At 37.6% G+C, this 234,132-nt stretch overlaps 3 protein-coding genes and 2 long non-coding RNA genes across 13 annotated transcripts; 3 read left to right on the top strand and 2 right to left on the bottom strand.

The window, feature by feature from the left end:
* The first annotated feature begins 3,138 nt into the window (after window positions 1–3,138).
* On the top strand, window positions 3,139–14,968 carry LOC117417813 (xaa-Pro aminopeptidase 1-like). Of its 8 annotated transcripts, none has more exons than XM_058985282.1 (22): window positions 3,214–3,341; window positions 4,943–5,028; window positions 5,154–5,298; window positions 5,547–5,671; window positions 6,742–6,805; window positions 7,271–7,375; window positions 7,593–7,685; window positions 8,772–8,915; window positions 9,221–9,316; window positions 9,876–9,957; window positions 11,164–11,374; window positions 11,462–11,551; window positions 11,662–11,712; window positions 11,982–12,040; window positions 12,134–12,211; window positions 12,309–12,380; window positions 12,649–12,709; window positions 12,909–12,978; window positions 13,473–13,646; window positions 14,015–14,091; window positions 14,229–14,327; window positions 14,643–14,968. In XM_058985282.1, the coding sequence occupies exons 3-22, from the start codon at window positions 5,286–5,288 to the stop codon at window positions 14,760–14,762; spliced, it is 1,884 nt and encodes a 627-aa protein (XP_058841265.1). In that variant the 5' UTR covers window positions 3,214–3,341; window positions 4,943–5,028; window positions 5,154–5,285; the 3' UTR covers window positions 14,763–14,968. The 8 variants fall into 8 exon arrangements, with proteins under 8 accessions (XP_058841268.1, XP_033886037.2, XP_058841265.1 ...); XM_058985281.1 differs by having other exon boundaries at window positions 3,214–3,398; XM_034030150.3 differs by lacking the exon at window positions 5,154–5,298.
* An 810-nt stretch (window positions 14,969–15,778) lies between these two features.
* Window positions 15,779–20,239, bottom strand: si:dkey-246e1.3 (uncharacterized). Its single transcript, XM_034030151.3, has 3 exons — window positions 20,055–20,239; window positions 18,734–18,830; window positions 15,779–16,523 (listed from the first exon to the last, which is right to left on the bottom strand). The coding sequence occupies exons 1-3, from the start codon at window positions 20,149–20,151 to the stop codon at window positions 16,199–16,201; spliced, it is 519 nt and encodes a 172-aa protein (XP_033886042.1). The 5' UTR covers window positions 20,152–20,239; the 3' UTR covers window positions 15,779–16,198.
* Window positions 20,240–99,832: 79,593 nt separating this feature from the next.
* Window positions 99,833–212,934, top strand: LOC117418562 (VPS10 domain-containing receptor SorCS1-like). 2 transcript variants are annotated; one of them, XR_009306797.1, is made up of 27 exons: window positions 99,833–100,877; window positions 146,342–146,409; window positions 158,281–158,380; window positions 165,261–165,419; window positions 171,836–171,909; window positions 177,126–177,190; window positions 178,801–178,919; window positions 179,838–179,927; window positions 183,990–184,169; window positions 185,470–185,616; window positions 189,890–189,992; window positions 191,391–191,467; window positions 191,887–191,978; window positions 192,901–193,008; window positions 193,947–194,064; window positions 194,421–194,554; window positions 197,420–197,533; window positions 199,966–200,137; window positions 200,560–200,746; window positions 202,474–202,607; window positions 203,880–204,003; window positions 205,184–205,296; window positions 205,579–205,713; window positions 210,056–210,155; window positions 210,679–210,784; window positions 211,676–211,832; window positions 212,264–212,934. XR_009306797.1 is itself a non-coding variant. In XM_058985280.1 (27 exons), exons 1-27 carry the CDS (start codon window positions 100,068–100,070, stop codon window positions 212,323–212,325), a joined length of 3,852 nt encoding a protein of 1,283 aa, XP_058841263.1. In that variant the 5' UTR covers window positions 99,835–100,067; the 3' UTR covers window positions 212,326–212,933. The 2 variants fall into 2 exon arrangements, 1 of the variants encoding a protein (XP_058841263.1); XM_058985280.1 differs by having other exon boundaries at window positions 99,835–100,877; window positions 211,672–211,832; window positions 212,264–212,933.
* Window positions 201,854–207,310, bottom strand: LOC131696913 (uncharacterized). Its single transcript, XR_009306799.1, has 5 exons — window positions 207,052–207,310; window positions 205,036–205,308; window positions 204,491–204,924; window positions 202,468–202,512; window positions 201,854–201,948 (listed from the first exon to the last, which is right to left on the bottom strand). It is a non-coding gene; the product is annotated as an uncharacterized LOC131696913 (long non-coding RNA).
* Window positions 212,935–213,187: 253 nt separating the features above from the next.
* Window positions 213,188–225,575, top strand: LOC131696912 (uncharacterized). The gene is made up of 3 exons (XR_009306798.1): window positions 213,188–215,074; window positions 216,163–216,278; window positions 221,608–225,575. It is a non-coding gene; the product is annotated as an uncharacterized LOC131696912 (long non-coding RNA).
* The last annotated feature ends 8,557 nt before the right edge of the window (window positions 225,576–234,132 follow it).

The raw sequence follows: 234,132 nt of genomic DNA, 5'->3' as shown, positions 1-234,132 counted from the left end.
TAGGTAGGCTTGGTGGTCCAGTGGTTAAAGAAAAGGGCTTGCTACCAGGAGGTTCAAGGTTCAAATCCAGGCTCAGCCACTGACTCCCTGTGTGTGACCCTGAGCAAGTCACTTAACCTCCTTCCTTATGCTCCGTCCTTCGCATGAGATGTAAACCTGCGGTCCTATGGTAAATAACTCAGTAGTTGTTGATGCATGTAAGTTTCTTTGGAAAAAAAAGCCTTCTAAATCACTAATTAATAATACAAAGCAGCAATGTATTTTAATTACTGCTTTGAAAACACTATGTAACACAATTTTTGTTCCTGGGTAGTAAGTGTTATTTCCTAATTGCTTATGCCTCAAAAGTATAGAAAATGGCTATTATTCCCCACAAACTTTGCTTTTGTGACCAGGACAGTGATATTTTGAAATTGACCTATTTTCCAGAACATTCCAGATAGATTCAGTGCTGAGTAAACTTGGAGTAACTTCTAGAACTTTCTAGAACTTTCCAGTAATATAAATAGTAGTATAAATACAGGGGCCTTAAGCCCACCAGTTCAGTTTAGTTCCAGCTGCCTAAGTGGATACATATCTGCATTTTTCTGAGATGGCATCAAGGTCATAGGAGACTTCAAAATGGTGGCATTCCTGATGTGTCTCCAAGGCGGTTTTACCAAGTTTCCCTACTATCTTTGCCTTTGGGACAGCAGGGACACCAAGGCGCACTACCACAGGCGGGACTGGCCACAGCGGACCGAGTTCTCTGTGGGGAGGAACAACGTCAAGTGGGAGCCACTGGTGGACCCCCGGAAGGTGCTGATTCCACCACTGCACATCAAATTGGGCCTTATGAAACAATTTGTCAGAGCTCTAGATAAGGAGTCGGCAGCCTTCAAGTACCTTCAAGACTTCTTCCCTAAGCTGTCTGAGGCAAAGGTCAAAGCCGGTGTCTTCGTCGGACCACAGATAAAGAAGATCCTGGAGTGCAATGAATTCCCCAAGAAGCTCACTAGTAAGGAGAAAGTGGCTTGGAACAGCTTTGTCGCAGTGGTTCGGGGCTTCCTGGGCAATCACAATCGCCCGTTTTCTCATTGGAAATAGGTAAATTTCAAAATATCACTGCCCTGGTCACAAAAGCAAAGTTTGTGGGGAATAATAGCCATTTTCTATACTTTTGAGGCATAAGCAATTAGGAAATAACACTTACTACCCAGGAACAAAAATTGTGTTACATAGTGTAATCAGTAGTATTGTGTCATCAATGTAATTTTAAAAAATTGTATTGCTACTATTTTATTTATATTTATATGTTAATGATCTATTTTTATAGATCCCGACGTTCCCAATAATGCCAGCCAGTATATGAAGTCTCGAGGATACCTACTGACCCTGCTGGCTGTTGTTCCTCAATTCATCCTCTCTGTGATGTTACAGTAACTCGCAGTCACTGAGGGGGCCATAGTGACCTTCCATGCAGCATTCTCTTTGCCTCGAAGGAGCTGTTGACCTGATGATAAAACTCCAGTTACAGTACTCCAATTACAACGCAAACACAGAAAGCTTTATTGAAGTGAAATAAGGTGTATCTTGCAGTTCCTTCAAATGTGAGGGAGTTTTGAGGAGTCACTGAAACAGCCTAGCACACACCCATAATGTTTGCCCTAATTTCTATCTGTACACTTGTCTTGCACTTTATCTACTCTTAAAAAGATTGCTGACATTTCTGAGTAATAACAGGGGGTCGTTATATATGTTATTTAGAACTTTATTTTAGGCACCGCATTAGTAAAACACCTTAAAAATGAACCAGATTTAGAATCTACATTTTTATATGGAAATTAGCACAGGTATAGATTGTGGGTGGCCCTTACATTCAGCTCTCTAGATGACCATACAGTACAAAAACTCTGAAATATGAAAATATTACAAATCTGTATTTATTTATTATAAAATGTATTTTAGTTAATTATAAATTACCCATTTATTAGATGAATTAAGCCTTATACCGGTAGGTATAATGTATAAAAAATCCTGAGACCCTAGTTCTTGAATGTTAAAAAAAAAAAAAAAAAATCTACGATGTACTTAAACTGTGCAATTAAAAGCTAATCCTGCCAACCCTCTGTTCCTGTATCTATGAAGATATTTAGGCTTTATGATTGAAAGGATATGTAATATTATTGAATAAATATGATTCATGTGTATGGCTGATTTTATTGTCTCAATAAAACAATTCCTTCCGTGTGTAATTTTAAATCTAAATACCCCAAAAAGGTTAACTGATGAGGGCATATGAAAATATTACATTCCTGAAAAGATAGCACCTTTTTCACTTATAGTTTGGATTTATTTGTTTAGCCTTACTGTTATGAAAAAAAAAATAGAAAAAAAAATCTGTGTCTATAGTTACCATTTTATAGTCATAGCTTTGTTCTTAAATGTGTTATTTTTTTTTTAAAGATGTTTTTGAAACCTCTCTTTCTCCCTCTTGTGGTCATAAGAATACACTACATGGAATGCAACTACAGCCATTTATGTGCGTTAGAACAGTGAGAGTGCAATAGCCAGAAAGCACAACCCAACAGCATCTCATCCATTTGTGACAGCAATGAACGTGCATAAAGTGATGTACTACTAGGAAGACACTGTTTGTTGAGAAGCATCGCAGCATAGTCTCGAGCATGCCTGGGATATGCTTCAAAACTCACTATAACGTCACCTGGTCATGCACATAACCTGCAGGACGGGCTAGCTGTGTCCGTGTGTGGATGTGGACTTGTTGCACATCCACACACATATTTCTACTGTCTTTAATGGTGACATTAGTACATATCGTTTATTTAATTTCACAATTCTGTTTTACCATAAATGTGGTTGAAAAAAGATCGTATCTTTTAAAATGCTAAATAAACGGCATAAATTCACGTATGAACTGGGTCAAGGGAGCAGTCCTCAAGGGGTCTCATAAATTGTAATTTTCCAGTTCTTTTTACTGCAAAAAAACAATTTGGTGATGTGTGTCTAATTTACCGTATGCATTCCCACACCTTGCTCACAAAATATATGAATATTATTGGATTGTTATAGGTAAATATATAAAACAACTACATTACATTAGGTGTCTTCCGATCGATGTGTTGCATTGTGTCCGGATCTGCACACTACAGGTGAGGTAAGTCTGAGGACCGCCCCTCAGTGGCTTCGTTTGTTTTGATTGGTTGCTCGTTTGACACATGGGTAAAGACGTCACCGGGAAATGGCAGCTTCCAGAAGCAGTTGTTAACAGACGGAGCTACAGCAATTCAAGAAAGAAAATCATAATAATAAAAAGCAACCAAAACAAAACGGGGAAACAGGTAGAAGCGCTGCTTTATACTGAACACATCAATATAAGAATAACTGTGTAAACTCTGGTAAGGGAAACTGTCGGTGCATGTATAATATTCTGAATACACATGTCTGCACGGCTGTATTACAGTAGTACACGAGATGTGTTGTGTGTTCCGTTGATGTTTCCATCTTAAAAAAAAAAAAAAAACATAACATATTGCACACCTTTTTTTTCTTTTAGTTTTCTTTATGACACAAACCGTTGTACACCCGACAATGGCACTTTTCTCTGAGACCTTGCGTGTAGGGTGTAGTTCTAGTGCGGAAAAATAAAACCAAGTCTTTTTTTGATTGTTTCTCAACAGAGTAGTTTTTATTCAGTAGAAATATTCATAGCTTACAATACCGTTGCATTTCAGCAGATTGAGTAATCTTACATATATCCCTACATATTGTATTGTGTATGGCCTGCTAGCTTTTTCAGTCACCTAAAGTTAAGAGTCTACAGTTTGCAGACACGCTTCAGGGTTGTGAAACATTCCATATTATATATGCAGGCAATAATGATATATATTAATTTCAATTGAGAGATTCTCTTGTCAGGAGGCTTAACTGTAATTATGTGCCTGGATGATAGATTAAAATCATATCTGGGATGTGGATGGAAGAATACTACTAACCAAACTAATTTTGAGCACCTTTATTCAATTGAGCCAGTAAAACCACTGCTATAAATGTCTGCAAACTGACAGGTAGACACTTAAACTTTATCAGTGAGTGAAAAAGCTACCAGACCACTTTTTGACCTACGCCTTGTGTAAAGTCTTTGGAAGCTTCCGTTATTCAATGCATGTTTGCATCCAGTTTAGTTCTACTAGTGTAGTGTGCTCCTCATGCAATGGGCAGTCAGAAGGTGGAGACCCCAGCACAGTATAACATACATAATTACAAAGCTTTACAAATCATTAAATTCATGCAATTCAGTAAAACCTTAACACATACACTTCAGGCAATGAAATACTTTAATTAAACGTACCATGAACCAAACTTTGAAAATCAAAGAGTACAATTCAGCACAACTTTGACACATTACAGAAATTTAGGAATCATTAAACTTCAAAAACTCAGTAAAATGTTTCTATACTTTGATACTTGCTGTTAAGGCATTGTAACAACATGCAATTTAAATAAATAAAATAAAAAGTTCTTAGCTGCTCAGTAACATAGACAGGATCTCCAGCCCATACTGACAAAAGAAGTGACTGTTTTAAATTTGCTTAACTGCAACAATTTAAAGCACACAGTGCTCAATCTAAGGTTTTGGTGGTTTGAATAATTCTGTAACTTTCATTTGCCTCAGTCGGCTGGTCCTTTTTTTGGCAGCTAAATCTCGTAGCCGTTTTAAGAGCAAAAGCTGCGTGCGTAATACACTACACATAATTCATCACGTAATTACAGGTGCGTGGCTGATTAAACAGTAAGGCAGATCAAAGATTGGATGATTCACTTACTACTGTATATATAGCTTTCTACCTGGCTGAAGGGCTTTTGTAAAAAAAAAGGTTGTATTCATTTTAGTACACTGCAGTTATACCTGTTAAATGCCACCTTAAACTGTTTTCTGCAGGGTAACACCCCCATTCCTCCCAGAACATTTTAAGGAAGAGACAGCGTTTCTGTACTTCACAGCCTGCGGCTACACTATACACTTAGGTAGGCTATGTGCCAGTTGTTGACAAGCACATTAACACACTGTGCCACCCTGAACTATACAGCAGGTTTCACACTTTCTGATGGCACCGTGGTTTGAGTGAAATTACGTTAGTTGTCTTTAACAGAATCAGAGTTGCCTGTGAGGAAAAATGCTGACTCAGTTTGCAATCAAGAGCACCCATAGACTATGAGACGAAAGGTCAGGGCACACCTTTTAAAGTCTGTGAATCCATTTATTTTACCATCTGCGAAAGGAAATGGAATGTCAAGGTAAATCATTTGTTCACCTCTTTTTGAAATCATATTAAGATTGCTGTTATATATACATGGTCTTTAAAACACTGCCGTTGATATTGATTACAAGTAGGACTACTTATTTACTCTTAGAAGTCACAATTTCAGATTTACTATTCTAGTGTTGTTGATACAGTGCGGGCTCACTGTACTCCTACTTAGAGGAAACATATTAGAGAATTGAATAGTATTCTTTGAATTCACTTGAAATTGCATTCATGCAGGTAAAGGAATGCCTCCCAAGATCACCACTGAGCTGCTTCGACAGTTGCGACAAGCAATGAAAAACAGCAAGTACATCACGGAGCCCATACAGGCTTACATAGTACCATCAGGGGATGCACACCAGGTACTGTAGCTGCTCTAGCTGGTTCCACATTTACCTTGCCTGTTATAAATCAATTGGATTAAGCAGAGTAATTAGGTGTGAGCATGTTTCATTCATGTAAAGATTCATTTATTAAGGTACTGTATGCAAAACAGAACACCCTGCAAAGTTTACAAGAAATGCATTGCGTTACCTTTCTGTGTCCCATGTTGTCAATATTGCAGCGTTCACGTGTAAAAAAGATTGCAGACTATTTAAAAAATGTTTAATTACACATTTTAGACATAAATCAACTGGGCAATATGTTTCTCAACACTTGGGAGCATTCCCTAGGAGAAAAATCTAATGTCTTCTAAGGATCGCAATGTGTCCAGATCACGCTCCCTCCTGCAACAATGCTGGTTTTCTGTTCCCACAATATGGTGCTCATTTCAGTCAGAGCACCAGCTTTGTTGCATGAGGGAGCACAGGATACATTGGGGTGTTTAGAAGACACATCTCTTTAGTTGAAATAACTCAATTCTGTTGTTTTAATTAGCTATTATTATATGTGAATAAAAACTATGCTGCAAAAAAAAGTGCTGCGATATGGACAACAACAAATGCAGCAAAAGAAAGTAAAGTGTTTCTTATAAACACCGCAGCAGGTTCTGGAACGCTTTTTATAATGAGGCATGATAAGAGGTAATGCTCCATAGGAAGAGAGGTGAAGTCTAGCTGAAAGCCTTTATAATTAAGCAAGGTTGAACGCAGCACAAATTAGTGTTTAAAACCCCTTTTGAAACACTAGTTAATTGCCACCAATTAGACTTGTGGAAAATGAAGGTGGATTTATAAAGCTGCAGAATGAGTTTATTGCAGGGACATTGCCCTGTGCAGCCTGTGATTAGCAGTGCAATCTATTTTCCAGATATGGGCATGCCTGACCTTTACCTTAATGAGAAGAGCAGTGGTACTTATTTGCGCGTATCTACTTATTTGTCCTAATGAAAGGGGAAGTGGCTAATCATTGTGCTTGTCACAGGCTGCCTTGTTCTTACTCCTCCTAATTAGTTCTTTCTCTCCATATTTCTCCTTCCTCTGTTTTCCAGAGTGAATACATAGCACCTTGTGACTGCAGACGGGAATTTATCTCTGGATTTACTGGCTCTGCAGGTACCGGAGCTGGCAAAGCTGTTAATCCTTTATTGTCGAAAAATGTGTCTCAGCTTCCCTCCTTTGATCATTTATCATTATGTTCTTATTATGCTGAGAGGATGGCCTGAATGGATTTTATTTTGTCTTGAAGCATTCAGTGTTAATCATTAAAAAAAACAAAAAAGATTATAGTTTGATACCTTTAACAGAAAAAAATAGTCTGTTTGCAGTAGCAAGTGCCTTGTTCAGTAGCTGATATTCTAGTTTAAAATAAGTTTTAGAGAGAAGATATTTAACACAAAACAGGAAGTCAGGGGACGGGGACCAGATCACTTCTGGTGTAGACAGAACAACGTCTGATTGAATGAGATACTGTACATTGATTGACAGTTATTCATAGCTAATATTTTTCATAGTGAGATCAAGTGGTCTGACCTATAGTTCTTATACCTGAATCAAATAAGCTGTAATATTTCTTTGCAGGCACTGCTATTATCACAGAGAAGCATGCAGCAATATGGACAGATGGGCGCTATTTTCTGCAGGCTGCCCAGCAGATGGACAAAAACTGGACTCTCATGAAGATGGGTATTATTTTTAGTTTTTGTTTTTAAATCTCTCCAACAGGATCCATGGCCTCAAGCAGATTTTTTTTTTTTTTTTCTAGTCACGATAGTTGAGATTGTGCTGGGTTCATATTTTGTCTTTGTTGAATAGTTTCCAGTTGGCTATCCTTCAAAATGTCCTTCTATTAAAAGCCTCATTATTGTTCTTTAATCAAAGTTGATGTGGTATTTCTGTGCAGGTTTAAAGGAAACTCCCACCCAGGAAGATTGGCTGCTAAGTGTTCTTCCTGAGGGTTCGAAGGTTGGAGTTGATCCCTGGATCATACCTGCAGGTCAGTAAAAGATGGGTAAAAAAAAATATAGCACTAGCACCAGACTTTCCACTGGAAATGACACATTTTATAGATTCTAGTAAATTAGTGCAGAAGAAGAATTTTTTTTTTTGACTATAAAATCTAATGCATCTAATATGTTTCCATTTTTTAACCAACCCATTAAGTACCAAATACATTTCTTTGAAAAAAAAATAAAATCAGAACACAAGCTGTATTTATTATTATTATTATTATTCATTTCTTAGCAGACGCCCTTATCCAGGGCGACTTACAATTGTTACCAGATATCACATTATACATTATTTCACATTATACAGTTATCACATTATTTTTACATACAATTGCCCATTTATACAGTTGGGTTTTTACTGGAGCAATCTAGGTAAAGTACCTTGCTCAAGGGTACAACAGCAGTGTCCCCCACTGGGGATTGAACCCACAACCCTCCGGTCAAGAGTCCAGTGCCCTAGCCACTACTCCACACTGCTTTACATTACATTTAGACTTACATTTTGCGATTAACAAAATTAAGAGTAAGTTATCATGGCAATATAGATCGAGAAAATTAAAACAGGTAGATGCCAGTTAAAAATGTTCCAAAAAACTACAAAATAGCCAGTCCTCAAATGAGGACAATGGCACTTAATGGGTTAAATTGCTTCATTACATCTCTCTCTCTGTTCACATGCTTAACACTAGAACCGTCAGGTTTATGCTACTACCTAGAACCACTAGCGGTAGTCATTTTGACGGGTACTTTTTAAATAGCTTCGATATGAAAATGAAACACAAACTATCAGATACAACTCAAGAGTGTTATTTATGATCATCATATCTAACATTTGCATAGCAGAAACACTGTATTTAAATGAAAAAAATAAACATAAAAGGTTTTATTTTCGAAATTAGTGCATATACCACCGTGTAACAAATTTTTTATTTTTTTTTGGTTCCTGGGTAGTAAGTGTTATTTCCTAATTGCTTATGCCTTAAAAGTATAGAAAATGGCTATTATTCCCCACAAACTTTGCTTTTGTGACCAGGCGGTTCTAGTGTTAAACATTTATTTTTTATTTTTTGCAGATCAGTGGAAACACATGTCTAAAGCCTTGACCAGTGCTGGGCACTCTCTTGTCCCTGTTCAAGAAAACCTCATTGATCCATTTTGGACGGATCGATCAGCCAGACCCAGTTCACCCTTAATAGTTCTGGGATTGAATTACACAGGTGAATATAACCTGCTCATGTTTGATAAATATGTGACATCCCTATTTTGGGGGAATTGTTGAGTCTTGTCAAACACAAATCAAAACAACAACACAGCAACTGAAAAATAAAATAAGTAAAATGTATACAAACATAGACAGATGTACAATATAGTCAATGTATATTTACAGACTTTTCAAAGTGAATGCAGTGGAAAGTACTGTGAAATGTACTGTTTTAGCCCACGATATCTGCATGTTTTAAGACACACTGTGATACACAGTGGAAATATAAACTGGTGGGAAAATGCACTGTTTTCTTTTCAGGTATGACTTGGCAGGATAAGATCACATCGTTACGGACAAAGATGGCTGACAGAAAGATCACCTGGTTTATTATCACAGCGTTGGATGAAATTGCATGTAAGTAAGAGGGGTTGCGTGGCATAAGAACTACCGTGTGTGACGGTGGAGGATGAGGAGTTATATAAAAGGTCAAGAAGAAAATATGTTAAAAGTGAAAGATCTTTTGAGGTTAGAGGGGTGAATATAGGATTTTAGCGATCAACAACAGTTAGACTTGATGTGTTGCCCACTTATTTTGTACTCACAAATGGTCTTACAAAATACTTGAGTAAAGCAACATAGTGCATGCAATATTCTATACTGCTCATGCTGCACTCTTAAGAAGCTCTAAACTGCTCGTTAATTAGTCATCTAAGGCTGTCTGTTCATGCTTTGTTAATTAGTTATTGCAAGGAGGCATTCTTTAAATACCAAATGTGTATGTTATTAATTTGAAGATATTTATAGAGAGAAGCCCTTTGCATGTACATGCTGTTTCCCAAAATGTCCCTGTTTTCAAGCTGGACAGTTGAGCTTTCAGGGGAAATTTAGCCCAGGTTAAAGAGCTTGAGTGCCTCGCTTTTTTAACAGCTACTTATAATCAAATGTTATTTCTCTTTTGTTTGTTTTTTTGTAGGGCTTTTTAATCTCCGTGGTGCAGATATTGAGTATAACCCAGTGTTCTTTGCCTATGCCATAATTGGAAGAAGCTCCATCAGGTAGGTAGTTGGTGCTAGTGTTTTTAATTGGTTTTAACAGTGTGCACATCCATAGCTTCCTCATTATTAGCTCACTTGAAGGTTGGGGATTGAGCTAAAGAGTAAATAGTAATAGTGATACCACTCGCCTGCAGGGAGCCAGCAACTGAATTGGGATTGAAAAAGCAACCACTTTCATCGTTTAAAAGATATGAAAAAGGAGTACATTCTCTGTGTGTGTGTGTCTGTGTGTGTGTGTATGTGTGTGTGTGTGTGTGTGTATATATATATATATATATATATATATATATATATATATATATGGACCCCTCATGCTTACCTTCTCGCATGCCGATTTTAAACAACAGGAATAAAGCTTCCAGTCCGTGGATTTTGCATGGAAGGGTCTGTATGTGTTCCCTTGAGAAAAGAAATCCTTTAAAATCAGAACACAAGGCTGATAGATGTCCCACATAGCCCATTGGGTAGTGAGAACACCATCACATTTGGTTGTGTGGGTGATTTACCTGAAGCTGTTTGGGTTGTATGGGTGATTTATTGTCGTTCAGCGTTCACTGAAGGGTTCAGGCTTTTCCTCCTACACATCCTGTGAGACCCATTTCATGAAAATGGTATGCTTGTAACATTGGAGAAATCACCAGTATTACACTACTGGCAAGCCCAAGACTTCTTTGTATTAGGGTTAGGCACTTGTCTGATGTCTGACTAATCGGTCAGATATTCTATTACAATAATGCACTTTTCACAGAATACCTCAAAGCCTTATTGTGGATAACTTCTCCCACTATCAATGTGTTTTGACATCTTCCAACAACAAAAAAATATTATTTAAAAAACGTGCAGTTCAACCAGCGATCATGACTTTGGATTATATGTACTAAGTTTCAGTATAAATTTGTGTTTTGTAAGAGAATTGTCTTTTTATAAAAGCTAATTTTTATAGTCTAAGGGAATCTTCAGTAAGCACACTGTAATTTTACAAATACTATTTGCTGTATGTTTTGGGGATGATAGTTATAAAAAGGCCAGTCCTTTTAACTTTCTGTGAAGTCATGAAATCAAGTCAAGGAATTGTCAGGTTGCATGGTGTTACGAATAGTTCAAAGAATTAAGGCCAGGGGATCCTACTCTTTCTCTTGATTTTTTCACTTCCATCAGCAGTGAAATAAAATGTATAATTATTATCGGTGTGTTTCACTTTCACAGGCTTTTCATAAATGGAGACCGTATGGCTGATCCAGCTGTGAAGGAACATCTGCAGTTAAACTCCTCATCTAAGCCTGAGTTTGAAGTCCAGGTTCTCCCATATGAATCGATCTTGACAGAGCTGCAGAGCGTCTGTGGTGGGCTTGGTCCGAAGGAGAAAGTGTGGATCAGTGACAAAGCCAGCTTTGCACTGACAGAGGCCATTCCAAAGGTGTGTAGAACCACAGAATAAACTGAGTAACAATTCAGCCACAATTCATACGATTTAAATGTGCCTTTACTTTATTCTACCCTTTAGATCCACAGATCCCTAACTCCATCCACACCAATATGCCTTGCCAAGGCAGTGAAGAATGCCACTGAAATTGAAGGCATGAGGAGGGCACATGTGAGTAAGACCAGGCAGAATCCAGCGCACGCTTAGCAATATTCAATATTAAATAAGTGACTATATGTATGCCAGTGCAAATTTAATGTCTCTATTCTTGTCTGTTTTAGATCAAAGATGCTGTTGCACTCTGTGAACTGTTTGCATGGTTAGATAAAGAGGTATGTTTTTTATTTATTCATTTGGAATGAGGTGAGCGTTAATGAGTTTGAAACGCACACAACACTGCTGCATCATTCCTTCCATTTCCGTACCACTTCTTTAGGGGACACATTGTCCAGCGTAGTAACTGCCTGCAGCTCCTTTTATTTACCTTACCTGGTGGCACCCCCTGTAGCCAAATTTGCTAGCTGTTCATTCATATGATTAATGAATTTGCTGATAGTAGCTTAAGCTAAAGTAGTTGACCACCTTTTTTTTTTCTCCCAAGGTCCCAAAGGGCACAGTGACAGAAATATCAAGTGCTGACAAAGCTGAAGAATTTCGCCGGTGAGTCCAGAACCACCATCAGATTATTATTTTTTCCCAGGGTATTTTTAGGGTAGAAAGGAAACTCTTACATTAACTCATACATTTTTTTAGTCAACAGAAAGACTTTGTGGACTTGAGTTTTCCCACAATTTCTGCCGTTGGACCGAATGGTGCTATCATTCATTACCGGTAGGAAAACAATTGGATAAGTGTGTGTTGCAATTTAATTGGTGTTGGGTACAGCTGTACTGTATAATGGGCACACTGCTGTGCTTTCTTTCCTTAGCCCACTTCCAGAAACCAACCGGACTCTTAGCCTCAATGAATTGTACCTGATAGATTCTGGAGCTCAGTTCAAGTAAGTGTATTGACAAGCTTGATTTAGGGGGGCTAGATTCTTTTTAATTACTTGGATATTTTTTTAACTTTTATCGGTACATATTTGTAATGCTTGTAACTAACCAAAGAAAAAACATGTTGATAAAACAAATATGCATCCATCTTTAAATATATTGTTTTAATAGGATAAAATACCTAGCCTTGAACTGCACACTAACATTTACACATCTAACCCTTTTTATTTGATTACATTCAGCCATGTTTATACAAGCTGCTTTGTTTCATAGGGATGGAACAACTGATGTAACCCGGACAGTTCATTTTGGCACCCCTACAGCTTATGAAAAGGTACAAAATGGAGCCTAGCACCTTGAGATCTGTTTGCAGAAATACTTCGTCATTTTATAGCACACTTGTGGTATAATAAAAAAAGTAGTAGCTTTGGAACTGTGTGTTGAAAAATGAACAGTTTTTGTTAAGTTCAGATATGAGTTTTGAAGTTTTCCTTTTGTTGATGACTAATCAGTTTATTTTGTATACTTCCTAGGAATGCTTTACCTATGTCCTGAAAGGCCACATTGCTGTAAGCGCTGCAGTTTTTCCCAATGGAACCAAAGGTACTTGTCCTGAGAGAACTACTGGGCTAAATGCGTGTTATGAGGGGAAGTTGCCACTTACAGCCACAAATGCTGTACAAGTTATACATTTCGTAATTAGATTCGATGTATTACATTTACAAATGGTTTATCCAGTGTTACCCTATTTTTATTGCCAAATGTGACTGGGGAACAAGAGGTCAAAGGGTTGAATTGCTTGCTGAGCAGTGTTTTGAACCAAGTTGTTCAGATCCCCAGTTATTTTCCCTTACTTCACACATCCTAGGTTACAGCAGAGATCCACTCTAGTTTGGTACTTCTCAAATCCAAGTGCAAATGATTTTGGTCCAGGTTTGGGCTGGTTCAAGCAAAATACAGACCATTCTGATTCTAGTCTAGCATATCAGAGGTACAGTAACTTCACACAATGTGTATGTAAGAAGTGTTGCATACTGATGCGCAGCACTTTGACTGTAGATTGGTTCTGTGCAAACTCTCTGTTCTGTGATCTGTAGGGCACCTCCTGGACTCATTTGCACGCTCTGCTCTCTGGGAGTCTGGTCTCGATTACCTTCATGGGACGGGACATGGAGTTGGGTGTTTTCTGAACGTCCACGAGGGCCCCTGTGGAATCAGCTACAAAACCTTTGCTGACGAGCCTCTTGAGGCAGGGATGATAGTCAGTGATGGTAAATTATTTTTAATTCTGTTCATTTATTGTTTTACCCCCTGGCAACATTAGTGATTCAGACCACAAACTTTGAAATGCTACTGTACACGTTCGTTCACAGCTAGTTTCTACGATCTGTTTGGATCCCCTTTTATCCTTTTGGGTTGACAGCTTTTCTGTGTACGATAGAATGTAATGTTACATTTCTGCTACAAATCACCTGGAACCAGTGCTGTTAAACCCCCCTAGCAGCATTAGGACCAATATTGTGGCTCAGGGCATTTAACGGCACAAAGGGTCATACTGCTTAAGAAATATCATGATTATGTCATATACCATCATATATAGAGCAGTATAAATAAAGGTTTTATTTTATTCTTTTTTTAGAACCTGGATTTTATGAGGACAGATCTTTTGGAATTCGAATTGAAAACGTTGTACTTGTGGTTCCTGCCAAACCGAAGGTGAGTCTTTTTTTCTGGTAGATGTTCTTGAGTGTTTTAAGCCAAGCAAGGTAGAGTCAGCATTACCAGTCACAGTTTACATTGAGCTTGACAAAAGCACTGGTTACTTTGTGCGTTTTCTTTTTTTTTACGTTTAGTACAACTACAGGAACCGAGGCAGTCTGACTTTTGAACCACTTACTCTTGTCCCCATTCAAGTCAAAATGATGAATACTGACATGTTAACACAAAAGGAGGTAAGAACATGTTCACCACCCATAACATTCATGTGACATACACCGACACCTGTTAACTGGCTTGTATGTTGCAAATGTGTAATGTGCTATTCTGCACAATACTGTACAAAGTCCCGTCACCCACACCTGTTCTTTGTTTACTGATTAATGATGTTATCCTAACCCCTCAGTATCTTGTACCAGTCTTGAATGGACTCCAAGTCATCTATTATCCTATACGCTTTGTTTCATTGAAGGTCATTGACATTAATCTTCCACCGGAGGTGAAAACATAACACATTGCTGTTTTTTCTTGCACCTTGTTCTTTTGTGCAGAGAGACTGGGTGGATGAGTACCACAAGCAGTGCAGAGAGGTGGTGGGGGCGGAGCTGGAGAGGCAAGGTCGACACGCTGCTCTTCAGTGGCTCATCAGGGAAACTCAGCCCATTGCATAAGTGCGCTGCTCGATTTAACAGTTTAATCTAACACGGAGCAGCGAATGGAACAAGAAGGTCCTTATCTTATCATTTATCTTCAGAAAAAAAGTGACAGTTTCAAAATCTTGTGGCTAAAGTCTCCACAATTGTTTGCTTATTTTATAAAAGAAAATGCATACAGATTAATACAGTTGACATAATAATAAATAACGTTTAAAAACTAATGTGTTGATTCCCATGTCTTTTAAAAGAAAAAAAAAACAACATTTTTTTATTAATAATTAACATTATAATATATAGATGTTGGGTTGTGATTTAAGATCAGAAAAAAAACAGTTGTTTGCAACATGGACAAATACAAATTTAAACATATGTAGATTTTCAAGTATAGTGAAGGTATAGCATGATACAGAGCGCATGTTGCGTACACCTAATCTCTCATGTCCTTTACGTGTGTTCTGGGTCTTGTCATCTTTCACATGGGGAATGGGTAAACCTCTTTGGAACGTTGCCAGGGTTCCTTCCTGCTTTAATCATGCAGGCTTAAAAAAAAAAAAAAAGTCCTATTTAATCGAGTTGCAGCTGGAGCTCAAAAAGAGGGTGCTTACTAAGACAGGTAATTAAATGTAGCAAACTGAAAAAACAAAAAAACGGTAGAAAGGACTAATGTTAAAATTTAGGGAACCAAAATAAACCGTGCAGAGCACGCCATTTAGAGCCCACTGGTCAACAAAAGCCATCATGTCACCAGTGGACTCTGCATGGGTGTGCTCTAAAATAACCTGGGACCAGACCAGGGCCCTGAACATGGCTTCGCAGTCAAAGAGACCCCCCTCTGGTGATCTTGCACTTCCTGGTCTTGTAGATCGCCAAATATCAGTAGTGGTTTTAATGTTAGATTTAGATGTAGGGATTACAAGAAGAAGAATTCATACATAACTATTTTCATTTAATCATTTAATTATAAATCACACCACTTTTCACATGTCTTTTCACATGTGTTGAGCTAATGAAATAATACCTAATGCAGCATGGATTATTATTATTTTTATTAGCTGTGGTAACATTTAGTTAATAAAATAACAGTCAATAGAATGTTGAAATAAATGATAAACAATAAACAGCAGGACACATTTTGTATTTAGTTTCCACAGAATTAAGAATCTGTCCAAATCTACCTGTCATATTTACAATACTTAGTAACAACAACTACTGTATTCATCATTTCAAAATATTTACAGTAGATTGTATTTTTGTCTAATAAAATAAACACATTTTGAAGTTATAATTGATCAGTAGATCAACCCCCCCACTCCCGCTTTATTTTTATTTTTTTTTAAACTTGGTTTTAAAAGTGTTAAATTCATTGGTAGTCAAAGGTGTTGGATTGAAGGGACTGGGAACTCATAGCCTCCTAATTTTACAGAGATTTAAGCTTCCCCACACTTCCCTTTTTAGAGCTGCATGTAAAATGTGGATGGGTCCTGGATAACACCTCCCAGCTGTTCAGTATCACTGAGTGTATCACCGTGTAACGTCATGTTCTGAAATGGGATCTGATCCTCCTCCAACATCACACTGCTATCCTCCTCAGTGACTGCAATGGGGTTGCTGTAGATGAAGTAAATCTGTGAACTGTCCTTGTAAGTATCCTGCTTTCTCATTAAGGATAATCGTTGCTGAAAGCTGTGGGTCCTCTTCACCCCTTTGATATGCACCGGAATCTGTCCTTTCTCATGGGCGACAGTGTTCTCGTACACCCTGGCTTGCCTGAATTGCCTGTGAAGTGATGATGAAGAACTCAATCAAATGCAGTCTGCATTCATGTGTACAGTGTTTCTTAAGAAAAAAAAAACAAAATACCTTTTCAGCTCCTTAATGAAATGTCTCCAAAGGACTGGGTGACATAAAAGAGAATGTAAAGTATGCAAACAATCATTGTTTTTATTCCTTTTCTGGGTACGTCTTTGTTAATGATGATAAACACTCAACTTTGGTTAAGAACATAAGAAAGTTTACAAACGAGAGGAGGCCATTTGGCCCATCTTGCTCGTTTGGTCATTAGTAACTTATTATTATTATTTATTTCTTAGCAGACGCCCTTATCCAGGGCGACTTACAATCGTAAGCGAATACATTTCAAGTGTTACAATACAAGTAATACAATAAGAGCAAGAAATACAATAACTTTTGTGACAAACCACAATTCAATAATACAGCAGATAATAGTGATAGTTACATCATGATATGATTAAATACAAAATACTACAGGTTAAACACTTGGCAGATTAGAGCATTCTGAAGTACAGGAATAAATGCAGTAAAATAGGGGCAGATAAGAGCAAAATAAAGCACATTTAAATGAAGGGTGATAGTGTCCCAGGATACAAATAGAGGAGTTCTACAGGTGCTGTTTGAAGAGGTGAGTCTTAAGGAGGCACCGGAATGTGGTCAGGGACTGGACAGTCCTGACATCTGTAGGAAGGTCATTCCACCACTGCGGAGCAAGGGTGGAGAAGGAGCGGGCTCTGGAGGCAGGGGAGCGTAGCGGAGGTAGAGCCAGTCTTCTAGTCCAGGCGGAGCGGAGAGGTCGAGTGGGGGTGTAGGGAGAGATGAGGGTCTGGAGGTAGCTGGGTGCAGTCTGGTCAAGGCATCTGTAGGCTAGTACAAGAGTCTTGAACTGGATGCGAGCGGTGATTGGGAGCTAGTGGAGCGAGCGGAGTAGTGGAGTAGCGTGGGCGAAGCGAGGCAGAGAGAACACCAGGCGGGCAGCAGAGTTCTGGATGAGCTGGAGCGGACGGGTGGCGGACGCAAGGAGGCCAGCCAGGAGGGAGTTGCAGTAGTCTAGGCGGGAGAGTACCAGGGCCTGGACCAGGAGCTGGGTAGCATAGTTGGTGAGGAAGGGTCGGATTCTTCGGATGTTGCTCAGGAAGAATCGGCAAGTGCGTGCCAGAGTGGAGATGTGCTGGGAATAAGAGAGGCGGGGGTCCAGGGTGACTCCAAGGTTCTTAGCGGAGGAAGAGGGAGAGTGTGTGGTAGATTCCAGAGGTACAGAGATAGAGAGATCAGAGGAGGGGGAGGAGGAGGGAAAGAAAAGGAGGTCAGATTTAGAGAGGTTGAGTTTGAGGTGATGCGAGTGCATCCAGGAGGAAATAGCAGACAGACAGGTAGAGATACAGGAGGAGATGGTGGAGTCAGAGGTGGAGAAGGAGAGGAAAATCTGATTGTTTCCAGAATCTCATCAAGCAGCTTCTTGAAGGATCCCAGAGTGTCAGCTTCAACAACATTACTGGGGTGTTGATTACAGACTCCAATAATTCTCTGTGTGTAAAAAAAGTGCCTCCTATTTTCTGTTCTGAATGCCCCTTTACCTAATCTCCACCTTGTTTCTTTTTTCAGGTCGAAAAAGTCCCCTGGGTCGACATTGTCAATACCTTTTAGAATTTTGAAAGCTTGAATCAGATCGCCACGTAGTCTTCTTTGTTCAAGACTGAACAGATTAAATTCTTTTAGCCTGTCTGAATATGACATGCGTTTTAAACCCGGAATAATTCTGGTCACTCTTCTTTGAAATCTTTCCAGAGCAGCAATAACTTTTTTGTAGCGAGGTGACCATGACTGAACACAATAGTCTAGATGAGGTCTTACTAATGCATTGTAAAGTTTTAACATTACTTCCCTTGATTTGAATTCAACACTTTTCACTATGTATCCAAACATTTTGTTGGCATTTTTTATAGCTTCCCCTCAATGCCTAGATGAAGACATTTCTGAGTCAACATAAACTCCTAGATCTTTTTCATAGATTCCTTCTTCATTTTCAATATCTCACACATGGTATTTGTAATGCACTATGTATTCCCTGCGTGCAGTACCTTACCCTTTTCTCTATTAAATGTCATTTGTGTCTGCCCAGTTCTGAATGCTGTCTAGGTAAATTTTTCACTGTAAATGTATAAATGAACACAGTTTAATAAACTGGATCTTACCTCCTTCGGTTGTGATAGGAAAAGCTGCAGAATATACCAGTAAGGGTCAGGATACACAAGGCTAAAGAGGTAATCGCGATGTTAAAGACTTTAAACTCTGAAAAGAAAGAAATGACACATGCATGTGTATCATTAACTGTGTAGAAAATTACATTCCAAACACATTAATAGATTTAAATAGAAATAAGTGAGTGTAATTTCCATGGCATCAAAAGCCTATAAGTACCTCTGTTTGTTTTCAAACACACTTTCTCTTGACAAAGGCCTGGTAAACATCCCAAAACGTTGGGAAGTTGCATTTATTTGCATTGCACTTATATTGTTAACTTCTACTGGTCAGTGTTTTGTGTAAAGGACTCAAGTGTGGGCAGCAGTGTGGAGTAGTGGTTAGGGCTCTGGACTCTTGACCGGAGGGTTGTGGGTTCAATCCCCAGTGGGGGACACTGCTGTTGTACCCTTGAGCAAGGTACTTTACCTAGATTGCTCCAGTAAAAACCCAACTGTATAAATGGATAATTGTATGTAAAAATAATGTGATATCTGTATAATGTGAAATCTTGTAACAATTGTAAGTCTCTCTGGATAAGGGTGTCTGCTAAGAAATAAATAATAATAATAATAATAATAAAAGGTGCATTCAGCAAGTTATGTAACTGACCAGTTAAATGTGATTTTATTCTCATACCAGGGCTGGGGAGAATATACAAATAAACAGCAAAAAACAAAACAAACCACAACAAAAAGAAACGATTGTATCAACAGTTAGCATGAATAAGATGTTATTGGAGCTATACTACTGTAATGCAGAGATGGAAAAAGCAGCATACTGTACGACAATACAGTCCTACTGTGTTCAGAGTGAGATGATTAGGAGTATGAATATTTAAAAATGTTTTATAATGTGTTTGACTTTGGACTCATCGTTGTGCCGCCAATGGGAAGCATTCTTTTTTTGCTGATGGAACCAACACCACATATCTGTTCATGCTTATTTAATTTAGCCAAAACAGTACTTGTTAAGGTTATGCAGTATATTGGCTATGGTCATAGCAACACTATTAGGAGTATTTTAACCTTTAACCAGTCATAAACATGTAATATTCTGAGCAAATAAAACTGGAAGCAATTACATATTACCACCTTTAACAGTAATTATCTCACTGTAATGTCCTTTCAGTGCTATACCACATGGCATTTTCTAAAAGACTGTGGAGTCTATAATACAAACCATTCTTTGCACATCATTTTACTGGATAAGCTCACTGTACTGTGCTGGGATTGGAGTGTAACACTGTACAAGTTAGAAATACATTGCACTTACCAATGGCAGCATCATGCAGCTCTCTGTTAGCTATCCCCAGGTCGGTGGTTTTGTTCAAATTAAAACCGTTTGCAGTAGCAGAGATGTTCCCACTCATGTTGCCATTGAAATTATCCAAATGAATTCAAATAAATCTGAACCAAGAGGTTTCAATAGCACAGCCATGTGACTGAACTTACCCACTTATGTTGCCTTGGAAACTACTCTCTTTTGTTGTTCACATCCTTTCTCCTCTCTTGTCCTTGTTTACAGATTATTCATTGAATCTTTGGGGAACAGTGCCAGTGGGCCACTTGGAATACTTATAACACTGGCAGGAATCAGCCCATATAAAGCAACCAGAATGTCATGGCACACAATACAAAGTTATAACTTCAAACTTCAAAACTTTGATATATCAATAAACTGGCTGGATTCCCAAAGGATTGATCAGTTAATCTCGTCATGAAACTCTCTGGATATATTTTATTGTCCAGTACCACACGGAATCATCATAAAAGGTGATAGAAGGTCGGCAGCATTCTGAGAAGCTGCAGCATGCGTGTTTTGTCTGCTTCTCGTTACCATGTTACTATGGGGGACAAAGCACTGCTGTGAAAGTGCTTACAAACACTGCATTCTCAGTTCTTTCATGGGTAATTTCACAGCGTCTGAAACCTTTTGAACAATGAAGCAGACAAGTGATCATATTTAAAGATCCCTGTCCCCAGGCCTTATATATAATTGAGCACAGCTTTGCATTTAAAAAAAAAATATATATATATATATATATATATTGTATCCCACCAATGAGGGGATTTTGCACAATAAATTAAAATTTCTGACAAATGATAACAGTGGAGATAATATAATAAAAAAGAAATGTTGTTTTGCTTAGAGTTTCTATTATACAACTGCATGACTCAAGCACGACCTTGCTGAGTTGTGGACTGAAGACTAGTGTCTATTGTGATTCACATACCTCTCAACAAGGACCTAGACTAAGACCACATAGGTAAAGGATCTCTGATGGTGTTGGCAGGTTGATCTACATATCTTCATAAATATAATGTTTTCAGCACTTGCATTAGGTGTACTGTATAATATACTGTAAAACAAGAACCAATGCTTACACATAAAGCAAAACACTATATAATTACGAAAAAAAACCCTGATTTGTAATAAATATGTTTCCTCTTTATCCAATAAACCAGGAAACCACTATATTTGCTTGTGTTTGCATTTGATCTCTCTTATGAAAGAGCAGCCACTGCAGACTCACCATGCAGCAACCTCAGAACTACAGCATCAGAGGACAACGCAGCTCTGGGCAGCTTATAGGCAAGCCCACAGGCGCCCGGCCAGACTACAGGGGTCGCTGGTGCGCGGTGAGCCGAGGACACCCTGGCCGATCTAGGCCCTTCCTGCACCCTGGGAGCTCCTGTCTACGGTTGGCAATAGAATAGCCTGGACTTGAACCGGCGATCTCCAGGCTATAGGGCACATCCTGCATTTCAGTCGGAGTGCCTTTACCAGATGTGCCACTCAGGAGCCTCTGAGGCACATATTTATTTAGCTGCAGCTATACTTGCAAATTACTGATAACTACTAATATTAATTATTGAAGCTTGGACAAAACCTTTTGATGCAAGTTAACAAGTTTCTGTCAGATCTGTACTTAGTACTGCACTAGGGGTCACAGTCAAAGGACTTGCTTTATATTCACCTTGGATTCACACACCTACTGTAGAAATGCATTTGAGAAGCAATTGGAAGAATTATGTGTCACTGCAAGTATTTATGCCAGTTAAGATCATTTCAGAAGTTCATAGAATTACAACCAGTTGCCACATGGTGGCAGCATTTGACTCTTGATATAGGAATGCCTCCTAAAAAATTAGTATTCAGTGGAACACCCACTATCTAGCAACGAAAGTGTTGTATTCAGTAGAGTGTAATTACACGTATGGGATATGAGCTTTACAGTACTGAGTCTGTCACCCCTGACTGCAGTTTACGGAAAACACAAACCTGATTGGAAACAGCAATAGAATTGCATAAGCAGAGCGGAGAAAGGTCCTAGAGGCAGCGCTTATCTGAAATGTGTCATTTTTTATCAGGACTTTAGTTATTCAGAAACGCAGTGTAGAGTGACATCCTCTCCGCTGTGACATTAACTTGCGCCTGATCTGCTATTGCTTGACAAGCGCCAAATTGCACAGAACTCACCATTTAAAAATAATGATCCTACCTAAGAGCCTTTGATGGGTTTTTGTGACCGGCTTTTCCACCAACTCTTTCAATGTCAGTGGAACCCATTACTGCCTGGTTCTGTAGGCACACCTGCAAGAGGGTGTTGCTCTGATCTCTGTTATCAGAAAACATTCCAGTAACACTTTGTGGAAATACGTGTAGAAATGAGATAAATGCACAGCATTACATTTTACATGTGTTACTAGAAGTTCAGTGTAAAAATGAATTCGTATCATGCTTGTTGTTTAGAATTGTATGTTTTAGTGGTGTTCCGGTACCTTCAGGTTTAGGACTACACCCCTAGGAAATGTAATATTTGGATGTGTTGCAGCAGCTCCAATCAGCCCTGTTTCCTTGGCTTGCTCATACAGACTATGCTTTATTATCCAGATGGAAGGGGCTGAGGTATGATTTAATGGGAATGCATCAGCATGAGCCTCGGGACTAGAAACAGCCTGTTAAGAAAGAAAAACAAGATCAAACACAAACGGACAGGTACACAGGTTGCTGTGTTATATTTGTGTACGGGTGGAAAGCTTTAATAATCAAATCCTGTTGTAACAACATTAGGAGGTCAGGTGCTCTCTTCAGGATATACAATAGGATATAGAGATATACAATAGAATTAGAATTCTAAAGATTCTACTTTAACATCTCTTCAAACCCTCCACACATTTCATCCCGCAGGCTTGTAACAATATATATATATATATATATATATATATATATATATATATATATATATATATATATATATATACAGCAGTGGCATCTACTTGTAATGGTTAAATTAGACACAACAGATCTCACCACTACTCTACGATTTTAGAAACATATTTAAAACAAAATTAAAATCTCTCCTGTTCTCTTCTGACACAACCGTTGGGCTTTTAAACAAGGTCAGGTTCAGCTTAGAATTCTATTGTACTCGCCGCGGACGGGAAGGACTGTGGCACTGTGCAAACTGACTAAGACAATTCTTACAGGACTTCCTGGGTGGTTGAAGGCACCTGTCTTACCGCACACCCTGTCGTGGGTTATTTTTTACAATTACTGAGAAATCAGCTGAAAAAAAAGAAAGTAAAGATTTTATGTGGTCCAGCTTGCCAACTATTGCTTTAAATGTTTGCGGTGTAAAAGGATTTTAGTTTACAAAACAAAAACAAATCGTGCAACATTTGCTTGCAGTTAATTAAGAGTTGGCAGCTGCAAAGCTGTTATTGTAAACCAGTGAAGCCTGTTAAACTGATGCTGAACTGTATGCAGCTTTATAAAGACCAACTCATTTACTCGAATAGTAATCAGGATTTGTTGAAAGGTGCAGTGCTCCACATTACAGGCCATTTTGTTGAAGGCAAAACATGATTTCTGTTTGTAACATATGCCAATTTAATATGCTCAAAAATCTATTTTCTGAGCTCCTTTGAGATCACCTCTGTGGATGGATATGAGAAAGTGGGTATAAAGTGGATTAATCAGATCAAACATGTTGCCTTAACGATAACAAGAAGTGTCTGCTTCAAAATAGGCTATAGGTATTTCAGAGATAATTGGCTGTGCTGCCAGTGGAATAGACTCTTCAAATGCTACACTCAAGTCGCATCCTCAGCTTCTCCCAATTAAATTTCCTTGTCTATCTGCTGCTGTGAAATGAAATTAATGTATTTTAAGAGACTTGGGGATAAAGCCTATTAAAATGTGCCTGCTGCAAATGTTCCAGAAAGCTACAGAGAATACTGTGGAAACTGCAGAGGGCGGTTCTTTTCAGAACAATTGATGGGAGGAAACTGGTCTTTTGTGATCTGAAAAGGTCTGGCTCACTACAGCAAGTTGTTGTGGGATTATCTGAGTAACACCAGGATGACAATTTGAACCAATATTTACCAGTCTCTGATAGTTATTGTGATATACATTACTGTGCTGGGACACAAAGAAAAAAGAAAACTGTTGCCAAAGCTCTGTCAATAGGGTTTAAAGGACCACCACAGTACATGTGCATGCTAAACATTCCTAATAAAGTGGCCAGAGCCAGTATTTCAATGCATTAGCGCACATCTGAGTCTCTCCGTGACAGAATAGCTTTATTTAGTAAAGAGAAAGAGTAATTCCAGTCAGGTCACTAAAAACAAAGTCTGTGACTATTTCAATATTTGCATGGCCATTGTAATGCAAGTGACAGCTTTATGGAAAGGATTCACAATCCCAGCAGTGGCCCTGCATCCCAGCATCAATTATACTCCAGGCCTATCTTACAAACACAGGAATCGATTCTGAATATTTTATTGCTTTAATTTAGTCGCTCCATGTCCAGCTGACGGGAATAATCAGGGACAGATATGTTTATTTCATTTTTGGAAAATGTCTTTCCTTTATTTCTGCTTTGTGCTGCAGGATTTCTTTTTTTCTTTTATCTTCAGTATAAAAGTATAAAGTGTTATATTACTCCCAGCTAATGAGCAGCAGGTGTAAAAGAAATCTGTCAGCATTTTCTTTTTTGTAGAAGACCATCCTTTTTACTTATTCATTTAGTTTAAAAACATATCAGGCAGGCAGCTTTCCTTTTTGTTGTCTCTGTGATAATAAACAAGACGCATCTCACAGTGTGCGCTGCCTTCTTATCTACACTGAGCAACCACTCCTCTCAAGTGTTTGGAGAAATGAAGTCTGCCTCCTACTGTGCATATTATCCTGGGCAATGGCAGGCCAGTATTTTCTCCATGTTCTAAAACAGGTTAAAGGTAATTAGTGCATTCAGGTTTTCATCCCCTGTTGTTGGATTTAGTCATAAATCGAATGAGACACACACACTCACACACATGCACGCACACACGCATGCACACACGCACATGTGCACGCACACACACACATACACGCACACACACACAAGCACACACACGCATGCACGCGCACACACTCACATACACGCACACCCACGTGCACGCACACACACATGCATGTATGCACACACTCACGCACGCACTGACACGCACATAGACGCATATGCACGCACACACATGCGCACACACACACACGCACGCACACACATGCACGCACACGCACGCACGCACACACATTATTTCCTTGCTCTCTGTTGCTGTTCTGTATAATTTTGTAAGGTTTATGAATTAAGTTTACCATTTATTAGTTCCAAATACCCACATTAAATTCTACATTGAATGTTATTGTTAAGATACAGTACATGCCACTAGTATTAACTAAGATAGGCAATTAATCAGATTACCTGAACCCCTGGAGAGAGCCCTCAAATGCTTCATAGATGGTTCACATGATGGTATTTATGCTCAGGACATACATGACTGCAGTCTGCTTTTGTTATCTTACTAATTATCAATAGAAATGAGCCATTCAGCTGTTACTCCATTCAAGTGCAACCAACCACTATCTACTATCTTTTACAAGGTTACTGTGCTTAATTGTTTACCGTATTTTCCTTTCCCATACATTTCTGCACATGCTTTACCTCTCCAGTAATTTTAAACCCAAGTTACCGTGGCAACTCTACTTATGCCAAAGTCACTGATTCAACATTACTAATACATTTTTCTCTAATATGATTACCAATACATTTCCACTCTACAGGTTCCAGGCAGGCTAGCTACAGTATAGGTCATAGAAGAGGAATGTGGCTCATGAAGACGCTGTAGTTTCTCACTGAACCCCGGTGAGGATCTGTGACTTTTAACGTGAGGAAAGGCTCGACACAACTTCCTTGTTTATTAGCCTTTCATACGTTCCCCCCCTGACAGCCTGGAAGCCTGTATTTGAATCTGGCTCAGGTCACATTAGTCCACATCACAAACTCGGCACAATGTAGCCCTGTTGACAATCTTACATAAGAGAGGCCCAGATCTGAATGACAGGGTCGTTCAAGTAGGGATTGTTGGTACACAAATAAAACTATAAGGGGTTGTTCACGTGGGGTCTGCCACCATTACCCCTTTCATAAGCTCCAAAAAAAGACATGCAAATTCAAACACTTTTGGAACGGTAGAATTATCCCAATAGTCATCTTCCAATTCCTTCAATAAGTTGAGGTTGGAGAAGCTTCTTTAAAACCGAATAAACAGTACTGCACACAGAACACTTGCAACAACTGGGCTAGTGATGTGCTAATGGTTTAGATGGTTTGAAATCGGCTTTAAATGAGGTTGGAGACATGCATTTTTAATAACAGTTAAAGGTAAGGTCTGTTCATGTGAATTTCTCCTCATATACTGTAGAACATGTTTTCTGTCTATTTCTAGTGCAATTACAAACCAAAGCCTTTTCTTTTTGCCCCCATCATTAGAAAAACCCACAACTCTCTCGACTGTCATTTACTCCCACCTTCTAATAGATAGACAACCCCCTTTGAAGTTTCATGTAATTTTAAATTTTCTAAAGTAACTAAGAAAGCATTATTTTGCTTTTCATTTATTTCTCCTCTCCAGCCGCACTGCTTCTATATGAATTTTTCAGAAATTATCATTTATGTAAATGTCATGAGTTTCAGCAACACTTAATTTCTTCAGGGCAGCAATAAACGCCCGACTCTGTTTTACATTACTATCCTGACAGTTCATCATAATTAGGAAGAAATGTCTCTTTTTAGAGACGATCCCACATCGCCTGCATGTATTTACCTGAACACAACAGCAATTTACTGAAAAAATAAATAAAATCATTTGGACAGAATGAAAAATCTTTTTTTTTTTTTTTTTTTTTTGTTAATAAAGACAAATGGATTTCCATCAGGTATTTACAGTTTTCATTTTAAGCACAGTCTTGGGGCGCATTTGATTCAATTGAGTTTGATATAGTCAGGATTTGTCCTATTGTACTGTTCTATTTGTCAGTTGTGTGCTTTAGTTGTAAGGTGTTTTACCAGATATTCAAATAGTTTTGTTTGATAAATTATTGTGATATTGCTTTAAATAACTTCTGTAAGCATTTATAATTGATCTAAAACACAATACTCCCGAGGAGTTGAAACACAGGAAGTGGAAGTGACGATTATCAGTTGAAGGTCAAGAAACATCTGAAGGTCACCTCCCTCCTCATGACACAGAGGTGACAAAAACACTAGAGATATAATCACCTCAATAACTTCAATTGTCAAAAAGACAATTGGTGATGTGGTTATCAACATAAAGGTGTGTTCAAATCTCATCACTGACACATGGTCTAACACAATGCAATGACAAGAAATCACATATGTGGCAATGTAAAGTTAGTGACACAAGGCTTTGGACAAGAAGAATAACAGATGCTGGTGGCTGTATTTAAACGCTTGTCTTGTGGGCATATTTATTTGCAAGGTACAAAGAAAACACAAGAACAAAAGAAAAATCACTCAAATCTCCCCCCCCACCCCCCCCCCCCCAGAAAAAAAAGGTTGCCTAAACATAGGCAATTTATTATTATTATTATTATTATTATTATTATTATTATTATTATTATTATTTATTTCTTAGCCGACGCCCTTATCCAGGGCGACTTACAATTGTTACAACATATCACATTATACATTATTTCACATTATACAGATATCACATTACTACATCTCTTTAGTTTATTACAAATGCATGTTTATAAAAGTCATTAACTATTAACTAAAAAGTCTGAATAATTATTTTCTGATTGATTGATTGACAGCTGCTGATGTTTGTGTCTGATTCAATAGCATTTATCACCCATATCCTGCCCAGTACCAGTGTGCTTCAAAGGATTTATGTCTTTTTGTTTGTTTGTTTTTCTATTTGCAGTGTTATCAAACGGCAGTCTTCACAATGTACAGTACTGCATTGCAAGCACACCCCTGCTCTCAAAGCTGGTTCTGCTGTGTGGCTCAGCACACAAGCAGTGACCCAGAACACTAATAAATAATGCTGCCAAAGTCAAAAGAATTAAAACACTGTTGTCCAATTGGTTTTGCACAACAGGTCTGATGTTCAAAGCTTGATAAATTACATTGAGTAAATCACGATTAATAATCTTAATGCTAATCACATTTTTGCCTATTTACTCCAACAACCTAATTTAACTGACCAAAACAGAGTATTCAATTTAAGTTGACATGAATAAGCTGAGCAGATTTGTACTCGGAAATAATTAAAAACTTCAAGTGTAGTCGTTTTCCAGAAGCACTTGTGACAATAAGTCTTCCTTAGTAGCTGACTTTCTTTTTTAACATTACTTGTTTATTGGAAGAAACTGGTTTTTAGTTTTTGCAATTACTAAAGTTTTTGTTTTTTATTTGTATTTTTTAACATTGCAGATCAGTTCACTGCAGGTAGTTTACACATTGGCCAAAACTGTAAATATGACTACTTTTGAAAGCCTTGCTTCCACGGTATACCGGTGTGAGGCTGGGACCATGGCATTGGCCCTAGTAAAAGCATAGCTTAGTGTAATTAAGCAGAGTGAAAGCATGGTAATGCATAAGGAAGCATTGTATGCCCAAAGAGGTATGGTAAAGGATATTTAAATAAACCACGGGGAAAGCATGGAACACATTACACTGTAAATGTACTGTTGTAAACTTTGATAAAGGGCTGCCTGCCCATGGAGATGATTCTAAGCACATGAACGGTACAGAACACAGCTCCTTGAAAATATTTCTTTAAGAATTGTGGACTGCATTGAGCCAATCAGGGTTGACACATGTCCTAGTTTTCCCTGCATCATCACAGTTGTGAGATAGATGTCCTGATGAGTAGCAGAAAAAAAAAAAATAATAAAAAAAAATGTTCAAACTGCAATCTGGTGAGAAAGGTTAAGTGTGCAAGACTTAATGTAATCCCATTATATGCACAGAACGTTTCAACGATATGCAATGAATCTTGCCATTACTGTTTTGTTAAAATCACTAAATAATCAGATGGTTAATAATAAAACTGACTCAGAGTAAACTACAAGGAAGCATTAATGAGATCCATGAATTTAAAGCGATTTACAGCCATCACTTGGTAATTAAATGTCCCCTCTTAGATAACAAACCGATTAAAATTTTAATTATCAGATTGCATAATTGTGCTTACCATTACATAGCTATTGTTTTGTGTATTAATTGACTCGTGCTGGGTGGGTATTTTTTAATCCTTGTTATATTTACATGCGTCATGTTAATTGTGACCGCATTAGACTGGATAGAACTGCAATTGTTATTAAAACAGGGATATTTTGTTCATACTGTGGGCATAGATGTAATACTGGAGCTAATGCTACCTCTGAAGGTGTGCGCTGAGTGAAGAACTCCTGAAAACTCCTGTTTTCTTGGACGTTTGTCATTCCTTGGAAACTGAAAGGAGAATCCACCCACTAATCACATTCCTAATCAAACTATCCCTTTAAATAGCCTCCTTGTGGTTTCTTTGTTTGGTCCTCCTCCTCCCCTGCTTTGTTATCATTAGTTATCATTCAGTCAATATACATTACATCATAGTTTGGCCAGCGTATAGGGGCGGCTAATAAAGAATTGTTCATTTTAAATCTTTTATAGCTGTCTCCTTTCTGAATTTAAAGACATGTGACTCAGTGGTCTTTGATCTTCTTGATCCAGGTGGAGTTGCCAGTTTGGTTTACAAATTCTCTTGACAGATTCCTTTTCAAATCTGTTCTTTATCCATTTTATGGACGACTAAATAACAGCTGACTGCTCTGGGACTGATTTCTTACCCAGTTGATCACAGGGCACATGTTGTGGTCACTGTAGTTACAGCTCAGGTTTTACTCTTGTTATCCATTCACTGAAAAAAAATGTAGTTCATAAATATTAAAGAAAGAGAAACGTGGACAGTACTGAATAACCCTCACCACCCTGAATTCTAACAGTTCTGTTGAAGAAGTAATATGCTTTCCAAGTGAATCTTCTCAGTAACAGGATGGCAGCTACAGCTTGACTGAACCAGATCTACAGAAGCACTCTTAACAGAAGCATTCTACAGAAGCATTCTTAAAGAGCTGCCATCTGTCTTGTTACTATAATGCATATTGCACCAGGCAGACAGACAGGATATTGTCTGTGCCAATGCATTGCCTTGAATTCCCTGCAAGTATTGTCTGTATTTGATCCCTTTTTGAAAAAATCTAGTCCCAATGCCAATTTTGAGTTTGTGGACTTAAATAATACAACACTGGCAAAGATAGGACTGTGAGACTGAATAAGAGCAGTGAGGTGTTCCACTATTTCCTTGGGCTAAAACCAAAGGCAGCGTGGGTTCCATTACTTTGTTAATATTATTATTAATATGTGTGGGTGTCATTTTCTTGTAGGGTTTTTCTTTTTTATGGAAGAATGGAAGGTAGATACTTCAACCATTCTGCTTCACCCAGAAAGCAAATGAGTCACAAAAAGCAATTTCTCTGACCACAGAGCCAAACACCTTGCAGAGGCACCCGCTGGGGAGACAAGAATAGCAAAGTATCAGGCTGATGGAGCAAAGTATAACATGTGGTTTAGGAGTGGCAGTACTGTAGGTTGGATGTGCTCCACTGTCAGCACTAGACCTGAATGAATTGGATCCTGTATACATATACATATTGAACCGCTATACTGCCATTTCACACCTGAAGAGATGTTAATGCGACACTTTTGATTTGAAGCTACATTTTAACATCTGTTAACCAGCCCAGTGAAGACAACTGCTATCTGTTCACTGCCCAGCACCTGGCTGGTGTGACATGACAGGGGGCTGGGCATGAACAGGCAACTAGGCACACCGCAATTAAAAACAGCCACGCTCCTATGCAATTGTGGTTTGAGAGCTTTTAATCTTCTCACACCCACAGAGGTCACATCACACTGGCACAGTTACACTGCCATTTATTTGACAATCTTGTTGCTACCAAAACATATAACTTAAATACAACTTTACAAAAAATGCTAAGGTGTGTTTACCCTATATGTGCTCACGGTGCGGTGTCTTGGCACAGCTTTATTTACAGTTGCAGCTTATCTGTTGGAGGATGTCATTTCGTGGCAGACTGCTGTTCCTGCTTGCAGGTGCAGTTTGAAATATTGAACAGTATGCACTCAGTTGAATGTCTTAATTTGTGTTCAATTTAATGGAAATAGCATATATTTAAATGCACTATACAACACTGAACAATACAGAAACTAAATCTTAATGTACTGTTGGAGGCTTTTGCCAGCACTGCATTTCAGGGATAATGACAGTGCTGTGGCGCATTACAGAACGAGTTAGTAAACTCCAGAGGGTAATAATTAGTTGGTCAGAATAAAGGTATACATGTTTCTTTAGACAAACTTAAATTTAGTAAAACATTTATAAGCATGTTATTAAAGCTGCAACAAGGGAAAGCAGTTTGCAATATAACTGAAATGACATTAATTCATTTGTTATCAGTACATGGTTTAAAATGCTGTATTTCCATAGCGTGTTATTATTTATAACTAATACATTTATACACGCTTTATTAAGTATTGTTGCATACTCTTAACTAAAGTGTCACTTTTCTTTTCAGTATCAAGGAGAGAATGAGTTAGACCCTCCATCATAATTCAGATTAAAATAACATTATATTGTGCTGATGTAGAGTTTACTGTTTTAAACAGTTTATACTTTTTTTAATGCACATTTAGCTGCAAGCTGTTTGTTGCCTGTAGTGTATGACCCTCAGGACACTCCTGAAGTTAGAGGTTTTGTATCATGTTGTAACTCAACTTGAAATTCACATGGCAGCCTCAAGACTGTAAACTGCAGCAGCCCCTGAGGGGGAAGAATACAAATTAGAATTGGTATGGTAGAAAGCAGAACTGTAGTTTTGATAAACTAGGTTAATATTTTAAACCCACAGTCAAATAAATCAGAGAGTTTGTACATGGATGCTTGTTTTTGTTCTGATTTTAATTAATAACAGAGGCATGCAATGGAAAGTCAAGTTATTTGCAACTCTCCTTGTTAAAAAAAAGAGATAAAAATTAAAAAACTTAGATCAGAGCCTTATCAGAGACATCTGGTAGCTGGAATCATAGGCCTACACTTTTAGAGCTTGTCTGTCTTATGTTGATAACTGTCAGAGATGTCACTGGTTGATTTTCTCATCGTGGCTGCAGGCTAATTTCCCTTCCTCCAGATGCAAATATATTGGCGACAGTTTAGTGAAATGGAGAGATGAACGAAGCAAACAGCAGGAGATTCTGAGATTCAAATACCAGCTCAGCCACTGTGTGATGCATTGTAGGTAAATCAATCAACCAGTTTGATCCCAGTAATCCCAGCTCTACAAACTGAGATTTGAGCCTGGCTTATCTGGTTACATATTATCAAAGAATGCAGAGATTTCCTATGAAACTTGTTTAAATGAGACTTGGGTTTTGGGGTGATTGGGAATGTGGCTCCCCAAATCTGCAGAAGGAAAGTAGAGCCAAACACAGAGAGTTAGTAGAGCTTGCTTTGCAGCGTTTCAAATCAAGCATTCCCTTACACAGCTAGAGAGGGCAGGGCTGTTATTACCAATATCACTCCACTACAACTGGGCTAAGTAATAGCTAAATCTTTGAATGGGCTGTGCTGGATACTTTTTGAATATGAGTCTGTCAGGCTTCATTTACTTCCCATCTATTCTCAGTATTTTCTACTGCCTTCACCTGTTCAGACTATGGAAAGGACTTTTTGCTTCCTGTGCTTTTCTTTAACCAAACAAGGTTTATACAGTACATATTACGACTAAATGACATGCTTTTCTATACAACAAATGATGCAATCTTTCCCCCCTCGCTATAAAGAAAACATAATATATTTAAGAACAACAACAAGTACTTGTTTTGCTCAATGGTTATAAATGTGGTTTTTTTTGTTTACTTTGGAGGCTTGTCTTCAATACAATAGTATATGAGGGAGAATCTGCCTGACAGAACACTCATGATTTAGAAATTTAAGATGTTGGCAGGTGTGCTATCTCAGTTTATGAAATATATTCCACAGAAATTATTATTATATCACCAGTAGCAAAATGATTATGTTTCTTTTATTTATTTTTATAAGAATGTATATTCAATCCAGACAATAGAACTAGTTTTAAAATGTATTAATATAAACAAAAATGTTCAGGAATGGATAAAGTAAAGCAATGCAAAATGTTTTAAATTCTTCCACAATCTTCCAAGTGCATTGATTTGTGCCATTATTCACAAGGTAGCACAGATTTAGTACTGTAGTACAATAGGGTCTTTGTTAAGGATTCGTTCATTCATGATCCATAGATTTACAGACACTTGATTGAACTAATGTACACATACAGTACATACGAGTGCAAAATGAATGATATTATTTAGTCGGAAATATGTTAGTTAGTGTGTAATTACATTGTTATAAATAGAACTTCAATTCCAGAGTTACATGCATTGTCGCCAATAAACTTGTTCTTGAAACTAGTTGTGTACTTTTCTACTGTTTAACATTTTGATGGGTACATTATTATTTATTATTTATTTCTTAGCAGACGTAATTGAGTGCTTAACTGAAATAGATGAGTGTATCAGCAGTAGTTTATTCATTGCTTTTGAACACACTGGTAAATCATGTATAAGGTTTACAAACAATAAGGAGTCAGATATTGATCCTCAGGGTACTTCTAAATTATAATTGTTTTGACATCTCATTCCCTGGTCAATTACAGATTGCTGCCTGTTTAACAGATAATCTTCCATCCATTTTATTGCTTGAAAAGCCAGACTTGCTCAGCTTTGCAATGAGATGTGATTGGCAAACCAGGTCAAAGGTCAATAAACAATGCTGCAGTCACGTGCCCCACATTATACAGCAATATCTGCATGTTTACAGGCCTGAATCCAGATTGAGCATCATTACTATGACAATGAATATTACCAGTTAATGTACACTGCTTTAATATCAAGCTGGTATTAAAAATGTATAACAAACATGACATTTTATATTTATATTGAGAGAGAGAGAGAGAGAGAGAGAGAGAGAGAGAGAGAGAGAGAGAGAGAGAGAGAGAGAGAGAGAGAGAATTTGCACCTACCCAGCGCCCAAATCAAGTTAAAGGTAAATCATTGTAAGCTGAAATATCCCTTTTACAAGATATATTTTTAATGTTTTACATTAAGTGCCTCAAACTATATTGTTATTACAAGACAATAACACAGTAATATGGTTGTGGAGTAACAATGCTACGACATATATATATATATATATATATATATATATATATATATATATATATATATATATATATATATACAATGTAATTTTACTATGTACCCACACTGTGAAGATCCACTCTGCTGACCTGGCCTGTCTGATCAGTTCTTCTTTCAGAGGGTAGGGGTCCCCCTTGAGATGCAGGACCATACAGTAATGCAAGTACCAATATCACTAACATCACTCACAACCCAAAGAAGGGAGCATAATGCTGTTATTGGTATTATATTGAGCTGGTCATTTTTAGAAATTGTGTAATCAGCCTTACTGTAAATCACAAAGCAATCATCTGAACATATTTGCACTAGAAAAACAACTGATAAATGTGTCCAAACTCCTTCTTAATGTGATCATTTTTTCTGGTGTAAAAAAAAACAACCCAACAAACAGAGAAAGCCTGGCCCCAGGTAAGCATTCTTCTTCTGTAACCCAATCTATTTCCCACTAGATGGAGTAAGTCTCTACAATATGGGTTCTTTCATTTTGTCAAGGGGTCAGCCTTCCACTTCTCTCTGCCTCTCTGCTTGTTGTAGATTAGGCAGCAGCTAACTGATGCAGGCATCTTTCACATAGATGCCAGCAGCATCAGACCGGTGCACATACGGTAGCCCCCTCCTGAGCTGCACTTGAAGACTCCCCCAGAATAGGAGATGTTTTTTTAATGCATATTTTATTGATAGAATAGGAGATGTTGTTCAGTTTAAGTGCTTATCACTTAAGATGAAGTGACGCCAAACATACCCATCTTTGGAGATAACAGTTACAGTGATATCAGAATGTTCAAAATAAAACTTTTCCTCTGTGCATCTCATAGCCTTCCTTGCTTTCTTGTGTAATCTGTCAGAAAAATACCAACCTGTATTTACTACATTTTCCAAGAGAATCCAAACAATTTACAATTTACAAATGTAGTTACATGCTAATTACACTGTACCAACAGATCTAATTACAGCAACTTTCCATTTTTATTCAAATATACAGCCAAAAATTTAATCTCCATTACATTTTGGCCCTAAAAAGTAATCTGATTAGTTTTCAATATTACATTAAAAAAATACCTTACTGTAATAGGATACTCAAAAAAGTAATCTGATTACAAGTAACTTGTTACCATAACTACTGGAAGTTACTTAAGCAACCCTGACTGTAGGCTATGGAAAAAAGTTGCAAACTTTATTTCTGGTTATCCAGTTGACTAATACAATCTGTTTAGTAAATGAATTAACCAGAAAATGTCACAGTAGAATTTTACAGAAGTTTTCTTTAACAAAAATAACCATTTATTAAATGTGTGCTGCTCACAGTTGAAATATCCAACAGGGTAAATGCTTGAACTGCTGGCCCAACAGCCTCGCTAAAGAGGGTATTCTAACCCTGTTTTATAAACATGAAATGGAAGTAATAAGTTGCAATAACTACAATACTACTGATGCACAGCTAGCTTGTCTTGACATAATACAGATTCATTACTGTTTCCTCAAGAAAACAGTATCTTTGTAACATTTAATTAGCCTCCTGAAGGTATTAAAACAGCTGTTTTGTTGATTCTGTTCTTATGTTTTTTTATTTGCAACCAACACTTGTTATCCTCTTCTAACCGGTGCAGTGGTGTATCTATCATATTGCAGGAGGGCACAGTGTCATGCCCCTGATGTCAGCTCCCTGCTGGTGTGTCTATCGTATTGCAGGTGGGCACAGTGTCATGCCCCTGATGTCAGCTCCCTGCTGGTGTGTCTATCGTATTGCAGGTGGGCACAGTGTCATGCCCCTGATGTCAGCTCCTGCTGGTGTGTCTATCGTATTGCAGGAGGGCACAGTGTCATGCCCCTGATGTCAGCTCCCTGCTGGTGTGTCTATCGTATTACAGGTGGGCACAGTGTCATGCCCCTGATGTCAGCTCCTTGCTGGTGTGTCTATCGTATTACAGGTGGGCACAGTGTCATGCCCCTGATGTCAGCTCCTTGCTGGTGTGTCTATCGTATTACAGGTGGGCACAGTGTCATGCCCCTGATGTCAGCTCCTTGCTGGTGTGTCTATCGTATTGCAGGAGGGCACAGTGTCATGCCCCTGATGTTAGCTCCCTGCTGGTGTGTCTATCGTATTGCAGGTGGGCACAGTGTCATGCCCCTGATGTTAGCTCCCTGCTGGTGTGTCTATCGTATTGCAGGAGGGCACAGTGTCATGCCCCTGATGTCAGCTCCTTGCTGGTGTGTCTATCGTATTGCAGGAGGGCACAGTGTCATGCCCCTGATGTCAGCTCCCTGCTGGTGTGTCTATCGTATTGCAGGTGGGCACAGTGTCATGCCCCTGATGTCAGCTCCCTGCTGGTGTGTCTATCGTATTGCAGGTGGGCACAGCGTCATGCCCCTGATGTCAGCTCCTTGCTGGTGTGTCTATCGTATTGCAGGTGGGCACAGTGTCATGCCCCTGATGTCAGCTCCTTGCTGGTGTGTCTATCGTATTGCAGGTGGGCACAGTGTCATGCCCCTGATGTTAGCTCCCTGCTGGTGTGTCTATCGTATTGCAGGAGGGCACAGTGTCATGCCCCTGATGTCAGCTCCCTGCTGGTGTGTCTATCGTATTGCAGGTGGGCACAGTGTCATGCCCCTGATGTCAGCTCCCTGCTGGTGTGTCTATCGTATTGCAGGAGGGCACAGTGTCATGCCCCTGATGTCAGCTCCTTGCTGGTGTGTCTATCGTATTGCAGGAGGGCACAGTGTCATGCCCCTGATGTTAGCTCCCTGCTGGTGTGTCTATCGTATTGCAGGTGGGCACAGTGTCATGCCCCTGATGTCAGCTCCTGCTGGTGTGTCTATCGTATTGCAGAAGGGCACAGTGTCATGCCCCTGATGTCAGCTCCTTGCTGGTGTGTCTATCGTATTGCAGGAGGGCACAGTGTCATGCCCCTGATGTCAGCTCCTGCTGGTGTGTCTATCGTATTGCAGGAGGGCACAGTGTCATGCCCCTGATGTCAGCTCCCTGCTGGTTTTCGTTACATCTTGCAGGTTGGCATGCTGCCCTGTACTGAAATCTAATGTTTCAAACAAGAGTCTGCATTGTCTGCCTGATCTATTGCAATATGCAATCACAATGTCTGTGAATGTTTAGAGCAGGTCTTCATACAGAATGCCGGAGAGTTACAATTTGCCTGAAATGGTCTTTAAACATCAAAGCTGCCAGTTTTTAGTTTATTGTATTGAGACCTAGGAGTATATGCTATTGGTAATAATTGAGGTTGGCTTGAGTGCAATTGAACAGCTTGATCTGCTTTTTCTTACATGAAACATCCGATAATGTCTAATAATAGATGAGCATGATGGTCTGTCTGCACACACCTGGGACAAGCCAATCTGAAAGCCTTTGTTATTGTCTTAATAAATATTTTATTATTATTTTGTTTATTTAGCAGACACCTTTATCCAAGGCAACTTACAGAGACTAGGGTGTGTGAACTATGCATCAGATGCAGAGTCACTTACAATTACGTCTCACCCGAAAGACAGAGTACAAGGAGGTTAAGTGACTTGCCCAGGGTCACACAATGAGTCAGTGCCTGAGGTGGGATTTGAACCGGGGACCTCCTGGTTACAAGCCCTTTTCTTTAACCACTGGACCACACAGCCTGCTTACCAAAAAGGGATTTAACAAAATAATATATCACAGCTTTATGAACCATGGCATTTTCCTGTTGTATGGTGCTATTCAGTTTAGCTGCCAAACTTGATTACCGTACACCTCTGCATGAACATGCAAAATGTGTGTTAATATATCATAATTCTTGCCTATTTTAACCCAGCAATACCCCAGCAATTTTAAATGAAATATGCTACTATACGATTCAGTTCCTTGGACCAACACATTTTTTCCCCCTGTCCAGCAACACGTACTATACTGCAAATTAAATTCTAGCTTGTGAGGCTAATCCAAACTACAAACTTTTTGTGGGTCGAACATCTAATGTTATGGCTTTCAAACGACTGTAAAAGATCCACTACTCACTTACTATTGCAATCAGGGAGAGTGGAGACACCAGGCGGTTACTGCTGCGTGGAATCTCTCAAAGAAATGCTTTTTGATTTTGTTGGTGCATCCATTTTTTCTAAAACAGCAAGAGGTATGCTTTTTCTTTAAACGCATCAATGTCATTATCACTTGTAATTAGCTGGAGTGGATACACAGACATCTGGAGGTTTATGACTGGATTGCAGGTTAGTCCTGTTGTTGCAGGGCCCTAGTGATACAGAAATGGGCATTACAAGGTGAATGAAGTGCCAGCTGCTATTAAATATGTGTTGGTTTGAAACTGACCATAGTGCTACAATAAACTGGTATTAACCCAAGATTTCAGATGTGGAGGACTGGAGAGTTAGGAAACAAGCCTGGGTTCTGTGTACTCTGACCACAGGGACTAGCGGTAGATATGGTCTGTGAAAAACATGTAAATGTAATTAGTTTAAACAGAAGTATTCCAATTTATCCATTGTTTGTAGGTGATGCTGTCAACCAAACCTGCTCCAGTAAGCAATAAAAAGTCAGACAGAGTATCTCCTGCATTCATCTGTCAGGAGTCGTGATTTACAAGACATTTAGGTCACGTGGGCAAACACTCTGATGTATGTTGCATCCCTAAAAAAAAAAAAAAAAAGACTTTTGAAATATAAATATAGATTGTCATGCAAATACCTAGGGGAATAAACACTTGGATGAATTACCTTTTGAATTACATTAGTTTTGCCTCAGTACTTGAAGAGCTGCATTCAGGGAGTCCAGACCACCTTTACCAGTAAACAAACAGAATAAACAGCATCTGCTTCTTGGAGATTTTTTTTTGTTCATCCATCACAGCTTTTCAGTAAGACACGCAATTTGTAAAACTTTTTAATATAAGAATGATATATTGGTTAATATTTAATAGATCTGTGTTGACAAAAAAAAAAAAACAGCACCAGGTGGCAATTCTTTATTTGGGTGAGGGATAATGATATATTTTTAATAATACATAATATGAGCCTTGTGAAGTGACAATTGTTCATATAGACGCAGTTGCCTAAGATTTGCCATCTGTTTCTTAGCACCAACTGTCAATTTGAAAGATAGATACAAATATTGTCTCCTATACTGTAATGCAACATTAAGAAAGCCATTTTTCTAATATATATTAGGTCTTGTCATCATAGCTGTAACAGGAAATTGAGACACGAGTTGAGATCTGGTAGGTTAAAGGCATTGGTACCAATCCTGACTGTATAAGAGGGTGTAATTATGTTTGTAAATACATTTTTTCAAAATAACTTAGACTGGTAATAATGTTTAATTACACATGTAGTTACATACCAACTAAACTGTACCTACATATCTAATTATAGTGTCATTAAAAAGTGGAATCAATGTATACTGTGTACTGTATAGCGTACATTTCCATGAGAAAGTACCCTGGCTGTTACTAGTTTTGTAACAATACATAGTTCCTTGATGTTAGTTGCTAATTTGTTTTGCTGCCAAAGCCAGTGATAAATGCTCTCTGTACCTCTTCTGAGCTCCTCTGAACAAACTGAATTCTGCTCTGTAGGAATAATGAGGTGCTCTGTACTGCAAAACAAAAAGTGCCATCCCTGCAGCTGTAAGGTAGTGTAGAAAGGTTTCCATTTTATAACAATAACACGTCTTAACAATGAACAGGTGTCACAATTAATTCTGAACGTCACTGTGTCATTTTCCTAATCAAGAACAATACTGCACTGTACAATTTTATAGTGAGCCTGTAATGATTCTGCACACAGGACCTTGGTACTAATCTTGGGTGCCCTGTCCCTCATGTTATAACTGTTGATACAGAACCCCCCGTTTCAGCTGCCAGACGGGTGTAGACACAAGTGGATGGAGTGTTTAGATGAGCTCCTCTGGACCTGAGCTGGGTAAAGATCCATAGAAAAGTAAAGCCTGTACGACAACTTTCATTAGAAGCATACTGTACATTTATGGCCAAAAGTTTAGCATCACCTAGAATTTTAGGATTGAGACAGAATAAAAATAAATAAAAAAAACAGCAATATGAACATAATTTACATTTTTTATTTAACATTGTGTAATCAAAGAAACTACAAAATGATATCACAAAAGTCTACCGGAAGCCATAAGTAGTACAGTATTTCATGTTAGATTTTGAAATTTACAATTTTTGTCAGTTTTTCATTAAGAATATAGTTACGTGATTCAATATGTCAACATATTATTGTTCAGCAGGTTTCATTTGACTTTCTGAAGCAAACTTAGTGCATTCTATAGGGTGACACAAAGATTTTGACCATAGCTGTTAAGTCTGCAGGTCAGGTTCCCTAACCGGTGACATTTTCAATGAGGAAATCATCACAAGCCGCTCACTCAGTGTACCTCTAGTACCTGTAATTCAATCTAGTCACACCCTTCCATAGTCCCTATGATAGACAGTATCTACCTTATAATCCTGTGCCTCCCGCTGATCATATTTCAGGGGGCTGATTCTCAAACAAGTTAAACAATTACTCTACGGCAGCATGACGGTTCATTGTTAAAAAAAACTAAGAGGGAGATTGAGACCAGGTACTGTAGCCTTGGAGAGGAGACAGGGCCACTAACAGCACAATGCAACCAAGAATAAAAATACTGTAAGACCCCAAGGCTGCCAAGAAGCACAGGGATATATACAGATTAAGCAGCTTTTTCGTCTTTTAATAGCAACGCTGCTGTTTAAATTCCCTGCCTTCCTCCTCTCTCTCTCTCTCTCTCTCTCTCTCTCTCTCTCTCTCTCTCTCTCTCTCTCTCTCTCTCAAAAGATTGTGACTGCAGTGTTACAAAACAAACTTTGAGGTGTTTACCACCTAGCAGGCACCCCTCCCTCTCTCTCATATATTGTTTAACTGTTTGTGATGCTTCCCTGCTGTTGCTGTTCTAATCAGCAGCCTCAGTCCAATCTGAACCAAAGTGCTGCCTTTGCAATAAGAGCTCTTCAGTCATCTAATAGGACTTCAGTTTGCTTCCATTATTTGTACGTCTAACACCAATCTAACACTTAGCCATCTGTTTACAGCAGTGTTAATCATATCCATTCTCTTCTGTTATTGTTCCAGATGGCTTTCATAATTGCTTTGTTACTTCTGCAGATGTTTTATGGGCAGCTTAGGAGCACTGCCAGGCAAGATGGATAAAATACTGAAGCTGTTAATGAGGAAATAACTGATTTGTAACTCTCACTAGTGGAGGTTCTAGCTTTTGGGTAATGAGGGTCGGACAGAAATAAGTGGATGGTTGTAAAGGTAAAGTCTTACACATTACAGCAAAAAACTACGGGGGCACTAACATAGCCCTGAAGAATGAATGCCACTTAAGTTAGAAATCCTTTTTGTTAGTAACACAATTTACAATTGCATCAAGTACAATGTAATTATATGTTTATTTACAATAATACAACTGAATGTGGAATTACAAAATATGTTCTATTCAGTAATTTCCTATGCAGTAGCTATTTTAACACATACTTGATATAAACATGTCAATCTTGATATATTGCTCTCATCAAAACGTTTGCCTAAGTTTCTTGGTAACACTTTACATTAAGTGTCAGTAACTACAATGTATTTACACTGTTATAGCATGTGCAGTTAAATAGTAATTACTTTACAAATACACATGTGTGTAAATGCAGTGTAATTACAAAACAATGTTAGCAGCTGCCAACATTTTTCATGTTGTAACTAATCATGTTGTTGCATTGCAACCACCCAACCATATACACAATTACTGAGCTATTTGATTCAAAGTTTTTATATATCTTATATTTGTTAATTTTATGGCTAAACAACTGATCCTATTGAATCAAGTTATGCTGCTCCTAGTCTGTTTGATCTGAGTGCATTTTCATTGCTGAAACTTTTCAATAAAGTTGTGAAACTAAGCAAAGCCCACCTTTATATAAATGATCCCTTGCTAATGTGACTTGGCCTCTGAGACTTTTTCTTGAGTCACCAAAGCAACAGTTTATACAGTGAGAATGCACTAATAAACTCTGTGAGCTGTGCAGGTGAACCATGCTGACACTGGGTAGAATCGTGTCTGGCAAGGCTAGGAGATTGTCTGACCAGCTTTCACAGGCATGAGCAGTCAAGGCCAATCCCTGTCTCTGTGTTGAATCACTCTAACTTGGAGTGACAGAAACCTCAACTGTGTGTCTGAAAAAATAAGTTGCCAATTAAAGGACAATAAATGAGGGTCAAGATTGCGCAGCACCACAGCTGGGAAAGCCAACAGAACTTTAATTGAACGGTTTTCTTTGTGTAGCAGCAGCTTGGTCTCACAAATGTGGGGCAAACTCTGCTCTATAGTTTTTCTTTTCTTACTAGAGACACAAAATGTGACTACTATTTTATTATATTACTCGAGAAAATATTCCTTATTGGCTTTAACCACAACATTCACTTGGCCATTCTATCATTAGAATGTTTTTTATCTTCATTACAATCATTAAAGCCATGTTTTGTCGTGTGTAAATGTCTTACCAGGTTGTTTGTAATGGTATACGACTTCATGAAGAACAACATTGGGTTCTATGGTATTGCCGTCACAGGTAATTTTTCCAATCAGTTTCGAATTGCATTGCTTCCCAATGCATGTAAAATACTGTACAGCACAAAGCCTTTGAGGCACAGCACCGATATGGCCAAATCAGCACAAACTTCTTCTCTCCTGATCTCCTAAACCAATCAATCCCATTAAGGCCCCAGAGGATCCACTTCTCCCGGGAAGGCAACCCAAGGCCGTAATATACCACACTGTGCACCCAAGTGTTTGGAAGCTGAATGGTCCAGGATAGGTCTGAAGACCACGCAGCCTCTGGGTCCATGCATGACCAAGCTGTTGTTATGATCATAGTGCATGTGTGGCATCGATGGCCTGGGAGGTGCTTCTTATGAGAGTTACTGGGTCATTTTCTTGTTCAGTGATTAATTATAATAAACAGCCTGTAAATTGTGACTTTGTGCAGATGATAGTTTCCTGTGTCTCACAGTACAGCAATTTGTTAAACTTATTTTGAGACTTATAAAAAGAGCTGCTGGTTTTCACATAGTTCTGGGTAATAGAATATAACAGATGAACATTGATTTTCCAAGGTCTCCTAATACACAAGATGCTGACCTCTCACTGGGTTCTCATTTTGGTGAAACAATAAACAAGTGAATTATACAGTGTAGGTGTAACAGGGACTTAAAATAAACGCCTATATTAAATTAACTATATTATATTAAAATAAATGATTGTGTTAATCTACAACTTTTCTCATGAGATTAAAATTAAAAGACAATGAGATACAAAGCTTCAGAGCCATCAATTTTAGAGGACTCATAAAAAACTATTTTCTGGAGAAAAAAATGGCAACACAGTAACTATAAAAGCTAAAATGCTACAAACATTTTATTTGAAACAATTTGTGCATAGTACCAGCCCTGATACAGGCACTGTCTCCTGAGAGCCGTTAGGTAGAGTAAATTATAAGTGGTAACTGCCTTCATTGGAACTCCTGGTTATAAGTACTGGGAAAAAGTTGCAGTGTGCAAGGTCACAGCTATTTGATTATTGACCTGCTTAGTGGCACTTTAATTTGTCATCCAAAACAATAAAGGGAATCCTGAGACATTTGTTCTCAAAGAAACACACAAAAAAGGTCATGGCATTCTTTGATATGCAGCAAGGCATCAGTATGTCATATACCTTACTAGGCATCTAGTTTATTGATATCTTTGCCTATATGAAAAAAATGCAATACATGACTATCATGCTGACAGAAATCCTATAATACTCACATGCTTTGTAGTTAGAACAAAATACAATTTTAGGCTATGCTTCCTTGACACATTTTGTTATACAGTAAGTAGTCATACCAAAAGCAAACATGTAAAGTCTAATAAACTGTACTGCCCATCAAGTATTATGACTGGATGGTGCTCTATGCTTTTAGAAACACCTTCACAACAGATACTGTACTCTAAACCTGAATGCTGCACACCTCTATTTAAAAGTGTTGGTTTAATTTTTTTTTTTTTTTTTTTTTTTTACCATATTTGCCTCCTTGTCTAATTGAGGTAAGATGTAGAAATTTAAGTGCATTCAGTTAAATTTACTGGAAACTTAGTCCGATGTATTTACCTTTGTCTTGCCAGCAATTTATATATAAAAACACACTCCTATTTAAACAAAAAAGCCCTTTACTAAGCTGAATATTTATCAACCGTGCATGCTTTTCCAACACACTCTCTCATTCCAATGTACGCTTTGATGCTCTCGTTCATGCAATTATGCCAATAACAAGAGTAACTTGATTCGTAATTAATACTGCTGAGGGACTGTGCTGAACAACCATATTCCCTAAGTGCTAGAACCAAAAACTACTTTATACAACACATTATCAACAACACCTGTTAATTCATTTGCTGAAAAACATACAGCAGATAAACTGGTTTACAAATGTTTTCTATGTAAATTGACCCATTTAGTTTCTTAAAGAAAATGCAACCATGGCATTTAGTGGCTGAAAAGACATGTTGTTGGTGTTTTTGTTATGAATACATTATGGAAAACTATAATCAATAGAAGCAAGAGGTTTTAATAGGTAACACTTTACATTGTGTCTCTAAGTACTGTGTATTTACATAGTAGTTACTTAGTAAATACATGTGTGCTTACACATAATTACAATGTTATTATATATAGTTACAATGTATTTAATATGTACAACTAAGTACTGTGTATTTACATAGTAGTTACTTAGTAAATACATGTGTACTTACACATAATTACAATGTTATTGTATATAGTTACAATGTATTTAATATGTACAACTTTTTGCACAATATATGTAAGTACACAATTGTATCAGAAAAGAGTTATGGTTAGGTTTAGGATTAGGGTTATATCGTGCAAAACATTTAACACGTTCAGCACAGTGTAACTATGCATAATAACATTGTAATTATGTGTAAGTTCATATGTATTTACTTAGTAGCTACCATGTAAATACACAGTAATTAGAGACGCTTAATGTAAAGTGTTACCAATTAACCCCCCCGCTCCCCTTTAGCATAATTGACTACTCTCTCTTTGCAACTATTTAGCCCATTTCTGTCCAACATACATTAGCAACATGGTGTGACAGTTTCTAAGATCATTTTGACCTTTCAAATGTGTCACAATGAGGCATGCCTTGGCTCCTCAACGCCTAATAAATTAACGCTCGCATCATTATGCAAGCAGAAAGGCTTTGCTATTTAGCTCATTTGGCAGTCCTTGAAAATCGTAAGGATGTAGCATGCCAATACAGTTTAAAGGTAGAATGGAATAGGGTTAAAAAAGGGATTATTCTCTTACCCACGCATCATTTGTGTCATTTGAATGTTTGTGTTATATCTGTTTGTCATAACGTCATAACTTCTTTTTAAAATGTTTAAGCACAGCAAGGTCCACAGCCACAAACCTAACAGCTAATTCACAGAGAATTCATACATTATATTTATTCACAGTTAGGCCTAGTTGACTTCACAGTGTCATACCCTAAACTTGATGCCATATTATATTGTTTGGGATATTGGCACAAGGGGGCCTATTTTGTAATGTAGTACAAAATAGTATCTACCTTGCATGTCATGTTTTCTATGTTTTCGGCTAGGTTAAAAGTATCATTTAGGGCAGTAAAATCTGGACACAAAGAATTATGTAACAAAACCCACCCATTTGTGAGGTGTTGGTCCTCTGTGGTTTAGCTTGAGACACCCATGTGAGTGGAAGTGGTTCGCTCAAACTAAAGCTAAGCGGCTTCGGCTACTGTACCTGTTAACACTGACTGTCAGATATAATGTATACAGAACATATAATTGATAACCTCAGTAAAATTCAGAAGAGTCTCTTCAGTGTCTGTGTGTGACTATTTCTTATGTCACTGTCAAAAGCTAGTCACATTGCTGTTGGCACTAATCAGTCTCCACGGTCTGGGGATAGATGTCTTCCAGTATCCTCACTTTCAAGCTACGCCATGCTTTCTTTAACAGTGAATCGTATTGCCAGGGTTAACTGCTTATTCATAGGAAACACTGGAACAAAGCCCAGGCTGTTCTCCTTGTTATCTTGTCCCTTTGCAAGGATTACACTATAGAATCAGAAAAGAGGCAGTTCTCTGAAAAGCACAGAAAGGAAGAGGAGGACAGCCGTTGCATTGCATTCAACTGTACCACACTTGCACAGTCAGACACAGTGCACTGGGGGGATTATCCTGCAGTTTGTGGAGAAGCTGCTCCTCCCCACAGCCCTTGACTGTGCTTCTCTTGGGTAACCCCAGTAAATGATTGCCGAGTTTGGTTTTCAGGAGGTATAATAAAACATGAAAGAATGCAGCAGGTTGGATTGCAAAGAGGAGGTCTGAATGACATTAAGGAACACTGAGTATCGTAATGGCTGAAGGCGCATGAAATGGAAAACCACTAATCATAGCAAATGCAATGGCTCTCCTGAGAGAGGGATAGTCTTATTTTAAGCACTGCCCGATTTGGCAAAAGGCTCTGATGCTGCAGAACCCTGTCTTGAGCAGCAGCCCAGGTAATGAACCAAAGTGTCCCCTGCAGACAAGCTTGGTCATATTACATATTCAGTCAAGCAAATCTGGTCTAGACTGCTTATCCAAGCAATGACTTAGAGTTTTAACAATAAGTAAAGCATTATCAGTTTCTCTGGTTGCTAGAATTCTTATTTTATTCTGTAACTGTAATGTGCTTATATGAAACAGGTTGTAAGAAATACACTACTCAATTGAGAGTAACAGGTTTCATATGTTCCACAGCAGTAATTTGTAAAACCAATAATATATGAGCAACTGGGTTTTTTAAGCACTTTTAAATTACTGTAATGAGAACCCCCCCCCCCTCCCGCCTCCCCCCCCAACATCAGCAATAAGTTTGCAGTTAGCAATAACAATCACCTGCTATAGCTGTTTAAGAGAATCTCAAGCTGCCAGTATTCTTCTCTTGGTCGTCTTTTGGAGGTTAATACAATGGCATTTTATTTACAAGACCATTTATTTTTGGCTTGTTGCTTTTATTTGCATGTTATCATCGATAACAGTTAAAATTGCATTTCCTGGAATCCTAAAAAGAGCTTTTAATTAAAAGAATAAGAACAAAAATAATAATACTTTGAGTCTGCTTTGTTTTAAAATGTGAACTGAGGAACAGCTTTCAAAAACAGATCACTTTCATGAATGTATTTTAATTGTAATGCTGCTATTTGCTCTATGCAGATTTGTTCATTTAGGGTTTGTGCATTTGCTATAGATATAGATTTGTTCTGTACCTACAGTAGCCATCTGAATATCATGTAGGGATGTGTAGGACTCTATATACAGTAGACTTCAAAAGGCTTCAACATAGGTTCTCTACCATCACCTTAATCTCTTTGGTATTTCATTGAACTTAAACATAGCTTTGATAGATAAACATAGGTCAAAAAGTATCAATTAGGTTTGCACCCTCCACACTGCCTCCACCACAACCAAATATTCTAAATATTCTTAGCCATCTGTTGGACAATTTACACAATCCCATCAATATTTACACATTACATCAATATTTCTTTATGATGACGCCACGTTTTCTTGTCTTTGAAAGTCACTTGAAAGGCCCTTGGACACCCATATCTGCTATTGTCTCTACCCTAACTCTAACCCTAACCCTTGGACCCTCTACCCCCATATCTACTGTATTTAGCAGCTAGGACAAACAGGTTTTACACCTCTGTGTAACTGGAGCATTGGTCTTTTTAAATCTTTAAAATAAATAGATACATCCTGTATATTACAGTCTTGGATATCAATACAGTATGTATAATTTAACCTTTCTCTTTCTGCAAGCATCTTGGATTTCATCGAACCTTCTCTGCGCAGTATTTAAATCATCTTGCTTTAATGTGGTTGAAGCCTGTTTCAATCAAATGAACTAGCGTAAAATCAAACACATTAAAAAACAACTGCCACAAAAATATGCTGAATATGTGTGAGTAGGAAAGACACGATTTATGCTATGTTTGCTTTCAATACACGGTCTAGCGTAATTAAATTTTGATTAGTATTGGCAGGGAAGGAGAACGTAGTTTTAATGGTAAAATATGGATTTTTGTAAAATGAGAAATGTGTAAATCAGTTGCTTTTATTAATGGGGACCAGGATCCAGCCAGTAAAAAGCTCCCTGTATCAGCCTAAAGCAATAAGAGAGTGGACAGCTGTTTTGTTACAACTGGAAGACATGCCAAGCAAGAGACCAAACAGAGACAGGCACTGTCTCCAGCCAACCAGCGCCCTGCAGCATTGAAGGGGCATTCTAGATTTGAACTCAATGCTATCTGTCCTCCAACAAGCTACTCAAGCCAGTACAACCATCCAGCTGGAATTAGAATGTAACAATGCTCTTGTAAATTTCTATTTTTATGGCAGATTTTATATTTGCAGCAGACGGTTAATTAGAAATTTGATTTTTTAGAAATTTAAGGAATATATAAGGAATCTTAACCCCTCCAAGAAAAATGTGTGTAGTAATAAAAGAAACAAATTGGGATTGGGAAAAATTGGGAAAGATGAATGCGAGATCAGAGGCTGCAACTTAAAGCCAAAATACAAAAGGATCATGCAAGACATGCAAAAAGATACAATGTGAGTTTGACTAACTCTGCAAGGGTGAGGAGGTACTTCAGGCATGCTGTGTTTGATAGGCAAATAAGCAGCAAACCCAGGTCACTTCTAAGTACATTTCTTATTGTTTTATTACTCTTTCTGAGTGCTTTAACATGTAAAGTTAATGGCAGGCTTGACATATAGTTTTTATTATATACGGTAATTGTCATTTCCTTCAGTATGATAATAGTTTCCCTGGTTTATGTCTGACATGATTTAAATTGGTCTTACTTATATATATATATATATATATATATATATATATATATATATATATATATGTGTTTTTTTTCAAACTGACTGCATGCTAGTTTTCTTGAAATAATTTTGAGTTATTTTTGTATGGTAAAAACTCCCTGTCTGACAAATGCTTTTTGTCTTAGTATTATTAATACAAATTTATTGAAACAGTGCCATATTATAGCACAATATCCACTTAGTGTGTTATGAGCACCAGATCATAGGTAAGAGCACCGAGCCATCTGAATTAAATTGCTGGTAGACCTTTACCCAAGACATTTAGCAAAAAAGAAATTTTGCTGTGGGAGTTGTGGCTCCTTAAATCCCTAGGTACTAATCGTGAGGGGGTGTATGTTGGCTGTTATTAATAAGGTGGAGGGATAGTTTTGTATACACCTTTTGCTATTGGATAATGGATATAGATTTGTTAGTAAAACGGTTCTGACATAACTTTACATTACATAACATAATACTCACTCAACAGCTTTGTTTCTAGCGACTGCCACCTCCAATATACAATCTTTGCATCACATCCCTTAAAGAAATAAATTCCCTAATTTTCCATGTGTTATTTTTAAATAGGAGTTTGACTTGACATTTACTTTTAATTGATTAATCAGGGCATATAAATGATTGATTAAGCCATTACACATGTCTAAACCTATACGATATGAGTTTGTAGAGATAATCTACTGTACCTCCAAAATATTCATTGAAATAAGAACTTTTACATGAAAAGTACAGTCTAAAATACCTGGACAAAGACAAATGCTACAGTGAATACATTCATGCAGAATATGACTGTGAGGAGTATCTCTTTGTACAGTGCTTACATAGATAAAACAGTACATCACCATCCAAACCACTCTCATTTCACCCTGTTATGTTTAAGTGATATTGCATACATGTGCACAAACTTGGACTGTTTGTGTTGAGGTTGATCTCTAGGCAAGGTCATAGTCACCCTTTTTTCTGTAATTAAAGTATTGACATTCTCTGTGACTTAACTGTGGACTTGTATTGCTGACACTATAGCTCTGTATTAAATGCAGCCTTCCTTATAATGATCCATATTAAATCTATTTACTAAACAAGATTAACCTTTATGTAGCAAAATGCTACACAACAAATCTGTTAAAAAAAGCTCTGGCTATAACAGGTCTACAAGTTTGAGTATCTGGTACTGGACAGAGTTTGTAAGCACAATATAACTGACCTGGTGATGGTGCAACCAGTCACAACACTCGAAAGCCACTGCCTCTGGTAATTAACCCACCTGTTAGTCGTACACACATCGTTGATGCATGCCTTCAAACTAAGAAGAAAACTAAGAAACACAAATATGCAACATCCAATATATACAAGCAATAAGTTATGAACTAAGACAGTAATTTGCTAACTAATGTCCTGCTTGACTCCTGCTTCTAAGAGATATGCAAGGTCTTTGGTTACTATTGGAACTGTTAGCAACACTTTGCTATTGAAGTATTCAAAGTAATTCATTAAAGCTACCTAGAATTATATTCTAAATAGAGCTAAATTAGATCATTAAATCACAATGCTCCTTGACCCGTATGGAAGACAGATATTCTGCACCTTAGATTTGTGTAAATACCTGAATAAATCTTTCCATGTAGAGTACTTTAAAAATACAAGTTCTGTCTCCACCGCTTAAAGTTTACATCCCTATGATTTATCTTGGCAGGTTGAGAGGCATGCATTGTATTTTTTATGGTGATAAATAAATAGGAGGTTTCATTCTTTATAGTGCCATTAGTATTTTACTGGCAGAACTTCCCAGCGATAGGAACACATTCGGTGTTTTATAGAGACATTTTTTCTTTTAGTTTTACAGGCAGCCTGGCAGCCTGATATACATGTTTGAGGACCAACCCAAACCCCCCCCCCCCCCCAAAAAAAAAATAAAATAAAATAAAATAATAGTAATAATAATTTGAACAAGTCATAACCATCACCAATGATTTAGAATTCTAATAAAGTGTGTTACTACAAACAGTAGCATTTAAGCATTTCTGTAAACACGGTGCACTGACTAGCTAAACTGCAGTAGCTGTTCTTCTGCGTGCGTCAAGGAAGGAGCAATTTCACAATTTCAGATTTTAAAATGGGTTAGCTACCATGTACAGTTTGTTACCATATCTTCCAGACAAGGATCTGTACACAATTGTATCAAAAAGGGTTAGGGTTAGGGTTAGGGTTAGGGTTAGGACTTTACTGTGCAAACAGATTTACACATTAAGTACATTGTAACAATGCTTAATGACATTGTAATTATGTGTAAGTACACATACATGTATTTACTAAGTAACTACTAATGTAAATACACAGTAATGAGAGATACTTAATGTAAAATGTTACCCACAATGATTTGTATTATAATAAGAGATACCACACACACACACACACACACACACACACACACACGCACACACACACACACACACACGTTATAAATCACAAGAAAGAAAGATGGCACCAGTGAACAACTATTGGTTTTTTGGTCTTGTTTTTAAACTGATGTTAACCCTGTTTAAATAGTCAAACAATGTATTTATTTTATTTTATTTATTTATTTATTTATTTATTTATTTATTTATTTATTTATTTAAACAGTAACAGCTCACTGTGGTCACGCTCAGGTTTTAAAAAATATTGAGTGACCTTTTTATGTTTTCTCCTAATTGCTTGAACATAATTACAATGCTGTTTTCAAAAAGGGAGTAATTAAATGTAATTATAAATGTGTGTCTAACACTCGCTGGAAATAAAACAAATACTTTCACCAAAGAAAACCTTGTGTACTTTGTCAAGCTGACAAGATGTTTTTTAGACTAAAAAGAAGCCTACCTTATGGCAACATAATACATTCATTTAATTATGAAAATTACCTTGACACAGAACTCATTACTATGCATGTGCAAGCCATAGATGCAAAAACCTTGAGACTAGGCAATGTAAAACGAGGGCAAATAATGATAGTAATGGATTGTGCAATTAAGCATAATTAGTAAAGGCATATGCTCTCATTTATTACCATGCAAAGTGTTTGAACGTCAATCACTGTATGCATAGAGAAACATATCACTTGAAGGGACAGCAGATGTTTTAAAAACACATTTGCCTTATTCACCCACTGTCACGCTTAGAATTAAATACTGTGTGGCACTATTTGGATTTCCAAGGGCAATGAATGCACAGCTCATAAAGATCTTCCCCCCTGCATAGATTCCTGTCTGTAGATCGTCAAGGATAAGGGGTGGGAAGAGTGGCCAGGACCCCCTTGTAAATGAGATTAGAGTACGTGATCAGTGTTTACTTGCCATGAATAAAATGTTAACACCCTGACTAAAGAATTTGATTGCAGTCATGGATATAGAAAGAAGCTGTAAATATGTGTTTCTCCCCAGAACCCCATTTCCTTTTGAAGCTTAAGGCTTGCTATTGAAGGACAGTGTCAGTGTAACAGGGCGGAGACTGGGTGTGAGCCGACTACCCTACGCACAGCAAGCGAGCGTCCAATCCACAATGCAAAAGAGACGGGCTTGTTTGCATCCATAGTTTTAGAGCTTTTAACCTCATCTCACTGACAGGGGACTGGACAGAATCTGTAATGGCAGAGTATCACACAACACTGCCTGTTACATCAGGAAAAGGAATATGGAAAATAGGTGAGCTGACATTAGTAGCTGCAGTGCCTAGCCAACAGATACCATTACACGTGTGCTAACACAAACTGTCATTATTTCAAAGAAAACACTGAAGCAGAAGCTCATTGTGTATGACAGAAAGTGAAGGACTAGAAGCCTGTTCAAGATTGTGCTGGGAAAAGGGAATGTAAGAGGAAGTTAACTGTGTGATAGACCCGCTGACAAGCAGATAGGTGTGCTTGATTATTTTGTGCCAGTGATTTATGAACCTTTCTGCTTATAATGAGTCTGATACAGTGTTTCTATGGTTGCCCAAAGTTCTTGATACCTTAGACCAGTACACCATTCATTTAGAATCAATACAGTTTCCTTGTTTTATAGCACTCATAACCTGGGAAAATGACTGATGTTGGATTCTTCAAATCATTCTTTTTTATCAAATTGCTTGGTTCAGATTTTTGCATGTCATTATTTAATGTATCAATATATAAACGTATAAATACTATTATAATACTATTATGTATTAGTATGCACATTTACACACATGCAATGTTATTGTTTATAAAAGCTTTATACTTACCTTATTCGTTAGTATATGTTTATCACTGCTGCTCACATGAATAGCGATAATAAATTATATCATACTTTATATTACATAACTTCATCATACATATAAACTCCAGAGGCATGTTCTAGATTAGATTATGTGGCATAACTCAACAAAAATAAGATAACACTTTACATTGTGTCTCTAATTACTATGTATTGATATAGTAGTTACATAGTAAATACATGTGTACTTACACATAGTTACAATGCTATTATGAGTAGTTACAATGTACTTAATGTGTAGATCTTTTCGCACGATCTATGTAAGTACACAATTGTATCAGAAAAGGGTTAGGTTTAGAAGTAGGTTTAGAGTTAGGGTTATATCATGCAAAAAAGTACACTTTAAGTAAATTGTAACTATGCACACTAACATTGTAATTACTTAGTATGGGAACATTTGTAATGGGGAGTCATAGTGCCATACCTGTGTTTCAGTAAAATGAGGGTTATACAGCGTTGTAAGAGCTTCAGATTAGACGTGTGTTTTGGTCACTAAGAGGCTATGAGGGAAGTGCAATAGTCAATCCTAGAGGTAATGAATGACAGCCTCAACAGCAGCATCATCCAGATAAGATGAAATAGGATGTCTTGGAACTGGAGTAGATGTGAGCTTCAGTGATCAGTGCTGGATGAAGAAGAACATCAAGCACCAAATGAATCATCTTCGCGGGCTTCCTCTCCTTCACTTCCCACTGGAGTGGCTTTTTGTTTCAAACTATACATCTAGAGAAATGGATTTGCTAATTGCTGTGGGAGGAAACTGTGACCTCCTGAATGCCACGGCTAGTTGGAAGTACAAAATACACCGTTACGTCATCTCAAGCCTCAAATGTAAAAAATCTGACTCAGAGGAATTACACATCTCAAAGATTAACACTTATACAATCAGAGATAACAGCAAAGAGCTTAGATTCACCTCAGCAGAATGCTGATATAGCAGAACACCTGCAGCGATGGGGATATTGTGCTAAATGTAATTAAAAGTGGAAACTAGGGGGAAATATAAAAGTAAGTAAAGATATGTTATCTCTTGCTAACTGTACTCTAAACAGCATTGACTTTGCAAGGTCATTTCTGAATGCAATGGTTCTATGTTTTTTTGTTCATAATATAACTGTAACATAATGTAGCTAACTTTAGAATGTTTTCAAAGGGCATTCCACAGTCATCAGAACAGCTGGTGCCTCCCCATATAGAATACCATTGGGATGTCATCCCAGAACCAGTGCATTACCATGTGGAAAATGAAGAAGAACCTCTTGCCAAAGCAAAGCATTAACAGCAATGACAAAACATTGATTTTGGAACAAATATGACTGTTGAAAAGATACAGTAATGAGTTACTAGTGTGTATGCTTCATACTAATGTATTGTATTTTTCTTTACCTCTAGCTCATTCCATTGCCACTGCTATTATGCTATAGCTGCCTCTTAGTACAGGACCGTACCAATAAAGATTGTTTGGTAATACATGCATATTGGAATATATTTAAGATCTTGCAACTGTCCTGGCTTAACAGTTTGCAATTTGCCGACCAAGCTTTGTTTGTGAGTGTGAGTTTTGTAGATAGAATACTAGACTGGTTGACATGCTAGATCTATTTGCAAACATCTTGCTTTGTTGTTAGTAGTCTTACTGGTTTCCATTGTTAAGTTTAATATCATCTTCTCTGTATACCAGTATGACAGCATTCTAAATTGAACTGGGGGGAACTATAACTGAAGCAGGACACTCAATACAATAATGGATGGTCAGGAGACGTTCTTTGTTAGATAGAGAAGAGAGACTGCCCAATAACCCCTCCATTCTGGATTTCTAGCACTGAATAAGTCATTCTTCTCCAGTCGAGCGAAGGGCAAAACTCAGGCCATGTTCCTCCTCTCACATTGTATCCAGCCATTGTTCCACTTCCTTTGCACAGCCGGTTCACTGTCCTTTCTAAGTAGATAGCTTGTCTTTTCATTCTGGAGCAAACAGCACTGCTTTCATCTGGAGGCACAGAAAGAAAGGGCTCTTTATGCTGATGTACGAACTGTTTCCAAATAGAGACCTTTAGAAAGAATGTGCAATATACTGTACAGTTTAGTGGGTTTAGGGGCTTTACAATGTGCTGCATTCTAGTTTATAATCTGGTGACAAAACTTGCTCAAATATTTCTGTAACACTGCTTTCTCACTCAAGGTTTTTTTTTTTTTTTTTTTTTTTTTTAACAAACACTTAAAATGGATAAATCAAAGTCAGTAGCTGTTTTTTTAAAATATTTTAATGTTTTAATGGAATTTAAATCATTTGTGTTTGCATTGTGTTTGAAATATTATTTAATATATAAAAAAAAAGATACTTTGGATAAAGAACAAAGGAACAATAGAACAAAACCTTCCTGAGCTGCCTTCAGTTGACACTTGGGTTTATTCCTGTACAGCATGTCTTGGGAATAGTGCCTGTGATTAGAACAGCGACTTAGCAGTCATGTCTGTGAGGGGAAAGTCAGTACAAAAGTGCATTTGCCTTTGACATATTCTGGGTAGCTGGATTCATGAAATCATTACAGTTTTATTTTCACAAACATTTATTTCCAGTTTTGTGCATTTTTAAGGCTTTAAAAAACTGTACACTAAAGTGTTTGAAGAAGACTCATCATGATGTAAAGCCTACCAATTTACCATATTTCAGCCTGAAGGAAGATTAAACAGTCTGCCACTTATACCAAGTATTCAATTATAAACCACGAGGGATAGCTGAAGACAATTTAAGTATTTTTGTGAACATAGTTTTAACTTGAATATGAAGGTGGTCCCATGTGTACTGTTGTTTTTAATTTTAATTAATTTTTTATTTTAATTATTTTGCAGAATACTTTCCTGTCACTATCAGATCCAATCCAGTCTCTGGATAGAACTGTGCAATCTTTTTTTTTTCCTCAGCTCCCAATAATAAGGAGAGAAACTATATTCACAGAGATTTAATTACATGTAAAAATAATAAAACTCCTGACCAGGCAGAATCATTTAGCTCCTGGGTGCAATTAGGCTAGTCCAATAGGATCAAAGCCATTATCTACAATGAAAACAGATGTTCTCATTATATTTCACTAAAGCTGTGGTTTCTTTTCCATCAGAGAATGTTTTAATCTTACTGTGATATGTGTTTATGTTGTTTCAATTTAGAATGCTTTGGGCAGTTTTTGCCTGTCTATAAAATAGCATGCAATAAAATATGATTTGCGAATGATAGTGATGTGATTGCCAGAGAGAACTGATTGATTGAACACCATGTTTAGGCAACAACAAAAGCTGACTTTGGATGATCACTGGTACAGTGAAAAAGTATATAATCATGGTAACAAATTAAAGGGAGCAAATCAAACATATTCTGAACCCTCCCTAGCCCCGTCCTCAACCTCAGGCTCTTGTGTTTTGCTGTCCCTTTTCACGTTCAGATCTTGAAACGACTCAACATCAGATGGCGCTGTAATTCAGAACATTGCTGTTACAGGTGTATGAACCTCAAATACTTTATCTATAAAGTTCAGATCTGCAATGCTGAAATTCCAAACTAAGTTCCAAACCAAGGTTCCAAATTCATTCATTTTTGATTATTTAAAGCAAACAATGCTCTTGTGCTTGAATACAGTGGTGTGCCCGCCTTTTCCAGAGTTTTAAACCTTGCTAAAATACCAGTACAATTATTAGGGCAAAAAGGAAAGTTGGTCCCAGTCTACAGTTTGTGACAATTATTCTAACAGAATTTCAGGAAGCAACTGTGGCCTGCTTTAGCTTTTAATTCTAATTAAACAGGTTTATTTTTTCAAAGCAACTGACAGATAAGGTTAAAAACTTTTGTCACAAAGTTTGGTTAATAAGCTTGATGCTCTTAACACAGCAACACTTCACCAAGCAAGAAGGAACCTTATTTGCTCAGGAGAACAGAGATGTACTCTATATTTGCAAAGAGGCCTTAAAGAGGACCAGAATATTATAAACCAATTCAATTGTCCCATTTCCTGCCTGTGTAGAGTCGAGTCAGCTCAATGGAACAGTTACTAAGATAGATACTACGTTACTGGAACAGTTACTAAGACTGCTGGAACTACTTGGCTAGCCAAACTAGCTTTAGACTGAGGAGTGTAATGTACGGTGCTAAGGCAAATTTAATAGAACCTCTAAACCAGCTAGCTTAATAGTTGTAAAGTAAACAAAATGAGTATTAACAAAAAATCCACAAAAGGCAATGACAAAGGTTTCTTGTTGAAGGAATTGTCAAATTTTACTAATATGTATGTATATATATATATATATATATAGTTTTCGTATTATTATTTTAATTATTACACATTATTTTCTTATGTGGCAAGTCGCGAAAAAATGCATTAACCGTATGAGGAGCACTGCAAACACATGCTGAAACACACACACACCAAATGGAAGAGAGTTTCTTGGCCCACTGAAGATTTTGATGTCTGATAGAGGTTTGCTGAGTTATTAGTTTTAGTATTACAAGGGCATTCTGACTCCTAGAGCTCCATTCCTCCATTCTTGTAGGACATTCTGTTTAATACACGGTGGGAAAATATTTAACAGAGATTTGTTCATCAGAATAAAGGTGAAAGCTGCTAGAGGAAATAATACTGCTAGAGGAAATGAGTCAACCCCATCCAAAGAGTTGCTGCTCTACAGCAGAAATAAAAGCACAATAGGAACAAAAAGAGGGTGAAATCGTGGCTTACCCTTCACAACTTTGCGTTATTCAGTTTGTGTTTGTTGACTATATTATTTGGCTAGTCTAATCTGCTCAGTGCAAAAAGAGGACAGCACTGAAGAGCAATAGCTGACATATCTTTGAATGCATGCTTACACTTAGATTAGACAGATTGCACTCAGATATATAAAGGTGTTTTATGCTAATCATTTGAACACTAGTTCTAGTATTTGTATTATTCTCAGTGTTTTACTAATAATAATCAAGACATGTGATGGGTACAGTTGGAAAGTCAGCTATGTGAGTTGCAATGTCTCGAGAAAGAGTGATATTCTGCATGAATAAACTGCATATTTCTCAGTAATAAATAATATTCAACATGCTATTCTGAGCAAGCTATTCTATGTATAAATAATATCAGACCCGGACCTGAATTATTTAATTCTAACATTGTAATTATGTGTAAGTACACATGTATTACTACGTAACTACTATGTAAATACACAGTAATTAGAGACACTTAATGGAAAGTGTAACTGATTTATATGGTAACATGTAATGGTTTGGCCTTTCTTTACATCAATAACCTCATAATTCAAAGATGAACATCCTACCATTCAAATGAAGAGCAAACTGTCATCGACAGGCAAGTGCAATATGTGTCTCATGCTGATGTCAGTATTATTAAATACTGTTAATTTACAACAAGGGGTGAGCACACGATCCTTACAGTACATGCACCGTCATGAACGTGGAGGAAACCCACTGCTAAGCTTTTCATACCTTAAAGTAATTGAATGCAAACATGAGAATATGTTGCAAAAGCAAAAGGGTCAGATAGTATATGTGTTTCCCAGAATGCACAATTTAATGAAACCAAACATACTGAGCAATTCATCCCCAACAGTTTAACATGTGTTTACTTTAAAATGAAATAAACATGCAAATGGTCCTCTGATTTAAACCAAAATCCTCAGGACAAGATATTTTTTGGTTGCATATAACTGACCAAAAAAAAACACATAAACAAAAAAATTATTCAGCACAGTGGGGTTCTAGAACTGAGGGAGCCTAAAAGAACCCGGTAGAATACTGGAGTATTTCAGTAGAATATTGGATTTTTAACAATAGATTTTTGTATTTTTCTGAGCAATTATTGGCTTTTCTTTCTGAGAAAACCTTATAAAGATTTCTTAACAGACCATCTACTTGCATGCACTGTTATTCGAGCTGTGCAGAGGAGACTGCTTCTGTTCAGTTATTCATCAGAGAGAGACTATTAAGAGAAAAACGATCAAAAGGAAAGAACCTGAGGCATCAACATGATGAGACAAAGAAAATGGAGAGCAGAACAATTCTAATACCACATTACTCAAGAGCACTGCTTTTGACCTCAAGCAAGGGAAAGATGATGACTTTTAATAGCACCTGAGCGTGAACATGTCAGATCTTCTTTAAATATGTTGATATTTCACAATACTAGATATTGAATTGCTGTCATACCTTTTTATTAGTGGAATAAAGATTCACTTGAATAGATCTGTAAAGTATTAAAAAGCCCAGTCATTTGCTATGTAGTTTAATATTTCATGCAAAGAAACGTTTTGAATGAGGAAATCTTTTTGCAAAACAGGGAAATGTTGAAAGATGGATCACCACAAGGAGAGGAAAAGGGAAGCTGAAAGAGGGGTGTGCAAATGGCAACACTTTACATTAAGGCTGGGACCAAGTCAAAACTTTGACAATCCGCTAATCGCACTTAACAAAACTGTATTTAATAGCGTTTTCTTTTTATGAGTAGAAGAAATAAGATACTTACAAAAAAAAGAAAACGCTATTAAATACAGTTTTGATAAGTGCGATTAGCAGGTTATCAAAGTTTTGATTTGGTCCGGGCCTACGTGTCTCTAATTACTGTGCATTGACATAGTAGTTACTTTACAATATACTTAATGTATACATCTTTTTACACAATATATAAGTACACAGTTGTATCTGGGTTAGGGTTAGGGTTATATTGTGCAAAACAATTCACACATTAAGTACATTGTCATTATGTATAAGCACACATGTATTTACTAAGTAACTTTGATGTAAATAAACAGTAACTAGAATGTGTGTAGTTTTTTTTTTTACATAAATGAAAATAGGTTTAGAAAAACACATCATACATCATAGAAAAGTAACGTATGGAAATAAGATTAATCAAAATTCATTTAAATAGGGTTCAATGACACAAACAATTACAACTTTGCGAACCATACAAAAGACATACGCAATGGAAACAACTTTAATATACCAGGGATTATTATTATTTTTTTATACAATTCCCCATTTATACAGTTGGGTTTTTACTGGAGCAGTCTAGGTAAAGTACCTTGCTCAAGGGTACAGCAGCAGAGTCCGCCATCTGGGATTGAACACATGACCCTCCGGGTATGAGTCCAGAGCCCTAACCACTACTCTACACTGCTGCCCTATTGTGCTGTGCAAGTAGAAAATGAAATGACAATACCAAGATATGAAGGAAGATACCATGATACATAGAGCCCCTGGCACATACTGATGTAATTATTGTTTCCTTGTTGCAGGTGAGAATCAAATGTACGTTTACTTTTGAAACACTATCATGATTTCTGTTGTTTCCTACTGTACATAGTTTAACAGCAAATTACATTGATCATTATTTCCATAGAAGGTGCAGGAGACCTTGAAATATCATGTCATTCAAAGGATGGATTAAAACTCTCATATGCAGCTGTGTGTCCTACTGAATTAACATGCACTTGTACCCCTAAAACCTGCAGAAATGATCTGCATGAATATTTATTATTTACAATAATAAAAATGCAAGCAGCACATTCATTACCCCAATCTGCTGTGCATTCCTTTCATTTCACTCGCATTTGCAGTAAGAGGACTCCATCACTCATAAATGTATTAAAAAGCACAGTCTGAAAATCAATACAGTTTGATCCCTCGGTGGTTAAGCTTTTGTTGACTTGTTTCCAGGAACATGCACAATGGGGGTCTTTCCATTGGGTTTTTAATCTTTCTAATGTGCTTCATATTTGTGCTTGTGTTTAATTATTGCATATTTAATTACCTTTATTGCTCATACAGCTGTGTGTGTGTATGCAGCTTTGCCATTGAATGGGTCACAGATGTATATAAGCTAAAAGGACATTCTTTATAATGTTTCAGCAAATCCTTGTATCTTAAGAAATGTGTTTCAGCATATCAAGCTGATATCCTTATCAACATTTTTTATATGTTGATAATACTAACCACCAGAAGGCTCTGGCATTTCCAGTGCTTAAAAAAAAATAAATACAAAATACACTCACAAAACATTATTATACAAAACAATAACTAAATACATTTGATGTTAAATTGAACTTTTAGTGCAATTTGCAAAGTATTACAAACATTCAGCAGGCAGCGCATGTTTGTATTCCCCCTTGGGAGAATAGATTTTCTGACTGAAGTTCCATTGGCCTTTGAATGTCAAGCAGTTATTAAAAAAATAAATATAGAAAGTCTAGAAAAAAAGGCTTTCTTTCAATTTGATGTGTATTTGCTTTAAAGGGACAGTACACAGTTCTGAGTACAGTCTGTGAGGTAATGTTCTTCAGCGATTACCGTTTAAAAGCGTTTAAAAGGGACCAAGAACAAAGTACACAGGAAGATTACTTGGAACTGCAAACACAAGTCAAAAAGGAAGTTAGAAAGGCCAAGAGAGAGATAGAAATGAGCATTGCCAAGGGGGCTAAAACCAATTCCAAAAGGTTTTTCCTATATTATAACAGCAAAAGAACATTCAAGGAGGAAGTAAAATGTCTAAGAGATACAAATGGCAAAATCATTGATGAAGAGAAAAAAATCGCACATTTATTAAATGATTACTTTTCACAAGTTTTTACAAAGAAGAATAAGGAACATGCCCTGTTCCTATCCAGTTTTAAATAACTTTAGAATAACAGAGGCAGAAGTATTAAAGGGGCTAGGAGCTCTTAAAATAAACAAATCCCCTGGGCCAGATGAGATCCTCCCAATAGTACTCAAAGGAATGAAAGAAGTTATTTACAAACCGCTAACCAAGATCATGCAACAGTCTCTTGAGACAGGGGTTGTACCGACAGACTGGAGAATTGCAAACATAATACTGATCCACAAAAAGGGAGACAAAACCAAATCAGGTAACTACAGGCCAATAAGCCTGGCTTCTATTATATGTAAACTTATGGAAACTATAATAAGATCCAAAATGGAAAATGACCTATATGGTAACAATATCCTGGGAGACAGTCAGCATGGTTTTAGGAAAGGGAGATTGTGTCTAAAAAAATGCAACATCGACAATCGATAATTGGTACCTCTGTACTGTCCCTTTAAGAGAAATGAAACAGCAGGCAAGAGATGCTGATCTAACTCAGGTTGAATTGCAGTATCTTTTGATGTACTCATATTGATTAGCACACGTTATTGTTAGGCTCACAGACTCTCACTGGCAGCCAAGGGAATGCTATGAGTGACACTTTCACTAATGCAGTCGTAAACGTAGCATTTTATGCCCTTATAAAAGATGAGCATCAAAAACCTACAGACAAATATAAAGTTTACAGTCCCAAACACTTTAATTAAAATAATCACAGAAATCCACCCCTTTTCACTCATAAACACATTGCAATTAAAATACACATCAGATGGGTTTTAATGTCCCATCTTCTCAATAACTTGTTTAAGAGCTTCTTGGAATGCTGGAAGGTTTAACTGTCTGCAGTGTGCAGTAGGGTAGTTTAACCACAAGGGGTGCAAGCTTGTTTCTGTACTGTTGGCAGACCAACTGCATTTAAGCTTTAAATGATATTAAAAGGCATCTTTAGTAAGCAAAGGCCTTTACGGCTTTACAATTCAAATATGATTTGCAATGAACTCTGGGAGAGCATGAATTTATATATTTATATATCTATATATAGATATAGATAGACATATATTAATTACATATATATATATATATATATATATATATATATATATATATATATATATATATATATATATCTATATATATATGCTGAACAACACATTTTCTCTGAATATTCAGTGCATGATTTTACATTATATACGGCAATATGAACAGGTCTGGAACAATACAAACCAAATATTTTGATCATCACATTTAGACATATTTCAAAATAGCACAATGTTCCCATACATATGTGTTATATCATCTTGAACCATGGTACACTATGCCACAGATCAATTAAGAGATAACCTCCTTGTTGCTTTTCCACAGTTTTCCAGCATGGATGATCAGCTGACCCCAGTCCTTTGATATGCCAAGTTTTGAAGATTCTATTTCCTGTCAAAATACTGTTGTAGTTAGAGGAAATGCAGAGATCACACAGAACTGCAGTACTGGAAGAAAATGTTTTTCAAAAGAACAAAAAACACATGTTAAAAAATGAAAACAAGTTCAATATACAATGCTACTACACAACACAATAGAAGTGCAATAGAGATCTTGCAATCTGGAATACTCCAACATCAATGAATATACATTGCACCTCCAATCAACCACAGAGAGAAAGAGACAAAGAGAGTTACAAAAACAGCAGCATTGGGATGCCGTCAGGGAGAATGGCTGCAGCTCTAAGAAATGCAGAGACACCCTTTTTCTGATAAAGATTATGTAGCTCATGGATATTAATCTATAGAAAAGGAGACACCAAATTTGGTTTCAGTTGATTAAATTGTGGTTTGCATAAATAATACGATAATATATATTTTTTTATCACACTTTCAATTATAGGGGATTATACTCTCACTCTCTTTATATATATATATAATTACTTTGAGGTAACCTTACTACTTTTATTATTATTATTTATTTCTTAGCAGACGCCCTTATCCAGGGCAACTTACAATTGTCACAAGATATCACATTATACATTATTTCACATACAATTACCCATTTATACAGTTGGGTTTTTACTGGAGCAATCGAGGTAAAGTACCTTGCTCAAGGGTACAACAGCAGTGTCCCCCACTGGGGATTGAACCCACAACCCTCTGGTCAAGAGTCCAGAGCCCTAACCACTACTCCACACTGCTGCCCTTTTAATGCATGAAAGTGTAATTTATATTTGTATTTTTTGAGTACATCCAACCCTAGTGTATGTGCCTTCTTTGAATAATCAGGTGTTCTGCAAAAGGTGGCTGTGGAAGGGTGTGGGAATTCACTGACACGGGAGACAGAAAGATGTACTTGAAACATAGCACAGGTGCCCAGTTTTATTTGTTTCTTTTTTTATTATTTCCAAGTGCATGTTTTAGCCCGTAGAGGGCGCTGTTGTCAGTGGCCTGAGTACTAACGTTGGTAAACAGGAGCATGGAAATGCCCACAGGTAAACAGGTAAACACTGACACACTCGCAGGTGCTCTCAAATAATAATAATAACAAGGCGAAATCAAAAAGAGAAAATAAAACACAGTAATCAAAACTACAAAGAAAAAGTGCTGCACTCGGCAGCGTTACCCCGACCGTCGCTACCCGCACGGCTCGGGTCTACGTCCTACACTTTCTCGGCTACCTCAGCCTGCTTTTTATATACTTTATGGGGTCTGCCCTAAGTTTCCCCACTACAAATATTAATTTCTAGTTTCTTCTCTTTGGGTTTCTTTTCGTTTTCTTTTCCTTTTACCAGCCGTGCTCGGTCCTGGAGCAGAACTCCCACTGGCTCGTTATGTCGTCTTATAGGGGCAGAGCTGAGGGAACAACAGAACGTTATTTATAGGGCCAGCAATCCCCCCAATGCCCGCCTCTCAGCCACTCAGAGAGAGGGAAAGCCCACACACCCTCTCTCCCACCTCTCTGTGTCACTGCCATGACTGACCGGTGGATAATGCAAGGCTGCTGCCCTCTTCCTGCAGCACTATGAACGCACCAGAAGAATCAGCACAGATCTCCCCCCATTACAGTGGCATACAGATTTCCTATAGTGTTTCCAGAGGCACAGCCAATTGGATGATTCAGGCACCAGTACTAATAACAAGCTGTTTTGTCTCAAAGCCAGTGACAAGAAGCAGTCAATAATACTAAGCACCTCATTGTTCAATTGTTCAAGTTAAAAAAGGAGGTGTAGACTTTCTTCTCTTACCAATAACCTGCCCCTTAATAGAGAAGTATATTTTTTTAACCACATTTAGCACATTTCATTATAAAAGTTATAAATATACTTTCCATATTACCTGAAGAAAGGTAATTCAAGTTATTAATGAAGATGGGGTAACGTGTAGGACAAAGCTACTGATGCAATCTTTTCTCACTCAATAAATGAACGAAGACACAGACAAATTATAAAGTAAAGGCTGACCTAGAGAAAACCTTGCTGCATAGAGAACACATTTTGTTCAAGTAAATGTATTTTTGACAAATAGCCTCTGCCTACATGATTTAGTGACAATGTATAAATGTGCCTGCTTCTTCTGGTATGTTGGGTATTGCATTTTAAGGAACATTTATGAAGCTGGTGTTTTTACTTGTTTGCATGCATTACATTGCATATATTGTATTATTTAAGGTGTAACCCAAGACCAGTACAAAACCATAAGCTCTGTAGGAATGTGCAGATACACACCTCTATTAGTAGACATGAATACATTTAGTGTTGTTTGCTTGGCAGCCACTTCATCTTGTTAACAGAAGTGACCAACTAAAACTGCTTGCATTGTTTTCTCATGCAAAGCAGCATACTTTGATCAACCCTCTAACACTTATCTTGGTGGTACATTAGTTTCTTAACAGCTACAGTATGCGTGTGCTGCAATGCAAACAGCAGCATTGCATGTGACAACCCTGAAAAGGCTGGTGTAATAGAAATATTTCTGTTTCTATACCTTATATCCAGCAATATTGCCTGGGGGGATATGACTGTTTGAAACTCCATGAATGAATGCTTTCAGAAACAATTGTTGTGATTTCTTTGTTCTGTAAAAGTAAGTAAAGCGACACAGAGAGCCCTGTGTACCGATTTAAATGGAATCAATATATAGAGGCTATATTTGTTTCAGGTCTCAAAAATCCTGGTGCAAGACTATGTAATAACACATTAACAAGAGCAAGACATCATTGAAGCAATCAGGCAAGACTTCCAAGGGGTACCCTTTTGTAACATTAATTTACAATCGCATTGACTCGTTTGCCTATGAATAGTTCCTAATTAATGATTGTGACAGTATAGGGTTATAATTAAAGCAGTGTGATTAAGTGGGTATCAGTGTTAATAACAGTCTGCAGTCTTACTGTGTAATCCAACTCCCTTATTAGAATCTGAATGTATAATAACTTTGAGAGCAGCCATTAAGGAGGTACCGTGCTGTAATACAATTAAATGTGAAACTGTGTTCTAATTAGCTATGTAATAACTTATGGTGAATCTGTGAGCATAATTGAATTATTCTTGACAATGATGTGTTTTCTGTGGAAGCACATAGAACATGTATGAAGCTGAGCACTACAAAACAGCTAACGTAGTGCATAGTTTTGTAGTTTTGTAAACTGTGTGATTCAGGGGGCATTATGCAAGGGCTCCTCCCCCCTTATTTCCTTCCTACCAATAACATCTGCTAAACTCCTATTTAAATCCAAGCCATGGGTTTGCTCTCTGTCTTGCGTTTTTGTTTTCCACCACCCTCCCCTCCTCCCTACTATACTTTCCTCCTCTATTCTGCCACTCCACCTGCAACTGGGTAGCAGTGTGGAGTAGTGGCTAGGGCACTGGACTCTTGACCGGAGGGTCGTGGGTTCAATCCCAGGTGGGGGACACTGCTGCTGTACCCTTGAGCAAGGTACTTTACCTCGATTGCTCCAGTAAAAACCCAACTGTATAAATGGGTAATTGTATGTAAAATAATGTGATATCTGTATAATGTGAAATAATGTATAATGTGATATCTTGTGACAATTGTAAGTCGCCCTGGATAAGGGCGTCTGCTAAGAAATAAATAATAATAATAACTGCTGCTCCGCCTCTACAACTGCTGCTCCGCCTCTGCAACTGCTGCTCCGCCTCTGCAACTGCTGCTCTGCCTCTGCAACTGCTTCTCCGCCTCTGCAACTGCTGCTCCGCCTCTGCAACTGCTGCTCTGCCTCTGCAACTGCTTCTCCACCTCTGCAAATGCTGCTCCACCTCTGCAACTGCTTCTCCACCTCTGCAACTGCTGCTCCGCCTCCACAGCGGTCTCCCTCTGGAGGTAAGTGAAGCTCACTTCCCAACCTTAGAAGACCAGCCAGTGCTGCCTTCATCCTCCTTGAGGAAGGTTTTCAACGAGATGAGTGGAACCCCCGGCCAAAGCAGGTATCTTCCTCCTCATAGCCCCCGATCATGTCCAGTGAATTTAAATGAAATGAGTTTATCATTAATTTTTATAAGTGTAAATTTGACAAGTATTCCTAGATACTGAGCTACTCATGGACTTCTTGACAGAGTGTAGTTTAAATATTGGTGTTGTTTTATTAAGTCTTGGAAATTACTTACAAGGCTTAACAGAGAGAAACGTCTGGAGATTCCTTTATTCATGATCCTTTGATTTATGGCTTTGTAGCTGGAAGTCGTGTGTACAGTGCACACAATGTTAAACATTCTGACTGTAGCTTGGGGATTTTGGGCTCATGCTCAGGAGATCACAAAATATCAAAGGGAGCTGGGAGGAGATGAAACATTTAAGACAGAGATAAAACTCTCACAACATTGTACAATTTTATTAACTGTATTTACTATTATTATTATTATTATTATTATTATTATTATTATTATTATTATTTGTTTTTATTTGTTAATTTTTTTAAAGAAGCCCCAACATTACCTTTAACACATTTGTTTGATTACAACATATGGGCAACTTTACAGGGACTTAGGGGCCAAATTTAATAAATTTTAAAGCGAATGTGGAGCAATCTTTGTTTTAATTGAATAAACACATCCTACTCTCGGGTGAATGAAAGTAACATAACGGAAAACACATATTTTGATAAAAAATAATCTATTGTGTGACCTTTTTCTTAAAAACGGGCAAAAAACCCCCAACATTTTAATGAATTTCAAAATGTATTTAATTACGTTAATTTACAAGGTAAAGTGGAAAGGGGTCCTGTATTTTATAGATATAAATTAACTCAGACCACAAATAGTAATAAACCAATACTCTTCCTAATTTACTTCAGTGGTTGTAAGAGATTCAGCTCATTCAGCCATCTTGTGCTATTTCAGAATAAAAGCCGGTAGAGCACAAAGGAGTGACAAAGAATATTCTGTAACACTTTACATTAAATGTCTCAAATTACTGTGTAGCTACATAGTAAATACATGTGTACTTACACATAATTACGATGTTATCATGCATAATCCTATATACTTTTATGAAGCAATGACATTGCAGATACATCGTTAAGCAAAGAATGTGGTTATGTCTGTACATTTGTGCAAGGTCAGCAGTCCTTCATGAAGTCTCATTTCTGTTCAACACCTGTGGCTTATCCAGTGGGTATAGACAGCACTGGGATATGATTAAACAATCTAACCAGGGGTTAGTGAACTGTGTTCTGGTGGTCTCAACCATGGACAGTGATTGAGTGGACATTGATCCACTTTGTGATAGCTGCTGTGTTTGGTAGGTGTCACTGTACCTTGTTCTATCAAATAGTTGCATTATAGCTTTAAAATGCCAAATCAGGACCATTGATGAACACATTAGATGTGTAGATAACCACCTAATTTGAAAAATGCACCAGCAACAGGGCAACAATACAACAGACAATACAACTCTGATATCCCAAGCTCTGAATTTACATGTGTCATTTCCCCAACACTAATTCAATACATTGCACACTAATTGCATCTGCTTACAGTGACCAAATAATGTATGATAACCTTCGGCTGTAAGGGATCTTAGAAGCTCTGAGAAAGGAATTCACTGTTCCTATCTATGTTTCATTTCTAAAGCTAACATTTAAGCCGCATTTGGGTAGATACAGTTAAAGACAAGATATAATAGAAATGCATTAGACAGCCTTCACTCAAATTAAATTTAGTTGTCCAAATTAAGCCTTTTGCAGCAGTGCTGGGAATCATTTTTCAAGGCTGATCAAGTTTCATATGGAGATTTCATTAGTTTGTAATTAGTATGGATAAAGCTGGATGTGCTTTTTTGCTGAAGACTGCACTGATGATGATAATGTTGAAACAGATGGAGAGTTTAATTTATCAAGTAATTAAACATGACACTTTAGATACTATTGACTTTCGGGAGTCTTTGTGACCTGTTTTAATGGCTATGTTTTATTTGATTCAGCAAATGTATTTCTTTTATTGCCAGTGTTTTCCTGCAACCCTACACCTCTGGGGATGCACTGTGTATTCCACAATTGCTGGTGTGTGTTCAAAGCCAGCCTCTAACACTTCTCTACAGAGTATGGTATGTCATGTTTATAGAAGACTGTGTGGTCCGGTGGTTAAAGTAAAGGTCCTTTAACCAGGAGCACCCTGGTTCAAACCCCGGCTCACTCGCTGACTCCACTGTGACCTTGAGCAAGTCATTTAACCTCCTTGTGCTCCGTCTTTCTGGTGAGACGTAGTTGTAAGTGACTCTGCAGCTGATGCATAGTTCACACACCCTAGTCTCTGTAAGTCGCCTTGGATAAAGGCATCTGCTAAATAAACAAATAATACTAATAAAATAAATGCTCCTGAAAGACACACTCCATTTATTCTGGTGCACTACCACTGCAGAACTGCTGTCATGTAAGAGAAAGCCAGCTCATTGTCTCACAGGGGGCTTATAGAAAGGAGATCAAGATTCCAGCCATTTGGAAATGAATGTACCTCAAGCATTTCCACTCATTCCACTTACTGCTAAATGAATGGCTTCCACATGGGCAAACCATTATTTTTAAGGCATTTTCTGCTGACTGTTTCCAATGAGGAATATGCACTTCTAAGTGATCACTGTGCTCTGTGCTAGGGTTGAGCAATTCACACATTTTGCTGTTCAGTTTGACATGATTCAGGACACCTGAATACTTATACTCTTAGTTATATTCTTACTTGAGAATGGCATATGCAAATTGACAGGGCTAAACCAGAAGTGCAATGTTTATTTCTTTGTTTTAATTGTATTTAACCTCATCCTTATTGCGTGGATTGGCTCTATCTCAACACCTGAAAATGACAATCATTACTGTTCAATTGGTAGCTAGTATAATTTAAATTACTTTTTGAGTGCAATATTTGTATAAGATACTCCTGATTAGAGTACTCGGCACACCCCTGCTAAACAGTGCCTTCAGTGTTATTTAAAACATTCCAATACTGAAATTGCTGATTGATTTAGAGGTTCTAGAATGTTTTGTTTTTCTTCTCTGTCATTTTTGTTATTGGTAAAGTGATAATGGAGTAAGGGAGCTTCCTGATTGGTGGTTGAAAGTTCTGAGCCCTTTGAGAATGTTCACCACTGTGCACATGGCATGTCCTGTGAGAACAGTCTGTTATGTGAACAAAACTTGTGTTTCTACTGCTAACCAGAGGTCTTAAAAATAACCCTCATGAGATTTGATTTGAGATCAGGTGTAAAGTAGCAGTAATGTCACACATTCAGGATCAGTACACAAGATACAGGATGTGTCTCAAAAGACATCTCTTACCATACATACACTTAACTTGCTGTTCATACCACTCCAGATGCCTTCTTCTGAATGCTGTATGATTTGACCTAATATATACCCTTTTTATTATGATGAGTTCAGGTACCACAGTATACAAATAATATGGATTCTTCTGAGAGCAAGACTTAAACTGTCAAAATGCCCTTGCCTTCACGGATTAACCGCAGGGATCAAGGAATGTGTGCGTGCATGAATCAAGCTACCATGCACACACTGATGTGCTGTGTGGATTTCCACTGAGGACAGCCCAGAGCAGCCACGGTCTTTGCCTTGCACATTGGAAAATGGCTGGAAGTGTAAATGTCAGCAGAACAGCTTGTTAATACCAAAAGACAATTAACAAAAAAGGGCCCTAAAAAGTTGCACTTTTATTTTTAAAATGTATTTCTTAGCAAACGCCCTTATCCAGGGCGCCTTACAAGATATCACATTATTTTGACATACAATTACATTATTTTTTACACATTATTTTTATATACAATTACCCATTTATACAGTTGGGTTTTTACTGGAGCAATCTAGGTAAAGTACCTTGCTCAAGGGTACAGCAGCAGTGTCCCCCACCTGGGATTGAACCCACGACCCTCCGGTCAAGAGTCCAGAGCCCTAACCACTACACCACACTGCCGCCCTTGTAGCTGTATTCATTATTTAAAAGTTCTCAAAACCCTCTATACAGTTAAAGGTTGAGCGCTTTACAAGAAAGTGCAAGCACACAATTCCAGTAGCTGTAATTACAGTGTAATCACAGTGCCTTACATCACTGTTACAGAATGGATCAGGCAACAGCTAAAGAGATATGCACCAATGTGTTGTGTGACCATCCCACTGTACACTGGACTCGTCTAATCACACTGTGTTTTGCTCTATTTCCTTTAAAATGTAGGTTTAAATATGCTTAAACATTTTGACTTGAGCATATCTGGAATGTTGGTAACCAATCAGAAGTTATACAGTGCTGTATGTGTATATAGAACAAATTTGATTCTTTAAATATTCTTATATTAATATAAGAAATAAATCAATCGTACAGTCAGCCTCAGAAACACTGCTGCTAACATCTAGAACATACATATTTGTAACCAAAGTTTTTAAAAAAAATTATAAATGTTTTTTTTTTATACTTTGGTATGGCTAAACTGACCTCCGTTTACTGCATTGAAGAGGTTGGATTGGGAGAGTCGAGCCAGTAATAGAGCTTGCTTTCCATTAAGCAAAACTGTTAGTAACCATAAAAAAATACAGAACCTGCAAAATGTTTTTCTTTTTAATGCAAATTGGAAGCATTAATCAGGGATCAGTTTTGTTGAAAATATTGGCTACTGAGTCGAATAAGGATATGTTACTCCTTAGTGTCAAATTCAAGCTGGTTATATTTAATGAATAAAAATACAACCTACATGTAAAACTTTTTTTTTCTTAGTTAATGTAGTGGACTGCACAACAGCAACTGATGTGTGTCCAGCACAGACAGAAACCACACATTACAGACTGGGTCCCTAGTTTCCAATTATATACCCTGCCAATACAGATTTCTGCTTTCTTTTCTGGTACATTTATACTGCATAAATTTAGATGAACAACCAAGCTAGCTAGAAAGTCTTCTTCAGTCAGTGGTGCTAGCTGTGTATACTGTAGCTTTATGCATTTATTCTAATCAGAACCAGCTATACATTTATGCAAATCATACTTCTGCACCTCTAAACTCTTTACAGCTTTTAAATACGCTGATGAGGCCAATATTTAATTACAAATAGCCACAAACTCTACACATTAAGTCTCAGAAAATACACCATACAGTATTTTAATTAATGATGGTGGAATGCAATTTGTGGTAATAGTGTAATCAGACTCTTTTCTTTGAACTGAGCAGAGTACAGCTGTATCTTTCCTTTTCTTTTTCTTCATATCCAATGAAAATGTTTCTATCCGCAGGGCATGTTTGCTCAGTTAGCTTGCTTCTCATTGTCTGACAGTTCTGTATTTGAAGTGAGATGAGCAGAGATAGGCAGCAAAGGGCTTAACTAGTCATACCAGTGTCTTCATTCTCTCCTCTGAGACCTGACCCAAAGGGTCATATTGCCATCATCACTAAAGTGAGGTTAAACCAACAGTTTACCTGGAGTCCTTGAATACAGTTTTAGGACCTTGAACTGTACTTGCTGCTGTTTTTTCAGAAGCACACATTCAATTACCTGCGTACCAGTATTACAGCAGTTTCAACCTCAAATAATCAGACAACACTTTAATTTTGTATTGGTATGATTTATACTTTTCTGACTGACCGGCTGCACAAAATGGTTAGAAGTTACTACAGGAATACCAGAGGCAGTCTCACAGCTACGTTAAGAACCATAAATAATACAATAAAATGCGGATGTGTCAGAATCAGTTAAAACCAGCAAGGATGTTATTATTTGTGGTAAATAGATGTTATCAAATTACCTGAATGTCTTTCTGATTTTCTTTTCAGGCAAAAGGTGTCATCTTATGTGGGAGAATCACAAGCGAGGTCAAATGATTGTTAGAGTATATTTCTATCCCTAAGCAATTGTCTGTCAATGTTAATCAAGTATTGTAAATGGTCCACACGCCTTTTTTCTTCTTCTCACAACAATGTTTGCACTGCATTTGCATTTTGAAATGAACCTGTCTTGAAAATTATTGACTATTACATGGACAAATTGGTTAGCTGTGCATTTAGCTTTTGGTTTTTATAGCTAAACTGACAAGACATCTATTTAAAGATTTATAAATTATCTATAAATTATTTATGCTTAGGTTACCCTCTTTTGTATGCTTGTCAACTGTTTGTGAGATGCAAAAACAAGCTAGTTAAAAACAAATGTCATACCTTTTCCTGTAGCATTGCAGTATGTTAAGCTACGTGTTAGAAAATGGGTTGTACAATAATCTTCTCAATGTTTGAAATAAGGTGCAAAAAAAAAATAGCTTGAAACCTGTAGTTAATTGCATATTATAAAACAGATTTTTTTTTCTATAATACATGCTGCCAACATAATTTCCATCTGGTATGATTCCAAATTCCAGGGTTTGCATTTCAAATAAACAAAAAAACAAAACAAAACACACACACAAAAAAAAACCTGAAATGAAATGAAAATGTTTTTGAACTCATTTAACTACTAAAAGCCATCAATGGATTCCTTTTTCTTAGACCAATATAACAGTCAATCATAATGCCGTTGGCAACTTCATTTAACTAAGAGCATCTTAACCAACCCAACCCTTATTAAGATTACCAGAATCCTCTGGTATTTCGTAGAAGAAACCAAGTAAACCAAGATGTTTCATGATGGAAGCATAATGGACGAGGGTGACCACCACTTCAGCCTACGGGGAGGGCGTGTTTTTTTACATTTTTTTTTATATATCTATGCCCATTTATACCTGTTGCTTGTACCCAGAAAAAATGTGTTACAATTACAGTACATACTAATTCTGAAACACAGAGAGGGATTACCCAGGCTACTATAGGCATGTATAACAGCAGTGTTATTTCATTAATGACTAAAATATACACAAAGGAGAATGAATGAAAATTGAAACACAGTGACATTATTTTAACGCTTCTGCGAAAGTGTGTGAAATAGTCTTTGCACCGGGCTGGTGGAATCTGAAGCCCTACTACTGTCATCTATGGGCCTTGCTCTCAGCTGTTAAAGTTTAGGTCCTCTTGGCATTTTGTCCCCCTCACTGTCGACACGTGTGCTTCCGTAATCTACCTCAGGCCAATAGAACTCATACAAGTGCATGTAAGGACAAGGATACGAGGCTGCATGCAACATAAACCATACCTTATTTCAGTCTTTTTTCCATTGCGGTAGATGTAACTTAAGGAAACCCGGACATTTTAGGGTCCCAGATAGGGGGTGCCAGGAACAGGGACACTCACTCCCACTTTCAGGACAGTCACCTCCAACGGGACTGGTGGGCAACCGATATTGGACTTTTGTATGCTTGCACCAATGGTAGGTTTCAGTGCCACGTGCTCTACAAATTAGTTTCCCTGGTGCAATGTCAGCCTTGTTGACCAGATTATAGGTTGGTCAGGCCCTTCTTCAAGTCAGCCAGTAGCCCTTGCCTTCTGTTATGTTGCTCACTTGCTTATGAATTCTCCTGGGTACAAAGGTTGAAACATGTCATTAGATTATCCATTGATTTCAATTAGTGTTGCATGCTACTAAAGAACCTTTGTCACTTTTTAGATCATTGCTTAGTATTGATCTCCAGCATGCTCCTCTTCCCCCAGACTGTCTGATTGCCACTGGAGCACTAATTGCTCTTGGATCTGGATTGCCATCTTTAAAGAAGCTTTAGCGTTTCCCATGATGAAGATCAGCAAAAAAATGTAAACACTGCAATTGTTATTACCATTCAATATACAATGTTATGGTCAAAATAAATGATTTTTGATGCACTTAAAAAAAAAAAAAAAAAAAAAAAAGACAAAATCATGGTGGGAATACAATTTCCATATATATAGTAAAACTGGGCGCTAATATGAATAAGGGACAATTGAGACTAGGAGCATATACTGTATATATATATATATATATATATATATATATATATATATATATATATATATATATATATATATTTGAAATAAGCTATTGCTAAATGTGGGCCTGTACAAAGGCAGGAGCCAGGCAGTTCCAGTTGTGGGAATTATTTCCCTACCCATATTTTCTAAGTTTAGACTGGGGGTGCCCGTAAATGTGCAAACATCAGTCAGGTTTTTTGATATGTGCTGTTCATTCTAATACTCTTAACCACTAGTCTGGATTTCAATAGTGCTGCTATTTGTAATAAGGCTTGCTTGTATTTGAAAAGCCAGACGAAAAGCCCTAGCTGTTAAGAAATTATGTTTTTTTTTTTTTTTTAATATAACTAATTCCTATGCCTCTAGAGCCACGCCACAATTTCAGCTACCCAAGGCAATGTCAGCAGAACCCTTTATATGCAAAAAACAATTCTAGAGAAAAATGATCATCATACAAGCCGCTAGAGTTATGAATTCTGCTCAGACTGCCTTTGTCAGCTAAAGTCTTCATTCATAACTAATAAGGCAGCGTTATAAAAATGCTAAGTCGGTGGTTAATTAAGATCCATAAACCCATGAAGAATAATTTCCTTGGATTCATAACGAGTAACCTCATGTCAAATGTAACAATAACGAGCTGCTGGCTGGCTGTTCACACCTAAGTAATATGTAAGAATAATAATATGATTTTGACATGAAAATTAACATTCACGGTAACCCCAAACCAGATACTGTCATGAATAAACTGTATAGAACACTGTTCAGGGAGTTATGTGAGATGGCTGTACCCTGTAGTTATTTATGCAATCTATTCATCTGTTTAGTCTGTTGTCCGTCTGTCTAGGCGTTAAATTAAAACAGAGATTGATTTACAGTTGCTCAGCCAATCAGTCACTGAATTTGCCACTTGGAGTGGATGACTGATTAAATGCTTACTGAGGATTACCTGAATCTAACAGATTCGTATCTAAATCTTAAATAGATTTAAAAAAAATAAAATAATCGGCAGCTTTTGTGGAACAGCAGTGAAAAGAACAGAACATGGTGAATGTGAATGGCAGCCTAAAATAATACACTGAAACATGTGTTAGAATAGTGAACTCCAGACTACCCTGAAATACACAAGGAAAATAAGTTTTTTTCTAGACAGTATATAAGTCATTATCTAGATCATTGTGTTTGTGGTGTAAAAATTGAAATCACACTCCTGATTAAATCCCCTCCGCCTTGTCGAGGGGTTACAATTGAAGTTGTCTGTGTAGAAGACAGGAGAGAACTTATCTGATTGCAGGTCAGTCCGAATGACACACACCTGGTCTTTGAACGCCCCGGCAGGTTCAGTCCATTAAAAAGTGTGATGGAGAAAGATAGCTGGCAGCAGCACTTTCTAATTGCATCTATTCTTTTAATATCAAGTGCAAGAGAAAGGAGCTCTGTGGTCACATGCAGTGAATAAATCAAGTCCACACAATCTTTTCTCCCAAAACAGTCTGTGGGTTTTAATAATAAATAAAAATAATAACAAACAACACAAATAAGTCCACCCCCTTACCAGTGATGGTATTGGGGGGTACACGGCAGCTCTCTTAAAACAAAAAGTAAACAAAAACGGGACTTTGTCTGTCCCCACGTTCTCCGTGCAAGCAGTGCTCTAGGTCCTGAAAAGCGTGGTGCCGTGAGTTGTGCAGTGCGATGCTGTGCTGTGCAGTGCAGGGACGTGCTCTTTATATTGCCGGTCCGCGGCTCACTCCTCCTCTGCAACACAAAACACACGTAATCCAAAAGACCATAAAACATTACAGGCTCCGGCCGTCTGCTTTACATTCTCAGCGCAAGGGGAGGTTTTGACATAGCTACTTCCCCTTTGTACCCAGCAAACTCCTCCCTGCAGCCAACACGTCGCCATGGTTTCTCCAGTAGAGGGCTGCCCCACAGCTGACTGCAATGGAATCGCCTGGAGTACTTGCAGCTACGCGCCCCTCCTAATATGGTCACCTTCCGGTTTCCACCTACCACCGAGGTGGTAGATCTAGGAGGCAGCATACCTTCCCCCTTACACAGCTCCCTTTCTAATCGGGAGGGAGATTTACAGCATCGATCCTTTCTCTCTCTATCACAAGCTCACTTGAAAGTACGCTGGGCTGGTTGCCAGTCACTGTACTAAAAATACAAATTGATCTCTGGAAATGCTGAATATGGAACAAAAAATACTGATTTTGAAAATGTAATGCAGGAATTTTCATAGGGGTGGGGTTAGGGGTTGAGTGTCGACTTTCATTTTATATAACCTGAAATCAGGTTGATAAGGATATTTGAAAAGTTCAACCAGACACCTTGAAATAACTAAGAAAAACAAAAACCAGATGGAAGCCAACAGACTTGTTTCTGGAGCGTTATTACACAGTAATAAGTATAGATAAATAACTGTATACTACGACTACTACCAGTAGTAAATAACTGTATACTACAAATACACAGTGTTGATATGCAGTTTGCTATAAGCCATCTCCACGCAAAGCTTTTTTTGAAAAAAAAAAAATTTGTATGTGAAAGACTTTCATAGTTTAGTTTTCAGGACCTTGCATGACTCTTGCAACAGAAGGTTGTGACAAAAGAACAAAAAGAGTACTTGTCCAACAGGCAAAGTATAATGGTAAAACGGGTGAGATGAATTGCACACCCTTAGTCATATAGGTATACCGTATTCTGAAGTTGGTGGAAATGTAGTAAAAACTAATTTCCGACAGTGACCACACCATGCTTTGTAATTTGACAATGAATTTGCTTGTTTTTATTTTATTTTTTTACTGGAGCTAACTAGTACAAGTAATAGACTTTGTTTATGTATTACTTATACTTGTTATGGATACTCGTTTACATTTGTTATTTGGTACACCCTTAAAATGAAAATAATAATAACAAGCACTGTAAAACTTGTAGTCTTGTCTTATGTCTTTAATGAAAAGTACTTGAGTCTGCTTTGACAACTTCAGAAACTATGGCTAATATTTAAGATTTGTTTAATTTGGCAGAACTTGCGTGTTTCTGAGTCTGGAACACTTGTACTTCATTTACTGCAAAATGCTAGAATTCCTTGTGTATTTAAAATCGAAAGGTGAATTATTTTTTAAAGCTGCAGGGGTATGCATTGGCATGCCTCTATGTTATGTGTATGTATGCATTATCAAAGGAATATTATGCTTCAGACGCCTTTCTGTCCAATTTAAAAAAAAGCTGAAATCTCCTTTCTTCCATATCAATACCTTTGCATGTCTTTCTCACAGGACTGCACAACATCTCTAACCCCTAAGCCCCAGGGATAGAAAGTAATCCTGTTTCATGAAACAAATAGATAATCTCTCTCTCTTTTTTTTTTTTAGCAGCCAGACAATTTATGCAGGGTGCTGTGTAACAGGCTTCAAAAACCCTTTACATACAAATAGCAACTAGAATTGCTCATGAATATCAATCTTTCAACACCACTTTCTCAATCTTGAAATACAGCCTTTAATCCTATAGTTTCACACAAGGTTATTACTATGTATTTAATACCCTGTATGTCACTAGCTATGCTTATATGAGCTATAGCTATTCAATATACAAATGACAAACAGACAGAGGCATTCTGCAAATTACTCTAACAGTGACATTAATGGTTCCAAAAGCTGGATTATGTTCCTGGAAAAATATCTTAAATATATAGTGAAAAGTGCTTGGATATATAGTGAAAAGTGTTGAATTTAAATCAAGGGAAGTAATGCTAAAACCGTACAATGCATTAGTAAGACCTCATCTAGAATATTGTGTTCAGTTCTGGTCACCTCGCTACAAAAAAGGATATTACTGCTCTAGAAAGAGTGCAAAGAAGAGCAACCAGAATTATTCCAGGGTTTAAAAGGCATGTCGTATGCAGACAGGCTTAAATAATTTAATCTATTCAGTCTTGAACAAAGAAGACTACGCGGTGATCCGATTCAAGTATTCAAAATCCTAAAAGGTATTGACAATGTCGACCCAAGGGAATTTTTCGACCTGAAAAAAGAAACAAGAACCAGGGATCACAAATGGAGATTAGCTAAAGGGGCATTCAGAACAGAAAATAGGAGGTACTTTTTTACACAGAGAATTGTGGGAGTCTGGAACCAACTCCCCAGTAATGTTGTTGAAGCTGACACCCTGGGATCCTTCAAGAAGCTGCTTGATGACATTCTGGGATCAATAAGCTACTAACAACCAAACGAGCAAGATGGGCTGAATGGCCTCCTCTTGTTTGTAACCTTTCTTATGTTCTTACATATTCAATAAATATATGCATTTCTTATTTCAACTATCCACATCTTGAAAAAAAAAGTCTATAGCATTATAATTTTCCATTCCACAGGTCAGCAACATCTTATTATGTAACTGCATCAGGCCGAACAGAAATACACTGTAACAGTGGCTGTCTCCGTGCTTAACCTAATTAAAAGAAAACTGTTCATTTTGCTACCCCGGTACTGCTAAATAAAAGGCAGAGAATGTGGTCAATTACGATTTTCATTTCATTCTTACATTTTGTATTACCAGAATCTGAGGGAAATATTTTGGTGAAATCCTGCAAATATTTGAAAAGTTTATAAAGTTACTGTTATGTCGTTATTATCTAAATACGACGTGCTTATCTAAAGATTACTTTAGTAATTGTAAAAATAGTTTCCTTTACGTATTATGATGGTGTAGGTCAAACATCTTCGTTGTTTAATATATAGTACAGTTTCATTCACAAGCATCAACAGTAGAGCAGGATCAGATTGGGATCAGAGCTGAGTTTTAAATGGAGGAATTACATTATTTTGTTTATTCCTTTGTTCAAAACTAAAAACATGTAATTTCTCCATTTATAAAATGTTCAATGAAGCTCTGATCCCACTCTGATCTTGGTCTGAAGCAAGATCGAAATAGGATCAGATTTTGAGCCAAAACTGAACTCAGGATCAGCGCTGATTTTTTGTATGTATTTATTTTTTTAGTGATGCTATTATCGTCATTATATACTGTTTTTGAGCATCCTTGAATGTGATACATACAGAAAGTGATGTATATTTAATGATATATATATATATATATATATATATATATATATATATATATATATATATATATATATATATATATATAATAATAGATGGGCTTCAGAGAGTTACAGGAAAACAATTCCATCTCGGGTTTCTGTGACAGTTTATAAATTACTTGACCTTCGGTCTCTGAAGAGGCCCATCTTTTATATTTGTATAATACATGGATATCCTTGAGATGCTAATATTGAAGAAGACGAGGTTCAGCAGTGCTGTACAGACGTTCTATGTCATTATCCGTTAGTGCTTCAGCTTTATTTGAATGATTGACTTTATCTTGTTTTAATTTCCCGTTCCTCTCCAGTTTCTCTGAGATACGAATGTACCAGCTTTACATATTTTTTTTAATGTATTCTCATCTTGTTGATCATTAATGAACATTTCTGTACTGTGGGTGTTGTCGAGTGATTGAAAATGAGACATGTTGTGTTTGAATTGAAAGTGATGGTCTTGAGGAGTCAAATGGGTCAAAGTTCAAGTATATTTCCCTGTAGAGGAATTATCACTTTTTGACGTCACTACTGTGGTATTATGCTTTTTTTATGACTGGCTCAGGATGCAAATATAGCTTTCATGGGCAGTTGGCTATTTGAGCTAAATATATATATATATATATATATATATATATATATATATATATATATATATATATATATATATATATATATAATCGTTGTACATCATTAACTTGATTTAAATGCTATTTCATATTAAGCCCTGCTTCAATAGTGTGTGGAGGGACCAGCAGAATATACAGCAATCTGAAAAACCTTACCCTGGCAGATAGGAGTTAGTTTTAATGCTGGTGAATGCAAGACATGCATTCTCCCTGGCAAACTTATGAAAATATCCCCATTGTAATAATGCTGTATGTTATTAATAGAATAGAATTAATTAAAATGTATTTCCAGACTGCTCTCTGCTATGTAATAAAATACAATTTTGATCACAGACAAAAACACCATATATAAAATGTCTTCTAGTAGTTTTTTTTTTAGAAACCAGGGATCGTTCAATGCAGGAGATGAATGAGTACAAATAAAGTTTCTGTGTGATTGTGAAAACTTTGTGTGACCTTTGCCAAAAGTACAATATATTAATAATACAAAATAAAAAAAATATATATAAAAAAAAAACAAGATTCAGCAACTCTGTCAAGGACAATTTATCACACAAAAGGAGGAGGCAGGGGATTAAGCAGTGTTGGGCCAGGTCCATAATTCTCATCTGTTTGCATTGTCCTCTTGCAATCATTATGAAAGGTTCAAGGAAAGGGATAATTGCATCTATGCATAATAACCCCCAAAATGGCTTTTTACTCTATATGCTTAACAACAGATCCTATATACTGCAAACTCCAGCACAATATAGCCACTTTAGGCATTACTTAAGCTCTATTTTTGCAAGTTGTTTGCCTATGCTAGTTACAACAGTAACCTATTTAAAAATACAAGAAAACTAACATTTTTAAACAAATACTAGCATGCCGCACAGATCATAGGATTAGTTACAATTTGTTGCAATTGCACCTTTACGTGACTGATACATCTTGTTTTTAGTTCTGGAGGGATATCTCCAGTACTAGCTTTCCACAAGACTGATGACCTCTAATCCTGCTTGATCCAGACCTGAACTCAAGCGCTCCAATTTCTCATAGAGGTTGTGGCGTGATGGTTCTATTAGTGGAAAATGTGTTTCCATTTGAAAAAAAAAAGTGCAGTGTGACAGGACCATTACTGTGTGGTTCCCTATGACTCCCTTAAGAATGTTCTGCCAGTGCTGTACCACAAATAAAAACAGAGATGGCAAAGAAGTGCATTCGTCATTCTTTAATGCAAAAGATGGCAAACATATCCTGCAAGTCACAAACCCTAGACAGAGACATCAGATCCTCTCAGTGTGTTTTTTGTCCTCATCTGTTTCTTGCTTGACCTTTCCCCTCGTGGGTTATTTGTTCTGCATCTTGTTTCAAAGTTTTATTCTGGAAACTCTACATTGCAGAACTTTGACAGAAAATTGAAAGATCAGAGCTGTAAATGCACAAACATGAAAATAAAATAATACCACACAAGATGCATGGAATGTCACAAGAGATTTGGATTCTTAATCTCTTTGATTATTGTTTATGAAATACCTAGATGCAATTTGTCATTTAGTCAAATTATAAAGTAATGAAAGCTGTGCAAAACGTTTTCAATTCCGAGTGAGAACTAGAGGGATTTCCAGCAGTTCAGGTCATTTTAAACATGCAGAAAGTTTTTCTTTCTTTCTTTCTTTCTTTCCTTCTTCCTTTCTTTCTTTCTTTCTTTCCTTCTTCCTTTCTTTCTTTCTTTCTTTCTTTCTTTCTTTCTTTCTTTCTTTCTTTCTTTCCTACTTTCCAAGGCTGTGATGGGTACTAACAAGTAATAGACATGCTTTATAAGAGCTATCTGCGTTACCTACAGAGTTTGAGTTAATATGTTTTTATACCACGTTAAAATGACACAACCACTACAATTTACCCCCAGGTTACTTCTAGATGAAAATAGTGACTTGGTTTAAACACATTAGTCCTGTGAATATTTCTAAGATAAAGAATTGGATAAGGGTGGTTATACTGGATGTTTGTACCATTTCATTAAGAAATAGTAAAGCACTGGTTTTAATGGTCATATAATCAGTGGTAGCAGTTTTATTACTAATGCAGCCACAATTACACAGAGAATTTGAGAACTGAATGCCCCCCCCTCGGGGTGGGACGCCTCATAAAACCTGAGAGGTTTATCCACGCACCCACCCCGAGGGGGGCATTGCATTTATCACACACTACCACATGCACTATTTTTTAAAATCTCTGGCAAGCATTTTTTTTCCTGGCAGAATTCTAATGTTCTGTGTTGCTTGTTGTGGGGGCTTACTCTGCTTAGTCTGTGTCAGTGAGTTATTAGCTTGCGCAGGGGGTCGCGCTCTCTTGCTAACCAGGCGGTTATTACGGGAAATATCAACTGGATGAGCCCATTGAAAAAATTGCTCACCATTTCTTATAGTTGCATACCAGTCTGAACCACAAATAGAGCCCCTATGTCTCTTTACTGAAGTTTTTTTTTTTTTTTTTAATGACGGCTGGTTTCTTTAACAAATCCTTTGAATTCTGTGATAATCAACTCAAAGACCAAAATATTTTCTTAGAAGTGTATAATAATTCTATAAAGAGAAGGTTTGTCTGATTATTCAAATAGGTCACGTTTGCCTATTTGTGATCCCCATTTTAATCTTTCTTGAAATTAGTTACATGACAAATGTTCAGCAGAGGATGGATGTTATTGTTAACTTCATGGCTACTTGATTATCCAGAAGACAGCAACTTAAATTAGTCTTGCCACTTATGTCGATATTGTGCAGTCCAATGGTGTTAAAAGATAACTAAAACTGTCTTGTAAAGCTCAAAGTCTACTGCTTATTTTCTAAGTGTGATTTGTGTTATTATTACTGTTGAAACTGCTTTAAATGTGATGATTTGATGTGGAGGCTTTTAGATCACACTACCTGATGATGTTAATGTAAAATGTGCAATAGTTACATATGTTGTTTGATTTGGGATAATATTATTGTTTTAATAAAATGTGATTTGATTATTGACATTTACCATTGTTCAAGACTTAGTCATTGATATTAAATAATTCATATTAAATAACTATTAATTAATAATACAAGGCTTAGGGTAACTATAAATAAATAATACCACAACACCCTGCGCTGCTTTCGGAAATTGTACTGAAGCAGCTTTGTGTAGACTCTTTTAAAATTTCTGCTGACTTGTTAATAAATTAGGCATCACATTTGCATTTTAATAACAGCACTGCAGTAGCACTGGGTAGATATGTTCTCTCCCTATGTAGAGAGGATGGGGACCAGACATATACCCCAGGGGAGAATTTGACAAGGATGCCTGATGCACAATGAGTGCCCTGTTCCTAGGCTGAACAAGCCTTTCAGACAATGTCTTCATTTATAAGATGCAATATCATAATTATGTGTCTCAGCAAAGAGATTTCCTTCTTGTGTGCCACATATTTTTTGTCATCCTATTGTGAAACTAAATAACATGTGGTTATATATATATATATATATATATATATATATATATATATATATATATATATATATATATACTTTTTTACACGAATAGATTCTAGTCATAGATTCTCTTTTGAAAATAATGTGGTTAGTCGACAGTGCATTTATCGCAGACCCCCTTTGGTTGTTTTGCTGTGAATTGACCCATACAGTACAGATGCAGTTCTCACAGCCTGATGTAATTCTTTTCAGAAGTCTGAGTGGTTGTAATGTCATGTATATCTGGCAGTTCATGCTTGGTCTGGGAAGGAAAGAGGATAGATCCAGTAACAGTGGTAAGAAAAGCTTTAGGGGCTCCCGAGTGGTGCATCCAGTAAAAGTACTCGCTAGAGTGCAGGATGCGCTCTATAGCCTGGACGTCGCCGGTTCGAGTCCAGGCTATTCCACAGCCGGCCGTGGACGGGAGCTCCCAGGGGGCGGCGCTCAATTGGCTGAGCGTCGTCCGGAGGGAGGGAGGGTTAGGTCGGCCAGGGTGTCCTCGGCTCACCGCGCACCAGCGACCCCTGTAGTCTGGCCAGGCGCCTGTGAGCTTGCCTGTAAGCTGCCCAGAGCTGCGTTGACCTCCGATGCTGTAGCTCTGAGGCAGCTGCACGGTGAGTCTGCAGAGTGTAAAGAAGCGGGCAGCTGACGGCATACGCTTCGGAGGACAGCGTGTGTTCATCTTCACCCCTCCAGAGTCAGCGCAGGGGTGGTAGCGGTGAGCTGAGCCTAAAAAATAACTGGGCATTTCAAATTGGGGAGAAAATAATAAAAACTAATTGGCAACGACTAAATTTAAAAATAAATAAATAAAGAAAGAAAGAAAGAAAAGCTTTAGTCAATATGGAAGAAAAGATAGATCAACCTAAATCTGTTTGAGCAAAACCTATTTCTAGGATGACACCCATTTCTCATATACAGTATCTATAGTACATTTGTATAGAAGGGGCGATGGTAACACTAGTAATCTATACCGGATGTGTTCTTGACAAGATTTAAACTCTGAATTGATTTTTGTTTTTTATGACTGGAAACTTTTTTGAGGATTTTCAAAATAACTATTTTCTGCTTGTCGTGGGATTTGTTTAATTGTTATTCTCTTATTGGGTTTTTATTGATTGAATTTTTTCTAACACAAAATTGTATTTTTAATTGATTGTGTTATGGCATATAAGATGCAACTATGTGTAAATAACGAATGACACTGAATTCCATTCTAAAAAAACCTCTTGCTTAAGATTCCATCTATAGGCTATTAAAGGTAGCTTCTGAAACTTACAGTACAGTACATATGGGGACACAATAGACAATGCATGGCTTCTTTGCCTTTTCAAGATTTGATAATTGATGAATTTGGATATTTCACAATAGATGCTCCATGTACTATAGTTTACAATGTAAGGACTCTTCTCTAATTCACTGGTCTCAATATATAACAATTTATTTGATGTGCAAGTCAGACAGTGAAATCAAAAGCAAGCACTGTACTACACTAGCCCTCCTCTTTTTTTTACTAGAATGTAACCCTACTATATGCAGTATTGGAGTTCAATACATTATATCTGGATTCTTCTCAACATGCCCTTGAACATTATGATAATAAAATTCAGAGACTGCATAAACTGCAAAGCCCTGCTTTTCATTCAGCAAGCATACTTTAGTTCTCAGTCCGTCAGGGGTCCTTTTTTAAATTAGTATTTCATTTGAAACCCTTCTATTGTCACATATTATAAAAGGTCAACAGCAGCGGCCTCTCTTGAAATCTAGTCCATTGAAGGTTATACAAAATGACACCTGAGTTTTAAGTGAGGTGTGAATTAAGTTCTACACAGCTAATTCCAAGTTATCTGCATGAGGCATGCTTCTCTCACCCTCTCACCAACAGCTATGCACACAGTTCCTCAATGCAAACAATGTCAGCCATTACATGCAGTACAGTGAAGACTTCACAATGTCACTGTGTCTGCAGAACTATTTTTACAGTTCATATCATTTGCCCAGGCACTTACAGGCAATTAAAGTTGAGTAAGATGCTAAATGACTATGTGTTTTCAAATCTGAATGTAAAGTTGTCAATCTGTGTGTCATCTCAAGTTTCTAGACAACTCAAAATCAATTGACCTTAAAATGACCTCAGCTTTTCAAAATTAATTCTTGACTGCACTGTAGGAAAGAAATGCTTTGTTACTCCTTTTTTTCGGTCATTAAAAATGCAAGAGCAAAGAAAAGTTAACTGTGGTGAAAATTGTTAGGAGAAGCAACAATCCCTTCTTAAGAGCAGCACTAAAGAATGGCAACACTTTGTATCGTTCTGAAACTTGTTGAAAGACCGGTGAAAGTGATGGGTTGAGAGATTGATCTGTATATGGTCACCACACGCTTTAGCTGTGTGAACAAAAGGCAAAAGGCTTTCCATCAGAGATCATTTCCAACCTGGCCTGTATCTTTTATTCCATGTTTCGACACAATATATTATTATTCCTTATAAATGACAGAGGCTGTAGTTTTGATAGCTAGATGTTTCTGTCTGTAGACCATTTTGACAGAACGCATGGAAACTATATATTTATTTCTAGATACATTTAAAACATTTTCAGAGGTCATGTTGTTCTTTCAGGTGATTTAGTAGATGTAAATACATTGGATTTCAACAGATAGGCAGATTGTACAGATATTTCAGTTGAAGGGCGAAAGAGAATTCTGTCTGAGACAGATACTAATAATAACTTCTACATTATCATGTGCCAACAGAGAAATAAGAGAAATGGCACCAGATACTTAACATGTTCATTGAAGGCAATTAGAATCAAGGGAGTTTGTGTATGTTTAATGTCTGTAAATACTTTGAAAGGAGTGACAACACAGCAACAGAGCCTCAGGCTGGGGCCTATAATTTAATCTAGAGGACTCACATCAGAAGCAATGACACAAATGATATATCTAACAAAGACCATCAATAATTTTCATACAGCTCCTAATAGAGGTATAAAACTGGACAGATAAGAAGTTTAGCTCAGAGCTGTTATAAATCAGCTCTTTTGAATGACCTATATAGAAAGTAGATGACAGGATTACATAAATTACGAATTTATGTTGAATTATAAAACACTATTGCTGTTATTCAAAGGATCAGATAGGTAAGTATGCCTTGAGTGCACATAACATATTAAATATGCCATTAAAAGACTTGTTTACCGTGCTTTGTAATGCAGATCAGACACGTTGCTCACAGACCAAGAGTTTTGAAATTAGGTCTTGAATCACTATCTATATCTGTTAACTGTGTGATAGAAGGGTTTCTTTTTCAATCATATTGTAATGCTTCACATTAACTCATTGAATTAAGTTTTTCTTTACATAGCATCTTGTGGCTGACTATTGTTTCATTTTTTCAGATATTTCAATTCTAAGATCATTCAGCATATGACCATAAATATGAAATACACATTATTTACAATGTAACACCCAGGTTATGTGGAAGTGAAATGTGACCCCTGTTTTCTGCCCAATTTGAAAATCCCAATTCTTATGCCGCCTCACTGCTGAAACCCACAACCTGTTTTCCCCCGTTTCCAGCTAAACCAGCGTCACTTCCTGTGGGTCCCCAGCCAAGATCAGGGGTGGGAGCTTGATTAGGGTGTGGTTTGATTATCTAGGACCAGTAGGTTCTGGTGTTAAAATTTCAAAACAGTTTAGCACGAATTTTCAAAACAATTTGCGCCCCTGATAACAACGTTTTAGAGCAAGGTACTGCGATGCAAATACTGTCTGGAAATTTTCCAGATACAAGAACAAAACAATTCCAGATTTAAATGTATGTGCTATGTGTGTTTTTTTTTTTGGATCATCTCAAGTGTATGACTTTTTTTTAATGATGTTTAATAACTGTGGAGGTAAGCATAAATTACACTTCAATTGCACATGCTGTCCTAAGCCGCCCCTGTTTTTTTTTTTTTTTTTTATTGCTTATTCATATGAAACCCAAAAAGCACATTTAAATTCACATGAACTAAACATTCATGATACATTACTAATAAAACACAAGCCTAATATCAATTTATACTTGCTATCAAATATTAATTGATGTATACGCCATATGAAATAAATATAATTTGGTAGGAAGTCAGCTGTTGATTCCATTTGTATAAATGGAACTTTAATTAAACTGTTACATTAGTTGAATTGTTTTGAGGTTAACTCTCCTGTTAAAAAACCCTGTGATGTACCAAACTCTTATCTGTCACATAAGCATGATGATTGAGGTGTTAACTATGGACTCGGCACTGCATTCTGCATTACTGTGTTGCTCTGTTTAAAAGGTGGCTAGCCAGTGAAACAAATTGAGCCGTACCAATGCAGTCATGTTGAAGAGTTTTTGCAGACCGTATTACTAATTCAGCTGAAAGGAACAGTCCTGTACCCTGATCCTCTGCAGGGATGGTAACAAGTTCTGTCTAAAGAGAAAGGAATGCAGGGCCAGCTGGCTTGTTCCACTGCAGTTCTCACAGCGAGCTTGCCAGCTGAAAATCTTTTAGCAAGACATCAATTAAATCTCTCCATCTATCAGTTTGTCTGTATAATTCATACAAACAGTGCCAAGAAAACCAATGGATTGTTTTTAACCTTACTTCTTTTTTCCTAAGGGCAGAAGAAACTGTGTCTTTTTTGGATTCATCTTTAAGATCAATATTTGTTTTATTAATGCATAAAAAACGAATCAAATGTAATGATATGACAATTCCAGTAGGGACTCTGAATAAATAAATATATACACATGTACCTATATGTATCTGGCTGTCTTTAAGATATACAGTCCAGGTAGAGGAGATAAATCATGAGTTTGTCTTTTTGAATTACTGCACATCTGCGGCACTTATTTTCCCAGAGAGGTATGTTTTTAGAATACTGCACAGCAATCTAAAAATAAAAATAGCAAATAGATGCCAGAGTATTCAACAAAATGCCAAGATACAAGATATGCATCAAGAAAGCACACACATTTGTAGCGTTAGATGTCAAAACTATAGTTGTTGTATTTTACTGCCACAGCCTGCTGTGAGTGTTATTTTAAATCCCATACAACACATCCAACAGAACTTCACCGCAGAACCCGAGACTCATCATGCGGTCAGTTCTCTGATCATAGGTATCATACATTTTCATAGCTCTGAGAAATTTAAAACATGTCATTTGGTTGCATGCCAGTTTTAACCACTGCCTTTAACCTTCTATGTTTCAAGTGTTGTTTGTTAGGAAACTTGAGATGAATAGCAGTTAGCATTAAGAAGAATTTAGAACTGTCAGCCTTGTTCTATTGGGCCCAAAAAGTCCTTAAATCGCTTGGCTTTGGTAATCAGTCTGTGTCTAAAGCTTCAGGGAGAAAAAGATAGATGCGTTCAATAAACACACTCTTAAAAAAAAAAAGCTGCAGTCAATGAATAAGACTGATAAATGGGAACAAGAATTTTCTGCAAATCTAGAGTTTCATTTGACAAACTTTATTTTACAAGGTTGCTTTTCTCTTTAAGATTATATTGAGAGAATTCGATACTAATTGTGGTTTTAGGTGAGTTAAAAGGTATTTCTTTATTGCTCCCAATCAGCTTTATATTGTTGCTGACAACACAACTTTCTTGAACATTAATCTCTTCTTGGAGATTGTGGCAGAGCAGGGCTCTGCCCTTAGAATTACTGGCAGGGATAGAGTTAAATTCTCCTCCCTGCCCAGGTTGATTGCTTCAGGTGGGAGCAATCCACCAATTAATTATTCAATTATTATTCAGCCACCTGGCATAAAAGGAGGCCTCAGCCTCCCAGTGGGGGAGTGTTCCAAGAAGGAGAAGAAGAAAGAGTGTTTTTGTGTGTGCTGTTTTTCTGTTTGTTTTTCTCTACCCAGTGAAGGCAACGCCCAGCCTGGAAGCCTTATTTTGTAAGTTTTGTTTTTGTGTTGTATTTGTTTTTGAAACCTTTTTTTTTTCAAAAAAACTCACAAAAAACAAAAAAGATACTGCCCTGAGCCTCCAGATGGCGTTATCCCACTTCTGAGCACCAACTGTGGCAAAGATGACAGAGGTTTGAGGCTCAGACAGTGAAAAGGGCAAAATAACGATCTTTATTAAACAAAAAATAATCAAATAAATAGGCACAAGGGCCAAAAAAAAAAGGTTTAAAAAACACAAACAATCAACACAAAAACAAAACTTACAAAATAAGGCTTCCAGGCTGGGCGTTGCCTTCACTGGTTAGAAAAAAACAAACAGAAAAACAGCACACACAAAAACACTACTACTACTACTACTACTACTACTACTACTACTACTACTACTACTACTACTACTACTACTTCTTCTTCTTCTTCTTCTTCTTCTTCTTCTTCTTCTTAGAACACTCCCCCACTGGGAGGCTGTGGCCTCCTTTTATGCCAGGTGGCTGAATAATAATTGAATAATTAATTGGTGGATTGCTCCCACCTGAAGCAATCAACCTGGGCAGGGAGGAGAATTTAACTCCATCCCTGCCAGTAATTCTAAGGGCAGAGCCCTGCTCTGCCACAGAGATCCACAATATAGCGACATATTATTGCCGTGAAAGTACTCCAAAATACAACATTTCTTACTCCTACTCAAAATATGTACTTTTACATCTTTTTCTTCTGTAATTTCTTTCTTTTTTAACTCTCTTTAGCAATTATGTATATACTAAAACAAAAAGGAACTAATTTAAGATTGTGTACAAGTACAGCAAATTAAATGTCTTAATTGAGAATTTAACCGTATGCTGTAGTCATACTGAATGTTAGTATATATGATATTAGCAGTCACGAAGAGCCCCCGCCTTGTCTACCATAGGTGGACGTAGTTCTGACGTCCTATACCTTCTGGGTGGATACACTTTAATTGGATGACGCCAACAATGACACACCACTACAAAAGTGTTTAAGAGGTGCTGCTTCAAGAAGATGATGGTAGTCTTCAAGTTTCCAGACTATCTTCAAGTCTCAAGACTACCCACACAAGCTTGTTCTTCAGGCCGTCTTCATCTTTGCCTTCAAGTATTCATCTTTGTCATCTTCATCTTTGTCTTCAAATCTAGTACATATCAAGCCAGCCTGCCTTCTTGAATCATGTGTGAAAACCAAAAGACATCTCTGCTGCAAGCAAACTGGAACCACAGAAGTTTTGCAGAACTTTAAAAACAGTAAGACAAGGTTGCAATAATCTTCTGTTACCCAACTGTACTGGGCTTGATCCTCAAAAGACATTGTTATCTGATGACCCGTCTATAATTCTGTAATATTGAACAGAATTGTGAATTTCAGATGTAAAGCTCTATGCATGTTAAACCATTGAATACCAGTGGGAGATCAGTTTGATCCTAGTTAATAAACGGATTACTGATTTTAATGCTATCCCTGCCAAATACACGTGTTCAATGTTGCCGGGGGTTGTTTGAATAATTGATCATCAATCAAGCCCCAGCCGCACGGTATCCAAAGGGAGCGAAGTCCTTTGTTAGGAAGAGGATAATTCAGTGATGGTGAATGCCCAGCCTGAACAGAGAGAGTTATTTTAAAGGATGTTTTTGATTTGATTTGTGTTTGTTCAAATCTTTTGTTTGTTCCTGTGTTATATTTGATTTGTTTCATTAATGTGTGCGTTCGATCTTGAAACAGCATCTTTCTGTCTCTAGGTCTGCTTCTTGCTGGTAACCAGCCTTGGCCACAACACTACCCTTTCACAGTTTCATAAATCAATCAGTTTATTCATAGCAGGGAACCCTTGTGTGGCATATAAGTGGATACATACCCTTGGTATATATAAAAATAGATTTTCCATTAAGCATATCACTAAAATAGTTCTGGCAGTCAGGAATAGTTCAGGTTTTCCTTGAGAAAGCTGCTATGTTGGAAGCATGCAAGAGATCATAATAATTTAAAAAATCTGCTTGTTCCATATTGCAAAGTTACATATTTGTGTTAGGAAAACAGGAGGTAAACTTGTAGGCAAGCATTCAGTACAGAAAGGGTTAATGTTCAAAAGCTCACTTGTATTTCACTGTAGTTTATGGCAGCTATTGAGTTGTCTCTTGAGAGCTGAAATCCCAGCTTCTAATGCTATGTGGGATCTGTATTTACCTTGCGAATGAGTTTTAGAGTGTGTACAAAGGCACTCTTCCATGATTAATACCACTATGTACACATGTGCTCCATGCTAACTTACCAAACAGGGGTTGCCAAGGATGTGTCTCCTAAATGGCATTCATGGATTATAAATCATTATATTAGCCTAGCAGAAATATTTTAATAAACCAGTAACATTTTCTAGAAGTCTTTATTAATGTATCTGCATATCGAACAGTTGTAGCTTATATTAGTCTTATTGCATATACCATTACTTTACATTTTTAAGTCATTTGAAACATAAACTTAATTTATTTGTTTTTCATAAAAATATCCATGTGTTTTATCTCCTAAATATAATTCAACTAATACAGAGAGATATGTTCCAAAAACACTAGATAATACATTAATTGTAAGGTCCTTTGAAAGAGTCATTTGGAACATTCTTGGACAGTGTTTACGATGTTTCATTGTCAAGGCAAATGCGATACATTGTATTGAAAAGAAGAAAAAAAATACTCAATATTCATGGCCGGTATGTAAAATGAATCACACAAAGGCTGAAATATTTCCTGGACTCACGTCTCCTGTTAACTTATGCATAATTGCCTAATTTAGAGAAGAAACTGAAGCCACAGCTGCCTCTTGTTTCCTGCAAAGCCAGCAGTCCTGTTTCTATATGTATATGTGATACACTACTTTATGAATATTGCAACTGCAATGAATAATTTAGCGTTAAATATTAAGCAAGTCATGTTCTACAGGCTTGAAACAGAATTCGTTTTCACTCAGTGAATGATAGTCTATTTTATGTTAAAGGCCATCGTGAAAGTAATCCCTGCTCCCAATCCAGTTCAGTGCACATTAGTCCCAAGACACCACTTACACAACTCAATGTCATTCCCTTGTATGTGTTTGACATTGACGCTTTTTGACCATCTTCAAATGAAGTTGATGAATGAACGCACAACACTGCCCGTTTTTAAAGGTCTGAAGGTATAAATAAAATGTTAAAAGGCTCAAAGAGCAAACCTTAGGAGACACCCTACTGCATCCATGTCCAGGGTTCAAGGACCTCATATTGGATTAAATCAATCATCTCCCAACATCCAGATCTCTGAATCCACAGTTAATCTCATGAAACAATCAGCCTCACAAAACACCAGAGCTGCTTATAATACAGGGTGGCAGTCTTACATCAAATATTGCTCCCTGTCACATTCATGCCTTACTTCCGAATGTTCCATCATATAATTCATTACTTATTACTTTTTAAAACTCCTTACCTGAGCGCTGAGGGGTCAGAGTTTAGTTTGAAAGAGGCAGAAGCAAGACAGCTGTGATATCTTTGCTAGGTAGAAACAGCACAAGGCCAATAAGACCACAAAACTGAATCATGTGACTGTACATGCCTACAAAGATGGAGTGTGGGCAGGAAGCGACTGTGAAATTAGTTGTCTTGTTCAATATTTTAATCAGTTGAGAAAAAAAAAAATCATGCAAGTATGTCATTATTCCTCGTTATTTGGCATTCTAGCCATGTTGCTGACTTCACATTACCAAGAAGTAAACAAAAATACATGTTAGAATTTATAGGGATACTAAATTATGTAGGAAATACATTATGCAAGGAATTCAGTTAATATGTGGTTGTGGTTGAGTATGTCTAATCCACCACCAAGATTTATTATTCAAATTATTTTATGTTTTACTTTACATTGAAAAGTTAAATTACATCAATTTCATAAAAGTTGTTTATAGCGCTGGATTGTTCCAGAGCACCATTTCAAACGGTCTTTTGTTAATATAAATAAACATTAACTCATTATGCCAAGCAAAATCCTTGGAATATATTTTATTGCACCAGTAAGCATGTTTCATTATGTGTCACAGCAAATTTCCATTTTTTAATTACAGTGCAGTCTTTCTGATAATAATAGACAACTGAAATATTACTTGTGACTCAATCTGTTCACAGCAAAGGTTAAGGTGAAGTATGTCTTATCTAAGAATCTTTATTATGAGCCATTTTCTCTTCAACAGATGAGGCTAGGCATCATGTTATAAATAAGAATCCTTCTCATCTTAAACTCTCTGCTTACATGATATATTTCTCAAATACATTTCAATACCTTATTGAATAAATAATAAGGAAGAATGGTGCATAATTGATAATATTTCATGTTAGCTGCAACACATTCACATCTGAATGGATAAGCAGTATAGTCACCATAAGACATACTGGTCCTGTACTTGGCAAAATTAGCAAAGAATATTTTTCAATAGTTTTATGGCACGTGTGCTTCACGGAAGATATTATTTCATAAAACAATTTACTCCAAATTGTCATTAGCACTGTTTTGATACAAAATTATTATTCGTTCATTAGTTTATTTGGCAGTAGCCTTTATCCAAGGCGACTTACAGGTGTTACAGGGCAATAGAAGGCTACAGTGCAAAAACAATATTTAAATACAGAGTAGTTTACAGTAAGCACAAATACTACTGGAATTCAATATGAGATAAGTAACAGCTTTGGATTATGACAATTTGTATCTACAATGACATGATAGTAGTGCAATAGTGCAAAGATAGTGCATTAGCTCAGGGGTCGGCAACCTAAACATAGCCAGGGGCCTCTGTGACAGCCCACAAAATGGCTTTTTAACTCAATTATCAGGTTTTAATACCTACACAATACCAACGAACTTACAGAAACACATTGGTCAAAGCATGGTGTACAATTATACTGTATTTATTAAAAATAAAAAATAAATAAAATGGAAATCTTTGAACAAAGACATTACCGCTATACCACTGCTATCGTCTTTTCAGTCAACAATATTAAACCACACAGTATTCACAATGTAAAACCACACAGACTTCACAATGTAAAAACACACAGAATTCAAACAGTGATTAACACTAATCTGTGCAACAGCGAAGATAAATAACTATTTAAATGGGTTTATTTACATTTACTAGCTGCCTATTACGTCTGTCTTTCTCAAAAAAAAAAAAACTCCAACAAAAAATAAGTGTGCAAATACTATTTTAAAGGTACGTGGATTCCCACCAAAAGCAGCCAGAACACACAAATGCAGGTTTAAGTATAATAATTTAAAAAGACACAGGGTTGTTTTTTTTTATGAGCACAGCATGTCATTTTTCTCTGAAAAAATAACCGATAAAGTGTTGGATAGAGATGGACATGGACATGGAGATATATATATATCTCACAGACATCACTATTACACTACATTATGCCTGCTAATATGTTGTTGTTTGTTCTTGTTTTTCTTAATTGGTTTTACTAATTTCTGAAAATTCTCTCATTGACTCTCTCAATTGTACAAGCCCATCCCACAGCTCAAATGACCTTGGTTGCTAGGCGTACAGATAAAAACACCTGACACTGTGCACAACTGGAAATTGGTGTATTGACAAAAACAAAGCACATCAGGCTGGGCTGCCACATTTATAATTGTGCACTAAATTATCTGAAATGGCTAAAAGAAAACATATGTTAGCAACATGAAAATCATTTTCTTAGAATTGAATATTAAGCTTCATAGCTGTTTTGCTATTGAAAAACAAACACCATTGATTTGGAGCACTGTAAAGACTCAAGTCAACCAAGCAACAGCAGTAGTGACTAAGTCATGCTGGCCTGTCCTCAATCCAGACTGATTAAATTAAGGTATGAATGTTTCTCAGGGGAACTAATTCACATCTCCAAATTTAAATCCTGATCAGTAAAATCCATTGCCTGCATATCCCAAGAACGAAATATACTGGCTGATAACATTCATTTTGTCAATAGGCAGGTCTCTGCTCCACTTCTTACAGACAAATTGCTTTTACTGATATCTCAATATAATCACAGGTGCTTCAATCATCTATTGTCGTTTTACAGGAACTAATAATGCTTACTGAACTTAAAATAAATGTATGGTACCCCCCACAGCTGTAATGCAACTCTAGACATCAGTGAATCAAGAAGCCTGATTTTACTTTGTCAAAGACTAACGCATTATGTCCATGCTGCTACTACAGCACATGCTGTATACAGCCCTATATATCACTTTTTGTTCTTGAGCATCACCACCAGGTTCTGGAAGTGTGCCTGATATTTTCCAGTATAAATGTAACTTCTTATGGCTGCCAGTCAGGTACAACACATTAGGAGGCTGTGTGGTCCAGTGGTTAAAGAAAAGGGCTTGTAACCAGGAGGTCCCCAGTTCAAATCCCACCTCAGCCACTGACTCATTGTGTGACCCTGAGCAAGTCACTTAACCTCCTTGTGCTCCGTCTTTCGGGTGAGACGTAATTGTAAGTGTCTCTGCAGCTGATGCATAGTTCACACACCCTAATCTCCTCTGTAAGTCGCCTTGGATAAAGGCGTCTGCTAAATAAACAAATAATAATAATAATATAAGGGACATTCACCCAGGACCCCACTACAAATAATACATCTAAACTGGCAATTGGAATAAAATGGAACTGAATAATAATTATCATTGCTCAAGTCTAAGGGGTTAGATAATATTATACTGTAAGTATGCATTGTTTGCCTTTAACCAGTCATCCATTTTAGCTTTTGCTGGCTTCTGGCAAACAAAAGGCATTTACATAAGATATCTATTTCTATGCAAATATATGCAATAATTCCTGAACAAAATCAACTGAAATCCCTTTAAAATGATGTTGTGTCTATTAGTTGATAGGAAGATTTCCAGTCGAAACGTTTCTCATTGAATTAATGAACTTCATTTATGTGACTATGAGACATTTTGGAAATCAGCCACTCCAAACTCAAAGGTTACAACATCCGGACCATTTCCCACACAGGGGCGTATGCAACTTTCGTGAATTAAGCATTCAGTGCAGTTCACAAAGCAACACCAGTATTAACCGTGCTGCATGGAAACATTTCTGAATTGAGGTCATTGTCTCATGTCTACAGGATGTTCCATTTTTGAGGAACTTTAATTTTCTGTTATTCTTGGGGTTGTTGTTGACTAACATAAAGCAGTGTACCATTTTAAAAATGATGTAAAACTTACAATAACTACTCAAGAGATTAATTCAAAGCTGCGGCCACATACAAATCTAATCACATACTAGAAATCTGACCAGATTAACAACATCGATGTGAAGGTTTTACTTGTCATAAACGTCCTCTTAAGCTGCTGGAGAAAAATAGCATCCCCAGTACCAGATAAAATAAGCATTTATTTAAAGACTTGAACATAAATGCAACCAGGGAACTAGCAGTTTCTAATGGAATTTATAGTATACAGTGTTTCAAACGTATCTGGCATTTTAAGCATACATCCAACAAATGATGTAGCCCTCTCCTGTCTCCAGCCCCTGTCTTTTATCTTGAAGCACTGAAAAAGCCTACAGTCTTTACCCTAGACATCCAGTTTGATTTCAGTTAGTACATGGTGGTGACTGAACAAAAGCAAACACATTTTTACCATTTTTTAAGTGGTAACATTTTCTTTTGTGTGAAAGGCGGGAAAACAAATACAGGACAAGGCATGTATTTTAATTAGACAATAACCATTGCAGTACAGATAACTGTTGCCTCCAAGTACACTTTGTGTGCCCTGTACTTATACAGTAGCTATTGTACGACAAGTGATTTGGTCTTTCCTTGATTTAAGGTCCTGGTTTTTAATATAAAAGTCAGTTAAGTGTTGCATGTGCTTTGAGTCTGACTCTACTGCATCAGTCATTGAACTCAGCGACAGGCTACTGTTGCTATGCTGTCAATGAACTCTGTATGACATGTGTTTATCCAGACTGCATCGTGTTATCGGAGGATAACAGGATTTGGAATCCCAATGAAACTGAAAATGTTCCTGCTATAACTCTGAGATATGTTACAAGGAGCACACCATGTAAAATATATAATGAATATGTGAAGGTAAGCCAAAGCACATTTAAGTCATATAAATCCTCAGTGCTGTGGAAAGCAATTACAGTAAGAAAGTCGTAAATTATATGTTTACATTATATTACTTTTTCCAGGTAAAAGGTCAATTGTTTAATTAGTAATGTATGTACTTTAGATTTTTTTGTATGTCTTTCTTGACCAAATAATGTGGTTTAACTGTCTTTCATCTTAGCATGTTAACATAATTTAGATTTCGTCAGAATGCTTACTGCTATATATATATATATATATATATATATATATATATATACACACACACACACACACACACACACACACACACACACACACAGTAGTCTCTGCTTATAGGGACACCTCCTAAGAGAACACTTCGCCTAAGGAAACACCCTTGGGGTGAAACAGATTTTTCCCCATTATAAATACTCTGGCTAAAGGAACAGGAACTTTGCTTAAAAGAGCACCTTCTTGGCAGTACTGTTTTGTAAACTGATAACTCATCATTATCAGATTTAAATTTAAATGATTTATTCAGTCTTTTCAAAAGCGACTACTCATCACAAGTGTCTTGATATATATATATCAATTCACGTTATCAGCGTTAGTTTTTCATCATTCACACAGTCATCAATACAAGTACAACACTACAAGCAACAACAATTAAGCAGGTTTTGTTACAACATTTAGAAGTTGATTCTGAATATATATATTTTTTTAAATAAGCTTTTAAATTAAATGCGTTTGGCAATATGTGCACAACATATGGAAATCAGCAATAACCGAAAGATATCTGCAAAGCAACTCACGTTAACGGAATAGAGCCCATTACAGTGTAAGGATTAATGCAGTGTAAAAAAACAAGGGAGCAAGAATCCCCCCCACCCCTATCTCTCCTCTGGCTTCAACCGTGCTCCTCCCCCACGCGGGGCTTCATTTGATCAAATCCTCCAACGTCAACGGTTTCACCGAAAATCACTTTCAACAACACAGCAGCTAAGCGTAATCCCACAAGTTCCGAGGAGTTGCGCACCCACATCTAGTGAGCACCGCAAGATAAACATAACCATCTCCCCTACCCATTCTTTGCTGCTAGCGATGGAGAGCGGGGCTGGTTTCTGTCCACTCTGGAACACCGCTCTCTGGAGCTGGCTTCTGATCTCCACTTCTTTCCTTGTTATTGCTAAGGCAGAGATAACTTGCAGATCATGTCAGCCCCCGGCGGCCAAACCGCGTTCAGAGGAATTGCTTTGGCTAATGAAGACGGACACTGCCGAAACTGGGACTGGATTTAAAAGTGAGATTAGAAAGTACCCTGACGGGACAGCCGGGTCTCATCTTGTGGGCTACAAAACGCAGCTTCTTGACTGCGTTGCAGAAACGTTCAGCTGTGTTTTGGGGAGAGGCAGAAATATAAGGGCATTTCATAGAAAGAGCACAGGGCAGCAACACTTTACCAAACCGACCCTCCATGGACTGCCAAAGAACAAGGATCACAATAAAGCGACTGCAGCTGTTGGCGAGAAAGTTTCCAACCTTAGACAGTTTGAGCAGAAGAAACTCGCCGGCAGTAAACGTTCTTTGCCTGTCATCAGCAATAAAGCGAATGATAACCACGGGCACCGGTTCAAAAGGAATGGCTATAGTCTGACACAGGGGAAACAAGCGCTGAAATCAACCACTTTACAGCAGGACGGAGAATCAAAGGCTTTGGGAGACAGGAAAGTGCGCAGCGCCTCGCATGCTGAGCAGAGACTGAGCCGCGCTGAACTGAAATGGGGCGGCGATGAAGGGAAAGCGACTGACTCCAGGGAGAAAGAGTTGAAACTTACCAGCACCACCTTCGCACTGACAGGGGATTCTGCTCATAACCAAGCCATGGTGCACTGGTCAGGACACAACAGCAGTGTAAGTCATTTACAGTATATCCATAATTACAGGAGAAGTGCAGATCAAATAGTGTTTGCTACCTTAAAAGAAAGCAACGTGGTAGTTGATCCAGAATAAGTTCATTTAGACGTGTGCCAGGTTTCCTGCCCAGCCCAGTAGTTATTTAACCTGCCCGCTGATCGTCCTGAATTTAGAATACCATGTTATACAGTACCATAACTTAGTCTTAATTCTGAAAGACCTGTTGTTCATAATCCATTCTACTGCTTTTTAAACGGGTTTAATTTCTGCTAAAAGTTACTACTACTATGACGACGACTACTACAGTAGTAGTAGTACAGTTAATGCTATTACACAGAAAGTTGTCACATTTTTTCGTTTTTTTTCAGTATATTGATGATACAATTTGTTTTACTGTGTATTCTATTCTTCTGAGTTATGAATATTAACTATTTTCCCACTTGGTTACATTTAAAATACAAGTCGTCAATACACGTCAAGAAGCCAGGCAGTCAGAGCAGATGTGCTGGTGTGGAACCAATATCTTTGATAAGATGAGCACTATTAAATGGATGATGGTGATACACGAGCCACAACACACATCTCTGCAGAAACATTTAACCTGTAGACTCCATGAATCCCCAAACACCGATACCTGAACGAGAATGAAAAGCCTCTCTCTGCTGCTCGGAGATTGTCATGGAAATGCATTGCAGACGTTTTCACGGGCTGATGGGTCGAATGCATAAACATGTCTAAAAAATCAAATAATATAATTCTTGCGGAAGCATACAATATTGTCTCCTAATTAAAATCACTAAAACATTACTCCTATAATTGGTTATCCTGAAAGTCTTTTTTGTAAATATCTTAGTTTGGGAAAATGAGTCATGATCCCAAATGGACTTTAACTTGTTTTTCTAAGAATGTAATTCTTAGAAACAACCTCCGCAAACAACTGCTATGAAACTGAATTGCATTCCAAGTTAGTGATTAAATTAGTGACTGTGGTTGTAAGAAAAAAAAAAGCAAGCCAGCCTCTAGACAAGAACCGTTTCCTTGTCTTGAAGCAGATTGCAAAGGTACAAAGAGGTTTCATTGTACTGCAGTAAAAACAATACACAAAGAAGACACACAATTCCATGTCTGAACTGTTCAATCTGGGGACTAGTCAGCTGTTCAGATAATAGGTAGATGATGGTAGTGCTTTGGTAAAGCTTGCTGCACTTTCTAACCATTCCTACTGAAGACAATGTACAGTAAACGCATGAGACATTGCAGAGCCCCATGTACTGCTAATATATAAATACATTTAAAAAATAAAATAAAAATAATGTACACCAAAAAATTGAAATGATTAAAAAATAATTTATTTCAGGATGTTTCAGACAAAATCCCTTCTTCAGCTGTGTAGAAAGAAAAATAACAAGATGCTCCAAAGTTCCAAGTTTAAAGATAAGTTCACGTTCTCTTTGCTTCCGAGTAGAATTTGTACCAAAACACTGACTGATTCCACAGATGGTGATGTCTTCAGCAGTGTGATTATTGCTGTTGAAGTGTCGGGCTACTGGAAATGTCAAGGTGTTGATTGGAATGCTTCGTAAATGTTCCACAAAACGATCTGCTAAACGTCTTTTAGTTTCTCCAATGTATAATTGGTTGCATTTCGTGCAAATGATGCAGTACACTACTCCTTTAGAAGTCCATGTACAGGGCTGGTGGATGTGGAGTGATGAATTAGGGCCTCTGATCTCAGTTTGGGAGTTAATATATTTGCATGTCGTACATCGTGGTCTGTTGCATGGGACTGTGCTTTTTAAAGGTTCTGCAGAAGAGAGAATTTCACTGTGGACCGTGTATTCTTTTAGATTTTTGTCTCTTCTATATATATATATATATATATATATATATATATATATATATATATATATATATATATATATATATATACACACACACACACACAGAGTCAACCCTCTTCACACCGCCAGGTAAGGGCAATAGGCAAAAACGGGCAATAAGTGAAGGTGGCTTTATAGTGAGGGTCAAAAAAAAAAAAATTTAGGCTTTTTATTTTTTTAGTTATACAATTACAGTATCGCCAAGCCATTTTAATTAAGCATTAATCTTTTTTACAACTACAGTACTAGTTCTTAACAGTAGGTATACTAGTGAGGTTTTATCATCTTTTCCCATCTGTATGAAGCATACATGGTTACTTTTGAGGAACAGTTTATACTTAAAATAAAATAAATACATAAATAAATAAATAAATAAACACTCATTTAGTGTCAAATCACCCAAACAACAATTTTTTTTATTATTATTATATTATATATTTTTTTACTGTACTGGTCATTTTAACTTCACTGTTTGTGGCACGACTAAGTCTGCTGAATACTATCCCCCACTGAACGATGCCATCTATTTATTTCACAAAGCAATTTAAGCTCAACAGCATTCTTTTTTAAGTACAGGCAAACACTTTTTTAAAATGAAAGGTCAGAAAAAAAAACTATCCTGCTATTTACAAAACTGATGCTTTAGTTTAAGTCAGCCTTCATTTGTGCAAACCTCTACCATACTTTTTTTTTTTTTTTTAAGAATTACTGTGGTTTATAAAAGTCACTTGTTTTAGACTGCGTCAAGCCTTTTTCAGGTTAAACAAATCGACCCGTTCCATCAAGGTAAGCCATTTGTTTTTATCCATTAGAATGTCTCCAATTGTCCTTCGATTAACAGTGTATGCCTCACTTAGAAGAGAAAACATTTGCGATGTCTTGCTTTCTTATTTTCAGATGCATACATGCAGATTTGTTTCTTTTGCTCTGGTGTTAAATGTAGGATCGACTCGCCATGTTGTACTTTCTGTTTTGCTTTGGGAGCGGGAGTGTAGATGACATTGGTATGAACGTTCAGTTAACAACGAATTAGGAAAGCAAGTCAAAGGTTAACTGCATAACTTTGTTGTTTTAATTGGCCATGATTATTTCTCTGGCGCTACAATGAGGGAAACTACAATGCTTATATTTACGTTTGCTTGGCTTGGGAAGTTGGCGGGTGGCGGACAGCGGGGTGGTGATATAACGGGTACAAATAACACTGTTTTTATATTGGTGACATTTGTTCAGAGAGAATAGCTGGCGGTATGTGAGGGTGGCGTTATAAAGGGGGGCGGTATAACGCGGGACAACTGTAGATATGTCTCGCAAGGGACTGCCTGAGTAAGTTAGGCAATGGCACGGCTCCAGGGCACTTGTTTGTCTCAGTTACACAACACCCATGACCACTGATACTGCTGGTTAAATGAAATGTATGTTTTGTGTCATGTAAATGGTACTAGTTTTAAATCTGACTGGTGTAGTCAGAAATCAGAACATTTGCACTGTTACTGCCAAATTCCATACATTTTTTTTTTGCCTTCTTAGTTTGAATACCTTGAATAAGGAACTTGCTGTACTCTACAAATAACCTGATCTTTTTCAGCTTACCTTCTTGGAATTTATTATATTTTTTTGACCACAATACTCATTTATAAATATCTGTTATTAATTGTCTGTTATGCAATATTCATTATAATGCAAAGTGGCTACAATGTAGCTTCCTCTGGAACAGAAACATTCCGATATTTGTTTATTGCAATTTTCTGAGGTTTGTGTATAGTACATTAAAGTAAATTACTGATTGTAAAATTGACCTGACAATATAAATGTTTGACTTAACTAATGTCACACTGGTATGCAGGACTGCTACCTGTTACATACAGTAGGTAAAAAAAGTTAAAATAAAAAGGTTATTACCATAGCAATGACATGCAAAGCTAGTGTTCTTTAAACAGATTGGCACAATATTGTTATATAAAACACTGACATTGTAAAAATTGCATTGGAATGTTGAATTATTTTTTCCCCTCAACGCAGCAATTCCCTACACAGCTCAGGAGACCTGAAGGTTCAGGGGTGTCCTCTGATCCCACAACCGCCCAGCTTCCTCTTTTACACCCAGGAACTCGAGAGCGGATGTCAGTGAGCTACCGACCTCTGGAGGACAAAGGCCAGTCCTGCAGGTGTCTGCTTTTGAGCTCTGGCCAGCAGGGTTCACTGTAGCTTCAGAACCAATGCGACTCTCCCTTCCGAATCCCCAGCACAGACCAGCGACTTTGCACAGCCAGGACGTGAACCTGCGCTGTATGACTCACCCTGCACACCACGCGGCTGTGCTTTTACCAGATGAGCCACTCGGTGGACCCCTTAAAATTGTATTGGAATGAGAAAGATATTGAAAGATGACAATTCATAAAAATAATAAGAGCTAATGTGTTAATGACTCCATCTGGTTGTTTGTTTGTTAGTTTGGCTTAAGACATGCATTATGGATGCAGAGCATGTCAGCTGATGATGGCTTGCCATTCTAGTTAGCTGGATAAAATGTATATAACTGTGTATTGTATTAACATTTTAATGAAATAGTTGTTTGCCAGGAACCATGCTTTTGAATCTAATAGGTGCTCTGTCTTCAGATTCTCCGTTTGCAATTTCATCTACTGCATTCATAAGCTGTGCAAATAGACACTAAATCAGAAACATATGAAAGATATTGGGTTGTAGCAATATTAACAAAATCCATAACCTGACATACAGATAGCACAGCTCGTATAGAAGGAGCGTCTACTCTCAATCTGGAGCAGAGCAATGAGTTGGAAGGCACTGTATTTACATCACATTTGATCTGATGCAGAATTGTATAATTTTCAAGTGATGTGGTACAAATTGAAAACCGAGCAATTTGTAACGCTTAGGAATAGGTCTGAAACTGCAGATAAGGGTGACATTTTCAACAGAACACAGTGAAGGCTTGGGAAATGATGGAAGGTGTTGAAGTTAATCGGGAAGGTCAGCTAGTCAACAGAGGCAGATGAGGAGAGACAAGAGGACCCATAAGAAACATTCATGCCACCTGTTTCACAAGCAGAGATTTTCTGTATGATATTGGGTGGAAAATCACACTATTTTATCAAATTCTACTGTGTGTACAGCAGTGTACTAGAATAATAGAATACTGGCTTCGGAGAACTCCTGGAAATCATAATGTATGAAAATGCAGTAAAACGAAAAGAAAATCTAAACTAAATCTAGCAAATCATTTTTACATCCAAAACTAGTGTACTGTACAAGGTTCACTGTTACATTCTTCTGATTGGATACAATTCAAGACTTTACTAGCAAAGAAGACTGTCTCCAAGTACACTGGATGCACTCTTTAGTTATATATGACAAGTGTTTTGGTCTTTCCTTGTTTTAAGGTTCTGGATTTTAATACAAATAATGTATGTGATTCCTCCACTGTGAGTCTGACTCCAACCCAATCAGTTTTGAGAAGTACTGTACCTTCATCAGCATAATCATTGGTTTACTGCTATAAACTTTGCCTTACAATTATACAGTATTCAGTATGTCCTGGAAGTTTTTTCTTTGAAATACCATGTAACGAATGTGTAGTATATTCTTATATTGAAATTAGATTCCAATATTTGATATCCATGCACAATTGTGTAGTCTCTAAAATGCAGATGCCGTTTACTGACTTGTAAATTGATTTGAGTTGAGTTAAATTTACAACATAAGCATACAGTATGAGTAAACTTGTGTTAGCAATTGTTAATGGAACCTGCAAGGAATTCCCAAGGATCGCATTGTGCTTTCAAAGTGCTGAAGCAATTTAAGAGAGGCTGCATCGAGGGGATCAGTTCTGTGGTTGTGGGCATATCTGAATCACAGTGGAGACTCAGCAGACAGCTGGAGAAGACCAATCAATATTACACATGTAATTGACATTCCCCAAAGATGTTATTAAACATGCAGTATCCCTTTTCTTCAGTAGCACTGAGCAGTGCATTATCAGTAATTTCATTGTAAATTATAAAACAAACTAATTACAGCCTATTTCTGCAAGTAGTCTACTTTATACTATATTTATAAATACTAATATACAGTAGACTATTTAAAACCTTATGTGTATGAAAAGCAATAAACGGAACTATTTCTTATTAAATATAATATCCAGTAACATAGTGCATACATACAATGATCTCCAATCACATTGCAGTGGCAACACATTCGATCTGCACAAGTACATATGCAATGGAATGAAGCATTGTGTAGCAGTATCACACCGGTAACCTTTTCATATTTTCCCATATCAATAGTATATCACAAAAAATCTATTGCAGTGCCATATCAGCAGTTTGCAACTGTATTTGTATATTTTCTGAAAACTGAATACCAGTGTTGTGATTTTCTAATATTTCTGCGCATGGTGCTTTTGGAAATACAGTCTATAAAGGTAAGGAAACACATTATATATGGGAACAAGCAACCCAGCCATGCTGTATATAAGCAGGGTAATCATCTTCTTCATGATTGCAAGGCGCTGTTGTGTTTTCTATTCAAGCTGAGTTTTGGCAGCTGCAGGTAATTCTTTATTAATAATAGATAAGGCTTTGTAAAAAGAGAAACCGTTTTCCCCAGAAAGAAACATCAAACAGCCTCACTGTAAAAAGTGGGCACTGCAGCCGCATTCGTGAGGTTTCAAAGCCAGGTGATAGTTAAAAAAAGAAATAAGTCATGTCAAAGGAAGGTTTTTTGAATACAGGGGGAGGATGCCATACAAAAGCATCAAGGCACCACAGGTTATTACTACACAACAAGAAAAAAAGTGCATGCTTACAGCGAACCGGTTAACAGAGCTAAAGTATACACTTTTCAAAGCTTAGTCTTTGATTTTACCCGTTCAGGTAGTTGAAGAGAAAGACTGATTTATATTTCACATTTCTCATCAGAGAAGCCAGTTGCTGTATTCATCAATACCAGGCAGCCTTTTATATTTCTAAATTAGGTTATAAAGTGGTTATTTGTTCATTCGGACTTCTGTATAGACATGCTGTGTTGCAGCAATCAGTTTACAGTTGCCAGAAGAAACATTATTATTCATAGTTTTGTTGCTTGTGTTGATATGGACTTACAGCCACAACCCTGCAAAATAGGACCACTCGTTATAATGGACTATGTACAGTAGATCTCTACTGCAGTATGACCCCATACACATCTTTGGATTTAGTATAAATTAATGTAGAAAAAAATAAGTTGCACCAGTCTGTTAAAGTGTTCTTAATTGACTACTATGTTCAATAATTATGTTTTACTACACATTTTTTTGTTTTGTTAATTAACTTTTCTTGATCCATCAATCTCGATGAACCTTTTTACTCATTCTTTATTGTATGCATGGATGATAAGAACGATTTTGATTGTAACGTACCTCTCTCATAGGGCTTTAGTTCATGGTACTTGATTTAGCCAAGCAGACTGCAGGGCTCATTCGATGCAACTAATCCTCAAAAGCTCCACTGGTGAAATTGTGCTTATGTGCTGCGTTATGTGGTAGTTTTCCACATAGAACATCAACATTTCACTTGTTGTAAGATGTGTTTGAATCTAGAAACACAGGAATACTGCATTAGCCCACTATGCTACATACCCAATTGTATCCTCATATGTTTTGTAACACGGTGGAGGTTGGGCGTGAACCAGCGACCCCGCACTCCTCAGGCGAGCTTCTGGTTTTAGAGCTTTTAACCTCATCCCATCTCACAGACAGGGGACAGAATCTGTAACGGCAGTGTTACACACAACACTGCCCGATACAGCTGCTACAGCATATAGCCCTCCGATACAATAGCAAACATTTTGGTGTAAGTAACTTCCTATGAATCCCTTTTTGTCATTGTCATGTTGTGTGTAAGCTTACTAACATAAACCAAAACTCTGCCTTGATTTCACTTTTCATTGAAGAAATCAATTTCAGAGCTGAGTAGTGACGGCACTGCAGATCTATCTAGTTGTGCACCGCATGATATAAACAGTTGGTATTTTCATACATCTCCAGCTCTTGCCTGTCAGCACAAGGCTCTTGGACGAGAGGTCTTCAACCTTGAAGACAATGAAAGACACATTTCCATTTTTTTGATGACTAGCATTCAACCTTCAAGTATGATTTAGTCATGGGAAGGGCCAGCAGTTCTTGCTATTTTTCGTGTCTGAGAGATCATATATTAGCATCTTGCGTACCGTAGACAACTGTTACTGAAATAAAGAAAATAAGTTTGTTTTGTGCTGTTTCTGGAATATGAATTGCATTCGCTTTTGTCTTCTGGTACAATGTATATGTTAAACAGGGAGAAAGCACAGGTGGTGGACTGAGTTTTGACAAGTGTTTGGCTACCAAAAACTGACCTCATTAGTGTTTGAGATGCATGGTACGATGCTGTGCTCAGGTATAATGAATTTATCACACAACAGCGTGATACTCATGAGTGCCTGACAGGCTAATAAAAAGAGCCGCCTCAGTGAATTCTGCTTTAGTTGTCATGAAGTAAAAAGAAATCAGCCCAGACCAGAATAAACGTGCACTGTTCATGCCCAACTAAGTACTGCCTAAGTATGCTACAGGCTTCATAATTGAACTAAAGATGTCCATGGTGGAACACATGCTGCTAAGCATTGAACTGAATCAGTGCCCAGACAATCAACCAAAGGGCAAAGTGATGAGAGGAAGAGTAGCTCACAGCAAGCATTCCACTCTCTGGACTAACACGGCTCACAAATAACTGTAGGATTGGATCAAGGTCAAGGTTGACAGGACGACTGACTGCTGAACCCATTTATTCACGTCATATCTAGACAGCTTGTGGTATTGAGCCAGGGATAAAACCATCTTGACACTGCAGTGATAATTGCTGTTGTTGCCATCTTGCCACCACCAGTTATACTTTCAATTAGCAGAATTAAGGATGTCCGTTTCCTGTAATTTGCATAGATCTGTTCTTGGAATCCCTCTTTGTATGTTAACCTTTTCATTATTGCTTTTCTTGTTCTTTAAATTTAATTTGTAATATTATGGCCCTAGTTACCTGTGGTGTTGGCAATCTAGAAATCAGCTCTCATCATGCCAGTCTGATAGCTCTACAAATAGTCTTGCTTCAGCTTTTTGTTTTATGCTCGCTTTTGTACATGGGTGTGTGACAGCCTGCGAGGAAGGAAACTGTTGCCAATACAGTTTCATATGATTCCTCGGGAATATTTGTTCAAAACCAGCCCAGTCCTTCAGATCCTTTTCTGTCTTTTCTCTAAAATAAAAAAAAAAACTGTTGCATTGTAAAGATCCAATCATTCATTAATTCAATCCTCATTGATTTCAAATGAAATCTGTTTCGCATTTGGAACAGAATTATCTAAATTGTGCCATTAGATTAATTTGTGCCGTTCTACTTGATTTAATATTCTTGTTCATATTCATCAGCTGAATAAAAATTAAATAGTAGCAAAGTCAAAAAGGAATGCATTTATCTGGGCTTTAACCTCAGATCAACATCTGCCTTTGATGTGATTTAAGCAATTAGAGCACATTTTGGCTCTTGTGTGTATACAGTATGCTACACCCAGGTGAACATTATTTAAGGCGGTACTGCTGCTATATGTCAGCACCTTCACTGTGCTGTATTGGTGCTTCGTTGTGCTGTATTGGTGCTTCGTTGTGCTGTATTGGTGCTTCACTGTGCTGTATTGGTGCTTCGTTGTGCTGTATTGGTGCTTCGTTGTGCTGTATTGGTGCTTCGTTGTGCTGTATTGGTGCTTCGTTGTGCTGTATTGGTGCTTCGTTGTGCTGTATTGGTGCTTCGTTGTGCTGTAGTGGTGCTTCGTTGTGCTGTATTGGTGCTTCACTGTGCTGTATTGGTGCTTCGTTGTGCTGTATTGGTGCTTCGTTGTGCTGTATTGGTGCTTCGTTGTGCTGTATTGGTGCTTCGTTGTGCTGTATTGGTGCTTCGTTGTGCTGTATTGGTGCTTCGTTGTGCATTATTGGTGCTTCGTTGTGCTGTATTGGTGCTTCATTGTGCTGTATTGGTGCTTCGTTGTGCTGTATTGGTGCTTCATTGTGCTGTATTGGTGCTTTGTTGTGCTGTATTGGTGCTTCGTTGTGCTGTATTGGTGCTTCATTGTACCGTATTTGTGCTTCATTGTACCGTATTGGTGTGTTGTTCATTCACACAACCGCAGGATTGTCCTGAGTACCGTCTGCTTTTTATTTTTTATTTTAGGAAAGCATTTTGTTTGCATTTCCAAAGCATATTCAGGTGCTTCTTTTAGTACTTTTCAGTTTCTTACTCACTTCTGCCTGGCTATTTATTTATTCACTAATTTGACCTGTTTGCTGTGACATTTCAAAGAAAGAGACCTCCTGTGACAGGCTTGTCTTGAATAATAGTGCAGTCCTTTAGCCAAATAGCCTTTTTTGATTTGTGTTCATGCTTTACGCTGTCCACAGTGCTGACATGCGTTTACATACAGCATTAAACAATGACAGTAACAAACTTATCCCCTGCTGGGGATAAAAATAATATATAGTATATGGCGGGTTTCACAGCAGACCCTGATTGGCACAAATATTGGACTACTTTACCTTGTCCTTTAGCTAACAAATAGTTCCATAAATGTTCTCTGTCAAGACATTAAATGTTAGAAAAACACTCTACAGTAAAAGCCAAGCCAATTACTGTGTGTGAAAAATGAATTACCCGTAATCCGACTATGGATGCTGTACTTCTTCATTTAAAGTCAATTAACCTGTTAAAGGATTTCATAACGATCCGTAATCCATTTGATTTTTTATTCTGTTACAGCAGAAATGCAGGTTAATCACAACATTTTAAAGACTTGGAATATAATTGACCCATGCATTGTGATTTGCAAACATATTAGAATTCTGTGCTTCTCGGGGGAATATCTTTCCTCTGAAAATCAAAAAAACAAAAAAGTACAAAACATGTCTTGTTTAAAGCTATCTGTTTATAGATCTTTGGGGAGAAATGATTTAGTTGTGGCTATATACAGCTAGTGCTGCACTTGGGAACATTAAATGCTCTTCTTTTTGCAATTGTTTTGCTAAACAAATTGGCTATAGTTTAGCTATCCAACATGCTGGGCTTTGTCCAGAGTCTGTAGCAATTGACCACTGTGCCTGTGTAAGATATTTCTAGGTATCATCCTACTAGCTATCCCCCACCTCTCTGATTCAGTCTGACAGTACTCTGCAGAGCAGGCATGATCTTGTAACTAATTAGGTTTCCACTAGCAGTCCTGTAGCCCCCAGGCAACATGCAGAAAAGCTTGTTTAGTTCATAAAGAGGCATTACTGTAATATGTCTCACATTAACTGTCATTTTAAATATGTGTGTGTGTGTGTGTGTGTGTGTGTGTGTGTGTGTGTGTGTGTGTCTATATATATATATATATATATATATATATATATATATATATATATATATATATATATATATATATGAAGGGAACAGCTTTGTTCAGTTTGAACTTGGTTCTATATTGACAGGTAAATGCAGAGTGGCAGTTGCCTGCAGTTTCTTTGTGACATTCCTTTTCCTTTTCGGGTCTGAAACACTACTGCTGTTTGCTAATACCTGAGCTGAGGCTAATCTCTTTTCCAGCTGTAATCAGAGCAGCAGATTTCATTTAAACAGATGGCACACTTCAAAGGACATCTTCTGAATTAAATATCTTACACAGCACCACTGGTGTACAGTCCCTGGAAATAGCATCGTACACCAGGCAGCAGTGCACTACCAGAAACATGACATGGAAGCATGCTGAAAATATCTATTTTCTTTTTGCAGACTGAACACAGCAATTTAACTCAGCTCTTCCATTGATCTGTCTATCAGCTGTTCAAGATCAAGGACATTTTTTCTAACAAACTTTTTTAAGTATTGCTGTCACGTAACAGGACCTTGGTTCCCTGGCCGCACGCCAAACACATCTATGATGTCACTCATGATGTCACTGCTTGCTTCTCTGTCACACTGTATAATTCCTTTCCCTAACTCCTAGCCCCTTCATTGATGCTCAAAACAATGAAATAACAAAAAGAAGACCATTTGATTTCTATTAAGCAAGGCCCGGTAGAATCCTCTTCAGACTGCCAGAAGCAAATGCCCTATCTATTTGGACCGTTGTGGCCAACCCCCCCCCCCCAACCCGCCCCCGCCACCCCGTCCCAGGATCGAAACACTGTATTAAATTAAATTGTAGTATTTTAAAACAAAGCTTATGATGTTTTTTTCTGTGTTGTCGATTTCATTTTTCTTTAGGCATCTGTTTTAGTTGGACCTTTTTTTATTTTGTATTGATAGCATATTGGTGGCACCATCTGTTCACTACATTCAATTCCAGGTACCAGGTGTCTAATATAAATCAATCAATCAATCAATCAATCAATCTTTATTTTATATAGCGCCTTTCATAGTTGACCACAATCACAAAGTGCTTTCGGTCTCCTTAGTTTGTAAATAAGATTAGCTTGTGAATGTTTGTTTTGTTTCCCCAAAATTCAACCTTCCCTGGAGTACAAGACTTCACTTTTCTGTCAGGGACTCATTTGTTTGCATTTTTCTCGCCCAAGTACAGTGTATCAGTGTTTTGAAAATTACCCTGCTGCAGCGTTACAGTATATCTCTGTAGTATTGTTCATAAAGTGAATTACCAGACAATTTAGTTTTAAAATATGCTCACCTAAACAAGTGCATCAGCAATTTCACAAATTAAAGTGATGGGACTTGAACAGGAAATCCAATTCCATTTAACTTAGAGGTCTAGGCAATAAGCCTTTTTTCCCATTGTTGAAGTGAACATAAAAGGCAGAAGGTTTTATCTACCCTGGGCTGATGTACAGTATAGATCACAAATAATGTTGCCTTTTTTTTAAGAATGCTTTTTGCTCCAGGAGGGATTGTGTTTTTGGAGCAGTTCCACATTATAACATGTTTGGGTAAATGCAGTGATGCTGTGACAACCCAACTCTTCCTCTTTCGTTTGGCTAGTACTTCAGTGAGGATGAATGTTTGGACACATCAACATGACTGACCAGCAGACAGTGTTTATAAAGTGGTATTAAAGACAGTCACTGGACGTCACCTCGTTGAAATGAAGTAACAATTACATCAGGGGCTGCTTTTTGAGAAGAGAGTAGTGCTTCTTCTTCAGGGTGTATTTATCTTCCATTCCAGCATTGTAAATTGGATTTTGTAAAATATACTTAAAAATTAAAATAAAATGAGCTGTATCTGTTTCATATGTGCTAATGGAAATGGATGGTAAGTACACAAATATATACAGGGTGTTACACTGTGATGTTATTTTTAGGGGGTGATGATGTCAGAGAGTAGAAGTGCTATTGCTTGACTTCACTTACACTGAGATTTATCAGCAGGATTTGAGAAGTATGCATGTCACTAGATGAGTGATAGTCACAAATAGCCATTTTCATTATGTATCAGTGTGCCAGTAAATGCATCAGACTGCAATCACTTCGTTACCAGAACCCTAATGATTTATGATTTAGTTTCTTTTGTTTTTCAGACAGCATGGGGGAAATAGCAAAATTGCACAAAAGGAATTCAGATCCTTTGTAGGCCAACTCTCCTCATTTAAAGTGGCTTTCAATCAAATTAGCATTAGATTGTTAGCATCAAATTAGCATTAGTTGTTAGCATTCACAGCCCTCTGTCGATGAATCTGTTGAACTTGGCATTGCTGTGTGTACTGTATGTCTGTTTTAAATGATAACTTTAGATTTAGAAGGCTTGCAAACTTACAAATCCTGGTATTAGCTGGGTCCAATTGCCTTTGTTTCTACAGTTCAAATGCAGTAGTAGCAGGTCTGTGTTTTGGAGGTAACACTAATGGTTGAGGTACATGGGTAGGGCATTGTGGAGAAGCACACATGACCACAGACTGAACAAAAAGAACATTTTTGCAACCCAGCATTTTGTTTTTTTAGTTGAATACATTAATACAGAAAACGTATACCCATGATAACAGGATTGTATCACATATTCATGGATAAATCAAATAAGTACACACATCTCAGATAATCAGGGGTATTTACAAGGTGAAAATTGACTTATTGTAAGCCTTTACTTAGTGCTATATAGTCCCCATCTAAATTCATTGAAGTTCAGGTGGTCCACAGAATACAATATTCAATGACTGGCCAAGGAATAAGAAGAATTGGAGAAGTAAAATTAGAAGATTCCCTAGGCCACAATGTATGCTAATGTATGTGTTCCTGAGACATGTCATGTGATTCACTCAACCTATATAGCTGTATGCTGCTACAATTCTGTGAAGGCTAAACTGATCTGAGTGATTTTACAAGGGGCAAGATAATGGTTGCCCATGCAACCATCTTGGGCTATGGTATAGTGCTCAAATCACAGAAGCCTTCAAAACAAGACACACCTATTGCCATTTAAATAATGGCCTGGAGCTCTGGGTTGTGAAGGTGGGTTAACAAAAATGTTTGGTACCAAAAGACTAGAGTCAAACAAGGATGAGTTTTGGCCGTCGTTGTTGCAGAAATGAAATAACTGTTGGGAACGTTTTCTCTGTTTATCATTGCAAGTTCCCAAAGTAGGTTCAAGAGGATCTGTCCTCTGAAGTTTTCTTTTAAAATGTGAAATCAAATGTTATTGTTCTGCAGCAAATTTGAATAAAACAAAGGGTCTGACAGATCTATGGAAGCAACAAGAACCCACTGAAATGACTGCTGTCACTCAGCCGCAAGTGCATTCTTTTCCTAGTTTTCCATTTGCAGTATCTAGGTAGCGGTCCACTGCCCAGAGTATCCTGAAAACTGCACATAGCCAGCTGTCAATGATAGAATCAGTATGAAGAAAGTATATGTAGCTTGGAAACTAGTAATACTATCCTAAAAGCTACAGTAAATGCCAGATGAACTGTAGTGAGACACTAAAATTGGACTAAAATTTAGACGGTGCAGCTTTTTTTATGTCACACAATTCAACTAAATAGCACACTTCTGACACATCCAACTGCAGCATGGCTGCCAGAAACATATTGTGCATGTTAACATCTTTAGAGGTTAGTAGATGCAAGAACACCATTTTCTAGGATTGAGGATTATTAAATCGCAAATATGAAACTGACAGTGTTTGTTAGGAAAATTGTCCTTACTCCAATTCAGCATAGTGGAGTGTATGCTGCCCACGGCAGCAAAATATTCACTTGATCATTTACATGTGTAAATTGGTAAAGAGGCATGCTGACACAATCTGAAGCACAACGTGCAAAGTGTTCTGAGCACAAAAGGTAGTGTTAGAACATAAATTTCTGGCCTGTTTATTTTTTCATTAAATAAAGTTACATTAAAGTTCCACAGATAATCAGTTATAAGTTCTACTATGCACTACTATACCACCTTTGCTTGTTCTCCTCCAGTAGTTTTTGCGATGCAATAAACTGTACTGTACGAGTTACTGGAGACAAAGGACGGACAGGCGAGTTGCTATTAAACGTATGAAAGTTTGTATTATCCAGTGTTTAGCTTTCCTGATTGAGTCAAAAGTAGCCATCTGCCTGGGGCAGATGGTTTCCCCTGACAGGCTAATCTAATTTTCAAAACAAAGTTTATCTCTGCTTGGTGAAATGACAACCCAAAAGGGACTTCTCGAGCTTCTCTTAGTAGAAAAATTGTCTGCAGGTGTTTCCCCTGTGAATCAATACTTCTTCCACTTATAATGGGTTAGCCTCTATACATTTTTTTTTCTTTGCATGAATTCATTAGGTTATGCCAATTATTCAGTTCCACTCAGCTGACCTGCCTGGTTATGAAATCAAATGGAGTGGTGAATAGTCTCATTAGAACATAATCTTTTACATTAGTCTTAAGGCCAGTTTATACTGGACTCTACTCATCCGTCTTACTTGGGTTGAATGGATTTACAGTCACTGTATAGTGCAATCTTAACTGTTCTTCAGCCAGCTTTTTCTGATTTGTAATTTACTGTGCAATTCGATTCTGAAAGTCTCTTATGACTTGCACTTTTAATATGTATAACCTTTGTTTGAATGATATCATCAATATCTTGCTGCATACATTTTCTTGTTTGGGTGTTTCTGTGCATGGCTGGTTTAAATGCCTTTTTGGATTGATCTGAAAATTTGTATAAAACACCCACAGTTGCAAATTCAACAACCGTTGATTAAAACAAATACATACACAAATAAAAACAGACTCATTCATTTAATTCAAGGGATCTTAATTATTACTTGTTTGTTTCCCTTTTCATAAATATGGCACTTATAGAACTTTGGTGCAAAATCCTTTGGGGATTTCATATAAATATACACACTTCTCTCTAGTTTAGCGTGTACAATTACGTTGGCTCACCTCAACAAACCCCACAAAAGCTCGGGAGAACTGAAAGTCAGTCGGTGTACAATTTTAGGACAAAGCCAATATCCTCTTTACAGCCATTAGCTCTGTGAATTTCGGCGAGCTAGGCAGTCCTGCAGGTGTCCTTGGTGAGCTTCCTGTTAGTAGGTTCCACTGTAGATGAGACCTGCCGGAGGACAGAAGCTAGTGCAACATTGATTACAGTTTAAAAAAGATACTGCTTTAACCTTAAATCTCTGATTCATTTGAACCAGTCAAAAAACAATTAATATTGAATCCATTAAAATAGACTTAAAAGCAAAACATTCCTTAAGTACTGTAACTCATGAGTTAAAGCTGTGTTCAAACTAATCTTTTTGTGCACAGTGGAGAAAAAACAAAGAAACAAAAAAACTTAAAAGCCAAAATTGAAAAATGAGGCACTGTGCTTTCCATTGCCAGACAGACTAAATGGATTTAATGTTATTGATTTGGGGTTCATTATTTGCAAAGCAATTCATAAACAGTGGACATGATGGAAAACAGTCAGTCTCTGATTGTGATTTATAAAATGGGCCAAGAAATGTGATTGATTAGAACTGAAATGCAAAGCTTTAAATTGACAGCCAGACCCATGGATTACAAATGGATTACAGATAGCTGGAATCGGTGACACTAAAGTCGTATTTGTCAAAAGCTGGGGTTTCTGCTTACAATAGACTGTACAGTAATTGGTCTTTCTAAACTTGTATAAACTTGTGTATTCCCCTTAAATCAGATCAACAAGCTGCTCATTTCCTTAACTTTAAAGTACTGTTAGTTGTTTGTTGATTGCTTTTAAGTTTGCGCAGAGCAGTTCAATTGGTCTCTCAATGTGATGGCTATAAAGTATTTAAAATGTTTTAAATAACTGATAGGTCCTGTTTTTTTTTGTTTTGTTTTTGAAAGTCTGTGTAAAAATGATTATCGCTTCTTTAAACAATTAGTTATCAAGTTTGATTATACTTACAGTAATGAGGAGTAGGTGTTATCATGATTATTGTCATTAGTAGTACCAGTAGTTATATAATTGAAGATGTTTATACAGGGTAGCTCTTCCAGCATGCTAATATATTTTATAATGGCTTTCTGTAATGTATGCTGGGTATGGGAGACAGGAGCTTCTTGGGAATTAAGAGAAATCTTAAAAGTTGGTACATTTAGCAAGTCAACATTAATCTTGTACAATACAATTAGTAATCTTGTACAGTATATTCTTCCATAGTGTCCCTAATGTACAAGATAATATGACAAGAGAAATGTATCTGCCATTCACTTTCATTGGGGTTCCGGAATCTGTTATGCTGTGATAGCACAATAGTTTGGAAGAACAAAGACACAAAAGGTGCCTTTGACGGCACAGCAGCCACATGGCGACAGCAGCCTTTTGCCAAGCCAAATGACTGATCAAAAAGATTTCTATTCAAACCCAAGATCTTCAACTCCATTCTCCGTTCAATGAGGAGTCTGTTTTTTACCCAATTTTCAGAAGCCATTTTTAGAATGGCTGTAAGCCAACTTCGGTCTTAGGACAGCCATCCTATTTTGAGCCATCCTAAACTACTCCAAGAGGGTCCATTCTAGCTCCCCAGTAACCCTTAATGGACCTGAGTCGGCTCATGTAAAGCAATGTAGTGAGCAACACGCCTAGTGTCGGTGTCACAGAGCCGTTGCCTTGGGAACAGGAAGCGTGAACACAGCTGCAGCGTTGCACAAAGAAAGCAGGTAAAGAGACTTTTAAACACATTTGAAAACGTGTAAATAATCCTATATTGGTAACTTATTCTACAGCAGGTACTCCTGCGTGGTTTTTATATGTAAAATGTGTCCTATATTTTGTTAGTGGCCAATAAAGGATGTGTGTTTACCAGGAAAAGACAAGAAATATGTATGTATTTGTAAACACAGAGAATACTTTGTACATATCTCGTATTAGCTTTACACCCTGTGTGTAGTGGGGTTGACATGGAGATAGGATGCCTTTAGCACACACTTTAGTTGAGATGTAATATGCAAAGCCAGCATAGGTCCCAGGTAGGTGTAAACAGGAGCACTGCAACTGATAAGAATTTTAGTAGCCAGTCAACCCGAACTCGACTTACACATGTAAACACAATATCAAGGCAGGTCATAACACAAGCTGCAGCATTTGGAAATGACTGAAGCATGCTAGTTCAGCAAGAAAGAGAGTTACTGTACAATGATCTATTCGTGAATGATTGTATCTAATCCAAATCGATCCTTCCACCAGCCCAGCACCTTCACACATCATGCCTGGTTACTATCAGATGGTTCATGTCGCTGTAATCACGAGAGAGGAAGTGAACCTGTTACCTATAGGGCAGGTCAGCCAATGCCACCCAGCTGGAAAACATAACTATTCTTTAGAATGGCTTGGTAGAAGTTCAGACATTTTCACCCTATATCACTTTTGGGACTTTTAATTCCCAAATCCCATCTTCTTAATGACTTCTACTGGAATATGTAGTCAGTTATAGTTATAGGCAACCCTCTGTCTGGTAACTGCCAGCCTCTGCTTGATCCTGAGGTATGGCGAGATGCCCTTTGTGAGAACCACAAGCACCTTTCTGCTTGCTTCAGGAATCAGATCCCATCACAACTGGTATTGGTACTTTAGTACTAGTTCTTTGAATTGTATATAGAGTTACCAAGCTGTACATCATGCAATGCCCCTGAAAATACGTTGGCATTTCATTAGCGTCTTCCACCGAAAAGTTTTCCTTTCTGAAAGTATGGCCATTAGTTATTAAGAACATTGCCTGCAGGTAGCTTTGACCTGTAAGTCATTCCTTTCAGTTATTTTCGAGAGGCTGTATAAGCAAAGCACTTTATTTCCAAAGCTGTCTTGACATTTTACTGATTACATTATAAGTCTTTTTATGAAGTTCTAGGCTGGTTATCCCATGAGTACCTTTAAGATGGTGCCAATCAGCTACCAAGGGACATTCTAATAGGTTTGTATTTTCCTATAAGATATGTCTAATATGGAAACAACTGTAAACTCATAAGATACAAAATAAAATGAACTTCTAGTATTTCCAGTTATGTGAGACAGCTATGTAATTGTAACCTGTAGTTGTATACAGTCTTGAAAATGGATGAAAGCAGTCCAAGTGTAACAGTGTGGACACCGGGCACGCACCGAAGGCAGCACATCCTGCACACCAGCGCCTTAACAAATATGCAAAACAGCCAGGCTTAACTACAGGAGTGGTTATGAAGCTTTTAATATCATCTCACCAACAGGGGTCCGAATAAGCATTGGCAATGCATCACACAATGCTACCTATTCTACTCTTCCCCCTTTAACCTTGGCAATTGAGTTGCAATGTAACTGGGTGGAGACAGAACAGGTGGCGATATACCTACCCTTTAAGCCACAGCCTACATTTATACTATCAGTACAGCTCAGTGTGACGATTATAATCTGGATTCCCCACTCAAACATACAATAATACAGTACTAGAGATTTGTTAGTAATAACCTTGGGGTCATTTTTGATAAATGTATATGTTAGTGATAACCTTGGGGTCGTTTTGTGATAAATGTATATGTTTTGCTGTTATCGTCTTGTGAATAAATGAAGGCATAAACACAGCCTTAACTTTACATACAGTATGCTTTTATTATTTGAATTCCTTAATATTTGTAATACTAAAATAATAGTATATTTAGTTATTTGGCTTGTTTTTTATGTACAAGTTAGCTAGCATTTTAATTCTTTCAACCATTTAAGTGGTTCCTGTATATAAAAAAGTAACCTATTTTAAGATGGTAGTGATTTGGGTATTACAATGCATTTGAGCACATCCAATAGACAGCACATCCAATTGGACTGGTGCCTAGCCACAGTAGAGCTGGAAAAGTTCCTTGCAATAATCCGAAAGCTTCTGGTTGTGAAAATAACTGATACCCAACATTAGTAAGACAAAATCGCCACGATTTGTTTGAATCTTCTGAAGGAAAAAAATTCAGCATGAATAAAACATTACCAAACATTTATATGGCATTTCAAAATAACCACATATACCTCATGTAAGATATTTTGTAAATGGGTGCATAGATAACTATTTTTGCACATCTCTAATAAAAACTTAATCTGGCTGCTCTTAATTTCCTTTTGGAGTGATTTTCAAGTTGGCTGAGGGCAATGGTATAGAACAAGAAAATTAATCTACATATTAAAGCAGATCTAATTATTCTGAAAAATAAGATGTAGTAATATAATCACACTCCCTTCTAAGGCACTGCTGTGAACTGCCCTGTCCACACTACATAACCCGATCTCGAGAACCGTATAAATGAAATATAACAAGTATTGCGGAAAAAGTAAATCCTAACACACACACGTAGGGCTTGAAGTTTTCAGGGTTTATTTTTAATCAGGTGAAGTCCCTTTCAACAAATTGAGCTGATTCTGTTTTATAATTAAACTCAGAAAAAGCTGTTAATTACAAAACAATCTTTGTTTTTACCTTCATATCTTGCCTGAGCCTAATTCTGGTCCTCTTAATTTTATTTCAAACAGAGCTGACAAATTACGTAATTTGTTCATCCCTGATCCTACTTTTAACTCGCATTTCATTTTTGCAGTCGCCTAATTTAACGTTGTGTTTTTGTTATTTTCCCCACTAGTTTAACAGATGTCCTGAGATTTTTTGAAGCATAAAAATGAATACCGAGTGTGGAGTGTACACTGGTAGCGAGTCCTTCAGGCTCCTGCTCTGAGTATTTCGCCAAACATACCACAGAGCATTTGGGGATATTGGAGGATACACAAAAAATGTAGTTTGGTATTACAGCGTCCACATTTCTGATAAACCGCGATCTAATTAGAACCGGACCCGAGACTACCTCCTGAGGTGGTCTCGAGTCCGGTTCTCGAGAACGGTATTAAATGCTGCGTAGTGTGGACACAAACCGTATTTAGCACTTTTAAACCGGCTTAAATACAACTAATACGGTTTAAAGGCATAGTGTGCACAGGGCCTAAATCACGACGGACTGAAGAACTGCTGGTGTTGTGGCTTACTCCAGAACGCATGCAGCAGGTGTGTTAAAAATCCAATGGAAAACCAATGCCTTATCTAGATTTAAAGCAACATTGCATTCACCTGAAAACATATAATTGAGATGATATATATATGCCGAACTTTCCCGCAGCACGTCGTATTTATTGTACAGTCAGCATCTGAGACAACACACAGAAGTGCTGTTTGTAATACTCGTTCGCTCCACATCGTAATTTTTTTACAACTAAGCAGTAAAGTGTTTAAATCAATAATGATAAAGAAATAAATTATGGAGAAAAAAAAATAAGACGAAAATATAGAGTGGAGTGGAAGAAAATCTGGCTTCATGATGACAGTGAAACAAATGTCAGTTTCCCAGACTTGCAGATAAAACAGCAACTATTTTGTTGGGAATTCAATATTTAGTTGCCCTCATATCCAGTCTCACAGTAATAGTTCACAGGAGGTGTTTGTCTGATGTTGTGACTGCAGCGAAAAAAGTTGCACCGATGGATACCCAGAAACACCACGTGGAAGCTGGACAACGGGATCGAATTGTCTAGTGTTTTGATTTGGGATACAGTGTGTTCAGGTCAGAAATGCCATTCACAATCTTTACAGGACTCGTTCGTATCAGGACCATGTACACATATATTTTAAAATCTTGAATACAGTATTTTCATTTTCTGACAAGCACGCCAATGTGTGCATGTTAAATGGCTGAAATAATACAACAGCATATACTAAAAGTCTTCGCTTCGCCACTTTTTTATTTTTGAGACGTGGGCTCTCTTTGGTTACCGTACACATTACTAAACATACGGCAATGAAAAACAATCATGAAAGAATATGCATGCGAGCTAAAGTTTTTTTTTTTTTTTTTTTTTTTTTTTTTTCCCCTTTCGGATTTTTTCAGGACCGAGTCTGTTTGTGTTCACAATGCACTTTGCAAGTGCACTCGGCTCATTTATATGGTGTGTGAACCGGATGTTTACAATATCCTGCAAGGCATATTGAAAGTTGGCAGCTATTGCTGTGTTGCTCCGGTTTTTAATATAGCATGTTTTAGATTCTTACATATTGCTGTAGAAGAAAGCACTGGAGAGCACTTCGCTAATTTAATGAATACAATTCTTGAATGCCTACAGTAGGAGAATGCAGTTTACGCAATTCTGAACGGTTCTCCTAATGTCCGCATTAAACAAAGTCATTTGAGAAAAGATTGAATATATTTTACTATTTTTTGTGAGTTTGTCGAGTTCGGCAAGATTTTGGAAGTTCTACCAGAACTTCGTTTTCTCTCACTGTCCATGTAGTTTAAGATTACCAGATTTCCAAAGTAAAAAACGTGGATTTTCTTTCTTTTTTTTAATTTACTGACGCCGTAGCAACACTGAAGCCAAAAATAACAGTATATAAAATAACACAATACTAGTTTAAAAATTAAACATCGGGTGTATTTATTGCAGATGATAACTCATTATTTTTATATTGTCATCTCATCAAGCTAGATTTAAAAAGTAGGTCAGCTATTACCAATTAAACATGTGGTACACACATAATCAATTATGTTACTGCACTGACGAAGGCCAGTGGCTGCAACGCGTCTGCATGAATTTGCTTCATTGTTTTTTTCATAAAGTTGTTATAATAATAAATATATAAGCTTAACTGCAGATACCTGGTGAGTGCTTGACTTTCTACAACATTCTGTACACACATAATCAGAATGGTAAGCAAATAATCCATAATATTGCTTATTTTATTTTTGAAATGAAAAATAAAATAAAAAAAACTGTATCACCCTGCTCGGCCATCATGCCGAGCAGGGTGATACAGTTTTGTACTTATTATTGGGCCAGTTTAACTTGTATCTGGGCTAGTAAAAACACTACTGTACCTCAGTGGCCCAAGGGCCAGTAGTAAAAAAACCGAAATGTAGAGCCCTGGAAGGGAGTGTGATTATATGATGATATCTTATTTTTCAGAATAATTAGATCTGCTATAAGTTTGTACATTCGTTTTCTTGTTATAGCTTGAAAATCACTCCAAAAGGAAATTAAGAGACAGCTAGATTACATTTTGATAACACAATTCAACTAAGCAAAAGGTAGCAATGTTAATAAATTACCTCTGGGGTGAAGAAATAGCAATACACCAATTATATTAACTGCTAAAGAGTAGCAGGTTTGGGCTCCTCAACAGTTTAGACCCCTATGTACAGTATGTTAACTGTGTAGGACGTTTAGATGCTTTGAGAGACACTATTCTAAAATTAATGACTGTTTTCTTTTTCTTTTGAATAAAAGTGTGGCAATTAAAAAAGCCTGGGGCACTGCTAGAATAAAACTAAATTTACTGTACCTGAACAATCTGAAACGAAATAACACTTCAGTCTGTTTCTATTTCATGTTACATGTTAAATATAGAGACAGACTTCTGGGAAAGCTAAAGCTCCAAAATAATTAGTCTCAGTAGAGAGAAAGTGACAAAAAGTAAGACAGGTTTTTTTTTTTTTATGGTATTCCCACCCTTATGATTATTTGTGAATAAGCCTTTATTATATAAAAAATAACAGAGGAGCAGCATTTCCTGTCAGTACTAATACCTATATTTGGAATTCAGGAGCCAGCTGTGTGTATTCCTTGTGATCCGAGGGCCCCTTATTAGGGTTTTGAAAGCAGTGTATTCAGATGATTAATTACTGTTATGATGCTTACATAGTGAACAGTGAGTGAGTGACATGTCAACAGTATTCATCTATAAGCATGATTATTTTTGTGAAGATTAGACCAGCTGAAATAAATATGTTAGAAGAACAGACAACAAGTATATATATATTTGTGACAAGTGTAAAATGGTACATTGCATATGATACCAGAATTCCTGGTTGGCTGCCCAGATTTAACATGAGGAACATCTTGATTTGCTATATTATGGAATTATGGTCCCTCAACAGATCTGGATGTACAGTAATTAAAAGCTTTCAGTTCCTACTGTTTGATACGTCACTGCCACGAGAAAAGCTGATAGATAAACTGCTGGTTCATCATGTTTGTCATCAAAGACGACCTTGAAAAGTATAATGGTAGGTTCACGATGTCTTTGGAGTCGTGCCACAATATCCATAAGTTTGAAGGCAATGGGACAAGCTTCAGTAGTACATTCACAGCAACTGGCACCTCTGCCAGCAGTAATAATTAGAGAGCTGTAGATGTTGTCACTCCCCCATACTAGACATTTACCTAGAAATGAATTCAACTGGGGAAGGATGATGATATTTCACAATTTCTGAAGCAGATCTTTTCTGAGGGTTGCATTACCATTTCCTTCCTATTTGAGGTCTTTCTTCAGTAATTGGTGTACAGTTAAGAGTTCTTGCAGTTATGTACTCTGCTATAATTGTATAGCTCACTTGACATTTATTTTAATACCAGTATCCCCTAGGAAATTTAAGAGACAGAGTAAAGTAAAGCCTAATCATTTTCCAAGAGCATATTGTGCATGTGACATCACTAATAATACCACCGGCAAGCATGAACTCCCAGCGCTACATCAGCAGCATAAATACTGGGGCACTTGGGATTGTGGTTTCAATATAAAAATCCATCAGGCCAGCTGGAGGAAAAACTAGAAGGAAATCATACAGGCTTTTATATTAAATATATTGTGCTTGTATGTTCCAACTGTATATGGAAGAAGGCAGAGATAAGGGCTGACAAAATGAGCTGAGGACAGAAAGTGGTAAAACAAGTTGGCCGTGTAATGGACTTGATAAAGATACTGCTGGACAGAAAGCCAACAGATGGTACAGTATATATAGATGCATATGCCATCTCTGCATATACCATCTCTGCATATACCATCTCTGCATATACCGTGCTGCCCATACACACTGACACTGGTTTGAGATTATCAATTAGCTGTCTGAACAAAATTCAATTTCAAGGACAAAGTTACTAATTGATTTTTAAAGGGTAGGAGCAGGTTCACATTTCATTTTCTTAGGTGTTATTTGTTTTCCCTTCAGTTCTAGTTGCCTACCACACACAAATCCATGCAAACATAAAAAGGTGAGAGTGAAGGGTGAAAAAAAGAAAAGAACTTTGTATTTGAAACTACTTAGTCTTTCTAAGTCTGAATTAATGAATTTGTTAATTCATTTAACCAGGAGATTTACCCATTGAGACGAGGTCTCATTTACAAGGGGGTCCTGGAAAATATTTTTTTAAAAAAGACCATTACAATGTATAAAAAGACAATAACAAACAACACTGACACCCTCTTTATTAAATGTAAATGTATAAAAATATATACAAATTGTTAGGTTCAATGGATCCTTTGTTTACCAACAGGAGACTTTTTTGCATATACTGCCGTAAAACTTTTTTTCATCAGTTGACAACAATTATCAATCACCTTTTGGAAGCACAGTCCACACAGCTTGATGATATTTGCCTTTGGGCTACATTGCCTGTTTTTTTTTTTTTATATATATTTATATTATATGTGAGTGTGTGCTTGCTGTTACAACAGGAGGTGGAAAGACACACATATTCTGATTCTGCTCTTACCGTACACATTGAAAGGGACTGAGGCTGTCTCCATGGGACTCCAATGCATGTGAATCACCTGCATACAAGCCTTGAGTATTGGTTCAGCTAGCATTCCGATAGAGAAAGAGATTCTGTGCTTCTCATTTTAAAGGTTTAAATGAGTATTTCACTTTGAAATCGTAATTGTATAGAAAGATTACAAGGACATTTAAAAAAAAAAAAACACATCTTCTTGATGTGCTGTTGAGGGCTGAATAAGATGTATGACAAGGCCATGGCAATATTTATTAAATGGTTTTGGCAGCTCCATAGTTTTTTATTTAATCTTGGCAGTCTAAAGTAATGCTCCATGCGTTATTACATGTAAGCTGTATGCTGGGGAGACAATGCACAGTGGTTAATGCTGGTGTGCTTGGCTCTGTGGAAAAGTTAAAGTTGAGAAACGCTTCTCTGACATTTGAAGACAAGGATTAGCTGTTTGGTTTGTTAATCCAATCAAGTGTAGTGCTGACACTACGAGTCGCTCTCCCTTTCCAGGTTGGAATTACATCATGGATTCTGTATAATAGCAAGCCTGTATTAAACTAAATCTTATAGCAGGGATTCAGTTGCTCAAAAGGTTAAGATTAAACATAATTAATGCATAGTGTCTTTTCATAAAAAAGATGCTTAGGAAACAGCGAGTACGCACACATGGTATCATAGAGTACATTTACCCTTTAGGATCTGAGCTATTTTCGCCTGTTTTTTTTTTTTTACTGTTAGATTTGTGGCTATAACTCTTTAACTATAAAGGCTACAGGTACATGTCATACATGAAATGAATGCCCACACGCTAGGCTTCTATAAACAAAAGTTAAATAGGGCAGCAGTGTGGAGTAGTGGTTAGGGCTCTGGACTCTTGACCGGAGGGTTGTGGGTTCAATCCCCAGTGGGGGACACTGCTGTTGTACCCTTGAGCAAGGTACTTTACCTAGATTGCTCCAGTAAGTAGTAATTGTATGTAAAAATAATGTAATATCTGTATAATGTGAAATAACGTATAATGTGATATGTTGTAACAATTGTAAGTCGCCCTGGATAAGGGTGTCTGCTAAGAAATAAATAATAATAATAAATAGTCTGAGACTCACCCTGTTCAATACAGATAACAAAAACCACAGAAAAAGAGAGACGCTTTTTAGAAAAAACATGTATTGTTTGTAAAATTTCTTTTAGCATGGCCAGCTCAAATCTGACAGTGTACATTGAAACTTCATCATCTATGGAACATGGACATTTTGGAACAAATTGGATAATAAATAAAGAAATTATGGCCATATACACTGCTGTGCAAAAGTCTTAGACATGTTGCATTTTTCTACGCTGATGCAATATGAGCATCAACAATTTACTCAAAGCCTCCACTAGTGTTTTCTACTATTATAACAACCTTGACTTGCATAAAGATGGGAAAACATTGAGTGAAATAGCTCGCATCACTCAATTTTCAAGGTGTGGTATCTGAAGCATAATCAACATCATCTGTAATTGGCAAACCCAGGACCGGAAGACCCAAAAAGCTGTCTAACAAGGATGAGCAATACTTGAAGATAATATCCTTAAGGAATAGAAAGAAGGCAAGCGTTGAATTGACAGCAGAACTGGCAGAAGGCACAGCTGTCATTGTCCATCCATCATCAGTCCAAAGCACTTTTTACCATTGTTCCATAGTCCAATTTCTGTGTTATTATGTATATTTTAGCCTTTTAGTCTTGTTCCCCTTTCTTAACAGAGGTATTCTTACTGCAACACATCCTTTAAGTCCTGATTTCAAGAGTGACGTTCGTACTGTTCATTTGATGGACAACGACACCTGTGCCTTCTGCCAGTTCTGTTGTAAATTCAACGATTCTGTGAAAATGTTTGTTTACTGCTCCGAGGTATGTCTGTCTTACAGCAGAACAGTAACACTGCAAAGCACCCGCATTGACGGCTATCTCCTAACATGGTCCTGTACCAGAAATACACAACATGTTTTCCATGTTATCTGTCCACAACAGTGCACAGCTTTAACATTTAAAGTGAAAGTCAATAGCTTGATGTAGCAGAGAGACTAAGCACAGGGTTAATGACCCTAATACCCTGTCAGGATTCTCCTGAGACGCTACACTTCTGAGGACCGATAAAAATTGAGCATACATAACGGTACTCATTAGTATAATAACTACAGGGTTAAATAGAAGGTAGTAATCAAGTTAGCCTAAGCAAAAAAATTCTCATCTCTAGAGATTATGTTTAAATTAACGCTATATCCTATAAACCAGACTAATTAACTAGAATAGAATTCTTGATGGAAGTGACTTCCAATGCCCGGAGCCATTTATTAAAACTGCAAAATGTGCTTTTACTTTTTCAGGTGGTGATTTTCAGGAAGACTGCAGTATTTCATCCTGTGCTGTGACCGTTAGAGACTTACATTTTATTATTAACATTGTAAACCTTAATATTGATTTCAGTGGACATTTCTAAATACCTAGGGTAGTAAGAAAACATAACCATGTACTTTCCAGCATTTCATGACCATTCCTTTTTGTTAAGTCAATATGGAATAGCAGATATACTGTGTAGTTGTTTTAATACTGTACTTCCTCCCTGCTGTGATTAATGTGGGGTTATGCTGTGCAAGCACTTCTAAGATCATAGAACAAGGCATAATTAATTTATTAAGTGTCAGTTACAGTACAATATGTAAGCAACCAACCATGAACAAGAACAAAATCAATCGCTTTTTATAATATTGTGTTCCTTTTAGAAACATTTGAGTATTGACCTGCACATAAAACAATACATAACAGGCTTGTCAATGGTGATTTTCATGTTTAAGCTATTATCTATTTATAGAAACGTGTTGAATATACATGTAGTCAACCGCATATTTGTCAGGCTGACTAAATCATCCTCTCAAGGCAAATGAAAGGCAATGCCAAGGTCTTGAAGTACTGTAATTGTAGCTCACAAACTAGTTCCATAAAATGTCTGTGCCATGCACATCTATTCAATTATAGGTCTCCGAGTTTTTAAAGAAACACATGGTATAGCAAACATCTATTTTAGTTTCAAAACATGATATCTGGTATTACACTAGGTTAAAGAAAATACTTTTGAAACCATGCTTTTTGACTGTCTTGTACTTCCTGGACAGTGGAATTGTCCCCACCCTTTCACTGGCTTCTTTCCTGTCAATAATCAGCTACATCCTTTTACCCTGAAAACACTGCTGTGGCGAAATGACCGAGGGAGTACCGAGGGAGTGCAGACAGATAACCCAGGAGCAAGGCATGGAAAATGAGTTTCCATTAACTTAAAATACTACCAGATATCACATTTTAAAATGAAAACACACATATGTATTTTTTTTAAAACTGCACATATAAATAACACTATGTAACACAATTTTTGTTCCTGGGTAGTAAGTGTTATTTCCTAATTGCTTATGCCTCAAAAGTATAGAAAATGGCTATTATTCCCCACAAACTTTGCTTTTGTGACCAGGAGTAATATTTTGAAATTTATCTATTTCCAATGAGAAAACGGGCGAATTTGTGTCTTTTCGTTCACATAAAGTCAGAAAAAAACAACATATGAATCCAAAATAACATGTATTTATACTAAAGTAATACAAAAATGACTACAAAAGATTTAGAAGTGAGTAGTTTTTCAAGATTTACGATTATACTGTAAATCACTTTCATGAATCAGCCCCCAAATGTAGTCTCCCATCATGTTCTCGTTATACTTCATTGACAGCTCATCCAGGAGCCTCAAAGCCGTGCTGCTCCATAATGGTAACAAGTACCCGTCTCTTCCCCTGGCTCACTCAGTGCACCTCAAAGAGGATTACAACAGCATCAAGACCTTGCTGGACGTCTTGAAGTATGATGAGTACGGCTGGGACCCCCGGAAGGTGCTGATGCCACCACTGCACATCAAATTGGGCCTTATGAAACAATTTGTCAGAGCTCTAGATAAGGAGTCGGCAGCCTTCAAGTACCTTCAAGACTTCTTCCCTAAGCTGTCTGAGGCAAAGGTCAAAGCCGGTGTCTTCGTCGGACCACAGATAAAGAAGATCCTGGAGTGCAATGAATTCCCCAAGAAGCTCACTAGTAAGGAGAAAGCGGCTTGGAACAGCTTTGTCGCAGTGGTTCGTGGCTTCCTGGGCAATCACAAGGCCGAAAACTATGTGGAGCTGGTTGAGACTCTGGTGAAGAACTACGGCACAATGGGCTGTAGGATGTCCCTCAAAGTCCTTGATGCTCATCTTGATAAATTCAAGGAGAACATGGGAGCGTACTCGGAGGAGCAAGGCGAGCGCTTCCACCAGGATATACTAGACTTTGAACGCCGCTACCAAGGACAGTATAATGAGAACATGATGGGAGACTACATTTGGGGGCTGATTCGTGAAAGTGATTTACAGTATAATCGTAAATCTCGAAAAACTACTCACTTCTAAATCTTTTGTAGTCATTTTTGTATTACTTTAGTATAAATACATGTTAATTTGGATTCATATGTTCTTTTTTCTGACTTTATGTGAACGAAAAGACACAAATTTGCCCGTTTTCTCATTGGAAATAGGGTAAATTTCAAAATATCACTGTCCTGGTCACAAAAGCAAAGTTTGTGGGGAATAATAGCCATTTTCTATACTTTTGAGGCATAAGCAATTAGGAAATAACACTTACTACCCAGGAACCAAAAAAAAAAAAAAAAAATTGTTACATGGTGTAATGGATGTGCAAAATGGTCAAGATTCATGGAATTACTTTGTTAGCTATAATTACTTTCAATTGAGGACTACAAAGGATTGTATGGTCTTCATTTGAAGACATATTTAATTGTGCCCACCATGGCTTAAACTTTTTTTGTTCAGTATATGACTCCCTACCTGAGCCATAATAGCATCCAGACGCCCCCCCCCCCCCCCCCCCCAGAAATCTTTCTCATGGTACGCACAACTGAACCACACCGACATCCCATCTCATGCTGATAACAATCATGCTGTAAAGTGTTTCAGCCAATCAGAGTGCTGCATTTCTGTTCTTGCTTGAGTTTCCCTTTCTATAAATGAATAAACACAGCACGCTGCCATCGAGACAGAACAGCAATTACAGTGACAGCCAAATAGTCCACAACAACAATAAAAGCTATAAAAAAACTATTTGAAATACAGACTTAAACTGAGGGGAAAACTAGCTCACAAATCTTTTATGCTGGTTCCATTTCTAATCATTTTACTCTCACAATCACTACAACTAATCATTACTCCTAAGCATCGCATATATAAGCAAACTTTTTTTTGTTACACGTGACACAACAGGGAGTTCAAAAAATAAAACATCAATAACAATAATAATAATATAAGGAATAAACTCTCGTGGCAAGATAAATGATGAGACCGAAGATGGAGTATCCATGTCACCAGAAGCCCAAGATACGACAGGCTTTTTATTGCACACTTTGGTGTACTTTATTTGTTATAATTAGTTGAGGCATTTACAATAGCTTGAAAAAGTAGCACATATGGCCATTTCCCTTCACTTGTCATTCACTCATGTGGCAGCATGCCCCTGATTTTCAACAAACACGTCTCTGTTTTCATCAGTAACATTTTGAAATCTGGTCGTCATTTTCATTAACAGCCAGTTTGTGTGCTGTCGTGAAGTCAGTTTGGTTCTGGGAGTAACTTACCCTCTTATTTTAACAATGAGTATTTTCAGGGGTGTGACAGGATGGCTGAGGGTGGTGACGTCAGGCCAGAGACAGACAACACTACAAGCAAAAGCGCACTGTGTAGGCTGTTGTAACAAAAAAAGCACTGCTCACAGAGCGAAAATAAATATTTAAACAAAACAGATCTCGGACACTGAAAATAAAATACTCCCTCAGTCAGGCTGGGCAATCGCCTTCACTGACCCTATAGTTTCTTTATACTTTCGGTTTCAAACTCGTTCTCTGTCTTGCTCTCGCTCCAAAACTCCTTCAACAGGGAGAGCTGCAGGCTTTTTATACTGGTGACGATTAGCAGCAATTAATCAATTCATGAAATTCTGGAGATGGTCACCTGCTGCACAAGTTTTGTGTGGATGAGGCTTCACCGTCCATGCTGCCAAACAATAACAAAATATTGTATTTTAAATCAACACAAAATACATTCAAACCAAGAATAATAAAGCACTCTGCTTTTCACCATCAGATTTATACATTAATAATAATAATAATAATAATAATAATAATAATAATAATAATAATAATAATAATAAAACAAATACATTTTAGTAAGTGAGTGAAAAAACTGCGTCTATCAATCGAACTGCTAAGCATTATATTGTGGAACACTGCAGAGTCCATATGATATATGCTTTATTTTGCTCTTGAATAACTACTCTTATTTGTATTATGATATACTGTAATGTGATATGTTATAATGTGTTAACTTGTAATGTGATATTTTATAATGCTATACTTTGTACTGTGATATTTTCTAACAATTGTAAGTCACCCTGGATAAGGGCGTCTGCTAAGAAATAAATAAATAAAATAAAAATAAAAAAATAAATCAGCAAGGCTTTAACCTGCCCCCTTTAATCATGTGCACGCCTCTCTCCTTATACCTTGAAGTCATGAGTAATCTCGATAAATACTGTCAATCTTTAATGGTAATGGGGTAGGCATTAAAAAAGAGCCTTCCATTTGAACTGCAATGTTACTTTGAACTACTGTACAAAAACTTAAAAAAAAAATCAGTGACAAGATAAGCACAGAAACATAACTTCTATTTTAACATTACTTTCTTAAACTCAGTGAACATGTTAAAACTTTGATATAAAGCTAAATATAAAGATAAATACAATAGGAAATGGAATAATAAGTTCTAAAAATTAATTTAATGTGATAAGCATCTTTTTTTAGCAGTTGCCTCAGACGATGGTTCCAGTTGGATTTGTAGCTGGACTGGGGTGTTTACGCTTCAACCTCTGTAGCTTCGAATTTCTTATTCTTACTGTGATTGGCTGCAAATACAACAGGGCTAGCCAGAGTTGGATGTTTCATTGGGCGGGCTTTTATTGTGCACAGTTTCCTAGTAACTGAAAATATTGTATTCTGGGAGAGATAGTTGTTACTGGAAGTTTTAGGGGAGGCTGCTGTGCTAATGGTAGCATCCATTTCATAACCACCTCTCTGCTGTGATCAGCTGTAAAAGCTATAATGCCTTAAACAAAGACCTGATGGGAAGGTAGAGGCAGGGCTTTTAAAGCAAGTGTGGTTTTTGTAGGTGTGTGACATGAGTGAGTTATTACAGCAAAGGATGGCTAGAGATATAGTAAATGAAAAGCTAGCAAAAATCAGGTTGGATAATATGTCAATGTATTACTGTCTGAATAGGTATTGCTTTTATTACATATATATATATATATATATATATATATATATATATATATATATATATATATATATATAAATTTCCACACATACTGTAGTTATATGCAATTTTTTTCCAGTTACCAGAATCTAAATGAAAAACAGATTTCACAGTCCCGAATCTGAACCCAATAAGCAGCACTTTGGCACAGCCATGCACGTATCTGAGGACCATGTCTAAACACATTATTGAATCACTTCTCATATGGCTATTTATTATTTAGTGCTTCGGCACTTGGGCACTGTGCAATTAAAACTTGGAATAAAAAGAGGAAGAACTCCAAAGGCACTCAGTTTAGTTGGTGTGAATCCTGGCTCAGAACATTGCATTGTTGCATAGAGACTCATGCTTATTAACACATCAGTAAAGATGGGCTCAGTAAATCTCATTTGCTTGCCTGTCTGTATCCAAGTTGGCATGGATGCATACACCTGCAAGGGAATGTCTGGTTCTAGTTGCCTCGGCTTAGTGAAAAGGCTTCTGAATTAAATTAGCTCCATACGAATGCACATTCAGGAATCCAAGAAATACTGTTTACGATTAACAGACTTTAAAACTTCCTCTCCATAAAGGGCTGATTATCATTAGAATGGAAGAAAATACAAACTAACTTTTAAAGTATTTGGACAGTGAAACCATTTACCAGAGCTTTATAATTTCTATTATAATAAGGTAACTACAAGCTACATTCAGGAGTAAACACATTTTAGACAAATGCGTAATGCTTTATTATGCTTGTGAATCAATGAATTCTATTTGTATCTTTTGTGATTGGGAACCAGGGCAGTGGCTCTTGCCAGGCTGAATCTCTGAGATTTGTTTTCTTTTAATGGGTTGTTTAGGGTGTCACTCTCCATCTGAACACACACTGGGATGCTTACCAAAAGGGCTGTGAATACCGATTCAGCCTCCGCTTATGTTACACTTATGTCTAATGTTTCAAAACACAACATTCTGCCAGACTTGTCATCCTTAAGCTTTATTAGGGCGATATAATCAATAACATTTGAAGATTATAAATACATTATGAACGTATTTAGAAAATGTAGCGAAATAATCTAATGTATAAAATACAGCAACATGTTTCACTGCGCTCTAGCCACATGACTTCACAAGCGCACAAACAAGCACATATATAAGGACCTACCCAACTCAACTTTAATCATTGGCCTCTTATGATTTCTTTATAATCTGCACATGTTATTGCTTTAATAAGGTAATGAACTAATAAGGTATAAGGATGAGAATTTTTTTTTAAAACATTGGAATTAAGTGTAATGTAACCCAGCCTCCTTCAGTGTAGCCTTCTCCTTTTTTTTATTTTGAAGTACATCTCACACAGTGCCCTTCTGTGTTATGTTACAATACATTTCCATACAGTGTACCACAGCTTGAAGGATGATGGGAGATATGAAAATAACCTGTACAATGTAGGTGTTTCTCTGCCTCAAAAGGAAGGCTGCCAGGGGCATTGCTTTTTTTTGTGGTGCCATTGAATGCAACTTCATCAAATATAGCTCACTTTATAATTCTGTTTGCTGATGTGATAGATTGCTGACAGTAACCTGGCAGCCACCAAGCAAAGACCAGCAGTGGTGTAATGGCTGGACAGCTTTGCCTCCGGGAAGGAATCGTGTTTAATCACAACAAATGTTGACCTCTAATCAATACAAATATAAAGGTCTTTCAATTTGATTTTTGCTGATCCCATCTTAAAGTATCTCTATTGAAGCTTCAAAACCCATTTTGGAGCCTGTGCCAAGTCATGTTCTGCCAAAGATGTAAACAACATAGACAGGCCAGGTCTGGATGAACAGATGAATCAGTGAGAGAGGACTGTAATTACTGTGCAATTTGCAAAGTAATCTAATCAGAGTGTAAAACCAGTTTGCCTGTTGAATTAATTTGATTTTTTTTTTCTTCGGACATGCCAGAAACCCAGGCTAGGATTGCTTTTGCTTTACCAAAACCCCTTTAGGTATTAGGATAATGTACAAGACCGCACTTTATGGCCCCTGAAACCAATACATGTCCATATGGTCATCATCATGTCATCTGTCTGTGTACGTTACCACCGGCGATATTAACACAATAACTAAAGTACATTTTCACAAAACAACCTGAAACTTTCACAGTTCTAAATAGAAGTACGTTTGGAGGCATAACTTTTAATAGAGTGGCACCAGCTGGTTTTAGACTGAAATACCTACCACCTGTAAGGAAAGGGATTGGAAGAAATCAACCAGATAGTAATCTAACTGTGAAGGATGAAACTTGGCTGGACTCTCTAGAGCAGATGGGATTTTTAGGAAGCCTGCTGACTTGTGTACTGCTGCCAATCAGGCATGAGAGACAGCAATGTGAGAGCTTTTCACTGGAGGGAGGATTCAGGGAATAATTGTAGAAAACATGCAATTACAGTTTAATAAGTGCCAATTACCTTGCAGGCGAAAATAATTTTGCAAAGCTGCATCCGGTCATACCGTGCCTTCTTATTTTCAAAATCCTGTGTTTATATTTTACTCATCAGCCTTGATCTTAAACTGGATTGGTACATGTTCAGTGATTAGGTTTGCCTCCTGCCTGGTTGCTGTCTAGATTGTCTAGTTTATTCTCTACTCAGTTTGTGCCTGATCGTTGTGATGTAGGAAATTCACCTGCTTTTCAACATCATGCATGTGACTAGTATCTATGCTAGAATGGAGGAACCCACTTCACATTATGCAAGCTTTGCCTGAGAAGATCAGAGACAATTGCTAAAAAAAACAACATGCTGTTCCCATGTAATTACATCCATCAATACGACTATCTCTGTGCAATTTCACAGTAGTTACTGTGTAAGTGCAGTAACCAGTTTTAATTACTAAGTTATTACAATATAATTATCCAGATAGTCATGCCCTATAATTTAAAGTGCTACTGTGGTGTTGTTGTTTTTTTTGTTTCAGAAAGGTTGATATTTAAATTATCTAAAAAATGGACATACTGTATTTTAGGTCCATTATGTTATATGATTGGATCAATACCTCAGTTAAAAGTAAAACAAGGTTTTCATCTTTTGTGTTGCGATTCAAACATTCATACAAAATGCAAGTGTGGGAAATTACTTTCTCAACATCATATAAGACGAATTATATTTAATTTATATTAGTATGAATAACAAAAACAACTCTGGCTCACTAATTGGTGTAATTCTTCTAATTAGTCTCCATTGTGGATTTGGCAGCTTGGGCTCCTCTGACTGCACAGTCTATTCTTTTTTATATAATTAGCCCTATGCTAAGCTATTCAATACGGTTCCTATTGCTCTCATATTGCACCCATCGTGATATTTTTAAGGCCTGCGTGCTAACTCACGTTTTATGCTCTAAGTCGCGCTTTATTGCGGTTGATAAACACAGGATTATCTAGCACACGCCTTATCCTTGGATAACACGCGTGTTATCACATAAGAACCTTTAGTAAACTAGGCCCCATATCTCTTAAGGGAGTTGGTGCTTTGTAGCTATTTTTAAATTTCCCTTTAAATCCAATTCTGAATAAAACATTGTTTACAGTACACATTTGTTAAGCTAATGCAAACTAATAAAAAACTACAAACATTTGAAAGTTTACCTAAACTGATATTAGGTAGTCCAAGGTCAGTGCTAATCAGGGTCTGTGAAACTAGAGGTTTATGTTTGAAGTCTAAGGCTTAAAACATTTTTTTGGTTTGTTTGTTTTAGTTTTTTTTTCTGGTCACGGCTTATACTTTAACATACATATAAATAAAACCTTAACTTAAAGTTTTATGTATATTAATGTATAAGACGTGACTGGAGAGAAAGTATAAAAGATGAATTTGTTTTTGTACTTTTTTTGGTACATTATTATGTTTTGTTATGCCATTAGGACTCCCAACAGACACCTTTTTGTTTTGTTTTGTGCTTTTGTGAAACAGTATCTGTTACTTAAAAATGTCTAGTTGACATTTAATGGAAAAAGGCACTCCATAGCTCAGCTTACACTAAGAGGAGAGATATGTTGTACAGATTCTATGTTACCTGTGAATTATATCAAACTGAATTATATAAAATTTTGCCTCAGTTTCTTTATTTTTCTATGTGTCTCCTATGTGTTAAAACCTTGAAGTAATATCTCAACATGAAATTAAATGCCACCAAATTTCCTTTCATTTGGTTAATGTATCTGAAACAATACTATAGGGGAGTGTCAGTGTTGACAAATGAGAAAATATTTAGATATGTTCTTTGTTTTGTGGTATAATTCATAACTAAACATCCAGCCCAATTGAGCACAGAGAAAGGGGTCAAAGACTCGACTCAAGCAGTTTAGTGACTGGACTCAAGCTTGGCATGTCAAAGACTCGACTCGACTCGACTAGAGCTTGGCATGTCAAAGACTCGACTCGACTTGACTCGAGCTTGGCATGTCAAAGACTCGACTCGACTCGAGCAGTTTAGTGACTGGACTCGAGCTTGGCATGTCAAAGACTCGATTCGACTCGAGCCGTTTAGTGACTGGACTCGAGCTTGGCATGTCAAAGACTTGACTCGACTCGAGCAGTTTAGTGACTGGACTTGACTCGAGTCTTTACTCCCCAATGACTTGACTCGACTCGAATCCCAATTTTGGTGACTCGTTACAACTCTGAGCACCAGTACTACAGTATATAAAGTAGTATACTATATGTATGGTATACATAGAGCGTTGGTTACTACTGGTATTTTTAAGGGAAACGTGAGGTTTATACTCATTGACAAGAGTGTTTCAAAATAGATAATAATATAGAGAGGTCCTGATCATGTTTTTTAAGTACTGTATAAAGTTAGCATTTCTTTTCAGTAATATTGCACTTGGCATCGGTTTTATTCTACGTTGCTGTCATAAGCTTACTGCAGGCTCTGCTTTGCAGGAGAAAAGTCATAGAAATCTGTTTTGGGAGGCAAACCCTGTGTTCTGAAAAAATGTGGTTTATTCATTCTTCTGGGCGCTGGAAGATTGCTTATTGTTGCCTTACAGTAGTACTTTATGTGCTCTTTCAAATATAGTTGAAGGCCTGGATATTATAGGATTCTGCTACAACTAGACAAGGAGATTTCACACACTTTGTACACACAGAGTTTGAAATCAAGCCACGTTTTGTAGAGAATATATACTGTATGGAAATATATAGTTAGGTTTTTTGAGGCATTTCAATATTATACAGATAGTCAACAAAGAAAGTACAATTTAATCAAGTGCTTACCAGGAAATCAATAAAAGGAAATCACTATAAAGTTCTCTTCACATGAAAGCATGAGCACTCATGGCTAAATACTGTGTCAGTCACAGCAATAAGTGTCAGTAAAAGGTAAATCAATATATTGGACGCCTTTGCAAGAGTACTAGTTGCTATGGATTATACTGCAGCTCTCCTTTGTGTACAGCTGAACCGTGACTGCCCTTCAGCACTCTTCCTTGTTTAAAAATGCTGCAACAGTACATTTAGAAATAATAGCTGTTTATAGTTGTCCAATGGAAAGGAGGAAAAATAAGCTGTTTCTGTTCAGTATTTTAAAAAGCTGTAGGTAGAGGCTTGCATATAATAAACTCAATCTGCTGTGGGAATCAGGCAGTGCTTTTCTTCAGATATGCCCGTGAGTTGAGATGTATTAAATGTGTTGTGTTGATGGATATGTTTCTGGTTATTCTGGATTGTAACCTAGAAGGAAGTGGCTTGGCCAGGTATGACTATAATATTCTAGTTCAAATCCAAGCTGAAGCCAAATACAAGATACTAATATGCACCATTACCACCAAGAAAAACATTTAACATACTACTGCTCCAGTTACCAGTTGAAAATCCCAGACCTGCATTGCTCATGAAGATATTATTTACACAAGCCACATTAAATATGGGCTAGGGTTAGCGTTAGGGTTAGTGGGATTAGGGTGAGGATCAGGGTTATTGCAAAACAAATGTACACATTAAGTCAATTAGAGACACTTAATGTAAAAACTATTTCAAAATCTGTCTTCCTTATGTGCAGTAAATCCAAGGAAGAACAGGACCCAATGCATGCAAAGGTTTTATAAGCCATCATCATGAATTTTTATTTAAAACACCAGGGAGGACCATGTTTAAATTATTTAAGACAATGGTATTTAGATCCACTGCCGTTTTGATTTGAATAGACCCTGCAAACCTGCAATACCTTCGCAATCAGATGCAGGTCAGCTAGCCTGGTCTGCTGCAGTAAACAGGGCAGAACCGCAGGGCAGGAGCTTGTCAATCAACACCTAGCCAACCCCATACTTGTCACAGGTCAGTCATTTTCTAATTGAAGTTTTTTTTAAGAGTTTGTTAAGTTGTCATTATGTACATGAGTGGCAATATACAGGAATTCATCCATAACTTGAAAACATCAAAAATTGAAATAAAACACCTGCTATTATGGGTGGAGCTGTGACTAAGGGCTGAGAATCACCTCCATCTTTCAGAATGGGACATTTTGCCAAATCTATAGCAGGCAACCGGTACAGAAGATGGGCTCTTGAATTCAGGTCTGAGTTATGGGACAGTAAAAAATGCTTTTATTATAATTTGAAGCTACTGTATTCTTTAAAGATTTCCCAGAACCAAGCTGTATGATGAAGCATAGTTAATTACAGTTTTAAAAATGAATGCTTTTGATTCAGCTTCAGTTAAATTTTGGCCAACTGGATATTGGAAGAGAGACATTAAATGTTAGTAGTTGTGCCAAAAAAAAAATATTAAGTCCTGGCAATCATTTCTCTGTTAAACAAGTGCTTTTAAAGTTCCAAGTTCATCTATCAGCCCATTATTAATTACTGTGTAAATATGTGGACAGTGCTATTGATGAGGTATCTTAATTCCAGTGCTGAGAAGGCAGGATTGTCAAGGGTGGAAATTAATTACAATGTGGATCGGACTTGTCCTTTTAATATGTCTACATCTTTTTACTAATAAAATACATCCCCTCAATACACAAGGGGATTTAATTCCATTTAACTGAATTTTCCAAGCTACAATAAAGGTTTTAGCACATTCTTTTTATGATCAAACACATTTATACACCGTTTTCCTTGATATGTCGAGATTTACTTTGGCTTTAGTGTCTGCAGATCAATTTGCTAAATCGGGTCTGACAAATTATCCCTGCAGCCTGCAAGGGCTGTTTTAAAATGTAAAGTGCTAACAAAGACAGCTAACGTGAAAGACACATCAGGGAGAAAAAGAAACAGCATTGCAGTGAATGCAGTAAGCAAGAACAGGCAAACAAGACAGAGTAATAGGATGGCTTTAATGTGTAACACCACAGCTTGCAAAAAGAATATTATTTCTGATGTGGAAAAATTCAACATGACTGAGCCACCCCCCAGAAAATAAATAAATAATCAATTTAATCTGTTTCGAGGGGTTCCAGAGCCAACCAATGGGTTCAAGTTTAGTGCTGGTTGGTTGTGTACCCAACCCTTTTTAAAAATACAAAAAAAGTATCTGAGGAAGACTCCCAGCCTGTTTGTCCTTATTGTCAAAGGACATTGGTGTGCTACATTTTTTTTTAATTGAGGGAAGGCTCCACACAAGAAGATTAGTTAAGGCAGCCTGCTTATAAAGTTATAATGTCTGCTTGAACCTCCAAACAAATTGATTGGTCATGTGATAAATCCTGGGATCGAATCTGTGGTTTAGTCATCTCTATATCACTATTCTTAAAATGAGCCTGGTCATCTCATGCTAAACATGATAGGCCTTAACCAGCCATTCCTTATTGGGACCTTGGGACCCATCGCAATGAAGAGGCCATGTTTTCTTGACTTTTATGGATCTGACGGCTGTAATGTGATCCATTCTCAATAACTCAATAAATGAAATGGTGGGCTAGTTAGGCATCTGTCAATTGTGAATCCCTCTTGCTATAATCCTCTTTGCACAACATGGCTGTTTTGTTGGTGTATTTCAAATGACTACTGGAAATGTACTTTGAACATTTTGGACTGCAGGCGGTTATATCGGTTGTGAGTAGTTATTTCCAGGGCTGTTATTGTGTTGAAAGATGTAAGGACTAACATAGTGATAAAACCAAGCCTTTATAAATTTCAAAAGCCACAGTGCTGAAGTTAAAGCCTAAGAATGCCCAAATGGATGACCAATTGTTCTGTGTGTGTTCATTTGATTATGTATTTATTTACCCAACAAATCTCATTTCTACTGAGAGTCTGCTTCACTATCCATTACTACTTGGTGGTACTGAAGTAAAAGAAGGTAAAGAAATAATCAACGTGTAGTTGAGATTTGAACACAAGACCACTAATATCTAACATCTTGGCTCAAACCATAAAACCACACTGCCCCGATGGGCTGTTGTTATTAAATTAATTACATTAAAATGCCCACAGCTTGAGAATGTAATGAGGTGACAGACACATTTACACACCTTCAAAACCCTGGTATATGTAGCAGCATTCCATGCCAAATCACTGGAAAACTAGTTAGCATACTGCGAAATGATAAAATGGAATTCAGCACTGCAGTGTGAAAGATGTAATGATCCGGACCAGAATTGTTTTCCTTTTCAGACTTTAGGAGTTATTGACAATGCTGTGATTTGTTTTTTAGCCTGTGACTGTGGCACTGCACTCTGTATGCTCAGACATTTGATATGGACAGCTAACTGAGCGAGTCGTTCAATTGATTAAATGATATAATGATAATTTTCATCGCAGTAGGTGCGATAAAAATTATCATTATATTTGTCTTTGCTTTTTATTTTCACAGTCTGGCTACAACATTTTCAGCCCTCATCCAAAAACTGCTTAGTGTAAATGCAATTTTTCTCTGCAGTTCTTTCCCAGTGGACTCTGTGCCTCTGGAATTTTCCACTGAGAGGGAGTTTTTACATTTCAAATATATAGTAAGCGTACCATAAGTCCTCCAGGAATTATCATTCAAAAGGCTGCAGGGTCCCTACAGTGTAGGTTAATGTAGGGTAACCAGATACCCACCAGTGCAGCAATAGAAAGAGTGCTGTTTCACGTGTAAAGGTGTTAAACCCCTAGCTTTACACATCTTTCAAAAGTAGTTCTGTTAGAAAGTTTCTCTCCTAACATTACATCATCTTACAAAAGAACTGCCTCTGGTTTTGACACTGCTGTATTTTCTTTCCCTGCCATTGCATGCTCTTCACAGCAAATCGTCTTTAATCACAAGTGTGAGTGATCAGAATCAGATCCCTTTGATTCAGTGGCGTGAGAACAAAGGCAGAAGGAAACAAGATAAGAGCATTTCAGCAGTTCAGCTTTATTGTCTCACCCTCAGCAACAACCTGACAAAACTCTTTCAGCATTCAGCAAATTGAAGGGGCAAAGTTCTTCTGCAAAAATTGACTTCTAGTTTTATTTCTAGGGTATATAAGGACCTTTTTATTTTATTGTGTTATGTAAGATGTGTGTATTTTTTTCAACAGTAATTTGAGATCACAGCAATACAATTTAATCCATCAGCACAAGAAAAATGCCTCTTCATATTCTGATGAATTGTCCTGCTCTAAAGTGCTGTTGAAGCAAACTTCCAGACATAGATGGACAAATACATTTAAATTTTAAAATATATACCATACACGTTTGTACCTTGAGACATATTCTTGCTCTGCTGGATTCAGTTCTAACTGTAGGTTTTCGTGTAGTCATGGTGTATTTTTTATACAGCTAAATTACAGTGAAAACTAAACTCTCTAGTTAATCAAATGGATCCTTCCTTTTGACAGACTTACTATCTTCTTGTCTTAAACATTGTATAATAAGGCATACATTTTGTCATTCTGAGGCCATTATAGATTCCAAGGGGTCTGTATGACTGTTGATGGGAGTGGGGGTCTGTCATAGGATCCATTATTTCAACCTGTCTGCCATTTTGAGAATTAATTTAATGTGACAATAATTAAAATAAAGCCCTTTTATGAGAATTTGCTGTCAAATCACAAATGATCCAGAAAGACATAAATGCACTACATTATGAACCCACCTGCCAAATAAAAAGCCAGTGGTGGACACGTGTCAGCCACCTCATCTACGAAATCTGATCAGCACACCTTTATATGAAGTGCCACCTGCAGTTAATTTTTTAATACTATCATTCTTTTTGCCAGAAAGTGTCTCTTGGGAAGCAGTATTTACAGTTTAGCAAATGCACAAGCTTAATTGGCATACTTAATAAATTAACATATGTACCTTCCAGTGGGGAGCCATCTGACATCACAGTTAGGTGCTGGCCACCTACATTAGTCTCCATATGCGGCAGCCAGAAGGCTCATATGCACACTGTCCTTCAGCTGATGAATGGAAGCAGCAGCCCTGTGTTTCACTGTGACTTTCATAGAATCAGTATTAATGGCTGGTTCCTTCCTCCCCACTGCAATGCTCTTCAAACACATCTTGCCCAGTAGCGGTACTGGCTGGGAGAGGTGATGTGTGAGCAGCTGGGTGTTCACTTACAGCTGGTGACTGCCGTTGCTTCTTGCTTGGTCATTAAAATTCATTGGCCTCTGTGGAAATCTAAGGTTAAGCCCTCTCTGGGCACAAATGACTTCTAAAGATGACTGCACCAAAGTGTACAGGGGGATATCTCTGCAGTGAAGCATGACCTTAGATCTATTATATTTTATTATGCAGATGTTCACAGATAAGACAATGTGTTTCATAACCAAACTGCAGTGGTACAAATGTTGCCAAGGCACAGCTGTTCCTACAAGATGAAACTCAGCTGTCAAACATTTTAAGTAAGTTAGGAGGAGGAGAAGAAGAAGAAGAAATCTCCTCTCTTGCAGTCTAAAGATAGCTGTGTTGCATAATGAGAGGCAACAGCCTAAGTGCAATAGGAAGTGCTGAATCAGGAGCACAATGCTACTCTAATGAGAAACCGTGTGAGTTGTGCATAGTTACAGGACATGGCATCAGAGGATATGAGTGTGGGAGTCAGCGTGTCCACCAGCTGTGATGCAGAGTATATCCGAGCATGGAAACGGTGGAGCGTCAGCCTATGGGGTCAGCTCAGTCAATCTTTATACTCAGGGATCTGACCTTAGAACGATAACCCTGAGGATACTGACGCTGCACTTGTGAAGGGTTGAAATTCATAATGAGAAAAAAAGGCCAAACAGTGCGGCGGCCGGTAGGAGTGCGGATTGGAGTTCTGTTCATGTTATGATAATGATTGCACTTGAAATAAGTAATCGCAACACTGCTTCATCATCAGACACCTTTGTTCTTCATATAGTTTTTCAACCCCTATATACTGTACATAACTCATAGCATTCTTCTACAGTATGTTAGAAGCAAAAAGACACCTAATATGTCTATATATCCCTTAAATACTTCATATACCATCAATGCTAGATACCGGTATGTCTTAGATACATGTAAATGGCATTATCCATCAAAATGCCACAAGATTAAATTAATTTCAAATCCTTATGAATCCACAGCCACTGAGTACATTTTTTGCTGCTTCCTGTACTTTTATCCAGCTGCAGGCAGAATTAGATTTTTGGTCTTCTTCCTCCCTAAGGAATTCAACTGGCCCAGTTTCCAGATCTCTCAAGTGCAGAGTTTGTTATATTTACTGTACAATATTTATATCTAACCTGATATGATAAAACAACGAGCATGCAATAAATATTATTAGTTAGTTTGATGTGTTAAAATCTAAGTAACCATTTATCTGCTTCTTTGCAAACCTGATCATTTAATTAAAATGTATGGCCAAATGAAAAAAAAACATTTATAAATGCAACACCTGAAAAATAAAAAAGAAGAATTGTGTTTGTCAAAGCTGTGGACAGTCCCTTGGTTAAAGGTTTTCATAATGCCAGTAAGCAGAATATTTCAAAAATAAAATGTTACAGAGGATTATACCAGCTGCATGCTGGCTCTTAACAAAAAGTGATTTGCATTAATGCTGTTATCATTTCATCCCGTAATACCAAAACCACTTTGAAGAAATGTCAAGCCTTCCCCAAAGTCATTGTGGGAGCAATATGTTGTAACTGAGATTGAGAGTTGGATGCTTTTCCTGTTTTGCAGGTGATTCTCATCCTTACAAAGCTGTTTGACTTCAACCTGGGAAGTGTCACGGAGAGCTCTTTGTGGAGGTAAGAAAATGAGGGATGTCCAGTCCCTTACTGACTTTAAACCTTTGAGTATCAAAACATGTTGAAAAATATGATTTATTCAAACCTTTTGATAATTGAAAGAGAGATCTGAGGCATGTTTGCAAAATTATGTTTTATAAACATAATATTCGAGGGGAGTAATAATGAATTGTGTTTGATATGTAAATGAATGACGTTTTATTTGAAAAAAAAGTAAGATGGCAGTTTTGTTCTTACCTAGCATATTAATAATAACAATTAAAAGTATGATAATATATGTCATGAATCCAAATGTGAAGAACACAACCACTTCCAATCCAATTCCCATGATTGTAATGATCAATTCCAATCCACCACCAAAACTCAATCATACACATGATAATGTGACACATCACACTGTCACAGTTACCAACCCCCCCCACCCACAATTCCAATCCACCACCAAAACTCAATCATACACACGATAATGTGACACATCACACTGTCACAGTTACCAACCCCCCCCCCCCCCCCCCCTGTTACCAACCCCCCCCCCCCCCCCACCAGAATGGACAACAACAGGTAAGGTAACAATTACAGTGACATTAGCTTTCTCTCGAAGTTGAAGGATTCTCTGCTGATCCTTTCTGACACAAACATCCTTAACTGTCACCTTGGTCACCACAAGTCCAGGCGTACTAATATCATCACTCTTACACTTCAAACCAGATCTTTCCTGTTTTTTTTTTCTCAGGGGTAACCATTAGTAACCATGCAGCTGGTACAGTATTCGATACGGTGTTTAATTGCACACATACATTATTGTTAATATGCAAGGAAAGCATGGCAAAATACACCACAGTCACTATACAGTAGAAGCATGAGAAACATGTAGTAAAATGAAAAATGAATGTTCAAGTGTAATTGTTCAAAGATTGTAATTGTTTACAGGGATCATTACAGGGAGGATTATTTGGTAACATTTATTTTATGTGGCATAAATAAGTATTTACTTGATATACCGTTACCCATTTATAGAAAATTATACCTGAATCTCGCCCTCACAATGGGGGGGCTCGACTTTTACAGGAGGTCGACTTTTACTCGAGCGAATACGGTATTCTAAAACCTAGTAACCATTGTTTTACATACAGTATTTGGGTGTTTATAGCTTAATATTTTCTAGTGCAAGAAACTAATATACTGTAAGTCTTAATAAACACATTCAGCCTATGTATGAGGCATATGAGCACACCACTACCATAGCAGTCAAAAGGAGGGCACACACAAGCAGTCCATTTGTATATCTATGGACTTTATTACCATGTTGTTGATCTAGATGATTAAATGCAAATCAATGAAATACTAATTATACCATGCTAAATAAATCATTACTGATGATACAGTGGGTATAAATCCCATCCAAACATTCAGTCCTCAGGAGACAGAAGTTGCCATCACAGAATTATTATGTAAGTTTTAATCTTGTTATAGGAAAAGGAAAACAGTTCCAGGACTGAAGGACAGAGGTTATTTTGGTCAGGATGTTGCTTGAGTTTGCATCTGCAGTTAATATTGATATCTTCAAGCTGGCAGAAACCAAAACGTCTATTTTATTTCCCCATAGTGATTCCCACACAAAGTGTTAGTTAAACTTTCTGACACCAGTCTGTGCATACCAGCGATGCCGTGGTCACTAAGGCTCGATCCCCTTTCTGCTCGATCTCGTGTGAAAGAAATGTGGAACAGCTGAAGGACCTCCTAAAGTACTATGCCCCACTGGATCAGCCATCTCTCAGTGACAAATACAGTCCCTGGAAAGAATGAATAAAGGATTTGCTCAACCAGTGTCTGAAAGTAATTGTACAGCAAGGTGGTTACTGTGTTGTACATGTGCTCTGCAGTACATAGTTGTCAGATGGAGAATACCAGAGGGATGTCATTACAGAGCAGCATCTTTCAAGGTTATCCACAGGATTCATTTAGCTGGACACTTTTTTATGACTTGCCTCTTGCTATTCTCATGGCCTTTTGTGATGGAACCAGAAAATTGGTTTTCGTTGCTGTGTTGTCTCATCCCCAGTTTTGAGGTTGATTTAGTGGGATTCAGTGTGTGTGATGTTATTTTTTAATCACTTGGAAGGGGTGCTCTTTTTCTTGTGTTTCATAAACTTCACTTCTAGGGGTTGACAAGACAGATCCCAAAATGTAAGCTGACTATTATATTTCTTAGCCAGGTTCTTGACATATGCAGTCATTTTCAGGTTGATGGCATTAGAAAATTCTGCCAACAAGCCAGACTGCTTTACCACACAGGCTCTGGCAAGCAATGAGCTAAAGCCCTTTCATAAGCTTTTAATTGCAATTTCAGAATTTGACATGTATCATTATTTAAAGTTCAGTTTGCTGGATGGGAATGTAGGTAACATACTGTAAGGTTTTAGGAAATGCTTACATAAAATGTATAAAATGTATACATATTTGCTGCACATTCTCCTGTCATGTACATTTATATCCCTACAGTACATTCAGAGCACATTCAATATATATTGGTTAATATTATACGTAATAACAGTTATGGGCATTTCAAAAAAAGGAATACGGCCCAAAAAAATGAAATTACATTTGTGAACCCCCAAAGTAACATTCTTTATTCTCCCATTTTAATTATTAACAGTTTTATGTGTGTGTCTATCTATCTATCTATCTATCTATCTATCTATCTATCTATCTATCTATCTATCTATCTATCTATCTGCATGCATGCTCTGCACGTGTGTGTGTGTGTGTGTTTTGTAGCTGTCAGCCATCTTGGTTCAGGTGCAGAGGAACAGCCTGGGGCCTAGATGGTTGCCTTTGCACAGCTTAATTGTTTAAATGTTTTATTTAATTAGAAAAGTGTGGAATGTAGGCAGCGGTAATTGATTGATTTGCCAATCAACCCCTGGCCACATGGTATAAAAGGAGACAAGTACATGTTTGTTTGGAGCGTGTAGGAGCAATAGGTTGAGGTTGGGGTTGGGGTTGGGGTTGGGGTTGGGGTTGGGGTTGAGGTTGAGGTTGAGGTTGAGGTTGGGGTTGGGGTTGGGGTTGGACATATGTGTAGTATGTATATATTTTAAGGGGTAAGTAGTGGGGTTCCGGAAAATATAGCGTTATACGTCCCCACATGTTGCTACAATTGTTTAAATAACGTACCTGTAATTTTTCTTTTCATTGTTAAAATCCTGACAACTTTCTATACTTCTAACTCTAAAGTCTGTTTCAAAGCTATTTTTAAAATATACGCTGTAGTGCACTGGGGTTTGAGATCTGTCCTCTAAATCATCACAGGAAGAGCTCTGGCTTTTCTGTTCCGTACCACATCATGGATCGTTATTGCTGTGTTACCTGTTTGACAATGTGGGCAATAATCCTTACACTATAAGTGCACTAGAGCGAACATTTTGAAAAGAGCTTTGAAACATACCTTATAAGTGTAAAAAGTTGTCAAGATGTTAACAATGAAAAGAAAATTGACCGGTATGTTATTTAAACAGTAGCTTAGTAAATGTGGCCCAAAGTGTTGAATCATAGGGAGCTGTGTGTACAGTACATCTGAATAAGTTTTTCTGCACAAGTCTGATGCTGCCTTAGACTTAGAGGGGAAACAGCCGAAGGTCCCTGCTCAGGTCAGACAGCCTGCTGGGTTTAAAGAGGAGAAACACTTGTTCAGTGCGTTGAGGCAATTCATCAATAAATGTTGAATACTCAGCAAACCTGCCACCCATTTTGCACATCAAGCTGTTTACTGAGTATCATGCAGCCTAATTATCCAATTAATGACCTTTCATTAATCAATTACAGTGGGTTTTTTGGTCAATTAATTTTCAGTGTGAAAAGAACATTGACATATGCAAAATGTTGGATTAGTTATGATAACTGTGATTTATTAAAGGTCTTGCCTCCATCGCATCCTTAGTGTGCTTTTTTGCATGCCCTTGTTGGATTGTTCTGAAGCTCCATCTTAAACAGTTGTTAAATGTCATGTATCAGCATTTCACCTCAAACACCAATTTTAGATGTTTTTTTTTTTAAAAAAAGAAAGAATGAAAGACATTATCTTTTAAATACTTTAGAGACCCAACACAGCAAAACATTTTCCCCAACATGATTTTATCCGTTTAAAAGTGGAAAACACTAATTACTGTGGAGACTCATGAAGATTGGTTTAACAGTGACATTAGATTTATTAGTCAATACAGTATCTCTCAAAGGGATAATGAAAGCTAATTACAAGCCCACAGGAGAGCTGTATGAAACCATATCAAGTAAAAAGTATTTTTTAAATAAATGTGTATGCATGTTCCAGTATGGGAAAGGTTCATTAAAACTGTAAGATAGAAGTAAAAGTAGCAATACCACAGGGTATACATTACGGGCTTCTAAAAGTTTACATTACTCTAGGGCTGTGCTTGTTATCATTCTCTTAAAAAAGATTAAACATAAAAGATGTTGCAGCACAGTCTCACCAGTCTGAATTTTGAAAAGCTGCAGCATGTTCTGCTGATGAAGCCGTTGAGTTTTGTGAAAGTGAGAGTCAAGGAGTCTGTTCAGTTGGATGCCTTAGGAGGGATAAAAAAAAAACCTTGAAAAGAATCTTCCACTGTGAGTTAAACAAAGAGCGGGCCAGGCCGTGGTGGGGGCAATGAAGAGCCACCCTGCTACAATTAAATTGCTATTTTTTTTTAAGCTTCAGAAACTTGGCCAATTAAAAAAAAATCTTTCCTAAGCACTTCACAGGTAAGAAATGGTGTGATAAATCAAATCTTGGTCCCGCCAGGGTAAACTGTTCGAAAAAAATATTACCATGAAAAATAAGTCACAGCTCTTATTGCTTAATTAATTAAAAGGAGAATGTGTAATGCAAGTGTCAGCTTTGAAGATCTACAGAGCTCATGCAGATTTCTTTTCTGCTTTGCCATCGACAGACCCTTTTTAAGATTTTTTATCTCAATAATGTTTTATTCTGTGCAATGTTGCAATAAAGGGATGCATTACATTTATTTCCCATGTCCCTTCCTGTCATCCAAGCCGACAGGCTTGTGCTGAAGGCACAGTCATATCCCATATGTCATGTTCATCTGTGAGCCACTCTATATGTACAAGAAGTGAGTGAGTTATGGCAGACCTTGTACCCCACAAGCCGCAGGAGGTGTGAGCTGTGATGTACTAATGGCATGATAGGGTGATTTTCTTTTGCAAGGTATTTGAATGCTAATGCTGCTATCACTAACACTACAGTTTTTTTACTTTTAAGGCAAATGAGAAAAGCAGTGACCATTTTTTAGCTCATCACATTTATGTGGTGGAGTATTAGGACCAATTTTAGATGAATCTTTACGAGTTAAATGTACAAAAGGACTAGCCCGTTTTCCAATCATTATTACAGTACCTTTAGTGCTGATACCTGTATCCGCTACACGTTGTATTCCCCCATTCTGTTCACAGTAATGTGAATATTCCGATAATGAAAGTAGGTATACACTGTACTACGACTGCTTCATAAAGACAGCAAAGGGGTTTCAGTGGGACTTATAAATTACCTGGACAAACCTTCTAATGGATTCGCGTTTGAAAATGAAGCCTTTGATTTGTTGCGCCTGTCACTGAAGAAAGATTTACGTCACTTAAATGCATGCCAACAGTCCCAACGAATTACAGCCTGACATGGAAGCCGTCTTAATTGGTTGCAGCAAAATTAAAAAAGGAAGTGCAGGGAACAGAAAGAAAACTGTTGAGCATTTTAACTGACTAGAAAACTTAGTGAAAGATGCTGCAGTTCATATCTGTGATTCTGTCAAGCTAAAGAGTGCCACTGGGATGTGGATTTAGTTCTTGGATTTGCCTGCAACTTTGTCTTTGAAGGATAATCATTTCCTCTTTATGATTTGCTTGGATTTGGATGGGTTTCTAGGGATCAAGTAGAGTGGAAGTAACAGGGGTATTAAATCATGCAGTGGTGTGGTGGGCCATAAGGAGCTGATCAATAGCAAGATGATGTCATTGTCCCATGCTCCATGCATTGTTGACCTCCATTTTGATAAATGTTGCACGTGCAATTTGGCTCAAATAATTCATGAGTTTAAAGGGACTGTATTTCAATTGAGAAGATAACATTTGATAATAAATCTGAGAGCGAGAAAATGAAACTTGCACTCGTTCATATATTGTTGTGTTGAATTTCCTGTTTCTACTGAGTCAGTATTAGATAAGCAAATAAATAGTAGGCCAATGTTAAGCATCTTTTATTAAGTTCAGCATATGAAAAATGTGTACGCTTTGCTCAAAAGCAGAGATGAATAATAATAAAAAAAGGGCTTGATTAAGAAAGGCTAAGCTATATAATTTGCACTTTGAACTCTTTGCACTCTGGTTTCTCATGGTAGTCTTTTCCATAAGCTTGCATGTGTAACAGAAAATAGGAGGCACTTTTTTACACAGAGAATTGTGAGGGTCTGGAACCAACTCCCCAGTAATGTTGTTGAAGCTGACACCCTGGGATCCTTCAAGAAGCTGCTTGATGAGATTCTGGGATCAATAAGCTACTAACAACCAAACGAGCAAGATGGGCTGAATGGCCTCCTCTCGTTTGTAAACTTTCTTATGTTCTTATGTTCTTATGTTCTAATAGTATATTTAAAAAATGTGCTTGTTTTCATTTCTATGTGCACCATACAAATGTGTGGATTTTACATGGTACATTCCATTGGATTCAACAAGAAGGCAGTTAGCAGTTTGAATGAATAAAGATCTTCAAGATGTGCAGGTTTGTAAGCAGTAAGGTTTTTGTTCTGGTTGTCAAATATATTCTGTCCCTCCATAGGTACAATTTAAGGTCAGTCCTGCCTCCAATTCATCTTATATGTAATTGAAAAATCATTGAACGTTATGTGATTAAACCTGTCATCTGTAAATTGCTTTCAGGTTTAATTACATTAAACTCATATTCTGAATTGAAAATATGCCAGGCTTCAGTAGTATACGCATCACCCAGCTGAAGCAGTATTCATATTTTCTATTGATTAAAGGACAGAGTTGTACTGAGAAATGTGGCTCTTCTATATTGATATTCAAACTGATTTTTATTCTAAGCATGTCTGTAAATAAATTATTTTCTACTGAAAAGGTTAATGTAAAAAAATTATGTAATTTGTTTTAAAGCTGCTTATTCTGTTGGAATACTTTCTAATGAATAATAACAGGCTTTTGAAAAGATAGAACTAAGTTGGTTCTAACTAAGTGCGGGTAATATTTATAAAGCACTAGCATATCATAGTGGTTCAATGCATTTACTGGCACACTGTTTTTTAAATACTCCTCTTATTATTCCTTTAAAACACTACATGAAGCTTTACGCTGGTAATGTGTCATTAAAATGTTATTGTAATACATTATATTCCTGGTTAATATTCGTAATAACATATTCAAAGATGTTTTATAAAAATATCCTTAAAATGAATTGCCAGTGGAAAAGTGCAAACTGTGACATTTGATTGTGTACTTTGTGGCGTTGATCAAAGTTTGATTTCTGCATTTGCATGGGAATGTACTAGTTTAAATGTCATCAACATCAGTATCCCCATTATATCGTGTAACAATAATCCATTGAAAACCTAAAATACTCTTCACATACCAGATGGTATTTAAAATGTGTTGCACAGAGTAAAGCAGACATTGTGTAGGCTCCTCAATGCACCCACATGCATGCCTCATTCTTACATGGCTGGACCCCATTATATTGCATCCCGATTTTGAAAAAACAAAAAAACAAAACAACAAACAAACAAAAAAAAACAGCACTCAGTGTTAGGGCCATTAAATCACTGTGGTAGTTTTCTACATATTGGTTAAAAAAGTCAGGGCCTGTGAATACAAATCCAAAAAACAGGTAGCGTGTAGGACATAAAATCAGCACATATCTGAGCATCTTGTAAAAGCTACATTCGTGGTGTCTATTCTCATTAGTCCCTGCTCCTGCATTTATGTAAATAGTGATTGTTTTGACTAATCCATTAATCCAGACTGCCTGTAATGTACTTGAAATCTGAAAGTCTTACATATTGTCAGCACCTTGGTTAAAAAAATAATAGTTGGTTATGTAGATAATACAATTTTTTAATTTGTTTACATTAATTAATTTAAATGTAAAGCTCACAGTGTGTTTATAACTGTATTTTTCATTAGGAGGTCTATGAATTTCCAGCCAATATTTTATTATTGTTTATTTAACAATTAAGTGAGCTTGTTTGCAGCTTTTGTTAAACTGCAACAGATGTACTGATACCACCTGTACTTCTTTAAATGCATTGCCTTAACTCATAGTTGTTTATCTGCCAGACGGGGAAGCAGACTAATGTGGAAATTCTCACCTATCACCATAACCTCTACACTCCTATAAAATATGTTTCTAATTGTGTCACTTAATTGCTTAATAGCTAATGAAAATACTGTTTTATGTTTCTTTGGTGTATATTTTAACAGTATGTATGATAAAAATGTCAGTTTAAAGGCAGAGTGTATAGTTATGTTGTGCGTTCCATGATTAAATAATACTATAACAAATAATAACAGTACTTACTACAAGTACTTTAAGTAAAGCAGATCACAGAGAAAAATTTAGAATAAAGCTTGCATTTTCATTTGAATTGCTCATGAAAATACAGCTTGGCTGTGGGGTAGATAGAAACTGCGAGGTAACGGAAATACACTCAGTTACTGCAGTGATTTGCTGCAGATCAAGAAAGCCAGAGGTCTTACAGTATGTGCAAGAGAGAATGTATTTAACCAAAATAAGACCCCATGAGGAGAAATTGCATTTGAAAAAGTGTTTCAATGTATTCAGTTCTAATGGAGGAGGCAGTGTGCTAGATTACAAGAAAGAGAGAAGGGAACAGTTCACAGCACCCTGCACAAGATCAGCTGACAGGATGTGATTTTATGTTTTAACTCTGCAGCTAATTGGTCTTCAATTATAAGGCCTACCCAACCTTTCACCCCCATTTCTGCATTAATGTTCCAACAGTGTGATTATAATTGCATGTTGAAGACTCTGATTTAATATTGTGGACTGTAAGCTTTAAACGTGGATACACACAGGGCCGGATTAACTCATAGGCAAACTAGGCATGTGCCTAGGGCCCAAACTCAAGGGGGGGGTTCTGTACCCCGTAGAATTCTTAATCCCCACATGATTCCTGGCCTGTGCAGATGCAGTTTTTCAAAGATCGCTGGACATGCATGCGCAATATTTCTGTGCCCGAGCCCCGCTGTGTTCTCAGGCACTGCCATTGAGTACTGTTGCAGCTTGCAATAAATATTTTAAATAACACAAAACTAATTCTGTGGCAAAATAAAACAGCACATTTAACACCACTAATTTTCTAGATATACAGTACGTTCAGCCTCCTGAGTTGCTCAATACAAGAAAGCCTTTGATTGAACATTTTCTTTCTTTTAAAAAACATTCATTTTATTACATATAAATACTGTTCAAAAACATCAAGCGTTCACGTCCAGCGTTCACGTCCAGTGATGGGTTAATCTGGCCATGGATACACATGTATGGTACCTTTTATTAGTGTTATACAGGATATTAATAATACTAAGACAGTGAGCAATTAACTGAGAACCAAAACTGTCATCCGTATTGAAAGCAAATAAGATTCAATATACAAGATTAAGGAGACATAGAAAAAGTGATTCACGTCTCAATATAGGGACAACCGAATGATTGCAAGTGAAGCAGGTTTACCTTTATCATTTAACCCTACTTATTCCATTACTCCGGAGTCGTCACTTTTCACAAGTTTGAACGTTGCTGTGATTGGGATAAGAGAAAACAGCTGTCATGGTTTTAAATTTAAAAGGGGACTCCATTTAAAATGCAGGAGAGAATGATGGGCTTGTCTGCAATCATTCCTTGTTTATAGCTTGATGGGGCACATTTAATAACCCAACCTTGGATATGATCACCTTTCAAAGGAGAGGCTGGCACATGTAAGGACACAAATACCAAAAAATTAAAAATTAAAAATCCCATTAAAAAGTGGAAGATAAGAACATGCAATGGAAACCCATCCACAAAGGCAAAGAGCTTCTTCATCATCATTCCCCTCTTCCTAAAATGATGGTTTTTATCTTGGTCTTAAACCATCGATTTCACCGATATGGAGATGCTCCTTCTTGATTGTGTAGTCACCAGAATGGTCTCATCTGTTTTGCTGCTAGTCTATCCATCTGAAGTTTGATGCTGTATTAATTCTAAAGCACACCCTTTTATCGCATTTTCCAAACATGCATCTTTTTTGTGCCAGACATTGTCCTGGCTTAAGAATCTGTGGAGCAAATTATCAGCTTTCCTGCTCACCCCAGGAGAAGCTATAAATACTGTATTTTATGTTCAAGTTCACCCCCCAGCTACGTACAGATGTATATCTCTGCTGACACATGGAGATACGTCATTTTCTTAAGCACAAGAAGATGATAAACATCATAGAGGCACACAGAAAATAAACTGTTTATTTGTGGGAATACGGTTTTGAAACTGTTTAGGCAGCTGACTGTATGGTACGTAATGTTGTATCACAATGTGTTACCCCTTTTTATCTAATTTCTCTGTTATATTAGTGTGGCAGGGTGAAAGCCTGCTGGGATACTGGGTTGGCAGGGAGGGGGTTAAAGTCCTTCCTACCAGAAAACATGTGGCAGTGTGGCTGGGGCCATAATTTAATGATTAATGGTTAATGAGCCACAGGTGTATAAACGGGGTAATCACAGGTGTTAGACGTTAATGTCAGTGCAGGTGCCGGTGCGTCGTGCGTCGTGCTGTGCTTGCTGTATGTTCATGAGTTTTTTGTTTTGGCCCTTGTGCCTTTTTGTTTGTTAATGTGTTTTGTTTAGTGTAAATGTTATTAAACGTGCGTAATAGCGCTTAACCTGCAGCTTCTTCCTTCTGAGTCTCTTCCTTCCAGTTACAGCTGGGGCGTGACGCCACCCTGTCACACTGATTATTAAGAAAATAATATACCAGTAGACTGCTTGATAATGGCCACAGGCAAGATAAAAATGTCTGCTGTTCATACCTGTGAAACCAGCCTCCCTGTCAGACCTGAGCAAATTCATTCAACAGAGAAAGAAGTCTATCACAGTAGGTCTTCATAAAAAAAAAAAAAAACACTGAGGTTTGAGAAGTATTCTGCCTTTTCTGCAAGTAAAAAAAAAGAAAGGATTTTTAATTTTTAAATGTGTCTTAAACAGATCTTGAGAGCCATGTTATTCATGATCGAATTAACAGCTGTCAAATTTAGCAACATACAGAGTTTACAGTATGTCACAGTATGGCGTTCCTTATAGTATTATATGTACTGTCTGCTAAGAAATTAATAATAATAATAATAATAATAATAATAATAATAATAATAATAATAATAATAATAATAATGATGTATATATTTACAGACAATAGTACTCATTCTGGTCTCACACATGAGAGTTTTTAGTTATGGATGAAATCTATGAGGTTTAAATTGCTACTTTGCATTTCATACATTCACTTTTTTTCTAGTCAGGGCATTTACAAGTAATTACTCTTTTTTTTAAGTGTACCTATGATTACATCAGTGGTCAAAACATCATGCTAGAATGTGAGAAGATATCATATTTATCTTCTAAATTACATATTTATTCATGCTGTTCATGAGTAATGCTGGCCCTCAGTCTGAGTAGCAATATTGCCTGCAAAACAATAGCAATGTAAATGAGCAACTTTAGTCCATTGCTTTTTAGCTTGTTAAAATACCCTGCTGGTGATTGATGGAACCGATTTAATGAAGTCTTCTGATTACATTTCAGGTCAACTGACTATGGAACCACTTATGAAAAACTTAATGACAAAGTGGGACTGAAGACCATTTTGAGCTACTTGTATGTTAGCCCTAACAACAAGAGAAAGGTAAGATATAAACGAGTGACTGTGGTTTACCCGTTTTGTTTTACTAAGTATTTTTAAATACTGTGTGGTATTGGCATAGATGTGACTGTCGATCAAGCAGCCAGAGTTTTAATGCTTTTTAAACACTTGATTGTCGATTTGCTCAGTGAAAATGAAAGAGTGATACACGACTTTAAAAGCGCCTACACATGTATTAGGGTAACACTTTACATGAGTTGTCTCTAAGTACTGTGTATTTACATAGTAGTTAGTACATGTGTACTGTGACAGAGCAGAGGCCCTGCACATGTGGAAGGTGTTTTGTGGCTGTTTTTACACAGCCACATGTTTAATTGTGTAATTATTTAATTGCTTTGTTGATTCATTCTTTTATCAGAATCACCTGCCACTAATTTAATGAGGGACATCTGCCTGGTAATTGGACAGGCAGGTATATAAACCAGCTGAAATGTTTGTTAGGTTGTCTGTGTTAAGGCTAAGGCCTGGAAGAAGCCTGTGTAGGTCAGACCTGGAAAGGTATTGTGATACTTAAAAAGAGTTTTGAGTGACTGGTAAACGGCTTAGCCATCCAGTATAGTTTAGGACTTGAAAAGTCTAGTTTAGCCCTCCTAGAAGGAGTTAGGCTTTTGTTTTGTTTTGTGTTTAAATAAAGATACAGGCACTGCCCTGTTTCATCTTTGTTTGTGAGAGTTTTTTAGTAGAAGACATTGTAAAAGGACCCAAAGCGTGGCAAAGCACACCCCACTTTGCCACAGTACTTACACATCATTACAGTGTTATTATGCATAGTTACAATGTACTTAATGTGTATATATTTTTGGCAAGATAGAACTATACTCCTAGCCCTAACTCTGACCCTTTTCTGATACAATTGTGCTTATGTATATCGTGCAAAAAGATTTACACGTTAAAAATAAATTTTCCTGTGATAGTGCTCATGAGTTAAAGCTCAACCTGCACTGGAATTATACCTCCTGCCAGCCCTGAGAAGCAGTTTGCAAGGTAGGCTTCTGAGTGCATTGTGCTGTCATGTAAAAAGCTTGTTATTTCAGTGGGAAGGGTACTTTTTGCTGTGCTAGTCAAACAGCCTAATGTATATGGACATTTCAAGACGGCAGGTCTTTGTGAATCAAGTGTCAAGAAAGTTCATTTAACATTCCGTAGCAGATTGTCTCATCTCCAAATGCACAGTATCTTCCATGGTTTTTTGAATTGATTTTATTGTTCCCTTTTCCAACTGTTTTCAGTTTTTTTCCTGCACCCAAAGAAAATAACTGATCTTATTGTTCGGAGTAATTTGAATATTTTGAAACAATAAATTCTCTAAATGCAGTGGCCCCAAATGACCATCTCCATGCTTATGTTGTGCTGTAACAAACACAGCTTTGTGAATCGCAAAACAACATGCAGGTGGGTGGCCTCTGAATGTTGCCTCTCAGTGGGGGTCTTCACGGTTTCAGAGCTTTTCAACCCTTCTTCATCTGTATGCTGCATCTCTTTATAATGAGCATGCATTCCAAAATATACTGCATTCAAATGGAAAAAAAACACCATTCCAGAAACCAAGTTGGACCCATTTGATTGATTATTTATAAAATGTATACAAACAGTGTCATTTTTAGCTTAGACAGATGTTCCTCCTCAGTTAACCCTGATGCCTGCATTAGTGTGGTTGAGGTAATCTAGGCAGTGTCACAGACTGACAGTCCCTTCTGTGTCTGTAGATCAACGTTACACTAAATGTTTTTATTTATATATGTATTTACATGTATATAGCGCCTTTCATCGCAAGGACCTCAAGGCGCTTTACAACATTTTACAATATTATATAATATTTAAAAGGCAAAGATAATTCCTATAAAACAGTGCAAAATCTAAAACAATGCACAGTCAGTGCTAAAATTATAGTAAAAAGGCAATTTTATAAAAATGGGGTTTCAATGCTGTTTTAAAAGTAGAAAGATACCCTGCATTGGGGCTTTACAAGAGAAGGCCCTCTCTACCTCCCGCACCATCTTTATTCACTCTCAGAACAACCAGCAGCCCCACATCCTGCGATCTTAGAGTATGACTTGGATTGTAAGGGGTCAACAATTCCTGTAAATAACTTGGTGCTAATCTATCTAGGGCTTTATAAGTTAAAAGCAAAATCTTACAATCAATTCTAAACTGCACAGGGAGCCAGTGCAAAGAAGCGAAGACAGGGGTAATATGCTCTTTGGTTTTAGCAGTGTTTTGAACTAGCAGTAAACGAGACACCCCACGTTTAGGAATACCAGTAAACAGAGCATTACAATAATCTATTCTAGATGAAACAAAGGCATACATTAGCTTGTTCCATGTTAAATGTCTCATGTTAGCTTCCAGCAATAGTTCCTTAATTTCTTTGGGAAAACAGTCCTGTTTAGTGACAGGATTGTTAAAGTTCTCAGTACAGAGTGATTTGGTAGACTTAGCTTTCCAAATGCCTTGCTTTAAGTTATCCTGCTAACATCTTGGGTGCACTAAATTTACCAGCAGGCCTGCATTTTTTTTGCTGTGTTCTAAAATGTCTCTTGGAAATGTCTGAGAGCGTAAACTCAATGAATCCTGCATCGCTGTGAGGAAATGAAGTGATCTTGAATCATCCAGGGCTAGAAACTGTGTGAGTATGATATGTTAGAAATGACCAGTGAAGCACTGAAAAAAAGCACCTGTTAGCCCCCAAGCTTGATCTGAGGAGGCCTGCAATAAGCACAATGAGATGGAGAGTGAAGAATCAAGGAACCTGCAGTACAACCAGTAGCGGTTTTAGGTACACGCAGCCCATGCAATTGCATGGGGCCTGGGGTAGCAAGGGGGCCCCTGTTGTTGTGGCTCAGTTACTAAAACAAAAAATAATTGGATTCATCAGAATGAATGACTTATTAGCCATGTTACCCTTCTTTGTATCAATATGCCACAAGCCATGGGGCCACTGTGGGGCAAACACTGCCACTGAGTGCGACCAACATTTCAAGTAGTGTAACCTTGCTGAGGATAGAAATTGAAGAAGCAAATGCTTCTCTCAAAAACAAGAACTGGGGAATTAGCCCTGCATCATGGTAACATGGTATACTGCATGTATTTTAAGTACACCAAGTGCATGCATGCTGTATGTTTTAGTACAGTACATTAAACTGCAGCAGGTAACATTACAACACCTTTATCTCAGAAACTATTTTAGATACAGATAATGTTTGCCAGTGTACTTCATCTCTAGATGATAGACAAAACAACAATTTCATAGCATTGACACCTGGTTGGCTGAGGAAGGCATCATCTCAGGAACTGCTTGCACACAGTTTAAACTGTATATACATGTATTTGTGTTAGTTATTCTACAGTATATGGTGTGTAACTCTGTACACCAGTTTTGTAAAAACAAAAAGGCACAGAACTGTTTGTTTATAGAAAGAATAATAATTCAGATAAATGACACATGGGTGTTTGGTGCAGTTACAATGTTGTGCAGTACCAAATACAGCCACTAGATGGCCAATTGTTCCATAGAAAGGCTTTTGAGACAATTAAGAACATAAGAAGAACAGAAGAAAGTTTACAAACGAAAGGAGGCCATTCAGCCCATCTTGCTCGTTTGGTTGTTAGTAGCTTATTGATCCCAGAATCTCATCAAGCAGCTTCTTGAAGGATCCCAGGGTGTCAGCTTCAACAACATTACTGGGGAGTTGGTTCAGGACTGGCTGTAGCTAGCAGGGAAACATTCTGTGTGAGTCATTTCTAAATGTGGTAATGATTACAACTGAAAACTACCTCAACCCTACACCAGTTCTGCCCACTCTGTCTGCTCTTCCCCATTCCACCTGGTGATTAAACCAGGAAAACCTATACTCATATTCAGTCACATACATCTTTTTGAAACAATTGGGGATTATTAACTCCTCTGTGCTTAAACGGTAAAAGAACATGAATAAAGATTATGTTTTGGGTTTTGTTTAGCATCCCTGGAAATGTTAAGTGTGTGTTTGAAGTTATACAGTACATGATAGAGTGCAGACTAAACTAAGCTGAAGCAAACCTTTCTCACAACTGCACTAGCCCTCTACATAAACCAGCGTGATTGTTCTTTTTACGAATTAATTGCCATTCAAGTCTAAGCATAGCACAAGCTGTTAGTTTTGCAGAGCAGGCCTGCAGTGGGAACTGTTGCTAAGAATTAAATTAATTTGCTCTGTGTGGATGATTACTTGGACGTCACCCCTTGCTATGAACTAATTCGAAATATACTGTAGTCTGGTGAGGGCGGGTGTTTGCATAGGTAATGATAATGAGGTAATGATGAGGGGGTGTTTATGTTTTTTTCATAAGCAAATTCTTTACTTTTTTTTTTGTTTAGAAGAGTGGGAAGGGATTGCTGCTCTTCAGTGATTTGAATGAAACAGGCGTGTGTAAGCGCAGTACAAGCAGCTTCAAGGGATCATGGGAGGCATATATTGTGGGGACGTGTGGTGGGGAGCCCGCCCTTGTGCGTATTTTATGTTATGTTTTATGTCATGTGTATGTATTGGTGCACGGAGTGTGGGTTATGTAGCACGGGTGATTTAAATATTTGTATTTCGGCATGGGGATTACACAATCACTTCACGTGCAGATTAAAAAGGTATGTTGGTATGTGAGCACAGGGATGTCTGTGTGTGTGTGAAATAAAGGATGACAGGTAATGTAGCTGGAGCCGTGAATTGAATACATGATTAAATGATTAATTTAGGCTCCAACCACAGGTGTATAAATAGGGTGGATTTTGTTTGTCATGGTTATTGGCATGGTTATGAGCCCTTTGCATTTTTGTATTGGTTATTGGAGATGAAATGGTCCAGTGTGGTTGGAAGTCTGAATGGTTTATGGTGTACCATCTTTAGCGGGGAAATATGTTGCTTAGCTGCAGTAAAAGATCAAGCCTTCTGCTTGTGGGTTGATAAAACTCCCGTAGCAATTTCTGTACAGTGTTTAAAAGAAGCAGAGAGGGTAAACATTGTCTGGAGTGTGACCACACTGCGATCTCTGTGCCCCTAAAGGAATATAGTCATTATTTCTGAGAGGACAAATAAAGTATTTTTTTCTGTAACATGCTAATGCTAGAGGCAACAAAAATATGAGTATTTTATAGAGAAACATCCTGGCATTTGTCTTTTTTTCATGAATTCATTAATTCCCAGATGCTTAGATTCAAATTTGCCTTTCCAAAATATGCTGTTTATGTAGCACTTAATGACTTGTTTGCAAGCCATGACCAAATAATGATTTTAAAGTCAGCTGGAATTATTTAAAATAAACAGATTTGAAATAATATTTTACAGTATATTATGAAACTATTGGTGAACAAACAAATGTAATTCTTTTTTGTTCAAATGTTTAAAATGCATACCAAATATACTATATGTACATATGTAACATTCTATTTTCCTAAGTGTCAGATGCAAATAAAACACGAATCATATATTCGTGTTGATGCACCTTCTGAAGATAGTGACCAGCACTGATCATTGAAGCCACCCTGACCTCTCCAGTAAGCTGCATAAGAACTGAAGGTCAGACTGTCACTGACAGAATATATGGCCCAAAGAAGAAGCTTATAGAACCTCTATTACCCATTCATATCCTTCGCTGTGATGCATTGATTTTCAGATTGCAATACATTTTAACTTGGAACATCTGTGTAGCGCCTGCAGTGCTTGAGTGTGAAATCAATAAAAATGCAAGTAACCCCAAAATTAAATCTCCTAATGTATTTTCTGCATTGTAAACTCGGTAAGATTGCAAAATGCATTTGAGAGTGAACAGCAAGTCTTGCAAAAGCAAAATTGCAAGCCTAGGCACTTTGGTTTATATATTTTGTTCTTCCTGAAGTGCGTTGAACCTTGCATCAGAAGGTTTTAAGTCTGCATCCAACACTGGCAGATGATTAAACTCAATCTACTGTAAATTGTAGTAGTTCATTATGGTTATTAAATGTCATATTAATTTACTAAATTACAGTTTATTACAAATATAAAGTACAAAGTACTGAAACACCGGCACTCCCTGTTGTTGTTTCAAACCAATACTACTGAGAATTCAGTGAAATGCAAACACAAGGTTAAAGGATGTTACGATGCAATTCATTATTATTATTTTTATTTATTTCCCCCCAGTTTGGAATATCCAGTTGTGTTTTTTATCCTCACCGCAGCGAGTCCCCACAGACAGATGCAGTTAGTTGTGTGTTTTTATTCTCAGTGATGGTATTTTGTTCAAGCCTTTTTGTATTTATTTATTTACACACACACACACTCTGGGAAACATGTATTATTAATTCCATTTGCAGTTTTTATGAGTTCCTTGTCATATCTATATTTGAGTTTCAGTAAGTTGTAAATAATTTTTATATTTTCCCTGAAAATATTTTTGGCATCGTAATCCAGTTTGAATACAAGATCTTAAGTCAATGCCAGTGCTATTTGAATCAGGACACACATTTAATCTGCTTTAATAGTGTCATGACTGGTAAAATAGTTCAGTGAGTTTTAACTAATGAGTCATGCAAATTACATACGCAGAAATAGAATGTAGGGAAAAAAAAGTCTCAACTAGAAATAACTGCCTTACAGTTTTTTGCGCACGTTTGTCACGATGCCACATTACTCTGAAGAAGGGAGTTCACTGAAGGCTTACTGGTTCTTTGAGTAAGAAAGGTTTAATACAAGATTAATACAATCTAAAGCTAAATGCTGTCATAGTAATGATGTATAAATCTATATCATTAATTTTCCATCGGGGTAGAAGTAGTATCAACTGACAAGTTATTGCTTTTCTTTCCTGTTTTGCTGCTGTTTTAAAATGTCTTTCATGTTATCCGTTTCAGATAATGCTGCTGACTGACCCGGAGATCGAAAGCAGCTTGCTCATCAGCTCGGATGAAGGGGCCACCTATCAGAAGTATCGACTGAGCTTCTACATTCTGAGCCTACTGTTTCATCCCAAGCAAGAAGACTGGATCCTGGCTTACAGCCACGACCTAAAGGTGAGAAACGTCCACCAGAAGTGTGATGTCATGGTTGAGACAATGTCCACTGGTGTAGACAAGCCGGAACGGTATTTTTTTCTATAGGCAGAACCTTGACTTAAGAAACTGAATCCGTTTACAGTACTAGAACCGCTGTTTTTGTTTTATCTGATGAGATCGAGGAAGAAATGTATCCAGAATGTCGTGTAAAATGTAATTGTCCAGAGCTGTTGGCGGAAATCTTTTACAAATACATTTAAAAACAAAAACTATTCTAATTGTACTGATACAGTTCTTACATTGATGACGAATAAAAAATAACTGAGCTTTTGTGCGATTCCTACGTTTATTGGATGCAGAGCTCCAGAAAAAAGTCAGGGGGAGGACATGAAACACTGAACAGGGCATTGTGGGGATTGAAGTTCTGCGCTGGTGATGACCTCATAATCGAAAGGAATAGAAAAAAGCATGCATGATAAAAATAGCCAAAAAATAAACAAACCACCAAAGACAACATTTATCCGTTAGATGCTGGAAAACCACCAATCTGGCAACACTGGTCAAGGGGGAGTAGCATATAAAAGTTGCACGCAAGATACATGCGTTACCTATTAAATGTTACCTCAAGTTCAATGCACAAAAAAAAAGTGAATTTGTGTAATTATTGTTTAAGAAAATACATATTTTAATTGGCGTTCCGGTACTTTTAGATTTAGGACTACACCACTGAACGTCTCACACAGTCCAAAACTAGGCAGTTCATATTTCAGTTCCCCATTGAAGATGGCACATCTCATTATTTTACAGCTTTAACGGCATCCAAATTTTAATATCAGTAATGTTTACTTTGCATGGTCTTTCCGTGACATTTCTGTAGAATTGCTATGGCTTTTATAGTTCACTGTGTTTATTCATCTCCTGGGTGAGTTTATATGTATTTTTTTTTTTTTTAACTTTAACTTGTTTTTATAGTAAACAAATCAATCTTTTACTGCAAAAGACACATCATTCACTTTAGTTATTATTTAGTCATTCATTAACTTATCAACTGTACTGTAGTAACAAGATTTGCCCATAAGGTGGCACTGTGTGCTATACAAATATCTGACCATTCTCTAGTTAGGAGTTATTTACACCCTCTATGTTATTGCTGGTAAAGGAGCCCCTTTGTTGTAAATGCAGACTGTGCCCAAAAGGGTAAGAAATAAATAAACACACTGCTTTAAGTCTCTGTAGTTCCATCTTAAACAGCAAGCTTATTTTTTGTGTGCAGGGTTGAATAATTGACAAATTCAAGATAAAGTCTCCTGGTAGAGTTGTATTGATTTTCAGTGTAATGAGATACAGCACTTTTAAGCTGATTTTCTTTTTTTTCTTTCCTATTATGTTAGATCTTCCAGAGTGAGGTTGGAGAATTCAAAATCTGTTTTATGACTGTAATGGTACCATTAAACAATTGTTCATTGAGCTATCTATTATCCACTTTTACATTCTACTTTAAGAATACAATGAAAAAAGTTAATGAAATATGTTGATACTGACTATGCCTCATTTGTTTCCCAGGGATGGGGGCACACACAATTACTGTCTAGGATATTGAAGAAAATCACTTAGATGTGAACATAATGTGACAGACTCTATTGGTAAATGGTGATGTGTTTAAACTCAATGACGGCTGTGCTGGAGATTACAGAGTTGCTGGTTCAAATCCGACAATCCAGTCTTTGTTTACGTCATGCCCTAAATCTAGTAAAACACCCCTGTGCATTGCTCATGTTTCGGTGTGTGTTGCTGCACATATGATTGCTTAGATCAGTTGGACTATTTGTTATAAGAGCACAGTTGAAGAATTTATTGAGCATTGGAGAGATACTGGAGAGTCAAGTCTGGCACAAACTGTATGCATATTCCTTTACAAATATGTTTTGGACTTGAGGACGGAAGCTGCATTTATGTTTGTTATTCTCCAGCCTTGTTGTTTCGATTATTTCATGTACATGTCACACCAATAGCAATAGTTATTAACAGCAGCAGCCATGAATGAACTATTATTATTTATTTCTTAGCAGATGCCCTTATCCAGGGCGACTTACAATTGTTACAAGATATCACATTATTTTTTTACATACAATTACCAATTTATACAGTTGGGTTTTTACTGGAGCAATCTAGGTAAAGTACCTTGCTCAAGGGTACAGCAGCAGTGTCCCCCACCTGGGATTGAACCCACGACCCTCCGGTCAAGAGTCCAGAGCCCTAACCACTACTTCACACTGCTGTCCCAAGCCATGATGCACCTTTACATCAAAGGCAGATTAGAATGCAAAATACATAATCCTATTTAAAAACCTGGCATAATGGAAGCCAAGACTTGCTACAGATATAAATGATTTGTTTTGCTCTGATACCATCTGTTTGTAAACTGTAATCTGCATGCATTACAAGACAGGGAATTGTTTGCGCTTAAAATCCACAATGCCAGTTATATTAGTTTGTGGAAATGTATGACTGCATTTAACCTGTGAGTGAGTGTGATTCATTGCAATGGGGGTGTGGTGGCCTGTTTTTATTAGAGAAATGGTAAACTATTAACTGGCATACATTGACATTTCATCAGTATGCATTGCTGTGCATTTTTATTAAATGCTTTTACCTTAAAATATGAAAGGTACACGACTTGCAAAGCACCTGTATTGTTGAACTACACGACTCATACAGCATAAAATGCATAAAATCCAGGAGAAAGCAAATGTCTTATATACTTATATAATAAAGAGGTTTTTATAAGCTGCCTTTTTATTAAAAGGGTATGAGAAAAAAACATGATGCAAAACAATACAACTCCACCAGCAGATTGCACTGGGATGTCTATTAAAAAAAAAACAAACAAAAAAAACACTTTTAGCCAAGAACAGCAGCTGCAGAATGTAACTGTTTTAGTTAATATTGAAGAGTAAACACAAGGAAATAAAGAGAAGACCTACAAGAACACAGGTTGTGTTTCAGCACCTTGAACAGTGCATACGGCTTCTATTCATCATTGAAATGCAATACATTTTCTCACTGAATGAACACACATCATTTAGCACTGTATTGTTTTTATTATTAATACTGCACTATAATTAAGCCAAAGTATGCTCTAAATGTTAAATCACATAAAAGGTAGATGCTGATTTAAATGCAAAGTGGTCAGTTCTAACCCAGTTTTACAGTATGCAGTCCTTCTTGACTGTACTATTTAATGTTAACGATGAATATGACTAAGGGATTTCAAGGCAAATGGAAATAACAATAATCTGATGGCACATATTCAATAGTTGCTGTTTTATATGTAAAAAAGATTTGATCTGAAATCAATGATGTCTTCTTTTTTGTTTTAATTTTGAAAACCAGCCAATTAGAATGGGACTGTTTTTATGTCAATGAAAATCCTAACAAAGCAACTAGAAAAAGATCTAAACTGAGGAATATTATAGTGCCTGCTTTTCTCATATCTGGTAAAAAAAAAATGGTAGTGGTAGTCATTTACTATACCTTCTTAATCACAGTCACACAGCTTCTCCAACACACCACAGCTTCTCCAACACACATGCGTAAGCCAATAGGCAAGAGCTAAGAGAAACTTGTTGAGCGGTCGGCTTGACATTATAAAAGATAATTTCTAGTTTGTTTCAGGTTACTATCACCATAAGAGTTTAAATTGAAAGCAGAGAACAATAAAAGTAAAAATGAAGTTTTGAAATGAGAAAAAATACTAAAATTGATTCCCTGAAATCATGTAATGTCCCCAAGATTGTAAAAGACAGTGTAACTAATGGGAGTTGTTAAGATGGCACACCAGTGGACCAGCATGCCATGCTAATGTAGCCATGAAGAGCAGGCTGAGCATCTTCCCTTAAAGTAAACTGGACTTAAAGGAGACTGCAGATAGCACTGTATGGTTAGGTCCAACAACACCTGCTGAGAACACAGCGTTTTAGTAAAGGCCTTTAACTTTAACTTATTTGGTAATAATAATATTGCAAAATTAAATGTTGAATCAATACATTCCATTGTGGTCCACATTCAACAGAAACCAGAGAACCCTGATGACATCATTAATTCAATCGAAAGAGGAGAGTTGTATACAGCTGTTGGAAAAATGATGTCACAGCAGATTTTCATGCATAAAGAGATTTCTGTTCACCAGGGAGCCATGCAGAGGTAATAAATTATATCTAAATAATAATGAATAGATTTTTTTACATTTAAAATTTTTACAGTAATTCCGGGTACATCTGCTGCTGTCTCAAACTTTACCAGCCTTAAAAAGATTGCAGGGAATATTCTAATTATGCATGTTTCCATGAAAATTGATATCAACAGGCTCAAGCATTTTTCCATGCTGAGTTTCCAGATGTTTAGGCAGCTGCCTGGGCCTCTAGCCTCTCCCAGAGGATCAGTGTTACCAGCTCTTGATCACTGATTTCTTTCTTTCTTTCGGTAACTCCCTTATGTATTAACATTAAATTACTGGCAAATCAAACCCGTACTTCAAGGATTACCTCCAGTTGTACTGCTTAATGTTTTTTGTTTGTTTTTTTCTAATATGGCTGCATAAAGGACAACATGTTTCTATAGACATTCTAAAACTATGATCCTGGAAAGGAAAGCAATGTGTTGTTGTAATAAATTTAATTTCTACCATGTACAGTTACTTATTTAAAATACATTAAATAGCCAATGTAATTGTCTTTACTGACATTTTGCTGGCAAAGTAGTGAGCAGTTTCTAATTTTTACTGGAAAATATTTTTGGTTACTACGGTTATACATAATTTAGCGCCCGATGTAGAGTTTCTTAAACAAAAAAAGATGTTGTACTCAGTGCAGCTCAAAATTAATTGGCTATAATCAGCAATATTACATTATTGAAAACGACCATGTATTTGCTATTTTGTAAATGCTTCAAAATACTGAGCTTCCTCCATAATTTAACAGTTCATAAAAATGCTGTTTAAAATTAGATAACTCGCATATATCCATAAAAAACAGTGGTTTGGAAGGTCATACTGTATATTCTGAATACAATGAAGAAGGCTGTTCTGTTCCAGACACTGTGGATTCTCTAGATAACCTCAGATCGGCTCAAAGCCAGGTATAGGCTTATTTAGAGAAAATGATAAGAACTAAATATTGGAACAACATACCAATCCGGTAAGGGAAATGACATCAGCACCTACATTATATTGCCTTGCAGCTACTGCCAAACCAGCTTTCGATTTTAACCTTTATTGTGCTGTACAGTGTGTTGTGGATCCTAACCTTCAATAGCACATGCTAAGTAAAATGAACCACCATCAAAATGACATGCTGAAAGTTACCTTCAATAAGATTGTGTTTTGAATTTCTCATTTAGAATATTATATTACCACAGACAACAATGGGACAAGGTTTCTTGTGAAATACTGTTCATTTGAAAAAAAAAAAATGCAATTCCTTGCTTACATTGTGACCACAAAAAATGTATCAACTTACGTATTTCAAATAAACGCTTTCACCAAACAAACTGAGTTAAGCCGTACCTTGTGCTTATTAACTTTATTGATGTCAGCCGAGTGCCTAAACGGCAAAAGCAAATACTAAACCAGCCAATGAAGTCATACACTGTACACTCCAAAGCTATCAAACAGAAACAGACACAAAATTGATATCCAAAGAGTTCTATAATTATGTGATGTTATCTGATGCTAATGAGATCATGCATATTCATTTATTGCTAAATTTAACAGCAAGGAGTACCTATTCATTATTTCTACCATACCGTTATGGCTAATTGATTTAAAAGCTCTTTCCAATTTGCAATGCTGCCTTTTTTTTCCATAGAAAATAAACATAGTTTATTCTGCATGGTTAAAGCGTTCAAATTGCAGTAAAGCATATGGTCTTGAAACCAATAAGCACAATTTGTAAATAATAAAATCAATTAAAATGCTTATAGCATTTTGAATTTGAAATTCCTTATCGTTTCTTTTAACTTCTATTAAAATACTTATAGCATTTTGAATTTGAAATTCCTTATCGTTTCTTTTAACTTCTATTTAGCTAAATCCACATCTGATCTTGAATGCAAATTTCCCAGGCATTGGTTTAAATTTCTTCCGAAAGCCAGTATGATCTTTCAACCCAGTTGGTCCCCATCCATCAAAACAACAAAACCTCCACATTGTCATGGATAAGTAAAATAAGCTGAAACCTGGTGATAAAAAAGTATTTGCAACCACCGAACAATAGTGTCATTGCTTTAAGTCTTGCCAGAGAAAGGATTAGGGTTCTTCAGAGCAGCCAGGATATTTCGTTCGCGTTGGCAATAAGACATAAATATAATCCAAACTGCTGTATACAGGCAATTAGGAATCTAACCTTTCTTTCTTTTTTCTATTTGTATTTTTTTAGTTGTACAGCTCTGTGGAATTTGGGAGGAGATGGCAATTGGTTCACGAGAGAGTAGCCCCAAACAGATTCTACTGGTAAGAGTTCACACTGTGGTGTATTTACAGATCTTTGAGTAGCTCCAAACAGATTCTACTGGTAAGAGTTCACACTGTGGTGTATTTACAGATCTTTCTAAATGTCAAAATATGACATGTAGGATCATAGATAATTGAATACAAGCTAATTACGAAAGCAACACTATTTTTCTCTTTAAACAAACCTACAGGTTAGGTAGCAGCTTCTCTGAATTAGGAGGCACTTTTTTACACAGAGAATTGTGAGGGTCTGGAACCAACTCCCCAGTAATGTTGCTGAAGCTGACACCCTGGGATCCTTCAAGAAGCTGCTTGATGAGATTCTGGGATCAATAAGCTACTAACAACCAAACGAGCAAGATGGGCTGAATGGCCTCCTCTCGTTTGTAAACTTTCTCATGTTCTTATGTTCTTAATTGTCACTCTTCTTTCTGAGTCTCTACAGAACTCCACTCTGAGGCCCTCACTGAACGGAACCCTTTCTTTGCTCTTTTTATAGTGTGGTGTCGCTCTCAGTTGGCCAACTGATTGATTTGATCGGCTAATCGATCAATGAGTCAATCAAAAGACACCACACCAATCCAATTTAACGTAAACCATCTCATCTTGTCTCAAGGATGCTCCCCAGTGTTTGAGCCAAGGCGGTTGCCAGCTACAGCAACAGTACATGTATTTTCCCAGTATAGGGCCTCTGCCCTGTCAAAGTAGGGAATATTTAGAAGAGTAGGCACAATTTTGTTCTCTTCATGTTGCTAGAGAACAGACAACATCACATGCCCATCTATTTTTAATACCTTAAGGACAAGACATTCATTATTTTGTGCTGTATATCCAAACCTACTGTGGCTATCATGTGACAGACACACTTTGGTCATGGTGCGATAGTTACCACACAGCACCAAATAATAACTATTTTGGCAATACAGTAAATTATCAAAGATAGCTTTAGTCAGGGTTTTTCTGGGGAAAAAAAGGTTAGTTTGTCCTCTTTTCCCTTCTGACAAATTGTCCCCGCTACAGTTCAAAATCCAGAGCAATCTGTATATACTGGTAAATACATTCTCATTGTTTAATAGATAATAGCTTATATATAATGCATGTTGTACTCACTTATGAAACATAAACAGGTTAAGTAAGCATAGACAGAAAACAGAGTGTAGTACTTTGAGGCAATACATGCATGTATGGTCTAATATTGTGTATGTTCATGGTAACTGTAAGTACCATGACTGTTATTGCTTGCATGGCCACAAGATGGAGGCAGTATTTATTTCCATTGTGCTGTTGCATCTTTGTGTATCCTTACAGCAGAATGAACAGATGTAATGCAGCATAGAAAGCATGCTACTCGGAACAGTAGAAATCACTACAATAATGGAAAACATTTCAAGTGCTAAGATCAGATGGTGACGAGAACATACAGTGAATCTACAGTTAATACCCCACATTGTCTTACCAGTGCCAAAGAGAATGGTCCTGCAACTAAATTGTTTTCTTCCAAGTTACAATACAATTAAATATGATTTAAAGATTGGAAAGTTTGGAAAGTTAAGCACCTGGGCACTTTAACGCTTTCATGCTTGTCCAATATTTCATGTCCAATTTAATAGAACCCTGTTATTTCACGTTTGAGGAGCTTGTCTTTACCAGAGACTTTATTCCCACACTCCAAAATCTATCTTTGATGGAATCTCCATTTGTGAATTGAGTCAAAATAGGTTTAAGAAAGAATGTATTTTTTGTTTTAAGCTTTTCTAAATTGCACTTTTATTTCTCACTGTACCATTACCAAGGAAATGATTCTGTGAATGAAGTTTTTTTTTAAAATATATTTGTTATTTTATTTTACATGTAATGTACTGTACTCATCTTGGTTGCAAAAAAAAAAACAACAAAAAAAAATAATCTACTGTACAGTGACAATATCCTACTGCAGATGACCCATGTTTGCAATTTTCTCCTGGCCATAAATAGCTAAATATTAAATGTGTGGCTCACATACTGTTGCAAATATAACTTATTGTTTAACTTGTTTATACCTTTGAATGTTACATCCTGTATTGCTTACACATGATTAGTTATGACACTGATATCCATTTCATGTATACAAACTAACATGTTCCCAGCCGTAGATGTTTGGGATTTAGCACTCCTGTTGCACCTCAGCTTCAAGCTACAGAAAGGCGTTGTGCTAGATTACTGATTTGCAACAGAGTAACACCACTCGGAATTAAAGGCTGGAAGGATAACTTTGGCCCTGTGATGTGGATAGCCTTGATGTTCACTAAAGCCTTTTAAATTTCACAACAAATAATGTTTTATAGGTAATGAGGACGTGGCATTTAATGCATGACCCTAGTAAAGCTACCGGTAAATACAGTAGGCTTTAATACTTTCAGACACTGCTTCAAAACTCAAACTTGCCATTTCTTATTCTATACTACTTTGTATGTATATACTGTGTTGATGTACTGTATACTGCATGTCATGGTCATCAACGTTTCATCATACCGATAGCTGTAATTTTGAATTTCCAGCCGCGGCTGGGAATGTATGGTATTGACATGTGTTTTGTAGGATTTTTTTTAAAATTATTTTTAGAAATTGATTATGAATGCTGTTATAAGTTATTTCAACTTGAATCATTGAAGTTGGCTGAAACATTTGATCACTGGCTGTACATTTCAGATGGTTTGAGGCAACAAGAGACCTTTTTTATTATTATGTAACACAGACATATTTAGCTCTTTTCTTCTCCTCTCTATTGTGTTCTTGCTGCTTAGTTGGATGACAGGTTAATGTCTCAGAGATATTGAAGCTTTCAAATGTAGTCACTTATAACATTTCTGCCTCTGCTTCTTAAAAAGCTGTAGTTGAGCAGTTTTGCAGGAACTGCCAAACTCGTAACAAGCAGCAGCAAGGGATCCCTGAGGGAAGCTGGTTTAGCACATGTGTAAGATTTATGACAAGGGATATGAGCTTCAGTGCTAAGGCTCTGGAAGCTGAACTCCCCAGTGGAAACTCCACCGGTAAAAGGGACAGAAGAGCAGAACCATTAGACTGCTGAACCGAGCAAGTTTCAACTTATATTATACAGCGAGGATGAAAAATGCAAGAACCCATCACCTCCCAAACTGTTAATGCAATGAATAGAATCTGAATATGTTGATGACTGTTAGCGGCACTTTTTAATCCACAGCTTGACATCAAAGAGATAGCGATACTGTCATATCACCTCAACGCCTGCCCCCACCGTGGCATTACTGTATATACAGTAGGGGTTGTTCAAGTATTTGTTATTTGTTCATTATTGATGTCCTTTTCCATTTGAATGCACACATTAGGCATCATGTAGAGAATAGTAGGAATGTCAGTACTCAAATTAACATGTTACGTCTGATATAATGAAACGTAGAAACTGGGTGAGGCAGTGTAACTCATTTTTGTACCAATGGCTCTTAAGGATGCCCTACACTGATAACAACATGGTAGCACTTTATATTATGTAGTTACGTAACCATGTAATAATATGGTAATACATGTGAAAACAACTCATAGTCCCTGGTTTTGCATGGTAAACCCCGGTGGAAGTGGATACTACGTACAGAATTACTTTGAAATAGCCTGTAAAATGGTATTACCATGCCATTACAACAGGTACTGTAGCAAACTGTTATTCACAATGCCCTTTCTATATCATTACACACTAGTTACAGCGATAATTACCACGGGTAATTACCATCTTATTACAACATAATTACACATATATGCCCTATAATCTAAAGTGCTGGGGGATTTTTAGGTGCAAGATGTACTCTGAATAGGGATATACAGTCTCTTACCTGAAAAGCTGTTTTTAGTCATCTTGCTTTTGAATTTATAGTGAATTCATGTTTCACGTCTCTATCAAACCCTACTTTAATTCCTGCGATTTAAAATGAATATATGTTTTCACTAAATTACCCTCTGCTCTGTGTATTGAAATCATGTTTCCAGTTCCCAGTCCTATACAATAATTGAAGACAACACATCTTTGGATCTCTGTTGACCTGATTGTAATATTGGAAATCTACTAGATTGTGTTTGTGGCTTCCTCAGTGCCCACACCTTTAATGACCACTGCACTCCATGCTTCAGTTCTTAATGGTATGGTAATGGTAATACATCCATTTAGTAAATCTTATCTCAAATGTATCATGATATGATATGCTCAATGTTAAAAAAGCCTAATTTCATGGGAACTTAATGGTAATGTAAAACTTCCTTGGGTCTATTTAAATTTTATTAGCAGAGGCAGATCTAAAACCCAGCTGTGGTTTACCCTAGGGGGTGAGTTATTATCCTATGCATCATCAATGATCCCAGAAAAAAATCAGCCATGGATGTCTTCAAGGATGGCAGTAAGACTCAGTGCATATTGATTTGGCAATTAGACCCACCTGAGCTTTTCTTCTCAATGATTTGCCTAGTTCCCTACTGAACTGTGGGAGACAGAATATACAGACGTAGTTAACTGGCAAAGTGCTGCCACCACATAGGCAGTAAAGTTTTTTTTTTATAACTTGAGCAGTCTAATAGAGCAGATCACAGGCTCTTGACAGCAATCGCTGAGTAGCAGGAGGGGAACAGTTACTAGCCTGTCTTAAATCAGCTTGAACCCCTTGAAACGATGCAATCAGGACCTCTCTTACACTATCAGTTGACGTAGCTGTATGTTAGCAGTTGCAGCTAACTGTTGCATTTGGTTTCCATGATTTTTTGCAAAAAGATTTTAATTTGAATTAAAACATAACCCTCTTGCCCTGCTCCAAATAGAATGTTCGTTTTTTTTTTTTGTTTTTTTTTTTGGCAGTATGTGATGAATAAATACCAGGTGTTGTATGTTATTACCTTAGCCTTTCCCTTACTGCTCGGTAAATCTGATTACACACAGTAAATTAAATCATTTCCACTAGCAGATGTACTTAATAATGAACATTCCCCAATCCACACACAAACCATTTTTCTACCATTACTGACAATTGTATTTTTCACAGAAATTATTTTGTAAATGGCCCTAAAAGAAGTTGATCATCATGGCAGGAATAAAATCCATTAGGCAACCAAAATACAAACAGAATCCACCAGGATGCTGGTTTTTGAGTGTACGAGAATGTCATTCGTTTCTGGATGCTTTCTAAATCCAATTATTCCACATGCTCTTTTGTGTCATCTAGGTCTGTATTGGGTTTAGATAAGGAGCCTGATCTCATTCACCTGGAGACAACTGTTGCAGAAGGACGTAAGTGATCTCATCTCGGATATTCTAACTAATAGGAATGCTGTAATGTATCTTCATTTCTGACATTATACAAAGCTGATTATCTGATTCCCTTTCTTAAGTATTGTCAAGCAGGTTGAATACATGACAGGAGAAAGATTACTTGAGGTAGTTTAGATTGCTAAAATATTATTCATTGAATCCTGTATTAAAGACAATGTATCTGGTAGGACTGCCCTGTTTATGGTAATCCCTTTATATACAAATTACAGTATATATAGGCCAAAACTGAAGATCTGCAAGTTATTATACAGGTCAGATACAGTTCTGTACATACTTATGGAAAAACCCAAATGGGCAACATTGCCAAATAATATGTTTAATAGGCAATGTCTTTCTTGTAAGGAGTTACATCCTGTTGAAAACAGCCTGTTTAGACAGATACCTTTTTTTTAAATCGCAAAATCAACTACCCATGTTTTAAAGCCCCAAATTATCATGATTATATAGAACACAGAATAATGAAATAACGAGCAACTGTAATAAAGTGAACATTTATAGGCTAGATATACCCCTAAGGAAGAGCTGACGCTTAGGGACAGGGGTACCTAGAAAAGCACCAAGCGACAAAATAATGAAAGGGCAGCAAAGTGTATGACCATGGTGCACATAACAATACGGTTCCATTCTGGGAGCTCCACATTTTGTAAACAGAAGCTGCAGTGAGGAAGCGGAGCTGTCAAGCTTGCTGAGTGTTAGTAGTTTTGGCTGGAAGTAGTGTGAGACCATTCATCATCATTTAGCTGCGGCTTTGAGCAGTCCACTGTCTTTGGAATACCAACCAGCAGCCGGGGCTGTCATTCAGACTGACCTTAGCAAAGATTGGGACTTCACCTGCACAGCAAGCTCTGTCTGACTGTGCTCCACTTTGCTGATTCATTGCAGAACTGGAAACTGCCTGTGAAAGTAACGCTTAGCTCAGTCTGGGATATGCTTGCTGAGCTACACTGTGATTTGAAAACAACTGCAGCAGTTAGCTTTCTCTCAACCCCAAAGACCTGTTTGATTTCTCTTGGTAACACCCTTACATTCTTGTGGCTTACATTGTGTACCCATTTGTGATATACTGTAGGGGTGTTGATTGGTCATTATTTGGTACTGCTATTTCATTTTGTATTACATGTGTTTCAATCTCAGTGATTTGAGACGTCTTGGAGCTGGGCCACCACCATTTTCTGAAGACACCGTACATATTCTCAGACCCATTAAAAAATCGAAGCAATTCTTAAAATCCTGTTTGGTCCCTGTTTCTATGTCACTGGTCTCATTTCTTGGTCTGTGAGTTGGTTATAGAGCAGAATGACATAACATCTCCATGTCAAGGTACTGTAAGCGTTTGCCTGTCTGCTTTGTCAGAACATGATTATTGATCAGCTGCCTCGTAAGGAACAAGACAGGCAGTTAGCCAGAAATAACATTCAAGGTTTACATTCTCCATATCAGGCTTTGGCCAACAGTATCTTTCTGATCTATTGATGTTCACTGACAGTTTTGTGATGTAATTAATACAAGTGTCTGACTGAATGTCAATGGAATCATAGGTTGCATGATGCTTCATTTATCTTCTGCAGACGCTCAATACATCACCTGCAAGCTTCAAAATTGTACTGATGCCAACAAAGGCAGGCCATTTCCAGGCTATATTGACCCCAATTCCCTGGTTGTTCAGGATGAGTATGTGTTTGTTCAGGTATGTAATTACAAGGTATTTGTTGATGAAAGAATCCCGTGGTTTAGAACAACCTATATTCAAGTACAGACTTATTTATCAAGGTTTATCCTGGGGCAATTAAGGTTAATCCAGTTGAGCTGAGATGTCAGGTTGGCTAATACTGGAATTGTAATGATTGAAAAATTTAATATGTGCTCCTGAGCAAGCAGTAGCTTGAACATTCAATAAGTCAGATTGCACAAAGGAATATGACATATATTTTAGATTTATTTTGTTTTTGTGTGTTTTTTTTTTTATTACAACTAAGAGACGGATTCAATCAAAAAAACACAGTTTGACTTTCTGACCCGGAACATTTCCCTGTTTTCATTATAAAACAAACTTCCATCCAGCTAGAAGTTTGCAAAAATTCTTGTGGTACCGTTTGTTTCTGTTTTTTTAAAGCAGAGAAAAAAATCTTAAAATCTAAAGCATTTCTATAAATATATCACATACATAGTTTTTAAATATTACACTTATTACAAAAAATGTGTCATAACTGCCCAATGTTATGTTTATGGTTATATATATATATATATATATATATATATATATATATATATATATATATATATATATATATATATATATATATATATATATATATATAATCAATATTATTAAATTATGTATCATAATTAAATCACTACACACTAAATTCAGTATTATTGATGAAAAATATTTAATATGCTTTAAAAAAAAAAAAAAGTAGCTGCAAAGAATAATGTCTTGTTCCTGAAAAGTGTTGCCAGAAATGGATACATTTAATATAGTATCAATATGTATTATACACAAGGCCATTGCAATTAAGAGTAGTATAGCTTTTGTGAGAGGGTTACATTAAAACATGTCCCTCTAGTTTGATGAAGGGAAAATATTTTTGCTTTTGAATTGCAGGTGACTACTGGAGGCAGGCCAGCTTATTATGTGTCTTATAGGAGAGAAGGCTTTGCTCAGATGAAGCTACCAAAGTACACTTTGCCAAAGGTAATATTGGCCATGGATATTCTCTCTGACTTCAGCAAAAGTTCCCATCTGTGGTTACAAACATTCCTGGGATTGAAGAATAGTTTATGTATAGAAATATTATTATTACATACTTGCCAACATTTGGAAACTGTTCAGTGAGACCCCATTATCATATAAGTAATAGACTTACCCCAGCCCCCCCAGAATAAATATGTTTTACTTCATCACTGTTATATGAGCACTTTCTTTGATAGATGCCATTTTCATTTGCTGGACCTGACTTTATTTAATATGTATCTCAGATCCTTCAACACTACACTTCCTGTGATCAACGAATGCTGCAAGGAAATGAAAGGTGTAGCTAACTCCAGTCCTTCACCTTCCATTGGCCCCCTGTGGCAAAGTGCCCCGCCCCTGTGTGCATTTGTGTGATCTGTGTTGTATGTTGCGTGCGTGTGTGTGTTAATGTTGGTGTATAGATTGGTACACGGGATATAAACGGGTCTGTGTTTCACGTATATTTAAAGTGTAGATTTGTATTTAGGCACGAGGAGAGCACAAATCACTTCACGTGCTGGTTAAATGTAATATGTGAGCACGGGGTTGCACAGAATTAATTCACGTGCTGGGATTCAAGTGAATAATTAATTAGTAATTGAATCCCAGCACAACAGTATAAATAGGCACATTTTTAGTCACTCGTGGTTAGGTGTTCAGTGAGTGGAGAACGGGATTGGAGACGGAGGTGAAGTAAAATAAGAAGAAGAAGAAGAATAGTTAAGTGTTTTCACTCACCGTGTTTGTTTGTCTCCGTGCACCGTTTGTCTGTGTAGTCCGTTTTGTTTGTCTATTTATTTTGGCGTGTAGTGCCGTGTCCAGTGTTTTTGTCTGTTCCAACCTTTTATTTTCTGTTCTGTTTATTAAATGCTGAACGCGATCACGCGTTCAGCCTCACCAAAACCCCATCTCTCTGTCGTTTGTGTTCCTGTTTCTGGTCTGACGCCACCCACTCCGGCCGTCTTTGTGACACGTGGTGTCAGAAGTGGGATAACAGCGCCTCCAAGCGTCAGACCAGGAGAGGGGGTTTTGTGTTTAAAAAAAAAAAAAAAAAAAAAAAAAAAAAAAACCCACAGGACTGGTTTCAAAAAAAAAAAAAAGTGAAAATGGAAGGCTGGAGAGACGGCTGCCGGGACCTGGAGGACCTCCTCGGGGGCCTCGAGGACCAAGGCTGGTGCATGGCCTGTGGAGTCTACGGACACACGGTGGCGATCTGCCCCTTCCAAGGTGAGGAGGAGGAGGAACCGGATAAAGAGGTGAAGGACAGGGAGGAGGAGTGCCGCCTAAGGGCCAGGCATCCACGGCGATGTAACAAGCCATCGCCGGGGTGCCTCCTCTGCGACCAGGATCACCTGTTCGCCCACTGTCCCTTCCGCAGCTATGGGGAGGAGCCTGAGCGTCCACAGACCAAGCGGGAGGAGCCTGAGCGTCCACAGCCCAAATGGGAGGAGCCTGAACGTCCTACGCCTGAGTGGGAGGAGCCCGAACGTCCTACGCCTGAGTGGGAGGAGCCCGAATGTCCTACGCCTGAGTGGGAGGAGCCCGAACGTCCTACGCCTGAGTGGGAGGAGCCCGAACGTCCTACGCCTGAGTGGGGGGAGCCCGAACGTCCACAGCCCAAGAGGGGGGAGTCGGTGCGTCCACAGCCCAAAAGGGAGGAGTCGGTGCGTCCACAGCCCAAAAGGGAGGAGTCGGTGCGTCCACAGCCCAAAAGGGAGGAGTCGGTGCGTCCACAGCCCAAAGGGAGGCAAGTCGGGGCTTCCACAGCCCTGGGACCCAAGCCACCAGCAGAGGGAAAATGCCTGCTGGTTCAGCCCCAAGGGCCGGAAGGGGAGGAGTTACAGGCCCAACCCCCTGGAAATTTTTGGGGGGGAGAGGGGCAGGAGGCTGGTGTCCCCCAGCAGCCTCTATTCATGCTGCTGAAGGCAGCACGGCGCGCACCAGCCCAGCCGCCACAGCGGAGGGAGCCAGCGCCGCCAGGAGCAGAGGAGCTGCCTCTGCCTCCGCCACCTCCACCGCTTCCTCCACTAGGAGCAGAGGAGCAGGAGCTGCCTCTGCCTCCACCACCACCAGGAGCAGAGGAGCAGGAGCTGCCTCTGCCTCCACCACTGCCAGGAGCAGAGGAGCAGGAGCTGCCTCTGCCTCCACCACTTCCAGGAGCAGAGGAGCAGGAGCTGCCTCTGCCTCCACCACCTCCAGGAGCAGAGGAGCAGGAGCTGCCTCTGCCTCCACCACCTCCAGGAGCAGAGGAGCAGGAGCTGCCTCTGCCTCCACCACCTCCAGGAGCAGAGGAGCTGGAGCTGCCTCTGCCTCCACCACCGCCAGGAGCAGAGGAGCTGGAGCTGCCTCTGCCTCCACCACCTCCAGGAGCAGAGGAGCTGGAGCTGCCTCTGCCTCCACCACCGCCAGGAGCAGAGGAGCTGGAGCTGCCTCTGCCTCCGCCACCGCCCGGAGCAGAGGAGCAGGAGCTGCCTCTGCTGCCCGTACCTCCGCAGGGAGTACGGTGGCCGGAGCCCCAGAAAGGGGAGCTGCCGGCCACGAAGAAGGGGGACGAGGTCTGGAGACCACTTTCCCCAGCAGCAGTTTCGCTGCAGGAGTTCTTGTGGCCGGAGCCCCACAGGAGGGAGCTGCCGGCTACGAAGAAGGGGGAGGTCGGGGGACCACCTGCCCCCGCAGCTTTTTCGCTGCAGGATGGGACCAACAGGCTGTCAGCCGTGCCACTACCGGCAGGGGTGCTGACAGCATTGCCAGCCAAGGGCCCACTGAAGCCTCCCTTCCCAGCCCGAGACTTTGTTCTGGACTGCTGGGTTTTTAAGGGGGGAGGTGGCCGTTGAGGCCATGTGTGCTGCGCACAAGGGGGGGTATATGTGGCAAAGTGCCCCGCCCCTGTGTGCATTTGTGTGATCTGTGTTGTATGTTGCGTGCGTGTGTGTGTTAATGTTGGTGTATAGATTGGTACACGGGATATAAATGGGTCTGTGTTTCACGTATATTTAAAGTGTAGATTTGTATTTAGGCACGAGGAGAGCACAAATCACTTCACGTGCTGGTTAAATGTAATATGTGAGCACGGGGTTGCACAGAATTAATTCACGTGCTGGGATTCAAGTGAATAATTAATTAGTAATTGAATCCCAGCACAACAGTATAAATAGGCACATTTTTAGTCACTCGTGGTTAGGTGTTCAGTGAGTGGAGAACGGGATTGGAGACGGAGGTGAAGTAAAATAAGAAGAAGAAGAAGAATAGTTAAGTGTTTTCACTCACCGTGTTTGTTTGTCTCCGTGCACCGTTTGTCTGTGTAGTCCGTTTTGTTTGTCTATTTATTTTGGCGTGTAGTGCCGTGTCCAGTGTTTTTGTCTGTTCCAACCTTTTATTTTCTGTTCTGTTTATTAAATGCTGAACGCGATCACGCGTTCAGCCTCACCAAAACCCCATCTCTCTGTCGTTTGTGTTCCTGTTTCTGGTCTGACGCCACCCACTCCGGCCGTCTTTGTGACACCCCCACATTTCACTCTAAATCACACACAACACATTCCTATCTGAATATCTAGTATTAGATGTTAAGAGTGGGATTCCTTTAAATATTTGGGGGATTACATGATTTTAAAAAGCTGACACTGAGGAATATAGCAATTTGCAAAGAGCGTGCATGTGTTCTTTGTTTCCAGCTGGGCTGACACAGAGAATAAAGGTAAGGAAGATATGTTTCCCAACACCCCCCATTAGCATGACCAATTTGGTGGGACAGCTGCAAATTAGATGCTCCTGGGATGGAAAACAGCCATCCACAAATTCTGTCCCCAGACCATTTTTATGAATGCAGCTTTTATACCTTGTATTCTCTACTGGGTTTTTAGTGCACAATTTCTTACAGCGAGAGAAATTAACTTGATTGTGTCAGTTGATTGGAAGTAACAGGAATAACAAAACAAGAACAACTCTAAACAAGTTCTTGGAGGGCTTTTCCCTGTGCAGAACTAAATGATCTGAGCTAACATCAGCGCTGTCTTCCTTAAACAGGACATGCATGTTATCAGTGCGGATGAGAACCGTGTGGTAGCCGCTGTACAGGAGTGGAATCAGAATAATACCTATAACCTGTATGTGTCAGAGGCTCGAGGTGTCTTCTTCACTCTGGCCCTGGAGAGTGTGGTGATCAGCAGAGAAGCTGGGGGGAACGTCATGATTGACCTCTATGAGGTATGTAATATTGTGAGCTGCAGCAGCTTGTGTGTATACATGATTTGTTTGTCAGCCACTAACACTAATATCCACCGAAAAGAGAATTTCTTACTGGCTCAGTAAAGCGAAGACATTTCAGATGTTTTTTTTAGTATTTTTTTCTTTCACATGTTTACATCTTGTGCAGATAAAATATTAAACTGAGGCATTGCCGACACTGGAAATTAATGACAGTATTACAGTATTAAGTCTGGATACATTTCTGCCTCATTTCTCCAGCTCACAGAAATCATGATTTCTGACGACAAAGTAAGTCCATCACACCCTAATATTGTAGGTATGAAATAAGTGATGGGCTAATTTGAAACTGTGATGTCGAGAAAAAAATATGATTTTATTCATCCACTAGAGGGCATTGATTTGTCATGCAGAGAAAAATGGCAAAAATCACCATTAGGACTCCCCCATGAAGTGACAACTTACATTAGCACTGTATATTTCTGGAGTGTTTAAAACATAGAACTACTCCAGCGAGAAAAAGGTCCATTTTTTATTATTTACTATTTTCTCTTGCCAACTATGTTGGAGTAGTCCAAATATAGATGCATTTGCTAGAATTGGGCCAATAAGGCAACCAGGATGCCATTGCATGGTGTTTAAATAGCTCAGGCAGGGAAGGTGATCATTTGTTGAACTATTGTTAGCTCTGATTCCTTCAGAAGAGTTACTTCCCAAAGTTATACAATTTTGTATATGGAAGCACACTTCAACCAAGGGCCATCCCATTCCATTTTCTTTGAAAATAGGATTGTTTCCGGAAAGAACTTAAAAAAATGCAAAAACATTAAAATGCTGTTAATGTAATCAATGAGCTAAAAGATAATAGTTTCCATATCTGACTTTTGCTTTTTTATATAGATAATCAAATGTGGGTGGAATATGTAATAATTTTCCTAATGGATCAGGCTTTGTTTTTTACCATAATGGAGTTCTGAGAACTCTTAACTATACCAAGATAAATGCATTATATCTAGTGATTTCAGAAAGTACTGCGACTTAAAAGCTCTTTATAACAAGCCTAGCCGAACTGTATTTCTTTTCAAACCTTTTTCTTCATTTCATTTATACTGGTTTCACACACAGAAGCCTTTGTATTTTGTTGCTATACTTTTACTTTAACCCTTTAATGCCTGTTTTCTCAATGTTAAATATATTGGACACTGGGCAGCAAAAGTGACTTCTATTTAATAAAGGACATTTTGATCACGTAAGAACATAGTGACATGTCATATTTTTCAGCTGTGTCCATTTCTCCTAGGTAGCAGGGATAAACGGAATGTTCTTGGCGAACAAGAAGCTTGAGAAGCAAGTGAAGACCTACATCACGTACAATAAAGGAAGGGACTGGCGTTTGCTGCAGGCTCCTGTCACAGACGCGAGGGGGAATGACATCAGCTGCCTGCTGGTGAGCTTACTCTCAGTCAAGCTAATCAATCAAACACAGTTTGAGAGACGTGTATTGAAAGACACAGAAGGGGATTGTCAATAAAAGACATTTCAGTTATCCTTCATGTCCTGTATTAGAAAGTTTAGAGTTCGGTCTCCGGCAGGTGTTTGACTCAATGTCTTAAATGAGAAGTAACGGAGAATTCCCAGACGATAAGTACATTTTGTTTAGCGTTGGCGAGATGGTACTTGGGGGATACGTACATTTAACCCTTCGTCAGTGGCAAAGGATGCCGATGCATCCCAGCGTGTTTAAAATGAGCATCATTACTTTTTGAATATGAGATATCCTTACATGTGATTCAATGTTTTTTGATTATCTTTATTTTGATACCTTGTCCTTGTCTGCTTTATTTTGATACGTTGTCCTTGTCTGACCGAGGAAACGGAAGTAACCCTTCTTCAAATTGCACGTGGTAATCCCCTTGCAGGGGAGATGGGATATATGTACAGTGGTAAAAGTGTATCACTTCTAAAATTAATTTTTAGCCTTATGTCATATATTTCGAATATTAGAATGAGTCTATATGTGTATAATACATTAGATTATATCACTGCATTTGATTACTGTATTCTTTACAGTACCTTGCTTATTAGTTGCAAAAAAAACGTCTTTCATATACTAGGCTGCCACTATTGAGCCTCCCTTATTGACTTGCAGAATGGATGTCTGAGATTACTGTAAAGAATGCAGTAATCAAATACAGTCCTGAAAGAGTTATGAGATATGCTCATTTTAAACATGGTAGGGTGCATTTGCACCCCTTGCCGAAGACAATTTGTACACCTCGGAATGCTGCAAAGTCATTTGGCATGGACAGTTTTTTTCATGTTCCACTCTGTATCCCACTCCCTCTTCTCGAGAAAATTGTGTGAATAAACCCAACACCTTTGAATCCAAAGACACTATTTGGCTGGCATTTTTCCATTGCATACTTTTCAGACTGCGACAGAATAATGAGCTTCATCTGTGCTTCTAGGTGGGAAATGCCAGACCTCCCTGTTTTCACAGCTACATTGGCAACTTCTGCGAGTTGCAGATTTAGGTGTTAATAAGAATGTCCAAGAACTACTCTTCTCGGGATCCAAATATTTCACACTACAGAGAAACTGACAGGTCAGCGGGGGCTGGAAATGTTACCTTTTCTTGGTGGTCTGTTAATTAGTTACCTACGACCAGTTTGATTGATTGGCAGTGAGCGCTAATGGCAGCCAACCAACAGTAATAAAGCAGGACTAACAGGTCCACATCGATAGTCAGGAAGCCACTCAGAGATACTAGCTGTCTAAGCTGTGACAATCATACCAGATTGCTTTAACTCCAGCAACATCTGGGGTGCTAATGCAGCTATCAACATGAGTCAGATGTGACAGTGTATTTAATGCAAACAAAGAGGGTCTTTAATATGTTTAAAGACACATTTCCATTCTGTGGATCCATGTTGCTGGATTCAGTTGTAACTGGGGTAAGAGTTCCGTTCATATGAAGAAAAAGTTTTGGTGGCTTTTAACAAACATACAAATAAAACAAACTGCAGTGTTGACTTCAGAATTCTCAGCCAGAGAAGCAACCAGCAAAGCATCTCTTCTGTTTTCCAGTGTTATGCCTCATAATGTTTTAAGAATCAAAGTCAGGTCTTGAGACACAGTCTTGCACGGACATATTATTTCCACTAGAGGGTGCTAGAAAATGCACTCCTGCAGTTAGTTTTTGCATGGGAACAGTTGAGGGGTATTATTTTAAAAGTCTCAGACTAAATTGGTATACAATGTGTATATTTTAAAGTAATTTAAGCTTGTAACTGTATTTTCGGCAAAGCTTGAGAGGGTTTCATTGCTTGTAGAAGTGTGTCACTCATGAAGACAAAATAAGCTTTTGTTAAAACCATAATGCTGATAAAGCCTGGTATAAAATCATATTTACAAAGCAAGGGTAACAGTATTTCTACAATAGGTGTGTTTTATATAGATTAAATATTGAAGTACAAGTGCTCCCTCGCTATAACGCAGGTCTTGGGAGACACACAATATGAACGTTATAGCTGAAGAGTGTTATAAATGGGGAAGGGAGTGAGGGGCGCTGTAAAACACATAACAACACACATCTGACTAAAATACAAAATAAAATAACTGCCTCTCTATAATGCATATATAGTGAAGCAAAAATGTAACTTTGCATAATTTATCCATGCATAATCAACGTTATACTTTTTACAAAAAAAAAGGTAACATTCCCACTCATGGATCATTTTAATAAGCAGTTTTTAAACTATAAATAGCCTGGCTAAACGGCAGTCGGGAGTTCAGTTCGAAGCGACAGACAAGCAAACCAAGTGTGAGAAGGAGAGCGGTTTGGGCGAGGGGAAGAGGGAATGGGCTCGCCCCAGGTTCGGCTGCCGGAGCAGGGCTGAAGCAAAGCTGAAGAGTCTCGTCTCCCGGAGAAAGCCGCAGCTCCTCTCACTGCAGCTCCTCTCACCGCAGCTCCTCTCACCGCAGCTCCTCTCACTGCAGCTCCTCTCACTGCAGCTCCTCTCACCGCAGCTCCTCTCACTGCAGCTCCTCTCACCACAGCTCCTCTCACTGCAGCTCCTCTCACTGCAGCTCCTCTCACCGCAGCTCCTCTCACTGCAGCTCCTCTCACCGCAGCTCCTCTCACTGCAGCTCCTCTCACTGCAGCTCCTCTCACCGCAGCTCCTCTCACTGCAGCTCCTCTCACCGCAAAAAATACATTAGGAAAGATAACCATGTAATAGGCCTAATATTTATATTAGTTATAAAACAAATGCTGAATAAGATGTCTGTGTTATAAAGTGCCAACGCAGCTTTTCTCCAGTTCAGATACAGCAGCTTCTTGAAGGATCCCAGGGTGTCAGCTTGAACAACATTACAGGGGAGTTGGTTCTAGACCCTCACAATTGTCTGTGTAAAAAAGTGCCTCCTATTTTCTGTTCTGAATGCCCCTTTATCTAATCTCCATTTGTGACCCCTGGTCCTTGTTTCTTTTTTCAGGTCGAAAAAGTCCCTTGTGCCTACATTGTCAATACCTTTTAGAATTTTGAATACTTGAATCAGATCGCCGCGTAGTCTTCTTTGTTCAAGACTGAATAGATTAAATTCTTTAAGCCTGTCTGCATACGACATGCCTTTTAAACCTGGGATAATTCTGGTTGCTCTTCTTTGCACTCTTTCTAGAGCAGTAATATCTTTTTTGTAGCGAGGTTACCAGAACTGAACACAATATTCTAGGTGAGGTCTTACTAATGCATTGTACAGTTTTAACATTACTTTCCTTGATTTGAATTCAACACTTTTCACTATATATCCAAGCATCTTGTTGGCCTTTTTTATAGCTTCCCCACATTGTCAAGATGAAGACATTTCTGAGTCAACATAAACTCCTAGGTCTTTTTCATAGGTTCCGTCTTCAGTGTCTCCCATATGATATTTATAATGCACATTTTTATTGCCTGTGTGCAGTACCTTACACTTTCCTCTATTAAATGTAATTTGCCACCTGTCTGTCCAGTTCTGAATGTATCTAGATCATTTTGAATGATTTTTGCTGCTGCAATAGTGTTTGCCACTCCTCCTATTTTTATTTTGTCTGCAAATTTAACATGTTTGCTTACTATACCAGAATCTATTAATGTTGATTAGGAATAGCAGAGGACCTAATACTGATCCCTGTGGTACACCACTGGTTACCTCGCTCCATTTTGAGGTTTCTCCTCTAATCAGTACTTTCTGTTTTCTACATGTTGCCACTCCCTAATCCATGTGCATGCATTTCCATGAATCCCCACTCCATTCAGTTTGAGAATTACTTTTTTATGCGGGACTTTGTCAAAAGCTTTCTGGAAATCTAAATAAACTATGTCATATGCTTTGCAGTTATATATATATATATATATATATATATATATATATATATATATATATATATATATATATATAAGCCATTGAGTTTCCTTAAACCTCATCACAACATTGCCTTGTCATTGACATTCTGCATGACACAGCACGCAGCGTGTCAGTAAAAGTAATTCTAATAGAAATGAATGCGAGTCGGACCCAATGGGGAGCCTGTTAGTGAAGGGGATTGGAATAGCAATGAATGGAACCGAGAGTCAATATGCAGAAACCTCCAAGTGAGTGTTGTAATGAGAACCGAGTGTATATACATGTCTTGTAATTACCACCTGACTTCCCTATCTGTCTTTACTGTCTTTTAGCCATACTGCTCCCTGCACCTGCACTTACAGGTATCTGACAATCCCTATGCTTCAGGAAATATTGCCAGCAAAGAATCAGCACCCGGAATTATAGTGGCTTCAGGTACGGAACTCTCTGTGTCGTTTAACAAAACAGATGAGATAGTAGGCGGCGAGGGACGGAATGTTGTTTTACATATAAAGGCATTGGAAGATGAAACTTGCACATACCATTTTGTGACGGTTTTCTGATCACCAATGTAGTGCAAATGGTTTACTGATACAGTGCTCTATGGATTTAATTAGCTGTGATATAGAACATGTGAGAATTCAAAACTGGAAAAGCCCTGTATGTTATTTTCTTATAAGCTGGCAGGATTGCACAGCAGGACACGCGTTCTCTGTTTGCATCCAGTTACTCCACAGGAACTTTAATAGTCTTGGGTTCATATTTTTTATGCCATGTAAAGCCATTTTATGACATGATTCAGGTGTCCTAAAATATGTAGACAGATGTTTGCCGTGATCAATTATGATGGGGTTTTAATTAATCATTTTTCATTTGATTTACCCAAGACATCAGTTAGAAACAATACCTAATTATATTTTCTTAATGAGCCTCTGGTTTGTTGTGTTACATTGTGATTAATAGCACCATTTCATTCATAATGAACTGCTTGACTTTGCCATGGCTGAGCCCTCTTTTCGTATAAGGTGTCACATACATCAATATAAAATCTACTCTTTGCTATTTAATGGCACTAAAGCTGAAGTATCCCAAAGAACATATTTACGGTAGCTGTTAACAGCTAAAATAAAAAGCTAAATGAAACACCCATTGAATTGAAGCATCACCACAATTATTTATAGTTAGGTATGTTCAAATTAGCTTGAATGAATGTTTTGTTTTGATGTATTTTATCTTGACTAATGCAATAGAAAACATTGATATAACAAAGTAACATAATTGTGGCTTTAAATTCCAGCTCTGCAGAAAGGACATAAATAGGAATAATTAATGAAATATTCGATTTTCAACAAAGGTTGTCTCTTCAATTGAAACTAATCAAATTAAAGTTGGTTTGCCAAATGAAGCATGTCCTTTCAGAGGCCTTTGCTCCCAAATGGTAGAACTGAATCAATCTCTCTCTCTCTCTCTCTCTCTCTCTCTCTCTCTCTCTCTCTCTCTCTCTCTCTCTCTCTCTCTCTCTCTCTTTATATATATATATATATATATATATATATATATATATATATATATATATATATATAAATAGATAGATAGATAGATAGACATTGATATGCAGATGAAAGGTGTTTTTCTAGCCAGGTATAACATTAAAGTTGCAAACAGGACAATAGCATTCATCACTGTGCTCTTTGAGGATCAAACACTGGCATCAACAGCAGGGGTCACACTTTGGTTGTCTGATGCATACAGTAAATGCTATAGTGCTACTGTAGGAATGCAGAACTCACTGTGAAATTCATATGCTATATAAATTCATATCTTGTTGTATAGGTTCCATAGGTTCTGAGCTGTCACACAGTAATGTGAGCATGTTTATAACTTCCGATGCTGGAAACACCTGGAGACAGGTAAGTGTCTTAAAGGCCCCCAGCACTTATCCATGTATAGTATTTACTATGTGCTCTTATTGTAATTTACTCTTATAAGCAAATATTTTTACTAAATATGTTTACTGCTCTTAGTCGAATTCGCTCTTAAATATAATTATTTACTGTGTTCTTTATTTTGCTCTTAATTGAATTTGCTCTTACTTTCTACTGAGTTTACTGTACTTTTTAACTGCTCTTATCTATAATGTGATATTTTGTATTGTGATGTGATATTTTGCAATGCAATACATTGTATTGTGATATTTTGTTACAGCTCTAAGTTGTCCTGGATAAGGGCATCTGCTAATAAATTAACAAATAATAATATGAAACTAACATCCTAATTAAATAAGTGCCTGGCTGTGTCAGCACTAATAAAGCATGTTCTCTTCCCTCAGATTTTTCAGGAGGAGTACAGTGTTCTTTACCTGGATCAGGGTGGTGCTCTTGTAGCTATTAAACACACACCCCTGCCAGTACGCCATCTTTGGTAAGTTATTGTTATTGCTATTACATTGTGTCCCTGTCTTTTAGGCACTAGTTTCAGGAGGAGTCTTGGGATGTTTCATTGCCTTGCTACCTTGCTTCTCCTTCTTCTGTGGAAAACTGTGTACTGAGTTTGAAATCAGGCAACTAAATGCAAATCTTAACATTAAGCTAAACCATTTTGTCCATTCTTGCCTTTCTTGTCAAAGTCGGCATTAAGAGAGTATCATAGATGTCTGCTTTTTCTTTCTTCTTCTTCCGTTGTGTTTTAAACTGTAGGTTTCCTTTGATCAAGGCTAGTGTACATGAACGGCGCTAGCTTTGAGATCTCTTTGATGTCAAGAGAATTCTCTTGGTTGTTTTTAAAATAAGTTCTATATGCTGGAAGTCTTGCATGGCTGAAAGCATGGACTGTCATCCACAGAGGTGTGTTACAAGAGCAGGCTGTATTAAACTACTCGGAGAGGTAATCTAAATGTGAACACTGAATAATTCAACTCACGAAGATGCCAATGACAAGCTGCACCAGACACGTGTATATTAAATCTGTTGCTGTTTATCAGCAGTACAGTACTGTAGTCCACTAATATACTTTGTACCATAGACAGTTTTACATTGGCTTGGGAAATCCAGTGGCAGTTTGGCACAACCAATGTATTAACAGCCTGTTTGCTTTGGCGTGTGGTGCTTTATCAAGGGATCCTATTCATACATTTAAGGACTGCTTTAAATGACATTTATTAAGGACTTAAAAAAAACACATTTTGATTAATTAATTGAACCCTTTCCTGCCCTGTGTGAAATATATTTGACTTTGAGCAAGTGAGTATGGGTACATACCCAGGGCAGTAAAGGGTTAACATTTTTTTAATGAGGATCCACCATTAGAAAGTAGTAGTAACAGATCGCATTGTTTACCCCTGTAGGTTGAGTTTCGATGAAGGCAGGGCATGGAATAAGTACAGTTTCACATCAGTCCCTCTGTTTGTGGACGGGGTGCTGGGAGAACCTGGAGATGAAACTTTAATAATGACGTGAGTAAAAAAACAACTTTCCATATGAGAATAATACCAGCATAACAGTGTAGAATGGAGGTGTCCTTGTGCTTTATAGGAGAAATGCCCACGCTGTACTAGAACAAGGGTGTTCTCTGCTGCATCTACAGCAGTACAGCCACTACCCCTAATACATCTACTAATTGTACGGAAATGTAGTACCTTATGAAGCCGAGACTAGATACTTACGAAAGTAGGCTAATCTGGGCTATTACAGTAATGATGTTGGATTGATGAGTCATGTCTTTTTAAAGACTCTTTTTCTCCAAGCTCTGCCTGGGATCAAAATCAGTTCCTGTAACATGTTTGTGCTTTTGTAGATCGATCAGCCAGGGACTGTATGAAACATCTTTTAAGAACAGAAATACAGGGTGTGTGATTTAGAACTAAGAACAGAGAGAAAGGCTTTGAGTTGGATTTCCTGCTAGCATAGCATTAGAAAAGAAAAAATTATTCCTAATGTTCTGAGTTAAAAATAAACTTTTGCATAGAGAGGCAATAGAACTTTATGCATGCTTAAATAGTTATCCTGTTTGCATTTCATGGAAAGATATGCAAAAGCATGTTTTGCAATATGTACAACACAATGTCTGAGCTTGCACCCTAATGCTAGATAATTGACCGCTGAGATGGTTAGTTGTTCCAAGCTACAGGCGATTTATCTGCAGGTAATGAACTCAGTGGAGGATAATAATGCTACAAAAATGTTTGTTTATTTATTTATTTATTTATTTATTTATTTATTTATTTATTTTTTAATATGAAGACATTTTTAAAATCTGTTTTTAAGTTCTTCTATTGTGGGCGGGTTGAAATGCATTTTTTCTGTTAAAGCTTCAAGATTCTAAAGCTACTATAACTTTCCATCCTATGTCATTCTAATAAAACTGACATACACCTTCCTTTGGCTATTCCAGAATATTTGGACATGTCAGCCATCGATCTGAGTGGCAGCTTGTGAAAATTGACTTTCGATCCATCTTCAATAGAAGGTGCACAGAGGAGGAGTATCAGACCTGGCATCTACACAACCAGGTGAGATCCCAATGTCCTCTACCTGACTACACATAGATAATCCCATAGGGGCTGGGATACCATTTCCAGAACTATTTCCTTTTCTATAATCTTAGAATGCCTAAAGGAAATGAACATGTTTAGCAACAAAATGTGGCACAATGCTGCTGTTATGAAATGTGGCACCATGCTGCTGTTATGAAATGTGGCGCAATGCTGCTGTTATGAAATGTGGCACAATGCTGCTGTTATGAAATGTGACACAATGCTGCTGTTATGTTGGTACTATAAAGGTTATGGCAAAAAAAAAAAAAAAAAAAAAACACTAGTAATTCTTGAAAACCAATTTAACCCTTAAAACATCTTCCTCTATGAAGGGTGATCCGTGTATCATGGGAATGAAAAGAATTTACAGGAAACTGAAACCAACCGCCCGGTGTGTGATGGGAAGAGACACGTCTTTTACAATGACATCTGAACCCTGCCTCTGCACTCAGGCTGACTTTGAGTGGTGAGTAGACTGCTTTAAGTGAAGCGGTTCCAGAATGTGCACACAACATTATTTGTGCATTATTTGCGCTTGGAAATACATTAAGATGAGATATTTATAAAGCTTTAGGATATTTAAATAGGAATTTAATGGGACAATTTTTTTGCATGCATCCCTGAATGCCAATATAACTGCTATAAGTTATACTGTAATATAGAAATAAAAGGCTGTAAGATCTAAATGAATAAGAAAGGGCATTTATTTTCTTGTGACAGTAAATCATGGGAACTTTCTGCTCTAATTTGTAATTGATTGTGTGAACATGGACGTAACCAGCTTTATTCTGAAAGACATGTTTTTATCTAAAATGCCCACAATTGTAACCTTTCCACTACACAAAAGGAGGCCAAGCAATCTCAGAACAGCTAATTCCCATTATAATTAGCCATTTCGTTTCATAGGGCCCCCCAGGGTCACAACAATATACTGTATATCAAAACGTGTGAGACTTGTAGGCAGTCTGTTGCTGTCACTGTAGCAAGTCTGTTGCCTGTCACAATACATCCCACGATTCTGTGGGCTAGATCCGTCATGACTTACTTGCGACCAGAGCTTTGCATTCAGTTTGTGATCTTCTGCTAACTTTACCATTCCAGGAACATCAAGGAGATTGCAACCTCTGAATTGTCCCAGACTATCTTACCCCTTGTGTGTAGTCACTGAGATCCTTCTGCATTCCCATGATTGTTGCTGAATAGTTGCACACAATTCCCACACAGTCACATGACCGCATACATTTCCAAACACTAAATACACATAGATAATCTCATATATGCTGGAATACAATTCCCAGAAACTTTTTTTTTTTATATCTAGAATGTTATACATTTCTATATACTTACATTGTCTTATTTTATTTTCTGTCTGGTTGTTTTGCAGTTGCCTCAAATGTTTTTCCAAATTCAAGATGGTCTATTTTTCATATTTAGTCCTGGAAGCCAGTCTTCGGAAACTGCAAGACCATTTTTCAAAATCTGCTTTGGAAGATTAATTACAGTAGATTCCCTGAGACAGAGCTTGCATTTACAATCACAACAGCTCTGCACGACTACACACACATATACTGTAGTGCTAATTAGTGCAATTGTTGTTTATATCCAGGACTTGGTGGTAGAGTGTGTTTGCTTCTTGATAAAAATAAGGCTCAGTATCCATTCCTTTAATACTTCTGTTTGGATCCAGATAAGAAGTGCTGTTGGATTCAGACCAGCTCCTTTAGTTAATTGGTTCCCAGTCTTTTTCAGTGAGGGACCACCTTGGTGTTTGGATTTTTCTCACGGACCACTTGCCACACATTTGTCCACAACAGCATTTTGAAACTAATTTGTATGTGTATATGTATACACGTATAAAGTTTTATATAACGTACCTAACTTAATGAGATTCCTGGGCTTGAGTCTTCACTACTAGGTCAGTAAGGAATATTGTCACTTTGGGTTACTGGTCAGTTGCCGTGGAAAAAATCATTTTTAAAATCCCTCGAAGAACTGCCAGGTGGTGCAGTTTTCTTTAGAACTTAAAAAAAAAAAACGTGGCTGTACACCAGATAGTGTCGTTTCAAATCGTGTGGCGCTGCATCATGTTTTAAACAGTAAAGAAGCTAACTATTCAATCTGAAAAAAGAAAAATATATGTTTATTGATGGGAGAAAGAAATCGTGACCAGTACATAAAACCTAAATGTAATATAATGGCAACGTAAGATGTAGTCTTACTTTGGCTAGAAAACAGAATTTACATTATTATGGCCAAGATTTAGACACTTATTTTCCACAACATAATTATTATTTTGTTGAGTCTGTATTATAATGCAGCACAGGTGAACTAAGGTGACAACTGGAATGCTAGTATTTCTGCAAGAAGATTTGATAAAATAAACCTTCACAATACCATCTAACACAAGTCAAACTGAGTTGATGTCCAATCTCAAAAAATTCTTAAAATGAATAAGGGATTATGCACATTTATATTTTTAAACTGTGGTCTAAATCTTGATGTTTATTCATTTATTTGGAATGTTGGTTTATTTTATAACCCCGGATTCTACTATAACATGAAGTCATTGTTAGGTTTCTGTTGGTTTATTTTCTTTTCTTGGCAGACTGTCAGTTTAGTTTCAGATTTGATTTCCTAAAAGCCCAACTAGCAGCATTTCACAGGCTGACGCAGCATCTAAAGAAATATTTCTGACATGTTGTGCATATCTGTGTAAATATCAAACATTACTCATTTCCTATTCTATCAGCATACGACATTTAGAAGTGTACGGCTACCAGGAATGTCAGACATGAGACATTGGGACAAATGTATGTGGTGTGTGTATATCTGAGTGTGTACATATTTTAAAATCTTGAGAAGACTTTGGCACTCTTTTAATTAAAAATATTCAACGATTATTTTTTTTTTTTTTAGCAATTAACTACATTGTTTTTTTTAGCAATCAACTACATATAATGCTGTAGTGGGGAGCCATAGTTACAAGACCGTGCTATATGTGTTCCGCCTTATAACGATTGTAAAAGGGCTACTGTAATGGCATTATGGAGCAAATGGGAGCCACGACCCTACCGTGTTATAACCGATTCCACACTATAACGGGTGAGAACTGTGTATATATATATATATATATATATATATATATATATATATATATATATATATATATATCAAAGCTTAAAATAAACTATTTGTCCACTTAAAGCAATTTGCTGTTTTATCCAATACTACCATTTTTTATGATACCAGGAAAATCTTATTAAAATGTATAAATCTAATTTAAAATAAGAATATGTCATTCTTTCCCTGTGTCATTTCCGGCATATCACAGTGATTATGGGTATGAGCGGCGCAGTGATGGGAAGTGTTTGCCAGCCTTCTGGTTCAATCCATCCTCAATGTCAAGCAGCTGCAGCACTGGAAACAGTTTTCTCAACAGCACTGGGTGAGTATAATGCTACCTTGATACTGATTGAAGTGATAGAGGCTCCATCAAAGGTAACTTGTACCAGCTGTTGGTTCAACCCTCCCTCCTTTATCAGCCGTGACCATAAGTAAGCACCTGGTCATGCAGTGTAGTATAATGGGAAAACAAGTAGGTATGGACTTGTTTCTATTCAGACGGAAACTGACTGACTGACCTGAAAAAAGAAACAAGGACCAGGGGTCACAAATGGAGATTAGATAAAGGGGCATTCAGAACAGAAAATAGGAGGCACTTTTTTACACAGAGAATTGTGAGGGTCTGGAACCAACTCCCTAGTAATGTTGTTGAAGCCGACACCCTGGGATCCTTGAAGAAGCTGCTTGATGAGATTCTGGGATGAATAAGCTACTAACAACCAAACAAGCAAGATGGGCTGAATGGCCTCCTCTCTTTTGTAAACTTTCTTATGTTCTTATGTTCTAAGTAAGTAAAAAAAGTAATTTGACCAGGGACTATTTTGCACTTACATTTGTACATGTACACACAGTGAATGTAGTTTTATGAACTGATAGCTCTCATTTTTTTCAAGCTGTTTCAGGGAGTGTATTTTAAAAGGGTACTTTTTAAGACAGCAATACAAACAGCACACCTTAAAAAGCATTAAGATTTATAGTCAATCCCAATCGTGACCAGTGTAAGAATGTAAGATAATAATGAAAAAACGAATATTTCCGCATCTGATCAAGATCTTCGTGACACAAAGTGATGTAAGAGAGAAATATTATTGGCCAACCTTTGGTTACATATGAATCCCTGAGGGTCAGCATTGAGAGAAGGCGAAAGTGACAAAGTGCTTGATTTTACAGGATTGCAGAATATCCTTTGTTACATTAGGCTATAGTCTGTGCTCTAAGCAATTGTTTACATTTAATGAGCTTGCAGAACATGATTTCAGCAACTTTAAGTCCCTGCTGATGAAATAGTAAAACAAACAATCACAAAAAAAGCTAAAGAGAACTACTGTAGCCTGAAAATCCCTAGTGCTAACCTGCCTCCTATTGGTATTTATTTAACACATCATTCAGTGTTATACATAGGCTTGCTACTTTTCGATATTAATCGGTAAAGCTCGTTAAACTTCGAATTCCCCAAAAATATCAGTTCGACTGAAATAAATTTATATACGATAAACCTCTGTAAAACCACTCGCTATTTTTTATTTTCTTACCAAAAATAATCATTTAGAAATCATCTCTAGTTTGTCTAGTTTTTATACTTGCTGTTTGTCCCGTCTCCGTTCCACTCTGAATGGCTGGGGATTGCTGTCAGTCATTTCAGTTGTCCATTAGTATTGTAGTTTCACCCTGTTCTGACAGATCTCGTTGACTGAAGCAGTGCTAGAATGCTCTCATTTGCCAGCTACAGCGTCTGTCATTCAAAGCGCCTACTTTGAAATTAGTGGGTTAAGGTGTATGTAAGCTTTTGCTTTAGGTATACGGTGACAGTTACTACTAGTTTGATCTGAAAATGGGGCGCAAGAGAAAAACACTCAATGAATATTGTGCAGAATACCCTGCAAGATGGCTGAAGTCTCTGCGGCAGGATGAAGAGGGCCTGTCTGCCTTGCCTATGACTCTGTGTCCGGCTGTGCTAAAGCAGGAGAGGGGGAGCACACCCCGAAAAATAAGTTAGTTCTGTTCAAGTATCTAATGTTTTGTTCTGTGCATATTATTATTTTTTTTATATGCTGCGTTTACTACGGTTTATTTGAGACCATTTTTAAATGTATAGCTCCGCTGTGACCAAACGTTACTTCAATTAGAATGTTGATAACCACAGTTTTGTTGCATGCTGAATATGAAAAGGGGTTTCGCTCAATTAAATGTTTTTCAATGGCATAAAAAAATATATATATTTTTTTAAAGCATAAAGGTCGAATTCACCCATTCTCTGCCTGAATTGAAAAATAAAGATCGGAAAAAATCGGTAAATTCTTTCTAAAATAAACATCGATATTAATCGTCGATTTGGCAAAACAAATTAAAATCGAATAGTAGCAAGCCTAGTTATACATTATACAAAGAAATTAGCCTAATGAGTCGAAAAGCATGACCAAACCTTTTAAATGACAGACCACATGCACAGTTATTTTATTTACAGAATATATTCACCGTGTACCGTCAGGTCAGACATGACCTCTGGAGACCTCCATGATGAACACCCTCACAGAATATATTAGTGTATATTTATTTTCCAAAAAAATAAGACTTTCAAAAACAGCACCTCTTATTTATAGATGTTACAGCAGCAATACAATTGGCAAGCCTTTTATTAAGAAATGCATCTGAAGGTGTTGTACCCGGTACATATACAAGATACAGATACACGGTACATATACATCCACACAATCATGGCATCTGCTGTGTCCTCCCTTCTGATGTGTCTGGCAGGTACCGGAAGGTGGTGTCCAATAACTGCACTGCAGGAGTGAAGGAGATCTACACAGCCAGGAAGCAGCAATGCCCTCGCCGCGCTCCCCGGGGCCTCCATCTTGTCACCAGCGATGGCAAGCTGACAGCCACAACAGGGAACAACGTTACCTTCCTCGTCTTTCTGGAAGAGGTATACCACTGAAATTAGTAATAGCATATCAAGTAATTTATTATACTTGTTCACATTTGAATCTCCAGCACAGTCATCTTGTCCATTGAGCTCAAAGAGCCAGCTAATAGAGACTGAATTCCCCATAGCGTTTCCTAGTTGAGGCAGCTCGTGACATTCTGCCCCCACTCAAATAGAGCCTGTGATTAATCTCAGCTCGTTCATTGCACTGCTGCAGGTGGGACTCGCTTTTCATGTATTAATATGCTGGATCACAAGCATGTTGGCTGGGAGATACAGAAATCATGAATTCATTTGGGAGCTAATCTGTCCATTTGTGCCTAAAGAAACATTCTGTTAAAACAAAACTGTTAAATTGTCTTAAAATTCTACCATAAGTGCTGTATCTGTGATAATGCATAATTGCTTCTTATCTTGTTTAGGGAGACGGGTCTCGAACGAGTATTACGTTGGATTTTGGAGACGGCAATGCTGTGTCCTACTCCAACGTGAGTTCCATTGAGGATGGAATCAAACATGTTTACAAAAATGTGGGGATTTTTAAAGTGACTGCTGTTGGAGAAAACAGCCTAGGATCAGACAGTGCTGTCCTCTACCTGCATGTAACATGTAAGTCATCCCCGCTGTTAAACTCCCAAGTGAACGACCTCCTAATGTCTTTGATGATAGTAGATGTAGAAGTAATGACTTATTGATCAGGGACGGTGTGCTTTCCTGTCTATCAATCTGATATTCCCCAGGGAAAAGAAAAAAGAACACAGATGGCCTGATTTCCAAAGAGGTGCAGGCAAGTACTCCCACAGAAACTCCAGAGACACTGAGAACCAGTGTTACTGACTTAGTGCTAGTGATGTGCATTTTTAAAATGTTTACTCCAGTCTTATTTACATCCTAGTTCTTGAAAGGAGAAACCTCCAATGCAATTTTATGATAAGAGGAACAAACAAATTGAGAGTGCTTTGGGGACCTTGGATTATATTTGTTGTTTGTTCTCATGCAAAACAGTAAGAGTTAATTAAAGGCTGAAGTAAATGTGCCTGAATGAAGTTAATGCATTGTAAATATTATATCCCTTTCAGTCATGATTATTTATTTAAATGTTTTGAAATATTAAAACAGTTTGTGTGAACTCTGTGGAGTTTGAGAAGTTGCCCTGACAAAACAAAAACAAAAAAACATATATACATTATAAAATAGATACATAGCTAGGAAACTTAACATGGTACAAGTATGCACACACTGATAGAAGGGGATATACTATGAATACTATGTAAGTGTTAAGATAAACTAAGTATATATTATTATGGTTATTTGATATGTAATAACAAATGTCATATTCATTTAACTTAAAGTATATAAACATTTCCCCGATTTAGATAAAATGAATTGAACCAATAAAGATGTATGCTAATGAGACAGAAACAATGTTTTGTTGTTTTTTTTTTTATTATCTTGGTTATCAGAATTATTCTTGAAGGGTTTTTTTGTTTTGTGTGTGTTGGAAAGCAAATGTGTAAAACTGCAATATTATTAAAAAATGCTGTGCCTTTTCGCACATCTTAGTTCTGGTTTGTGGTGCACAGACATTTTTAGTTAAACAACACAGTACTCTGAACAAATTCCTTTAAATCATTTTTATTTCTACTTCAATCCTCTTAGGTTTTCATTGTGGTAATTCATAGAGAAACACAACATAATAGATTCTGTGCAGCTCACATGTAATCATAGCAGATGATACTTCTTGCTTCAGTCCTTTCCGTCCCATCTTCATTGGATTTTATTCTGAACCAGTCAAAAGCTTTCTCAGGGAGCTTGAGAAGTTGGGGGTTAGGAAAGTGCAGATGTTAATAACTGCTGCTAGTAATGATATGGAGTACCCCTAAAGCACAACTATAAAACACAAATATATGTCTGTTTTATATACAGTGGGTTCAATGGAAACCAGTAATTTGCAGTGGAGACTCTTGCATCAAGATTTAAACACTCTTTTTCTCTGTCAGGTTAGGATTTAAAAAAAATGAATCTGTGTTTTTATTTTTTTGGTTTGTTTTTTATTGAGTCTGTATAATAATTCTGTGTGGGTAAACTCATTAAGTGGTGACAACAGCTTGAGTGTTTGTATTATTGCAACACATCCTCACATAAGTTAGTTGTAGGTTGAAAGAGCTGAATTGAAGTGTTACCCGATCTCTAAAGTTTCTTTATAGCCTGAACAGAAAATGCTTTTGTGCTCATGAATCTCCCTGGATTGTGTTATGTATGTGTTTGTCTGTTCGTAAAACTAATAGAAAATGAATCACAACTAAAAAAGAGAATGCTGTTGTGCTTACCTACAGGTCATCTGGATCGTGTCCACCTCTCTGCCCCTTTTGTAGCTGTAAAGAATAAAGAGATCAATCTAACAGCGGTCTTGTGGCCAAATCAAGTGGGCACTGTCACATACATCTGGTGGTTCGGGAATAACACTGAGGTTTGTCAATGTCTTTACAATGTTTAAAAGAACTTTCCAAAGTGTAACTTTGAAACACAATAAATCAACAGTTGACATTAATAAAGTCTCAGAGCTGTCTGTAAGGGTGCTTCAAACACCCTGAGACATCTATAAAAATGTTTAAGCTGCAGAGCCTGTTGCAGTGTTACATTTGCACTGAGCGAATGGGTTCTTTAGAATGTATTTTTAACAGAGTGACGGTATGTAGATTTTCAGAAGCTGTTCTGTCAACTTACATCATGCATTGTAATTGTATCATGTATTTGGAACTTGTCTTTCCAACGGATGATACAAAAAAAACCTGAACCAATACAAACCACAATACCATATTACCAGCCATTGCAAAACAAAGGACAATGAAAATGTAATAGTTGAATTAATGCCTCTCATTGGCCTCCAAGAAAAAAATGATGTCCCAACGAACTCTCTGAATGGGATGCACAGACTCTCTGAATGGGATGCACAGACTGTCTGAATGGGATGCACAGACTGTCTGAATGGGGTGTACTGACTCTCTGAATGGGATGCACAGACTCTCTGAATGGGATGCACAGGCTGTCTGAATGGGGTGTACTGACTCTCTGAATGGGATGCACAGACTCTCTGAATGGGATGCACAGACTCTCTGAATGGGATGCACAGACTCTCTGAATGGGATGCACAGACTGTCTGAATGGGGTGTACTGACTCTCTGAATGGGGTGTACTGACTCTCTGAATGGGGTGTACTGACTCTCTGAATGGGGTGCACTGACTCTCTGAATGGGATGCACAGACTCTCTGAATGGGGTGTACTGACTCTCTGAATGGGGTGTACTGACTCTCTGAATGGGATGCACAGACTCTCTGAATGGGGTGTACTGACTGAATGGGGTGTACTGACTCTCTGAATGGGGTGTACTGACTCTCTGAATGGGATGCACAGACTCTCTGAATGGGGTGTACTGACTCTGTGAATGGGGTGTACTGACTCTCTGAATGGGATGTACTGACTCTCTGAATGGGGTGTACTGACTCTCTGAATGGGGTTTACTGACTCTCTGAATGGGGTGTACTGACTCTCTGAATGGGATGTACTGACTCTGAATGGGGTGTACTGACTCTCTGAATGGGGTGTACTGACTCTGAATGGGGTGTACTGACTCTCTGAATGGGGTGTACTGACTCCCTCAGACAGCTAGGGTACATAATGGATCAAGTTGATAATACAATCTCACGGGATCCAAATGTTTTCTTTGTTTTGCATTTCCAGCCAGTAATAACCCTGGAGGCAAGCATCTCCTTTACATTCATGAAGGAAGGAATAAACACTGTGACAGTGCAAGTCTCTACTCGGAATGAAATAGTGCAAGACAAAAAGACCATCGCAGTGCATGGTGAGGCCCTTTAACCCTGTATTTATTAAGGCCAGATTGACTGCTAGAAGCAGTTTGACACTCTTTGCTTATAAAGACTGCAGCCAAGAATATCCTTTGAAGTTCTTTATTTTTCCTATAAATTTGTACAGTAGTTTAAGAACAAAACACTGTGTTTGTTCATTTTCAGATTTTCAAATATAGCTGTATATGGCAATGCTTTATACTGATTTAAATTGATAGTAATGTTTCATTAATATCAATCTTTTATGGGGGTCAGAAACCAGTAAAAGAGTGAATAGAAAAAGCTTTTATGAGCAATTTTGCACTGTATTTTGTTTAACAGACTGTTGTCATTCTAAAATGTATTCATGCAGAAAAGACTATATAAATGTACTCCATGTCTGTAATGTTAAATGTGAGACTTCGCAGAACACAAAAACACACTCACAGATACATATATTGTATGATGCTTGAGAGGTGTCTGGAAATTGAGTTTGCCTCTTACATTTTGTTTGTGAAGTTATAAAGAATGCATCATGGGGGTTCCCCGAGTGGCTCATCCAGTTAAAGAGCTGCCGCTGGGAGTGCAGGATGAGTCACACAGCTTGGAACGGTGCCAGTTCACGTCCAGGCTGTGCAAAGAGGCCGAACTTTGCTGGAGACCCCAAGGGGGGCCACATTAGCTCTGACGCTTCCGGGGTGGGGGATGGGAAACCGGCAGGGATTGCTTCTCCTCATCACACAACAGCGAACCCTACTGGTTAGACACCGAGCACATGCAGAGTGGATAAGAGGCAGGGCTGATCTCTGTTCTCCGGGATCGGTAGCCCGCCCACCTCTGCTCTGGATTGCTCACCGTAAAAGCGATTCTGGCTTTAGGCTTGTGAGATCGGAGGACACTCACACGCCTTCAGAACGTCTGTAGTGTGTGGGGACTCGCTACAGTGAGGAGAAAAAATAAACATAATTGGACATTTCAAATTGGGAGAAAAATAAATAAAAATAATAATTCACTCTAAATTATAAAAAAAATGCAGTCATTACACAGACCTTGGCTAAGAAGCATTGATGTTGGAGAATGTTTTCTTGTGACCAGCCAAGAGATTATGTCTAAATTCTGAAAGTTCAAAAACATACATCGAGTGACAATCAATTACCAGGCACTGTATACATCATGGAATGATTTATTTCCTTTAAGAGCACTTCAGGTCTCAACTGCTGGCATTTTCTTCTAATCTGGATGAATACAACCCTGATGTTGCTGAATGGAGGCAGGATGTCAGCAAGGTCGTCAAGAATTCATTGGTCCAAGTATGTACTTTTCTGGGGAAAAAAAAGTATTTTTTTTAAATCCACAATTTATATGCATTTTAGAAAGGTGTTTGAAATATCTGTTATGAGCTAAAACCATCTAATAGTAATTGTACAATTGATAATGAGAAATACATATTCAGTGCACACTTTATTGGGCTCTGCTTCCCGATTGCATTTGGCATCGCCCTGGTGTAAGGTATGTTCTCCTGGTAAACCTGTGTATGATGTAGATGATCATGATAAAGTGAAACTATTTCATTTGCATCTCTGGGCCACCAGGCTACAGGTATAGCAGAGGAGCAGCTCCTGGTGACGGTCCTGCCAGGTCTTCCAACGGCTGCAGAATTCTTCCTTTTACCAGACAAAGAGTTAACAGAGGGGAGAGCAGAGAGGAGTACAGCACACCTAGACCAGGTAAGCTATCACCTTGAGTCCAGACAAAGAGTTAACAGAGGGGAGAGCAGAGAGGAGTACAGCACACCTAGACCAGGTAAGCTATCACCTTGAGTCCAGACAAAGAGTTAACAGAGGGGAGAGCAGAGAGGAATACAGCACACCTAGACCAGGTAAGCTATCACCTTGAGTCCAGACAAAGAGTTAACAGAGGGGAGAGCACTATAAGTAACCTCTCAGAACACTCCTATAACAGTCTGTGAGTGTTTTGGTGTGAACTAAGCCTCAATACAGTTAACTGAAATTCAGTAGATCTATTTATATAAAAAAAAAAGTTCATAATTGCCCTGTAAACATGAGTACAGCCATGTAAATGTGTACTGTGTGGGCAGCTTAATAAAACGTATACGAGAATTACTGGCTCTGGTACAAAGTAAAAGTAATTATTCAAGGACTGGACTAATTCTAACTTCTAAGAAATAAAAAGAGCTGAATAAAATTGCTCATATCACAATTAATGTAGTAAATGGGGCAGATACAATTAATGAAGCATAGCTAAGGAACAAAATGAATTCAGGAAAGTCATTTGTTTTGCAGAAAATCCCCAAATGCCTCTGACTGGGCAGTGCTTAAATGCTTTGGTATTTAAATAGCTTGCACAGGGATTATGCTGATGAAATAAAAACCTGCAAAAAATGGGATGCTATTTTTAATGCTGTGTCTTATACCAGGAGACTGGCAGTTTATTAATTTCTAGCAGTCTATTTATAAAGGTATCTCTGCAGTAGACATTATTAATATTGTAAGTTGATTGCTCCTAAGATGCCCAACAGCATTTACTTTCCTTGATTTGAAATGCAAACCATTCTATAATTCATGCTCTTTTAATAATATATAATTAAATGTAGCCTTTATTGCGTAGTTCAGGGGGTGCTGTAGAAGGCACTCACCTGCAGCATGACTCAGCCCGCTCTCTGTCATCTGAGCTGCTTCCAATAGCTATCCCATCTGTCAATCTCTCTCTACTCTATTTAAGCTGTGTACTACTTCCTGCTCTTGTCTTTCGTTTTGCGTTTGTGTGTTTTGGTATTTTGCATACGTTGCAGGAACCTCCCTACAGGATTCTCCTCAAAATATTTTCAGATGGACCGTCTACTTTTAATACAGACCTCTACCTAGCAACCAGACCTGCTGTCCCTGCTCTACGGAGATCAAAACGCCCCCGCCAGCAGGCTCAGCCTCTGGAGCAGCTATTTTATAAGGATCGGCCACTTGTCAAACTTTAAAAACCCTGCGGGACAACAATATCAACATCCCGGCTGGAAGCAAGCGTATGGCGTTGCTCAATAATAAATGTACCTTTATATCCGCTTCATCCACTCTGCCTCCTTCTCTCAAGCATGCTTCCGCAAACTCGCTCGCACAGAGTCACAGGACAGAACAGCAGCGCAGCAACAAGGAGACGTACCCAAACTCATCCTTCAGCTTCATAAAAAATATTTAGATGACATGAAGTCCCTTATTCACCCCATTGCCGTCTCAATTCCCTCAATTCCACGGTTCTATGATATGGGTTGCATCTGCATTACTTCGCCAGTATTCGCCACTCCAATCATGGCCACCGTCTCCAGGTTCAGCACTTCCGGTCCCCACAGCTGACATTCAGACCTGCAACTGGGCATCAGCGCTCTCAATGGTTCACAGCAAGTGCCTGTAGTCAGAAATCAAGTCCAGCCACCACATTTGGTTTCTACTTTTGGTATTTGTGCATCATTGAGGGCTAGATTCTCAAAGCTATTTTCCAAGCTCATTTTATTAAATTTTCTGAAAAGGAACATTTTCAAGTACAGTTCTAATTTAGACTGCTTGCAAATACTAAAAAATGGCTGAGTTATTGTTTTTGTCCAGTTTAATTTTTTGGAAAAAGGCTTCACACTGCTATTTTACTGAACTTTCCTGTACTGTGCACTTCCAGTTTTCACTGCTACTGAACTAAAGATATTTTCATAATTTCTATTTTACCCCAGCAAAGCCGAATTTTTTCACTCGCACCCCGCCCTGCTCGCTCAACAGCACCAGCAACGCCTTGTCAGCAATAAACATTTGTTTAGTTGGCATAGTCAATTGCTCCAGCACCATTGCAGTTCCTCCTTCAGCCTCTCATGTGCCAATCTCTGCGCCCTCTTTCATTACATCTTCTGTTTCAGCTGCTCCATTGCTTACCCCAGCCCAGCATTCCATCAGCATTCCAGAGTACAACCTGGCTATAGCATCTGCTTCAGGCTTCCAATCAGCAGCTGCCATCCAACATCACGCTCTCTCCCCTTTGATCCAAAGGCAAGTAATAAAAGAAACCCAAGTTACACACACGAGACACCCACACCGCCCCGCGGTCATAGACCCACAAAAGCTCTGCACTGCTCCGCAGTCAAAGATACACATACGCTCTGCACCGCCCCGCAGTCAAAGACTTGCCCTACTTTAGAAGCCTTGGTAGGCCCCCTTCGTAATCTCCCTCTGTCCCATTGCAAAAAACCTGGATTCACACATAAAATATCTTTCAGAAGCAAGAAACCCTCCTCCAGAGCTCCAACGCTCCAGCTTTTCTCCAATACTCGGATCGTGGCAGCCATTTCCGCAGTCAAGGCTAACGCTAATCCCATCTAATATGTCCGCTCATCCTCTCAAATACTACAAGCATTAATACATGGTGAGGGACATGGTACGCGACTGAAAATCTGTCTTGATTATAAGTTAAGGTGTTCCACTATTAGGAGAATGACTGGAGTTGTGAAACCCAAATCTCTGAATGTGAGTTCACCATTTCCATTCCAAGCAGACATGTAGTAGCAAACCGCTGATCGATCCTGTATTAACTAACACGCAGGATGGTCGGCATCTCATCTCTCTAGACATCAGAATGTGGTACACCTTGCTGCAACACTGGAACAATCAAAAAATGAAGTTCCAGCAGCTCATCTTCAATACAGATCACCAAGTCACTTCAGCAGGAACATCAACTGCCGCTGCAGTTCTTCTGCATCCACCCCTCCGTCCTCCTCCTCTTCAAAAAAAAAAAAAAGAGGTAATGTTCCAAGGTCTCCGTCAGAACAGAAAGCTAAGCTCCGGATCCGCACTGTTATCCGCAACGGTGGGGATCGACCGCTGCAGGGTCGGGAAAGGCTACAGGCAGCTCTCGCTGGATTGCAAGAGCTACATCTGCTGAACATGAAGCAGTCATACTTGGTGCAAGAAGCTTTGTTCTCTGTTCCTTCTCCAACCAGAAAAAAAGTTCTCTGTTCCTTCTCCAACCAGCTTTCCAGTGCTTGGCTTGCAAAACTCTGACCTATCCCAGCTTCCCGGTAGTTACTTCGTTCTTTTCCTGAGGTCCTCCTAGACGGATCAACTCCATAGAGGTCAGTTTGTCCAGCTATCAAAGATTCACTCCTCTCTCTGCCCCAGCTCAGCTTTAACCAGATATCTCACAGCCAGGAGATCTCTTCTTCCCTCAGATCCTCTCTTCTCGGACCACTCAAGGACTATTATCTCCAGACATTGGTGTTCTTCCCACCTCTCCTCCCTCCTGTCAAGAGCCGGACTTCCTTCTCAGTCTTATTCTTCTCATTCCTTCCGGATTGGAGCTGCCACCTCAGCTGCATGAGCAGGGGTTAATCATCACACCATTAAATCCTACATCAGAACTTCTTCACTGGACATTGCAGCTGCCAACAATCCTTGGTTAGCATGCCCGGAGTGGGGGTGCCCTCTCTGCCAGGTCCACCAGAGGTTTCCTCCCTCTGGGGGGGGGGGGGGGGATGGGTGCAGTACTAATTTATATCAGGAGGCTGTGTGGACCAGTTATTAAAGACAAGGGCTTGTAACCAGGAGGTCCCCGGTTCAAATCCCGGGTCAGCCACTGACTCAATGTGTGACCCTGAGCAATTCACTTAACCTCTTTCGGTTGAGACGTTGTTGTACGTGATTCTGCAGCTGATGCATAGTTCACACATCCTAGTCTCTGTAAGTCGCCTTGGATAAATATGTCTGCTAAATAAACAAACAAATAAATATCAGCTACTAGGGTGAATAGGTATCAGATACAGGCCATTTAATTATCCTGTGCTTACTTCAGAATCAGCAAAAGTCTTCAGTGTTTAATACTTTCAATGCTGTAACAGTTAACCCTCTGTCCTGTAATTTTCACAGTTGCTAAAGAGACCCATGCTTGTGGACATTTACTGTAATCTTCCTAAGATGAATAAAACCCGGGAGGCGGCCATCCATTTAGAATTCACATAATCCACTTTTATTAATTTGAATTCAAGAGTAAAATGTAACAAGAACCCTGATCCTTCTTCTGCAGCTTTCAGAGATTCTGCTCAGCGCCCTCAACCAAAACATAGTGCAGTTCACTCTGCGGGCAGGTGTTCAAGTCTCTGTGTATGCTGCTCATTTATCAGCAGGTATGTTTCATTGCAGCAGTCTTTGCTTTGCTTTCTTCAATTACTCTTCATATCCACCGCATTTGCTAATATTTTGAACATTCCGTTCATCCCTCAATTGTATAACAAAAACAACAACAACTGTGTGGTCTGTTAAGAGAAATAGTTAAATAATGCATGACTTTAAATAATCAAGTAAGCTTGAAATAATGTTGTGATTTTTTGCACAACATTATTTCAAGCTTATTTGTACTCATTCGTAGAAGTTTCTACATCCCTCCCACACTTTTTTGTAACAGCGTTACATTGGCCTCAGTAATGAAAAAAAAAAAAAAGATCTTGATTTATAAGAGGTTAAGCCAGGTGAAATCTTCTAAGGTTTTTCAATTGAGCTGTACAAATGTTGAAAACGAAGCTTCATCACTCATAAATGGCAAGCTTGTGCACTATCAATCTTATACAAATGTGTAAGCTGTAGTATGTGCAAACTTTTGAAAGGAATACTTCTGCAACACTTCATCTCTTTCCCTCTCATTCCTCCAAGCTCCTCTTGTGGACACCACTGAAGGGCACAGCGGCTCAGCCATGCTGATGTTGCTATCAGTTGTATTTGTGGGACTAGCCGTCTTTATCATTTACAAGTTTAAAAGGTAATGTGTCCTTAATATTGTGTTTTATGCTTTCTATTCTCCCATGTCATCTGTCAATGTAAATTAAATAACATACATTTTTCCGCCTTAAAAAAAAACAGAAGTTGCTAATCAAACTTTGGTGTACTATAATGGGCTTTGTGAATCACCCCCACTATATATAAAAGTAGTGTGTTTATTTTTCTTGGTATGTTCCACACTGATTTGGGAAAATAACATTTCAAGTCCCCACACATTATTGTAACAGATGGAGGCTGGGAACACACTGCTAACCTCACTGTTCCCCAGTAAGTGTTTTAAGCACTCTAGAAAAGGTCATATCCCTTGTGCCTCAATACTACCACAGGGGTCTGGAATACCCATAACAGCTGTGCATCACACAACACTGCCAGCTACTCAATCCCATAGACTGAATCAGAGGCACACATTGTATTCCAACCACTGTCATCTATTTGTGTCATAGTCAAAATACTGTTAAGGAATGTTGTTTTGTAAGGTGTGCCAAAAGAAACTATATACTCTTTTAAAACATATCCTCCAACATGTTCAGCACTCGTGATATATAATAAATAAGGTATTTCTCGTCATGTCAATGTATTCATATTGATTTCATCATTACAGCTTCAATACAGTTAGGCATCAAAATGCAGTGCTACATCCAAAAGGCTTCAGCCTCCCTACTGTAAATAATGCAAGGCAGCTAATGGTGTGAAGCCTTCAAGATATAGCCTGTTGGGGCATCGGTGTGTGTGTACTGCTTGGCCTGTGTTCATTTTGAATGAACCAATCCCACATGCATCAGATACCATTAATAAAGGGCAGACCAGGTTATGCTGTGCTTGCAATGATATTTATCCATGCTGCTTCTGCTTTATCTTTTTCTCAAGGAAGATCCCAGGCATCAATGTCTATGCGCAGATGCAGAATGAAAAAGAACAGGAAATGATTAGTCCAGTGAGTCCCATTGACAGCACTCCAAATAACCCTCAAAGGGAATTGGTGACTTCATTGGAGCTGCTGGACAAGGAATTAGACACACGGGCAATAGGTAATTGCGCTGTTCTTTTTAAATGGTGCTGTAAAACAGTACGGTTTGTGTGCTAGGCATTCTTTTTTTTATTGCTTTTATTAATATGAAGTAGACGAGCTGTGAAAAAAAAATAAAACAAATAAAAAACATGCCTTTTAGTTTTCCTTTTTTATTTCAATGCAAAAGTGATCCTTATCCTAGAGATGTACTGTGTGGACACCTATCCAAGTACATTTCACAGAGGCTTTAAATATTAAAACAAGCTGACACATGGTATTGCTAAATCATATGATTTATGTTCCTTTATTAAGTTGTGTTTAAAATTTCCCTTTGTTTAAATTAAATAGCCCAGTTTAAGGGACATGCAATATGAACACAACTAAGAGTAATACAATATGTAACAGGCATCAATGTCTGCTAATTTCTTTCTCTTTTCTGTCGGTTTATAGGATGCATTCCATCACATTCTGACAGGATCTCACAGGATATCCCCATATACGTTAACGTTTGAACTCTGGGACCCACAGTATAAGTACAGCAGCATTGTGGACCTTTGAAACCGTTCAGACACAAAGGGTTTGAAGCTTTAAACCTGTGCATGTGGACATCGCTGACACACACTGTGCTCTGTGGATATTTGAAGATACTATGTACAGGTTTTTGTATGTCTCTATAAAATAGCCCATTTTTTGATGCTATTTATTTATACAAGTACAGTACATACTTCCTATGAACAACCAACAAAGCCTGCATGCACAAGAAAACCTTTTGGTTTGCTAATGTGGCTTTTCTGTTTATTTTGCTCTATTTCAATGCTAATAGGAGCGATATGCTATCTATTCATTAAACAAAATATATGTATATATATGTATATATGAGGGGGAGACAATGTTTAAAAACAAAACAAAACAAAAAAACAGCAAATCTATTTTTTGTAAATGATAAACAAATATTTGTGGGAAAAAAAAAAAAAAAAAATGTAATATTCATTTAATCTACCCAAAAGACAGCTTCCGTGGAATGAGACTGATACAGCTTTCATAACACCGTGTAACAATTTTTTTTTTTTTTTTTTGTTCCTGGGTAGTAAGTGTTATTTCCTAATTGCTTATGCCTCAAAAGTATAGAAAATGGCTATTATTCCCCACAAACTTTGCTTTTGTGACCAGGACAGTGATATTTTGAAATTTACCTATTTCCAATGAGAAAATGGGCGAATTTGTGTCTTTTCATTCACATAAAGTCAGAAAAAAACAACATATGAATCCAAATTAACATGTATTTATACTAAAGTAATACAAAAATGACTACAAAAGATTTAGAAGTGAGTAGTATTTCAAGATTTACGATTATACTGTAAATCACTTTCACGAATCAGCCCCCAAATGTAGTCTCCCATCATGTTCTCGTTATACTGTCCTTGGTAGCGGCGTTCAAAGTCCAGTATATCCTGGTGGAAGCGCTCGCCTTGCTCCTCCGAGTACGCTCCCATGTTCTCCTTGAATTTATCAAGATGAGCATCAAGGATATGGACTTTGAGGGACATCCTACAGCCCATTGTGCCGTAGTTCTTCACCAGAGTCTCAACCAGCTCCACATAGTTTTCGGCCTTGTGATTGCCCAGGAAACCCCGAACCACTGCGACAAAGCTGTTCCAAGCCGCTTTCTCCTTACTAGTGAGCTTCTTGGGGAATTCATTGCACTCCAGGGTCTTCTTTATCTGTGGTCCGACGAAGACACAGGCTTTGACCTTTGTCTCAGACAGCTTAGGGAAGAAGTCTTGAAGGTACTTGAAGGCTGCCGACTTCTTATTAGAGCTCTGACAAATTGTTTCATAAGGCCCAATTTGATGTGCAGTGGTGGCATCAGCACTTTCCGGGGGTCCCAGCCATACTCATCATACTCCAAGGCGTCCAGCAAGGTCTTGATGCTGTTGTAATCCTCTTTGAGATGCACCGAGTGAGCCAGGGGAAGAGACGGGTACTTGTTACCATTATGGAGCAGCACGGCTTTGAGGCTCGTGGATGAACTGTCAACGAAGGACAGTATAACGAGAACATGATGGGAGACTACATTTGGGGGCTGATTCGTGAAAGTGATTTACAGTATAATCGTAAATCTCGAAAAACTACTCACTTCTAATACTTTTGTAGTCATTTTTGTATTACTTTAGTATAAATACATGTTAATTTGGATTCATATGTTGTTTTTTTCTGACTTTATGTGAACGAAAAGACACAAATTTGCCCGTTTTCTCATTGGAAATAGGTAAATTTCAAAATATCACTGTCCTGGTCACAAAAGCAAAGTTTGTGGGGAATAATAGCCATTTTCTATACTTTTGAGGCATAAGCAATTAGGAAATAACACTTACTACTCAGGAACAAAAATTGTGTTACATAGTGTAATTACAAGAAGAAAAAAAGGTTCTGTGGGAGTCCTTTGGGGAATCTTTACAGTGCGGTGCTACTTTTAAATCCTGGCTGTGAAACATATGTGATGGCAATGTGACTAGTTTTGGGATCTTGGACGCTTTTGTTTAAGGGTTTATTGCTCTTTGCAATATGTAAAATCTGAAACTCTAGGTGCCAGCACTGTAAAAGCCAGCTTATAATATAGAACTACAGTAGGAGCAGTGGAAAGTCTCTTTATGTTCTTCTATAGGGGCTGGTGTTGGTTATAGGGATGGAGAACCACCATGGAAAAAACACCACCCCAGCTCCTCCGTTTCATCTATTGAATCACAAATTCTATTGAGTGAATGTCTAAAATAGTTTCTTTTGTGCCTGTTTGAACCAAAACGCTGGCATGTTAATTGACAACGAAATACAACATGTGAGTTCATATATTTTACCAGATTAAAATCTATTATCAGGTTTAAAGGTTATACAAAAAGAAAACGGTTATATCTTTCATAAACATTTTGCTAGATGACAAGGTAATCATTTTATTATAACATTACTTTTTTAAAGAGAAAATTTTGTGTTCTTTAATAGAAAGCATTAACCTCCTGAATGGAAAGGGCAGTTTCAATATCTGAAAATGTACTTGTTTCTTTCCATGCTGGCTATGAAGCTATTTCGACCCTGCTAGAAAGCTTTCTTGATATTTGTTATTGTATAATGCCAACCGTTCCACAGGAAAGGACACCATGACGCATGGCCAGTCTGTAACAGAACATTTTACTTATTAAATGCAGTTGTTAACCCTTGCAAAACCCACTGCTTTCAGGGTTAACCAGACTACTCAATGAATCACAGGTAAGAAATCAATTTACTAATTCAGCTTTAAGCACTGAAAGGCTTAAGGTTTAGTACCTGTGGCTTTTTATACTTACATTAACCTCCACCAATCCCCAAGGTAAAACTGCTGTTGTATTTGCCCTTCCAAAAGTGGTAAAATTACAGATAATACTTATATTTTGTAATTGTGGCAATTCAATGATCAAACAGAGATACACAGCTTCAGTTGAATAAATAAAACTATTTAGGAAAATCAAGGGCAGCTAGAAAGTTTGTCTTGAAAATTTAATGGAGGTCAGCAAGGCTGACAATTCCCAAAATACAAGGGAGACAGGTATCGAGAAACACAAAATACAAGCATACCCCAAGGAACCTGAGGGGGGACGGGGACTAATTTGTCAGAGGTACTTAGGTTTTTCTAGAGTAAATGCTTTTACATGTAGAAGTTTGTTTGATTTCTTGATTCCTGTTTACCTGGTATCCCTAAAAAGCAGCGTTTTGCTTCGCTTTCACTGCAGTGTAACACTGTTGATGGGGTGTTGTTGTTATTGCATGGCATTGTATTATTTATTTTTTTGAATGCAGAATGTGATTTTAACCTCAGAAATCATGTAACACAAACAGTTTTCAAGACAGAAAACACAGTCTCTGCTACAGTGACGACACAGTGTCAGTGTTAAAGATTCTACATGCACCAGAAGTTTTTCTTCCTAGTTTTGTAACAACAATTTTAGACTGTGAGGGAGGTGGGGGGGTGATAGATTCTGTGAACCAGAACTAAGCAAATCCATCCTGAAGTTTCCTATTGGACACTTGTTGCTGATAATAACAATGTTGTGATTCACACTGTACTTCTAGTTGTCCTTCAGAGTTTCAGAGTACGTCTTGCTCGCCCCAATGTGAGAGGTAGCTAGCTTATTTTTGTAGATACAAGGGTTTTATTACTGTAAAGCTTTTATATGAAGAAACATTAGATGTTTTGTTTGACAATGCTGTTCCATGTGCAATGGTTCTTGTTTTATTGCATTTACAATCATATTTATTAAATGGAACAATTCGATGTTATTGTGTTTTAAGGTTCTTGATTCCGATTTTTTTTTTTCCAGCTAGAAACTTGTATCCTCATGATGGCATCTTTCCTTTGAAATGCAGTACGGCACAGCAACATACAACCTTGTAGTGGGTGAAGTAAGCAAGCATGCTGACATGCTCTGACATGCAGGTATACTTTGAAGCTTGCTGTCACATACAGAGAATAAAGATTACGTATGAAAACTGATCACTACACGTTGCCATTGTGACATAATAGTCTACTTAAGTAACACATTCTTTCTCATATGTTCAGTATGTGATAAAAACATTAGCCATACAGTATGTTGCTCATCTGTGGTACTGTACACAACAGTAAAAGCTTAGCAAATTCTAGTGAATCATAGTGAAAGCATGGTAAAACACAGGTAAGCCTGTTTAAAACTAGCATTGTAAAAACATAGGAAAACTCATGCACTGTGGCAAAGTGTTATTAGAGAAATATCTATTTTCATTTGTATCATCTTGGAAATACAAAAACTTTCTCACAGACCACAATGCCCTCTGTTCAGGTTCGTCATTCAAAACGCTGCTGCTGAGAACTGAAGCTAGACTAAGTATTATTCCGGTTCTGTCACTGGCCCTCTGTGCACTTCCATTTCAACATGTTAGTGCTGCAGAGGGGCCCCAGAGCGAGGCTTTGAACACAGACAACAAATCCTTATCAGTTTAAATCCAAACTGCTTCGCAATCCTTAAACTGGTGATCTGAAAGTTTTTAATACCGTCGGGGGTCATAAAGTCCTTCACATCTGCCATGTCAGTTCCAGTTCACTCACTCTTTTGAGATGAAATTACATTTTTTACTGTTCACTAGAAGAGTGTAAAGGAAATGTTGATATTATGATGGCCAGAACTCGATTTGCCTTTAAGGGGCGGTCTTACTTTTTTTTCTTCTTTTCATACCTTTGATTTTACCTGCTATTGCCATTTGTAAGAGATCCAAAATCGGAGAAAAAATATATCCGAAAACCCGAGTTCTACAAATGATTGTAAAAGAAATGCCTGAAATGCCTGAAGATACAGAGCATCACATTTCTATCAAATCAGTAATAATCCTGGTGCAGTAAGTTCAAGACCATCTGTGTGATTAATGCAGCTCTCAGTAATGGTTTCAATCATAGGAGGTGCATGAGTCTTTTGTTTGGAGAGGCTATTCCATAGTTTTCCCCCTGCATTTATTGAACCCAGCAATGTACAGTAAGATACACACACAGTATATATATATATATATATATATATATATATATATATATATATATATATATATATATATATATATATATAAAATTAAGACTTGCATTATTTTATTTTTTTATTAATCTTATTAGTGAAGTTTATTCATTGAGCTGAGTTTGAAAAATAGTCAGAGTGACATACTGATTCATTCCCTGCGTCTTTTTGCGAACTTGTACTGTAAATAATTTATAGCACAATATAGACCTCGAAACCACACAGGGATGCTACATATATATTTGACATTGTTTTTTTTGTTTTTTCCCCCCAACATAAGGTGGCCAAATAAATGAAGTTTAACATTGCACTAGCTTGTACTTTAAAACATATTAAAACGTGTTATGCCTATTTAAGCAAATTAGAAAAACAGTCAGGATAACAAGCTGCACTGTTTTTTAAAACCTTTAAATCTGTTAACCTGTTCTGCAGTCCTACAGTACCTACACCAACTTCGAACACCATTTCCATCACTTCACACCAATTTAAATCTATTAATATCACATTTTAACAAGCCCTGAAAAGGTAGAAGTTGGGAACTTTCCTAGGATATTGCCTTTGATATCTGTTGCATGTTGAACTGCTTAGTGAGACCAACTTTAAATGCATCGGAGATGTAGCGTTAACTACCTACCCTGATCAGAACCTGTGGAAAAGATTAAACAAAAACAAGGTCACCATGACCTAATCCTGGTTTTATATCCCTTACATAATGCTTGAGGTACAGTAAATGCCAACCTGATTATATTTGAAGACAAGATTTTGGGAGGCAAAATGTTGTTTGTCATTTTAAAATGTTGTTTTGTTTTTAATGTGATGTGCAACTCAGTCCTTAGAGGAAGTCTTTAGAAGAAACTGATGTTCAGTTTACAAACTAAATCCTCAGAAGAAGCCAGGATGATTGATGCAGACATCTACTGAGAGCCAAAAGTAGTACATTTAAAGCCTTTCAAAGTATGTGCATTCATTATTTGCTACATTTCATTAGTGCTGGTCAGTTACAGACACAACGTCTTGTAAGTCATTCATATCATTCCAGCAAATAATATGATCAATGAATCCAGCTAAACCACATTGCATTTAGACAAAGTGCACATGTGGGCCTGTAATATATGTTCTACAAACACTATGTAATTTGATAATATCCTTCACATCAGATCCCTTGTTTTACTGTATCTTAACCTCTATGTAGAACATTAGACTCATTTGTTTCAAATAAGAGCAATGTTATTTTAGCCAGTGTTTTAGCACAGCTAAAGGTCACAGCTTTTTTTTTTAACAGAACTCCATTACATTATGATCTATTCAAATGCATACTTGATGTTTTTAAAAATATTTGCTTTGTCCAGATGTCGACACACAATATTATGAATGTCCCCAGAGAGGTGCATCCAGGCACGTTCTCACAAAAGCATATACAACTCAGTTTTGTCAAAAAAGATTATGGCTGTCTTGGAGAGTCTGAGTCTCGGTTGGGTTTTGCTTAGAGGTTTACCCATCTTCAGAAGATAGAACACTATCTTTTTCAAGTGACAAAAAACATTTGAAATATATTAACTCAATTTGGGGTACGACACATTCATGCCTATTTTAATTACCTAGATGGTGGAAGATAATAAAACCACTTCCCTAAAACATGTAACCCAACTTATTCTTGGATGGAAAACAACCCAATAAAGTGACCTCATTTATGAAGGACTGCCACATACTTACCCTAGTCAGGTAGAGAAAATTCCTTTGACAAACAGACTAGACAAAACAACCTAGACATTTGGAACATTACTTTAAAAAGAAAAATAAATATTCTCCCCCTCCCCAATCCAAAAGGATGTAAACACCCCTGTAAATGCCTTACAAGACCTCTACCTGTGTCCACAACTCCACTGAGCTTTTACATGATGTGCAGAGTGCAGCCTCAGTTAAGAAGAACTTCTGAAGTTGTACTGCAAGTGATATTCACTGTGTTGCTGAAAGAGCATGAAGAAGTATGCTTCTTTAGATTAGCTTTCTAAGCATGTTGTATCAGTGATTGGACAGATTGTAACGTTGAAAGGTATGGGAGAAAATCCAATATCGTTTAACCCTGAGGTCCAGGCAATAAGCGGTTCTCTTTCCTGCTGGTTAAGTGAATATGACAGTAAAGTTTGGACTGCAGAAGAAGGTAGGTAGTTTGTATGTCTGCACAGCAAAACTTGGTGAAGGCATTACTCAAATACCCTGTCATTTTTTCACAGATTTGTGTCTGATATATGAATCAGGGCATTTTTTCATACATATATAATTAACTGTACTAAATGCTGTCTATTTGGAGTGTACTGAGTGTCTATAAATGTACATGACCAGTTTGCGCTGCTGTTGTAGAAAAATGTTTTCCCAAGAACAGTGTTATAGACTGACATCACAACCCATTGAAATAAATGTAAAGCGGGTACAGGATGCAAATGGTGAGCCAGATGGACTTACCATTCAACCTAGCACTAGGAGTCAGGTGGTGAAGTAAATGTCTTAGGGGCTGATGTCAGTACTAATGTATATCAGGAGGCTGTGTGGTCCAGTGCTTAAAGAAAAGGGCTTGTAACCAAGAGGTCCCCAGTTCCTATCCCAGCTCAGCTGCCGACTCACTGTGTGACCCTGAGGAAGTCACTTAACCTCCTTGTGCTCCATCTTTTGGGTGAGATGTTGTTTTAAGGGACTCTGCAGCTGATGCATAGTTCACACACCCTAGTCTCTGTAAGTCTAACAAATAAACAAATACCATTTTTTTCTAGACATATTATAAAGTTGTTCTCTTTTTATTCACATTTTGTCCTGTGAAAAAAAATATTCCAATACAAATGCTGTAAGCCCAACACTTTCTGAAAACGACTTAACTTTCATGTGAGGAAAATAAAAAAGGCACACATGTTTATTTGCATTAATGTAATCCTTGAAAATTGAAACAAAATCAGGTGGTTTGAACACAGATCCAATGCTTTCAATCTGAAATACATTGGGAAGTGAGTTTACAATTAAGTTGTCAATGGATTCTGTCCTGTCCTGAAGACAGCCAAATGAAGTAAGAAGTTATTACTCCATGGTTAATATGATTTAATCTCCTTTAGTTTAAAGAACAGTAAAGCCACCCTCCGAGTTTTGAGTCATTAATTATAATTCCACTACAGGATTTTGAGACTAATGAGCACATTCTGATGGGATTAGAATGAGCAGGACTAAAAGAGGGCACCTGTGGGCACAGCTTTCATATGATGAATAAAGGTTTTACCCAGTGTGCAGACTGCATACAACACAAGAGACACAACTGAAAGAGGAATTCATACAAGTACTCAAGCTACACAAGCTACTCAATTATGAGACTTCTACACAGTGTTCCATTATATGCAGGCATAAAAGACAAACTAGGGGTAAAAAAAAATCTAAAATAAAATCTGAATATATATAGAATTCTCGGTAAGGTCACCTAGATGCCATAACTTTGCTTTTATCTTACAGTGGAGAAATAAAACACATTTTATTGTGTGTTTTGTCAATTTTGCGCCCCATACATTTTCAACAGATGTCAAGCTGTCAGAAAACGATCACATTTTTTACTTTTATATTATCTGATTTCACTGTAGGATCAAGTTCTTTTTACCTTGTTATGCTTCAATTATGTTTAGTTCAAGTTTTGATCGCGGCAAGGGCCATATTTTTAATATATTTCAATTAAAGCCAAGAGAAGTTTGCTCAGTTTAAACCATTGAAAGTACCTGCTTCTGTCAATGAATGATATTTTACAGGGCACTTGAACAGACAGCAATAGCACTACATCACCATCCCTATTCAATCTCAAACCAGCAACCTTTCAAGAGACATCGCCCTCCTGTTTTTAGTTAGTTTGCATATTTTATACACAACCCAGTGTGAAGCCTGTTTGCCGCTATAATGAGATCTGTAATCAATATGTTAATTTTACTTCCATAGGCAGTTTGTTGTGCAAAAGGAGTAAGAGTTTAATTGTTTTATGTTTTTGTGAATTAATAATTAAAAAAGCATGTGGTTTGCATAATAAATTCTAGATTAATCAAAAGGTAATAACTTTAGTTTGGGGATGCGATATAAGTAGCTACATTAATCATGTAATAGTGTATTGTAATTCAGTGTTATTATTTCTAATCACAATCTATAACCCTTATTTACTGGATTTGCATGAGTGACATGAGCTCTATTAACCCTTTCCTTTTCTTTCTGCAGAAGTGGACCCAGAAGGAGACAAAGTGGATTGAGAAAGGGGGTCTCAAGATTCAGGGGAAGAGAAATGGATGTTTATCATGGAAAGCTACCCCTTTAGAGGAAGGGCAGCCGTTAGGATCAAGGACAGGTGGAGGAACATGAAAATGCTTAAGATGTACATTACATAGGAATGTATAAAATTACAGATACAGCATACATTTGATAGGTCACTTAAACCTAACATTTCTATCTCATATATGACTAATGATTACCAAATGTGATTTCCAAGACCATTGAAAATACATTCCTTGTGTTGCTTGGTTCATATATTTTCAGACACTTTCAGGGTACAATTTGCTATCCTACCTGTCATATTGAAACACAACACTGGAACATGAATTGACTGGAATATAGACACAGATGATAACTGATGGAGATTGCTGGTGATGACCAATCGTATTTAAACTTACGATCTCGCAGTATAGAAATGAGCTCTTGAAGTACTACCATCCAACAAACTGTACACCTTATATTGATTACATTGATTGCATTTTCCTATCAATTTCATTGCCTGCCTTTGCCAAATTAGTTCACTATGGGAGGGGATTTCAACCTTTTTTTGAAACTGTACCCCTTCTGTCGGGAGGTTTCAGCTAAAGTACCCTTTACAATTTTTGCTCACTGAATGATACCACAATTGCAATAAAAGACAGAATAATCTGATTAACACATTTTTTCCAGTTTATTTAATATATCATTTTTCAAAACAGTCTGGGGCTGACAAACTGCAGGTTTAAGATAGAATACCTAACAGTAGCTTAATTCTTAAAACTTAATTCAATGTCTTTGGATGCACAGAATTAAAAGACAGTATTTAGGAATCTCTTTGGAAACACTTGTATTCGCTTCATTTTTGCCATGCAATTAAGAAATGCATCCATCTCAAACACCGACAATATAATCAACCATCCGCTATTGCTGTTACTAAAATGCATCCGCGGTAATAAATAAAACAAAAACCGTCAATGAATGAGTATTGTGATTAGCCTACTATTTATGTTTAAAAAAAGCAGAAATACTGTGCTTCACTAATACAATTTGAAAACAGCAAAAATCACGAGCAGCACAGAGTGCTGTCCATAGGCACAATCGGCAGACACCTCGCAGAGGTGGAAAATGTGGATGTGATAGATTTTGTGTATTTGTTTTCATCTGCAGTTTACTTTGAGCTGCTAAACAAACATTAAATAATTATACACAGTATTTTAGAGAGTGTATACTACCGCTAAAAAATAATTATTTTCTTTTAATTTGTGCATTTCTGTCCTGCGTACCCCCTATGACCCTTAGAAGTACCCCCAGGGGTACGCATACCCCCGTTGGAAACCCCTGCTCCATGGCAACCAAAACATAGCAAAGAGATGGAAGTGCATCATCGCAAGTGCTCAAATGATAAATGAATTATGCGAATACATCTATTCATTTGAAATGAGAGGTTTGGGTCTGCTTTCTGTATGGTTTGATATTGAACACAGCAGCTGTCACACTGCAGCAGACACATATCCAGGGCTTTGCCTTTATTAGGGTCTGTTAGCTTTGTGTGTGAAATTAAACTGAAAAGAAAATAGAAGATAATTGCAAGTGAGGTTCACAGTACATTCCTGTCAGCAACTCCAGTGGCTCTTAAATTACTTTTCTGACTAAGAGTCTGAATATTTGATGGATAGCTTATAAAAGAAGCTCGGTCTAATTCCTCAAGTCAGAACACATTTAGAAACAAGAATATAGAATGAAAGCGACAGATAGCTTTTTGCTCCAGTCTGTAATTTACAAATCCAGAAAACAGAACATTTCTTTCAGTGAGGTTTTGTGGATATCTGGTATTGTATCTGGTGGTATTGTACATACCCTGATTGTTGACTATGGTACCAAAATAGTAACAAACAGCTCTGTGGCTTAAAAATAAAAATGTCATTGTTGAAAGTTGTTAACCATATGTGATTGAAGATTTTGTGATTCCACTGTTGGTCAAAAACAACTAAATATATGGATTGCTGTCAGACTTTCAGGCATCTTACATGAACTTCAGTCCTCTGAGTTCCAGTAAAAAGGGATTTTGCTCTAAATCTGTAATTTACACCAAGTGGGATTGCATTTATCTTCGCATGTCTTGCTTCAAATGACTTTGCACCAGGTTATATACTTAGACTCCAGCCACTCACAGCCACAGCTTACAGGTACGTACGTAATCATTTAGTGATGTGATTTAAAATACATTTCAATGTCATTCTAAAAGACATTATCTAAAATATATTAACAGCAGTAATAATAACACAGGGTGCATTTGAGGTGATTCATTATTCAGGTACACATCTTATCTGGACCGCTGCCTACAAGTATCACAGCTTTTAAAAACAACAAAATAATAAAATAATAAAAATCAAATGCTTTTTATATTTTGTTGGATCCAACAGGTTTTTACTGGTCATGTTTCTTGACACGTAAGTGTGATAGTAAGTATAAACCAGGAGTGCAATAACACATCTCCCCCATCCCCCAACACACATTTGTAGCTTTCTAAATTACGAACCCATGAACTCCAGTCTCCAGTAATGCTGTAATTACAGGATAACAAATCAGAAATGACAAATGTGTCCTCTTACATGAGATGCCAGCTCACCTGGGATACCATTAAAGATCAAGATATACATTTCTCTTTGCTGCAGATGAATCCAGCAGCCATGTGAATTCCCAATGTGTCTTGTAGGAAGTAAACAGGGTTGAACAAGGATTGTTGTTCTATTTCAGCTTCGAAAATGCTAAAAAAAAAAAAAAAAAAGAAAAAGAAAAAGAAAAAATCCTGTACCAAAAATCCCACTTGCACTCTTCAGGTTTCAAGGGAAAAAGGTTCCTTCCTCAGCAGAAAGGATACAACACCCTTTCAGTAACACTAAAAGCGTCTAAAATAAGGTAGATTACACAATAACCAGAGAAAGGAATATTTGCTTTACTAAAATGACTGCATTTAAGTAACCCAGCTTTAAGTGTTTATTGTCATTTGCACAATTAACGTGTACTATTATACTATTATAATTACCATAAACAAAACAATTTGTACTGTAGCTCCTGTTTATAGCTGCCAGCGAAAGACTTGGAACAGATTATTTGTTTGTGATGTCAACATATTTGGTGCATCTGTAACTGTTTTGACCTTGAAATCGACCAAACAGCTCTAAATGAAACACCAGGCTCTTCATATGGGTTTGGAGTGTGTTCAGTCATGGCAGAGAAATCAAACTAAATAACGATTTTATAAATGTATTAGCATATATAAACTGTACCCCCGGGTTATTTCTAATGTCTTTTAGTGCGATTAAGAAAAAACAATAAGAAATAGTTACAAATAAATCCGAAAAACATTTTATAAATGAGTTAGTATTTAATTTTAGAGGTATGTCATGGGGTTTGACACTCAAGCGGAAACGAGCAATGTGCATCATTAATTAAATGTTCTACATGCTCAAAAAGATTTCAGTATGTTTTTTGCAATAATAAATGACAAATAATGAGCAGACTGTTTCACAGCATGGTGACATACTCTTTTTTAAAAAAAAATTTAGAAGGCTATTATGCCCTGCAATTTTCTGAATTTAATTAGAACGACTTAATTCCAGAGAGATTGAAATTCAGATAGGAATTCTAATGATTTGCAATCAGTAAACATATGTATGCATCTACACTATGTTACTGCAAAGCTTATCTACCTTTAAAGACACGGTGCAGCCCTCTTCAGAGTCTGTTTACTGTATAAGAATCTGTAGTTTGTAGAATATAACATGTATGATTGAGAAGCCTTGTGTTACATCCCCTGTATGATGCACGCCTCTTGTGTACCTTATCAAAATCATAATAGCATACCACATTGTACCCTGGGTATATTGCGTACCTTATATATTGTACAACCCTGTATTTAAATGAATGTGCTTCATACTAATTCAGTTACAGTAACTAATACTGTGGTGTGATAACAATTAAAAGGATGAAGGCAAAAAACGGTTCTCATATTTTTTACCTCAGAACTTATGGCTGTTTCTGCAACAACATATTGAAGAAATCTCCTTTTCCTAAACCACTGGCTTTTGATTCTTAACCTCTTCTGTGCATGTGGCTTTATAAATGTATAGTTTCTTCTAATGCACCAATGACAATGACAAGAGGTAAAATGACATGTAGGGCTTGCATGTCCTTGTGAAGAGTTTAATCAGAAAGCAGTGATTTTGGAAGAGAAGCCCTAATTAGTGTAATTTTCTTTTCAGCCATACTTTAATGCTTTGTTTTTGAGTAACAACAAAGGGTTGACCTCCGTAGAAAACAACGAGATAGTTATGTCTGGTTGTTGCATAATAGTGTTTAATGTCTAATGTGTCCCTACACATTCATCAATAAGGACCATACCAAAGTCACCAGCCTTATACAGCATTGACGCATGGTTAACATTACACAGACAAGCCTAATCTACTCTTTAAAAATGCAATAAACTTACATGTACTGTACTTAACTGTTTATTGATGAGGCAGGGAGTAGAAAGTTGTGCTAATGAATAGATTCTGGTACAGGGTACCTTTTCACCTCTTCATATCTATCATAATTTGAATTTGGGAGTACATTAGTTGTTTTATTTTTTTGTTTTGTTTTTTAAATCACATTTCACACAGACACAAATGACTGTATAAATAATTGAGTACATATGCACAAATCAAACTCTGTATAGAGCTTATCTTTGTTCAAACAATTTCCAGCAAGCATGAAGCCACATTTCCCTGTTGATCCCTAGTTGACAATCATCCTCATACAGTTTTCTAGAGACTTATTTTTGGATGGGCTAGTCTGAAAGCTTCAATGACTTTCTCTGGAGCTATGCCTGAATTTTCAAATGAGAAAAAAAAAATAAAAAAAAGTCCTTCTTATCTTCAGTCTAAAAGCAATTCCTACAGATAAGATGGAATGACATTTCTAGCTTCAACCCCAATGACTGTACTTTCTAAGTTTACATGTAAAACGGTTTTAATTCAAATACAATCAACTTTATATATATATATATATATATATATATATATATATATATATATATATATATATATATACACATATATGTACCACCCTCATGCCCAGTCAATTGCCTTTGAATGTACATTGTGAATGTTTCATTGTATAAAGCAAAACAAGTCTGAATTAGACATTTTAGGTGCTTATAGGTACTAAAAAGAAACTTTAGACATTTGCAGACAAATGTTTCATCAAGTAGTTTTCACCCATGCCCACCTCTTACAATAATGAGTTATTTAGGTTTGGACTCCCTATGTGACATGAATGCTATAAAAACATACTGAATCACACATTTTAGCCCTGCACTATTTTCTAGCATCTTGCAAAAGACTTGTGTGTATTATTGTGTTAGTTGGTTACTTGTTACATTCCACTAGATGGTACTGGAAGCACTGCTTTGAATGCTCACGCTGACATTCCTGTGCTGCAATTAAAAGCAGTGGGGAAGTAGTATATTTTATGGAACCATGTGTGTTTATGTTATCCAGTAGCTTCTAAATTGATTAAACCCACAGGTCAGTGGCAGCATTAATCAATTAACCTCTCAAGGTTGTACTCTATGATTTAAATGCTCAATAATCAGGTACTTAATGTCCTTGTATGCCAGTTTAAGGCAGGAGGGAAGTGTGGGTTAAAGAGTAGGTTTTTTCTTCACCCTCCACCTTACAGAAGCATCCCTATTTATTCAAAGTCCCATCTTTGTTACAAGAGGTCTGTCCTTCAAGTGTTGGATGATTTGCAGTGCCCATACAAATAAGATAGTAGTTGGGATAAAATGTGTTCTTCTGTATTAATGTCTATCTAGAAATGTAACAACAGCACAAGTATTTAATCATGTTGTTACACATTCTGCTGGCTTTAAAGGAGTAGAGAGAATTATTCCCGTTTAGGAACAGTGCATTATAGTGACTATTTAGGTAGCTTGAATTTACTGGATCCTGAACGCATTATTACAGCCACTTTCATACGGTATATGTAACCAACATACAGGTCAAACAAGCAGCATGAAATGGGCATAAGGAACATGCCATGTGCAGTATCAGGCTGTGCTGAAATGGAATCTTCCGAAATGAGCATTCCAAAGCCACCATCTCCTGTATTTGTTTACCTGAGGACATGACACAATGGTTCTCTTCAATACTGCTTCTTTAGGCTGGGGTGCGGGTGGTTTCGGTCAGAATCAGAATGACGTGATCTTCAATGAGATGCTAGGGATCACTTTTATTTTTCTTTTGTGGTGTATTGAAAAAGCAGCCTTAACGGCCAATAAAGGCAAGCTAACAGATACATTATAATGAACAGGAAGAAATTAATTCATGTCAGATGGTACAGTAACATCTACAGTAACATAATTGTTAAGATTTTCATGGAACAAAATTTCAAAGTAAATTGTGCCAATAGGCTCTCGTAAAAGACAACTGCGTTGAAATTTAGCACAACCCGTGTTTCAAGCTTTTCAATACTCCTCAGATGCTGATGCATCCAGATGTGGGTGGTTGTAAAGTACATTTCTGGACACGTTTAGTAAGAAATGAAGATCTGACTTCCTCATGTTTTCCAAGTAACCCGCCACTGCTGCATTTGGCAAATGGAAAACAAAACACAAAACCACGGTGCATTGATATACTTTGGGTTTTTAGTTTTTTATTTTGGTGGTGTGCACAAAATCGCTCATCTCGCTTTTTTGTTTTGAGCCGGCTGGCATTCTTCAACCTTGTGAATCATGTTAATTGTTAGGTATTACCACTTTATATGATAACCGGTAGATGCTGGAAATCAAATGAGTTGTATGGAAAATGTATCTATTAACTTTAGAATTATCTACAAAAGGATACATTCAACATCACATTCAGCTATCATACGTTATGCTGGCAATTCAGTTGTTCTGTTTTTGTACGTCTGTGTATTTAATTATTTTGTCATGTATTGTCGTGTATTTTCCAAGCTTTGGTGTGGGTGAAAGGATAACCATAAATAAATCCAATCGCATTTTGTTGCATACAAAAACTATACAGAGTGTGTGAACCTAATGCAATTTCCACGTTCCTTGGCTGTTGCAATCTAACTGTGTAACTATGGCAACAGGTATCTCAAGCACTCTAGCTCCAAAACAGAACATGCAATAAACTGAGGCCCAGCATAAAACGCTGTTGTTTTTTCTCCCTCGCTACCATATCTGGTCAACCCCGGTTATTGGTGAATGGACAGGAAGCACTTGTACAATAATAACCACTCTGGACTACCGGTGTAGTGTAACGATATTCTCCATGCAAAAAACCAAGTCTTACAAAGTAGAACAATTATTTATGATTCCGTGTCGTGATCTTTTTTCAGCCACACTAAATATGCATCGCTATTTACTCTGCAGGCATTTTTTGTTTCTTTATTCTAACAGTGTTTTGCAGCATAAGACCGCAATTGCTTGGGATATATAGCAGCTTCTTTCTACTGGCATTAATTCTGTTTTTGGCAGCAAAGAAACCAGTAATAACTCAACAGCATATCCAGAGCTATTTGCTTACGTGAAGAGCCTCACTGAGATGACAGTGAATGCACAGAGAAGACATGCTGTCACATGAGTGCGGCTGACAGGCTATTTGCACATTTCCACCGCTGTGCAGCAGAGAGTAATTATCTTTCTCACTGGGAAATCAATTCAATATCAAGGAGCAGTTTCAGCTGAGGAGTTGCACCTCGAATCAGCAACTCAGTCCAAAGCTGCTTAATGACAACAATGTGTTGGCAACACTGTGAAATCAATAAGTACAACAAGTGATTGTACTGACTATTCTGTTTTGTAAGCCCTTGAATAAAAGAACAAAGGTTCTTGTAATTACTCTTTGTCAACCGACCATACTTGGTCTACTTATATCCACCCATTGTTTAAATGTTAACTTTAAAGTGCTTGCTTTTTCCTCTTCCTCCCTCCTCCTCCTCTATATTTTAATTGCCGCATTGCCTCTGTGCCGGTCTCCTCTATGGGTGTTAGTGAGTCTCACTTCCCCGGCTTCGAGTCAGCCACAGCTACTCATGCCTTCGTTCAAAGGGTGGTCCTCGCCACAGCAAGTCAGAGGGGACCACTGGCCACACTGTTCTTTCGCAGCTCATGCGCTATTTTCTAGTCTCGCTCAGAGACTCTATTGTTTCTCTCCCACTGTACCAGTATGAGCTGTAGTCATCTATAATCTTAAGTACTAAAGTCCAAATACTAACAAAATATCCTTCAGGTACCCCTGCGGGTGCACTCCAGTGCCTGGCCTTGGAGGACTCGCCTCACCTCTTTGAGGGCGGCTCCTGGAGACAGGGATTCTCTTTCTTCCTTCTTTCCAGGTTTTGAACCTTCCCATCCTCCATGGTCATGGCCCGGTCCACGAGGCAGCGCCTCCAGGATTCTCTGCAGAGTCAGAGGACTTTTCTGTTTTCAGGGGGTCCCGGGGGCCCAATGTGACCGACCTCTGCAGTACAAGGTTCTTGCGGTATAATGTCCGGACCCCGTCCTTTGCCCTGGCCCACAGGCCACTAACAGCTCAAACCTTCCCTGGCTAACAGGTCACTAACAGTTCAGAACAAGCACTCCTGGCCCGCAGGCCATCATCATTCCCTTGAGGCTAAGCCTCTAAATGCTATCCTATATTCTTCACACAGCTCCCACCCGTGAATTAGGAATAGGACACGTTGCCTCCTAAGTTTTTCACAGGATTCCAAGGAAAGCATATAGCCAACCTAAAACCCTATATAAAACAAGTCTGATTTCAGTTCAAATAATGACAAGACTGATCCAAAAGTTATGAAACATAGAAATTAGACAGCTAACTAGCATCCCATGCCCCTGTATGCCAAGTCTTTGTAAACCGATGCAGGTTAGAAAAAGGTTGCCCTGTGTGTACCTATACACCCTTCAGTGCAGATGATGCTGCTGATAATGTGTCAGTCTGTCCTGTAGATCATTCAAAAATAAATAAATACCAGAAAAAATGCATTGTGTTTACTAACAAGATTACCCCCTGGCAAAAACATTGTGGTCAGTATGCATCATAAATTATGTGTTTGGATTATCTTTCACAGCTTGCAAATTAAGCCAACCCCAAACTGTGGCAAGAATCCAAAACACTCATTAAATCAAGTGATGGAGCAGTGAAAAATAAGCAGTTTTAATTGGCACAGAAGACCAAGGGTCAGAAAGTACTGTGGGTTTGGTGTTAATTGACTGAGGCTCCCTGGCAGTTGTATAAATCTTTCTATAACAGGAAAATAAACAGTTTGGCATGGTCAGTCAAAACTCTACAGGATTGATGTACAGAGTATTGTTTTTACATTCTCCTGTATGAACATACCTTCTTCGTTATTAAATGGAAGCAGAGTTATACAAATATTACAGAATGGAAACTTACTGAGGCTGAAGAGACTACTCCACTTGTTGAATTGATGGACAACGACAGCTGTGCCTTCTGCCAGTCTGGTTGTCAATTCAACTCCTGTCTTCTTTCTTTTCCTTAAGGATATTATCTTCAAGTATTGCTTATCCTTGTTAGACAGCTTTTTGGGTCTTCCAGTCCTGGGTTTGTCAATTACAGATGATGTTTCTCTGTTGTTGTTGATTATGCTTTGGATGCCACACCTTGAAAACTGAGTGATGCAAGCTATTTCACTCAGTGTTTTTCCTTCTTTATGCAAGTCAAGGTTGTTATAATAATAGAAAACACTAGTGGAGGCTTTGAGTAAATTGTTGATGCTCATAATGCATCAGAGTAGAAAAATGCAACATGTCTAAGACTTTTGCACAGCAGTGTATATATACTTTTTTTGCAAGAAAACTAACTTAGAAATTAACAATTTTCTTAATTTACAATTTTCTTTAAGATTGATGTAAATGATAGGCAGCATAATTTAGTTTATCCACCTAATGAGGGTAAACATGAGGCACAGATTATAGCTTTTGTATTAAGAATCGTATACACAAGCAGTCTTTCAGTTTTTGAGAAATGACAAGTAGGAATATTTTTCAGAAACTGCTAATTTTTTATGCACTTGTCAGGCACCTACAAATTTGATTTTCTTCTAAAAGAACAATACTAGCACAAATCTAATTTACAATGGAACAATGTATGAGAGGCTGAAACAAATGCATTTTATCCCATGACAAAGTGGAAAAGTACTGGTACCGCCGTTGTAAGACACACAAAAGGCAACTTTATCATAGAACTAGACAGGTACAGTACCCAGTGGAGTGTTTTGTATTTGTATTTATGAATGCCATTTGAAGTGCAGACACAAATACATGCAGTATATCATTCAACTTACCTAGGTTCTTACTTTACATTCTGGTTATGCACAGCATACAGGTAGGCTTTAAACAACTGGCCAGACCTCATGGCCTTATAAGAAGATGGGAGATCAACAGCAGAGTAGCTGTGTCGAAAAAGAAATTAATTAGCAGGAAGAAATGCGTTTATTGTATTTGAGCATGATTAGGATAGTTTCCCACACTACCAATGGCATCAAGACATGTTGGTACAAATGTGAAGAGAAACACAGGCAATCGCATGGGCAGGCCTGTTATGAATGGGAGCCAGTAACCTTAAAGGGCGTTTTTGTGTGTTTACCTCAAAACCCATTAACAATGGGCTAGAGTCTAGATTTTTTTTTTATTTCAAAGTAGCCTTGAGTTTATTCCTTTTATTCTTTTTTTTTTTGTAATTCATTTTTATTTTAAAAAGTGCTAATAGCAATAAAAAAAAAGATTCACTGTTAAATATTTTTTTGTTCTTCACAAAGTTTTTTTTATTAATTTGTATAGAAAATAATGCAAAGGGAATTATAATTGTGCTGTATTTTGTAACATTATGTACTACAGGATAATTTACTGTAATAGGTTGGCAAGTCCATGGAGCCAGTAATAAAGCAGAGTTACTAGGTAAAGTTCTGTAAATATGCATACAGTTCTTATTTCCAAAGGCAGATCTGACCATATGTTATAGTGAAGAATACTGTGCCACTGCATTCTCATGACCTTCTTAGATACATGCTGTAGGGAACTTTAACCTGATAACACAGTGTCGAAGTGCTACATCTGAACTTTTCTTTTTTTAAAACGGTACACCAATTGCCCCACAAAACATAATAAAACATTTGGGTTAGCAATGAATTGGCGACCATGCCTGCAACATTTCCAGTGCCATTGATATTTTAACACAGTATGAGCTACCTTGGAAATGGGAATTACAAAAATTTCGATCAAGGACATACAGGACCTCACCTTCTCTAAGAGATTTTCACTCAAGCAAGAACTGGTTTTAACTGTACTAACTCAAAGAGTAGTTTATATAGTTGGTTTTAAGCATACTCATACCCATCATGTCATACTGTATGCCAGATGCCACTGGAATATTTATCAGATAATCAATATATTGTAACCTTGCACCTGCAAGCTGTATACTGTACATATGGGTTAATTCACATCTCATGTATGGCCTGGGTTTGCTTGGGGCTTGAATTTGAATCTTCTCTACTTCAAAAAACAAAAGATGACAGAATCATAATCTTTAGCTCAAGACTGGAGCCTCAAGGGGCATGGATCTTGTCCTCCACTGTATCTGCTTGTAGCCCCTCACCTTCCCATGGGCTATAATTGAGCAATGTATCACAAGCATCTGAGCAACTGAGTGACAAAACAAAAGCTGCAGTCATAGTGGGTCGTTTGTTGGCAGAAATAAAAATGCAACAATTTTAAATACTTTGAGTTTTCAAATGTCTTTGCACAATGTCACTGTATGAATTAAAAGAAGAAGAAAAATATATTACAGCACAAAACCTCTGGATACACACTGTTCAATATATTCACAATATGTGTACATTCAAATGTGAGATCTCAACAGACACGGTTTTTAAGAGGAATGTTTAATTTAACGAGATGTTACCTTTATTTTATTTTTTCAGGGTTTGATCGGCTTGCTGTTTCTCAAGTTCATTCCCAAAACCTGAATGTGCGTTAAACACATATGAATTGGTCTTAATAGAAAATGCATTACGAAGCAATGAAAGAGTCTGCTTTCGTAGATGTGTGACATGAATGAAAGTCTTGTGGCTGTGGCTCCAGATCTTTCATTTTCTTTGAATGTCACAGTTCTTTTTAAACTCATTTCTTATAGGAGTCTTGCGCACATATAGTTTTGTGTTTAAGCAAGCTCTTTTGTCAATGCATTTGGTTTAGCTTCCCTGTGTGTTGGCTGTATTTGTATTTCTATGTGACACATACTGTATGGGTGAGATTTGGTATATACTCATGCTGGTAGATACAGATTTGTATTTATATTGTGTAACACAGCAGGGAGGGGGTTAAAATCCTCCCTGCATAAAACATGTGCGAAGGCACATTTTTGTCAATAGTTGAATTGTTTTGTTTAATTGTTTTATTGTTAATTATCTCCTGCACCTGGGTAG

This window comes from Acipenser ruthenus, chromosome 13 (assembly GCF_902713425.1).
Source record: "Acipenser ruthenus chromosome 13, fAciRut3.2 maternal haplotype, whole genome shotgun sequence".
Classification (NCBI taxonomy): domain Eukaryota; kingdom Metazoa; phylum Chordata; class Actinopteri; order Acipenseriformes; family Acipenseridae; genus Acipenser; species Acipenser ruthenus.
Note: the sequence above shows the minus strand (reverse complement) of the source record. Positions and strands in the feature narration are given on the sequence as shown.

What these genes read in the sequence shown, in the direction of transcription:
- LOC117417813 (XM_058985282.1), top strand. An exon ending in TCTGGGATTGAATTACACAG is followed by an intron (nt 8,916 to 9,220) that starts GTGAATATAACC and finishes TTTTCTTTTCAG; the next exon opens with GTATGACTTGGCAGGATAAG. An exon ending in TTTTCCCAATGGAACCAAAG is followed by an intron (nt 12,979 to 13,472) that starts GTACTTGTCCTG and finishes TGTGATCTGTAG; the next exon opens with GGCACCTCCTGGACTCATTT.
- si:dkey-246e1.3 (XM_034030151.3), bottom strand. Translation starts at nt 20,151, where the DNA reads ATGAGTGGGAACATCTCTGCTACTGCAAACGGTTTTAATTTGAACAAA. An exon ending in GCTGCATGATGCTGCCATTG is followed by an intron (nt 18,831 to 20,054) that starts GTAAGTGCAATG and finishes CTTTCTTTTCAG; the next exon opens with AGTTTAAAGTCTTTAACATC. An exon ending in TCCTATCACAACCGAAGGAG is followed by an intron (nt 16,524 to 18,733) that starts GTAAGATCCAGT and finishes ATCACTTCACAG; the next exon opens with GCAATTCAGGCAAGCCAGGG.
- LOC117418562 (XM_058985280.1), top strand. Translation starts at nt 100,068, where the DNA reads ATGGAGAGCGGGGCTGGTTTCTGTCCACTCTGGAACACCGCTCTCTGG. An exon ending in ATGAGTATGTGTTTGTTCAG is followed by an intron (nt 178,920 to 179,837) that starts GTATGTAATTAC and finishes TTTGAATTGCAG; the next exon opens with GTGACTACTGGAGGCAGGCC. An exon ending in GTACAGCACACCTAGACCAG is followed by an intron (nt 205,714 to 210,055) that starts GTAAGCTATCAC and finishes CTTCTTCTGCAG; the next exon opens with CTTTCAGAGATTCTGCTCAG.